The sequence below is a fragment of the Ovis aries genome, chromosome 14 (genome assembly GCF_016772045.2).
Source record: "Ovis aries strain OAR_USU_Benz2616 breed Rambouillet chromosome 14, ARS-UI_Ramb_v3.0, whole genome shotgun sequence".
Classification (NCBI taxonomy): domain Eukaryota; kingdom Metazoa; phylum Chordata; class Mammalia; order Artiodactyla; family Bovidae; genus Ovis; species Ovis aries.
Genome location: NC_056067.1, coordinates 25,397,730 through 25,669,119, shown reverse-complemented (window position 1 = coordinate 25,669,119; position 271,390 = coordinate 25,397,730). Strand labels below are relative to the sequence as shown.

The 271,390-nt window shown below is 49.3% G+C and overlaps 7 protein-coding genes and 3 long non-coding RNA genes across 25 annotated transcripts; 5 read left to right on the top strand and 5 right to left on the bottom strand.

Annotated features, from left to right (window-relative positions):
* The first annotated feature begins 30,573 nt into the window (after positions 1-30,573).
* CSNK2A2 (casein kinase 2 alpha 2) lies at positions 30,574-66,494 on the top strand. Of its 4 annotated transcripts, XM_027977894.3 has the most exons (12): positions 30,574-31,010; positions 31,779-31,890; positions 39,916-40,017; positions 43,049-43,099; positions 52,327-52,386; positions 55,673-55,756; positions 56,562-56,672; positions 56,935-57,036; positions 57,871-57,971; positions 58,785-58,933; positions 60,358-60,451; positions 66,052-66,494. In XM_027977894.3, the coding sequence occupies exons 1-11, from the start codon at positions 30,907-30,909 to the stop codon at positions 60,432-60,434; spliced, it is 1,053 nt and encodes a 350-aa protein (XP_027833695.1). In that variant the 5' UTR covers positions 30,574-30,906; the 3' UTR covers positions 60,435-60,451; positions 66,052-66,494. The 4 variants fall into 4 exon arrangements, with proteins under 4 accessions (XP_027833695.1, XP_042087664.1, XP_042087665.1 ...); XM_042231730.2 differs by lacking the exon at positions 66,052-66,494 and having other exon boundaries at positions 60,358-64,618; XM_042231731.2 differs by lacking the exons at positions 55,673-55,756; positions 66,052-66,494 and having other exon boundaries at positions 60,358-64,618.
* On the bottom strand, positions 48,329-72,356 carry LOC114117884 (uncharacterized). Of its 3 annotated transcripts, XR_009596185.1 has the most exons (6): positions 72,198-72,356; positions 70,984-71,120; positions 66,922-67,047; positions 55,186-55,300; positions 54,246-54,350; positions 48,329-50,097 (listed from the first exon to the last, which is right to left on the bottom strand). It is a non-coding gene; the product is annotated as an uncharacterized LOC114117884 (long non-coding RNA). The 3 variants fall into 3 exon arrangements; XR_003591487.3 differs by lacking the exon at positions 48,329-50,097 and having other exon boundaries at positions 52,742-54,350; positions 72,047-72,356; XR_003591486.3 differs by lacking the exon at positions 48,329-50,097 and having other exon boundaries at positions 52,742-54,350.
* A 286-nt stretch (positions 72,357-72,642) lies between these two features.
* On the top strand, positions 72,643-85,840 carry CFAP20 (cilia and flagella associated protein 20). 3 transcript variants are annotated; one of them, XM_004015034.5, is made up of 6 exons: positions 72,643-72,945; positions 82,584-82,663; positions 83,355-83,466; positions 84,082-84,270; positions 84,808-84,918; positions 85,413-85,840. In XM_004015034.5, exons 1-6 carry the CDS (start codon positions 72,862-72,864, stop codon positions 85,416-85,418), a joined length of 582 nt encoding a protein of 193 aa, XP_004015083.1. In that variant the 5' UTR covers positions 72,643-72,861; the 3' UTR covers positions 85,419-85,840. The 3 variants fall into 3 exon arrangements, with proteins under 3 accessions (XP_004015083.1, XP_027833694.1, XP_060253970.1); XM_027977893.3 differs by lacking the exon at positions 85,413-85,840 and having other exon boundaries at positions 84,808-85,389; XM_060397987.1 differs by having other exon boundaries at positions 84,082-85,840.
* A 19,639-nt stretch (positions 85,841-105,479) lies between these two features.
* LOC105611951 (uncharacterized) lies at positions 105,480-110,675 on the bottom strand. Its single transcript, XR_001045064.5, has 2 exons — positions 110,523-110,675; positions 105,480-109,361 (listed from the first exon to the last, which is right to left on the bottom strand). It is a non-coding gene; the product is annotated as an uncharacterized LOC105611951 (long non-coding RNA).
* Positions 110,676-115,286: 4,611 nt separating this feature from the next.
* On the bottom strand, positions 115,287-141,294 carry MMP15 (matrix metallopeptidase 15). Its single transcript, XM_027977892.3, has 10 exons — positions 140,728-141,294; positions 129,341-129,489; positions 128,561-128,689; positions 126,960-127,267; positions 126,456-126,617; positions 125,314-125,567; positions 124,603-124,741; positions 123,504-123,654; positions 123,276-123,391; positions 115,287-122,309 (listed from the first exon to the last, which is right to left on the bottom strand). The coding sequence occupies exons 1-10, from the start codon at positions 140,887-140,889 to the stop codon at positions 121,852-121,854; spliced, it is 2,028 nt and encodes a 675-aa protein (XP_027833693.1). The 5' UTR covers positions 140,890-141,294; the 3' UTR covers positions 115,287-121,851.
* Positions 139,653-164,349, top strand: LOC106991594 (uncharacterized). 6 transcript variants are annotated; one of them, XR_006056111.2, is made up of 4 exons: positions 139,653-140,204; positions 142,393-142,467; positions 144,230-158,653; positions 160,150-164,349. It is a non-coding gene; the product is annotated as an uncharacterized LOC106991594 (long non-coding RNA). The 6 variants fall into 6 exon arrangements; XR_003591483.3 differs by lacking the exon at positions 139,653-140,204 and adding an exon at positions 141,666-141,724; XR_006056110.2 differs by lacking the exon at positions 139,653-140,204 and adding an exon at positions 141,666-142,193.
* Positions 154,801-170,093, bottom strand: USB1 (U6 snRNA biogenesis phosphodiesterase 1). 2 transcript variants are annotated; one of them, XM_027977890.3, is made up of 7 exons: positions 169,920-170,093; positions 168,356-168,522; positions 165,494-165,677; positions 160,772-160,825; positions 158,255-158,360; positions 156,945-157,028; positions 154,801-155,913 (listed from the first exon to the last, which is right to left on the bottom strand). In XM_027977890.3, the coding sequence occupies exons 1-7, from the start codon at positions 170,015-170,017 to the stop codon at positions 155,809-155,811; spliced, it is 798 nt and encodes a 265-aa protein (XP_027833691.1). In that variant the 5' UTR covers positions 170,018-170,093; the 3' UTR covers positions 154,801-155,808. The 2 variants fall into 2 exon arrangements, with proteins under 2 accessions (XP_027833691.1, XP_042087661.1); XM_042231727.2 differs by having other exon boundaries at positions 155,883-155,974.
* Positions 170,094-170,811: 718 nt separating this feature from the next.
* ZNF319 (zinc finger protein 319) lies at positions 170,812-176,964 on the top strand. The gene is made up of 2 exons (XM_027977887.3): positions 170,812-171,123; positions 173,157-176,964. Exon 2 carries the CDS (start codon positions 173,385-173,387, stop codon positions 175,143-175,145), a length of 1,761 nt encoding a protein of 586 aa, XP_027833688.1. The 5' UTR covers positions 170,812-171,123; positions 173,157-173,384; the 3' UTR covers positions 175,146-176,964.
* Positions 176,965-182,359: 5,395 nt separating this feature from the next.
* Positions 182,360-189,586, bottom strand: SPMIP8 (sperm microtubule inner protein 8). Its single transcript, XM_027977888.2, is given in 9 exon segments — positions 182,360-182,525; positions 183,802-183,834; positions 184,184-184,248; positions 184,471-184,532; positions 184,942-185,116; positions 185,339-185,400; positions 188,431-188,686; positions 189,448-189,480; positions 189,482-189,586. Coding segments are annotated over 9 exon segments (822 nt in total). The 3' UTR covers positions 182,360-182,494.
* Positions 189,587-198,897: 9,311 nt separating this feature from the next.
* On the top strand, positions 198,898-265,221 carry CNGB1 (cyclic nucleotide gated channel subunit beta 1). Of its 3 annotated transcripts, XM_060397985.1 has the most exons (25): positions 203,866-203,927; positions 204,282-204,441; positions 205,417-205,492; positions 206,669-206,705; positions 212,821-212,989; positions 213,885-214,262; positions 220,224-220,452; positions 221,113-221,149; positions 229,897-230,059; positions 233,606-233,713; positions 235,795-235,952; positions 237,058-237,213; positions 238,526-238,734; positions 239,769-239,819; positions 240,079-240,165; positions 240,576-240,640; positions 241,469-241,591; positions 246,938-247,079; positions 247,843-248,002; positions 250,341-250,438; positions 250,533-250,616; positions 253,517-253,635; positions 254,179-254,325; positions 261,801-262,017; positions 264,833-265,221. In XM_060397985.1, the coding sequence occupies exons 2-25, from the start codon at positions 204,314-204,316 to the stop codon at positions 265,199-265,201; spliced, it is 3,510 nt and encodes a 1,169-aa protein (XP_060253968.1). In that variant the 5' UTR covers positions 203,866-203,927; positions 204,282-204,313; the 3' UTR covers positions 265,202-265,221. The 3 variants fall into 3 exon arrangements, with proteins under 3 accessions (XP_027833352.2, XP_027833353.1, XP_060253968.1); XM_027977551.3 differs by lacking the exons at positions 229,897-230,059; positions 233,606-233,713; positions 235,795-235,952; ... (12 more) ...; positions 261,801-262,017; positions 264,833-265,221 and adding exons at positions 198,898-199,047; positions 200,101-200,158; positions 200,468-200,540; ... (3 more) ...; positions 203,568-203,643; positions 226,708-229,394 and having other exon boundaries at positions 203,888-203,927; XM_027977552.3 differs by lacking the exons at positions 212,821-212,989; positions 213,885-214,262; positions 220,224-220,452; ... (16 more) ...; positions 261,801-262,017; positions 264,833-265,221 and adding exons at positions 198,898-199,047; positions 200,101-200,158; positions 200,468-200,540; ... (3 more) ...; positions 203,568-203,643; positions 208,910-209,534 and having other exon boundaries at positions 203,888-203,927.
* The last annotated feature ends 6,169 nt before the right edge of the window (positions 265,222-271,390 follow it).

Sequence of the window (271,390 nt, the reverse complement as noted above, 5' to 3'; positions counted from 1 at the left end):
TGGAGAATAGAATCTTAGATCTCATGGTGATCCCAGTGCCTAGGCATCAGTTCAGTTCAGTTCAGTCATTCAGTCATGTCCAACTCTTTGCGACCCCATGAATTGCAGCACACCAGGCCTCCCTGTCCATCACCAACTCGCCAGTTTCACTCAAACTCACGTCCATCGAGTCGGTGATGCCATCCAGCCATCTCATCCTCTGTCGTCCCCTTCTCCTCCTGCTCCCAATCCCTCCCAGCTCTTCGCATGAGGTGGCCAAAGTACTGGAGCTTCAGCTTTAGCATCATTCCTTCCAAAGAACACTGAGGACTGATCTCCTTCAGAATGGACTCGTTGGATCTCCTTGCAGTCCAAGGGACTCTCAACAGTCTTCTCCAACACCACAGTTCAAAAGCATCAGTTCTTTGGCGCTCAGCTTTCTTCACAGTCCAACTCTCACATCCATACATGATAGCCTTGACTAGACGGACCTCAGTCAGCAAAGTAATGTCTCTGCTTTTGAATATACTATCTAGGTTGGTCATAACTTTCCTTCCAAGGAGTAAGTGTCTTTTAATTTCATGGCTGCAATCACCATCTGCAGTGATTTTGGAGCCCAAAAACGTAAAGTCTGACACTGTTTCCACTGTTTCCCCATCTATTTCCCATGAAGTGATGGGACCAGATGCCATGATCTTCGTTTTCTGAATGTTGAGCTTTAAGCCAACTTTTTCACTCTCCACTTTCACTTTCATCAAGAGGCTTTTTAGTTCCTCTTCACTTTCTGTCATAAGGGTGATGTCATCTGCATATCTGAGGTTATTGATATTTCTCCCGGTAATCTTGATTCCAGCTTGTGTTTCTTCCAGCCCAACATTTCTCATGATGTATTCTGCATAGAAGTTAAATAATCAGGGTGACAATATACGTCCTTGACATACTCCTTTTCTTATTTGGAACCAGTCTGTTGTTCCATGTCTGGTTCTAACTGTTGCTTCCTGACCTTAGGCATAGTAGGTACTAAAATTATTCACACATGACTGTATAGGAACTATTCTGAGCATTTGAAATGTCTTAATAAAAGTGCTACTATGATTCCATTTTACTGATGAGGAAACTGAGGCGTGAAGAGTTAAAGTAGCTGGTACTCAATTGATGTCTGTTGACGACAATAGCCTCAATAATTTGCATGAAAGTGAAAGTGAAGTCGCTCAGTCATGTCCGACTCTTTGCGACCCCGTAGACTGTAGTCTACCAGGCTACTCCATCCATGGGATTCTCCAGGCAAGAATACTGGAGTGGGTCGCCATTTCCTTCTCCAGGGGATCTTCCCAACCCAGGGATCCAACCCAGGTCTCTCACATTGCAGGCAGCCGCTTTAACCTCTGAGCCACCAGGGAAGCCCAATAATTTGCATAGCAGAGTGTTTAAAACACTGGCTTTGGAGTTCAAAAGATAGTGCTTTGAATCTGGATCCTACCCCATGCTAGAGTGTGACCTTCCTCAGACTCCTTCTCTGTAAAATGAAGATAATCATGCCCACCTGGTCGGGGTCCTGAGAGGATTAAAAAATGGGTGAGTATCAGTGGTAGTCGAGCTTGCAAAATTTACATATGTATAATATAAAATTGTGGGATTCCCAGGTGGCACCAGTGGCAGAGAACCTGCCTGCTTAAGCAAGAGACAAGAGATGTGAGTTCAATCCCTGGGTCAGGAAGATCCCCTGGAGGAGGGCATGGCAACCCACTCCAGTATTCTTTGCCTGGAGAATCCTGTGGACAGAGGAGCCTCATGGGCTATGGGTCCACAGGGTCACAAAGAGTCAGACACGACTGAAGCGACTTAGCACACACACAGCACAGTATAAAATTGTACTTTATTGCATGTACACTACCTTTCAAGTTTCTCAGTTATGTACTTTTTAATTTATGATTAGTAATGGACTGAAAACAAATTATAGCCTTCAGATTTAAAAAACCAACAATGAACTTATTTTATCTAATAAAATAGTATTTTTGATGAATTTGCCTATGTTATCCCAGACGCTAGCCTCAGATCATGTTACCCATTTGGGGATCACAATAATAATCCCACTCTATGAAGTATATTTTTAATATAGCATTATTATTATTATTATCATTATTATTTTGGTCGCATTTCAAGGCATTTGGGACCTTAGTTCCCCCACCAGGGATCAAACTTGTGCCCCCTGCAATGGAAGCACAGAGTTTTAACCCCTGGATTACCAGGGAAATCCCAATATTGTGCTATTTTAAAATTTTGATTTTGAAATAAATTCAGCTGCAAAATATAATAAAAAGTTATCATACACCTTTTGCCCAGATTTTCTAACTTCTCCAAATATTAACATTTCACTACATTTTCTTCATCATTCACCTCTCTCTCCATGTGAAAGTGAAAGTCGCTCAGTTGTGTCCGACTCTTTGTGACCCCATGGACTATACAGTCCATGGGATTCTCCAGGCCAGAATACTGGAGTGAGTAGCCTTTCCCTTCTCCAGGGGCTCTTCCCATCCCAGGGATTGAACCCAGGTGACCCGCATTTCAGGCGGATTCTTTACTATCTGAGCCACAAGGGAAACCCAAGAAGACCAGGGTGGGTAGCCTATCCCTTCTCCAGGGAAATCTTCCTGACCCAGGAATTGAACCAGGGTCTCCTGCATTGCAGGAGGATTCTTAACCAACTGAGCTATCAGGGAAGCCCCTCTATATATATAAATATATATATAAAACAAAATAGACGTTCATCTATATTTTCCTTACCCAAACATTTTTCTTGACATGTTAGAGAGTAGTTACAGACCCCATATGCTTCTTTATCACTAAATATTTTAGGCTGTGTTTCCTAAAAGCAAGGATATTATCTTATAAGATAATGTTAATCAAAACATTAACGTTGATTTCATACTGTTATCTAACACAGAGATCTTATTTAAATTTTTGTCAATTGCCTCACTAATGTCTTTTTAGTGAAACAGACATGTGAATTCTTCTGGTCCAGAACTGCATTTAGTGGTCCTGTGTCTTCAGTTTCCTCTGATCGGGAACAGTTCCTTGGTCTTTGTCTTTTGTGACCCTGACATTTATAAAGAGTTGAGGCCAATTATTTTGATCTGTGCTCCTCACTTTGGGCTTGTCTGGTGTTTCGCCACGATTAGATTCAGGTTCTGTCTCTTGGGCAGGAAAACTGCAGAAACGATATGCCATTCTCAGAACCGTGTGTCAGGAGGCGTTTGATAGTGTGTGATTTCAACTTTGGTCACTTGACTAAGGTGGTGCCTGCCAGGTTTCTCTGCTTTAAGGTTACTGAATTTCTCTGTCCTTTATAAGCATTTTGTGGAGAGATAATTTATGTCTGTAAATACTCTATTATTTCTCATCGTACTGTCACCCACCATCACTGGTAATTCTTGCCTGAACAAATTGTTACAGAGACAGCTGCCAAATGGTGATTTTTCTAATCTTAGGAATCTTACATTTATTAGTCAAGATTGTACTTTATTTATTTATATCTGTATGGACCTATGAATTTTGTTATTCTACGATTTGTAATCCCGTATTATCATTATTTAATTTAATGCTCAAATTATCCCAAATTTGGCCAGTGGGAGCCCCTTCAAACTGGTTCTCTCGTCCTTTTGACATATCTGCACCATTTGCTGTGCGGTTGCTTAGTTTCTGGCAAACTAGATGTTCATCTGCATCTCCCTTACCCAAATCTAGAAACAGCCATTCCTCCAGATAGTCCTGGTTTCTTTCAGAAGACAATTCATCCTTCAATCTTTAAAGGGAAGAAGGAGAAGAACAAGGAAAAGGAGACAATATGTCCAAAAAGGGGGTGGGGGCAGGGTGGGGGTTGTACATATTGCAGTGGGTGTTTAAGTGTTTACATTGAACAAATCAATAGTTTTTTAAAAGAGAATATGATGCAAATATAATTGGATCCACATTAGACCGTTACACCAAAAGTCTACATTTGAGGTTTTTCCTGAATATGGGTCTAAATTACTTCTCTACCTCCCCAGCGTACTCCCTAATAGCCCTCTACTATGGAGAAGGAAATGGCACCCCACTCCAGTACTCTTGCCTGGAAAATCCCATGGACGGACGAGCCTGCTAGGCTGCAGTCCATGGGATCTCAAAGAGTTGGGCACCACTGAGCGACTTCACTTTCACTTTTCACTTTCATGCATTGGGGAAGGAAATGGCAACCCACTCCAGTATTCTTGCCTGGAGAATCCCAGGGACAGAGGTGCCTGGTGGGCTGCCATCTATGGGGTCGCGCAGGGTTGGACATGACTGAAGCGATTTAGCAGCAGCAGCAGCATGGTGCTCAAATGAAGAGGAAAAGAATTCCACAGTGATGGTGAGTCTCAGCGCAGCTCTGTCTTCTCTCTCTGAACCCTGACCTTGACCCCCACCCTCAGAGCAACTTTGCTAATATCTGTCTTATATCTTGATACATTGGGATTTTACTCTGTTTTATTTGGGGAAGTTTTAGGACAGTGGGGTGGGGAAGGTGGTTAAAAAGAGCCAGGCTGGCCCAGTGGTTAGGACTCCACACTTTCACTGCACGTGGCATAGGTCCCATCCCTGGTCAAGAAACTAAAATTCCACAAGCCACATGGTGTGGCTAAAAAAAAGGAAAAGTCAGATATCCTGGTTTCAAATCCTGTCTCTGTAAGCAACTTAATATCTCTATGCCTCAGTTTTCTCATCTGTAAAATGGGCATGTACCACCCCCAGAGGATTTTGGAGAGGGTGGCCCCATTTGATGTATGTCAAGCACAGAGGACTGCAGCTGGCAAGTAACAGTATGATTACACACGATGTTGGTGGTTGTCATGACTTCACACAGAGGCTGCTGCTCTTAGAGACAACTTCTCAATCTTTTATTCCCTGCCCCCAACGATCAGTGCTCACAAACTATCCCTCATGGCCCAGGAAGATTTCCACTCTGAGCTGCCTTCATCCCTGAGTGCCTGCAGGCAGCTGTGTATCAGTCAGAACCCTTTCTGGTGCAAGTGAAAGAATCCCAACTCCAGCCTGCTTACACAAAACAAAATCCATTGGCCGTAAGGGTGCTTCCCACCTTGAGGCATGGCTGGATCCAGGGACACAATTATGCCATCAAGATTCCAACCTCCTCCATCTCTTCTGGCCTTACTTTTCCTCTATGTTGGCTTTGTTCTGAATCTTCACTCTTCTTGTGTGGCAGCGAGATCATCAATAGCACCAGGTTTAAATCCTACGAGCTGAGCAACTCCAGCAAAGAGAGAGAGTGAACTTTTACCCAGTAACTCCAACAAAGGCCCTGGGGCTGATGACTATTGATCTGCTTGCGTCATATGCTGTGCTGCTGCTGAGTCGCTTCAGTCGTGTCCGACTCTGTGCGACCCCATAGACGGCAGCCCACCAGGCTCCCCCGTCCCTGGGATTCTCCAGGCAAGAACACTGGAGTGGTTGCCATTTCCTTCTCCATTTTCTTCCCCATATGCTGTGCTAAATCTCTTCTATTTGCTCTCCACCCTGCCCCCCCTCCCCACACCATAGCCACTCCCCACCCTCTTCATCCCCCTCTGTGCCCTGGGGGACTAACCCATGTAGCCTATAGAATCAGGCTCTCCTGTCTTCTGGGTTGGGGTTGGGCTCAGCTAAGTGGGTAGTCAGGATGCGTATTTCCAGCTCCTTCTCTTCCAGTGTGGGCTGTCTGTGTGTCTCCACCGAGGGTTCCCTGTCCCTTCTTCATATAGCACTGTTCCTCCTGGGTCTAGTCGCCACTCCCTCTCCTCGCCCCTCAGGCTACAGGAGGTGACAGCTCCCTGCCGCAGGTCCAGCAGCAGTTCTTGCTGGGTTCCCTACATCCTGCCTTCACCGTAATAAAGAGGACTTGATTACACTCTCCTCGGTGACCCAGTTGAATGTGTCACCTGTGTCCTGCCGATGCACACGTGAAGCCTGTCCTAATCAACCACAAAAGAAGGGACAGATAGGGTGATAAAGATGTGAGTGTCATAATGCTTCGTAAACCTCAAAGCCTCAGAGTAACTTGGGGGTGTCAATTTGTAAGTCAGGAATTTCTCTCAGTCTTGGTTTCAGCCTCTATCCTCTGAGTTCCACTGAATGGCAGGATGAGGAAGAGGGGACTGGATCTGGAGTCCAAAGCCAACCACCCCCCTACCTCTTCTATCTCCCACTGGCCGTGTGACCTGAACAAGTTACTCAGTCTCTCGCTGAGCCTCCCTTGAAGTGAAGAGACATTGCCTGCCTCCCCCAAAGGTTGCTAGCAAAACTGATGGCTGCAGGGAGGGACTGCTGATGTCGGGAGTTCTCTACTCTGTGTGTTGGGAACATCTAGGGTACCCACAGGCGCCTCCTTCCTTCTTCCATGTGGCTCTGTTTGTTTCCCTTTTGCCCACCAATGATCTCAGTCCTCTGCCAGCCACTCTCTGCATGACCTCAGAGGTAACCTCCTGTACCAGGAGGCAAGGAGAGGCGATGGGCCAGGCTGAGAGGACACTGCCCTCAGCTACTAACCTGCCTCTCAGATGAATGGTCTGATCCCACCAGGCCTCAGTTTCCTCATCTGAGAAATGGACATATTTATACCACTTCCTTCTACCTCACAGGTGGCCCTGAAGCCAAATAAGAAAATAACTATACTTACAAGATCTTTTAAATAAAAGGTCACTAGGGGTCTCCCTGGTGGTCTGGTGATCAAGACTCTGTGCTTTCAATGCAGGGGACATGGGTTCAATCCCTGGTCAGGGCACTGAGATTCCACATGTCACATGGTCAAAGTGACTAATGAAGCTCAGTGGAGGACAAAATCCCTACATTAGCCCAAACTCGCCCCCCCCCCGAGGCCCAAGGGGTCCCCAGATCCCTATTTTAAGGCTCTTTCCCAGCACCCCTCTAACCCTCCTCTTCAGCCTTTGCTTTAATCAATGAACCTTGCACAACCCCTACCCCCAAACCCATCCCGGGCTGACTCAAGAGAGCTTTGTGCAAAGGCCCAGATTGAAACGGTCCCTTGTTTCTATTGATTTGTAAAGGACTCCTCCTTTAGGATGGCTGAAACGGGGCACTCTGTAGGCTGCAGCCCAAGGGGCGGCTTGCAGGCCAGGAGAGGAGGGAATCACCTCCACCCGTCCTGAACAATGAGTCACTCTGTCAACATGCCCATCTGACGTCACAGCTGGTTCTACCAGATCCCCCTGGAGCCCGCCCCACCCTGGCCAAGCTGGAACCCTCAACGCCCTTCAGTGTGAAAAGCCAGAGACACAGGCCAGCCAGGACTACCAGGACCCCAGAACCCTGTTCTACTCAGAAGCCATTCAGATGATCACAGTCAAACTATTATTACTGAATGACACAGAGGAAAAAGAAGAAGTTTTATTTCCCTCCCTGGCCTCCTTCTCAAGCCAGTCTCCAGAGGAAACCACTATTAACAGCTTGGTGTGGGACATTTCAGATGCTATATAATACATATGCAATTTTGTTCATTACAACATTTTAAAAAATTTACAATGTTGGGGACTTCCTTGCTGGTCTAGTGGCTGAGACTCCTCACTCCCAATGCAGGAGGCTGGAGTTGGATCCCTGGTCAGAGAACTAGATTCCACACGGCACAAGTAAAGATCCCACAGGCTGCAATGATCAAAGATACCTGCCTGCCTTGACTGGGAACTGGCCCAGTCAAATGGACAAATAAATATTTAAAAATAAATGAATAAAAACTTAAAAGTCCTGTGTACTCTGCCTATTCATCCTTCTTTCCAGTCCCTGGCAACCACTCCCTTTACTATCTGCACAGTTTTGCCTCTTCCAGAATGTCCTACAGGTGGAATCCTATAGTACGTAGCCCTTTCAGATTGGTTTCTTTCACTTAGTAATATTCATTGATTCTTTCATATATTTTCATGCCTAGATTGCTCAAGGTTTTTAACACCAAATACCATTCCATCGTTTCGTTTCCACAGTCTATTTCACCATTCACCCGCTGAAGGACATCTTGGTTGCTTCCATGCTTTGGCAATGATGAATAAGGCTGCTATAAACATCTGTTGGCAGGTTTTGGAGTGTGCTTGCTGAATCATATGTAAGAGTATGTTTCGTTTTGTAAGAGACCACTCAATTGTATTCCAAAATAGCTGTACCGTTTTGCAATCCCATCAGCAGTGAATGAGAGGGTCCTGTTAACCCACATTGTCTCCAACACTTGATGTTGTCAGTGTTCCAGATGTGGGCCACTCCAGTAGGTGTGTAATGACATCTCAGAGTTCTAATTTGCATTTCCCTGATGACATGCAGGGTAGAGTATCTTTCCATATGTTTGTTTGTCATCTGCATGTCTTCTCTGGTGAGATGCCTGTTAAGGGCTTTGGCCCATTTTTCTTTTTATCGTTCTGTTTATTTACTTATTTTTGGCTATGCTGGGTTTTTGTGGCAGTACAGGCTTTTCTCTAGTTGTGACAAGCGGGGGCTACTCTCTAATTGCAGTTCGCATGCTTTTCATTAGAGAGGCTTCTCCCGTTGGAGAGCACAGGTTCTAGGGCACACGGGCTTCAGTAGTTTTGACTCCCAGGGTCTAGAACATAGGCCCAATAGTTGTGGTGAATGGCCTTCGTTGCCCCACAGCGTGTGGGATCTTCTCAGAGCAGAAGTTGAACCCATGTCTCCTTCATTGGCAGGCGGATTCTTTACCATGGAGCCACCGGGGAACCCCTGGCCCATTTTTTCAGTTACATTGTTTGATTTCTTATTGAGAGTGTTGAGTTCTTTGTATATTTTGTGGGGTTTTTTGAACAAGAATAAAATAGTATTCATATGTATATACATACATATATGTGGAGAAGGAAATGGCAACCCACTCCAGTATTCTTGCCTGGAGAATCCCATGGACAGAGGAGCCTGGTGGGCTACAGTTCTAGGGGTCACAAAGAGTTGGACACGACTTAGTGATTAACACACACATATACATACATGTATCACATTTTCTTTATCCATTATTCTGTTGATGGATACTTAGATTGTTTCCATGTCTTGGCTATTGTAAATAATGCTGCAGTAGATATGAATCCATAAATTTTGGATAACATTGCTTTATCAGATGTGTCTTTTGTAAATATTTTCTCCCAACCTATGGCTTATTTTCTTATTCTCTTAATGTATATTCAACTTTTAAAATTTAATTTTACAAGTAACACAACATTTTACCTTCTCTGAGAAAAAAAGAAGAAACAGAACAGAATCTGCCTTGAATTGTATCCCCCATCTGAGTCCACTCTGCATGGCCCAGGTGTTATGCCTACCTCTTCCAACTGTATTCTTCCCTACTTTTCTCTTTGTGCTTTTATTTGTATATATTTCTATTCTTATGGGGAATATATAACTCTACTTTGTGTGCGTGTGTTTTACATAAATGCTGGCATCTCATATTTAGTCTTTGCTAGTCACAGTCATGCTGAGTCTTGAAGATCCAGCCATTTCAGGACCTACCCAGTTATCTCGTTCTTGTAGTCCATTCAGTGACATATCACAATTCATTCAGCCTCTTACACATGGATACTTGGGTGGCTCCCAATTTTTTCTTCTGTCCCTTTATAAAAGTTATTATTTAAAATTTTGATCAGATTCATGCCTGTTAATGATATTAAAAATTAAATAACAAAGGATGAGATGGTTGGATGGCATTACCAACTCAATGCACAAGCGACTGAACCATGCCTAAAACAAAGTTTATCTGTGCTGTGCTCAGTCGTGTCCGTCTCTTTGTGACTCCATAGACGATAGCCCACTAGGCTCCTCTGTCCGTGGAATTTTTCAGGCAAGAATACTGGAGTGGGCAGCAGTTTCCTCCTCCAGAGGATCTTCCCAACCCGGGCATCAAACCCAGGTCTCTTGTGGCTCCCCCTGCATTGGCAGGTGGATTCTTTACCACTAGCGCCACCTTATAGCAAAAGTCAGTAAGCATTCCCTACCCCACTGCCCCCAACCTCCACGTATATACACAAACCCGCTGTTCCAGAGTCCTGCGCTTCTAAAATGACTTACTCCTCTTTCAGCTGTTTTTCTGGTGCTTACCTGCATATTTATAAACAAGATGCTTATGTTCTATTTCCTGATTTATCAACATGACCTTCTGCCTTCCTGTGGTAGATGCAGATTTCTTGCTTTTCTTGCTTTACCTACTTGCCTCCCCTCTCCTTGTCCTTCCCATATAGTTACACGACAATTTTCTGGTTAAGTCAGTATTTGAAGTATTTTTTCTTGCCAAGCAATGGTTCTCAACTCTAACTGCACCCAGGGAGCTTTCTGGGGGAGAGCTGTGCTGGGTCTTTGTTGCTGAACGTGGGCTTTCTCTAGTCGCGGAGAGCAGGGCCTACTCTCCGGTTTCGGGGTGAGGGCTTCTCATTGCAGTGGCTTCTCTTGCTGCGGAGTGTGGGCTCTAGAGCGGGTGGGCTTCAGTACTTTTGGTGCCTGGGCTCAGTAGTTGTGATACACAGGCTTAGTTGCTCCGTGGCATGTGGGATCCTCCTGGACCAGGGATTAAACCTGCATCCCCTGAACTGGCAGGCAGATTCTCAGCCACTCGACCACCAGAGAAGTCCCCAGATCCTGTTTGTTTTTTTTCTCCCCCAAGTGTTTTGTTAAAAACCAGGATTTCTCAGCTTTGGCAGAATTCCAGTTGTAATCAGAGAATTCTTAGCTGTGGGCAGGTCTGTGAGTTGGAGGATATTTCACAGCATCCTTGGCCCCTGCCCACTAGGTGCCAATAGCATTTCTCCACACACACATACCACCACCCCGCCCCCAGTTATGATAAGCAGAAATGTCTCCACACTTTGCCTAATGTTGCCTGGGGCAAAATCACCCTCAGCTCAAAACCGATCTGAAGTTCTCTTAGCAACAAGTGACCCACTTAGCTGTTTCTGCTTCCTTTATTTCTGGTAAAACCAGTTATTTATTATTTTTGAGGTTGTTGTTCAGTCACTCAGTCATGTCCAACTCTTTGTGACCCCATGGACTGCAGCATGCCAGGCTTCCCTGTCCTTCACCATCTCCTGGAGTTTGCTCAAACTCATGACCACTGAGTCGGTGATGCCATCCAACCATCTTGTCCACTGTTGCCCCCTTCTCCTCCTGCCTTCAATCTTTCCCAGCATCAGGCTCTTCACATCAGGTGGCCAAAGTATTGGAGTTTTTTCAAGGACAGGATGTATATTCTCAGCCTGCCATTCTCCTGGGTGCCCAGATAAAGGGTGATTTTCTCTTCATTTATTCCCAGATTTTTTTCTATCAAGTTTATTTGTGGGTTTTCTTTTAAATAACTTTGAGAAACTTTCAAATGTAATACATATTTATGACTGAAAGTGGAAAGATACAGAAAAACCCGGGAAAGAGAATTAAAATTTTCCCTTTAGGCTCCCTCAGATACACTGATAACATTCTTTTGGTGGCTTTCCTTACACCCTTCTCCTGGTCAAGGAACTAGATCTCATGTGCTGCAATTAAGACCCAGCACAGCCAAATATTAATATATAATTTTTTAAAGTGTTTTGCAATCAGTCTCTGCTCCTACATCCAGAGAGCTACTCCTTATTCAAGTTCTGATGGGTTTATACTGATTAAGGTGACCACTTGTCCATATCATTTTTTATATACAGAAAATGACCTCTGTTCCCTGTTAAAGTATAACTTTAAGAACATTCAAAACACGACTCATACAAATGAGCTGCACGCAAGATACGTTGAATTTGTTAGTGAGGGAAACAGCAGCATGGGGAAAGATGGTTCAAAGAGGAATCAGACTAAAAGGGGTTATCTAGTCCATCAGAAAAGACATGCTAAAATCAGTTTACTGGTTAGAGACAATATTAATCACTATTCTACAGGGCAATAAAACTGTGACCTTTGGGGTTATCTTTTCTATCAGGCAAAAATTATTTGCATTTCTACCGAATTCTACAAGTTAACAAACAACTTTGTAGAACGTGGGCTCCAAGCAACAGGAAAGTTTAAGTTGAACAAAGGTACATCTCCCAGATAATAATTCAGAGGTGACCAGTTAGATAATGCTCCAGCATGAGCTGAACGGAGATGTAGTCCTCCTTTTGCTCGATTTCTGCGTTTGGGGTAAATTTTCTTAATATCCCTGTTCTGTACCCTGGTTCCCCAAGCAAATCCTGCACAGTATTTCCCTAAGGGAAAGTGGACATGGATTCTTTGGCCTCCTTGGAATCTCTCATCTTCCTCCTATTCATCCACATTCTGGAAAGGTAAGGCCAGTCCCCAGGGACCTGGGTATTTCCAATGAGCTGCTGTATACGGCAAGATTTCCTAGTCAATGCGGCTTACTCCTTCCTTTCTTTCCCTCTCTCTCTCTTTCTTCTTCCTTTCATTTTCTTTAACACGTCATCCTATACTTTGATTTAACATGCTGATTTTCTTTTTTTTATTTTCAGGCCACCCTGTGGGACTTGTGGGATCTTAGTTTTCTCTGATCAAGGATGGAACCTGGACACTGCTAGTGAAAAGCACAGGGTCCTAACCACTGAATTGCCAGGGAATTCCTTCTTCTTCCATTCTTACTTGCATTAAAAATATATAGAGAGATGCTATTTTCAAATATCTTTGGACACTGATTTCTAACATAATTCCACAGTTATACGAGAACAGACTCTGTATGATTCCAACGCCTTTAGACCATGAAATTTTTGCCCCTTGTTTTATGTCCCTGAATATGTTTCAGTGTCTCCTAGTCTATGGTCTATAGGAGCTTGAATAGAATTTGTAGCCTATTGTGTGAAAATTGTATAGATCTTAATTATGTTGACTTGGTTCATGGTGATTTTAAGGTCTACTATAACCCTAACCCACTCCAGTAGTCTTGACTGGCAAATCCCATGGATGGAGGAGCCTGGTAGGCTGTAGTCCATGGGGTCGCTAAGTCAGACATGACTGAGCAACTTCACTTTCACTTTTCACTTTCATGCATTGGAGAAGGAAATGGCAACCCACTCCAGTGTTCTTGCCTGGAGAATCCCAGGGACGGGGGAGCCTGGTGGACTGCTATTTATGGGGTCAGAGTCAGACATGACTGAAGCGACTTAGCAGCATCAGCATATCCTGTATATTCATTCCATTAATTGTTGAGAGTTTGATGTTGAAACTCCAACTAAAACTCTTAATTTATCTACGTAAAAAAATAATTGTAATGTATAGTGGAACTAAACTTTGTTCTGTATTTTCTAAGTCTTCTGTAAATCTGTTATACTTTCATAATATAAAAAATAAAAAAGGAAGAGATAAATATACATACATAAAACTGCTTTACTGAGATATAACTTACTTACTATATACTTATTTAAAGTGTACAATTCCAGGGACTTCCCTCCTGGTCCAGTGGTTAAGACTCCACGTTTCCACTGCAGAGGGCACAGCTTTGATCTCCAGTCAGAGAACTAAGATTCTACAACCCAAAAAAATGGTATGGCCATAAAAATTTAAAAAGTGTACAATTCTATGTTTTTTGGTTTATTCACAGAAAATTGTGCATTGTTTTAAAACATTTTTATCACCCCACAAAGAAACCCTATCCCGATTAGCAATCACTCCCCATGACCTCCCAGCTCCTGGCACATGGTCGTCTACATTCTATCTCTGTGTGGTTGCCTATTCTGGACATTTTCTGTAAATGGAATCATACAACCTGGGAGGGTTTTTTTGTGTCTGGTTTCTTTAATTTGGCATTGTATTTCCAGGTTCCATCAATGTCACACCCTGTGCCAGAGCTTCATTCCTTTTCACTGCCAAACTGTATTCCATTGGAGAGATAGATCACATTTTAATCTGTTAATGAACATGAATTGTTTCCATTTTTTGGATCTTATGAAAAATGCTTCCATAAAATTTAGTTACAAGTTTTTTTGTGGACACATGTTTCCATTTCTCTTGGGCACATGCCTTGGAGGTATGATTTCTGGAACATGTGATAACTTTATACCTGACATTTTTAGGAGCTTCCAAGCTGTTTTCCCAAGTGGCTACACCACTTTACATTCCCACCAGCAGTGTAGGAGGGTTCTAATTTCTCCACATCCTTGTCAACACTTGTTATTATCAGTCTTTTGATTAAAGCCATCCTAGTATTACCTAGGCAGGTTAATTTGCCCAGTATGCAATAAGCCAAACACTGAGATATCAAGTTTTACCACCCAAGAAACAGTTTATTTATGAGGTAGCCAAGCAAGGAGATGGGAGAACAAGTGTCAAATCTTCCTCCTCACCGGAGACAGCCTTGGGATATTTATGCAATAAAGAAGCAGGTTGGTCTTGCTGCAGCTGCTGCTGCTAAGTCGCTTCAGTCGTGTCCGACTCTGTGCGACCCCATAGACGGCAGCCTACCCGGCTCCCCCATCCCTGGGATTCTCCAGGCAAGAATACTGGGGTGGGTTGCCATATCCTTCTCCAATGCATGAAAGTGAAAAATGAAAGTGAAATTGCTCAGTTGTGTCCAACTCTTAGCGACCCCATGGACTGCAGCCTACCAGGCTCCTCCGTCCATGGGATTTTCCAGGCAAGTGTACTGGAGTGGGGTGCCATTGCCTTCTCCCAGGTTGGTCTTAGGAACAGGGAAAAGAGGAAGGGAAAAGATGAGGTAATCAGTGTTCCGTGCAGATCTGTCTGAGCTACATGCTTCTTCGTGGGATGCATGTTCAAAGATAGAGGTGTTTAGAGGGTACAAGGAGGATTGGATTGGGAGTTTGGGATGAGCAGATGCAAACAATTATATTTAGAATGCATAAACAACAAGATCCTATTGTATAGCCCAGGAAACTATATTCGATATTCTGTAATAAACCATAATGGAAAAGAAAAAAATAAAAAGGAAAAAAAATGGAGATCACCTTAACATGATCTAAGGGTGGAGTTTTCGGCCGTCTGACATCAAAAGGTCACTGAGCAGAAACTCGCGCATGCTCAGTTGGAGCATCAGTGGTCCTGTTGCAGGAAGGGGAACCCCATCCAGGGCCCAAAACTGGGCTCTTGTCTAACATTCGGAAATGACTTGTCTGAGGAGACACGTGCTGACAAAGCAAGAGATTTTATTGGGAAAGGGCACCCCAGTGGAGAGCAGTAGGGTAAGGGAACCCAGGAGAACAGCTCTGTCACATGGCTTGCAGTCTCAGATTTTATGGTGGTGGGATTAGTTTACCGGTTGTCTTTAGCCAGTCATTCTGACTCAGAGTCCTTCCTGGTGGTGCAGGCCTTGTTCAGCCAAGATGGATGCCAGAGAGGATTCTGGGAGGTGGTCGGAACACGTGGTATCTCCTTTTGACCGTTCCCAAACTCTTCCGGTTGGTGGAGGCTTAGTTCCATGTTCCTTACCAGGACCTCCTGTCGTAAAACAACTCATGCAAATGGTTACTATGGTGCCTGGCCAGGGTGGGTGGTTTCAATCAGTGTGCTTCCCCTAACAGTCCCATCCAGTCTTAACCTGCTCAGCTCTAACTAGACACAGCTGACTCCAAGTTCCTGGCAAACAACTCCAGCAAAAATCTTATTGTCTGGGCTATGTGCAACTTGAATGACATGCAAGGGATTTTGTAGCAACATATTACCTTGATTGGTGAGGGCAAGTTACAGGTGTAATGGATTGAACTCTGATTATTCATGGTTTCACCAATGGGTCTGAAATGGTACCTCTTTGTGCTTTTGTGGTCTGGCCTCTTAAACCAGCCTTGCTCAGAAACCAATTTTGCAAACCAATCAGGACTTCAGCACAGTGACCTCAAGGTTTAAGTCTCTCTTGGGGAGAGGAGCCTGATGTATGAGTGAAGACCACGCTGCTGAGCCATCTCACAGTTGGGGGCTCCCGAAGGGCCAGGGCAGCTAAACCACGCCCTGACCATCTTGGGGAAGGCACCTAAAACTCGTGGTCTTCTAGCCAAGTGGTAAATGGAGGCGGGAAATACCCAGGTTGTTGTGGGAGGCAAAAGAGGGGAGAAATGTAGTCTGGCCCTGGGCTGGACCCCTTCAAGGAAACTCCAGACCTCTATAAGTTGTCCTTTGAGTACTGGCCAGAACAAAATGACCTCCTTCAACACCCTGCCACACTGTCAGAGACTCCACCCTTACCCAGTGCTAAGTAAATAAATTGCCACCTTTTAGAAAATGTGAATGCTTCTGGGAGGAGTAGGCATCTCGCTAGATGTCAATACCTTATTGTGAATTAGTTTATCAGATGCTCACCCACATTCTGCAGAGACAGGGATCAGAGGAAGTGGGAGTTTTGACTCATTGAGAAGCGTGGGGGGTGGGGACAGGTTGAAAGGGGTAGCTCTGCTCAAGGCGTAAGGTTGCTGGAGGCTAGGACGGGGCCAGAGTTGGAATAAAAAGCCTCCTGGGTAAGTTTTCACCTCCATTCATCAACTGATAAACAGTGATCATGATTAGTTTATTATATGTTCCACATTGTGCTAAGCGCTTTGCATACAAATGTTCTACTTTATTCTTTTTGTTTGTTTGTTCTATGCTTTCCAGATCTCAATTCCCCCGACCAGGAATCCAGCCCATGCCCCCGGCAGTGGAGGCAGGGAGTCCTAACCACTGGACCACCAAGAGAGGTTCCTCCTGGTTCATTTCCTAACAAGCACTTCTGGAGCGCCATATGCCACCCCCGATCTCTCACAGCCCACATGCTACATCTAATTTATTACAGATTCCGTTGGCTCCCCCTGAAAAATGATTCTGGAATCTGACCCTTCCTCACCACCTTCCTAGCCCCATAGCTCACCCAGTGGTTTATTGCAGGAGTCTCCCACTGGTCTCCCGGCTTCCATATTTTCAGTCACAGCAACCCTTTTAAAAAGATTCCTCTCCTGCATGCAGAATGCTCCAATGGCTTCCTATCTCAGTCACTATAAAAATTGAAGTCTTCACCACGCAGGGTGCTGCTTCCTGAACTAGGCCCTCTTACCTGGCAGATGTCATCTGCTTACAGACTCACCTACAGGACTCCAGCTGCTCCTCAGACACACCCATGGGCTTCTGCTCACAACAAGGACTGCAGCCTTCTGCCTGCAACACTCCCAGCATCTTCATGTCTCAGCGTAAACGTTGCCTCCTCGGAGAGACCTTTCTTACCACTCCCTCCATCTAAAATGGCCTGCATGTACCAGGTTGCTGGCTGTCAGAAAAGAGGGTTACAAATGGAGAGAGGGAGAAAACTAGGATGAATTCTATGGCGTTAGACTGGAATTGGAGATATGGGGAAATCCACATTGTGCTAAGTGCTTTGCATACAAATGTTCTACTTTATTCTTTTTGTTTGTTTTATGCTTTCTGGATCTCAGTTCCCCTGACCAGGAATCCAACCCATGCCCCCTGCAGTGGAGGCGGGAGTCCTAACTCATGGTTTCCAATATACACAGATATAGGGAGCAATAAATAGAGAAGGAAATGAGGTGTGTGGATGTGACTGCACTTGTGTATGTACTCACACAGCACATACACGTATTCTACATATACATAGCATATATATATTATATAGCTCAGTCCACCCAAGAAAGCTCATTCCAAAAAGAATGAGCATACATTGCACCCAGATCTTGGTTTCTAAATACTCTTCTCCACTAAAAGGAATCAGGACACCTTGGAGAAATTCCAGGTGCCCTGGCCTGGGACAGGGAAAGTACAAGATGCACTTGCAACATTTTTTTTTTTTGGTGCCAAAAAACTTTGAAAGGATACAGGCGCCAGCTTGAAGGAACTCCCACTAGCCAAATAAGGGACAGTCTTAACACCAAAATAAATAATGACAAGAAGTGATTATAACTCATAGAATAAAACAGGAATCTATGGGTTATGAATTCATACCAATGGTGGCGGTTTAGTCACTAAGTCGTGTCCAACTCTTGTGACCCCATGGACAGAGGAGCCTGACAGTCTACAGTCCATGGGATTCTCCAGGTAAGAATACTGGTGTGGGTTGACATTTACTTCACATCAATATAAAGAAACAAATGGGAAGTCTGATGAAGACCAGGATAATTACAGTTTTCAAAACACTTCCCTATAGAATACATATCCCTTAAAAAGGTAAAAAGAGTGACTTTACAGTGGAGAAATTTGGCAGACACTACCATGATAATTGCTTCCCAGTTGGCACAGTGGTAAAGAATCCACTTTCCAATTCAGAAGATCAGAAGACTCTGTTTTGATCTCTGGGTTGGGAAGATCTTCTGGAGAAGGAAATGATAACCCACTCTAGTATTCTTGCCTGGAAAATTCCATGGACAGAGGAGTCTGGCAGACTACAATCCATGGGATTGCAAAGAGTTAGACACAACTTAGCAACTGAGCACACACACCATGATAAGCAAGTGATTGAAGTTAGTACCTCAGGTTAAGGGGACGATAGACTTCTAGGCTGCAGTCCATGGGGTTGCTAAGAGTCGGACACAACTGAGCGACTTCACTTTCACTTTTCACTTTCATGCATTGGAGAAGGAAATGACAACCCACTCCAGTGTTCTTACCTGGAGAATCCCAGGGATGGCAGAGCCTGGCGGGCTGCCGTCTATGGGGTCGCACAGAGTCGGACACGACTGAAGCGACTTAGCAGCAGCAGCAGCAGGCTTCTCTGGTGGCTCAGTGGTAAAGAACCCGCCTGACAATGCAGAGATTCAGGTTCTCCCTGGGTCAGGAATATCCCCTAGAGAAGGAAATGGCAACCCACTCCAGTATTCTTGCTTGGGAAATCCCATGGACAGAGGAACCTGATGGGCTATAGTTCATGGGGTGACAAAAGAATTGGACATGATTTAACGACTAAACAGCAACAGTGAACGGGACAATAGAAATGATACGTCACCTGACTGGATGCTACAAGAACGTGGCATTATTTCTGTAATATTTCTGTCAAGTCTATACAGTCTGAATCAAATCATGAAGAAATATCAGATAACCCCCAAATGAGGATGAAGCTACAAAAGTACTGGCCTATAATTTTCTAGAAGAAATTGAGGAACTGTCCTCAACTGAGAGAGATTAAAGAACCATGACAATGGTTACTGTATGGCAATGGATGTTATCAAGACTCAATTTATGTCCTTTATATCTCAACTTGAAAAAATGAGCTGACTCATTTGAAAAGACCCTGATGCTGGGAAATATTGAAGGCGGGAGGAGAAGGGGATGACACAGGATGAGATGGTTGGATGGTATCACTGACTCAATGGACATGAGTTTGAGTAAACTCTGGGAGTTGGTGATGAGCAGGGAGGCCTGGCACACTACAGTCCATGGGGTCACAAAGAGTCGGACATGACTGAGCGACTGAACTGAACTGAAATGCCACACGGGGTCCTGGAGGAGATGCTTTTGCCCTAAAGGATATTAGTGGGGCAAATGGAAAATTAGGACGAGGGTCTAAGCATTATGGTGTCAGCAGAAGGAACCAATTCTTGAGCCAATTAGGGTGAGTCCCTGCCTGACTCCACGACGGTTCCAGCAATGCCTCAGGGGGCTACTGCGCTCGCCACCAGGGCCATCTTCTCCCTCCCATCTCTCTCACTGTGGTCTCGGTCTCCTCTTCCACTTTTTCAGTGAACAGATTGGTCCCCAGTTAGGGGTGTGGAGTTGTGATTTTCCTCTTGGGCTTGGAAGTCCATCCACTGGAACCTCTGTTGTACACTGTGCTCTCGTGAGCGGCAGAGGTGGCAGCCCCTCCATTCGCAGGGTCAGCCCAATACTAGCATTTGGGCTTTCCGTGTCATTGTCCAGTCAAACAGAGAAAGGCTTCCTCAAGCATCCAGAAGATGATGCCCTTTCTAAAACAAAAAGCAAAGCTTGCAAGTACATCATCTTTTCGTTTAGTTGCTTCTTTATTGGTTTATGTGCTTGTGTGTTTTTCTTATTCCTCAGGGTATATCCTCTAGAATCTATTGGGGGAAATAAAAAAGTATCAAATCTCAGGTTCAGCATCTTCTAAACAGAGGCGTCATGGTGGCAGAGTAGGGACTGGAATCCAAGGGGAAAAGTCCAAAATCAGGAGGATTCCACCAGATCCTTTTGCCTCCAACACTCAGAGCAGCTGGTCCTTCTGGAGAGCACACTTTTCTCATTTGAAATAATACCAACTGTAAAGTGATAAACACATATCTGGGATTTCCACAGGTGACAAACTCACAGGGACTGCTAATACTATTGTGCTTTATTTGTTTTTACTTTTGTTTTTCTTACTACATCCGTAATGGAAGGAAATGCTAAATTTTATTTAGATGTTAGTGAATAAAGATGTAATTTTTTTTTACTCAAGGTTCTGAACCCACTGAATTCTAGCACACTGATCCAGGTTAAGTAGCCTCCTACACACACACACACACACACACACACACACACACACACACACACACACACACTGGTTAGTGCATGGTAAGCCTGACAACCAAGAAATGGCTGCAGAAAAGGACCCACAGAAAAGCTAAGAAGGAAATGATTCAGACTTATATCAAGACAAGATGGTGGAAGCAAGCTGCCAGCTGGACTTGGTGATGGATGAGAGGTGGGAGTTGATGGTAATTCTGGACAATTTGGAAGAGCAGTTGGTTTGCCCAGACGAGGATAAAAGTTTGTGAAGTACAGTGGTCTTGCCAGGGGATGTGGTGGCTATTACCAGAGTTCAGCCCGTGCATGAATGTTAAGTCAGTCAATCAGGGTCTCACTCTTTGTGACCCTATGAGCTGCAACCCGCCAGGCTACTTTGTCCATGGGACTTCCCAGACAAGAATACTGGAGCAGGCTGTCATTTCTTTCTCCAGGGGATCTTCCCGACCCAGGGGTGGAACCCTCGTCTCTTGCATCTCCAGCATCACAGGCAGATTTTTTACTGTCTAAGCCACCAGGAAGCCTCCCCACCTTTTCACCTCCCAACTGCTGAAAAGCTCCCATTAACCCATAGGCGTTGGGAGAAAGGCCAAGATAAGTCAACAGCCACTAAACATTAGTTATTTCTTCAATTATATAAATAAATGATTACAAGACTCAAAGGCACTTAATGTATCTCCTTGCAGTCCCTTTTCTACGCAGTTGTTACAAGACTGGGAATTTACCTGCAAAATAAGTACATACATTTTGGTGCAAAGCAAAGCAGAAAAGCATATGCTGTATTCCATGTTCCATGGAACAACAGACTGGTTCCAAATAGGAAAAGGATTACGTCAAGGCTATGTATTGTCACCCTGCTTGTTTAACTTACGTGGAAGAAGTTAAATATAGGCTGGAAGAAGCACAAGCTGGAATCAAGATTTCCGGGAGAAATATCAATAACCTCAGATATGCAGATGACACCACCCTTATGGCAGAAAGTGAGGAGGAACTAAAAAGCCTCTTGATGAAAATGAAAGAGAGTAAAAAAGTTGGCTTAAAGCTCAACATTCAGAAAACAAAGATCATGGCATCTGGTCCCATCATTTCATGGGAAATAGATGGGGAAACAGTGGAAACAGTGTCAGACTTTATTTTGAGGGGCTCCCAAATCACTGCAGATGGTGACTGCAGCCATGAAATTAAAAGACGGATACTCTTTGGAAGGAAAGTTATGACGAACCTAGATAGTATATTGAAAAGCAGAGACATTTCTTTGCCAACAAAGGTCCGTCTAGTTAAGGCTATGGTTTTCCAGTGGTCATGTATGGATGTGAGAGTTGGACTGTGAAGAAAGCTGAGCACCAAAGAATTGATGCCTTTGAACTGTGGTGCTGGAGAAGACTCTTGAGAGTCCCTCGGGCTGCAAGGAGATCCAACCAGTCCATCCTAAAGGAGATCAGTCCTGGGTGTTCTTTGGAAGGAATGATGCTAAAGCTGAAACTCCAGTACTTTGGCCACCTCATGCGAAGAGTTGACTCATTGGAAAAGACTCTGATGCTGGGAGGGATTGGGGGCAGGAGGAGAAGGGGACGACAGAGGATGAGATGGCTGGATGGCATCACCGACTCGATGGACGTTAAGTTTGGGTGAACTCCGGGAGATGGTGATGGACAGGGAGGCCTGCAATACATGGGGTTGCAAAGAGTCGGACACGACTGAGCGACTGAACTGAAATGAAGATAAAAAGGCCCGGAAGGAATCAAACTGTGGGAGTGTGGAAGAGAAAGAAGACACTGTTCATTTTTGACTTTGCTGACTGAGTTTCTTAGGAATATTTAGTAACTATATCCTACTGTTTCTTGTAGAGTTTCTTGTTGAGTTATGAGCTTCTTGTTGCTGTTACAACAAATTACCACAAACCCGGTGGCTTAAAACAACACAGGTCTATTATAGTTCAAGAGGTCAGAAGTTTGAAATGGGGGTCATTGGACTAAAATCAAGGCTGCCTTTCTTCTGGAGGTGCTAGGTGAGCATCCATTTCCTTGCCTTTTCCAGTCTGTAGGCTGACTGCAATCATTGCCTCGTGGACCCCTCCACCTTTCAAGCCAGCAATTGCATCATCCTGACCTCTGCTTCCATGTTCACATCTACCCGACTGACTCTCCTGCTTCTCTTTTTCATTTATCAGGACCCTTGTGATTACATTAAGCCCACCTGGCTAATCCTGGATAATCTCCCCATCTCAGAGTCCTTTATTTAATTGCATCTGCAAAGACTTTTTCCATGTAAAGTAACATAGTCACATGTTCACAGGTCACAGAGATTAGAAAGTAGATCTCTTTGGGGAACAAGGCAGGGATGGTGGTATTATTCTGCTATCACAATTACTTGTGTAATTTTTTAAAAACCTTATATAATAAAATTTTTCTCATCACTAAAAATCCCTGATAACTGTAATTTCTAATGATGCCTATATTTTACTGTAGGGATACACCACTGTTTATTTAATTGGTTGCCCCAATTGGGGATCTTTAGGCTGTTCTACATTTTCATGATTTTAAAGATGATAATTCTCTTTAAGATTTTTTTTTAACATTTTTAAAATGGTACTTCCCTGAAGTTCAACCGGTGAAGAATCTGCTTGCAATTCGGGAGACCTGGGTTTGATCCCTGGATCGGGAAGATCCTCTGGAGAAGGGAATGACAATCCATTCCAGTATTCTTGATTGGAGAATCCCGTAGACAGAGAAGCCTGGAGGGCTACAATTCATGGGTTCACTAAGAGTCGGACACTAAGTGACTAACACTACACTTACCTTCATTCTAGTTTAGTACTTTACCATAGTTTAAATGGTAAAGAATCAGCCTGAAATGCAGGAGACCACGTTTCGGTCCCTGGGTGGGGAAGTTCCTCTGGAGAAGGGAATGGCAATCCACTCCAGTATTCTTGCTTGGAGAAGTCCATGTACAGGGAAGCCTGGTGGGCTACAGTCCGTAGGGTCCCAAAGAGCAGGACACAACTGAGTGACTAACACACACATAACACTTTTTAAAGTGTCTATTGGACTTGTTACAATATTGCTCCTGTTTTATGTTTTGTTTTTTTGACCCAAGGCATGTGAGATTTTAGCTCCCCAACCAGGGATCAAACCTGTACCCACCCCTTTGGAAATAAGGAGTCTTAACCCCTGCAAGAATACACAGAAGTACTGTACAAAAAAGATCTTCACAACCCAGATAATCACTATGAACAAAGCTAGTGGGGGTGATGGAATTCCAGTTGAGCTATTTCAAATCCTGAAAGATGATGCTGTGAAAGTGCTACACTCAATATGCCAGCAAATTTGGAAAACTCAGCAGTGGCCACAGGACTGGAAAAGGTCAGTTTTCATTCCAATCCCAAAGAAAGGCAATGCCAAAGAATGCTCAAACTACCGCACAGTTGCACTCATCTCACGTGTTAGCAAAGTAATGCTCAAAATTCTCCAAGCCAGGCTTCAGCAATACATGAACTGTGAACTTCCTGATGTTCAAGCTGGTTTTAGAAAAGGCAGAGGAAAGAGATCAAATTGCCAACATCCCCTGGATCATCGAAAAAGCAAGAGAGTTGCAGAAAAATATGTATTTCTGCTTTATTGACTATGCCAAAACCTTTGACTGTATGGATCACAATAAACTGTGGAAAATTCTGAAAGAGATGGGAATACAGACCACCTGACCTGCCTCTTGAGAAATCTGTATGCAGGTCAGGAAGCAACAGTTAGAACTGGACATGGAACAACAGACTGGTTCCAAATAGGAAAAGGAGTACGTCAAGGCTGTATATTGTCAACCTGCTTATTTAACTTCTATGCAGAGTACATCATGAGAAACGCTGGACTAGAATAAACACAAGCTAGAATCAAGATTTCTGGAAGAAATATCAATAACCTCAGATATGCAGATGACATCACCCTTATGGCAGAAAGTGAAGAGGAGCTAAAAGCCTCTTGATGAAAGTGAAAGAGGAGAGCGAAAAAGTGGGCTTAAAGCTCAACATTCAGAAAATGAAGATCATGGCATCTGGTCCCATCACTTCATGGGAAATAGATGGGGAAACAGTGGAAACAGTGTCAGACTTTATGTTTCTGGGCTCCAAAATCACTGCAGATGGTGACTGCAGCCATGAGATTAAAAGATGCTTACTCCTTGGAAGAAAAGTTATGACCAACCTAGATAGCATATTCAAAAGCAGAGACATTACTGTGCTGACTAAGGTTCGTCTAGTCAAGGCTATGGTTTTTCCTGTGGTCATGTATGGATGTGAGAGTTGGACTGTGAAGAAGGCTGAGCACGGAAGAATTGATGCTTTTGAACTGTGGTGCTGGAGAGGACTGTTGAGAGTCCCTTGGACTGCAAAGAGATCCAATCAGTCCATTCTGAAGGAGATCAGCCCTGGGATTTCTTTGGAAGGACTGATGCTAAAGCTGAAACTCCAGTACTTTGGCCACCTCATGCGAAGAGTTGACTCATTGGAAAAGACTCCGATGCTGGGAGGGATTGGGGGCAGGAGGAAAAGGGGACGACAGAGGATGAGATGGCTGGATGGCATCACGGACTTGATGGAAGTGAGTCTGAGTGAACTCCGGGAGTTGGTGATGGACAGCGAGGCCTCGTGTGCTGCAATTCATGTGGCCACAAAGAGTCGGACATGACTGAGCGACTGAACTGAACTGAACTGAACCCCTGGACCACCGGGAAAGTCCGTAAAGATGATGATTTTCATGATAAACACCTTTAGGTCTCTGGGGAGATATACTGAATCTGAAATGAGTTAAGGAAATGGACTTGGTGGTTAGAAAGACCAGCATTCAAATCCAGGCTCTGCTTCAATTATCCATGTCACTGAAGTCACGGTTTCCACAACTGCAAAAAAGGAGATCCTTACAATAGCCCCGATCTCACTGGATTTTTAAACAGCTTTCTTGAGATATCATTCACATACCATACAATCCTGTCAGTTAAGGGGTAAATTCAATGGTTTTTAGCCTCACAGTTTTTGCAGGATTCGATGATATTGAACACACAAATTTTCAATACTATTAATAATTCTCTGCTCATAATTTTCATCATTTTCTTGGGCTAGGTTCTTAGAACCAGCAATATAGCATAAATGCCTATAAACCTCTCAAATATTTTGGAAATAAGCTTTGTGAAGACAGAAAGTGTTCTTATGACAGTTTTTTAATTTGGGGGGTTGGGGGTTATTTTTTAGTATTGGATAGAATTTAGGGGCACAGATGCGGGTGCAAAATTCTTGGGCTGGTTGATTCAAGATGCTCTCTTTCATTCTCCCTTGTGTAATCCTGAATTAGACTCATCCCCAAGCCCCCACACACAGAGTAATTAGGGGAAGTGATTCAGGTTCACGGAATGTCCCTTCCCTGTTGGCCACCCTTGCGAAGCCACTAGCCTGTCCTTCTCCATACCCAAGTGAGTCTTATTCCTTCAGTAAGAGCTATACTGGTACCATCTCCAGTTGCCCATCTTAATTGACACGAAGCACGCTGCACAGCAAACCAGCAGGAAAGAGAGGAGATGGATCTCTCTACCGTGTCCACTGGGTACCCAACCTACCTACAAGAAACCACAAATGCATATTCCATTTGGCTGTGGGAGGGCTGACTGCAGGTTTCAGAGCTGAGTTAGTGAAGTGTCAGCCAAATCCAAGGGCATGTTGCACCAGACTGTTGTGTGGGTGAGTCTTCAGGCATCCCGCAGGTGTGGGAGCAGGTTACGTGAGATGGGTGTGCGTTAGGCGGTGAGGGTTGAAAGGAAGGAGCAGAGATGGTGGGTGGGGCCAGAGGTGGGCGAGGGTGGAGGTGAGGAATGGGGCCGCAACTGGGGTTGGACCTAGTAGTTAGACCTGTAGCTTGGAACCATTTTTCAGTCATGGCTTCCTTTGAGAATTCTACGGATGCTAAGGAAAGAATGCACACACACCCAAACGCATACACACACACACACACACACACACACACACACACACACACAGACACATTGCTCCACAAATTTGCATACAGCATCAGGTTTCTGAAAACTGAGGGACTTCAGCCAAAGGCTCAGGATTAAAAACCTCTGTCTAGACTAGTTCACAGGGACTTGTCAGAAAGAAACCCTAGGGCTACACTAAGAATCTGAGAACGTTTGTGTCTTCCGTAACAGAGGCTTGCAGGTTTGGCAATTAAATTCCAAAGCCCACCTAACCCATAAATACTTCATTTTCTTCCAGTTTTTATTTTGAAAATTTTCAAAGTACCAAAATATCACAAGCTCATGTGATCTTCAATCACACTCTTTAATTGTCAACATATGGTCAACATGTTCCCTTAGTCTCTCTCCTCTCCCTATGTATGCGTGTGTACTCAGGAACCCATGTTTTTCTGGAGAATCATCTGAGAGTAAATTGCAGAAGTTATGTTACCACATCCCTAAACACTTGGCTTGTAACTCCTAAGATCAGGAGAGTCACCCGCCTAAACAAGGCAATCCTCACACTCATAAAATTTAATATGGACACAATACTTTTTGTAACTTACATCCTATATTCAAATTTCCCCAGTAGTCCCAGTAAGTACTGATCTTTTAGCTGTATTCTTTTTCCTTCCCTTCCTCCCTCCCGCCACCTTCCCTATCTTTTTTTTTTAATTCAGGATTTAATCCAGGATGATACACTTCATTTAGTTATCTCTCTCAGGCGCCTTTGATTGAGAGCCCACAATTCCGGAGTTTTGTTTTCTTGTTTTCTCTTGTGACAGTGACCTTCTTGAAGAGTGTAGGTGCTGTTTTGAAGAATGCTCCCCAGTTTGGATTCAAGTTAAAGTTTTGGGGCAAATGCTGTGTCCCTTCTTGATGCATCATATCAGAGGGTCAGTTGGTCCCTTATCAATGATTTAAGTTCGATTCATGATTAGAGTGATAATCTCCACGATCCCCTTTGTAATTAATGCACGCTTTGTTTTCAGTGAATACAGTAGGGTAACACTGTATTCAATGAAAACCTTGAGCTGTGGCAAATTCTGGGTGAGCCAGCGGTAAGTATCTACTCAGTCTTTGTTCTCAAGCTGTTTTTTAAAGCGGACAATGTCCTAGGAAACTGGCTACGAAATACACAGTTTTCTGAAGAATGTGGGTGGATGCTGAGATAGAGCAGTATCAACTCCAACATTAAAAATGAACTGAAACCTGAGACTTGAAGAGGAAAAAGGAGTCAAGCACAGGAAGATGGGAGTAGAGGGAGTGGAGGTGACCCTGGCCACGCTTGGAGGCTAGAAAGAACTGAAAGAGGGGTGCGTGGTGATCTCCAGGAGGGAAAAGTCATAGGAGAAGGTCCTGATCTGATCCTAATAATATTGAGCATGTAGCACGTGCTAGACACTCAGATTTTAAGAGTTTTACATGGTTTGCTGTTGTTGAGTCGCTAAGTCATATCCGATTCTTTTGTGACCCCCCAGATTGTAGCCAACCAGGGTCCTCTGTCCATGGGATTTCTCAGGCAAGAATACTGGAGTGGGTTACCATTTCTTTCTCCTGGGGAATCTTCCCAACCCAGGGATCGAACCCATGTCTCTCGAATTGGCAGGAGTATTCTTTACCACTGAAGCCTCTTTTACACAGTTTCAGTTCAGTTCAGTTCAGGTGCTCAGTCGTGCCCAACTCTTTGCGACCCCATGAATCGCAGCACGCTAGGCCTACCTGTCCATCACCAACTCGCGGAGTTCACTCAGACTCACGTCCATCAAGTCAGTGATGCCATCCAGCCATCTATCTCATCCTCTGTCGTCCCCTTCTCCTCCTGCCCCCAATCCCTCCCAGCATCAGAGTCTTTTCCAATGAGTCAACTCTTCGCATGAGGTGGCCAAAGTACTGGAGTTTCAGCTTTAGCATCAGTCCTTCCAAAGAAATCCCAGGGCTGATCGGATCTCTTTGCAGTCCAAGGGACTCTCAACAGTCCTCTCCAGCACCACAGTTCAAAAGCATCAATTCCTCCGTGCTCAGCCTTCTTCACAGTCCAACTCTCACATCCATACATGACTACTGGAAAACCATAGCCTTGACTAGACAGACCTTAGTCAGCACAGTAATGTCTCTGCTTTTGAATATGCTATCTAAGTTGGTCATAACTTTTCTTCCAAGGAGTAAGCGTCTTTTAATTTCACGGCTGAAATCACCATCTGCAGTGATTTTGGAGCCCAAAAACATAAAGTCTGACACTGTTTCCACTGTTTCCCCATCTATTTCCCATGAAGTGATGGGACCAGATGCCATGATCTTCATTTTCTGAATGTTGAGCTTTAAGCCCACTTTTTCACTCTCCACTTTCACTTTCATCAAGAGGCTTTTTAGTTCCTCTTCACTTTCTGCCGTAAGAGTGGTGTCATCTACATATCTGAGGTTATTGATATTTCTCCCGGAAATCTTGATTCCAGCTTGTGTTTATTCTAGTCCAGCGTTTCTCATGATGTACTCTGCATAGAAGTTAAATAAGCAGGTTGACAATATACAGCCTTGACGTACTCCTTTTCCTATTTGGAACCAGTCTGTTGTTTCACGTCCAGTTTGAATTGTTGCTTCCTGACCTGCATACAGATTTCTCAAGAGGCAGGTCAGGTGGTCTGGAATCCCATCTCTCTCAGAATTTCCCACAGTTTATTGTGATCCACGCAGTCAAAGGCTTTGGCATAGTCAATAAAGCAGAAATACATATTTTTCTGGAACTCTCTTGCTTTTTCAATGATCCAGGGGATGTTGGCAATTTGATCTCTGGTTCCTCTGCCTTTTCTAAAACCAGCTTGAACATCAGGAAGTTCACAGTTCATGTATTGCTGAAGCCTGGCTTGGAGAATTTTGAGCATTACTTTGCTAACATGTGAGATGAGTGCAATTGTGCGGTAGTTTGAGCGTTCTGTGACATTGCCTTACACGGTTTAACTTGTCTAATTTTCCCCATAGCCCTATGAAGTAGATGCCATTACAGTTTTTATGCTGTAAAATCTACAGCACAGAGAGGTTAAGTTGTTGGCCCAAGGTCACAGAGCTTGTAAGTAGCAGGGCTGGGATTCAAACCTGGGATGAATCTGACTCCACTGTCTGTGCTCTTAACCATATCAAAAAAAGAGGAAACAGTCTCATCTAGAGAATAGAATATGAAAAAAAGATTAGAACAAACTGGGCTGTGCGAGGAAGTTGTGTTGATTAAAAAAAAAAAAAAAAAGTGGGATGGGAAAGCAAGACAAAAGGCCCAGAAGATCATAGAGAGAAGAATGTTCAGGGCTAGAAAGCAAGATAATAAAATAGGCCAAGGTTTGGTTGGCCACCCCACCCTCAGTCCATGCCCAACCCCCAGCCCAACCCTACAGGCAGAACTCTCACAATTCGTCTCCTGGTGTGGTCCCAAACAAAACCAGAGTATTTACATGATCTCAAAGTATCGCTTATTAATTATGGAGGGAAAAATAGGAGCTTTACAGCCAGCAACCTGGCTGACTCCAGCTAAACCAAGTGTCCGATGTGAACATACAGAGGGGTCTTAGGGAAGGTTCTGGAAGGGAATTTTGGGGATAGTGTATGAGAAGGGTTTTATGAGGAAGGTGATACATGAGAGAGACGGGCAAGTCTTGAAGTTCAAGGGTCTATGGGTGACCGGTCACGGTCCATTGAGGGGAAGACGGCGTGTCTCTGGGAAGGAAGGGGAAATCTTATGACGGAGCGGTTCTGAGAGCTAAGAGCAAGTCATTAGGAAGGGACTTGTTGGGAACAGTTTGGGTGACAAAAAGATCACAACAGGGTCCATCCGGGAGGTTGGGGTGGGTAAACTCTGGATGACTAGAGGGCAGAGCGTTTGGGGCAGGGGTCTCTAGGGGAGTCCTAAAACGGTATACGAGGCACAAGGCTCCAGGGCCACAGCCTGCAGCTGGGGACGACCCTGTGGTGAGCGCGGCGGGCCAGACCCAGGAGAGAGAGATTGGAAGTCGGCCTTGAGGGGCGGGGCCGGGGCGGGGCGGGGCCGCCGGGAGGGTCCCCCCGCGCTGCAGGGGGCGCTGTGAGCCTGGGCGGACCCGGGCCGGGCGGCGGCCGCTCCTAGTGAGTGCGGCCCCTTTTCCGGGTTTCCTCCTCCTCCTCCTCCTCCTTCTTCGCCGCCGCCGCCGCCGTCGCTGACCCTTTCCCGGCCGGCGGCTGCCGCTGCTGGTGCCGCCGACAGCGCCGCCGCCTCGGAGCCGCGAGCCGAGCGGAGGCCGCCGCGGAGCGCGAGCGCTGCCCGCCCCGCCGCCCCGCCGGCCGCTCCAGGGCCGGGCCGGCTCGGCCGGCGCCCCCCGCGCCCCCCAGCCCGCCCGCCCCCGCGGGCCCGGCCTGGCGCGGCCGCCCGCCGCCGCGCTCCTCCTCCTCCTCCTCCGGCGGCCCGCTGCCCGCCGCCTCCTTTGCCCGTCGCCCCGCGCCCCTCGCCGCGCCGCCACCCTCGGCGCCCCGCGGCGCCCCCCGGTCCCGCCCGCCATGCCCGGCCCGGCCGCGGGCAGCAGGGCCCGGGTCTACGCGGAGGTGAACAGCCTGAGGAGCCGCGAATACTGGGACTATGAAGCTCACGTCCCGAGCTGGGGGTAAAGCCGCCGCAGCCCCCCTCCGGGCCCTCGCACCCCCACCCCCGCCGCAAACCGCACTCGCCCCCCGTGGTCTGTCTCCCCGCTGGGCCCGCGCCTCTTCGGCTCTGGGGTGGGAAGCAGACCCTCCCCACCATATTCTCGTCTCCCTCTCCCCGCTTCTCGTTCCTTCCTCTCAGCGGTGCGCACCCCTCTCACCTCGGGGAATGCTCTCTTACTGACAAGTGTAGGGATCCAGGGACCAGAGCCTGGTGGAAGTGAAGGAGCAGCCCTTCCTTCTCACGCGTTGGGGTTTCTGTTGGGGTGGGAAGTCAGCAGCTGTCCTCTTGAGCTATTAAAATTCTCTGCCTTTTTGAGGTTTTTGAAATGAGGCTGGGTGGGAGGAAATTTTTTAAAGACGTCCAGATTCTCAAATCGAGCGCTGTCTACCTTGCGGGAGTGAAGTAATAAGGCAGGTGCTGTGGGCAGAGGGGCACCTGTGAGCCTCCAGGATGGATGCTCAGCTCATCTCGCTAGATTGGCTCAGACGCCTGCCTTCCCACCTTGTCTCCCCCTAGTTATGAGGGACCAGTTAGGTTAGGAGCTACGTCCAGTGAAAAGAGCCAAGTTTATGTTGTGGCTTTCGTGTAGGGAATAAGTTATGGCATGAGGTATATAGACACTTCCAAGTGCTTGATCAGTGGAAGCGCCTGGATGAGGATGTGTAGTGGGCATAGCCTTGGTTAACCCCAAGTCCTGGCATTTATGTGTCCTCCTTGTCTTTCCCAGTAATCAAGATGATTACCAGCTGGTTCGGAAACTTGGTCGAGGAAAGTATAGTGAAGTATTTGAGGCTATTAACATCACCAACAACGAGAGAGTGGTGGTAAAAATTCTCAAGGTGAGTGTCTTATGAGTGGCATTAAAATTTCTTTTTCACAGGTCAGAAGGATACAAACTACTCCAACCACATTCTAGAATGAGCAGGACAAACTCATTTTAAAAACCTTCTGCCCCATGTCCCTCTGCTACTCTTCCCACAGCTGTTTTTGTTTGAACTTTTTTTTCACACAGACCTTTTTCAAATCTAAGCATGGTAGTTCAGGAACATCCTTGTTCTAAAATGTAATTATGGGCTCCCAAAGTGAATATTCCAAAGAGCCTCCATTTGTTACAAACTAAATAGGTATTCACATGCAAGAAGAGCCTCTTCATGAAGAGCCCAGTTGATACAAAGGCTCCTTGAGCACTGAATTTGTTATTCCAGAAAGAAAGATGGAAACAGAGTAGCTTCAAAGAGGAGTTTGAAGACTGAGTGGAAGGAAACACCCCAGTGAATAATTGCTTGTTTTTTCTCCTTTGGTGCTAAATGGTTCAGATGGGGTACATACAGTGAGCTAACAGGGCCAGGGAGGTTCATAGTTGCTTATCAGCCAGTAAAAGTGAAGTTGGGAGCAGTAGAGAGTACGCTTAGAATCACTAAAATAATGATTAGAACAAACCAGCCTGAATCTGGTTTAGCAGCCTAAGTTTGTAGCAGATACACACTTTGTCATCTCTTGGATGGAGACATGATCTTACTAAGTATGAAGAGTTGGCTAAATTCTCTTCCAGGTAACTGGTTATATAGCTTTGATAATGTTTTACAGGGTGGACTAAAAAACAGTTCTTAGAATCTGTGAAGGGTATTCATCATTGCCAGATTATTTCATTTGTGTGCATGTCATTTAGTGAAATCTTGAGGTGACCAAAGAGTTAATTAATATAAGCACTTTTACACAAACAGGAGTTCCAGTATAGCCGTTTTGGAGAGGTTCTGTGGATAAGAATATAGGATTGAAAGGCTGTTTTTGTCATCTTAAGTAGAGTTAGGGCAGCTGTGTTCCTGTTTAAAAAGAGGGGTCAGGCTTGGACTGTCTGAAAATCGCTTTTCAGAAAAATGAGTGACTCTACTGATACTCCGTACCAGTCTAGCCTAGTGATGAAGAGACAGGATTATGATTGAGAGAAATAGCCAAGTTACTAATTTATGCTGTCAGAAACGCTGGGGGTAAGAAGTAAGGAACTGATATTGAAAATGTGGAGTTTTTGACTCTCCTCTTCCCTGAATATGAGTTGCACCCACAGAATCATGTCATCTTTTTTGTTATTGTATTTCTTCACAAGCATAAATATTTAAAAAGATGCTTTCTTCAGAGAAGTCACCTGGGAAAGCCATACAGCTTTTTTCTTAGTATATTAGCATAAATGTTTTTACTATAAGCTGGTTAAAATCTCTCTAGGAAGTAAGCAAGACATAAATTGAAATTAAGAATATCTACATTCCATTGCTGTGCATTTGGAAGGACGAACTGCTGACACTAAAGCAATTTCAGAAAAATGTCTAAACTTTCATATGATGGCAGCATCTTTAGAGTAAGCGTGCAGCTTCCTGTGGTGTCTTTTTGGAAAAGGAACAACATTGAGGTGTACATGGAAGTAACAGTACGTTCAGTTAGAGAAGCGTCACATTGCTCTTTGGTCATCTTTGTATAGAACTTTATAGCCTCAGTTACTAGATGGTTTTTTCCCTGCTCTGAAGGTGCACAGGATATGTTTAGGGAACCCTGTATGGAAGCCGAAGGTTATATTTAACCCACAAGAAATGTAGGCACAGAGAAACATAACCTGACATCGCTGTGTTGAAGTAACCCTCAGCCAGGGCTCCTGTTTGCTATTTCTCCCTGTCTCTTACTGCTCATTTTGGCATTGGGCTGTAAGATCTTAACGTTGAGCACAGAAAAATTTCCACTGTTCTGAAATAAGACTTGGGAGGCCCCTCTAATGTTCCAGCTGGCTCAGTGTTTCTTGTATCTTTTCCACACAAGTCCTTCTTGGGGTGCAGCCCACACCACCTTGTTTCTGCTGATGAAAAGTATACTCACTTTTGTTTTTCAAAGCACTGTGACATTTCTATCCAGATTTTGTTCTGTCTGAAGGATGGGCTAAGAAACTACTGATGGTATTGTTGGCTTTTCTCTTTCCGACAGGCTGAATTAAAGTAGATTAAAAATATTGGGTTTTTTTGTTTGTTTTAAAAAGAATAGGGCTTTTATCCAAAGTTATGTGCCCCTATTCAGATAAGTCAGAGTTATGACTAATCCTACTATTGTCATGTTTGGCCACGGGAAATTAGTTCCTTAACAGAATGCCAGTTGCTCATAATTTGAAGGACTCCAGAAAGAGCTTGCTCTTCATCTTGGCCTACTGGATTTCAGCCGCAGGAAGGAACTTCTGTGCTGATGTGCACATGGTGACCGAGACAGAGTATGTTCTTTGAGGACAGGAACGGCCTGCTTCTTTGGTGAATGTTTCTATCCAGTGCTTTCCAGCATATGAGAATGGTTGGATGACGAATGACCACAGAGGAATTTCTTATCTCTCCATTTACATCAATAGATGTCTAAACATTAATAAGAGGTTTTAGGAATTTAGAAATCGGTGAGCACAATGTTTCTATCTGGCCTGAATTGAGATTCTGAAACAAATCTTCAAAGAACACTCCCAATCAATAGGGAGGTTGTGTCTTTTTTTGGCAGAAATTGTTTTGAGAAGGGGGAGTGGTGGTAAGGGTTAATATAGCAGGGCAGAAAGCCACTTTCATGCCTAAAGTTTCATCTTTTGATTTTGAGAAATCATTTTTTCAGTTCCTTTGTAGTACCTTTTAGGAAAGCGTACACAGAAATAAAAGCATCTGGCCACTTTGGACAACTTATAGCACTTTGTGAGTATCACCTCTGTATATGGATTTCATCTCTTCTTGAAGTCCTTGGGAGGCTGCAAATTCAGCTGTTTTCCAAATAGAAGTTAAAAGCAATACCAGATTTTAAAAAACAAAAGTGCAGGTTTTTGGACCCATGCTGCAAGTACTGGAAATCCTCATCTTAGGCTTCCTGTTGGTATTACTTCATACAGAGTTTGTCCGTTCCCTGCCACCACCACCACCCCCCCCCAAATTAATTATCAAGCTTCAAACAAAGCGTGGTGGTAATACAAGTTTAACTTTGTACTGTCAGGAGGTAGTGTTAAAGATGATTGATCCCAGATCCTTTTTAGTTACTTCACAGTGAGCTGGTGCTATGGAGGTTTATGAAAGTGATGTTTTTTCCTATTTCTACTTTCTCAGCTGGTAGGTTTTTTGCCCTCTGTTTGCTTTATTAGGCAAGTGTACCAAGACATCCACTACGTGAAACAAGATATTAATACTAATACGTCTCTCGGTATAAAAAGAGGATTGTTAAAGTATTAAAAATAATACAAATCTTAAAAATTGTGACTGAGTCAGTGCTGTATCCAGCGCTGTGAGTGTGGGGTCAGAGGTGCAGAATGTGGCCAGCCTGTGGGACAGAATCACATTAGGGGAGCATAGACATTATTAGAACCGGGACCTGCTTTTACAGATAAAGCAAGACCCAGGAGAACCTGCAATTTGCTCAGGGTCCCATGGCCAGTGAGATAGAAGCACTGAGTTCATGACCTTCAGTCCCTGCAGCAGAAGCTTGGTAGATGTGAGAGGCACGAATGGGACATCAGCTGGGTGTTCTGAACTGACCTGGAAAGATGGACGAGCATGCACTATAAGTCAAATGGAATTTGTTTATTTCTAATGATTTTTGGAGGTGTTCTTTTGGAAGGAAATACCTGACATCAGTGGGTTGCTGCTTGACATGTTGGGTAGATGAAAGCCTGGAGAGCTATAGGGACTCAGACTTGGCTTCTCTGGTTTGTATCCACAGCAGCATATTTAACATATAAGTGAAATGTTACTTTCCTGTCTTGTTTGATATCATAAGGACCGGTGCTTTTATACTTTTTTTTTTTTTAACATATACAGTACCTCCAGGTCTCATCCTAATCACTTGCTAAGAGGGCAGAGCCAGTAGGAGAAAGGACTGTACCATCCTCTCTGTGAGATGCAAAAGGCCTACTATGTGACTCACTTTTAAATTAAAATTTTTTTAAATCCTGAGGATAACAATTACCCTCAAGAAATTGATCATGTATTGGGGAAGATGAGAGTTGAAAAATCAGGGGGAAATTTGTTGTGAAGAATAAACCCTGCACAAATAATGTTGATATTTAGGTCAGTTGCAGTGGGTTCTGCCAGGGTAATAACACAAAAGCCATCATCCAGACTGAGCATTCTCTCTGTTCTATCCTGCAGTCCTGACCATTGTTCATTGTAATTGTTGGTTGCAGGTGATGAAATTAAAATCTTAGTGGGGCAGTTGTTGATTTGGTAGTGGAACAAAAGTAATCCCAGGTTTGAAGGTTCTGAGCTGTGTTCCTGCCTTCCTTGAATGTATCAGTTAAGTTGTGCTTGGAAAGAAATTTAAACAGGACTTTGCCTGTTAATATTTGCTGGGATTTATTGAGGCCATAATTCTTAATGCCTTTTAGTGGACATTAGCTTGCAAATTCAGTCACAATTAAATGCTAGCAGTTGAAATCATTCTCAGATCCGGCTTTTTAAAGATCAGCTCTGAGTAAATATATAGGACAGATAACTTACTTTATCAACTTTCGTCTTTCTGAGCAGCCATCACTAAATTGGTCTTTGTTTTAAAATGTTTAATGTTGCTGAATAGGGAAAGAGAAGTAGGACCACATTGAACAAGATTTGGATCACATTCAACCAAGACTGCTGACTACCTGGGACTCTTCACCTGAGGGCAGAAACCTGAAAAAAATCTTTTTTTTTCTTTCTTTTCAGAGCTCTTGCATAGAAAGTTTTAAAGGCGTTTTTCTGCTTTAAATACTCTCTTTACGTGTATGCCAAAATACCTTTATTATTAAAACTTGAATTAATACTTTAGTTTCTTTTGTTTAGCTTTTTTATCTACTAGACTTTGAGTATAAGGTTTTTTGTTTTTTTAATAGCTAAACTGATTCAGTTAGAGCCAGATATTCTCTGAATTGGGATAAATGAACCTTAGGTGAGAGAAGGGCTTTTAATCTAACATGCAGATGAAATGTGAAATGGTGGAAATGTATTTTCCACTTTAGTGGTGGTGAGTGAGTGTGGACAGTAGGCTTTAGGATTAGAGCAGCCTTATTTCTGTAAAAATTCATGGTCTATCTTTCTTCAGATGCCAAGGATCCTCCCTTATAAATCCTAACTTTTTCCCTTGAATTCTACTTATAGAATGTAAATCATTGCGGTCATAAATGTCTGGGCATTCATTGGTTTTTCGGCTTCTGGAGGTCTCTCAGGTTCAGAGGAGTAAGCTTGAGGCTAGAGAGAGTTGCCTGAAGCCTGGCTCCTGTAGAGACTTGGTGCCCCTGCTCTGGAGTGAGCCTCCTGCACCGTTCATCACTCCTCTTATAGTCTGTCGGTCTTTTCTCAGTATGTGAGGACTCCAGCTGCAGTGTGGCTCCATTTTGCCACTTTAGATTTGTCCTGCTGTCCCCAGTCTGACAGGTGACAATTGGGCAGTCAAATGTGCTTCACTTGTTCTGTGAGTTACCTTAAGACATAGTGAAAGATACATTCATCTGAACTGGATTATCCAGGAACTGCCTGATACGTTGCTGAATAACAGAACAAGGCAAGGCTCTATATGGGACGTTGTCATAGGAGCAGCTTATATAATGGTTACCTTGTACTTGTTCACTTTTAGAGGGAGAGGGGGCTTTTGGTGAACACAGGCTTCTGGCCATTGTTTTTTTTCTCCCTCTGTTGCCACTCCCACAGATTTGTAACTACTTTCCAGGAGTGGATGACAACTCTAGAATTTGTTGGGGCTTCCCTGGTAATTCAGTGGTTAGGATGCTGAGCTTCCATTGTGGCAAGGGACAGGTTTGATCCCTGGTCAGGGAACTAAGGTCTCATATGCCTCACAGTGTGGCCACAAAAAAACCCAGAATTTTCTTATGTTGAATATACTGTTTGCATTTGATTTTTCTTTTAACTTTTTGACAAAATTTCAGACTACTGAAAAATTGCAAAAATTCCCATGTATCTTTCATGCAGATTTCTTAAATATCCTTTTCTCTCTTTTATTTATATATACACACTTGTTATACATACAGATATGTATGTATGTGCTGATATATATTTCTTTTACTTAAGTGCTTGAAAGAATATCCCTAATTTCCTATATTTCCTAAAAACAAAAGCAATTTCTTACATAACTCAATGCCATGATCAGAAATCAAAAGTTAATATTGATGCATCTACAACCTCTGTTCTCATTTGCCAGTTGTCCTTGTAATGTTCTTTATAGCAAAGGAAAATCGCAGATCATGCGTTACATTCAGTTGTCATATTTTTTTTAATCTGGAGTACTTGTTTAGTCTGTGTGTTTCATGACATAAACATTTTTAAAGCTTGTAGACTACTTATTTTGTAGTATGTCCTTCTCTGGCTGTTTTCTGACCAAGTTTGTACTTGATGTTTGAGTGCCTCACTTTTCCAAAGTATTGAGTTCTGTAATTATGAAAAAGGGAAGTAGTAAAATTCCTAAGTGGAATGGAGAAAGAACCACAGTAGCCAGATCTGTTCTACTGAGAATGCTGACAGTGGAATGGGCGCGATTGTGGCAGCTGGCTTGGAAGAATGCAGCCAGACTCCAGCCTCTCAGTTGAGCGCCCTCCTACAGGTGATGCAGGTGCTCTGTGTTTTACAGTTCCTCTCTGGTTTGTGTTCAAAGCTGTAGCTTGGTGACCAGCAAGAGATGCTGGTTCCTCTGGCTTGTGTGTATCTTGTGTTTCACCCACCCCACTGCCACCGCCACCACGTGGACACGGTCTTTTCCATCTTTTCCATCACGGCTAACCCACGGGGCCGTCTTTGTCTTTGCCTGCGCTGCTGTAACAGTGTCTTGCTGGGGCAGTACTCCTTTTCCTAAGTTACAGTCCTCCCATGGCCACACTTGGGGAATGAAGGCACGGTGGCGAAGATTGAGGCCTGCAGATTTGAATCCTGCCCCTGCTCTTGACTGCTAGCTGTATGATCTTGGGCAAATAGCTCAACTTGGCTGAGTCTTCTACATAGGAATTTTGTGAGAATGAAACATGAAAATAATGGACATAACATCTATTGACTGCTTCCTGTATACTAGTTGCTGTTTAAGTACTTTATAAAGCATAATTGATTGTGATAATGCTTTTTTTTCTAGAGCTGCTTTAATTATTCTTCAGACTCTTTAGCCTATTCATGACAAGAAATAACATGCATAATGCTGACATTTTTGATTAAGGTTTCCGGTTTGCCTATCCAACAGATTGAAAGGTTAGTGGGTAGCAGGGGTTTTCAGTCACTGCTGTGTCAGAGATTGGTCTTTTCCTTTGCTGATCCATCATCTCTTCCTTTAGGAATGGGGTCTGTTGGGAAGTTTTACTGGCTCTGAGCTGATTTCAGAGTCTAGATATTAAGGAAATGGGAGTGGTGACAGGAAACGGGAGCCAGCAGCTGGGAAACAAGTTTGTAACTTGATGTCAGTGAACTGGTCTTCACTCCTAGAAGACAAAATTACATGCGACCCGTTGGAAGAGCAGGTGTCTTAGCAGTTTGTTTCCGTTTTTCCATTTATGAGTGCATGATAGACAGCTGTTAAGAGCTATAACGCTTTCCATTGGGCAGTTAACTAGTAAACATTTTATTTTTAAAGTATGACATAGGCATTCAAAATTTCATGTGTCCTAAATGTAACTACTTAAAAGATTTGACATGTAAGCTGTATGAGTCTGTGAATTATTTCATGTAATCTTAAAAATTCTTATGGGCAGGCTCCTCTTAAACCTCATTTTATTCCCCCATCTCTTCTAGTTTAGACATGCCCTTGTGCAAGATAGTGCAATAGCCATTTGATAGAAACAGTGTTTTAAAGTTTTATTTGTTAACTTCAAAAGGAGTCTTACTTCTCATTACTCTTGTATATTTAAGCCAGTGAAGAAAAAGAAGATAAAACGAGAGGTTAAGATTCTGGAGAACCTTCGTGGTGGAACAAATATCATTAAGCTGATTGACACTGTGAAGGACCCTGTGGTAGGTGCCTAGCTGTTGAAGGGGAGAGGTGGGGGGGTGGTGTGTGTGTGTGTGTATGAGAGACAGAGAACCTGAAAATAATGGGAAACATTGTTATAATATGCTGGGAATGATTGTGTTTGTCTTTACTACTAAAGGATTTGAAAACCAGAAAAAATCATGGTGGCCCAGTGATAAACTACCTACTACCACTTTTATGGAACCTTAAAGTATTTGTAGAAAAAAAATCCCTTTCCCAGTTTTATAGCCTCATTATTTTGATTCAGTCCACAAACGTTTGCTTCAAAGCTCCCTTATGCTCCTGCTTTTCTCCCAACTTAGAAAGCTTATTACTGCCAATTAACATTATTTTACCTCACTTAAGTAAGCCTGACATTTGAAAATCTGGGTTTACAGAAGGAGATAGGAAGTGTGGCCATGTGGACACTTCCTGTGGAGAACTGAACAGATCACAGACCCCTTGAGGTCACTATCTTGCTGTTTCTCATACTGGTCTTTAATTCCGCATCCACCATTAGGGCTCACATGGTATATGCAGATGCAGTTTAAATATTTTTATTAAAATGCTTAATTTTTAGACATTTAAAATATGCTGTGTAATTTTGTTTTCTCTCCTGCTCGGAAATAACCTAACCTTAAGTATTTATGATTAGGCAAGCTTCCCATCCAATTTCTGTTCTTTCACCTCTTCTACCTGAAAATTTTCTCTGTTCTCCCACGATAGCTTTTTAAAAACATGTCTGCTTCTGTCTGCTGAAGACATTCTCATAATAATGTAGCTAGCACGCATTGAACACTTACTATGTGCCAGGCATTATTCTGAGTGTTTAATGCAATTATATCGTTTAATCTCTACAACAGTCCAGTTGGGTAGGTACCGTTATTGTCCATGTTGTCACAGTGTACAGATAAGAAAACTGAAGCCTGCAGAGGTTAAGTTTCCCAAGATTACAGTTTTTCCTTTGGATCCTAAAAAGATTGAGAAGGATGGGTTACATGCTGGATTATACCTAACTGGCATTAAAAATATATCCCAGCCTGGGCTTCTCAGGTGGCTCAGTGGTAAAGAATCCTCCTGCCAATGCAGGAGACGCAAGAGATGCGGGTTTAATCCTTGGGTCGGAGAGTTGCCCTGTAGAAGGAAACGGCAGCCTGCTCCAGTATTGTATTCTTGCCTGAAAAATTCCATGGGCTACAATCCATGGGGTCGCGAAAGAGTCAGACACTGCTGAGCACACGCATACACACACAAGTTGCAAAAGGAGGAATAATGACTGTTAAGTGGATGAACATTAAAGGTTTACTATGTTTTAAAAAAAAAAAAAAATGTATCCCAGCCTAATCAGTTCAGACCGATTTTACAGTAACTCTGGACTGCATGATCCTTGGAAGTGGCCTGCATTGTGAGCCAGTATGTAGTTTTACACCTAGTGCATCTCTATTTTGCTTTATGTGTGTGTGTGTGTGTGGGTGTGTGTGTTAACAAAACTTAGCGGTTCCTGTCATTATTTTTGTAATGTTACTTAAAGCATGTGTGTTTTACATGATATGTAATACAAGTAAATCAAAGTGAATGAAAACCAATGGGGAACCCTTGTCCCCTAACTTTTAGGGGGACAGGCTTGCTTCGAGCCTGTAGAGAGATCTGGTGGTCTTGTTGAAACCTTTCAACATTAGGCTAACAGGGAATCCTTGGGCTGCTCCTTGTTCTGGTAAAGACATGCATGTGTGCACTGTGGCCTGTTTGCTTTGTAACTATTACCTACTTCGTTGAGCAGAACTGCACAGTCATAAAGATTTTCATGATCTTATTTCTTCTTATAGCCTTTTCAGTTCAGTCCAGTTGCTCAATCGTGCCCAACTCTTTGCGACCCCAGGAGTCACAGCACGCCAGGCCTCCCTGTCCATCACCAACTCCTAGAGTTTACTCAGATTCATGTCCATTGAGTCAGTGATGCCATCAGCCATCTCATGCTCTGTCGTCTCCTCCTCCTCCTGCCCCCAGTCCCTCTCAACATCAAAGTCTTTTCCAATGAGTCAGCTCTTCGCATGAGGTGGCCAAAGTACTGGAGTTTCAGCTTTAGCATCATTCCTTCCAAAGAAATCCCAGGGCTGATCTCCTTCAGAATGGACTGGTTGGATCTCCTTGCAGTCCAGGGGACTCTCAAGAGTCTTCTCCAACACCACAGTTCAAAAGCATCAGTTCTTCAGCACTCAGCCTTCTTCAAGCCCCTGCTTTTCTCTCAAATTTGAAAGCTTATTACTGCCAATTAGCATTATTTTACCTTACTTAAGTAAACCTGACTTTTTGAACATCAAATGTTGACCATTTTGTACTCATTACATTAAAATTTATAGTGCTTTTAAAATACTTGATTTTATATGGTTTTGGAGGGGAGCACATCTTTGAAAAGAGACATTCTCTAATTATCCCTAGCCACGGCGTAATTTCACATTATACCTTAGTGACCATCATACACTTGGGCGGTTTTTTTGATTGTGGAAAGACCAATGGTAAATTCCCAAGACCTATGATAATTTTGTAAAATGTGTCTGGTTCATGAAACCAAGGTGAAAACTTACTACTCTGTTTGTAGTTGGCAGGCTGGAACACTGCAGAGCATATACATCTTCACATAATGTGCCAGGCCCACTGACAGGTTGGTCAGAAAATAGACTCCTAAAAAACAAAAAAAAACCTTTATAACGAAAACTGCAACCATTTACAAAAGTAAAATGAATAGTATAATGAACCTCTTTGCACACATCACCCAACCTTAGCTCACGTTAATCAGCTTAAGGTACTTTGTTTCATCTGGACCCCACCCACATCCCCACCACCCACCATCCCCAGTTGTTTTGAAGCAAATTTCAGACATAACATTTCAAGGGGATTCTTTCTTAATAAGCTCTCCCTAATGAGTGAATCTCTCTTTCATCTAAGTGGGATTTGGGGATGGGCCAGTATGACAGAAGCAAGTTAAATTTATTGCTTGAATACTTAACGAAGCATTAATATTCTCTCTTGCAGTCAAAGACACCAGCTTTGGTATTTGAATATATCAATAATACAGATTTTAAGGTGCGTATATGCTGTTTCTTTCTGGCATGGGGTTAATGGGGAGAGGGGAGGTGGGGATAACTACTGTTGCTGCTCTGGAGCACAGGGCCCAGGAAAGCCCATGGCTGATAGCAGGAGATAACACTGGGTGGATTTCTTACAGCATTAGTGCAGGATACAGAAAGGGGTTAGATTCTTGCCGTTGGTGAAATTAAGCATTACTCTTGCCTTGCTTACTCTGGGAATTACTACTAGGCTGGGTCTAAGTTAATGCCTCATCTATAATGCTCATGTTGTAGACATGATGGGTGGATGTTAATTTTAATTTTCATAGGAATCTTACATTCCTAATAGGAAGTGATAAATGGATACAGAACTTGTGTGAAAAGAGTCAGTATTGTACCTTGGATTCAAGCTATCAAATGGTGTGTGTGTTCATGCACACTGTATACAAAGCAAATGACAGAATCACTGTGCTTTTAGGAAAGCCCTGTTTCGGGGACTTTTGTCTGTTTATAGTGCATGTTAGTTTAGACTTTAAAGTGTTTGAAAGCATGGTTTTAAGCTGATTTTTCATGAATTTGTGTTTTTTATTGTTCAAACACTGCAACCTTCTGATAAGAGATCAGACATACTGAGCATGGTAGAGCATAATATGAAAACCAATATAAAAACAAATAGTAGTGTTGATTTTTAGGGGCTTTTAGGTGATTATAATTCTTCATCAGTGTAGAAAAGGCTTGTGATTTTGTTATGTTGTGGAAGTTAGGAAAAAACCCAGTCAGCAATTGAAAGACGGGGAGTGATCCTTTTGGGTGAAAATAAAAGAATTTTATCCTCACATTTACTTTTTCTTAAGTAATCACTCTAAAATAAAGTCAGTTAGTGAAACTAATGCACAAACGGGTATTATGCCTTATAAAAACAGTAAGCAGGTTTTATATGCAATACAGTCATCCCTTGTTATCCATGGGAGATTGGTGATTGGTTCTAACCCCCATCCCCAGAATACCAAAACCCAAGGCTTATATAAAAATGGCGTTTATATTAAAATGGCACAGTATTTGCATGTAACATATGCACGTCATAAAAGATGGTCCTTTAAGTCATCTCTAGATTACTTGTTATACCTGCTACTACTGCTAAGTCGCTTCAGTCCTGTCCGACTCTGTGTGACCCCATAGACAGCAGCCCACCAGGCTCCCCCGTCCCTGGGATTCTCCAGGCAAGAACACTGGAGGGGGTTGCCATTTCCTTCTCCAATGCATGAAAGGGAAAAAATCATCTCTAGATTACTTGTTATACCTAATACAGAGTAAATGCTGTGTAGGTAGTTGGTGGAGCACAGCAAATTCAGCATTGTGGAATTTTTGTTTTTTCAGTCCATGGTTGGTTGAATCCTCGAATACAGAGGGACAGTTGTATAGCTTTTCCCATATTAACAAATTTCCTTGTGATGTAACTCCTTAAAGGTGAACTCTGAACAGTGGGATGTATATTTCTTCATTAACTAGCAGAGCAGTGCTTAGCTGGTAGAGTACTGTGCTGATACATGTAACTGATCACACTTTTGCTGTGAACAACTGAGGTTTATTAAGAATGTCTGTGATTGGGAATGTGTGTGTGTTTCTTAAGAAACAGGCTTTAATGAAATCAAACATTTTTGTAATGCAAGTTTAAAAGCTTGTCTTAATGGAACTTCATAGTGAAATCCCTTAGGTTTCAGTGCCTCTGCTTCCTTAATGAATGTTTACCAGTTATATAGCCACACATGTAAAAATTTTACTTCACCATTTTTGTGCTTCTCAAGTTGATAGCTGCTTTGTTGATTTAATGACATACAGAGGATCAGTTTTGAATCCCTAGAGAAATCTGACTTCGTACAAAGGAGATGTTTTGATGGCATATATTCTCTAAAGGATTCCTTTAAAAGGAGCTTCCTTTAAAAGGATCATGGGAAATTGATGTTTTTTGAGGCTTGCATATCTGAAAACATCTTTATTTTATCCTCCCAATTAATATATTTGCCATGATAGAGAATTCTAGGTTGTAGTTAAGGATTGCCTCAGAATTTTGAAGGGATTGTTCCACTAGTAACCACTGAAGCCACTGGTTTCATCTTATGTGTGATCTGCCTTTTTTTTTCTTTTCCTTATGAAAGCTCTTAGTATTTTCTCTTTATTCTCAGTCTCTGAAATTTCACAGTGATGTGCTTTCATATGGGTCGCTTTCATCCTTTGTTCTGGGGACTTTTTAGTCTAGAAACTCTGTCTGTCCGTTTTGGAAAAATATTTTTAATGTTCTTTTCTTCCCTTCTTTGTTCTCACTTTCTAGAACTCATTCAAATGTTAGACTTCTTATCTTGGAACTCTACTTTCTTCTCTGAATTTTTAAAAATAGTATTCTGTTCTTTTATGTTTTATGTCATATCGTCTATTTTCTCACTGAGAATATGTCCCACCTCCCCCATTATGTTTTCTTCTTCCTGTCTTTTTCTGTTTTTCTTCCAGATCCCCTTTCTGGGGGTGTTTTTGGTTTTTGTCTCTGTTGCAGTTGTCTGAAACGTCACAGGTTTTGAATGCCTGTGCCTACTGTAGTGTTAATGAACTGACTGCTGATTGTCAGCTCTTGTCTCGAGGATGCAAGCCTGCCTGCCAGAATCTTAGTTGAGGAGAGCTATAGGAAGTGCCTGTGGACTTAAGACTTAATTTCCCCTTTCCAGTGTGGTGTTGAAAACATTTTCCTACTTGCAGTTCAATCTCTCTGCCCTTTTTCAGTGATACCTGGAGTCGCCAGTTCCTGAGCCTTTCGGTAGTTTTTCAGTGTGAAGTGTTTGCTGCTTACTGGGCCCCGTCTGCTGGCAGAATGTTGGCAGAATTCTCAGCTTTTTTGGTCCGCCCAGTCAACTGGACATCTGTTTTACAGCTTCAAAAGTGGTTGTCTCTTCCATTCTGTTAGTATTGTGGATGAATCCCCCCCTCCCCACTGCTGCTTTTACAGATATTTTTAAGGAACTTTGGGAAGAAGCAGAGGTAGGGATGGGTTGGTTCTGCCACGTTATTAAACTGGAGGTCCTTTTTGAATGTTTAAGCCATGCCATCATAGTCAACTTAAAAGATCTTAAGTATCAGGTAGCGTATGTGTGTTTTGGAAGAGCAGACTGCAACAGGAAAATCACTTTCTTTTCTGGATAGTAAACAAGTGGGGAAATTGGTTGGTTTAATGTCTGTGTTCATCAGGCTTTTTGTTTTGTCCTGTGTCCGTCTTATTAGGAAAGGTTTTTATTTATTTTAGAGTCTTTCTGATTTTGCTGTCAAGGTTATACCAACTTCATAAGTTAGATAACTTTTCCTTTCTTTGAAAATTTACATAAAATGGGAATGATCTAGGTGTCTTCCGGGGTGGGGAGAAGAGACTTCGGACTACACTTTCCTTTTTAAAATACACTCTTGGTTAAAGTTTTATTCCAGTTTTATATATCTTCCTAGGTCTATTTAGATAATTATTTCTAAAGCTGTCTAAATTATGTTCACATAAAGTTATTGACAGCATTCTCTTAGAACTTAAAATTTTAGTGTGCCTGTAATTATGCCTTCTTTTACATTTGTAATATTATTTGTACCTTTACTTTCTTTTTCGTCTTTTTTAAAAAACTTCAGATTGTTAGTGATCTCTTATTAATGCTTTCAAAAAAACCAGTTTTTGGTTTGTTCAGATAGTTTCTGTTGTTTATTTCATTCTGTTTCTGCTCCTGTATTAATTTTCTTCCTTCTTTCTTTCTTATTTTCTTTTTTGGGTTTTCACTATTTTTCCTGTTAACTTCTTGAGTTGCAGTCAGCTCATTTGATTTGTTTCTGTCTGTCTTGATTGGTGGTAAGTGTGCTTTAAGTCTATACAACCCTGAGCACCATTTTAGCCACATTCAATGGTTATGTAACTCATGCCTATATAGTTTTCAGACTACAAGTACAAATTCCAAACGTGGATTTGGAATTTTTCCCTCAAACCTTTTCACTTTGAAAATTTAAAAATCTACTGAAAATTGAGAACAGTGGCACAGTTAATACCCTGTCGTTACCCAGATTACCAGTCGGCACTGTTTTGCCACATTGGTAGTTATCTCTCCCTCTCCTCCTCCCTACCCTCTGTCTTTTTGTTGAAATTATCTTAGAGTATAGTTGTAGACATCGCGATATTTCACTCTCAGAAATGCCAGCCCTGGAACTAGGTAGGCCATTTTCCTACATAACCACAATACTGTTAGTACTCTTAAGAATTTTATATAATAATGCCATCTACTATACAGTATAGAGTTTATATTCAAAAGTTTCCCAGTAATTATTGTCCTGGAAATGTCCATTCAGGATCTACTTGGCTTTTTTGTTTGTTTTGTATTTTAAATGGTTCTTGGGACTTCCCTGGTGGTTCAGTGGTTAAGACTTCAAGCTTCCACTGCAGGGGGGCACAGGTTGGATCCCTGGTGGGGAAACTAAGAACCCACATGCCCGAATGGCATGACCTTCCTCCCCAAACCCCCCCAAAAGATTCTTTTGTTTCCTTATTGATTGCATTGTGTCCAGAAAAGATGATCTCTATAATTTTGATATTTGGGGTTTGTTTATGGTTACTTTGTGGCTTTGGTACATGGTCATTTTTTATATCAAGCTTGTTAATTTAGATCTTATTCAGATTTTCTATGGTCTTGCTGATTTTTTTTCCCTTGATATTTTATTTTGTGGTAGAAGTAATGGTTTGGTGGTTTCTCCTTAAAATCATCAGTTTTGATTCATATATGTCAAAACGATGATAAAAGATACATGGTGATATTTAGAATACAAGACAAAGCTTGAAAACAAGTGAATAGAAAAAGCCAGTTTCTTGAAATTGGAATGAGTAGTTATAGAAAACTCCCAAACTCAAAATTGTCTCAAGAAAGCTAAGGTACTGTTTTAAGGTAGAAAGGGTTTTTGTTGAGACATGGGTCTCAGTTTTCCATGCCTTTGGAAAAATGTAAATAAAAGTGAATATGCATTTTAAGTAAAATATATATCATTTGGGCATTTAAAAAATTTATAAGACATCCCAAATGGATTCCATCCTGAGAAGATGGTAGACCCATTTTAATCCATGGAAAATGTCATATCACTCACATAAAATTAGGCCTTGACTACCTGATTATCTTGAGGCCTTATTAATGCTGTTAAGGTTTGATGTGGAGATGGTGCATTCACAGACTAGAAGTTTCCTTAATTGGGGGAACAAAATTTATTATAGATGATTGACATTTGGTTATTTCTCTGTAAGGCATTTTCAGGTAATTTGTGGTAACTTTGATGTGCTTGATTAATGATTTGTTCTGCTTCCTTAAATTTCTAAAAAATGTTGCCCTTGATTTCATTCTGGCTTTTGGGATTGTGTGTAAACAGTGCCTGCTGCATTCGACACCTTTCACTTTCACACTCCCCTCACTTTTTCTTCTCCCTTCGCGGGGACCACTGGTTTCTGGATGTAGACCAAGCTGTGTACGGCAGGGAATGTGCAGACTGTGTGTGTAAGTTGAGAGTTTGCTGTGTTGGTGATTCCCATGTCTGGTTGCGAACCTTCTTGAAGTGAGAATTCCTCTTGAATGACGGTTGTCAGGAATGGAGGCTTGGAATCTGAAGCTGCACTGTGACGAGACCTCAAGAACTGTCTGTGTGTGGACAGCATGAGTGAGGCCCCCTTGTGGCCATTCCTTTCTTGGTGTTGGTTTTATATCAAGTGTTTGGTTTAGTCGCTAAGTCGTGTCCGACTCTTGCGATCCCATGGACTGTAGCCTGCCAAGCTCCTCTGTCCGTGGGATTCTCCAGGCAAGAATACTGGAGTGGGTTGCCATTTCCTTCTCCATCAAGAGGGCACTGTGATTCTCTTAAGCAGATTTCATTTTTCCCATTCTTCTCAGACTTTCTGAGGTTAACTAAAAGGTCCAGGAAATTTCAACCTTGGGCCCTTTGAATAGTCCTGGTGTGTAACTGACTTGTAGGTCAATGCCAGTGTGTTTGAGGCTTTGGAACCAAACTAGGATTGGTGAATAGTTTCTTCCTCAGCACCTTCGTAGACTTCCAGGAAGCGTAGGGTTGTTTTGTTTTTCAAGGTCACTTACTTTATGAAAATGTAAGTAAAACTAACTTCCTGTCAGTATTTGGCAGTTGGTTAGTTAGTGTTCTCCATGTTAGCTAAGAAGAATGGAGGAGAAGTGTGGTTCTTGTGAAATTTCTCTTCCTAATTTGTCATGAAGCCTTAGTACTTGTGTTTCTTGAAGACGGTTTTAATTCTGTTCTGTTGACTAGTGAGCATCATCAAAGACATGTTTATTGACCACCTTCTGTGTGCAAGCACAGAAATGCCACACGTGGTGTGAGGTACATAAAACATGTCATTCTGCCATGCAGAGACTTAGAATATAGACAGAGTTGTACCTGGTTATCATGATTGTACCTTGACATGCTTGGTTGGGGGAGGGAAAGTTCAGAGGTCTTGAGTCACCAGATCAGTGACTGCCAGCAGCCACGGCACCCATTGGACCCCTCATGCATATGCAGGGGTGGCAGCATAGGACTCGGCGTGTGGGCAAAGTGAAGAAGCCTCTCACTGTTCACAGCAGAGGGAGAAAGTATCTTGAGAATTCCAGGTCACTGCCAGTGCCCAGGTGCAGACGGTTAACGCGGGACACTGCTGCTGTCAGTGTCCTGTGAGCGCCCCAGAGTACAGTGGCCTGCTGGGGATTCAGAAGAGGAGGAGACCGCTGTGGGCTCTGGGGAGCCTGGGTAGGGTGGTTAGGACGCCACCGGCTCAGGTAGCCGGGCAGGCGTTCTGGATTTGCCAGAGGGAAGAACAGAGGTGAAAAACACGGGTTTGTTTGATCAGAGTGGGGAATTCCTGAGGGCTTCAGTGAAGAAAGAGCTACAAAAGCTGGAGGAAGCCCGACTTTGACTCTTGAGTCCTGTTGCAGGTGTGGTTTGGTCTCCTCCTTCCTAGAGCTGAAGAATGAGAGGAAATATCAGTCAGGACTTTGTGATGCGTTAGACCTAAACACTATAGTCAGCAGGTATTTTTTTTGTATCAGTATTGCATTAAAAGTGATACTAGTTGGAGTAGCTGGAAATACTGTGTTGGCAGTGCAGGGACATTTGTTATATGCCTTATGCCATTGCTTGGTATGGATACCACATGGTACAAAAGGAAAGCCTTCCATGCATGATAAAGATCCAAATAATAGCCCACATTTGTTTTCTGGAAATAGAATATCCTAGCCCTCTGAGGATTATTAGAAAATGCTCTTTCCACTTTCATGGTCTGTTTATTGACTTGAGGTTCAACTTGCCACTGTTCTGTGGGTGTGATCTCCTTAACTCTCAGAGGAAGAGATGATTTGGCACTCAAGGAGATGGTATCCCCGGCCTGTGTCTGTACATATAGGCTGTCGGTTGGTGTGCTTCTGAGAAGCCTTTCTTGCTATGCAGACTTGGGGGAGAACAAAATGCCTGGGTGTTTTGTTATGAGTGAGTCTGTCCTGAGCAGAAGTAGTGGCATGTTCATGCCATTGGGCCTGAAAATGGTTCCGCCCAAGCAGGGCCAACCTCCAATAGTGGAGCAGCTCCAAGGCACCACCAGTGTACTGGGAAGGATGTTTTCATTCTCTGTGGTGCTCTGAGTGAATTAGATACTCTTACTAAACTGGAGGGAGAGTTACTTATACTTAAAAGAGGAAATTTGAGAAAGAGACTAAGTCCTGGTGGTAGAAAATGTTAGGTTTGATTCTTGGAAAATTTTTTTTTCCTAAAAAATTTTTTCAAACAGGTAGTATGTTTACATGGATTTAAAATATTAATATATGGGCTTCCCAGGTGGTGCTAGTGGTAAAGAACCCACCTCATGCACGAACTCATGCAAGAGACATGAGTCATGGGTTTGATCCCTGGGTTGATAAGATCCCCTGGAGAAGGAAATGGCAGCCCACTCCAGTATTCTTGCCTGGAGAATTCCATGGACAGAGAAACCTGGTGGGCTACAGTCCATGGGGTCACAAAGAGTTGGACACAACTGAAGCAACTTAGCAAAATTAATATAAAAATTAATATAAAGTGATACACAGTGAATAGACATTCTTGCAGATACAAATACTCATATGTTGTAGTTTCCCCCCCTTTTACACAGATGCACTGTATATACACTGTTCTGTTCCCCTTGAAGAGAGTCCCTGCGTGGCTTGAGTCTTCCAGTAGAGAAACAGTAGGTTCGATAAAGGTGTACTGATTCATTTTATAGAAGATGTGGCTTGAACTGATAGGAAAAGAGTTATTATTTATTGTCTAAATAATAATAATACAGTTTCCGACAGGGGTTTGTGATGATTTAAATGAACCTGGATATGCTAGATTCTATTCTGTCTCTTGGAAATCGACACTTAAACAAACAAAATTCTCAATCCAAAACAAACTTTGGATTACCAGTTACGAAAATTGTCATTTGTGTCAGTTAGGCCTGGAATCATTTTCAGAACCCATATCCATCCATCCCTCCCTCCTTTCCTTCTTTTTTTTTAACATCTCACCCTACCACTCCTCCCCCGCACCTCAAATATTTTGCATCTTTAGTTACCATCAGTTTTTGCCTATAAAGTGTTCTTTTTTCCAGCCTGAAACTGATTTTTGGAGGATTGGAGAGTTTTTTCTTTTTTTTATTTTGTTAAGTCTCCTGCCCTCTCCAGATGCTATAGCAGTTCATTTTCCTTGTGGTCTGTCTTGCCACCATTTTACCATGTGGGCTGATGAAGTTTTCCAGGTTCTACTGTCCACTGAGAACTCGGTTTTCTAAAGTAAACTGTGGTGCTGCAGTGGGGGTCATTTGCTTGAAGTTCATTAAGAATATGAGGACAGTTGGACAACTTGGACTTCACCTCTACAATAATGTAATTGTGACTGTTGAAATCATGGAGCACTTACACAAGGGTTTTAAAAGATGCAAGTTGGTGTAAATTTTTTTTTTTTTAATGCCTTTGGAATTTCTTCCATTTTTTTCTTCTGAAGACTGAAATATTAGACCTTTGTCTTTAGTCTTTGCCTTCATTTGTTCCAAATCAGGTAGCAAGAGGTTCTGGGGTTCTTGCGTGACATAACCACCAAGTTTACCGAGAATAATGACAAACTTCAGGATAGCACCAGGCAGTAAGACTAAATTAACTTTCCGTTTTCTGAAATCCATTCCAGCAACTGTACCAGATCCTGACAGACTTTGATATCCGGTTTTATATGTATGAACTACTTAAAGTAAGTAACAGTCATAAACAGTGAATTTTTTTCAGGATTATTCATTAAAGGAGTTTTTTGAGAGGACATAATAGAACTCAAGAAGAATATATCTTGACACCCAGAGAATTTAATGGGTTTGAGGTGGGGGTGGGTGGGTAACTTACTGAGACCTTCATTGTGGGATCTTTACATAGAAACTTTCCAGTGGACCTGAGAAAAATGGCCAGGTTAGAGGTACTGGGAACAGTATACCACAGATTAGAATCTCTGTCTTCATAACTCTTGTTGGTTCTTGGTTTTTAATTGTTTTGTTTTTTGCTGTTTAATTAATGCTTATTAGTTTTCATTACATATTGAATCACCCCAAACTTAGTGACTTTTGGAAAACAGTTTATTATTTGCCATAATTCACTGGATTGGATGGGTGGGTCTTTTGATCTGGGTCAGCTTGACTAGGGCAAGAAGGTCCAGGCTGGGATAGCAGCCGGTGTAGCTTGAGGTCTCATCCTTCAGAAAGTTGGTCTGGGCTACTTCCCGTGGTGGTCTCAAGTCCCAACAACAAGAGAGGGCAAACCTTGATATATGTAAGCTCTTTATAAGCCTCTGCTTTTGTTACATTTGCTAATTCCCTATTGGCCAAAGTAAGGCACGTGGCCAGGCCTGGATTCAAAGGGTGAAGTAGTAGATGCCACTTTTTCATGGGCAGAGCGTTAAGTTACATCATGGAAGGACATGCATACAAGGATGGTGGACATTTTACAGCCATCCTATTCTTGCCATTTCTCATAGTCCCTTTCTTTTTTTAAAAAAACTTTTTATTTATTTGGCTGCACTGGGTCTTAGCATATGGAACCTTCCTTACCACACGCAGGATCTTTAGTTGCAGCATGTGGGATCCAGTTCCCTGAGCAGGGATCGATCCCAGGCCTCCTGCATTGGGAGCTTGGAGTCTAAACCACTGGTCCACCAGGGAAGTCCCCATAGTCCCTTTCTTATATGAGACAACCTACCCTGTAACCTACGTGTTTAGCCCTGGCTAATTAACGGTGACATGCAAGGAGAGGTGATGAGTGGATTTTCTAGGAGACTTACTAATCCCAGGACTGAAATTTTCAGATGGTATTGATTGACTAAGGAATGATCTTTTTTAGTTTGTCTAGGTAAAAACTTAAGAATTCTAAAAAGGTTTGTACAATGGAGTAGACTAATGTTTTTTTATGGTCAGGGGTCACTAAGAATCTAATGAAAACTGAGCCACCCCCATGCATATAAAAATATACATATAACATTACATAAAGTTTTAGGATGGAATGCATGGATCTCAATTTAAGAACCTCTGGAAGAATGTAGAGGTGTCCTTAGATTAGGTCACAATAACAGTAATAATACACATCTTTGCAGGTGCGTCATTTCAGTGGCCCCCAGTGTCTGATGCCCTCTCTGCCTTCTGGAGGCAGCAGCTACACAGTGGGGGTCATACTTTCTGCTAATGAGGCAGAGAATCCCAGATGAAACTTGAAAAACATCTTTCATGCCTAATGGTCAGAAACTATCAGGTTTTTAAATTGAAATAATTCCCCCAAGGAATTTAAGAGCAATCAGTACCTCCACAGGGAAGCCAAATAGTGAACTTGGTAAAAGAATTCATCCCCTTACTATATTTGTTCAGCTGTTGCTTTCTTCAGGTATTTTTTACACCTTAGGTATTGTGGTCCTAATTAGTTTATTCCTTTGTGCAAAGACTGGGCAAAATGACAGAATCAGCACTTGCTAAGTTTTCTCAAAGACGAGGGAAAATAGGGATAGGGAAGAAGAAGTGTAGAAAATGTTGAAGGAACTGAGGTCCAGGGCTGCAGAGTGATCGCTTGGTGACTCACTCAGGCTTCCTGTCCGAGCTCCTGGTTCAGGTTTAGGGCGATGTGTCCTCAGGAGCCCTGGTTCCCTACACACTGCCCCAGATCCAATGTTGAGTCTTGCTACCACTGTTAATAGAAAACAAGACAAAGAGAAAAATTAAGTTGAAGTACCATATAGGACAGTGCAGTTACAGAAGATTTCTCTCCTTGCATAGATTATATGTTCTCACCTTTTCCACCATAGTTTGGTTTCACCTGTTCTTGACCTTCATGTGAAAAGCATCATATACTGTATATTCTTTTGTGTCTGGGAAATGCAAATTTGCATATTCCTAGAGCACTGGTTGTATGGGTCATATTCTGGCTCATATATTCCTAGTACAGTGCCCTTGCTATTCTAATCCCAGCGGTCCTCAATCAGGCTCACTTTGTCCCTCAGAACGTTTGGCAATGTCTGGAGCCATTTTTGGTTCTCACAATTGGAGGGATGCTGCTGGCATCTTGTGGGGAGAAGCCAGGGATTCAGCAAAGCAACATGGGTAAATCTTAGGAAAATTGTGCTGCATAGGAGAAGATAAAGTACTTACATTGTATCACTTCATTTTATGAAGATCCAGAAAAGGCAGACCTGTAGTACAGGTGGTAGAGCAGTGGTTGGGAGGAGAGGAGAGGAAAGGAGGCAGCAGATAGGATTGGAAGCTTAAGGGAGTTCTTGGGATGATGAAAAAATTCTAAAACTGGATTGTGGTCATGGTGGCACGACTTGAGGAATTTACTAAAAAACCATTGACTTGTACATTTAAAAAACTTAGCTCCATATCAGTGATCTTATAGGAAGCAATTTTCTCCCTTAGAGTCATAATCATAATTTGTGAAGCCCAACTGGCTCAAGGATTGTTTTTAAGGATAATACTAATATTAGAAGACATGTTAATCTAGAAAACTCATATGGGACACTTACCTGAAAGACGAGCCGTGTTGCAGATAAGATTGGGATGTCATTTTTCATGTCCATGTGGATCCTTCATGTGTTGTTTGAACTATTATGCGAAGTGACTCCAGTGTGGTTCCTCAGTCTGGTTTTAAACACATCAAATTAAGCCAGCATATGATTTCTAAATCCAGGTGGCTGGTCTGTTGCTACCAGCGCCAAGTAGGAGAGGAATGCCTGAATAAGTATTAATATACCATCCCCCTTTTAAAGAAACTTCTATAATAGCCCTTGGTGTCCTCTCCACAGCCCCCTTTCTACCAGCTGCCAGCATAGTGTGCCCAGGGAGCAAGGGGTGCCTCCTGAAGCATGTTTTTTCTCTTTTACTACAGACAGTAAGACTACCCTTTGGGAGATTGTGTTCAAATCAAGCTGTCACAATGAGCATATACTTGCACTGGGGGGCACGGGTGGTTGAGGGTTTGCTTACTTTTCTCTGTGCTTTCTCATCTAATAGGCTCTGGATTACTGCCACAGCAAGGGAATCATGCACAGGGATGTGAAACCTCACAATGTCATGATAGATCACCAGCAGAAAAAGGTACCATTACAGCCAGGCAGCAACAAGCCTTCATTGGAAGGCTCGACCCGAACTCTGGCCAGTACCTAGGTGGTTTCTATAGACCCATGCTGTTTCCTTTGGCAGACTTATGACACTGTTATTTCTCCAGATTCCAGTGTTGGTTTCTACTTCACATAAGTGTAGCACACAAGGAAAGTAGACAGCTGACCCTAACTGTAGTCGCTTGTCTGCTATGGTCATGGTTTTCCTAGAGGGCCTCAAAAAGAAACTACAGCTGGTGATTTTTACTTCCTTTCTTAATGACCCTCAGACCAATCTGCCTGGCCTTAAAAGTACACATGGGGCCCTCCTGTTTTTGAACCTCAGTTCTGATTGCCCCTGACTGGTGAGTAAATGAATCAACTAGTGTTAGATTAGTGAAGAGCTAGAGTAGTGCTTCAATCCTGGAGTGGGGCACATGTCCCCAACCCTTTCTGTTACGACTAGAGCTTGTAATGGAAACTGTTGAGTAATGAGGGATGTGTTAACACTTGCAGCTGGTTATGGGCACAGAAGACAAGCTTAAGCTTTATTGATCTAGAGAAGTGATAAGCCAGGATAATTTAAATGTTAAGGAAAAACAACTAAGATTCCAACCAAGTGCTCTGCTCTAGAAATGACCTCTTAGCAGTTCCCAGAAGGTACATGTGCCTTTTTAAAAGCCAGTGCAGTTGATAACATTTTTTATGTGGCCAAAGATTATCAAATGGGATGTGGCCTTGTTGTAAGACAGAGGCGTCTGGAGACACTCCCTTCACATGCTTTGCTTCTGTCATATTTATAGCTGCGACTGATAGACTGGGGTCTGGCAGAATTCTATCATCCCGCCCAGGAGTACAATGTCCGAGTGGCCTCCAGGTACTTCAAGGGACCAGAGCTCCTTGTGGACTACCAGGTAAAGCTGTTAATGAGGCATCACTGAGTTCTTCTTACATTTGCTTAGGGCTTTTCCTGGCTTTTTCTTTTTCCTGGTTTTTATTTATAGTCAGTTTGGTTACATTCAAAATCCAGTCTATATTCTACCCCAAAATGATAAAATGATAATGATGGATTTGTCTCAGCTACTTTTTTTGGTTTTGAATTTTAAAATAGCTATAGAAGATTAGAAACTCAGGTCAGAAAAATGACATTTGTAACCCCCTTCTTTATTTCCATAGATGTATGATTATAGCTTGGATATGTGGAGTTTGGGCTGTATGTTAGCAAGCATGATCTTTCGAAAGGAGCCCTTCTTTCATGGACAGGATAACTATGACCAGGTAAGCAAACACCCATCTGACTGCCATCCATTTTGGAGCAGATGCCAAGAAAATAGCATCCTGATAGGAATGCTGTTGTTGAGCCCCTAAATACCACTCAGTGTAAGCTTTTCTTCAGGGTAAAGAATTTCACAGAATCTTATCTATGGTCCCAAAGATAGAGACAGACAGTGCTGTGTTATGCCCAGCTTTCCAGCTGAGTCTATAAAAGAGCTAAGTACCTCCTTGTACAAGATTCTAGTCGTTCGGTTTTGTTGTTTGTTTGTTTTTAGGCTGTGCTGGGTCCTCATTTGCTGCACATGGCCTTTCTCTGATTGCAGAGAGCGGAGGCTACTCTGTCACTTTGGCGCGCGGGCTTCTCATTGTGGTGGCTTCTCTTGTTGCAGAGCACAGCTCTAGGGCTTCCGTAGTTGCAGTTCCTGGGCTCTAGAGCACAGGCTCAGTAGTTGTGGCTATGGGCTTAGTTGCTGCATGGCATGTGGGATACTCAGGGACCAGGGATCGAACCCACGTTCCTCGCACTGGCACGCAGATTCTCAACCACTGGACCACCAGAGAAGCCCATAGGTGTTAGGTTTTATGTCCCCATAATCACCAGCTTCTAAAAGATTATTGTCATAAGTTGTGTTATCCTTTTAAAGGCATTTTGAAAATGTGCGTTCATGTGAACTTCATGTCCGTGAGTCTGCTGCCTGTCTGCCCTGGGCTCAGATCTGTATCTGTTCCCTGGAAATGTAGTGATGTGGAAGCCTTCTAATTCCTTGGTCCAGCATCCCTGCGGGCTTCCAGTGAGTTCTGTGCTCAGTGATTTGGTCAGTTTGTTTTGTGTTTCAGCTTGTTCGCATTGCCAAGGTTCTGGGTACAGATGAGCTGTATGGGTATCTGAAGAAGTATCACATAGACCTAGATCCGCACTTCAACGATATTCTGGGACAGTAAGTAAGAGAGAGAGAAAGAGGCTCTTAATTTATCCCATTTCAGAAGGGGAAAGGGTAGCTGAAATCACTTTCTGAAGCTCTTTCCCCTTTCTAATTATATCAGAATTGAGATATTCTTTTTTTCCGCCATATATATTTTTAACTTAAGCTATTTTAGCATTGTTTACATCTGTCTTCTAATCATTTTACTTCTCGAAGAGATAACCTGTTAATAGAAAATGGAAGACAAAAATCATACCACAGGAAAGAACTTTCTCGAACAGCATCTGCTTATTTTAATGCAGAATCTTAGAATGCTGTGATTCTTCTTTGAATAAGAGAGTTATAGTTTCTTCTTTATTCTCTATAATGGATTTTCTGTAAGAGCAAGTTTTAAAGCATATTTTCAGATACAGTACAGTGGTGTTGAGAAGTAAATGTTGTGTTGACGATTTTCAGAGAGTAATTTTATGGAGCCTCCATGTTTCTGCGGCCAGCTCTCTAAATATATCTGCTAAACAATAAAGATTACTCACCTACTTCATGCCTCACCCAGAATTGACTCAAAGCCTGACGCATAAAACATTATCTAGAAAGGTTCCACAAATTTTGCACCAAATGTAGATATTTTAATTAATTATGTATCCATCTCAGAGTACTGTTTTGTTTTGAGGGTGCTGGTGGGTAGGGGTGTGACAAGTGGTACCAATAACAGTGAGGTTTAACCAGCTTGTAATCAGTGCAGTACTCTAAGACTTGCTGGCTTTAGCCCTAAAAAGGATTTTTGTGATATTTAATCTCAGAATACTAATGCTTTACTTTTCTTCTCAGACATTCACGGAAACGCTGGGAAAATTTTATCCATAGTGAGAATAGACACCTCGTCAGCCCTGAGGCCCTAGATCTTCTGGACAAACTTCTGCGATATGACCATCAACAGAGACTGACTGCCAAAGAGGCCATGGAGCACCCATACTTCTGTGAGTCTCCAGGGGCCTGGCTTGTCAAAGGGAAATTCTTCCACCTTCTATCTTTGAGGCCAGACGAGAGAATTCTGGAAATTTGGATGAATTGTCCTTGGGTTTTGGCCCCATTCATTCTAGACTCTTAAAATAACTCTGCAGATCTGTTTCTTGATGCTCACAGGTGTTTGCTTGTTCGTTGCTATAGTTCCCCTGAGTCAGGTCTGTTTGACCATTGCCTGTGACCCCCAAGTTGATAGATCAGAAGTATCTAAAATTTAGTTTTAAAATATATACATTTGTGTAGAAACCTAATCAAAGATTTTTTTCCCCTCCAAAAAAACAAGTGACTTGTTGAAAATAATAAGGTGATCATAGCATATTTTTAAAGAAGGAAGTTAGTTAAATACAAGGAATTTGAGGAAAGGATAGCAAGTATGGAAAGACCTCACTAAGATTCTATCTATATTACTGACTTCTTAGGTCTCACTTTGAAGTATGTCTGTATATTCAGTTTATGTGACTGCTTATTTATCTTCATGCATGTGATTCTCCCTCTGATAAAGTATGTCCGAGACTTTCATTAGAGACAATGTGAGGTCATTTAGTCCAGTCACAGAGGAGACTTGAGCATAAGGGAGGTTAAGTGACCTGTTGTAGTTTTCTCTCTGAAGCAAGATTAGACCTTTCAGCCTGTCTCTTGCTTAACCAGTATGCTATCTTTCCTCGATATCTTTCCTCCTCCTTTTTTTCCCCTCTGGAGATTAAGTAAATCTTGCCCAAAGAATTCATGCTCTCTGGTTGTGCGCCTGCTTGCCCATGAACTGTAGTCGAAAGCAGATTTAAAAAAAATCTTACTCTTCATTCTTCAAGTGCAACTGGATGTCGTCTCTCCAGGTTCCATCACAGAAAGCTATTTTTACCCTCAGAGTTTGATTGGATTAAGAACACTGATGTTTATATTATACAAATCATGATCTGTCTGCTTTTCCAAATACATGGTATACTTCCAAAAAAATTTTTTATGCTGTTGCTTAAAATCCATAGATCTTCTAATGGTTCCTTTTATTCACCCTTTGCATTCTCTGAAGTGTTTATTATCACACGTACTTTGAAGAAATAAGGAGTTGGATATGTCATTAGTATTCAAGGAAAATAACACATAAGAAAATCAGTAGAAATTTTGAACAGTGGACAGTGGGTGTTTCTGTGCCTCTCTTTTCCCTAAATCTCAGCAGTTGCACTTGTACTCTGAAGAGCTATGAGCTGACTGTGAGAGCATCTCCCAGTCATCTCTCAGCATCTGTGACCTCTGTTGCCCTCTCAGCCCTGGTTTCCTGTGTTTCTGCCTCACTGAGGAAGGTTGGGTCTGCCGTGGGGTCTGCCCCAGCCCTAGCCCGGCTGGTCCTGCCCCTGCTGAATGTCTTCCTGGTTTCTTGCAGACCCTGTGGTGAAGGAGCAGTCCCAGCCTTGTGCGGACAACGCTGTGCTTCCCAGTGGTCTCACGGCGGCCCGGTGAAGGCTGGAAAGCGACGGGTAATGCAGCACTGATGCTTGCCAATAAGACCGACCAACCAAACACAAACCTTGAAGGAAAACTACAGTGTGATAAAAAGAGATTCTAGCCATTCCTTCTAAACGCAAAGAAGAGTAAAGACCTAAAAGTCTGTCAAAAAGAAACTCCCCAGCACTAGTCTACAGGGAGCTGCCATTGGGCAGCCTGACGATGCACATAGTTGAGAATCTGAGGGGGACTCTCCCTTTGGAATGCATGGGAGATGAGAGACTCGGAGTTGTTGTACATTTCCTTTATTTAACAGGAGACCACTGTTGAATTAACCTGTTGAAGTCAACAAGCTCTGAATATCTGACTTCCTATCTATTCCACTGTGGTCTGGGTTTCCTTTGGTGAGATTCAGGCTCAAGTTTTAGCAAAATGTCAGCAGTCTGAACTGACACACCAGCCTCATTTATGAAAAGGAGATACTAAAACAGTGACAGTATTCTTTTTTTTCTAAACTCTTTTACAGATTCATGTTTTATGTATTTTTTTCCTTTTTTTTTTTTTTTTTAAATGACATGAGCTCTCTGGGAAATGTACCTCATCCCTGCCGTTTTCTTCTAAGTGTATTCATTTGGGAGCAAACTGCAGTCACTCACCAGAGTCCCATTTGATGTCAGGAGGCATTACTTTAAACCTTGTGATGCCTCGGACAGGTCCATGTGTTCCATCAAAAGTTGAATGCTAAGTTGCATAACTTGGAGCTTACTGTAACCTTCGTTGATTTGCCTAACCTTAAAATCTTGTTGCTATTTTTTTCATGTAGCTTTTTTCTTTTTCCAGTCTTTTAAGGAAAACTTCATTTCCCAGCACATCCCTGTATGTGCACCTATTTTAATGCACATCTCTGAAACAAAGATTTTTTGTTCACAACTATGACTAAAGCTGGAAAGTCAGTCTTCAGGGAGGGAGGATAAAAACATCCTATTAGAATTTATTCAGGAAAGACAAATTGGGTGGCAGGGGAGGGAAAGTCCTCCTTTCCTACCCTTTACCCCTTTTTATCCCCATGAGAAACAGTTTCCCTCTATAATCAGGGTAATCTGGATTTTTGAGCTCTGATAGGTATACATGAATGTGTTGGCAAAGAAAAGTCTTTCTCACGTGCAGAAACTGGCATTATGTGGGCAGGGCCACCCATAACCCAAGCGACCAGAGACAGTAACATACAAGGGACTTGGGGAAGGTAGTGGAGCTGCTGGGACAAGTGTCAAAGATTGGGATCCATTGTGCTAGCCTTCATGTTAAGCAAAGGAAGCTGTATTTTGTTTAAGAAGATTTAAAAAATGGGGGCTGATGTTACTCTGGGGACCTGTTATCAGCATGGTTTGCACGCAGCCCCCTGACCCCAGCTGCAGAGCCATGCCACAACTGTGGGGACCTCTCACACTGGGCTAGAGCTCAAGGTGTCTACCACCACATCACACTTTAGGATTTCTTTATTAACTATTTAATAATGCCATACATTTTTATAAGGTTAGATTGATTGTTTGAAAGCATCTGTTTACATTCCATATTCCAATAAAATTGTATTGGTATTGGTAGCAGGTCCTATCTCTAAATGTAGATTCTATTTTTGTCATTTGGTCAGTGGGAACTTAAAATACAAATAAAACAAGATCCCAAAGCCAGGAAATGCATTCAGTTAAGGTTCTCAAACCAGTGCTTCCTGCCTTCATTGCACGTCCTGTATATTAATGTACACATTTGTTCTACCTGAAAATGAGAAACAAGACAGCACTTCTTGGCTGAACCTATATTGATACGGCAGGCAGCAACACTCAAGTGTTTCGGATTGTCAGACACCTTCTGATGTGCCCTTCTAGGCAACACCGAGCTGTTGCTTATTATTTATTAGGGAGATGTGCCGCTGTGTGTCTTTCCTGCCCCACCCATCTCTTCTTTTGTTGTCCATTCCCTTCCCTCACTCTTCTCTTTTTCTTTAAGTCACCTGTCTGGACCAGGCAGGGCGAGCCCGCTGAAGAGTCTTGATGAAGTAGTAACCCTGCTTCTTTTGCTTGAGTCCCCCAGAGGCAATAAAAGCATCCGGAGAAGGGTCAGGTGACTGACTTCTGCCTTTCTCTCCTCATCAGGATGTAGTATGTGCAAACACAGCTCACCTGCCTGTCCTCAGGTTCTGTGGCTACAGCTTGGCAAAGGAGTAATTTTTCCATTTTATGCATACAATTTACTTTTTCGCCACCGCTACTTTTTACCTCTGTTCATGCCTTAGACATAAAGCATAACTGAGTTTAAAATGCTCACTCCTTTCCAAGGCTGGTCTTGACACCCAACTTGTGGCCGGCAGACTATGACTGGTTCTTTCCCAAACTGAACTGAGTCTAGTCCAGACCTTTCCTCTTTTCCTAGCTCCAAAACCATTTTGTGTGCAGATGGACCTAGCTCCCCTGAGATTTTAGTCTTTTCCTGGATTAGGAAGCAGTCTTGGAAAATTCAAAAGACAGATGAGAGAGTGTGTGTGTGTGTGTGTGTGAGTCTAGTCTTATATCTAGACAAAGCTATGGTAGATTCACCCACCCAGTATCCTTTCCAGTTAGCATATTATTTCTTAAATTCATCTCAGTAATTTTCATTAGACATTTTGTTTGCTTCATTACCTTATAACAGGTTAAAAGTGCCTAAGATAAGGATTTACTGTTTCCTAAAGAAAAGCAAAAATAATGTGGGGAACAGGGTAGTGTTACACTGTCATCTCAGGTACTGCCTATGTTCAAGAACATAGACCTGGCGTGGCGAGAACAGAAGGTTCCTGTGCCAAATAACAGATGGGTGTATCAGAGGTTGGTGGCCACAAGTGGGCCTAACTGCAAGGTTTGGCTTCAGCTGAGAAGTCCCGTGGTGAGAGCAGAGCTGATGAAGTGCTAAGGCTTTGATCAGGTTTGCTTGCAGCTCACTCCCCAGGATCCTGTCAGCTGGCCCACCCCTCTCCTGTGCTAGCCAGCGTGGGTGATTGGGCGGGAGCAGTGCACATGGAGTGTGTAATGCAGACCAAGCATTCCCAGTTCTTAGCACTCAGAGGGGTGTCAGTGCCCGTTCCAGGAGGCGCGTGGACATCGGTCCCTCTGCTGGGCCCCCTCACAGGCATTCTTCAGCACACCAGTACTCGTGAGGCTCAAAGCATGTGTATTCCCTTGCAGAGAAGGAAGGTACTCTCCATCTGATTGCTTAGAGGAGACAGAAGAGTTTGTAATCCTTGGGGCAGGGAGAGGGGGTTGTTTAAAGAAGACAGGGAATCCGTTTAAAAATAAAACAGTGCAAAGGTAGATCTTGAGAGGAAGGAACATGACTTTTGAGGGGTGAAAGCAAGGCAGGGCACAGAGTTCAAGTTCTGGAACACGCCCTGAGATGGGCACGCCCCCACGGGTTGGTTCCAGCGGGACCACACGGTGGTGCTCTCGAGGCAGGTGCTGAGTCCCAGAGAGAGCCTGCGGCCGTGGGCCTCCGCCTGCGCCTACTCAGGGAAATGACTTAGCTTCTCCCAGGTGCTGCTGTGATGAGGATGGAAGCAAAATCATTTTGGGACACAAACAATTGGAAGAATTTTTATATATGCATTGAAATGGATCTGAGAGAGCCCCATCGACAGTCTCCTTTAATGCCAGTTCAGGTTAATGATTCATCTAGAAACCTGTGTTACTGCACAAGCATACACAGGAGAAAGCAACCTGCCCTCCTGCACATGAATAGGAGTGGATAGTAACTGATCAGAGTCAAGGCCATTGAGATGTAAACCCAAAAGCAAAAGCAGGGTCCATATGAGCAGACAAGAAGCCAAAGTGTGTCAGTGAGCTTAATAAATCTATGACTGAGTGACATCTTGCCATTAAAAAGTTAACCCCAGGGTGGGGATGAGGGGAGGGTAGGTGGCGAGGAAACATCTGGCTCAAAACCAGTAATAAATGCTTTGGAGCTATATGGATGTGTCAATGGAAATAACCCCAACCAGGTATTACAGAGGCTGGGGGAAGTGATGGAATGGGATTATACAGGTGATACATACTTTCATGTAGAGACTCAACAATGTGCTGCAAATGTGATACTTAATCCTGAACTGCATGTATTGGGGATTGTTTTTTTTTTTTTTTTTAAGTTCACTGAATCAATAAATTAACAGTTTTTCACTTGCTGGCTTTTCTTGCTGTAAATGGTGACTAAGAGGTTGGGACAGAAATCTTGACACCCAGTGGAAAGCTTGAAAAAACCTTCCAGAACCACGGAGCCGACTGTCTCCTGTTTGCAGAAAAGCAACACTGCCTGGGTTGTGATCCTTTACTAAAGAGTATTTTAGTACACCGTTGACCACCACTTTGTATCACTAGATGACTGATGTGTAATTTCTATGCTGCTGCCCTTTAGAGGAAAGAAAAACGTCATGTGAAATCCTGTTTTCATAAATAAAAATGCTGACAATCACCAGCCTTGCCAAGTGGGACACAAGCCACTGCCATAAGAGGACCTTAAGCTTGTACTTCCTGTCTCTTGGGGGAGAGGAAGAATAACCCTGGAATTGAGAAGATGTGTGGGTGGGCGGTTACAGTTAATCACCTTGGTGTGAAGACTCCTTTAGCAGAAGTGGTGGAACTAGGGTGGTATAGGGACAGTCCTATTTCTTGGTACTTGCTCCTGAATTCAGGCACAACTCAGAACCTGCTGCTTGGGGTTGACTATTCGCTGCACAACTTTAACCTTTGTGGCAGTTTTCTGCATTTATGAAAGAAAACCTCCCCAGCCCCATTCCTTGCAACTCAGGCAGGCACGTGCTGTTGTGTGGCCAGTGGAGTCTTGTTAGTGCCCTTGTTCTCATGCTCCCTTGATGGAATTGGACACTTGAAAATCATTTGCTGAAGAGTCATTTCTTTCTTGGCCTATGCACCATGCAGCCTTTCTCAAACACTAAGCAGTTGAACCCTTACTGTATCCAAAGAAAGAGGGTTATGAGATGATTCTGTATGACAGCTTCCCAGGTGCACTGTCCCTTCCATTACTGCTGTGGTACCATTCTGAGATGCTGCTTCTAGAATTCCACTGGCATCTCAACCACCCACCCTCTGGTGCTGGACATGGCAAGAGGAACAAGGTTTTCAGGCCATGCCAGATAGCCACTTCCAGGGGAGAGTTAAAAATACTTGAGCTCCCGTTTTGCTCTTTATTCATCTGGGGCCTTTCCCTGTGTAAACAGTCATCTGATTCTTGGTCCAAAGACATCCTCAGTAAACCAGGTCAGTTCTAATGAGGACTCTGGAGCTGGGCTACTGAACTTGCAGCTTGGGCTCGCCCAAGGTGGTCAAGAGTGATGCTTCTAGATGAGCATCCTGGACCTGAGAGCAGAGGAGGGGCCAAGACTGCCTCTGTAAGTGGTGATGGGAAAGGGCACTAGTTGAAACCTGAAACCAGTCAGTCCTTACCTGGTTTTCCACATAGTGCCACGTGCAAGTCAGGCTTGTAGACTATTTCCAGCACTCCCCAGAAGGGAGCCACTTGCCAGTGGAGGCCTCTCTTCACGCCCAGTCAGATTGATTAATGCCGTCTTTCCCCTCCTCCCGTCTCTCCCCAGGTCTGTTGCTGTTCCTCCCACTTTTCCATAAGCAGAACAAGAACCAAATCAAACGTCTTAACGTGTGTAGAGAGAGCACGTTCCGTGAGCAGACACAAAACGGTGGCAGGTTTGGCGAGCACGAACTAGACCAACCGAAGGGCAGCCCACCACCGTATATCAAACCTCACTTCCGAATGTAAAAGGTTCTCACGCCTTTGGCTTCCTGTTGACTTCCTCCTGACCCAGAAAGCATGGGAAATGTGAAGGGTATGCGAAATGGTTGTTGGTTACTGTTGCTCCCCCGCTCCCTGGTTCGTCCTGTGGCCACCTGTTTTTCCAGCAGACCACGTTAACCAGCCGACCAGACTCCAGTGGGGGCACGGGGCGTATGTGGCATGACGGGCGGTTACATATTATAATTTTAAAAGTATATATTATTGAATAAAAGGTTTTAAAAGAAACGTATGGTGAGTTTTCAGTGTGGAAAGGGCCATTAAATGAGACCCCCATGGCTACAGAGGAACAGAGCGAGATAGAAGAGTGTTTGAGCCAGGTTCTAGCCAGAGGGAGGAGGGCAGTTTCCAGGACAGATGAGAAATGAAAGAGGTATGTGAACCCGTCTTGGTGATGGGGCACTGCAGGTGATTCCAGCAAGACGTGGCGAGCCAGGAAAGCGGGCCTTGCCTCGAAAGCATTCATCTCCCTAGACCGCTCCTTCCAAAGCAGGTGAGTCACCCAGCCGTTAAGGTGACAGGTAGACGTTATCTCTCATGAACTCAGGAAGCTGCCTTAATCCCTGCTTTGCTTTCTACTGCGCATGTTTCAATATTCCATTCCATCCCCAAATCCTATCCACCCTGGCCCCCTACTTCAGAAAAAGCATCTGACCTTGGAGGCTGGTTCAGTTTGTTGTCTCAAGGTGGGGAAGGGGTCAGATCTTCGGTTCAGAGCCTCCTGAGAGAAGAAGCAGCCCTTCAAAGGTGAAAGAAAATGGAACAGGAGCTCCAGACATGTCTGTTCAGGGAGAAAATGAAACCACAGTCAAATTTGATGTGTACCTTTCAATTTTTTTCTATGCATTTACTAACACTAAAATTACAATGGCTTTTATCAGAAAGGTCGATTTCACATTCTTTTTCTGCAACTTGTGCTTTCACTGCTAGCATGTATAGATATACCTCCCGCCTTTTCGTGGCTGTATATTATTCCATTGTGTAATGTACCATAGTTGAAGCAGTCCTTTATGGATAGACTCTTACCAATACTATTGCCAGTATTGCTGCAATGAACAAATTTGCACAATATTTTTACACAATCTGTATGTTTGTGAGATCTTAAAAAAAAGAATTACTGTGCCATATCTTTTTCTATATTTATTTTAGGAAGGGCATTGTTCAGAAAAAGCAGTCTTCTGTTCCCTTCTCTTACTGGTGTAAGCTGGCATCATGATGCCTTAAGCTATGGAATTCTTGGGCTCTGTCAGGCATGCCCAGGGTCTATGAACTTTCCAGGAACCTACTGGATATTTGAGACTTGAAGAAGGGGTGTTGGCTCTAATATAGAAAGTTGCAAAATAATAATAAGTGTAACTAAATGTTACTCCAATCCTGTGAACTGAGAATTCAGTATTTGCTTTTAAAAATATTTTTTTCAGGAATTTTCTGGTTGCTCCAGTGGTTTATACTCCAAACTTCCAATGTAGGGGAAGTGGGTTCAATCCCTGGGCAGGGAACTAAGATCCCATGTGCCTTGCAGTACAGCCAAGAAATAAAAATTTTAAAATGTTATTTTTCTCATGATAATTAATGATGAGTCACAGACAATCATGAAATAATCACATAATTTCAGAATCAAATTCTAAAGTTCTTTTCCCAAAAAAGTACAAGGAAAAGTTATCTTAAATATGAAAAACGGATACCTTATAATGTTTGAAATGCTATGGAGAAGACTTCAAAAGTAAGAATGCAGAGAGGTAGTAATGTTTTAAAATATTCCTGGCCAGAGGGGGCTGGGTGGTGGAATGCATGAGCAACTCTTCGCAGAATCTTCTGTAAACTTTAATGTGCATCTCAAATGCATTGTTCTAAGTGCAGAAGCCAGTATCAAAAGGCTGGATGATTCTACTTATATGACATTAAGGAAAAAGAAGCTTCCCTGGTGGCTCGGTGGTAAAGAATCTGCCTGCAGTGCAGGAGATGAGGGACACAAAGATTTGATCCCTACGCTGGGAAGTTCCCCTGGAGGAGGGCATGGCAACACACTCCAGTATTCCTGCCTGGAGAATCCTATAGACAGAGGAGCCTCATGGGACACGACTGATGCGACCTAGCATGCACATAGGCACAGAAGAGGCAAAGCTGTTGGTATGGAGAATGGACCCACATTGCCAAGGGTTAAGGTTGGGGGGTTGCGGGGTTGGGGGGCTTGACTGCAAAGGGACAGACAGCATGAGGGAATTTGAGGGCGATGTATCCTAAACATGGTGATGGTTATATGACTTTGTCAAAACCACACCCAAAAGTGTACTAAAATGTACACTTTTACATAAGTTTTTTAAGTGTATGTAAGTTTTGTAAGTTTTACGTAAGTGTACGTAAGTTTAAAAACAAGTTTTCAAAAATAACAAAAACGTGCAGAGTCCCAACACAGTCCCCTTTGAACTTCTGAGATTAGCAGGAGCTTCATCTGTCCAGCACTGGCTCTTTTACCAATGTCTTCGGATATAACCGCTGGAGCTAGGATTCAGCGGTCTACCAGTTGAGCACCCCAGTCATTCAGGTGCTCTTCCATCTTTGCTCCCAGCTAAGGGGACTGTCCAGGCACAATTCCTCATCTCGTCTCTATACCTCCCCATTCCCATCAGCAAGGAGGGGTGAAGAACAAACTGCCTTACAGTGTGAGGCAAGTCCCTTGTGTCCTTTACTGGCCAGGTGCTTGGAGTTCTGGTCTCAGACGGACATGAATAGATGCTATCCACTGGTTTTTCACAAGTAACTAGGGCTTTTGTGCACTAAAAGGGATTTTTACAGTTCCAGGTGGTTTTTAAAAAAATATCTTAGTTATTAAATTGTATGATTAAAAGTCTAATTTGTCTTATGTCTTTACAAATCCTGTTACAACTACCAACTGCTTGGTTTTATATGTAAATCTGAACATTTATTTTGGTTCATCTTTGATTGATGTTCAATTAATTCAAAACTTAATGGGTTAAACCAGCAGTCCCCCAAATTTTTGGCACCAGGGACCAGTTTAATGGAAGACAATTTTTCCATGGACCAGGGGTTGAGGGGGTGGTGTTGAGGTGGGGGTGAGAGGTGGTTTCCGGATGATTCAAGAGCATTTTTTGTGCACTTTATTTCTAATCTAATGCTACCACTGATCTGACAGGAGGTATCCATACTGGTCTGAGGCCCAGAGGTTGGGGACTTCAGGGTTAAACCATACACGTTACCCACATACTTAATCTAGTTTCCTTAGACAGACTGAAAGTAAACCACATATTTAATCTGTTTGATTTGCAAAAACACTTCCCATAGTTAATATGAAAGACCTAAAATCTGCTGAAATCTTCCTAAGCATTCAAACACTAACATATCTAAGTCTAAACTCATAGATTTAATCAATCAAAATCTTTTAAACATTGTTTATAAACTTAATTAAACTTGCATAGCATTTTAAAATTATAATTACAGGTCTAGTTTCAAATTCCTTTAAGCATTTCAAATTAAATTTGAAGTGCCAGATCCTCTAATCCTTTAAATGGTTTAACTATTTCAAATATCTTAAACAACAAAACATCACAATAATCAGAAATGTATTCCTCTGTTTGACATGGATTACTGACATTGTGTATTTGATTTACTTCCCATAATCTTGTGAGTGTTTTGACACCTATGCCACCAGGTGAGATATTCTGTCTAAACACAGGACTCTAATTCGTTCATGGTCAGAGATTCTGGGCTGGCGCAGAATTGGTTGCTGCTTCTGCAGTGGTTCTACCCTCCAGCTCATACTGGGTTGGCCAAAAAGTTCATTTGGGGTTTTCCCATACAAGCTAATGTATGAAAAACCCGGACGAAAATTGTGGCCAATCCTATAGTAATAGTAATGGGATTCTCAAGACCACCTCCTATCTTTTACCTCGTGCAGCTACTTTACTTTCACCTCCTCTGCATCTTTTAATGGCCTGACTAACATCAGTTGAGCTTCTGCATACACTACTTAGATCGGAATTACCACCAACTGACTCATCCACCTTGCTCTAATCATAATCGTTGACGGAAGCAACATATCAAGATTTTTCATGTATTTAGTCCTTAGCTTTCTTGATGAAGAGAAAACAATCTTGAAGAAATAGAGTTGACCCTTAACAACTTGGATTTGAACTACAGGGTTCACTTTTATGTTGATTTTTTTCAATAACAAATACTACATGATCCAAAGTTGGTTGGATCTGAGAATGCAGAACTGGGGACATGGAGGAAGCAATCTATACAGAGGGACAACTATAAGTTACACACCGATTTTTGACTGCTGGAGTGGATTGGTGACCTTAATAACCCGTGCGCTTGTCAAGGGTTGACTGTATAGTGTTTAACGCATGTTTCTGTGAGAGACATCTGTGGTTTAGGTTAAATCTGTTCTACATTACTTTGAAAAGAAGGCAATATCAGAGGTAACCATTTAGCACTAATCCATTCATCCATCCATTCATTGTGTATCTGTCATGCTGGTACTGTGGTAGGTGAGGGGATGTGTGCCCAGAAGACACAGTCTGCCCCTGGAAGGAGCTTGCCAAAATCAAGTCTACAATAGGAGCAAACAAACTCACTTATGTCCTCCATATCTTTGATCATATCATCAAATCATCTTAGCCAAGGCCATAATCATAGTAAACTTTGAACCCCCCCACATAAGGAAAAACTGAACAGTTTTCACGTGGATACTCACTGAGAATGAGTAGTTAAGAGAAGCAAGCACTTTCATTTTCTCCATCAGCTTGCTTGATTAATCTTGTTGGGTCCCTTCCAAGGCCCTGGCAGGGGCCTTAGAAATTTATTCAAGTAGTTCATATGATTTTGTAAAATCTGCAAAGGTAAGCAGAAGATTTGAGTCTCATCAAAGCTGGATCAAAACAGAATTTCCTTCCCATCAGAAATAAAGTCAATAATGCAGGTGATATAGTTAGACATATCACATGTTTTTTCTTTTTAAACTTAAAAGAAAAAACCAGACTCATGCAAAATAGAATTGATCAATCCCTGTGTTTGGAGGGCACAAATAAGGAGCAGTACTACTAGTACAAACAGCAGCACATATGTGGGTAAAGTTGCATGTTTTATGAATCCTTCTATCAGTCATGATTAAGACTCAAATATCCTATTCTCTTAATTACAAAATGATATTACAAAGCTGTCTTAAATAGAAGTGGTCAGTGTGTGCATGCTAAGTCACTTTAGTCATGTCTGACTCTTTGAGACCCTATAGATTATAGCCTGCCAGTCTCCTCTGTCCATGGGATACTCCAGGCAAGAATCCTTCTCCAGGGGATCTTCCTGATTCAGACAACTAACTCAAGTCTCCAATGGCCCCTGCATTGCAGGATTCTTCACCCCTGAGGCACCGGAGAAGCCTGATCACAGCAGGCACCACAAAGCCTGGATGCCCCACCTGGTGAGTTCTGAAGACTTTAAATATGGAACAGGATTTGGACTTTACCCAGGGTAGCAGGTTAACAGGAGAAGAGAATGTTGTAGGCTGACTGACATGGAGCCTGGAAGGAAAGCTGGAATCAGAGGGACTGGAAGTTCATACACCAGAGGCTCAGTGAATGTTGGTTTCCAACATTTGATGTTTCTTCCACACTTGAAATATCACAGTTTATGTCTTTTTAAAACAGTTCTAAGAATTGATTAAAAAAAAATAATAACAGCTGTTGATTCAACTCAACCAACTTTATTTTAATTGCATTAATTTCTGCATTTAATGTTCAGACCTTCTTGTTTCTAATCACCTGTTTAAGGTGGTAACTTTTCCTCAAGGATTGCTTTGACTTCATTCCGCGGGTTATGCTGCATATTCATAGCGACCCGGTCAATAATTAAAGCAATGATGCCCACATGGCGTTTAGCACACTTACTGCGCAATACTGGTTAGCTGCTTACCCTTATCCTGTACTCGGCCAACAAGCAATTATTTGTTAGTCTCAGGACACCAGGTCCTGCCTTTCCCCACTTTTCTCCCGCTTGTAACTCCTCCTAGCCCCTAGTGGGCGGAACCTGGCCTTCCACGCCCTTAGACTCCATCCCGTCCAGGTTCCCTTGACACCACGCAGGTGCTAACCCATTCTATTGTCCTGTATCCTTCCGCTTTCTAAAAGCGGCTCTGGGACAACGATGGGAAAATAGTCCCTCGGCAAGGGCGTTCTTTTCCCAAGGAGGCGGCACCAGGGCGGGGCTTAAGAGCGAACGGAACAGGAAGTCCGTGATCCCCGTGGCGGGATTGGGCTCTGCTCTCTGAGGGGGCGGGCTCAGGTGAGCGGAGGGATTCATCTCTGGCGGCGGGAGGCCAGCCGCCTCCATTTAAGGAGGGGAGTGCGGTGCTGGCGGCAGTTGCTGTGGTTTCCGTGTTGGGGTGGTTTGGTTTTCTTGGGAGCGTAGGTTCACGGACTTAGTGTCCCGCGTCCAAGTCCAGCTATCTGTGGCCGCTGATCTGGAGGTCAGGGGCTCAGCTTCCCTTATTTGGACCAGCCAGCCCCCTGTTTTGCCTTCTCCAATTGGTGCCCATATTTAGGTCGGCTTCGGCGAGGCTGAGAAGGCCGCCGGCAAGATGTTCAAAAACACGTTCCAGAGCGGCTTCCTCTCCATACTCTACAGCATCGGGAGCAAACCCCTGCAGATCTGGGACAAAAAGGTCAGGGACTGAGGGCGGCGGGGGCGCGAGGTCTCGGGGCAGGGTCTGGGGTGGCAGGTAATTGTGACCAGCTAGGGCCTGGGGGAGGCCAGGCGGTCTCTGCTGTGCCCTGGCCCCAGCCTGGGGTGATTGAGGCGCGAGATGAGGGCATCGTGTAAGCAGAGGAGGTGCATGTGGGGTGGGCGTGGCTGGAGTTTAAGTGTCCTACGGCCGTGGTGTGGACCAGTGTCCCTCGCCGCAGACTTGACGGACAGGCGGTTTTTTAGCTTTGATTTCCCCACTTACATGGTGGGGTTGATAGTACCCATCTAACAGCGTGAGAACCTTCAAGTCACATAAGGTTGCTTTGGGAAAGTGCAGATGAAAGAAACTGCTGTTCACTGATTTCACAAGTATTTACTGATATCCTGTGTTGTGCCAGGCGCGGTGCTGGGCACTGGACACAGAGCCATTGTCCCAGGCTCCCTTACAGAGGTACAGCCAGAACTCGGGCATGTTTGGTTTTCATTCATTTGCTCCCTTCCTGTCACTGATCCCAACGGAGCCGGAATTCAGTGGTCTTTGGCACCTGCTCCACACTCACTGTGACTTGGAGTCTGTGCTCTGCCTTCAGTGACTGATCTCCATCAGGAAAGTTGCAAAATGGTGATAAAGTGTTGTCTAGGTTAACGTGCTCAAAGCCAAGTACAAGCTTCATCGTCTTTATTCAGGCATCCACTGGGTGATGCTTCCACCGACTCGAGGATGGTGACCCTCTCCACATTCTAGAGATGTTGATTAGGGGGCATGTGTGCCTAGCAGTCTATGAGTTGGTTCTCACTTAACTACTGTGCTATTTGCTTTCTTATGCAAATTCTCAGTTTTCTGTACTCTTTTTTTTTAATATAAGTTAATATAAAGCACTCTTACCATGGAAGACAGGTGACTTAGTACTGCACTCCTCCGGGGAAAATGGAGAGAGGTGGTATGTTGAATGCTGTTTTTATAGAGAAGGATGTGGGGTCATCTAAATAAGCAGTTTACTGGCAATGAGGCCAAGAATCTTGGATTTCATCTCAGAACAAGTTCTTGTTTTCGTCTTCCCACATCCACAGATGAAGGTTTTTTGGCCACAGAGAGACTGAGAACACAAACAGCCTTCTTTCTGCCTGTTGCTGCTACGGAATTCTTCATTCTGAGAGCAGCTTTCTGGGTGGTGTATTCACAGTGTTATTTTTATAAGACAGTTGAAAGATCTGAATGTAACGAGTTTGGCCTTATGCATGTGTGAGAAATCTGACCTTTCACAGTGATTCTGTTCCCAAACTACATCTAATGCTGGGAGTTACTTTTTACACAAGAAAGCGGTTCCTTAATTGCTTTCCTACATTACTGAGTTTGTCAGTTCATGGTTTTGTTCACATTGGATTAAAAAACCTTGTAAACTCTGAAATTGCACCTCTACAAAGAGAGCTCAAAATGAGTGTTCCTGGGAACTTTGTAAGCATGATGGCTTCTCAGATGTTGTGGGGGTTGTTATTTAGTTGCTAAGTCGTGTCTGACTCTTTGCAACCCCATGGATTTTACAGGCAAGAATACTGGAGTGGCTTGTGATTTCCTTTTCCAGGGGATATTCCGGACCCAGGGATTGAACCCACGTCCCTTTCATTGGCAGGTGGATTCCTTACCGCTGAGCCACCTGGCTTGACTTAATTATGGACTGTCCAAAGTCTGGAGAGAGTGGATTGTGTGCCAGTTGAACTTGGGGTTGTAACAAAAGTGTCGGTAGTAGGCAAATGAAATAGAGAATGGGACTTGATGTAGGAGAAGAGGTTTTCAGAGCAGGTCAAAGAACTTAAGTCCAATTCCAGTGTTAGAGAGGCTTCAGCATTTCTATTAAGTGAAACGTCTATCAGAGTTGGCCCGTTTTAACCCTTCTGGGCTTGATCTTTTGTGGTGTGTTTTATTTTTCAAATGCAGTTTTTGACTAGGCAACATGTTTACATACAGAATATAAAAGCAGAGTAACCATAGTGCACTGTGTCCCTTAACAACGCCACTAGAGGTCAGATGGTACCTTAATGACATAAACGTGTGTGAAAATATTGTTAGATCAACTGGCAGGGCTATGTGGAGTAAATTAAGCAGACATTTTGGCAAAGAAAACCTTTAGAGGAATTGTCATTTTAAGGGAAATTCTTGTAATAGGGAGTTAAATGTTTCTACTCTTTTTATTTAGACTAGATTGAAAAAGTGTTTATCTGTGAATTTTTCCCCTTGGTACAAGGGAAGGAAAGGAAGGAAAAAAGGGAAAGTTTGGGGCCAGATCCATAGGCTTTGGTGTATATGTGTGCCTTTTCTCAGCTATATTATGAAGTCCTCAGACAGTGTTGGGAATCCAGTCCAGAAGGGGAAACGCTGGGAACTGATATACTTAACAAGGATTTATTGAGCAACAGCTAAGTGAGGCATTGTGTAGATTTGGAAAGATACAGTTAGAGAAGACATTTTTCCCACTCCCATGATTCTGAATAAGGCAGAGTTATAATGAAGGAAGGAAGGAATGATTGTCCACACTTACCTAGAAATGACCCTGCCCTCTGCCAGTAGGTGCATTTTGGCTATAAGCGCCTGTTTTTAGTTATTACATATTTTGATTTCACAAAACTTTACTATTCTCCTTCTTGAATTTATATAGAGAGAGTTTCTGTCATTTGTTTACAGCGAAGAACAGTCTTGGAAAAATTAGGTTTGGCTCTGTGTCTTGTGAATGTGAGGAGTGAATGCCATAGTCATAGTAATAGTGAATTTGCAAATTCATTTTGTGGTGTGGTTACATTTACAATATCTGCGTTTATCTGACGCACTGAAGTTAGCCCTTCCCCCATGTCATCCTTCAACTCTCAGCTTAAACATTATTTCAGTGGGAACTTAAGTGATGTCTCCTGTGTGCTCCTGTGGTGTTCCGTATCACACCGTATGGCAGTTGCCTATTTATTGTATGTCTTCCGCTAGACTACAGGTTCCGTAAGGGGAAGACTAGTATCTTACCTGGAAACCCCAGTGCTAGGTGTCGTCACACACCTTGAATTTGCGTCCTAGCTATGGCATCATGTCCTGTGCTGTGTAACCTTGAGCAAGTACTTCACTCAGCTCTCTCATCTTGTAATAATGCTGCCTGCTTCTCCTGGCTACAATGATTAAATGAAGAGGTATATAAATGCTTAGCAACAGCCAGGGCATACAGTATTAAATGAAGCAGGGAACCGAGGCATTTGCTCATGAGTAAAGGAATAGTTTATAACTGCGCCCAATATTCAGATGCCTAGATAGGATGTCCAGTAAATTCAGACTTCTGAAATTAGGGTAATTTAGTCATTGTGCCATGGCTTTCCCAGTCCAAAACCTTCACATGGCTCTCAGGACACATAGCCTGTGGGCTGGTACCTGCTTAACTAGTTCTCCAGGCTCACCTCCCCATCTAGCAGTGACTTCCTATTGAGCTGAAAGAAGTCTGTTCTCTCTCAGCTTCAGGCTTTTGCACTTGCTGGCCCCTCTGCTGGGACCCACTTCTTTTCCGCCTTTATTAGTCTTAGGTCACAGCTCAAAGGCATTTCCTCAGGTTAGGTTAATTTATATCCACTTCTATTTCCTTTTCATCAAACTTGAAATTAATTTCTCAAGATCTGTATTCCTGGCTGGATGGTAAGCTTCCTGATAGAGACCTTTGTAGTTTTTCAAACCAAGAGTTTAGGAGAAATTAGGGGCTTTCCCAGTGGCTCAGCAGTAAAGAACTCACCTGCAATGCAGGAGACGAAGGTTTGATCCCTGAGTTGGGAAGATCCCCTGGAGGAGGGCATGGCAGCCCACTCTAGTATTCTTGCTGGGAAAATCCCATTGACAGGGACAAAGGAGCCTGGGAGACTGCAGTCCCTGGGGTTACAAAGAGCCAGACACTACTGAAGTGACTGAGCACACACACACTGATGGCTTAGGAGGTAAAGAATCCACCTGCAGTGCAGGAGACACAGGTTCGATCCCTGGGTCGGGAAGATCACCTGGAGGAGCAAATGGCAGCCCACTCCAGTATTCTTGCCGGGAAAATCCCACGGACAAAGGAACCTGGTGGGCTACAATCCAAAAAGTCACAAAGAGTCAGACAGGACTGAGTGACTAAACACAAACACATACACGGGGATTTCTTAATAATCCCTTAACTTCTGGGATCAGCAAATACTACATTATTAAAGGGCTCTTTATGTTTAATGTAAACATTACTTCTGATTTGTAAAGAAAATACCGGGAGATTCCATTCCCACTTAGAGCGGTGTAAAACATATAACTTTCAGGCTTTCCTGGCAATATCCTTAAAGTCTGCTGCATGAGATTGATAATTCGTGCAAGCGTCTCTGTTTGTCTTTCATCTTGCCTTTTTCTCAGCTGCTGCTGACCCTCCACATTCCCAGAGTATTAGAACCCTAGTTTTGTGGTTGTTGCTGGAGGATATTAGACTCCCATTCAGTTCGTAATTTTAAAAATGAATGAAGGCTCTTTGCAGAAAAAAAAAAGTTCCCACACCCTAGTTTTTAATTAGCAAACCTTGTTAGTACATGTTAAATTAATGCAGTTTCCAGTAGTAGACTTAAGAGCATTTGGACATGAAAGTACTAGCACTTTTTTTTTTTTTTTTTCCAGATTATCCCTGGGTCAGTCTGAGGATGTTCTTCATTATTCCAAATGATAGCTTTTACTGTAACTGGGCAAAGGCCTGGGTTTTACACTTGCCCTTCCACGGCATTGTTAGGAAGAGACTGGTTATGGTACACAGAATCATCTTTACTTTAAAAGGCTGCTTGTAAATGCAGAGTTGCCTGTCTGCTGTTTGGTTAGTCCCTGTTAAGTGCCACAAAGGGAGAGAAGCCTTTGACCCGCTGGCGCCTGCAAGGCCCAGGCCTTGAGACCGCTATGCCCAGCTCTCCCCACAGAGGTCTCCCTCTGCCTGTTTTCTGACCTAGAGCCCAGCCCCTAGCTCAGGGTGGAAACTTTCCCGCTGAAATGGACAGCTCTAAAGGCTTAATGTAAATTGGAACATGTGTCATTAAGACTAGGGTGCCAGATGGCCCGAGGGCTCAGCTGTCTGCCACGGTAAGTGGGTGGAGCCAGTGAAGAGGAAAGGGGAGTAGGGAGTGGACGCAGCGCCTGTTATCTCTAAAGCAGCATTGGACAGCCTTCTCCCCGTCCCAGCAGTATTTTCCCCGCCTCAGCTTGACCCTCCTCCCTGGGGCTTACATTGGGAAAGAAAAAAAAATCAGTGTTCTTTATTAGTTGCCCCAGCAACCATGGAAAGCCTGGGAGAGAGATTGCAAAAAAGGGCTTGAAGGCTCCCTTTTGCTGTCTGCAGAGGCTGAGACCCATTCTGATTGCTAATTTGCTAGTAGCCTGGGGTTCTGAAGCTTCTAAAGTACTTCCAGCTCATGGGTGGGGGTGGGAGAGGGGGTGGGAGGGGAGGTGTTCATGAAATTAAAAAATGTAAGATTGGCTTTATTTATTATTATTATTATTATTATTTTGGAGGAATGAAACACTCATAAGTCACACTGCAGGAACGTGTCATGAAATAAAAAGAATTAGCAAGTCAGAGGGCTTTCCCGGTGGCTCAGTGGTAAAGAATCCACTGGCAATGCAGGAGATGCAGGTTGGATCCCTGGGTCAGGAAGATCCCCTGGAGGAGGTAATGGCAACCCACTCCAGTGTTCTTGCCTGGAGAATCCCATGGACAGAGGAGCCTCGTGGGCTGTGGGTCCATGGGGTCGCACAGAGTCGGACATGGCTGAAGCAACTGAGCACACACAGCAATTCAGAAACAAAAGACACTCTAATTTAGATGAAGGAAGTAAAATAGAACCTACTTTCACCACAAGCAATAAATGCCACCTCATTCGTTTTATCTTCATTTCACAGAGAGGCCTGCCTGGTGGCCTCTGAACTGGAAGGAGGTAAGAAAGGAAGTTGATGCTTTCTGAGGCCATGTGTCTTATTATCCATGTTTGTCAGAAGCTGTACTGAGGAGGGGGTTGCTTCCTGGAAGACCTTGACAAGCTAAGGCAGTGACAGGCAGATTGCCAGGGAGGTTGGGAGGCCTTGCCCCAAACTGACGACCTCTCTTTCTCCTTTGATCCTAGTTTGAGAGCCTAGAAAAAGGTTTTGGGAGGTTTCCTACTCTTAACTGCTCATATCTGGTTAATTGCACCCATCCCCACTCCACTCTTTTCTTCCAGTGAATTTGTATCTATAGTGCTTAAAACTTAATGAAGAATAAAAATCATAATTCACTAAGAAATTAACTCAGTTTGATTTTAAAGCTCTGGCACCTTGTGATATGACCGTACCTGTGCTTTTCTTTGAGGATTGAACTTTGCTCTTGGGCATAGCTCTATTTAGACTCTTCTCACCACTGGGCAGGTTAAAACTCTAGAGAGACTGGTGGCTATTCCTTCAAAAAAACTACCTTTTTCTCCTCTGGGTTTTTGAGTTTTTATGGGCTGCATTAATTAATTTTGTAAGAATTAAGTTTGTGAGTGTGGATGTTGATGTGAAAGAAATTCCCCTTAAGAAGCTCTGACAGTCCAGAGTTAATTTGCCTCTGGGCCAGAAGTCTGTAAGAATACACAAAGTCTGTTTTGGCTTTTAGTCTCTTGGCTTCTGCTTGCAGTATAAGGCATTGTTTTCTTCTGTAAAGACCTGAGTGGTCACTGAGTGGTTACTGGAGTGAAGTCCTATGCTGTAAACTTTGAGATGGGCAGAAGGCAAGTTTCCTAACATTTCCTCCCTGTGTAATCTGGCTGAGTTTTCTGGAGCCGAGGGAGGCTTCCTGTCCACTGTGATCTGAGAGACCATCCAGGATGTAAGATCTGAGGTCACGCTGCTTTTTTTTTTTTCTTCTTCTTTTAATTTGGCTGTGCCAGGTCTTGTTTGCAACACCAGGGACCTTTCATTGTGGCATTCGAACTCTTGGTTGGGAGTTCACATGTGAGATCTAGTTCCCTGATAGGGGACTGAACCCAGGCGGCCTACATTGGGAGTTCTGACTCCTAACCACTGGACCACAGAGAAGTCCAGGAGGTCACATGTTTAAACAATGTTGGATAAATTGCAACATGTTGCCTTTTAGCAATAGTAGTTTCTGGACCCTAATTGCTTAATTCTTTGTTTTTGACCACCTGTTTGGTTTGTTGCATTCTGTACCTTTTTAAGAAAGAATGAAGTTATTCTTCAGAGAATAATTAGTGGTGTGTTATAAAATTAGTGGGGCACTGTCAGCTCTTATCAATGTGACTACATCATATTATATGGAAAAATTTCTGGATGAATTCCTCCTTTACCAACGAGTCAGCCTGATTTTCCACAGCAGCTGTGGGCTAGCAAATAGAGGAGGAATATTGCCACTTTGGGAGCATTTATATGGGGAACGAGGTGGGCAGTGTTGGCATGTGCTACACAGATCCAAGTCTTTGTGCTCTTAATCTCCTCTGGAAAGAGGCCCGGAATTCAAAGCAGGAGGGCATTGGATGTTGCCAGCTTTGTTTGAGAAGCACTTCAATGTGGTGTCTGTGACTTGAGAATCCAGAAATGCTGCCTTGGCAGAGACCCGGGGCCCATGCACCCAGCATTCCGTTTCTGACAATGGGTCCCGAAGGATGATTTGTGGGAAGGCATTCTTGATGCTGGCAACTGCACCGTCTTTGCGATATACCCTGGGATCTCTATTATATATCTATTATATATCTCTATAATAGTCCATGGTGGATATGTCATCCAGGAATTTTTTGAAAACCCTCCTTGAATCTCTTCAGATGTGCCAACTCTTAGCATGACAAATTCCAGAAGTCAGCAAATATTTGAATGCTTAGTTTATGCCTAGCAGAGTACTAAGCATTGTAGAACATACAGTGTTTCATATTCTTTCCTTACCGTTGAGCTTATACTTTTTGGAGGCAACAAGACTCAGTAACATCTTGCAGAAAAAGATGGGCAGTAATACCCGATGTCACCTGGGGAATACCAAGCACACCACAAGTTCACACAAACTGAGCTCACAGAGACTGAGGTCTCAAGACAGAATGCCGTGTTACCAATAGTCCATGTTGAACAGTGTAACTGTCAGTCAGTGCGGTGTTCTCTCCCTTACGCTAGTCTAATGGCGAGCCACGTGATAAGCCATTGACTGTGAGCGCAGGCAGCCATTTCCCCTCTGCCCATTAAGAGACCATGTGCTTACCTTTCTGGGCATGCAGTTCTAGCCCTGCTTGATCTTTTTCATGTGTTAGTTAATACATTCAGCCCAAAGAGGCCAGACCCATCTCAGAAGTGCCTTCGTGTGTCTCTGTTTTGTCCATATAAAGTGCTTGAATGTAATACTGGAAGATAATTGTGCTTTCCTAAATAATTTTTGAGAGGAGGAGTCCATACCGATAATTGATTCCTCTCCATCATGTACCCCTACATATGCCGCCAACCATGCAAAACAACATAGGGTAAAAGTGCTAAATTACGTAGTCTGGGCTGCATGAGCCACAGAAACAAATCAGAAGAGAGGTCAGTGTAGGCTGAAAATGCTAAAGAAGGCCTCTGCGTGTGGCTCAGATGGGACTTGAGTTCATACTTGAAAAAGTAGAAACTTAGGGAAAAGCAGATAGGGAAGCGTGAAGTCAGCGTAAACCTCGGGGGATAATATGTTCTCTTTTGGGTGCCACCCTCCCTGTCAGTGACACTCAGCATTTGACCTTTCTGGCCAAAGAACCATCTGTGTGAGGCAGAATCGGGCTGTGGAAAGCCTGGCTGTTGCTCCTGCCTTCCTTACTTAGGGCTTGCCATCTGCACTCCCTGCCTCTCAGTGTCCACATCTGTCAAGTGGAAACAACACCAGTGACCTTGTGATTTTTTTTTCTCATTTATTTGTTTGTTTACTCTCTTGGCTGCTCTGGATCCTCACTGCTGCTTTCGAGCTTTCTGTGGCTGCAGCAAGCGGGAGCTAGTCTTCCTGGCGTGGATGGGCTTCCCACTGTGGTGGCTTCTCTTGTTGTGGAGCACAGGCTCTAGGTGCGTGGACTTCGGTAGTTGCAGCACGTGGGCTCAGCTGTTGCAGCTTCTGGGCTGTAGAGCCACAGGCTCATGGTTGCAGCTCATGGGCTTAGCTGCTCCACATCACGTGGAATCTTCCCAGACCAAGGATCAAACCTGTGTCCCCTGTATTGGCAGGCAGAGTCATATACCAGGGAAGTCTGACCTTGTGACTTTTATTGTTGGTCTTGTTAGGACTGAGATTGCTGTTAATGTTAGGAATGTTCCTAGTGCTTAGCAGATACTTGGTAAACATTACCTATATTGAAATTGAATTGATTTCTTTGGGAAGAAATTGGTCCTGATTTATAGATGGCCTGGTTATCTGCAGTTCCTGTGGTGGTTGATTGGGCCCTGTCTAGAGGTAATTGCATGGCTTATTTACATAGAAGCTTCAACATATCATGTCACAAACTTCTGTGTTAATGCCTTTTGGGCTACTGTAGTTTTCTTTAAATAGTTGCATTCAGCCTTCGAAATCTTAACAAAATTTTTGCCAAATATTTCAGTACTCACCAGTTTAATTTTCTCCCTTGTAGGTACGGAATGGCCACATCAAAAGAATCACCGATAATGACATCCAGTCCCTGGTGCTAGAGATTGAAGGAACAAATGTCAGGTAGGTTGCCAATCTGTTCTCCCAGAGACGTTGTGTGCCCAGAGGCAGCACATCACAGAGGCTGATAGCAGAGACTGCAGAGCGAGACTGCCCAGTGTGAATCCCGCTCTGCTGCTTAGGGCTCACCCTGGCTGGGCAAGTTACTTTATCCCTCAGGCTTCAGTTTCCTCATCTATAAAATAGGAATAAGAACAATACATCTTCCTTAGAGAATTATTGTGAAGGTTAAATAAGTGAATATATATGAAACCTGCTTAGCACATAGTAAGGGCTGTGTACGTCTTAGTTAATATTTAACCCCAGTGTGTTTGAGGGGAGGTGAGGGTGTTACAGGAATCACCCAGTGGGTGGTCAGTGTAGTTTTCAGTGTTACAGTGGTCTTAGTTTTGGTTTTCTATCACTTAATAGTTTCTTAGAACAGAATTAGATCTTTTCTCACTGGAAGAACTTCATCCGATCTGCTGGCCTGGCTTCTGCTTTTCAGATACTTTCTAGTTGATGTCTAGTGCTGTGTTAAACTTTTGGTTCAGAGTCCGGCACTTTTTTTAGAAGCATTAGCTCAAGGGTTGAGGGATCTTTGGATCTTTTAGATCTGCCTTCCAGCTTACCTTCTTGGGCTGAGTGTTACTGCTGTGTATATCACAAAGGAAGAGACTGGTGGTGTGTTTATTGGCGTTTCCTCTTTCTACAGCACCACGTATATCACATGTCCTGCAGACCCAAAGAAAACGCTGGGAATTAAACTTCCCTTCCTTGTCATGATCATCAAAAACCTGAAGAAGTATTTTACCTTTGAAGTACAGGTAAGCATTTGCGTGTGAATCTGTACACTCTCAGCTGTACCAGAGAGGTGGCTGGTCAATTTACGGGAAAAAAGTGACCGTAGGAAAGTCTCTTTATCCTTTTGAATGTACTCCTTTCTGCCTCTGCTGTACACTTGATTCTGCCGTTATTATGACATAATTTCAGTATTAGTAATCCGAGTTTCATGCCAAGTTTTACAAGAAGCAGTAAAGCATCCAGAAAATCTAATCAATAGCTCTAAGATTTCAAAGCTTGAGGATTGGAAGAATATCTATCTGGGAAGTTACTATTTAATATCAGGCTGGCTATTGTTGGTCTCTATTCTAGCATTTTTAATTTTTCAAAGGGAAGAATGTTTATGGAATCATGCTATGGCCTGAGGGCCTGATGCGTGTGTCGTATGTCATAAGCAGCTGATGTTGTCCTGGCAACAGACAAGATAAACTCACTGTTTCCGGGCCATCTGCATGCAGGGTGACCCATGTGGGTCTGTTTATTCTCCCTTGGGTCTCAGCCTTGGGAAACCAGGCTGTGGGAGTTTCAGGTCCTGGTCTTACCAAGGTTGTTTGCTCCAAGATGGAATTACTGTGATTCTTCCTCTCCATATTTTGTAGGTACTAGATGATAAGAATGTGCGTCGGCGGTTTCGGGCAAGCAACTACCAGAGCACCACCCGGGTCAAGCCCTTCATCTGTACCATGCCCATGCGGCTGGACGACGGCTGGAACCAGATTCAGTTCAACCTGTCAGACTTCACTCGGCGGGCCTATGGCACAAATTACATTGAGACCCTCAGGGTGCAGGTGCTGGCTCCTTTTCCAGAGGGAGCCCCAGATGGGAGAGGGGGCTGTGCTCTGTTTGCTCCTGGCTTGTGGCAGAACTCTATGGCTTTCTGGCTAGAGTTTCCAAGTCACCGTCCAGGGGGCTTTCTCCTCAGAGGCTCAGGACCTGTTCAGGCATCTGCTCAGTAATAGTAGGGAGTGTGGGGGTGATGTAGACACTAGGTTGTGTCCAGCTCTTGCAACTCTATGGACTGTAGCCCACCAAGCTGCTCTGTCCACGGGATTTTACTGACCAGAGATCCAACCCACATTGCCTGCATTGCAGGCAAATTCTTTACCGCTGAGCCACCAGGGAAGCATCATGGTGGAGAATACAACAAGCAACATCTCCCTCTTGTCAGAATCTCCGCCTAAGCCAAGCTGAGGAGATGCCAAAGAGATGACGCTAGTGACAGCGCCATGCAGGGTGAGGGGCTAGAGGAGAGTCAGGAAAAAAAGGAAGACAGTGATAATTTGCCTCTTACTTTAAGACACTTATTTTAAGTCTTGCATCCACAGATCCATGCAAACTGTCGCATCCGACGGGTTTACTTCTCAGACAGACTCTACTCAGAAGACGAACTGCCAGCAGAGTTCAAACTGTATCTCCCAGTTCAGAACAAGGCAAAGGTGAGCCGGCTTTCCTGAGAGGAAGGCCAGATAGTGAGTTGGAGAAGCTGTGTCCCCGGAAAGGGCTCTGTTCCACAAGGTCAGGTGCAGAGCCTTTCTCTGTTGACATAGAGTATGGAGGGCCTCTGCATCAGAAGATCTTAGGTCTGCCACCAGCAGGGAGTCAGGAATAATCCCATGAGCTGCTGCCTCACCGCCATGAAGTGACCCTGCCCCTCTTGGGGGCATCCTGCTCCTTCCTGCTCCCAGGCCTTCCCTGCAGAATATCTTCCATCTGAACCTCTTCATCAGCCCCAATTATTATCAGCCGACCCCTCCCCTCTGGCACGATGACGGGTGCTTCTGGGCCTGCCCACTGCTGACACGTATGCACCGCCCCATGGGCCAGCATCCCCTTGAGTGTCCCTCGGGGTAGGGGGTCACTGCCATTGACCATCTATTTTCTAATAACTTAAACTGATGCATTTGTTCTTTTTTTTTTCTTTTCCCTTCAGCAATAACTGGAATGCAGCTCAAGGGATAGACCCTGGATATGACTCTTAGTTTAAAAAGGAAGCTATCTGGATTACAATGCAAAAAAACAGATATTTATATTAGTTCACTGTGCTGTGGTTCTTTTACCTACCGCCTGGCATCCCTTGTCGTGGACGCCAGTGACTATGCCATGCATTGTAAGTACAGTGGGGGATAAGCCGTCCTTTGATATGTGAATGCTGGAGTGTATCTCGCTGCCTGCCTTGATGTGTGGGGAGGTGGATTTACCATGAACTTACAGAATTAAAGATGGTCCCGTAAGGCAGTTTCAGACCAATATTTCTTCCTACGGTTTGTTCTTTCTTTTATATGTTATCTAAATATATGTATATGCTGTGTAGCGCTCATAATCTGGAAATGAATAAAATGTTATATTCTTGGTTTGTAAGTTTGTCCTTGGTTTGTGTGTGTGTGTGTGTGTGTGTTTTTTTTCCATTGGTGACATTTCTCTTTCTTTATGGTATGAAAATAGAACTCTTTGCAAAGAACATCCCGTACATTCATGCAGTGAAGTAGCTTGCAGTAAGCACTGAAAGAACAGGACATCTATAGATTCTGATTTGGAACAACTCCCAAGATAAACTAAATGGGAAGAAACATGAATAACATATCACTTAGAATCATCTTATTCTTGGGGGGCAGGTCTCAAGTGGAGCTTTAGACAAAATGGCATATATTCCAGATAGCTCTTAAACCCTTTGGGAAGGTGTCACGGTGAAGCCTTACTTGCCCTTGGGTGACCATCAGCACGTCTACTGTTCCTCAGCATTGGAACGGATCACCGCCTCCTTGTTTGAGCTCCAGATGAAGTAATTGCCTTGAGTTTAGGAACTTAGAGGAAAAGTTCAAACACTGGACTCACTTGAAAGAACTGAAATCTTAACACCACTCTCCCAGCTCCCAGTTACTCTAGGGCATGTGCTTGGGGCTAGTGAAATGACCCTGCCACAGATAGTTAAGTTTACAAAAGTTGACCACTTAACACTACCGTATGTAATATTTCTGGAGGGAAGATAATTCGGGGGCGGAGAAGAGCCTGTGTAACTACGCCTGCAAGATCTCAGGAGGCATGAGAACTGTGCAGTGATTACTGCTGGAGAGAATGGTGCTATCGCTTATATACTTTTTTGTGTGTTCAATACTATAAAACATTTTCTTTGAGGTAGTATTTAGTAATAAAATTTCAAAGTCAAAAAACAACAAAAGGCCACCCTGGATATCGTGCTCTCACCGACCTTCCCCCGGATTTGGCTTTATCCCTCAGGATAAGACTGGAATTGTGGGCATTTTTACTTTGGTTAGAAGTAAAAAAAACGCAGGGCTGAATTGGTCACTACCATGGCTGCCTCCTGAGAAGTTAAGTGTCAAGGAGCTCTGCTGTCCCACATCTTTATCCTCCAGTGTGCACTCTGGGTAAGCGTGGCTGAGACTCAGGATGTGGAGGGCTGCAGGCGAGGGTGCCCTGCTGCTGCCTCAGACACTCACTGAGTTCTTGTTTCTTCTCATGGTTGTCGGGGGCCCTGACACTGAGGTGGGCTCAGCCAAGATGACTTTGCCTTCCTCATCTGCTAACCGGATGGAGCCACCTTTGCCACGGTCGCGCTCCATGGAGAGTCCCCATGGCTCTGGCACAGAGCACCCGTTGGCCCAGGTGACAGCCTGCTCTCTCAGGGCCACCCCCAGTCACATCTGAACATTGACTCTGCTTCTCCATCCTTAAACACCCAGGGGTGCCCATGCTTAGACTCTGTGTGTCTGTCCTGAGCCTTCTGGGTTGCAGAGGGATCCTCAGAAACGGGTGGGGGTGGGGCGCTCCGGGACTTCAACAGAGTTTCTTGTCTCTGCCTGCTGTGTGGTGAAATCTCCCCTCCAATCTGGAGTCTACTGTGGGATGAAAGCTGCTTTTGTGGAGGCGAGAAAACCCGGTCAACTCATCTCTCTGCGGTGCTGGGACATCGGCGGAGTGCTCCTGGAAGTCCGGAGAAACACAATAACACACTCTCCTCCACATAGAGCCCCTTTCTCCCCCAGGCCCTTGTCAGACTAAGTACGGGGATTACCTCACCACCCTCTTCAGGGTGGAAGGCGGCAGCTGTTGACTTCGCAGATGCTTCATATATCCATCCTAGAGGAAGTGAGGGGGTGTGGAGGGTGATGGGCTGTATTATCTAAGCTGGACCCCGGCCAACGTGAACTGTGGCACCAGCGACGGCCCCTGCCCCTGCAGTCTCCAGCTCCCTAGGAAGATGACGACAGCTAATTATGGGGCCAAGGGAAGGAGGAAGGAAGGGACAGGCTGCAGGGCCCAGAGGCCTCCTGCACGGAGCCGGGGCCAGAGTGACCTTAGATTGAGGAAACTGGAGCAGGCAGGGTCACGTTAGCTGGCTCCTTGGAAGCCATGGTGTGTGTTTTAGCAGGAGTTCCCTCCCAAATAGGAGTGTTGGTTAATTGGTGTGAACTTGAGTGGACAGTCATGCAGTCGCTCCCAACAGGACCCATCTAGGGGGAGAGCCTGCCTGCTACGGTAACCCTTGTTTGCTACCAGCGTGTTGACTGCTTCCCCACAGCCAGGCCAGCAAGATTGACCGTGCTGGTCCAGCCGCCTCCTGGGGCATTTCTTAAGGAGGCAACTATGCCAGAGAACAGCCCCCCAAGCTGATTTCCTTAGCTTCTCGGCAGCATTAGCCAAAATCCTCAAGTGTCAGGAATTCACTGGAGGAGATATTGGAGCTCCTCCTGTCTAACCCTCTCTTCCTACATTTTGCTGATGAGGACATTGTGACCTAGACAGCATCGGGCTGAGCGACTCTTATGGTGGCAGGCGTGGGACACAGACGCAGAACCCTGGTGGGAGTCATATGCCGTCCTCGTTCTCCCGTGTGCCGGCATTCCCCTGCTTCCTCTGTGGCTGGCTGTCCTCTTTGTAGAGGCATTGATGGGGCAGATAATGCCTTTGTGGGGGGATATCCTAGAAGTCCAGTGGCTAAGACTCCGAGCTTCCAATGCAGGGGACCCAGGTTGAAACTCATGTCAGGGAACTAGACCCCACATGCTGCAGCTAAGAGTTTGCAAGCCATCGCTAAAAGATCCTGCCCACTGCAACTAAGACCTGGTGCAGTCAAATAAACAAAAATGCTGTAAAAACAAACAAAGATAATGTCTGCCTGGGAGGCTGGGCCAGGCCAGAGTTGGCTCCTCAGGAAGACTAGACTCAGCTCTGCGTCTGCGGTGAGGGCTCGCCTGGCGTGTCCCTTCATGGTTGCACTTTAGCTGAACTTCAGGGCCTGAGGCTGAGGATAGAACGCTGTGGGGCAAAGGTTTGTGTTTAATGGATTATAAAAGTAGCATAGGCTCATGCAAAATTCAAACAGTACATAGAATATGGAGTAAGATAAAGTCGCCGTTCCCATTCCTTAACTGAAAGTATTTGAATGGACCAGACTGACTTTTAACTACATGTATTTGTTTTACTGAATTATCACGACACTGAAATAGAAGCTATTATTCTTATTTTACTGATGAGAAAACCAAGGCCCAGAGATTACTGTGCCCAAGCTCACACAGTGGTGGTAGAAGCAGGTTTCAACTCACGCATCTGTGCTGGGCTCTTAAATCACTTGGCTTCTTTAACTTGCTCTTTCCTCCTAACAATAGCCTTGTGATAAAACACATGAAACTTACCTAAGAGCTGGGTGGGGGCGAGGTGTCCACCTATGAACAATAGATTAGATCTCTTGTGTTAACTTCACCCAAGGGAATACTATACAGCCATGAAAAGGGACAAATTACAGCTAGGTGCAACAACAGAAGAACCACACAGCCATAAAGCAGCGTGAAGACAGCAAGGCGAAATATAGTGGGGATGATTCTACTTCTATACAATCTTTAAATAGACAAAACAATCTATTGTTTAGGATGCATTTATAAATGACAGTCTATACAGTCGTCCCACTTTATCCACAGTTTTGCATTTCCTGGTTTCAGTTCTCTGTAGTCAACTGCAGTCCAAACATTTTAAATGGAACATTCCAGAAGTAATCCAATCTTAAACTGCGGGGCATTCTGAGTAGCACGATGAAATCTTGTGCTGTACCTGGGACGTCCAGCCGTCACCATCGTTTGCCTCTGGCCGTCCACCATACACAATGTCGTGGCTTGATGACACAGGATCGCCTGAAGAAGATGATTCTGTAGCTGAGAGTGTCAGGTCAGCAGTAGCCTAATGCTGTGTCACCCACCTCCCTTCCTCTCACCAGGCAGGCATTTCATCATCTCACATTGCAAGAAGAATGAGGAGTATAGTACAGTAAGATACTTTGAGAGAGACCACAGTCACATAACTTTCATTACAGTGTATTGTTACACATGTTCTATTTTATTATTTGTTCATCTCTTACTGGGCCTAACGTATAAATTACACTTTACCATAGGCATGTATTCTGGAGAATGAAATGGCAACCCACTCCGCTATTTTTGCCTGAAAAATCCGGTAGACCGTGGAGACTGGGTCTACATTCGAATGGGTCACAGAGTCAGACGCAACTGAGTGACTAAGCACAAGCATAGGCATGTACATATCAGAAAAAAAAGTATATATAGTAGTGTGTATAGGGTTTCAGGCACCCATGGTGGGTCTTGGAACGTACTCAGTGGTAAAGAATCCACCTGCCAATGCAGGAGACCCAGGTTCGATCCCTGGGTCAGGAAGATCCTCTGGAGGAGGGCATGGCAACCCCCTCCAGTATTCTTGCCTGGAAAATCTCATGGACAGAGAAGCCTGGTAGGCTATATAACCCATGGGGTCGCAAAGTGTTGAGCTCATGCTTATTACAGGGTTTCAGGCCTCCATGGGGTGTCTTGGAATGTATCCCTTTGGGGACTCCTGTAGCAACAGGCAGAAGACTATCTCAAAACTCAGGAGAGTGCTTTCCCTAGAGGTGGGGGTTGGGGTGGGGGACAAAAGTGATGGGGGAGGCACTCTAGGGGCTTCTCAGGACTATCGATGTTTTATTTCTTAACCTGTGCAGTTTTTACTCATAGATGTTTGCTTCATTACTATTTGAATTACACACACCATTGAATATATTCTTCTGATTATGTTTCTCAATTTTTTAAAAAATGTCAAATTTAGATGACTTAGCCCTAGCTTATTAAAATGCAGGCTCTTGGGCCCAGCTCATCAAAATGCAGATTCTCTTTCAGGAGATCTAAATCTGGCCCAGATCGACATCTGCCCCTGGTGGGTTTTGGTGTTTCTGTCACTTGAAGCTGCTCCAAGATGGAGCAAGCAAGCACTGAAGTGGTGCCTCTGAGTGCGGAGAAGTCAGATGCAGGGAGGGAAGGAGAGTGTAAATAAAGCAAACCAACTCTGGCACGTGTGCCCATAGCAGCCCCCTACCTCCCAGATGCTTGCGTTGCCTTTCTACAAAATCCTTGTGCATAACTTTACATCTCAATTCCTTTTCCATAACCTGAAAATATGGAGTCCTGTAATGCAAACCACGAGTGCCTCTGGGCTGCAATAGAGGCCCTTCCAAATTGTAAATCCATAAGGCATTGAACATCTGGATGGAGCGTGAGTCTTGGAAAAATTGTGCTTCTTGGTATCCATGGTGTCTGAAGCAAAGCAAAACAGTGTGCAAGGGTGGGATATGGAAACACATTGGACAGAACCCCTTATTAAAGGGTGTAAAATGTCACCGAGAACCTCTGCTGTTTTATTGCATGAGGGTAATAAATATTAATAAGGGCCTTTGTGAGTTCCCTCATCACATGGGTTCCCCCCAATTCTTTTTTTCCATAAAGTCTTAAGCTGTGAATCCTCCTGGTATTTGGGAAGGAATACAGTAAAATCAGGAAATACAGTAGAATCAGTCCACACACACACTAGCCTTTGGGTTCCAGTTCAGTTCAGTTCAGTCGCTCAGTTGTGTCTGACTCTTTGTGACCCCATGGACTGCAGCACGCCATGCTTCCCTGTCCATCAGCAACCCCCAAAGCTTGCTCAAACTCATGTCCATCGAGTCAGTGATGCCATCCAACCATCTCATCCTGTGTCGTCCCCTTCTCCTCCTGCCTTCAATCTTTCCCAGCATCAGGGTCTTTTCCAATGAGTCAGTTCTTCGCATCATGTGGCCAAAGTTTTGGAACTTCAGCTTCAGCATCAGTCCTTCCGATGAATATTCAGGACTGATTTCCTTTAGGATGGACTGGTTTGATCTCCTGGCTGTCCAAGGGACTCTCAAGAGTCTTCTCCAACACTGCAGTTCAATAGCATCAATTCTTGGGCCCTCAGCTTTCTCTCCCATCCATACGTGACTACTTGAGTTCCGAGTCACTGTCAAATCCACCTCCCATCCGGTGCTGCCCTTGAAGCCTAAAGCATGCTCTCAAGCCTGGGCCTCTCTTCATGGTGCTGGAAACTGACCTAAGCCAACATGTGGGTCCTGGTGAACCTTGGGCCCCTCTGTCAGAGGAGGTAGAGGAAAGCTGAAATCTCTCCCCTCCAAGCCAGCCTCTGCACGTGGTATGTTGTAAAAGCATGTCTCAGACCACAGGTACGAAACTGACAGTGAGCATGCAAAAAAAGACTCATGTCACCTGTTCCTAAACCTTGGTGAAGTGTCTGCGCACTCTCCTATGATGTGCTTGTGTGGGGACTGTGAGGCCATGTGGACAGCAAGACCCCATGTGGATTCTCTGTTGAGTGTGCGCGGGTGGCAGGAGGGATGAGCTACCCGTCCCATCTGAGTTCAGACTAAAGTTCTGAAGGTCTTGGATGGCTGGGCTTGCCAACTTCCCATGCCTGCCCCATATTAACGGGGACAGACAGAGGTACGTATAAAATGCTTCTGGCTATTGCATATTTTGGAATTGACTCACTTTCCCAGTGGAAAGAATTTCTCCTTCTTTATTTCTTAGGGAAAGGTATTTCTGATATATCCACACTGCTTACAGAGAGTAGAGATTCGTTCCCACAAGTTGTGCTCACTCTGGTCAGTGGGCTGGCAGAGCAGTGAGGGAGGGCAGAGGCCCTTCACCAGTCCTTGCCCCCAGGAAACCCTAAGGAAGAGAAATGGAGCAGAGGCGCTGAGCCCCTGAGGGGCCCCTGGGCTTCCCAGTGGGATTTGCGCATTAGCTTTGTCCCTCTCTACTGCTCTCGACGGAGGAGGCACGCTTGAAGCCAAAGATGCTTCAGGGTATCACTCATTCCCTGGGAGACTGAGTTCACCTGGTGTGGGGACCCTGGGTGGCTGCCACCTTCCCTGCAATTGGGGCTCTCTGGTCCTCAGAGGCACTAGTTTTCCCGCCTTGTCTGTGAAACCATGTAAGAGAAAAACTTTGATGTTTTCCTCTATTCATACAATACTTCTGATACCTACCAGTTTTCCAGCACCAGCGGTGTGTGTGTGTGTGTGTTAGTCGCTCAGTCTTGTCCGACTCTGAGACCCCATGGACTATAGCCTGCCAGGCTCTTCTGTCCATGGGATTCTCCAAGCAAGAATACTGGAGTGGGCTGCCATTTCCTTCTCCAGGGGATTTTCCTCACCCAGGGATCAAATCTGGGTCTCCCACATTGCAGGTGGGTTCTTTACCACCTGAGCTACCAGGGAAGCCCCTCAGTTCTGATGCTGTCTACCTGGTGTTCGTATCAGATTGTACAGGCTAAAGGCTCAGTTTCACAAGACAGCCTCTTCCACCCACAACTCAGAGGTCGATTGCCAGTAGTGGGTCCCAAGGTTACCCACACTTGTGTCTGACTGAGCTATGAAGTGGGAATTCCCCTGACCCACTCCTCAGGTTTGATAATTTGCCATGATGGCTCAAAAATTAATGTGTTTACTAGTTTATTATGTAGTAAAGAATGTGGTCAAGGATACAGATGGGAGACACAGAAAGCCAGGTCTGGAAGGGTCTTGACTGCAGAAACGTCTGTCCTTGCGGAGTTGGGATGCACCATCTTTCTGTACTTGGATGTGGTCCCCAGTGCAAAAGCTCCCCAAAGCCCGTACTTAGGGATTTCTATGGAGGCTTCATCACATAGGTGTGATTAATGGTTAACTCAATCTCTAGCAACACTCTTCTCCCTGGAGGATGGGGAGGGGCTGAAAGTTCTGAACTTCTAATTATGGTTTGGTCTTCCAGGTGACCAGTTCCCATCCAGGAATCCACCAAGAGCCACTTCTTTAGAACAAGACATTCCCATCACCCAGAAAATTCCCAGGGATTTAGACCTCTGTGTCAGGAACTGAGGTCAAAGGCCAAATATCAGAACAGAAGCACCTTTACTGCTTAGGAGTTTACAAAACTGCAGAGGTTTTAGGAGCTCTGGCCAAGAGCTGGGGCCAAAGACCAGAATCCGTGCCTCTTCTATCACGGTTTCACACTGTAACAAGGAGTTCAGGGATGTGCGTATTCTCTTGGAGAAGGGAGCCAGGCAGCAGATTCCTGGGTTGGCAGACCTGAAGAAAATGAAACGGATTCATGCTAACACAGTAACCACTAGCCACCTGTGTCTATTTAACTTAAATTTTAATTAATTTAAAATAAATTTGAAATTCCATCCTTCTGTTGTACTAGCCAGATTTCAAGCATTCTGTAGCTGCTACACGTGGCTGACGGCCACCATATTGGGCAATGCAGATACAGGAAATCTTGATGGGACAATGCTGTTTTAAATGCTTATTTCAACAAACCAAGATTTTACCACCACTGTCAAAAAAGTGTCTTCCCTGGTGGCTCAGACGTTAAAGAATCTGCCTGCAATGCGGGAGACCCAGGTTCCATCCCTGGGTTGGGAAGATCCCCTGGGGGAAGGGAATGGAAACCCACTCCAGTATTCTTGCCTGGAAAATCCTGTGGACAGAGGAGCCTGGCGGGCTACAGTCCATGGGGTTGCAAAGAGTCAGACACACAAAAAAGTTCAGTGTAGCAGAATCGTTTCCTTAAAAGTGGATCTGAGCAGGCTTCTCAAACGTTAATGTTGCCTAGGAGTCATCTAGGGATTTTGTCGAAACTTAAGTTTAGATTCAGCACGTCTGATGTGAGCCCCTAAACGCTGCAGTTCTAATAAGCTCACAGGTTGTGCTAATGCTGCTGATCCACGGATCTCCCTTTGAGAGCCACAGGGGATTGGAGGCTTAGTTACAAACACTTAGGGTGGATCTTAGGCGATGAGCCTCAGGAGTGGGACGCAAACTCAAAACCTATGAGGGATGAGCATCGCCTTTCACTCCTGACCTCGGTCACTGACCTTGGTCACTGTATAACCTCATCCGGACGTGACAGGCTGGGGGTGGGAGGGCAACATGCTTCCTGCCTGACGAAGGTGTGTCAACACACCAGCTCTCGCTCTCGTGTTTGCTGGGCTGGCCTGAAAGCGTGGCTTGAGAGCCCTCGTGACCAAGACCTGCAGGGAGAAAGCCACAACCCCTCCTGCTGCCTCAGGGAAGAGACGCAGGGACCATGGGTGTCTGTCTGTAGAGCGAGGAGGAGCCGCAAGTGTGAGTGAGGGGCAAGGTGACCTCTGAGTGGCCCCAGGGCAGAAAGACACAGGCACAGAGGGGCCGTCCACAGAGAAGCCGCAGCCCCCAGGGTGGTGGGGTAATGTGTACCGAGGCAGGCGCCCCTGCACCACAGCCTTGCCTGGTGGTCTCAGCTCAGAGCTCGCTCCCTGGCCCCATCACGTCTGCCCTTGTCCTTTGGCTGAACTGACCTTGGGTGAGGGGTCACTGCTCCAAGTGAAGCCTGTCCAGTTCAGTTCAACTTCAGAGTCTTCAAAGAGGCCCCCATCTCCTCCAGCTGAGGGTGGCCCTGCCCTCTCACTGAGTAGCCCTCACCCAGGGTCCATTCTCATGAGCAGGACCATCAGAGATGGTTGTGTGATTAGGTAAAGTGTGTAACGTCCAGGCTGTAGGTTTTGTTAGAGGCGTGGGGGGATGAGTCTATTCATGCCATAGCCTCCAGATTGGAGGAGAGATTTCACCACAAGAAGGCTCTGTGGAGGAGGACTTTGGGGACCAGGAGGTGTAGACACCAGGCCGTAGGAGGAAGGGCAAGTCCAGGCAGAGGGAACAACAGGAGCAGAGGCCTGGAATGGGAATTCCAGCTTCTGGTTACCAGATCACGCAGCGCCTTTACACCTGACTTTCAAGCAGCAGCCTCAGGCTAGGGGGCCTTGTCCCGGCCACGGGTGGGCCGAGCTGGGGCAGGCGCTGGCGCTGCTCCCTTCTTTCACCTCCTGCTCCTGGAGAAGAGCACTTTATTCCAGGGGCAGGCAGCCCTGGGCGCCGGACACTAGGGTGGGGCAGGCTCCTACTCCATGTTCCCTGGCCTCAGCCTCCAGCTCGGTGGGTGGGGGGTTCTCTTCCATTCCCCACACCTAATCCCTTGCAGCTGTTGTCCTCCCCGGGAAAGACAGTTGTGTTGGAGGGAAGGGAAATAGTTATTTTGAGTTGGTCACTGGCTTCTGACCAGGAGAGGTGGATGGCCGTGTCGGGGCCTGGCCATGGGGTGGGCGAGCAGGACCAGAGCCATGATTAATTACGGAGGGTGCTGGGGAGGAGGTCATGGTCCTCACTGAGATGGGGGGTAGGGGAGAGTGACGGACTGGGGAGGAAGTGGGCCCCAGACAGGGGATGTAGAAAAGAGAGCCCGTGTCATGAATGTAGTCGGCATCAGCTGGAGAGGGTGGGGAAGGTGGAGACAGCGTCTCCAAATGGGCCCCGGGAGTTCCTGTGACCAGGACTGGGGCTGCAGGGTAGGGGTGGGGGTGTCTCTCACTGAATGAGCTGCCTGTAAGCGACTGGGCTGCCTGGTCATAGTCCCCTATCTTCCAGGCAGGCCCTCCCCAGCACCGCCCTCCCAGCAGAAAGCAAGTTTGATGGAGACCAGAGCCTCTGGGACATCTGGCCTTCCTCCCTGTGGGGTCACTGTAGGGCAGGGAGATGAATGGATGTGCCTCCTCTAAGCCTGGAAAAGCCAAGTGGCCCGTGGTTAAGCCCTTCCCTGTCGGGCTTGCCAGTGCAGGCTTGCATCCTGGCTCCACTGCTTGCTTATCAGCCCTGTGAACTCAGCGGCTGAGCCTTCCCGCTTTACAGAGACAGGACTGACAGTAATGACATTCACCTCATAGGCCTGTTGTCAGGGTTCATTGAAAGCCTGAGGGGACTGTGCTTAGGGCAGGACCCAGCCCTGGGCGGGTTGTTGTCATGGAGACAGTTGTTCTCAGCTCATCATCTTCATGGATGTCATGGTGGTCAGCCTCTCTCTGGCCCAGGTGTCTGCCTGCTTCAAGGGGTTTCTTGGAGAGGAGAAACAAAGACATCTTTCCCAGGAAGGAAGACGGAGGCTCCCAGGAATGTAGGAAAGAGACCAGCCAGCAGGACTGTGCGCCTGAAAGGACAGGGCCCACGTCCTATCTCTTCCCTGTTATATCCCCAGTACCTACGATAGTGCCTAGCACATCTTAGTGCTCAGAGCAAATTTTTTGAATGAATAAATGAATGAAAAACTTTTTTAGTAGGTTAGTTGCCTGGGAGGTGGCCCCTGGGCCCCTGGCAGAAGGAGATTGGATGATGAACTTGTGGGCTGGTCAGTGACCCAGGACATGGCCATCAAGTCCTTCTGTCTGGAATCTGAACAAGGAAATAGAGAAGGGGGCAGTTAGCAGCTGGACTTGGTGAGAAATGGGCCCAACAGAACAGGGATAGAGTCAGCCCCTCCGAAAGGAAGGTGGTGGGGAAAGAGCAGCACCTCCTCTTCTCCCCTCTGTCCAGAGAGGCAAGGTTGAGAGAGGAGGGCCATGCTCCCTGAGGCCTGCCTCCAATCCTAGAGGCCCTCCACCGTGAGGCTTATTCAGTTCATTCACAGTCCCCTTGCCTGAGCAAACATTAAGCCCCTGCTATGTACCGGCCACAGTGCTGGGAGCTGGAGCGGAGCTTTTACGTTGGGCAGAAACCCAGAGAGGGCGTCAGAGCCCTGGCTTCATGGAAACAGAAGGAGAGGGAGCGCTCCTTGGAGGAAACCGTGTCTACGGTTTGCACTGAGAGCTGAGGGATGGGCACAGATTTTCCAGGAAAAAGAAAGGGGCAGTCCCTCCAGAGAGAAGGGACAGCGTGGGCAAAGGCTACAGAGAGCCAGCTTGAGGAAGTGCAAGAAGATTCACATGGCTGGGGTCAGGGTGCTGAGAGATGGGGCGAGAGGATACACTGCTCGGGGTCTCCACTCGAGGGTCAGAGCCTGCCTTTGCAGAGCATCCAACCCACACTGCGAGAGACAGCTGCTCTTGAGCAGCTTGTCCTTGGAGCTGAGCCAGGTGCGAGGCCTGGGGCAGAAAGAGCTGGGGCCTGCTGGCTGACTGTGTGACCCCTGGCAGCTCACTGCTCCTCCCTCAGATGATTTCCCCATCTGCACGATGAAGGGCCCAGCTCACTGTCCGCTAAGGCTCTGTCCCTGGCTTGGAGGGGCCCTAGGGGACACTGTGGACTTGTGGGGATGGGGTGGTAGGATGAGGGCATGAAGGCAGTCTGGAGAGGTTGGGCAGCCCCATGTTTATCCTTTATAAGGAAGCCCCCTTTTCAGGGACCACTGCTAGCATCACCCAGGTCCTTGGATCAGGCTTGGATGAGACAGATTCCAATGGCTCCTGGCCTGAGTGGCTTTACTCTCCCCTGAGGAGACCGTCCCCACCCATGGAGTAGGCCCCTGGGGCCCCTGGTGCTTCATTCCCTGGCTACCTGGCTTTTCAGGGCCAGCTGACTCAGAGCTTCAGCAGCCCTGAGTTGAACCCTCCTTCCAGCTGGGGGCCGAAGGGGACCAAGCCTTTCCCTGGAGCCCTTCCCACCCCAGCTTCTGGTCAGCTTCGAACCTTTGCAGAGGGGTCTGCGGCTTTCTGGTCAGTCCCAGGAGCCGTTTCTGCACATTCTCACCTGTGGTGCTCACAGGTCGACCTGCTGAGCAGGTGTTGCTGCCCCTCTTGATGAGGGGAGGGAAGAGGGGTGCTAAGTTTCCAGAAGGAGTAGGAACCCAGCCTAATGATGCACAGCTGGGCAGGGGCAGACTTGCAGAGATGAGGTCTGAGGGGCGGGGGAGCTGCTCCCTGGTTCCCATAGGGACCGAACTCTGCTGGAAGACCTGGCCTTGGGCCCCCATCCAATCTGAGAGGGAGGCATGGGGCCATCCAAATGTTCCCTTGGGGCTAAGCCCTTCTCTCCTTGGGGTCCCATCTGGCTAAGTTCTGGTGTGTGTGGGTTGCTGTCACAGGGAGATAGTGAACACATGGATTAAAGGCATGGTTTTGTGGGGGTGAGATAGCCTTGAATCTGAATCCTAGTTCCACTTCTTTTTTACGACATAACTTGAGAAGTATCCCTCAGTTTCTGGATGGAGAACCATTGTGCCTCCCCCTCAGGGTAGGAGAAAGGAGAAGTAAAATGATCTATATGTTCATTCAAAGAAATAGTCATTGAGCACCTACTGTGTATCAGGCACTGGGACAAGAGATAAATGAAAAATGAATGCAGGCTTCCTCATCAAACTCACGTTGCTACTGGGGAGACTGACCCCCAAAATGCAGACATAACAGGGACTTCCCTGATAGTCTAGTGGTTGAGGACCGGCCTGCCGATGCAGGGTACAGGGGTTCGATCCCTGGTCCGGAAAGATCCCATGTGTCATGGAACAACGAAGCCCGTGTGCCACAACTACTGAAGCCCACGGGCAGAGAGCTTGAGCTCTGCAACGAGAAGCCACTGCAATGAGGAGCCTGGGCACTGCAACCAGAGAAAGCCCGCATGCAGCCAAGGAGACCCAGTGCAGCCAAATATAAATAAATAATTTTCAAAGGGCTTTGTATAAAAATACAGACATAACAAGTGACACAGTAGGCTGGAAGGTGAGGAGGTGGGATAAGAGGAAATAGAGCCAGCCCTGAGGGGTGGAGGGTGCTGGGGAAGGGGACAGTGTCGGCTCACGGAACAGCATCCTAGGTGGGAGGGACAGCACTGCAAAGTACCTGCAGGGCCTGTGCCAAGTGGCTCAGGAAGCAGGGAAAGCAGAGTGGGTGAGGCTTGGAGGAGGTGAGAATGTGGTCAGAGACTGACGGGGCAGGGGGGCGGGCTGCCCCTCCGCTGCGGCCAGTTCCACAGGAATTCGCTCCTCTGCAGCTGTGAAAGGCCAGGGCTGTGTGGACACAGGACGCAGCCCCTCTAACCCCACTTCCGCGCTGCCATGTGACCGTCTCTTTTCTCCTTTTCTGCCCACCCAGGGCTTCTTCCTCAGGTCCTTGGGCCCAGAGGCCTCCCCTAGTGTGGCCTGTGACCATCCTCGCTGCGGGGCAGAGACCCCCACACCCTCCCAGCCGCCTGTTCTGCCTCCTGTCTGGGGAGGATGCTGTGTCTGCTCTGGCCCGTCTCAGGGAGCATCACAGAGGCTCCTTTCACCAGAGGGCAATGTCGGGGGACTGGGGGGGGATGCAGTGCCCTTCTGCCTGTGGGCATAAAGACCCTCTTTCTCTTCTGCCGCGTCAGCCCTCTCTGGACTGGCGGGCAGAGGGGCCACATTCTGGGAGATTCGTGTCCTTTCTTTTAAAGTACGGCGAGACTGGGGCCAGGCCAGACAATGGTGATGATTTACAGTCTGCTGGGCCGCAGGGCTGCCTGCTGGGCTGGCATCAACCAGAGTTCTGCACCACTGGGTCAGGGGGCTGCCTGCCCAGGACTCCACAGTGGGCACCCTGACTTACCAGCTGCAAAGGGCAGGGGTTGTGCTGGTAATTTCAGAACTCCCCCCACCCCAGCTCTGCTATCCTGGGGTGCCGCCTCCACTGGCCTCTTCTTGGGTCTGTTCATTCCAGGCTCATCTTTACCTGGATTTCTCAGCCCTAATCTGTGTCAGGTCCCTCCCACTGCAGCTCTGACATTCTCTCCTGGACAGAGACCTGCCTTGGGAGGGAGACAGGCAGAAGTGGGGAGCACATGGAGGCCCCGGGCGGGGGATGGTGAGACCCTGGGGGAGCACCGAGGGAGGAGGGGCAGGCTGAGGAGCTGGTGGAATAACTTGAGGAGATGCCTGCAGGAAGCTGGCTCTCAGGCAGGAGAGTGCTGGAGAGTTAGGGGGAGAGACGGGGACACTGGGACTGGTGAGCAAAACAGGGAGAGAGAGAAGGACCAAGGCAGTGAAGGAGAAAGCCAAGGAAAGTGCAAGTGAGAGAGCACCCAGGACAGAGGGGAACACACACGAAAGAGAGAACAAGAGAGATTCAGAGGAAGAGAGAGGGTGATGGGGAGAAAGCAGGAAAGGGGCAAAGAGTGGGGGAAGGAGAGGATGAGGGAGACCTAGGCCAGAGCCAGAGCCACAGGGAGCAGAAAGCAGAGCAGGTGAAAAGCCAGAGGGCTTCTCCCCAGACCTCCCCAGCCTTGACCCCCCACTGCCCATCCCACACCCCACAACCCCACCCCAATCCTCACTGGCCTGGGAGGGAGGTGGGGGCATGGTGGGGGCTGGTCTGTCGTCCACTGGGGACGACTGAGTTGGACAGAAGCAGGAACATTTTGATGAAACAAAGAACAGGCCCTCAAGGGAAATGCCCCTTTGTTGGAGCCCTGGCCTTCCCGAGGCAGGGGGCTGGCCACCAAGACCTCTCCAAGGGCATGGGCTGCACCATCCTATTCTGGGATGACAGGACCCAATATTTTGGAGGAAGGTGGTTTTCTGACCATCTGCCTTGGTTTCCCCCTATGAGGCAGGGTGGTGGTCAGGGGCCTGAGTTCCCCGATGGGGTTGGGGCCAGAACTCTGGGGCCAAGGCGGGCTGGCAGGTGGGACCAGCTCCTGTCCACCCCCAGCCTTTGTTCCAGGAAAAGGCAGCTAGGGAGGGGGTGGAGGGCAGGAGTGTTTCCAGGGAAAAACCCATCCTTCCATGGAACAGGCAGCCTCCTGCCACTTCACCCCTCTACCCGCACCCTACCCCCCTCCTGCCACCAGCTCCATTCCTTCCTCCCTCCTCTTTTGGCAGGAGGAGCAGCTGGAAAATCCATGCTGTGCTCCTGACTCCCACCTCAGCAGAGCTGAACCCATGGTGGCCCTGCAGAGGGGGCAGGGTGTGTGTGTATGTGCGTGTGAGTGTGTGTGAGTGTGTGGGTGCACACATGCACACAGGTGCTGGCTGGCCATCGTCGCCTGCAGCCATGGGCGTGGGAGAGGCAGGGTGCATCAGAGGGAACGAGGCAGCCTGAGCCGAGCTCCTGGAGCCTCAGTTTTGTCGTCTGAGATATGGGCGTGCCCCTGTCTCGCTTTCTTAATAGGGCTGATGTAAGGGTCACAGCTGGAGAAGGAAATGGCAACCCACTCCAGTGTTCTTGCCTGGAGAATCCCAGGGACGGGGGAGCCTGGTGGGCTGCCGTCTATGGGGTCGCACAGAGTCGGACACGACTGAAGCGGCTTAGTAGTAGTAGTAGTAGTAAGGGTCACAGATGCCAAGATGGGCGGAGCAGGAGTATGTCCCCGAGGCCCCTGGATACCCACTGCACTCAAACCATTCCTGATGACAGGTGCTGCTATTACTGTCCCCCTTTCCCAGCTCAGAGACAGGCCAGTGGCTGTCCTGAGACTGGAGCCCGGTCTGACTGATGCAGGTACGGCCCCCGGGCACCTCCTCCTCCCTCCAGGGCCCTGGGGCTCCCTGTCCCGCCCCCGTGAAGAGCAGCCTCTCTCCAGGGACCGGGGCCCTTTCTGGCCCAGAGGATCCCCAGAGGCCACTTGCTCCAACTCCTTGTCACTCATCTGAGGAGCCTGAGGCCCAGGGCCCCGGAGCTTCAGGTTGCAAAGCACGTGAGGCAGGGCTGGAATTCCGGCTTCCTGCCTGGTGGTCCCGGGTGTGGGCTGTTTTTCTCTCTTCCTTCCTTTAAGCACAGACTGGTTCCTGGTAGGGTTATCAACACAGGCACACTCCCCTTCCTCCCACTCTTCTGCCTGGCCCCAACCCCGCCACTTTTCCCACCCCTCCCCGAACAGGGGGCTGAGCAGGGTGAGGATGCTGAGTGAGGCTTCTCGACGCCCCCTTGGCCCTACTCCTTTCCGGGACATGAATGCCTCCCCCCACAGGCTGTTGGAGGGACCCAGCCCTTCTCCAGACCCTAACTTTGTACCCCAACCCCCCTTATCAGGGTCTAGACCCCATGGCCTTTGGCTGGATGACCAAGGCCCCTGAGACCAGCTCCTTGGTTGGTCCGTCTGGAGACCACCTCCTTCCCCTCATACCCATCCCACCCCTGCCCCCTACCCACCAGCAGGGGACAGGAAGTAGCCCAAACCATGCCCCTTCCCCAGTATCACCTAGTTCCTGAGTCTGGGTCTGGGGAGGCTTCCAGGAGGAGGAGGTTATTTAGGGAGTTGCTTGTCACTTCCCTAGTGGCTCAGAATCCACTTGTAAAGCAGGAGACCTGGGTTCGATCCCTGGGTCAGAAAGATTCTTTAGAGATGGGAATGGCATCCCACTCTAGTATTCTTGTCTGGAGAATCCCATGGACAGAGGAGCCTGGCAGGCTACAGTCCATAGGGTCGCAAAGAGTCGGACACGACTGAGCAACTAACACTCCACTCCACTTGCCCGTCTAGGGGTGACTTGTGTGGAGATGATGCCCAAGGCAGAGAGAGGAGTGGGAGGTGGACAGGGCTGGGGAGAGGTCCTGAGCATCCTTGGCACAGAGGCTTGCAGCTCTCCTAGACCCTGTTGGACACACAGCCAGCCTGACCAAGGGGAGGGAGGTGGGACAGAGCCAGAGGAGAAGGGGCCAAGTGGCATAGACACTGGGTCTCCTGGGAAGACGCTGGGGCAGGGTGATCCCACACCCCCGGGTTTGGGCCACTGAGTCAGCCAGGAGCAGCCCTGAAGCCGCTGCCCTCCCAGGGCTCAGCTGTCATGTGTCACGTCTGTCATGTGTGCACGGTTCTAAGCTCTGGGGTGCCTCAGATGCCACAGCAGCCCTGCGTAGCTCCCACTTGGTGGGGACACAGGACTCTCTGTGAGGCAGGCGCTGCTCACGGGCGCCCAGATCCCCAGGCTGGTGAGCCTGGTGCTGTGCAGTGGGCTGCTCTCAGCTCACCCCCTCCCAAAGCTGCCTTTGGCTAACTGGAGCTGCATAACCCACAGATGCCCAGGAGTAATGAACTGAGGCTGAGCAATGTGGGCAGATGGCAGCACGGTCCCCCAGCCTCCAGAGTCCACGGCATCTTCAGTACCATTCACCCTACGGAGTCCCCGGGATCAGGCTGAGGCAAGAGCTCTCTTGAAGCCGCATCCTGGTGGGCTGCCTCCTTTGCCCTGTTCCCTGCTTCCCTCACTTTCACACAAGCTGAGATTCTCAATAAACCATTTGCATAAATATTGCATCTCAGGTTCTTCTTCAGGAGCTTGAGCTCAGACACCCACAGAATTGACCTGGTGGCCTCGCTTATAGAATGATGATATCAGGGCTGGGGAAGAGGAATGGGGAGGCAGTCTTAGGGGCACAGGAAAGCCTGCTGGATGAGGTGACATTTGAATCGGGGCCTTGAAAGTTGAGTAAGAATTGTTGAGCTGAACAGTGCCTGTTTCTTGTGATATATCTTGTTATTGTTCAGTCGCTAAGTCATGTCAGACTCTGTGACGTCATGGACTGCAGCACACCACACTTCCCTGTCCTTCACAGAGTTTGCACAAACTTGTGTCCATTGAGTCAATCTTGCCTGATTTAATTGCTGAGGAACTGAGACATCAGAGGTGCAACACAAGCAAGTGCCCTGGGGCAGGAAAAAGCACTCAGTTATATCTGACTCTATGGACTGCAGCCCGCCAGGCTCCTCTGTCCATGGAATTCTCCAGGCAAGAATATTGGAGAGGGTTACCATTCCCTTCTACAGGAGATCTTCTCAACTCAGCTCAAACCCGGGTCTCCTGCCTTGCAGGTGAATATCTTACCTTCTGAGCTACCAGGGAAGCCCGGGAAAAGGCAGGGCATGTTCAGAGCAGGGAGTGGACCTGTGGTGGAGGGAAGGGAAGTGGGAGATGAGAAGTTAGGACGGCCATCACCCAGCCCCGCACAGCGTTCATGGCCGATGGAGCACCTGCTGAGCCCAGATGGCGCCTCAGAGTTCTCACACTGCGTCTGGCAGGCTCTGTCAACCAACTGGATTAACATGTGAGGTTGCCCGTTCAGCGTCCCTGCCCCAGAGGAAGGCCAGGCCGGGCCCACGATGGGGTCTGTGGAGAACGGCCCAAGTACAGTAGGGGCCTCCCCTGGGAAGCAGCCACTGTGGCCCATAAATAGGTTAGGCGGCCAGGAAACAGGAAATCCTGACAATACAATGACTGGGGCGCAGGGGTTTCCTCCAGGCCGAGGGCTGGGCCGAGGAGGCTTCTTAAGCCAAAGGCTCTGCTGAACCCAAGTCTCCCTGGCCACTGGCCTCAGATGCCCGGCTCTTCCCACAGTCCTCGGAGGCCACGGGGCCCACCCTCACCCCACCCGGCCCAGACAAGGGCAGCTCAGGACAGGCCAGCACACGCCAGGACAGGCAGCGGAACCCCCCAGGGAAGATCCGTGATGGGCTCGGCTCCCAGCTGAGCTTGGACCCAGGCAGTGATGGGAGCAGCTGGGGCAGCCAGACCAGGGGCCAGCGGCCAGGCCAAGGAGGCTCCCCCCGGATCAGGGGGTGCTTCTGCCAGGCTCTCTGACTCAAGAGGTGCACACATCTCTAAATGGGTGTCACTGGGCCTGTCCCTGCTCTGGGCTCCCCAAGGGTATGGTGAGCACCAGGCTGACCCTACCTAAACCCCAATAACGGAGAAACAAGATCCCTCATTAGAGAACCAGGCAGCCTGTAAAGCCACGCCCCAGAAGAATTTTATTAAGAAAAGCAAATAATAAAACACGATATCCTGTAGGATCCCAATTTCGTTAAAATACACACAAACATAAAAATGTGTGTGTGTGTGTACCCACACTTGCGCACAGATGGGACAGAAAAGAGTACCGATAAAAGGTCAAAGAGGAGAGTATCAGAGAATTTTTATTTCTTCTTTGTTCTTTTCTGACATTCTAATTTTTCCACAGTGAACTTTGTAACCATTAAAACACACACACACACCCAAATACTGCAATACCTGTTTTCTTTTAAGTACAATGTTTACAAAGAGTTTTTAAAGAAGGGGGAAATGTTGATACCCAGCTGAGGGGAAAAGGGGATACAACGTTGTATACATCGTAGGTAAAGAACAAGAATATCAGGGCAGGAAGGGGATAGGAAGGAAATACCTGGGGTGTCAGGGCTGGTGGCTTTGTGTGGATACCATCACGGTTCCGTCCACCTAGTGTGAGAATCCCCACACTTTTGTGTGTCTACTGTACCCTGAGTCTTTAACATCTTTGTCAATCCAGAGAGTAGAAGATAGAGTCCTGCTCTGATTCGATCCAGGGGTGGCAGAGAGACTCTTATAATTTACACATCCTTGATTACTGAGCCTCTTTCCACCCAAAACATTTTATTATGAAAATTCTCAACATACAAAAAAGCAGAAAGAATTGTACAATGAACATCCATTGATCCACTATGTAGGCTTTGCAATTTACATTTTCCTAGACTTGTTTTGGGCTTCCCTGGTGACTCAGATGGTAAAGAACCCACCTGCCAATGCAGGAGACGCAGGTTTGATCCCTGGGTCAGGAAGATTCCCTGGAGAAGGGAGTGGCAATCCATTTCAGTATTCTTGCCTGGGAAATCCCACGGACAGAGGAGCCTGGCCAGCTACAGTTCATGGGGTCGCAAAAGAGTCAGACACGACTTAGCGACTCAACAACAACTCAGGAATAGCTAGATGGACTTAATGCATAGGGCAGGTATATGGGAAGGGACTCAGAAGGTCTATGTCCTCTCTGAGCACCATTCTGCCCACATCTGTATGTGTTCACCAGCCTGGAAGCTCTGCAAACCCCACCCTTTGGGGGTTTTATGGAGGCTTCATTACATTGGCTTGATAGCGCAAATCATTAGCCATTGGTGACTGACCTTAATCACTGACTCCTCTTCCCTCACCAGAAACTGGGGTAGGACTGAAAGCTCAAACCCTCCAATCCTGTGGTTGGTTCCCTTGACAACCCGCCCCAATCTTAGCTTACCTGGGGGCTTTCCAAAAGAGACTTCAATAGCATAACCAGATACCTTTATCACTCTCATCACTTAGGAAATTCCAAGACATTTAGAAGCCATGTGGCAGGAACCCAGAGGAAGAACAAACGTATATTTTTTATTATCAATCACAATATCATAGTACTGCTTTGAATTTTCTTAAACATGCCTTTTCATGAATATATGTGAGCATTTTTGCTGCATATGGAGCAAGTCTGCTGGCTCAGAGAGAGTATATGTCCAGCTTTCCCATATGATGCCAAACAGTTTCCCAAAGTTGTATAATTTGTATTCCTGTCAACAGAGAATAAGAGCTCTGGTTTCCCCACATCCTTGTCAACACTTGGCATTATCTTCTGTTTTCCTTCTAGCCGTTCTGGTGAGTAGATGGCAGGATTGCATCGTTGATTTCATTTGCATTTCCCTGATGGCTAATGAAGTTAAGCATGTGTTCGTATGTTTATTGGTTATCGGGATATCTTTTTTAAAATAAAGTGCTGACCTAGTCATTTTTCTTCTGGATCGTCTTTTCCCCCTTCTTGTTTTACAGATGTCCTTTATACATTTTGGATACAGATCTTTTGTTAGATATACAGATGGCAAGTATCTTGTCCTGCTCTGCGACTTCCTCTTCATCTTCTTAATGGTGTCTGGTGAGGGACATTCTTAATTTTAAAACATTGATTTCTAAAGTAATCTTGAAAAAGATTTGTTTACAGTGTTATTTTAACACTTGCAACTGTGAAGTCATATCCCCAGGAAAAATTACAGCATGTGTGTTAAATGCCTCTGCCTCCTCTCTCCCCCACAGCCAATTCTGTTGAGTGTCCGCCATAAATATCTCAAATTAGAATTCACTGAGGTCATTTCAGGCTACTGTGTCTTCCACAAGTAGTACTTCCTCGTTTGAAATAAAGGAATCAGAAATCCTCAGGTAATGGGAACCTTTATCGGAACTCGTATGTACAGTAAAGGGACTTCCTCTTTTCTGAGAGATTTTTTGGAGGGGAAAAAAGTTGCCTAATATTCAGGCATAGCCAGTCTGTACAGACATATTCTCTGTTCCAGGGCTGTAATAGAAAAATATTGGAGGGGGCTTCCCTGGTGGCTCAGTGGTAGAGAATCCACCTGCCAGTTCAGGAGACACGGGTATGATCTCTGGTCCGGGAAGATCCCACATGCCACAGGGCAACTAAGCCCGTGGACCACAACTATCGACCTTGTGCTCTAGAGCCCGTGCTCCACAACGAGAGAAGCCACCCCAACGAGATGCCTGCGCACTGCAACTAGAGAGAGAAGCTCCTGCTTGCCTCAACTAGAGAAAAGCCTGAGCAGGAACAAAGACCCAGGACAGCCAATACATAAACAAATAAAATTATGTTTAAAAAAAGTGCTGGAGGGATTCCCTGGCGGTCCAGTGGTTAGGACGCTTTGTTTCCACTGCTGGGGGCCCGGTGGAATCCTTGGTCAGTGAACTAAGATCTTGCAAGCTACATGAAGAAATCAGAAAAAAAAAAAAGAAAAGAAAAATATTGGATACCCACACATCCTAATTATGGTATCTTCATTCAGTGGAATACTAAAGAACTATTCAATAAAGACAAGATGAATTTATGCATAAGAATGTAGACTTCAGAGGGGAAAAAAGCCAAGAGTGGAACAGTCTGTGTGGTAAACTGTGCACACATCTTGAAAATGCAGTCTGCTTGGAAGGACTCACACCAGCGATAGGAACGGGGTGGTGGTGCAGGAGTAGAAAAGAGCCTTAGATTCTTTTGCAAATCACTGGGGGCATTCAACATACTCTTAACCTGTGTGCACCTATTATTTATCCTACCAAACTAATTGAAAATTTAAAAATACAAAATATAGACATTTGAAAGGGAATGCAATTTTTCATCCTAAGAAATATATGCAATCACTTTGAGTCCTGAATAGTTCCCTTCAGAGTTGTCAAAACTTCTCTGTGACCCCTACTGCTGGGGTAAGGACCGAGGTGAGGGCTAAACACTGGAGTGTCTCCTTTGGGGGCTTTACTCTCAGCAATATGATGTCACTTGTGGCCAACTTAGAGCTAACTTCCCACGAGGCAGAGCAGGTGAAGTGCCTGGGGTCCACAAGAGTTCCGGGGGCTCATGGAAATGTTGAAATTGGCTTAAAACAATAGAAAAAGAATACAGTCATGCCTAGATTATATTTGTCTTTTTACTAACAGGGTCATAAAACATAATTAAGTATATCTATTTGATCCCCTGGAGTAGGAAATGGCAACCTGCTTCAGTATCCTTACTTGGAAAACTCCATGGACAGAGACTGACGGGCTACAGTCCATGGGGCTGCAAAGGCGCGACTGAGCGACTAAGCACACACACTGCTGTATCTATATCTATATCCATAATTTTATGTGTAGGTAACCGAGCAAGGACTCCTGGGCCCACAGTGCAGTGCAGACAGCCAAACTCTGACAGCCAAGTGCATCGAGTGTGCAGCAAAATAAGGCTTTATTTGCAGGGCACCAAGCTAGGAAGCGGGAGCCAAGCCTCAGATCCACTCCATCTTGGTCTTCGAGTTAAGGGTGTTTTAAAGGTTAACAACAAAGGAACTGTGATTAATCCTTGTCTTGTGACATTCTGTGACATTTCTTAATCACACTTTTGGGAGTCAGGATGTCTTGAGCTTATGATTCTCTGGCCAGGTGGTCCATGGCTCAGACGAGGCTAGGGGGCTTGTCTGTGAGCTCATCTTGCCCTGGAGAAACAACCCAGGTTTGTATATTAATGAAGAATCTATAAGAGCAATCTTAGAACATTAACAGCAATCTGAGTCATCTGACTCAGGTTGATTAGGGCTCAGTTAGCACAGGACGGCTGCCGTCTATGGGGTCGCACAGAGTCGGACACAACTGAAGCGACTTAGCAGCAGCAGCAGCGCAGGACGGAGATCAGAGGGTACGAGAAAGAGGTTGAAGTCAGAAGAGACAGGGCAGGTGGGTCAAGTTTTGGATAGAGATTTTAATCATAAACTCAGTAAGGGGATTTGGTTTTAGAGGGACTCAGATTCATATGTACATAAATATATATAGTTTTTTACAAGGAAGGATTCACGAAGGTGCAAAAGTATCAAGAAAGTCGTAATGTGGCCTTGGGCACACTCTTTCTATAAAGGGCCCCGTAGTAAATATATTAAGCCTGGGGGCCAGGTGGTCTCTGTTTTGACTGACCTTTGCCAGCAGCAGAAAGCGACCATCACATAAACAGATGGAGGGGAGTGGCTGTGTTCCAACAAAGCTTTATTTACAAAAACAGGAGGTGGGTGGGCCTTGGTCCAGGGCCAACCTGGTTGGTGCCTGGGAAGCTCTAGTATTTGTTTTTTTGTTTTTTTTTTTTTTTTTAGTTTTTTATTTTTTAAATTTTACAATCTTTAATTCTTACATGCATTCCCAAACATGAACCCCCCCTCCCACCTCCCTCCCCTCTAGTATTTGTTGAATGAATGGATGAATTGGAGAGGGTGGGATTGCTATCAGTCCTGACCCTTGTTGGGCTTCCCTGGTGTCTCAGATGGTAAAGAATCTCCCCGCAATGCTGGAAACCCGGGTTCAATCCCTGGATCAGGAAGATCCCCTGGAGAAAAGAAAGGTGCCCACTCCAGTATTCTTGCCTGGAGAATCCCATGGACAGAGGAACGTGGCAGGCTGTAGTCCATGGGGTCTCACATGACTGAGGGACTGACACTTTTCTGATCCTTGTCCGTGGTTGAGTTTGGGTTTGGTTGGGAAGTGGGGAGTGGATACTGGGCTGGGGATCAGTTTTCATGTTCTCAGCCCCACACTTCCTGTGTGACCTCGGGCAAGCTACCCTCCCTTGCTGGGCCTCAGCTCTCTGTCCGTAAGATGGAGGCTGTACTCACCATTTGCTGGATTGTGATGAGAGAATGAAATGTAACTGAGGATATGGAAGTGCCTGGAATAGGAAAAGGAGATTCCCACTGGGCAGCTCGAGGGCAGGGACGGCCAGCTTCCTGGAGCCCTGGCCGCCCCGGGGAATGTCACTTTGGCAGAGGAAAGAAGGGGGCGGGGGCAGCCAACAGCGTGACCCGAAACACAAACAGTCCCCAAAGAGGGGCCGAAACTCTCACCCTGGTGAAAACACGCTTGTCAGGTTTCTGCCCTGCCCCTGAGCAGGACAGGGGAAGGCGCCCCAGGCTGGCCTCAGTTGGCAGTGGCCGCTAGTAGCTGGCGGGGCCTGGGCCCCTCACGTGCACCTGGGCATGCATCCAACCAGAAGTGGCCCTGTGTGCCCCAGGGTGTGATTGTCCATCAGCCAGAACCTGAGGTTGCACCTCAAGGGCAGTGCAGGGACCCATGGAGGGAGCCCCACGCCCCCAACTTCCCACTGGGGTGCCCAGTGGCCCGGTCAGATGAGCTGCCATGTGACCTGGAAGGGCAACGTGGAGGCAAGTGTTCAAATAGACAACTCACATGTCCAGGGACCTGGCAATTTCGCCTTCTCTCCAGCTGTATCAGTTCCAGCCCAGGCACGATACAGAATTCTCTTCACACAGACCCAGCAAAATGTTCTAGTGGCTTAACAGAGGTGTGATCAGGATCACTGGACACTAAAGGGCAAGTCGAGGCACAAGACCAGCCCCATGGGCTGCCACGGCCACCCTAGACTCAGATCCACACTCTGCTTGATTTGTGTATGAAAAAACAAACAAACCAACCCAAGATCATGTGTTTACAAAGCCTTTTGTTACCTTGCAAATCCTCAAGGAAGTGAGGGAGAGTGACTGGGCTGCACATCCTGACCAGGCCAGCAGGGGAAGGAGCTGGAAGGCTGTGGAGGCGTGTGTCTGGGCTCCAGAACTCTCACTTTGCAACTAAGTGGTATGTGACCTGGGACAAGTCTGTTGTCACTGAGCTCCAGACTTTGGCACTGAAGGACTGAATTAAATGACAATTGTGTTTGGTTGTATTTTTCTTTTGAGTTACAAATCATGGAAATTCGGATTCAAACTGGAATGACCAAAGAGAGTACTTACTGTTTCTCATAAGAGTGAGGGGGATGGCCATCAGGTCTGGCTGTATCCAGGGGCTCAAACAATGCCATCCTTCTGTCTTGTGTCTCTGTTCTCTTGTGTGCGGCTCATTTTCATGCAGGCAGTTCCATGTGTGGACAAAGGCCAGAGATGATATGGACATTGCTCATCCCTAGTAGAGATGGAGGTGGGGATAGGGGGCTGCCTCCACCTGGGTCTCACCTGCCCCTGGAACTGGGGAGAGGGGCAGCCTTTCTGCATTTCATGAACTCAGAGTAGGAAAGGGGTAGCTCCCTAGAGGAGCCAAGAGATGGGAAGATGGGTGCTGGGCAGGCAAAAGCACCACTGCCACCAAAGTAAACACAGCTTCATATTTGCACATATTTAAGTCCATCATTCTTAGCACCGATTCTTAGCACCAGCTCTGGGAAAAAAGTCCCATCTCATGGCAAAGGCTGAGAGCTCAAAGAGTGGTCCAGACAAATCTGGTCTCCAACCCAGGATTTCTGAGCCCTGATCTAGGACTTTTTCTGATTCATCCCACTGCCCCTTCTCTGATATCCCCTTCATGTTTCATGCTCCTGTGGCCACCCCTCCCCCCCCCAACTAGCCAAGGAAGATTGCTGGTGCAGGGTGTGCACACAGCTAGTCTCCCAGCCAGACTCTGTGGCCCCCCCTGGCATCTGGAGACAAGGGAAGGACAGGGGTACTACCCCCTCACCCTCACCCTCACCCCACCCAGGAAACTGAGCTCTGTTCTCTGAGACCCAATCCTCCATCAGTGACTTCACTTGCACACACAGAGCCAGTGGCCTGCAGAATGTCTTCCTGTCTACATGAAACCCCTAAGAGGATCTGGTGGGGAGTTGGGGGTAGGAGCAGGGAAAGATATCAGAAGGGGCCAGCAGGAGGGGAGGGGATCTCTCTAGGCAATGAAACCAGTCGGAGAGGCATCTTTCTGGAACCAGCGAGACTCCAGAGAGCCCGGAGCACTGACTAGAACTAGAACCAGTACTCATTCTTGTCTGGGCCTCAGTTAACCCGTTGGTACACAAGGAGCTTGGGCTAAGAACTTTCTGGCTCTAAAACTCATTGATTGACAAAGGGTCAATTTCCTCATACTATAAAACGTTCCCAGAAATCATTATGAAGAAATGCACGCAAAGAACTGAGCAATGGGCATAAGCAGGCCAACCTCCCCTCCCCTTAAAAAAAAAAAAAAAAGCCTTCTAAATGGTTAACAACAAACATGCAAGAAATGTTCAAACTCAGTGGCAAAGAACTACAAGTAAAACCAACCAAACAACACTGCTTCCGCCAGTCCTGTTGATAAAGGTGATCTCATTCCAGGTGTGTCAGGGGTTGGGGGATGGGCACTCAGCCACTGCCCGGGAGGAGCAGAAACAAGTGAGACCTTCTTTCTGGAGGGTACTTTGTCAGTATGTAATAAAAGCCTTAGAACATTGTGGGCTGGTGAGTCCACTTTGATTTCACAACTAGAAAATTCTCTAGAGGCAAGAATCATGGATGTTGCAAATGTAGTCTACCAGAGCACACAGTAGGCAGAGAAATATTCTGTCGCAATAAAATCAAAGCCTCCTCCCTCCCACACTTCAAAGGTTTCTTGTCAAGCTCAGAATAAATCCAATTCTTTACCCTGTCGCTTGGTCTTACTCTTTCTCTTTCACCTTCCTTCTCACCCTGCTTGTCTTCTTTCTCTTCCTCAAATTTGCCAGGCTTGGTCCAGCCTCAGGATTTTTGCACGGGCTATTACCTCTGCCTGGGATGCCTCTTTCCCTCGAATGTGAGCCCCGTGAGGGCTCTGTGTTATCCCCCGCTGGATCCTTGGCCTGTCCCTTAACAGCAGCCGATGTTCACTGAATAAGTAAACAATTGAGAGCAGGTGCGGCAGGAGCTGTGGCTCTGCCATTGACTAGCTGTGTGACCTTGATCAAGTTCCATCACCTCCCTGAGCCTCGGGCTCCTCTGGTGTGAGGTACAAATAGAAGAACTACCCCATGGGGTTCTTATCAGGATTAACTTCAGTAAAGTGGGTGAAGTCTGGGGCAGTCACTGCTATATTCAAAAAGGATAACCAACAAGGACCTGCTGTATAGCACCTGGAACTCTACTCAAAGTTCAGTGCCAGCCTGGATGGGACAGGGTTTGTGGGGAGAATGGATACATGTGTGTATATGGCTGAGTCCCTTCGCTGTTCACCTGAAATGACCACAACATTGTTAATCAACTATACCCCTATACAAAATAAAAAGCATAAAGTTTGAAAAAAAAAAAAGTCTGGTACAGTGTGAGCCCTCAAGAACTATTCTCTATAATTATGGATGTTTCCAAAACGTTATCTGTAACTGTTTTAGTTTCGGTTGAGGAAACCGCTCCAGGGAGTTCATAGAATGCGCCCAACAAAAAGCATGTTGCAGAAACCAACCTGTGGACACGAAAAGGGGCTGAAGATACACTGTTTATTCACTTATTTCATCATGATGGGCATATAGAGCATGCTCAGAAAAATTCAAGAAACAAATAAAGTGAAGGTCTTCTGTAGGTCAAGTTACTCGTCCAAATTAGTAAATGAGAAAGGTTTAAAAAACATGTCTGGTATGAGCCTCAGTTCAGTCACTCAGTCGTGTCTGACTCTTTGCATCCCCACGGACTGCCGCACACTAGGATTCTCTGTCCTATACCAATGCCCAGAGCTTGCTCAAACTTATGTCCATCAAGTTGGTGATCCCATCCAACCATCTCATCCTCTGTCGTCCCCTTCTCCTCCTGCGTTCAATCTTTTCTAGCATCAGGTTCTTTCCTAATGAGTCAGCTCTTCACATCAGGTGGCCAAAGTATCGTAGCTTCAGGTTCAGCATCAGTCCTTCCAATGAATATTCAGGACTGATTTCCTTTAGGATTGACTGGTTTGATCTCCTTGCAGTCCAAGGGACTCTCAAGAGTCTTCTCCAACACCACGGTTCAAAAGAAGCACAGTTCAGAAGAATGAGCTTACTTTTAAAAATTAAAATATATACTCATAAGGGAAAGCCTGTAGGATTTACATTTAAATTGTCAAGGTTGGGGCTGTCCCTTGGTGGTCCAGTGGTTAACCTTCTGTGCTTCCACTGTGGGGGGCATGGATTCAGTCCCTGGTTGGGGAACTAGGATCCCGTCAGCTTCGTAGTGCAGAAAAAAAATAAATGTTACAGTTGTTTGGCAGGAGACTAGAAATTGCAGGCATTTTTCGTAGACAGTTTTGGCTTTTCTGTGATTTCCTCATTGTCTATCTGTTACCTTATGAAATCTGACAAAGTCCATGTCACAGTTAAGTGACCCTTCCTACTTCTTCACCTGCCACCATTTGGCTACGTGATTCCCAGGGCCTCTTGTGAATACTCAGGGGTCCTGTGTTGTCTTAGGCAGCATTACTGAGGCTGGGGGGTAGTGCCAAGGACCTAAGTAGATATTCAAGTGTTGAAGAGATGTTGCTATGTAGCCCCGGAGTTTGGTGCTTAAGAGTCTTAGACTGGCAAGAGGAATGTGTCAAGCTCAGCACAAGTTTGGAACTCAGGGCACCCTGGTTATCAGAGGACAAACAACAATAGCAGCCCAGTAATAATTCACATTGGCTTAAGAAATGAAAGGAGTTTATTGGTACATGTAACTGCAGGAGCTTTAGGCACAGCTGGATCCAGGTGCTCAGAAGGTGCCTTCTAGAGTCTTCGAGGCTCCACTTGTCTTTACTGTCTCAGCTCTGAGGAAAGCTGTCTATGTGTGGTGGTGAGATGACAGATGACCCATTAGCAACTCCAGAGTCACACTCCAGCAGCTCAATAGCAGACACATGGCTTCTTTCTTCCTGGGGCTCCAGAAGAAGTCGCAGGGAGTCCCTGATTGGCCAGATTTGGGTTTTCTGCCCACCCCTGGATCATGCACTGGGGTTCTGATTGGCTGGGCTTTAGGTCTCGAGATCCTCTGGCCACCAAGGGAATGGGGCCAGCTCTACCAGAATCCATGGACTGGCAGGAAGGGGAGGGGGTCTTATTCTCCTGGAACAAGACGGTGGGGTGGGGGATGGGGGGGAGGCTAGTGGAGGGGGATATTTGCAGAGGGCAAATATCCTTCTTCTCTAGCTGTGTCAAATGCCCTTTATCAGGAAAGCTGGAATAACCACAACACTCTGCCCTCAGTTCTTCCAAAGTGAAGAAGAGGGAGGCCCCTGGGGGGTGGGGAGGTGACGTGGGGTGTTTGGTGAGAGAGGGTGGGGCTGCAGGAGTCTCGCTGGGCATCAGTTTAAAGACTCCATGAGCAACTGTGGCCGAATCAGCCCACCGTCCAGGCCTCAGGGTCTTAGTCTATAAAGGAAGCTTGATCTGGCTGAAGTCGACAGGTTTTAGGATGGTGCAGTGTAATTTTATGATGCAATTATTGGGGGCATAGCTGCCCCTCCCTTTCCACTGACTTGGAATAATTTCTTAATGGAATCCAGCTATTGCCATGATCCATGCTGGCAGGGGAATGATATAGTTTTTCCAGGAGGGGCCTGCTAGATTGTCTGCAAGAGAAGGGGAGTTTGGAGGCTATTTCTGGCAAAGAGTGAGGTGGGTGAAAAATGTAGGGGTGGGAGATGACAGAGAGCTGGGGAAGAAAACCTGAGCCAGGGCCTCGTGCTTACGATCTGGAAAGAAGGGCTGGGCCCCTGGGGTCGGCAGGGTGAGGCCTTGGCAGCTGAGGAGAGGAGCTGGTAGGACAGGAATGTTCCTCTTCCTGGCACCTGTTCCAGGGCTTGTTGACCTTTGACCCCATCCCACAAACACTCCTGGGAAGGAAGTCAAGGAGGGACATCTTCTTGGTGCCCACCAGGTTGCTGACTCATGTCTGACTCTTTTGCGACCCCATGGACTGTAGCCCACCAGGCCCCTCTGTCCATGGGAATTCCCAGGCAAGAATATTGGAGGGGTTTGTCATTTCCTTCTGCAGGGGATCTTCCTGACCCAGGGATCAAAGCCGAGTCTCCTGCATTGGCAGGATTCTTTACTGCTGAGCCCCCCGGGAAGTCCAGTGTCCCCCAGGTACCTGTACCTTAAAGAGATATTAGTGACTAACTCTTGAGACCCTGCTGTGGGCTGTTCTAAGTGTTTACATGGATCAGCTGCATCAAGCCTCACAGCTGTATGAAACAGGCATGGCTATTAGCCGAGTTCTATAGATGGGACTCTGGGCTCAGAGAGGTGAGATGACTTGCCCAAGGACACACAGCCTGGGAGTGATGGAGCCACACACAGCATCTGGGTACCTGGTAGGATAGCCTGACTGGAGTCAAAGGCAGGGAATAGTCAGGACACAAGAGCTGGCTGAGCTAGGGGTGGAAGGAAGCACAATCATCTTCAGGAGGAAGGGTGGAAATCCGGAATAGGCAAGCCTTAATCTTAAAGGATTAAGGATGCCTTAAAGGATCTGGGCAATTTGAACAGAATAAAATGTATAGGGGGACTTCCCTGGTGGTCCAGTGGCTAAGACTGTGCTCCAGAGGCAGGGTCCCAGGTTCTATCCTTGGTGGGGGAACTAGATCCCGCACACTGCAAGGAAGATTGAAAATCCTGTGTGTTGCAACTAACACTGGGCACAACCAAATTCATACATAAATAAACACAAAAATAATTTTGTAACATGCAGGGAAGGGTTTTCCAGAAGTAGGGAACAGAACAAGCAAAGGCACAGAGGCAAGCAAATGCAGAGAACATTTGGGACAGAGCAAACAGCCTGGCAGGGGGCTCTGACAGCATTTTGTGGGTTGTGAGGCTACTTGAGCAGGGGGCCAAGAGTGGTATTGCTGTGCCCTGAGGCCTGGAATCCCCAGCATGTGCCAGAATAGCTGAGCGAAGGCAGTGTCTAGCCCCCTGGTGTGGTTTCACAGATGAAGGGGCAAAGCCTGCAACCTCAGGCCCCCAAGGCAGAACTAGAGGTGGAGGGGCAGGGAGCCCTGCTCCTCTTGGACATACATGGAGGGGGGAGCGCCACTGCAGCCTGGGCGGCTATGGATGGACAGGAAGCCGGCCATTCCTTCCCGTGAGCTGGAGGAGAATGGCCTCTATGTGAGCCACAACAAAAAGGCTTTTCTGCCAAGTTGGAGGGGGAGGAAGCAGCCAGCTCGGCTCTGTCCCAGCCTGAAAGGAGGCTCTGTTGGTGGCCCTGGGGTCTCTAATGTCTAGAACATGTGAGGAGGGAAGGCCAGGGTGGGCAGGGGCCCTCTCATCCCTGCTGGATTCTCCAGCAGCATGTGGGGGTAGGTTACTGTGCAAGTCGGTCTGTTTGGGTTCAAATTGGCCACTTCCTGGCTGTGTGACCTTGGCCAGGTCACTTCACCTCTCTGGGCCTTGCTCATCTCCGGAGTGAAATGTAAGCAGGGGAGGACGTAAGATGAGTGGAATCGTCGTGATCACACTACGAGCCTTCACCAGTACTTGACAACCACCAACCTCATGGAGGTTTAAGTACCAGGAACACCAGGCTGAAGCTCAGGATGTTTTGAACTCTAAAACCCCAAGCTGTGCAAAAGCAGAGGAAAAGAAGCTGAAAGGAACTATGCCAAGCTGTCAACACTGCCTGGGGGAGTGACGGCAACTTATATTTTTCTTCTTCTTTTTAATCTCTAATGTCTTGTTTTACTTGGGAATCAGCAAAATATAAAGAAACAAAAGATACTGAGAGAATAGGTGCTGGGAGGGGTCCAAGGTGATTTAAGTTACAGCTTGATTTTTACGTGGGCTTCTGTTTTATCCTGGGGAGGAGTGGGGAGGTCACTGGGCTGTCTGGGGATGGGGAGGCCGGGCCCAGGTGCTTCACCTGCCTCTTGTCCCCTCAGAGACCTTCATCCATGCGGAACACCCAGAGAGGATAAACTCTTGAGATAAGCCGTTCCTGCAGCCGCTGGGTTTCTTTGAGAGATCCCACCAGAGCTCGGGGGTGGAAGGTCCTCAGGCCGCTTCCTGAGGAGGTGAGGCCTCTGCCAAGTCTCCGCTGGCTGGCCTCTGAGGAAGAACTCAACCAGGAGGCCTTTCATCCTGTCCTTTCTCCTCCCTGTGCCTCCACACTGCCCTCCACCTGCCTGCTGACCTCTGGGCTTCTGGGTGACCCCTAAGGCTTCAGGCAAGAGGTGGACCTGCAGACCTGGCTGTCGCCACAGAAGGCTGATGCGATGGTGTTCATCTGTGACCCTCCTTCCCGTCCTGCACCACCCCCCGAGGCCCCTGGGGTGGGAGAAGCATGTCGGCTGTTTCCTAGCCAAGCCTGAGAGGTCTTCGCGGCTTCTGAGGGCCAGCGTTTCCTACTCTCTTCAGCCAGTTTTCAACACAAAGAGAGGAAAGGGTGGGATGCAGGGGGCTGGGGAGGGGGCGTGCAGCTGCAGGGGAGGGTGGAGCCTGGAGCAGGCTGGAGGACCCTGCCCGAGGAGCTGTGGGGGCCTGGCCTGCTCTGTGGGTGATCAGCACACAGATCAGCACCCGGCAGGCTGGGCCTGAGGCTGGACGTGGAGCAAAAGGCTCCTTAGCAATGCTCATGCCTCTCTCCTGAACTCCTGAGTATCATCTGCTCTCTTCCCAACGTGAGATTCTCTGCTTCTTCAAAGAAAGAATGGGACTTCCCTGGTGGCCCACTGGTTAAGACTTCAGGCTCCCAATGCAGGGGGCAAAGGTTTGATCCCTGGTCAGGGAACTAAGATATAGCATGCCGAGTGGCGCAGCCGAAAAAAAGAAAAGAATGAAAGTAAACTCCAATACTTTGGCTACCTGATGCAAAGAGCTGATTCATTGGAAAAGATTTCCTGATGCTGGGAAAGACTGAGGACAGGAGGAGAAGGGAACGACAGAGGATGAGATGGCTGGATGGCATCACCGACTCAATGGACATGAGTTTGGGTAGGCTCCGGGAGTTGGTGACTGACAGGGAGTCCTGGCATGCTGCAGTTCATGGGATCGCAAACAGTTGGACACGACTGAGCGACTGAACTGAACTGAACTGAACTGACATTGCAAGGAATTCCTTGACAGTCCAGTGGTTAGGACTCCATGCCCTCACTGTGGAGGGCCGGGGTTCAATTCCTGGTTGGGGAACTAACATGTCACAAGCTGTGTGGCACAGCCAAAAAAAAACAAAAGAGAGCAGATCCTGGGTGTCCCTCACCAGCTGAGCAGCGTGTGTGGCGAGAGGAACTGTTAAGACTCCACAGTGGCACTGTTTCCCATCTCCTCCTGCCCAAGCTGGGTCTTCAGGCTGCCCAGAACCAATCTGGACGGGTGGGAAGGCTGGGTGGCCTGGACTCTTTCTCCCACCCTTCTGAGATGGCTGGAAGCGGGCTGCTCTTTCTCACCACGAATGAATGACCAGTAAATTCCCCATCTCTTCTCTGCTCGATGCCAGCATGGCCACCCCTGGTACCTTGCCTTACCCTGCTCTGGTCTATTGAGGGCAGCTACTTCCCAGCCTTCCCCAGAGGCCTGCCCCTCCCAGGGCCAGTTGGGAAGGAGCCCCCACAGATCTGGGAATCAGCTCTCTTTGGCATGGGGGCAACAAGTCCCCAAATCCCAGCTGGGACCATGTCCCCCCCTCACTCCCCATCCCCTGCCCTCAAGTCACCTGCAGCCCCTCTAGATGTAAGCTCCAGCCTGAGGCCTCTGAGAAAGGAGGCAGAGTCGCCGGCCTTACTATTTAATCAGTGCAGATTATTTACAGACAGACACTGATCCCCTCCCCACCCCCCTCGGCTGGCTCTCCGGTGGTTCTAAGGATGGAGTGGGGAGGACGCTGCTGGACCCGCACTGGGGGCCAGTCCACGAGGGGCCCCTCGCCCCAGGGGCCTCTGGGATTCCGGACGGCAGGCCTGCTTGCTCACGGCTAGGGGAGCAGCGGGGACAGAGCCGGCTCTACAGTACCATTTCCCACGGCAGCCTCGCCTCCTGCTTGCTTCACGGAGGAAAAGAGGGCAGAATCACCTCCATCCACAGGGTTGAACCCAGGATCGGGGGAGGCCCCAGGCTACAGTGGGCTCCTCTGGGGGCTCCACAGTCCCGTCCCATAGTCTGAGAGAGAGGATGAGCTGCTGGCCACCACGCCACCCCCACCAGTGTCCCTGGGGGACAGTGAGCTGGGGGGGAGGAACCCCTTAAGCCTGGTGGGCATGCGTCTCTGGACATCTATAACCCCGGCCTGGGCACCCATTATCCCCTCTCTCCCTGGGAGAACTAGGACACTGGCAGCTGAGCCTGAGGCTGGTGGGCTTCTGAGACCCCTGCAGTTGGTGGTCGGGGGGTGACAGGGAGAGGGAAGATGCTCGTGGAAAGAACCCAATTGAGTCGCAGCTCAGAGCAGAGAGTGGGCGGGAGCCTGGAAGCCCAGCCCCCGGGGGGCGTGGCTGGCGCTACCCTTGGGGGTGGGGCCTTGGCAGACCCGCTTTGGTCCTTGGTAAGACAGGCCTAGGGCCCCTTCTCCTGAGACGGGAGGAGGTACAGGGGAGCTGGGGGCTGCTGGCCCCGGGCTGGCCAGGTGCGGGCAGGGTTCTTGGGCCTAAGGAATCCCGACTGCTGGGGTTGTTAGAAGTGGGCTGGGAAGCAACTAAACCTCAACAGGACTCTCTATCAGCGGGCCCCCTCCCCTCCCTGCGCTCTTTGGCCTGAGGCTGCCACCAGGTGGAAGCTCTTTCTGAGACTCAGGGGGCTGGAGACCAGTCAGGCCCCACCAAGCTCTAAAACCAACAGAGCCCTGGGCTCTGACCCAGGTACTCAGCGTGGAGACCAACCCAGCAGCCCTTCACTTTTCCAACAGGGCCTTCTGACCCACTGCTCCTCTGGCTAAGCCAGGGGTGGGTGGGAGCCTAACTCCCTCTCTGGTGCAGAAGTATATTTAGAAACCTCTAAGCCCCTGCCTTTAGGGATCGCCCTGAGGGACCGCCCTGGTCAGGCAAGTAGGAAGAAATGCTTAATTAGTGTGCAAAAAAAAAAAAAAAAAAGATACCTGGGCATAAATAAACAAGGGGGCGGGGCTGGCAGGGATGTCAGCGGGCCTGGAGGGATCCCCACCCGGGGGCTGAGGAGCCACAGAAGGCTCTAGATGAAAGGCCCCAGGGGCCGTCTCAGAACCACAGGCGCGACCAGCCTGGCCCCTTAGCACCGTGGGGAGTGGGCGGGCCTGGCGCCAAGAGTCAGACCCATTCCTGCAGGGAGCGCTTGCAGTAGAGGAGCATGCGGGGCGCACCCTTGCGCTGCATCTGCACCAGGGCGTAGGTGAGGCCCAGGATGCAGAGCAGCAGCAGCACGGGGGGCACCAGCACCATGACCATGTTCACCGTCCGCGTGACCTCCTCCATCTGCACCACCACGCGGCTGCCCCCATCCTCGTCCGGCCCTGCCGCGCCGCCACCGCCAGGGCCCGCCTCACCACCCTCCTCGCCCTCCTCGCTGTCACCGCCCGTCCCGGGCTCTGCACCCCCGTCGGGGTTGAAGGGTGGACGGGCCACGTCGGGCCACCGGGGCCCCGCCTCCACATGCTCTTGGCAGCCCATGAAGTCCCGCAGGATGGACTTGGGGTAGCCGGGCTCCATTCGCAGGCGCTCGTTGTCAAACTTCCAGTATTTGGTGCCCTTGTAGAAATAGGTGTAGGCTGCAGAGGGCAAAGCAGGCCAGAGGAGTGTTAAGCGGGGGCTCCCCGCCGGCCAGAGACCCGTGAGGAGAACCAGGGAGAGCTAAAGGGGCCCTGGCTTTAAAACACCCTCTTTCTTATTGGCTTCCCTGGGCATTTTGAAATCTGTCCATGCTTTCTGGCTGGGCTGACACTGACCAGGGCAGTGCAGAGAGGGGTCCTAGAGCCTGCTGGGTCGGGGGCTAGAGTCAGGGGATCCAGTCTGGCTTCCTCCTACACTGGAGAGGACAGTGTCTTGCTCAAGGCCACACAGTCAGCTCCGGAGTGGGGCCTGATGCCCTCCTGGACCAAATCTCTGGTCCAGGGCACTCTGTCCACATCCTTTAAACCCCAGGAAGGACCAGGTTTGAGCCACCAGATGCATCCCTGCTCAGCGGAGCACAATGAGGTCACAGCAGCTGCAGGGTGAAGCCACTGTGCACAGAAGCCGTGTGACCCACCTGAACATTAGCAAAGCCAGCCAGGTCTATCCTGAGCCCCTGAAGGCTGATGGACATTCTGAAACTCACCAGAGACCCCGCTGGAGAAATAAAAGCCGCAACTCCCTGTTGCTCAGTTATAACGACAGATAGGTAAGGGGGGTTCATCGGGAGGACTCTTGCTCCCGAGGCTCTGAACCCAAGCTCACCCCACAACCCCGCCGGGCTCAAGGCTCTATGGGGAGCAGGGCAGCTCTGAGTACCAGCTCTGGACACAGGCCGGCCTGGCTGGACTCCTGACTCCACCACGTCCTCACTGTGCGATTTGGGGCCCTTTACTCAAGCTCTCTTTGGCCTCTGTAAATGGTGTCAATGGTCGCCTCGCCCAGCTGGGTCCCCCGTGCCTGCCATCTTGATGCTGGTGAGCACAAGCAAGTCCTGTCCTACATGTGTGGAGGCGGGGGAATGGTGGGTGCTGGGCAGGCTGGGCGGGGGCCGGCCCTGGTACCTGCATCATTGCTCAGGAAGGCCCCTTTAGGGGAGGCGGGGATCCCCTGCCACACGCTGATGGGCTTGGGGTAGCCGGGGTCTCCACGCTGCGTCTCCTCGTTGAAGCGCCAATACCTGTGGCCAAAAGTACCAGGCTGTGGGCTGTGCCCGGCCTGTCCAGGCCATGGGTTCTTTCTGGGAGAGCCTGAGGATGGGAGCCTTTTCCCTTTAGCGGAGGGGTGCTCACCTGTCCTCTTGGAAGAAGAAGGTGTGACCTGTGGGCTCCCACCAGATGGCTGTGTCGATGCGGTCGTAGGGGATGCCCAAGCCGTAGCTGGTCAGTGGCTGTGGGTAACCCGGCTCCAGGTTTGCTTCTCGGAAGAGCCAGTAGCGGTCACCTGCGGGAGGGGTTGGTGGGCGGGCACGGGGAGTGAGAATCTGGGTCCCGAAATTCACATTCACTGCTACACTCACCACGCGCACACACACACACACACACATACACACACACACACTCTCATCCTTGTACATAGAACAAGCACTGACACTCCACACCCAAGACAACTCACACTCACATCACACGCATGTGGCACTTAGGGACACCTGTAATGCACCATTTATGTGTATACACATTGCCAGCTCACAGTGACACACACACCACACACTCAGTCGCAAAACACGCAAGCCTCTGATCCTGCTTGAACATCCACTCCCCCCACACACAGTTCTTGCAGAGAGAGGGAAGAGGCCTGGCCTCTGGATCTGGGGACTGTGTTCCTGGGGCCCCCCAGTGCACGGCCCAGGCTCCTCCCTTTTAGTGTGAGCCCAGCCCGGTCCTTGGGGACTTCCTACCTGGTTGAGACTCAGGCCAGGGGGCCTGGGGACACAGCCAATCCTTCAGAGGTGCTGCCCTTGAGGCCCTTCCTGGGGGGCAGGCCTCAGAGGAGGGGCTGAGGGGAGGGAGCTCCACTGTCTCTGTAGACAGACCCAGGGACACTCCCCAGAGTGGGCTCGGGGACTCACTCTTATGAGGAAGGGGCAAGAAAAGGCCTAGGATGCAAGGAGGAGGGCGATGGGGCGGAGCCCCTGTGCTGCAGAAGGTGGACCCTTGCCCTCAGTCAGTCCGCCTCTGCCGCCAGGCCTCTGGGCCTGTCTAGCCGCACCCCACCCCTGCCCTGCTGCCAGGGTCCGGTCCCCCCGAGTAAGCCCGCAGTGGGCGACAGGATGAGATGCGCTTGCGGTCCCTCCTTTCCATCCTCCGTCAGGCCCAGCTGGGTCAGAGGTCAGGCCAGAGGTGAGGGCAGAAAGGCTGCCCAGCCTCCTCCCTCCCACCTGCCCCAACTCACCTTTGAAAAAGACGAAACGCCCATCCTGGCGCTCGTAGGCGGCACTGATGTCACTGGGCAGGCCCCGCCAGAAGTGCCCGATGGGCATGGGATAGTTGTCCAGGACACGGTTGTGCCGCACCCGCCAGAACCAACGGCCCTGGGGAGGGTGTGGGGGTGAGTGGACGGCATGGGGGCCCCCACCCCCCTTCCAGTGGGACACACTTGGGCTGGGAGTGACAGTGAGAAGAATGGGTCCTGGGGGCCCAGGAACACCCTTGGTCTAATAGCATATTCAGACTGGGCGAAGAGGGGGCGGCGAGGGGCCCTGGGGCCATCTGTGTCCCCTGGAGCCACCGTGGAAGCTCTGGGTAAGGGCTGAGTGAGGGCCAGGCCCTGAAGTTGGCCAGCTCTCGGTTTGGTTTCCAGCATCACCTTTACTCAGTGGATGACAAGGACAATTCTCCCTGCCTGGGAGAGGCTGGTGCAGGGGGTCTTAGGAAGAGGGTGGCGGGGGGGGCACAAGGGTGGACCCCTAGGCTTATTGTACGACCCCAGGCAAGTCCCTTGTCCCTCGGGCTCTTTTCTTCCAGGTCTAGGGTCTGATGGCTCCCCCGGGGCCGCTGAGTGAGGGGGCGGAGGTGGGGCAAGAGTCTGGGGGAGAAGTGGGAGGGAGCTCTCTGCTCTGAGCCTGGGCCAAGGGGCTGGGGGTGGCGCAGGCGGGGGCCAGACCTTGAACACGAACATCTCCCCCCGCAGCATGGCCACCGTGTCGAAGTCCCCGTCGCAGATGTCGGGGCCATACTGGTCCGGCCGCTCTGTGACGCGGGGCGGGGGCGGGGGGCCTGGCTTTGGAGGCCGCTCCGGCTTCCCCCCCGGGGGAGGTGGCTGAGGGGGTCTGGGGGGCCGGTGGTCTGGCCGGCCAGGCCGCCGGGGGGTCACAGTGGGAAGAGGTTGGGTGGGCTGTGGCTGGCCATCCGGGGTGCCTGCAGAGGGGCGGGAGGGGGAAGTGAGGAGGGTAGCCCCAGAGCCCAGCCAGGATGCCAGCTTCTCTACTTGGAACCCTGGCGGCCTGGAGAGACCTGTGCCCTATGGGCAGCCCACCCAGGTGAGGGGCCCCATCTGACCACAGCAGACCCCTCCCCACACCACCATCGCTCGGGGGGACCTCCAGTCTCTTCCACGCAGTCCGTTCGTTGACCTCCCCACACTGGGCTAGGGTGACTGCACCCTAAGGCCACCCCTGGCTGCACTTCCCCTTGGGGACGCTCCTCTTAGGAGGCTGGCCGGTTCCAGTGGAGGCTCCAGAAGCAGTAGACACAAGTGGAGGGAAGAATGTGGTTCCCAGGTGGCTGGGAACACAGCGAGGGCTTGGGGTGGTTACTGACCCACTGAACTGGCTCCCAGAGACCCCCCCATTGGGGGCTTCCTTGGTGGGGGTGGGGAGTGTTACCTGCCTCAAAGGAGCTGGGAAGTGATAAACCAGCAATGCTCGGAGGAGAGCCTCAGTGGGACACGCTTGGGCTGGGTGTGATGGTGGGAGGCACAAGGACCCCAGGGACACCCTGGGTCTAATAAAATATCCCACAGGGTGAGGAGGAAAATGGGGGCAGTGAGGGGCCCTGGGGCCGCCTGTGTCCCCTGGAGCCACCATGGAATCTCGGGGTGAGGGCCTGGGCCTGGAGTCAGCCAGCCCAGGATTGATTTCTAGCACCATCTTCTACCGACTGGATGACTTGGACCATAGCTAATTCTCTTGGGGCCTCAGTTTCCTCATCTACAAAATGGGTGTGGCCACGGTCCCTATGCTTAATGGGGCTGGGAGCTGAGGGCAGGCGTGCAGAGCCCCCTGTCCTCCACGGCCGCGCGCTCACCATAGAGCTGCTGAATGCCCCGAAGGTCGTCTTCAGGCAGCTGGAAGTTGTCGATGTCCATCCACTGGTAGAACGGTGCCATGATGGCGCTGGGGTTGCTCGAGTGCTCCAGCCCCAGTGCGTGACCCAGCTCATGCACTGCTACCAGGAAGAGGCTGTTTCCTGTCATGGCGGGCAGTGGGGTCAGCTCTGGCCTGGCTCAGGACCTGGACACCCCACTCTGTGGGTTGAGGGGCCCAAAGAGCCTGCCCACACTTTACTCTCAGAAGAAGCTGAGCCACTCTGACTTCTGGGCCTCTATCTTCCCCATCTGGAAAATGGGTACACCAATCCCTGCCTTCCTTTCCCTGTCACCCCCCTTGGAGATGATGAACAGCAGACTAAGACCAAGAGTCAACGCTCCCAAGAACTGCATGGGGGATGCTCTCCCCTCCCAGCCCCCAGCTCTACCCTCCCCACCCCCCACCCCCCACCCCTGTCATCACCCTGACCAGAGGTGCTCACCATGCAGGTCAGTGCTGGAGAAGGTCCAGGGCTCATCTGCATCAAAATGGGTGTCCCCACCCAAACCAGGGCCAGGGAAATAGGCGTGGGCTAGAAAGCCACCCGTGCCATCAAATGGCGAGCTGTCGCCATGGAAACCAGAGGCAAAGAGTACCATGATGTCTGCCTCCTTCTGCCGCCGCAGTCGGATGTCCTCATAAGGCACCTCCTGGAAGACCAGGGGCGTGGCCTGCTCCCACACACGGAAGGCCCGGCGCACCGCCTCCAGCGAGTGGTACCAGCCTAGCTTCTCTGTGTAGTTCTGGATGCTGCAGGTGGACAGGAAGACGTGAGTGAGCCCAGAGCCAGGGCTGCTGTCCATTGCTAGCATCCACTGGGTTGGGGGCGGGGACACATGGTCTCAGGGAAAGGGCATAGGATCTGAGCTTATTCATGGACGATGCTCATCAATAACGACTGTTAATTTACTCTGATGTGAATTTGAAAAAAAAAAAAAAGAACTAAGTTGTCAAGCCCAGGAATTCATTAGGATATCACTGAATAAGGTTACATTTTGCCAAATACGCTTATTTTAAGAAAACATTAAGTAATTAAAAGTATAGGTGATACAGAGCCAAGAGAAAGACCTAGAAAGTGGGATGCAAATGGCTGAGGTTTGGGAAACACAGGCCAAGTGGTTGTCAAAGTTGGGCTCCAGAATCAGGCTGAATCAGGTTCAAGGCTGGGCTCTAACATTTCCTGTGTGACCTTGGGCAAGCAACTTAAGTCTCTCTGAGTTTTAGCTTCCTCATCTGTGAAATGGGAAAGGAGGGCAGCACTTCTAGTATGGAGTCCCTGGGAGGATTCAGCGGCTTAACTCACGGAGAGTATGCTCCTGCACGTGATAAAAGCATGGTGAGGCCTGTTAGTTCCCATTTAAAGCAGATTAAGCATCTGCGTGCTAGACAGAGCTCCATCAGAGATCAAGAATCAGCTCATGGATCGAGAGTTCAGTCTGGTGGCCTGGGTCCCTAAGGACTTCAGGAGCTGCTCTTCCCCGGGAGATAGAGCTGAGGGTGGGGTCATGGCTGGATTGGAACGGGAAGGGGGACCCTTGAGGACTTCTACGCAGCTCCAGGCTCAGGGGGATTTCTTGCCAAAGAACTTGATAGGAAGGAAGGAGGGGTATTTGAAGCAGGGTTTGTGCGGGTGACTCGGTGCACAGATACCCTCTGGGCAGATGCTGGACTGCCCAGATGCTCCAGGGCCTCCCTTATCCTACATACCCTTGAAGCCTCCTCCAGTGTAGGAGCCCACCTGGGCGGGTGAGGCCAGCCCTCGGTTGTTGGTGGGTGCAGGGAGGGAGGAAAGGAGGACAGAGCAGAGTTCAAAGGGTCCCACCGTTCTCTCAAGGAAAACTGCGGTGGGGGAGGGGCCGATCCAATCAGCATGGGGGTGGGATTGGATGGGGAGGCCGGGCACCCTGCAGTGGGCTGCTGGGAAAGGAAGCCTTCCAGACAAGCCCACCGGGAAGCCTGAGGCCTCAGCCCAGGGAATAAGCGGTCCAGCGCTTCAGAAACACGCCATGAGTGGAGGTCACCCTGGGCAGCTGGAGTCTCTACCTGAAGGTCAGGTGGTGGTTGTTCCACTTCCTCCCTGTGAGGGCGTAGCGCTTCCTCCGCCGCCGCAGGTTGGCTTTCACACGTACCCCGAACTGGTCTGGCACCCCACAGCGGGGCCGCTTCATCCACCTGGGAGCACAAAGCCTCCTCTCAACACACCTGCCTGCTGGGCACCGCCTCTTCCAGGCAGTCCACCATCTCCCACCCTCCGGCCACTGGCCTTCAGCTGCACCTATTATGAGGGCAGTGGCAGTGAGAAGACTCTCCCTAAGCTTTGAGCTCCTTCTCAGGAAACCTGGTACTGGAAGACTGCATGCCTAGGAGTGGCTCTGCAAAGGAGAGCCCATGTTTACCCGTATTGCCCAGGAGCAGGAGGTGAATTATCCTGAAGCCTTTTATCCCTGATACCTTCTGCTCTGAGTGCTCATCAAGAATGTGGCTCTGGGTCACAGCATATCTGTCAGACTCAGAGCAAGGCCTAACTAGGCAATCAGAGCACATATACCACACCTCCCATTCCCAAACCTGTGGCAGACACCACTAATCAATCCTGTGCTCCTTGCTGCTGAGCTGGGTTTCGGCCTCAGGAGCTTTTTCAACACAAGACAGCAGCAGCCCCTCCCAACCAATGAGAGCTAGCATGGAGGATCAAACCCTTTGCCACCTCATATCTACACCACCCTTTCCTGGAAAACTCCACAGACCAAGCCTTCATCAGAGCAGGCTGGAAGGAGGGCAGGTGCTAGTGGGGTCTGGGAATGACCTGACGGAAGGACTCACGCCTTGGTCTCTTCGTCCAGCACACCCGTGACGGGGATCCCGTAGAAGCGCTGCATCTCGGCGAGGGCCGAGGCCAGGATCTGGGCGGAGCGCATGGTGGACATGTGACGGCTGGGCTGGGGCAGGTAGCCGTAGAGCCGCAGCCAGTTCTGCAAAGGAGAGGCCACGGCCTGGTCAGCAGGTCCTGGCACCCTGACCTCCAAGCATGCACAGTCTGCCTCCCACCCCCTCCCACCCCCATCACCTCCCACCAGTGTGGGCCTCTGGACCACTCTCCTTGCTTCCACTTCCTGTGGTCTGTTCTCATACAGGAGCTGGAACAAAAGGCCGGGACTGATCAGTCCTCCGCCTAGAACCCTCCAAAGACGCCCTGTCTCAGAGGAAAAGCCAGTTCTTACAGGAGCTACTGGGCCCCAGGTTGGCTCTCAGACCTCACTCCTATCATTCATTCAGCCCAACCGGCCTCTCTTGCCTCGGGCCTTCGCATTTGCTGTTCCTACTGCCTGGAGTGCTCTTCCCAGACATCTGCATGGCTCATGCCCTGTCTCCAGGTCTCTGCTTCCTCACCTTATTGGAGGGGCATTCTCTGACAAATGGAGAAAACATACCCACCTACTGCACCCTGCACGCCCTCCCTCCCCTGCTTGCCTGCCCTCGTCACCATCTGACACACTATGTTTCACTTGGCTGTTTACCGTTTGTCTTCCCCCATGAAGATGGTAGCTGTATCCATGATAGCCCACAGTTGCCATCTTTATTATTGCACTGGCGCCTGCAGGGGTGGGTCCCCTACCATCCAGGCAGACCATTGGGACCCCTATGGAGTTTAGAACCTCTTGAGTTCTCACCTAGTAGGAAAACCATGGGGCTTCCCTAGTGGCTCAGGTGGTCAAGAATCAGCCTGCAATGTGGGAGATCTGGATTTGATCGCTGGATCAGGAAGATCCCTAGGAGAAGGGAACGGCTACCCACTCCAGTCTTCTTACCTGGGAAATCCATGGACAGAGAAGCCTGGCAGTCTACAGTCCATGGGATGGCAAACAGTTGGACACAACCGAGGGACTAACACTTGCACCAGGCCCTATGCCTTCTGGAAGGAGAGCAGGTAAGTTCAGGGAGTCCACCCAGGCCCAGCAGGGTGGGACCGGAGGCCTGAAGTTCAGTCTCTGCTCTGCCACTAACTCTGTTCTCTCTGGGCCTGACTTTTCTCATGTGAAAGGGGAGCCATAGGGTTACTGGTGGATGCAATGTGAAAGAGACAGCCCTGTGAAGAGCAGCTGGCACACAGTGGGGGCGCCTACCCCCTTCAGAATTTGCTTGGCTCGTCTTTTTTTTTGATATAAAAAAAGATTTAAAAAATTGTATATTTATTTGCCTGCGCTGGGTCTTAACTGCCGCATGTGGGATCCTTGATCTTCCTTGCAACATGTGAGATCTTTAGTTGCGGCGTGCAAACTCTTGGTTGCAGCATGTGGGATCCCTGACCAGGGATTGAACCCAGGCCCCCTGCATTGGGAGTTCAGAGTCTTAGCCCCTGGACCACCAGGCAAGTCCTTGGGCAAATCTTCTCATTCATCTACCCATCTGTCTGTCCACCCACCCAGCCAGCCACCATGCCAGCTGGAGGCCATGGAGGAGGTGGCTGACCTCCAGGGGCTTACGATTTCCCCAGGGAGACCCACTGCAGAGAAGTTCACACCTGCGAGTTTGTGAGCAGATGGGACCACTGCAGTTGAAACCCAATGGTGGGATCCCCAGTGAGCCACGCTGAGTGGTGCTGAGAAAGGGGACTCTGCCCTGTCCACCTCGTGCCCACAAGGCAATGGGACCACTGTGTGGGAGGCTGGTCAGCACAGAGGCCAGGGGCTGCTGTGGGCCTTGGCCACATGGGAGCGTGTCCTTTGAAGCTTTCCTTGGTATCCTCAGTCTCTGAAAACCCGAGTGAGGGGACCTGCTCTGAGACGCTCTGGAAGGCAGAGGCTGCAGAGCAAGGGCCTGCAGGGCAGATGGAGGCTGGACACAGACGCTGCTCTGGGCCGACAGCCACGTGTCAGCTGCCTGGGCCACGCCCACATCAGTCTGCCACCAGAGCCACATCCAGTTCCTCAGGTACTGGCTCCCCTCGGTGCCACCCTGGCCCCTGGCCAGGCCCCTGGAGCGGACGGGCTGCCCACACGGCCCGGCTCAGCCATGCCAGGCTGCCGCTGGAGGGAGCGGAGGCTGAGCCAACAAGGGCGGAGGCGGGAGATGGCCAAAGGCTGAGGACGCCGAGCCTCAGCTTGGAGGGCTCGCAGGGCCCTGGGTGACAGTCACAGGACAACGAACAAGGCAGAGACACCAAGCTGGGAAACCACCACGGCTCTGGGGACAGAGCCTCGTCAGCCCCCTTTATATTCCTGTGCCTCTGTAAAAGGGGTGGTATCAGGACCTGCTTCATCTCAGGGGTTTCTGCGAGGATGAAATGGGGATGTCCACAGGAGCCCTGGGCACCGTGCTGGGTGGGGAAAGTGCTCAAAAAGCGTGTTATTAATGACAGGGCTGGGGTGGGGGTGGAGGACTGCCTCGTTGTTCCTAGAACAGCAGACTTTTGCCTCTATTGACAGGGTTGAAGGATCCAGGTTGGGACAAGGCAGCCTCAGGGCTGGGGGAGGTTCGAGTGCCCTGCGGCACCCGCCACGGGCCCCCCTCACCCCTCCAGCTCCTTCCTCCAGCTTCCAGACCCTGGCAGTGTTCCGGGCGCCCTCCACAGCCTTCTTCCCAAGCACAGAAACCTTTCCCGAGGCGCCTGTTATGTCTGGAGAGAGGGGGACGTCCACCACTCTTGATGGACACGGTTTGCCTGAAGAAGCCTGGAGAGATCTAGAAGGCGAGGCTGTGAGGTTGGCTAGCTCTCACAGTGAGAGGAATCCGCCTGGAGGTGGGGGGAGGGCCTGGGGCTGCAGCTGACAGACTAGGGCACCTCTACATCGCCTATTTGCATAAGGTAAAAATATCCGGGGAGCGCAATCACAGGCCACCAAGGGGCTGATTAGTGGTGTCTGGCGAGTGACAGGAGGAGGGCAGGGCAGGCGGGGGAGGCTGGCTGGGGCCCTGGAGAGGGGAGAGGAGGGCAAGGGAGGGAGCTGGGCCTGTCTGCAGTGAAGAGGTCCAGAGCCTGGCGGGGCGGAAGGGGCAGAGGGGCCCCTTCAGTACTGAGACAGCTTGGGGGCTGACACTAAAGGCCCAAGGGTGCCTGTGGACCTCCATCACACTGCCAGGCGCCCTCTGAGTCCCAGGGAAGCCAAGAGCTTCCACCTCGGTATCAGCCAAGCCTCCTCGGTGACAAATGTCTCTCGGCCAGTGTCTGGGTAGAAAGCTGAGGCCGAGGACTGGTGACGTGAGTGGACTAGGCTGAAACGGCCTTGGCAGAGCAGCTGAGTCCCTGGAAGATAAGGCGAAGGAGCTGATGGAGACGCCTGACTGGCAAGCAATGGGCTCAGAGCTGATCAAGCACCAACCAGTCTTCACCACCCGTGGGGCTGGGGCTGCCCCCCACCCTGCCTCCGCCAGTATCCAGGAGGAAGTTTCTCATCACCCTACTGTTCTAAGTGCGACAAGCCCTGCAGGGGAGGAAAAGAGCATGGGGCGGGGGCAGGCACCGGCGAATGGCAGGTGCTGCCTGGACTCCAGTCTCCTGAGGGGCTCTGCACCCACGGGACAAAAATGGGGAGCAATTTCCAAAGTCACGACAGACCCCTGGTCTCAAAGTGGGGGAGAGGCTTGCTCAAGCCTCCACTGCTCCTACCGGGATAAACACTACCTCCTGCCCCCTTCCATCAGGACTCCTTTTCCTGTCACCTGAGTCTCACAGGTGGGATGAACCAAGCAGTGAAGTTCTGTTTCTCACAAGGGGAAACTGAGGCTCAGGCAGGCCCATATGCCACAGGGTAGGGAGACCCCCTCCGTGAGAATCACTGCCCAGTGGGAGGCAGGGAACGGTTCTACAGGGAGAGCACAAGGCCCCTTCCTGCCTCCTGCAGCCCAGGGAGGGAGGCTGTTGTGGGAGAACTGCCCCCACCAACCTGTTCTTTCAGCTATTCTTTCTCCAGCTCCAGACCCCACCCCATAAGTATGGACAGAAGCTTCAGGTGAGTGGCTGGCCCCCAGGCAAGGAGATGTGGCGCCTTCAAGAGTCTTGGGGTGGGGCCTGCCTGGCCCCCTGGCCCTATAGGAGAGGCGATAAATACAGCAGCCGGGGGCTGAGACTCTGCTGGAGCCAGGCTGTCGATTCTCATCACCCCATTCAATGCTCATAAGTAGCCCATCCCCATTACACAGACTGCAAGGTTCAGAGAGGGTGCATGGCTCACCCAGGGTCACACAACCGGTTTGTGGGTAGAATTGGAGCCCAGAGGCAGCACTGTCGGCTCCTCTTGGCCTAAGGCTGGGGATGTTGGGCTCTGGCCCATCTGGGGAACCGTGCCCAGCACAGTGCTGGGGGAGGGCACTGGGGGAGGGAGTCTAATCCTCCCCACCATGGGTGTCTGGGTCTGGGCACTGGGCCACATCAGCAGGGCTGCTCCCCAGGACTGCTGAGACCTCGCCAAGGCAGGCCCTCCCCCATCCTGTGGGCGTGTCTGGGAAGGAGCCACCAGATCAATACTGTGCATTAAGCGGTCTCCGGGGTAGGGGCAAGCCTCAGCTACCCCACAGCCAGCTCCTCCAGGCTCAGATCAGTGGAGCCCCCTCCCGCCCGGACTTATCAGACCCCACTCGATAAGAGCAATCTCTCCTGGTTCAGCTCTGCTTCTGCCACACCGCTTTCTCTGCAGGCCAGGCAGACCCTGGCAGGATTGCCCAGACAGGCACAAAAGGCATCTTGTCAGGCCCGTCAGCAGTGGACACAGACCTTTCATGGTGTCCTGGGGCCAGTTACGGGGGCCCCAAGCCAGGCCGCCCTGTCCTTGGTGGACCATTTACTTCCTTTGGAGGTAGCATGGTTCATATTCAAGCGGTTTGAGAACACACTTGCTCTCCTGGGGCTCAAATCTAAGCCCTCAAGATGGGACAGCTGTAGTTGGGGAAGGGGCTCCGGGTAGTAGGCAGAGCCAGTGGGGTGGGGATGTCGGGCCAGGGAAACAGGAAGGAAGGAGCCTCCCCCGCAAGCCCCACACTCCTTAACCTGGAGGAAACAACATCTGGGTCCTTCGGCCAGCGGGTGGCAGGGGTGGGTGAAAGGGCCCTGTTGGCTGGTGGTTTCGGGTTGGCTGAGGGCCAGGCCTGGGCCGTCCACCTGGAAACCCCCCTGTAGGTATGGTCTTTGCAGTGGGTCTGGCCGGTGTGGCTGGACAGGTCGGGAGTAGGGCTCCGGACTCACATGGTTGAGGGAGGCCCTGGCCCCACCCCCATCCCCTCCTTCCCACCTGGCTCTGGCCCAGCAGGCTCCAGTCTGGCCATGGAGCTTCCAAAAAATGACACCGTGGGCTCTGAGCTGCAGCCTTTCACCTAGCCGGGAGCTGGGAGCTCAGGCTCCAAGCCACACCAAATGGCTCTGCTACCATCCAGGCTGCAGAATCAAGGGTAATTTTCTCACCTCACAGTCTCCACTTCCTCTTCTGTACAGTGGGGTCATGATTACACCTAAACTTACAGAGCTAATTCAGGATTAAATGTGAAAACCTTACAAAACCACTGTAGGCCCTGCTCAGGATGGAATCAAGTATGTTGAAGGTACTCAAAAGTAATGCCTGGTCCTCCCCTGGGCACCACGTGAGGGACACCATGTGGAACACTGGGTATTTTATACACAAACACACTGAATTTCCCCAATAATACCATCCAGCAGATACTACTACTAGTCTCATTTTGTAGACAAGGAAACTGAGGCTCTGTCTGAGTCGCGAAGTCCGACTCTGCGACCCCATGGACTGCAGTACATTACATCAGGCGTCCCTGTCCTTCACTATCTCCCGGAGTTCACTCAGATTTGTGTCCATTGAGTCAGTGATGCTATGGAACCATCTCTAACCGTGTTGCCTAGCTGAGGCTCCAATGGGGTCAATGATTTGCCCAACAGCAAATGCCATTTGCTTCTCACTGTATTTTGCCACCATTCTGCAAGCACTTCCTATGTACCAGGTGCCGTGCTCAAGTACAGTGGACTCGAAGTTGGGCTCTCACCCCTGGGAGGTGGGGGGTGCGGTGGTCAGTACCTTCTGGGAGAAGGACAAGGTGGTGTCCAAGGCTCAAGAATTAGTCCTGGAGAGCAGCTCCAAACCTTGGCCTCCAGCCTCCATGGCCATGGGGGCATCTCTGAGGGCTGGCTAATGGCTGGGACCCAGGGTCTGTCTGTCTAGATCCTAGAGGTTGAGTTGGGTCTACTTGTTCATTGTCTGCTGATCCCACGAGGGAAATGGGAGCTGTTGAGAGGCGCTCCCTTTTTTCTCTCTGATCCAGACCCACCTTGAACATCTCTGCTGTTTTTGCCAAAAAAAAACCAGCTGCAAAAATCTGTGCTACTCCCGTAAAGCGCTCAGGCATCCCTAAAACCAGGGTCCTGCTGGGGAATGGCTTCATATGAGCCTAACTCAGTCGAGGCTTGTCCAGTCAGAAAGCGCCTATTGTGTGTCTCAGGCCTGGAGTGTTCAGCAGCTGACAGGGTGCCAGGTCCGCACCTTCATCTGTGGACTCCTCCTGGGGCCCTCTCTGAGATGGAGGAAGCTCTAAGCAGAGAGCCCCGAGCCCTCTCTGCTTCTGCTGATCCAGAGAACACTTCTCCACGCCCAAAGCAGAGCTGGCCACGGGGTTTGGCCCCTGCCTAAGGAGCCAGCTGTGTGAACTACATGAATCTTGGGGCAATACTGAAGGTGCCAACTGCCTTAGTCCATCCTGGCTGCTATAAGGAAAATACCATAAGCTGGGTGGCTCATAATAACATTTATTTCTCCCAGTTCTGGAAGTAAGAAATTCAAGTTCAGAGTGACAGGTCTGGCTGCTAAGTTCTTGCTGTGTCCTCACACGATGGAAGGGGCAAGGGAGACTTCACCAACAGTTCTTGTATTTTATCTTTTTACATCTCATTCGCACCGCGAGGCATGTGGAATCTTAGTTAACTGTTGTTGTTTAGTCACTACGTTCCGATTCTTTTGCAACCCCATGGGTTGTAGCCCACCACGTTCCTCCGTCCATGAAATTCTCCAGGCAAGAATATTGCAGTGGGCTTGGGTTGCCACTTCCTTCTCCAGGGGATCTTCTCAACCCAGGGATTGAACCCACGTCTCCTGCATTGGCAGGTGGATTCTTTATCACTGAGCCACCACGGAAGCTTAGTTCCCTGACCAGGGACCAAACCTACACCCTCTGCATTGGAAGCCTGGAGTCTTAACCAGTGCAACACCAGTTAAGTCCCTCAGACAGTTTTTAGAATAACACTAATCCCACCCACGAGGGCTCTGCCCTCATGACCTAATCACTTCGCAAAGGCCCCCACCTCCAAATATCATCACCTTGGGGAAGTTTGGTTTCAACATATTATTTGAGGAAGGTGGGGGGTAGGTAGAGGGAGGGGAGGGGCTTCACTCAGTCTATAGTGACAACTTTAATCGGAGGTGGGAAGCTGCAGCCACCACAACGACCACCACAGCTGAGCTGGCCTCAGGCAGAAGTGAAACTGTTGGCTGGGCAGAAGGGTCCACGGCAGGGAACACCTGGAGGGCACAGAGGGGTGGCCAGAACCCAGTGCTTGGCGGGGAGAGGTTTATCCTTGCTGGGCAGTCTTGCTATTCTGAGTTGGTATTAGAGAATGTGGGCAGTATTTGGAGGGATTTTGGAGGAAGTATTTGGAGGGATTCTGGGGGAAGTCTTCTTTGGAGGGGGCATGTGGGTGTGTTTCTAGGTTATTTCCTCCCCACTCTCCTTGGACGCAAATGAAGCAGTTTGCGTCTAGGGGTCAGAACAGGCAGGTCTGTGATGCACAGACACGGAATGCATGCAGGGCTGTTCTCTGCAAGGAGGCAGCCGACTGACTGGACCCCAGGGCAGCCCAAACACAGGGCCCTGGCGAAGCACTTGGCATAAAGGGCGTGGCCCAGCTAGATCCCAAGTCCCTGGCAGCACTCATCAGCCCAGTTCTCCATGGGTTTTGAAACAAAGTATGGAGAACAGTGGCTTGCTACTGGTAAGAGAACAGAAAGAAAAGATTCAGCTTCCATAGGTTCTCAAAGACAAGGCCCTCAAACTATCACACCTCTTCCCCTTGCGGGTGGGCATGGGGGCCCCTGCAGCTTCTGCTCCACAGTTAGGACAGGGCACTAATATGAGCACACCCGCAGGGCTCCAGGGGCCAGCATGGAAGTGTGGATGGAGACTGGAACACCGGAAGCCTGGGGCTGCGATCATCAGTCAGACCTGACGGTCAAAGGCAGAATTCGAGCTGATCCCTACCCTCCTTTGTCTGCTCCCCTCCTCAGCTGCTGGGTAAGGGCAAGGAAGATACCCAGGAGTCTGCTCAGGGAAAGTGGGTGTGCCCATGATTAACTGGCAGGGGCACCACACCTGTGAACTCTGGCAGCCTGAGTCACCTCCCTGGGGCAGGGCAGGAGGGCTGAGGGCCTAGAGGTGTGTAGGGAGTGGGGAGAGACCAAAGCTTCTCTGATGAAAACCGAAGGCACTTAAGTGGACTAGGTGCTGGAGCCAGAGATAGGAGGACAGAAAGGGGAGCCTGGATTCTCAAGCTGAGGAGGCCAGGAGCTGCAGCTCAGTCAGGCAGGGAGGGCCTGGTTTATGCAGAATGGCTGCAGACTGGGGCTTGACAGCCATGGAGGGAGTGGGACAGGGCAGAATGGCTCAGTGGTGGCTTCCCCAAGAAAGACAGCCTTCTCCAGGCTGGCAGGCTGCATGTGTGTGCCGGCTCTGAGCACCTGCCTGATTCCTTAGCCTGATGAAACTCTGCCTTGGGAGGGAGGGAGAGAGGAGCTGGCTTTGACTCAGTTGCTCAGAGACTGTCCTAGCCGTGACCTGACCCAAGGTCTGGAGCTGTGGTCAAGGACCAAAGCGCTTCTTCAAGGGATGGAGACTCTGGACACAGGGTGTAGCCAGGCCCATGAATCTCTTAGGCTGGTCCTTGGAGCGCCTGGACTTGGCACAGTTTTCCTATAGCCTCGGGGCTAATGGGCTGGCTGTGGGCCCAGATCTGGCCAGACTTGATAGGACCCTAAGGAGCAACACCGTGTACCCGAAAGCCAACTGTAGAATCTGGGCTAGCCCACCAGTCTTGAGACCCCCATCTACCTTGGCTTCCAGCATTCAAGGGTCCCCTGTACTTTCCAGAGTTTCTTCCCGCAACAGCCCAACCCAAGTGTCCCCTGAGGAGAGGGGCTCCAGGTCAATCAATCCCTAGTCGGTGCTACACCGGCGTAGGCCCATGGTCTGTGCCCTCAGTGCAGACCCTGAAAGGTGAAAGGTGTTAGTCGCTCAGTTGTGTCCCACTCTTTGCAACCCCATGGACTATAGCCTGCCAGGATCCTCTGCCCATGGAATTCTCCAGGCAAGAACACTGGAGTGGGTTGCCATTCTCTTCTCCTGGGGATCTTCCCAGGGTCTCTGGCATGGCATGTGGACTTCTTACCATCAGAGCCCACAGGGAAGCCCCCAGTGCAGACCCTAGGCAGTAGGTACTCACTCAGCTGGGAGAGGAGAGAGTGATGGAGAAACAGAAGCAAAGGAGAGAACAAAAACCCTCAGACCACAGATCCCAGTGCCCGAGCTCCTATCCATCTAAGATGCTAAATCACGATACTTAGCTACCAAATCCCAGTTTGGTCCGCAACTGCTTTCTGTTCAGAGATGCTATTTCTAAGTAGATTATAAACTCCTGGGGGGTGGGTCTGTGACTTGCAATTCTTTGGCATTCCACTCCAGAGAGTGGCAGGTGGGTGCAAACAGCACTATCTGGCCAGTACTTGGAGGTAGGCTGAGGGCCATTTCCCACCAGCAGGAGTCTTCAAATAAGCCCCTGCCTGTCTGCATGTGTGAATCAGGGGCGGGGTGGTGGAGCTGGACTGGGCATGGCCTGGGCTCCCGGCTCTGCCTCCTACCAGGGCCTGGCTCCCTGCTGCTTTCCCTGCCCAGGCCGTAGAGGGAGGGCAGAGCAGGTGGGGAACTGGCTGGGAGGTGTAACTTGAGCTGGGAGGAATTCCCTGCCCTTCCTCCGAGCTTTTATTAAAAGTAGGGCGGGGAAGGGCAGGCTTCTATCGGAAAAAACTCCCAGGCAGCCGGGGAGGTGGGGAAGCCGCAGGGCGGGTTGGGGTTGGGGGTGGGGTGCTAGAAGGGAGCACCGGCCTGGCTGCAAATAGAAATGGCAATCAGGCCCGTAACCCGGGCGGCGGGAGGCTCCAGGCCGGCCCAAGGGCACTGAGGCCCAAGCCTACTGAGGACATGCGGAGAAGGGTGTCTCCTCCAACATGCATCTACACCTCACCTCTTCTCTGGGGCAGGAAGCAGCGTTTTGAGTGTCGGAGAAAGAACATGTTCGCTTTTGCTCTGACTCAGTGGAGCTAGCGCCTTCACTGTCCCTAGTCCGGAGGGCAGCGCTCGGCGACCCCGTGGAGACTCAGCTCTACACCAGGAGGCCCCGCCTAATCATACATTATACATTGGACCGATCCAGAGATGAGTCTCCGTAGGGACGTCAAGCGGGTTCCTGGTGAAAAGATGTTCAGAGTCCACCTTCTTAGACCCGGGCCTTGGCCGTAGGGGCGCCGGTGGAGGAAGCGCCGGGTGAGATCCGGTCTCCCTCTTGATCCCATCTGGCGGTGGCACGACTTGCGCGCAAGAGTCCGAGAAAGTCGCCAAAGCGCCCCCTCAACCCTGATCGGCTGCCTCGGAGGTTCGCACCCCTTCCCCCTACCCCAGCGCGCCGCACGAGGCTCAGTGTCACCCAAACTAAGGCGGGAGCGCTGCCGCTGTGCTCAAGGTCCCCACCCCCACCCCCGGGGCCCAGAGCAGCCCCCTTTCTGTTAGCAAAGAACGTCACCGCGCGTCTGCAGGGCTCTCGAGGAATCGGGCGTCCGGAAGAGAGGGGAGAGGAACAGGGGCTGGGGGCCGCTGAAGCAGCTCCCGGGAGGCGGGTTGTGAAGGATCAGTGCCCTGGACATGGCTGGAGGAGTGGAGAGTGGGCTCAAGCCCTACATCCTCCGGGGTTTGTGAAGAGGTGCACCGCCAAGGGCCAGCTGGAGATGGTCAGCTGGCCCGGTCCCCTTTCTTCCCCGCCCCCAACTCCGGGACAGGGGCTCATCTCTGCGCGCTTCCCCTCCACGCTTCAAGCTGCGGGCGTGGCTTCCTCCCCACCCTCAAGTCCCCCAGCCTCAAGTTTTCCAACCCCTGGCAAAGCGGTTGGCGAGGGTCCTTACCTCCGCATTGACTTCGGCGTCCTCCGCCGCTGCGCCGCGGCCCAGGCAGCTCAGAAACACCAGCAGCAGAGGCAACAGTTGCGGCCGTGCAGCCGCCTCCCGGCCGCCAAGCAGACTGCCCGCCCAGCCCGGCCGTCCGGGCGCGCTCCGGTCGCTGCCCATGCCCGCGGGGCTCGCCCGCTTGCGGGCGCCGGGTCCCTGCACGCGGCTCGGAACTTGCGACTCCCTGGCTCCTCGCCCGAGCCTCGGCAAATTCCCACGGCCGAGGAGAAGCGGGCCGGGCAGGTCCGGGCGCGCGGAGCCGGCCCACTAGGGAGAGGGCGGGCCGGAGTCGCCCGCCGCGGAGTCCTGCAGCCTCGGCGCCCGGGGCCCGGCTGAGAGCAAGCGCAACTCCGGAGCCTTTGTCTGCCTCAGCGCTCCGGCCGCCCGATCCCGCGGCGTGCCCTGCGCGCCCAGCTCCTTCTGTCCATGTTGAGGGGCAGGCGCTGCCGGGAGCGCGCGCCTCCCGCTCGTGAATCCTGCTCGCCCCGCGTCCGACCCGGCCCGGCTCCCGGGCAGCCTAAGAATGAGGCGCAGGGCGCGGGTCGGAGCGAGTGAGCTAGCCAGGGAGCCGGCGCCCGAGGTTCCCGGCGAATTCCGCGCAGCTCCGGGCGCTCGCGGCCCTCCTCCCCGCGATCCCCTACCGCGGCTCTTAAAGGGCCAGCGCTCTTGTGGCAGACCGGCCCGGGCGGGGGCCGGGGGCGGTACCTCAGCCCGAGGTTTCTAGGTAGCAGGTGCCGGCGGTGGAGCGGAACCCGCGGCCCCTTTTACTCTTCCGGGACGGCGGGAATCTTCTCCAGCCCGCCCCCGCCACTCCCATCCTTGCTTTGGGGGAGCCGGATTGACCCCCCGCCAAAGCGGCCCGCCCCACAGAGGGAGGGGCAAGGAGGAATGATGACGCCTTTTTCTCCCACCTACTGGGTTGGTGGGGATAAACTGAGACAGCGGGGTCTGGAAGGTGGGCCTTGGAAGGGGATCCAAGCGTCTGGTTTTAGGCTGAAAAAAAAAAAAAAAGATAAAAACCCAGAGATTGGTTGGCCTAACGCCTCTTTTCAAAAGCCTCGGGCTATCTTTGGCCCTTTCAGGACTTTTCTCAGTTGCCCAGTGAAGCGTTGGGTACCTTGGATGCCATGCGACAGAGATGAGGTTGCTGTCCTGGGTGGCTACAAACGTGCAGCATGGAGAGGCGCAAGTTAATTAACTTTTCTGAACCGCCAAGTCCTTATCTGGAATGCAGGGCAAAGGGCTGGGGTGGGCAGTTAAGATATGCTTCCGGCTCCTGGCGTAGCACACGTTGGGTGTCCAAGCAAAGAACATTATTTTGTACAAACGAAATGTGACAGTGCAGCCCCACAGGGTGCTGGGCGGGTGGGCAAAACTGCCCGCAGAGCGGACTTGAAAGTGCTAGTCCCCTGGTGGCTCAGATGGTAACGAATCTGCCTGCAATGTGGGAGACCCGAGCTCGATGCCTGGGTCGGGAAGATCCCCTGGAGAAGGGCATGGCAACCCACTCCAGTACTCCTGCCTGCGGAATTCCATGGACACAGGAGCCTGGCGGGCTGTACAGTCCATGGGGTTACAAAGAGTCGGACACGACTGAGTAACTTTCACTTAATTCTGTTTCAGGATCGATTTGAGGATCTGGTTGGTTTGGATGCTGAAGGCAAGAGGTGGGAGGCCTGGAGTCTAAGGTTCACAAAGGTAACCTTCTAGGCTTACGGGAAGTCCTGACCCGACGGACTGGCGTCAGGTCAGGCGGTGATGGCGCCCGCGGGAGGGCAGGAGGGCGGGGACCTCACCGGAGCCGCCTCCCAGCCCCGGAAATGGGAGCTTTCTTTACCTGAGGGCAGGTTTCCATAGAGTAAGCCCTCGGGGTCGCCGGCAGGCCTCCCAACCTGGAAATCCGCAGAGATCTGGCAGGGCTTCAGAAAAGGCCTGTTCACCGACAGGCCAGGTGAAGACAAAGAGTACTGTTTGTTTTTTTCTTTTCCTTTTTAAATGGCCTTGTTTTCACTTCAGATTGGATTGGGAGGGGTTAATCTTTCTTAAACTTTATTTCTTTGGTTGTGCTGGGGCGTCCTTGTTGCTTGTGCTCTCTCTAGTTTTTTGGTGGGGGTGCTGCTCTCCAGTCCTGGTGCACAGGCTTCTCCTTGCAGTGGCTTCTGTTACTGCGGAGCATAGGCTCTAGGTGCATCGGCTTCAGGAGCTGCAGCACATGGGCCCAGCAGCTGTGGCTCCTGGGCCTTGAACATGCAGGCTTCAGTTGTGGCAGCACTCAGGGTCAGTAGTTGTGGCACACTGGCTTAGTTGCTCTGCAGTGTCGACTTAAAAAATAGTCACAGCCTGAAAATTGAGAGTTATGTTTTATTTGGTGGAATTTTTAGGACTTAAAGCCTGGGAGACAGCATCTCAAGTGACCCTTAGAGAACAGGTCTGAAGAGGGGGGTGGTATGAGGGTGTGTGTGTGGGGGGGGGGTCAGGTTTTATAGACGTTTGCAACAGGGCAGGTAGTCTGACCATCTAAAGATTATTATTAATTAAGTAAAACCAGATATTTCAAGTTAAGGAATTTAGCACTTTTCTATATAGGGGAAGATGTAAGAGTCTAGGGTCACTGAAATCTTTCCTTTCAGATGCATCTCAGCTATCTGGGGTCAATATCCTTAGTTCCTCAAGGCTCACCATTGGGAGTGACTGCAGCCTAAGGGATGCCAGATTATAGATACTGTTCTTCCTGAGTGCCCTTGTAGCTCAGAAATTAACATTTGGAGGGACAGAATCGCTGATGGCTGGGACATCCTTGTTTACTGATATGGCAGGAAATACTCCATTTCTCAGCAGCATGTGGAATCCTGCTGGACCAGGTATTGAACCCATATCCCCTGCATTGGCAGGCGGATTCTTATCCATTGTATTACTAGGGAAGTCCAGAAAAGGGCACTGTTTAAGAGAACAGGCAGAAGTTAAAATGGCCAAGACAGAGTTTATTAAAAAAAAAAAAGATTGCAATAGAGACTTGGATATAGAACTGGTTCTGATTCAAAATACAACCAGAACAAGTGGGAATTTACTGCCAAGGAGCAAGTGGGGGGAGGGGCAGCTTTGGTGGATGGAAAATTACTAAGAAGAGTTATCAAGTCTTTGGGGGCCATTCACCTGAAGGCAGGTGAGGGTGATCACATATCCCCAGGGTATAGTGGGAATGCTGAGTTTGATCAGGTGTCAAGGATGGGGTATTCAGCTAAATTGACTTAGCAAGATTCTTGCTAAAACTGGATTCTATAAGGAAGTACAGGGATGGGCCTTGCTGGGGAGAAGATTCAAGGGAGCCTGACTAACGTTGGGTTAAGCAGAGAGTCTTTGTCAGTTCCCTCTCATTCAAGGGAAGCAGAGGCGTCCTTCTTTCCTCTGATCAATATATTAATACATTCATTTTTCATTTGGTTGCTTTTTATTCATTTAGGACCAGCTGAATCATCTGTTGAGACTTGATGAGGGTTGATAATTGCTGTGCTGTGGGATCCACAGACATTTGATGAGAGGAATACCTTGAAGATAAATAGAAAGATGAAGACTAGAGGCCGAATTGGTCCTGTGCCCAACTTCGTAGACCTTCAGGGAGCCTCCAGAAGAAGTCCCCAGACCTGTTGCCCCTCCTCAGTGGGTGGTGATGGAAGTAATGCACACACCTCTTCATTCATGTCTCGAACATTCCTGGTTAAGGCAGAGATTTCACGTAGATTGCCAAGGACAAAGATGCCGCAGTTGCTTCTGACCACTGTGCACGTGCCCCTTCTTGGGTCATATCGAGGCTGATGCAGTTATGGAGAACAGCGTGCTGGGGTTCTCATCCTTGGCGAGTCACTGATTTGAGGCCAGTGGTGATGTTATCTGAGGACAAGGTGAATTGCTTCAGCAAGGAGCAGGTGATTGATTCTGTTGTTGAGTCTAACCTCTTGAGCCGGATGATAAATTCCTGGGAATGGTACCCAAAAGATGGCAAACCTTTGCCCCCAAATAGTAGTGAGGTTGTAGATGGAATGTAGGCCCAATTCTATAACTGTTTTTTTTCTAAATTGCTCCCCAGGAACCAAGATCATCTACAAAGGTATTTGTAGATGGTGATGTAGATGATGTCCTGAATACCTTTTGATCCTATAGTGGGAGGAAATTAAACTGAAGGAGTGGTGACTGTTTTAGAGATAGTTTAAGAGAGGAAGGAGATCGTGGGAAATAGAATAAGATGAGGGAATGGTGAGATTGTCAAGGTAACAGTATCTGGCCCAGATGGAAGGTAACAGCCAATAGGCATGGGTTCCATGGACAAAATAAGAATGATCTGGAGTTAGGTAGGAGCTAGAGAGATAGTTATCTGATGGCTAAAGGTAACCAAAGGATGCTCAGTTTGGGTGGGGAAAGGATTTGTTTGAAGGTGGTCCTCCTGTGGTTGGCCTGGGTCTCAGCAATTACTCTGGGAGGGGCAGTGGTATCATTTCCACTTGTATGAGGGATATGCAGAGTTCCTGGAGTGGCTTGGGGATTTTATGTTGTACAGTATATCCTTGCAGCTTATTTGATACCTGATAGTGTGTACCCCTACCTGTGTATTGCCCTTCCCCCTTTCCTCTCCCCCTGCCCCATAACCACTAATATGTTCTCTTTATCTGTGAATTTGCATCCTTTTTGTTATATCACTAGTTTGTTGTATTTTTTTAGATTTCACATGTGAGTGATATACAGTGTTAGTCTTTGTATGATTTATTTCACTTAGCATAATACCCTCCAAATCCATCCATGTTGCTGAAATAGCAAAATTTCATTCTTTCTTATGGCTTAGTGGCATTCCATCAAATATATATATCACATTTTCTTTATCCTTTCATCTGTTGATAGACATCTAGGTTGCTTCCCTATTTTGGCTATTGTAAAAAATGCTGCTATGAACATTGGGGTGCACATATCTTTTCAAATAAGTGGGGTTTTTTTTCAGGTATATACCAAGGAGTGGAATTGCTGGGTCATATGGTAGTTCTATTTTTAGACTTCTGAGAAACTTCCATACCATTTTTCATAATGGCTGTACCAATTTACATTTCCCCCAACAGTGTGCAAGTGTTCCCTTTTCTTTGCATCCTTGCCAACATTTGTTCTTGGTATTCTTCTTGATGATAGTCATTCTGACCAGTGTGAGGTGATATCTCTTTGTGGTTTTCTCACCTTTTTTTTTCTTTTTTTGGCTGTGTCACATGGCTTGTGGGATCATAGCCCCCTGATCAGTAGTTGTACCCAGGCCCTGGCAGTGAAAGTGCTGAGTCCTAACCACTGCACCACCAGGGAACTCCTCGCTTGTTTTTTTCATTGTCTTCTAAAAATCATTTGCTTTTGGCAGTGCTGGGTCTTCACTGTTGCCCAGACTTTTCTCTAGCTGCAGGGCGCGGGCTTCTCACTGTAGTGGCTTCTCTGGTTTGCAGAGCATGTGCTCTAGGCACATGGACTTCAGTGCTTGCGACACAGCGGCTCATTAGGTGTAGCTTGCGGGCTCTAGAGCGCGGGCTCCGTAGTTGTGCTATGTGGGCTTAATTGCCCTTGGCATGTGGAATCTTCCCAGACCAGGGATCAAACTTGTGTCCCCTGTGTTGGCAGGTGGATTCTGGTCCACTGGACCACCGGGGAAGTCCTTTTCATTGTGATTTTGGTTTACATTTCCCTGATGATTAGCGATATTGAGCACTTTTTCATGTGCCTATTGGCCATCTGCATTTCCTCTCTGGAAAAAATATCTATTCAGTTCTTCTGTCCATTAAAAAAAAATCAGGTTGTGTTTTTGATGTTGAGTTATATGAGCTGCTTATATATGATTCTTATATTTCTTTAGTTATGAAACACAACTCCAGTGTTGAACACCCAGTGATTTGACAGCAGTGTTAGCAACGAGTAAAGTGGTATAATAATCTTGAGCCAAGGCTCAAGATTGGTTTTTTTGACAGTGGCATTTCTAGAATTCTAGATTGCTTATTGTAGTCACAGGACGGATAATCAGGAAGTTCTAAAGGGAAGGCAGTCAACGGAACCTTGACTTGTTGATTTAGGATCAAGTGTGTTTTGTTGATTCTTGACAGTATCTAAGGATGTTACATTGAATAAAGTTAGAATCTTCCACTAGTCAAGATGAATAAGGCGTCCCCATGAGCCTTCCTGTGATTGTTTCATACGGGGATAGCTTGGGGCTTCCCTGGTGGTCCAGTGGCTAGGACTCTGTGCTCCCAGTGCAGGGGGCCTGGGTTCAGTCTCTGGTCAGGAAACTAGATGCCATATGCCTCACAACTAAGGACCTCGCATGCCACAGCTGAAAGATATTGCCACAACTAAAGAAACCACGTGTTGTAACTGAGTTGAATAAATACTGTTTATTCAACGGCACTGTTGAATAAATAAATAATTAAAAATAATAAATATCTTTTTAAAAAGGGAGATAGCATGCCTGAAGATAGGGGTGACGATGTGAGAGTCCTGAGAGCAGGGGGCAGGGCTTGCAGGTGTGGAAGCCCAGTCCTGGACAGTGGAGCCAGTCTGGCCTTGAGGCTGGTGTTTCTATGTTCTTTCTGTGGCACTCGATGGCTGAGGATGCTAAGGACAGTGGAGTCTTTGACTACCTTGCTGCCTTTTCCATTCCCTGTATAATTTTACCAGTGAAATTTGATCCCCTAGATCAAATGCTAGAGATGGTAGAGGGGATGCCACAGATGGGGCAGATTTGTTGCAGGAACCCTTTGGCAACTGATATTGCTGAAGCATTTGGGCAGGGGAAAGCCTCTTCCCATTTAGAAAATAGGCAGACAGCAGTGAGAACATACTGGTAGCCTCGTGCTTTTGGTGACTGGATAAAATCTACTTGCTGGTGAAGAAAGGTCTGAGGGGGAGCTGCCTCCCTTCCTGCCCCACTTTTACTTATATTTCTGGCAATTGAGGCAAGTGAGCTGCTTGAACCAAATAAAAGCCAAATGGTCCAAACTACCTTTTGCCTAATATATCCTGCATCCTGTCCTTTCTGTATGAGTCATGTTGTGTGAACCACACGAAATGACTCGAGAGAGATATTCATACTTAAAGGCTTCCAAGCAGACATCTTGGTGATTCCAAAGTCCATCTGAATGGCTTGAACAGACAGCTTCTTCCCATCCAATTCTTTCTGAGTCTGAAGCTGTTACCTGGGCCATGTGGACCTCTTTTATGATTTTCTTAGGAGTCATTCTTTTTAAAAAACTAATTAATTTGGCTGCACTGGTCTGGCTTGCAGCAGGAGGGATCTTCAATTTTTGTTGCAGCATGCAGGATCACTTGTGGCATGTGGAACCTAGTTCCCCAACCAGGCATCGAACCCGGACCCCCTGCATTGGGAGCACGGAATCTTAGCCAGAGGACCACCAGGGAAGTCCCAGGAATCCTTCTAAATTAGGGCTGTCCCTTGAGGGAAGGTGAATAATCCCACTGGGGTCTAGGGCCTCAAAGAGGGATGCAGGGGACTCCATCCCAAAGCATGAAACTGCTTAGATTTTTTGGGTGGTTGGGGAAGATGCTGCTAATTTATTGTATTTATTGGACTTTATCTGGATTTTTTTGTGCTATATCTTTCAGTTTTAACTGTCATGATATGCTGGGGTAATAACAATACTTTTAGAAGTTCTGCTATTTGGTGCCCATTTTTTACCAGGGTACCAGCTACTGTCATGAATCTTCTGTTTCTAGCATATACCAAAAGCTTCCACTAACCCAAGGTGTAGTGGCTATCAGCATAGATGTTAACCTTCATTCCTTCCGCTCTTAGGCAAGCCCAGATAAGAGCAATTAACTCAGCTACGTGGGCTGAACTGATGTTTGGCAAGCCTCAATATTCCAGAGGTTTATGTTGATCAGTGATGGCCTGTGTAGCCTTGAAGACCTCATCTTCCTTCCAGAGGTAGGAGCCATTGACCTCTGAAGAGTGAGGTCAACTTGGGGGAGGGGCTTTTCTGGTAAATCTAGCCTAGAACAGAACAGGGATCTAGTGTTAATGACACAATCAAGGGGTGTCCCATCAGTGGGTAGAGGAAGCAAGGGAGCAGGGTTAAGGTTTTGACTTTGATGTATACCAACGTGAGGAGAGAGAGTAGTAGAGAGAGAGTACCTTTCATGAGAGGTAAGTCAAGATGAAGAAAAGTACTGTGTATTTTCATTAGGTGACAGGGTCTGTGGAGCACAAGGGACATATATATCAAGCGGATGACCTAATACTAAATCGGGGGTAGCTCAGACAAGTGTGGTGGTTGTAGCCATGGCTCACAGGCATGGGGGATATGCCGTAGCTGCTGGGTCAAAGGTCAAACTATACTATCCCAGAGGTCTTGGGTGTCCATTACACTTCTAGGACAACACTCTGAGGGCATGACCTCTCATTTATGCACAGACAAGAAAGAGGCAGGGAGTCCTTGGAAAGTTCAAGGGTGGGAAGTGAAAGCAGAGAGTCTGAACCACTGGGACTGGGGGTGCCTCCCCAGTCATGGCATAGAGGGGTGAGGCAATCATAGAGAAATTATAGGATTTCCCTGGTGGTCCAGTGGTTAAGAATCTGCCTACCAATGCGGGGGACAGAGGGTTGATCCCTGGTCCGAAGAAGCCACATGCCTTGGAACAACTAAGTGCGCTGGAACTCCTGAAGCCTGCTTGCCCTGCAGCCTGCGCTCTGCTGCAAGAGAAGCCCCCACCACGAGAAGCCTGCGCTCCACAACCAGAGAGGAGCCCCTGCCCTGCTCGCCGCAGCTAGAGAAAGCCCACATGGCAACAAAGACCCAGCATGGCCAAAAATTTAAAAATAAAAATACTTTAAAAATGAGGTTTCCATGGCCTATAATATCCCACAGGACCCCCAAACCCTGTCAGTTGTCCTTTTCTTTCAGGGAGGAAAAATGTTGAATAGCAGAGTCTGGGGAGATGGTTTTCCCTGCAGCTGAAATATCATGACCCAGATAGCAGACACACAGAGAGCATAGCTGAAATTCGTCTCTAGCCTCCTCGCGGCCCTTTCTTGCGAATGCCTTCGAAAGGTCTTCAGCATCCAAAAGGGGTTGTCATGACTGCCAGAACATAGAAGGAGGTCATTTGCCTGTTGGACTATCGTGGAGTCTCCCGGGAATTTTAAGTCCCTGGAAATGACATTCAGGATGTGTGACAAGGAAGTGGGAGCCTCAGTAATCCCTGGGGCATAACAGTCCAGGTGTGTTATTGGTTATCCCAGGTGAAGGCAACATGTACTGTATTCCTTATAAAGGGGAATCCTAAACAAGGCAGAGTACAAGTTGACGGCTGAAAAGTACTGGGTGTTGGGAGGAACAGCAGACAGGATAGTGCTAGGATTGAGCAGCACAGCAAATCTGAGTTTGATGATTTTAATAAATCTCAGATCTGGACTAACTAACCTCTTTGCCCATTGTGGGTTTTGATGGCACAAATGGGAGTCATGCATGGATTAGAAGTAGGGGCTGAGCATTTCTAATAAATTTTGGATTGTCAGTCAGTGCCCCTTAGGACCTTCTAGCTTTCAGTGCTATTGGGGAACCCTAGGCAGGGGCATGGAAAGACCCATTTCTGTCTTAAGGGGTAGCTTTCCTCTCTTCTCGAGGTCTCGCCACTCCTAGACTCAAGTCCTTCTTTCCTACAATTTCAGAAGGAGGGGACCATGATTTGGGAGCTTGCCATAGATTAAAAGTTTTCAGGTCCTTCTAGCTGTTTTAACTGCAGTGCCTTAAGCTTGCAATTTTCTGGAAATACCATCTTCATAATGCTGGGCTAATGCCTGGAGTCAGACAAGTTTGCATTTTGCCCGTTAATACTATTTCTCTGTATTGTGTCATGGAGCTCTGGCCTGAGGCCATTTACAAAGCTTGTGGTCAGAGCAGGGGCCATTAGGGAGGTCAGGTCCAGCCCCGGGTGCTCTGACTGTGCTGTTTCTAATTGATGGAGATGGCCATCAATTAGGTGGGCAGCCCAGCTCATCTCTTTACTGTTTACGATTTTCAATACAGGACCTGGGTAACTTTTCTCTTACTTCCCTCATTCTCCTGGGAGAATCAAGGTCATCTGAGACTCTTGAGGGTCTTCAGAAATGGGGTTCCCTTTTGCCTTCCAAACCAAAGGGCAGCATCCCTAGGGTCAACTGGTAGGGGGATAAGTTGACATCAGTTGGGGAGTCTGGAGAGTATGCTTCCAGGACAGTCTTCAGTTCTTCAATAAATCTTTCCCTTTTCATTTGGCAGATCAGGAAAGTTAAAAAAAAAACACACTATCTATATTTGGCTGCACTGGGTATCCCTGCTATGCATAGGCTTTCTCTAGTTGTGGCGAGCGGTGGCTACCCTCCACTCCTGGTGCACAGGCTTCTCTGCCGTAGCTTCTCTTGTTGTGGGGTGTGGGCTCTCGGCGCACAGGCTTTGGTAGTTGTGGCGCACGGGCTTATTTGCCCCATGGCATGTGGAATCTTCCCAGACCAGGGATCAAACCCATGTCCACTGTTGGTGAAGGACATTTTGGGGAGAAGGACAGATGTCATAGAGAGCTGGGCGTGAGGACTCGGGCACTGGAAGGGGTCTATGGGGTTTACTGGGTCAGAAAGTATTTTCCGAAGACATTGTTGAAGAACTTCAATAGTTTGAATCACTTAGCTGCTTTTTGGCTTCTTTATAGCAAGTGAAAAAAGTGGACCATCATGCATCAGAAATTTGAGTTATGTTTTGCCCTAGGGCTTCCCCTTAGGTAGACTAATTTGAACAGATTCCAGGAACCCCAAAAGGGGCTGTGTTAGCTCTAGAGTTTGGGTAAGGTATTATCAGTGGAAACAGACAGTACTAGGGCTGTAGAAGCATGTGGTCCACAGGAATATGAAGACAGTTTCAGTCAATCAACAAGCCCCCATGTTTATTTTTTTAACTAATGCTTTTTTAAAAACAGTTAATTAATTTGGCTGCACCGGGTCTTAGTTGTGGCAGTCGAGATCGTCCATTTTCATTCTTAGATGTGGCATGTGGGATCTAGTTCCCTGACCAGGGATGGAACCCAGGACCCCACCGTTGGGAATGCAGAGTCTCAGCCACCGGATCCCCAGGGAAGTCCCAAGAAGCCCCTATGTTCTCGAACATGGTGCTTTTCCACTTACAAACAGAGAAACCTGGGGTTCTAACTCAGCCTCTGTTCCTTGTTAGGGAGAGGGTTCAGGAGAATGTGACTGAAGTTTGGTCAAGCAAGAATCTTGGTCAGCACCAACGGTGGACATTACCTGGTGTTGAACCGAGCATCCTGAGGGAAAAGAAGTCGAGGTTTGGACAAAGGGGACAATTTCATCCATTTCCACCAACTTTTGTGTGGGGTCCATTGTTTGGGAAATGGATTTCTAAAGTTTTCACTTTGAAATTTCCTTCTGGGAAATGTATAGTCATCAGAAATGGACAACAGGGTTGTCTCCATTTAACTGATTGCACTGCAATCTTTCATAATATTTATTCACAATTGGCAAACTAAAAAAAAAAAAAAAAAAAAGGCTTGCTTTTAGAGGGTACCTAGTAAGGACGGGAGCCCAGGAATCCTAAGCAGCGCTGTCTGCTTACCCATGGTCAGACAGGGCTGGTCATTGTTTTCTCTCTAGTGACTGGTTTTGGCCCCTATGGGTACCTCAGGGCTCCAAGGTAGGTTTGTACCTGCACCCATCACAGAGGTCTGCAGTTCTGGGGCTCTGGCCAGACCCCAAGGCCTGAGGGGACCAGTGGGACTGAGTGAACTCCAACCTCAGTCACCTAGTTTTGTTTTTTTTTAATTGGAGTATAGTTGGTTAACAGTGTCATGTTAATTTCAGGTGTACAGCAAAGTGACTCAATTCTATATATATACATCGATCTATTCTCAGTCACCCAGCTTTGAAACACTACCCACATCTTGCCTCAATCTTTTCATCTAGCCCCTAACCCTCCCCTCATTTTTGTCCCGGAATCTTTTTGAATTAAATCCCAGACACCTCATTTCACAGCACAGTTTCATTCTGAGACCCTGCTGGGGTGTGAGAGGTTATACAAATAGCTCTGGATCCAAAGCCAGGCCAGCGGTTCCGGCCCAGCACAAATTTATTTACTGTGCAACCTTTTAAAAACTTTTATTTACTGGGCCATCTTGAGCGGGTGATCTCCCCTTTTGGGGTCAACCTCCTTATTTGTAAAAGGCAGGTTCTGGCTCAGGTAGAGGCCAAGATCCCTCCTTTCAGTAAAGGAAAGGCAGGCCTGGAGCCCCCACCCCCAACCCCTGGCCGTCCTGCTGTGGGCCCCTTGGGGCTCCTGGTACCGAGACCGGGAATAAACAAACAAGCTGGGGTAATTTCCCTCTTCCTTGGAAACAAAGCTGGGGTGGTCTGGAGAGGCGTGTGGAGAGAAGAGAATGCCAGGTGGAAGGGGGCCAAACAGGCCGGGAGATGATGATTTCCCTGCCCTGTGGGGAACATCTAAGGACAGATGTGTTGATTTTGCACCCTCCCTGGTGTGATAAAACCCCCCTCGAGAGCGTGTCTTTATTCCGAGCCGGCCTGCCGAGGGGTGGACCCCAGCTGGCTCTGGTCTCGCCTCCTGTCTCCTGAACACATCTCCTCTTATGGAAGAGCCCCAGCTGCTTCTGCACTGTCAGCGCGGCGCCCGCCCGATCGCAGCCTCTCCAGCGGCGCACTCAGGGTCTGGGCGCCCGCCAAGCCCTGCCGCCCGCCGCCCCTCCCCCTCGGTGAATCTCCTGCTTCCTCCATCACCACCTCCATTCTCCCACGAAGAGCCGGTTATTGATCTTGGCCCATCTCTCAAAGATGCCGCACTCTAATTCCATCCTTGCACCACATCCTCCCCCAGGGGGCCGGGCAGTCAGTCAGTCCCCCTGGGTTTGTTAATGGTGATGCTACATGACATGGGGGGTGTGGGTGGGGGCTGAGGGGGGCCCTCCCAGGAAGAAGGAGTGCCTGAGATGGAGGCTCTAGGGCCCTGATGAGGAGGATCAGGTGGTCCACGCCCTCAATACCTGCCTTGTGAGATGCTGGTCTCTATCCTGAAATTGGAACCTGCAGGAAATTGGGTGGTTTTGCTTGCATCTCCCAGATGGGAATGGGTGTTCTCTGCACCCAGTCGGCCCCACCCCCTCATAAGCATCCAGTGGGTTGGAGGAGGCTGATTCACTCAGCTGCCCAGGTCAGGCGCTGGCATGGAGCAGGTGTCAGTAAGCGCTGGCTGTACAGCGGAATTGCCAGGAAGGCTGGCCTGCATCTCCCTCTCCAGCCTGTGTGACCTCAAAAGCCAGCAGACCTGACTGGCCAATCCTGGTTGAATCAGCAGCTCCATGCAGAGGGCTTGGGGAAGAAGGCACAGAATGTGATTTCCTGGGTCTCTCCAGGCTGGAGATTGGAAGCTGGCCTCACGAAGAGGCCAGGAGGGAGATTCAGAGGTGCAGGAAGGAGAGTGGGAACCAGAACCACAGGCCCCCTTCGCCCTACATCCTTCCAAGGGGAAAGAGGGTGGTCTGGGCTGGAGCAGGGAGAGTGGGCCTGGCAGGCTGCAAAGGACAGCACTGAGGTTAGGGCCTTGTCTGACTTCTCATGTGACCCCAGGCAATTCATGGAACCTGCTTTTCTGGAAAAGCAGAATAGTCACTCCTACCTGGTTTACTCTCCAGGGGGTTCCTGGGAGGAAAAGAAGAGAGGGTTCTAGAAAGGATTCCGGAAGTGTTGCAGCAGGATCGTGTCTAGATGTCTGTGCTTATGCCTTGGTCCAGGTGCCCCTCGCTGGCAAGCAGGCCTGGCAGGCCAGGTGCCTGCACCCTGTACTGATGCATAGTCAAGGCTTCTCATGGCCACCTTACGAGGTCATAACGGAGACTCCCAAGAGTACATTCCCACCATGAAGCAGGCTAGAGAAGATGGGGGCAGAGGAAAGTAATTTTTTTTAGTCATTTTTGCACCTGGCTGAACAGAAGCAGTCCAAGACAGAGTCCAAAATAAAAACCCTAAGTTTTATTTGCTGAACATAATTTAAAACTAAAACATAAAAGTGTCTCTTCCGCCATCACTAGAAATCCAGGTGGCAGCTGGAGAGGGGACTGGCCCTTGGCTCTGGTGAGGGCTCAAGGAAAACAAAAACCCCTGTGCAAGCCCTGGCCCTTCCTCCGAGTGCCCCCAGAACGCCCACAGGCCGCAGCAGGCAGCCGGAGGCGGCAGAGAGAGAGCTCTGCCTGGGGAAGGTGCCTCTCGGCTTCTTTGGGAAGCTGATGGGAAGCCAGAGGTCAGAGCGTTGGAGGCCTGGCTTAAAGCCACCAGTCAGGCCAAGATGAAACATCTGCTCAAGTCTCCCCAGGCACCTGGCTGGGGGTGAGTGGGAGGAAGGAATGGAGAAAACTGATGCTAAACCGCAAATTAGCACCCTGGGCCTTGGCCCTGAGATGGCCTCCACTGGCATAGGAGGGGGTGAGACTAAAAATAAATAAATAAAAGCTACACCGCTTCAAGGAGGGAGCATGGCAGGCCTGTGGAAGCACCCTTTGTCAGGCCTGAGCAGAGATGAGACAGGGCATGATGGCTTCAAAAAGCCCTCGTCTGGGGGCCAATGGCATCCAAATGCAGACAGCCCAAGGGGGTATTGGGGAGGGGCCCTTTGTTGGTGGGACTACCATGGGGGTTCTGACTGAGTACGGGTGGGCTCACCAAGTGACCCCCATTTTTTGTTTTGTTTTGCTTTTCTGCATAACCACCACAGACCCAGAACTAGGAAGCCCAGGCTGCCCTCTACTGGTGATTTCTGGGAAAGACCACAATGCAGCGGTGCCCGACCTGCAACCCAAAGGGGCCAAAAGAGAACCAGCTCCGGAGAGCATCCCAAGCAGCTGCGCCTCCTCTGGCCAGGCCCCCCAGTGGAGGGCTGGCAGCAGCCCCAGCGATCTGAGTGGGTTCTTCCAACTTTGTCTGGCTGCAGAGGGGCCCAGGACAATGAGGGCCTCTGGTGCTCACTTCAAAGGCATGGAGAAGAATTTGTTCCCAGACTTGCAGCGGATCTGCTCGGCGTATGCACGCAGCAGCATCTCGGAGTCTTCAAACTCATCCACGATTCCCTTAAAAGCAGGAGCCAGGAGAGGACAGTCGTGTTAAGGGGAATCAGGGACCCAGACGGCACTGCGAACAAAGCCAGCCTATTGAAATCCTTCACAGGTTAGGCTACCTTGTCTAATCAGCTCTGCTATTCTGTGAGGTCAGTGCTATCATTCCCGCCTTGGCAGATGAGGAAATGGATGCTCAGAGACCTGAATCACAGAATCCAATAAAACCAGGCTTGGGACCTGGGTCTGCTGGAGCCGGAGCCCAGAGGTCCTTGCCGCCTCCAGTGTGATCAGGCCAAGAGCAGATGTGGCTACCTGATAATGGCCCAGGGGCTGTCTCCCGCCTGCATGTGTTTCCTTTGGCTCAAACAATCTTTTCTTAAAAACTACATACTGGTGGCCAACATTTGAAAATAGGGTGATTACACATTAAAAAAAAAAAAAATCTAGGTTTCTGGCTTTTCTTGAAAAACAAGTGCTTGCAACACAAGGCCCACATTCCTGCACGGCAGCTCCCCACCGTCTCCTTTCTGAGAGGTGAGTATCAGCTCCTCTGAGGGCACTGATGGGAAAGTGAAAGTTACCCCCGGCTTATCACAAGATGAGAAAGGCTGTGAGGGTGGACATTCTGGACACCTGGCAGGTTTCACTCATTTCCAGCCCCTCCCGGGCCCCGGTGAGCACCCAAGCCTTTGACCTCTGGGCGAGGGGCTGTGGACTTGGGGAGTCGGCACTGTTCTCGGGCAGGGCGTCTCCAGTTTTAACGCGCACACAAATCCCCAGACATCTTGTTAACATCTGACTGCTTAGGTCTGGGTTGGGGCGAGAGAGTGGGTGTCGCTAATAAGCTCCCAGGTGGTGCCCTGCTGCTGGTCTGAGAGGAGCAGGGGGTGGTGTGGGTCTCTCCGGCAAGGCCGGTTATCTCCCAGGGATTCCGGTTTGCGGGCCTAATCCTCAGGGCTTGTCAGCCCCCTTCCCGCCCCCAACCTTCCACAGCATTACTTCCGGAGTTCATCACCTGCCCGGCTCTCGTGCCGGGAATTCACCTGTAGTTCCTGCAGGCACGGCCCTTCCATCTGGAGACGCGCATCACCCACGCACCAGGCCAGGCTGATGTGGAAGGAGGGGTCCTGCAGAGGAACAGCAGGGAGGCAGGCGGTCACCTGGATGCCGTGGCAGACATCACAAGAGCTCGGCGACAAGAGTTGTCCCAGTATCCCTGCTGGATCCCTGACCTGATCCACGGAGACTAGATCCTTGGTGTTGATCCCAAGTGTCTCCATGGATAGATACAATAGCCCTGGGCTGGTCCTTGCTATGGACTGAATTGTGTGTCCTCCACCCCCCATTCCAATTCATATATTAAAGTCTTAATCCCCAAGGTGATGGTATTTGGAGAAGGGGCCCTTGGGAGATAACTAGGTTTAGCTGAGGTCACGAAGGTGGAGCCCTCGTGAGGGGGTTAGTGCCCACGTAAGAGGCGGCAGATGGCTCCTCCCTCTCTCTTTCCACAGTGGGAAGATGGCCATCGACAAGCCAAGAAAGGAGGCCTCACCAGAAAACGACCATGATGCCACCTTGGCTTCAGGCTTCTAGGCTCCAGAATTGTGAGAAAATGAAAGCTCTACTGTTTAAGTCATCCAGTCTCTGGTATCTGGCTATGGCAGCCTGAGCTAAGACAGTCCTGTTCTCAGAGGCTCTCCTTTACATGTCCTAACATTGAGTCCTTACATCTGGGACATGGAAGAGAACCCATGTCCCAGATTTAATGTTTTCTGATGTAAAAGATTTCAATAGATGACATACTTTTTAAGGTGAACAAAACCCGAAATATCTAAAGTTATGATAAAACTGTAAATTATCTCCATTCAAATTCATACTTCTATATCACAGCATGACTTTAAAAGAATATATCAAGCAAAACCACTGGCCCTTTAAAGCCATAATATTCAACTTGGGTAGGTTCAAGCTCCCCTGGAGGGCATGGGGTAAGGCACAGGAAGGGATGTGAAGCTTGGACTCTATGTGGAGTGTCGACGTGACTAAAAAATACTAGGGAAAGCTACTTCTAAAAAATATGAAGATAAGCATGGATACATCAGAATCGAAGGCACAGATCTCGTCGAGCATACTGAAGCGGTAACAGAAGATTTGTAAGAAATGCTGGACTTTGGCTGGGCAGTATCTGACCCAACATCAGACTCTACTCCCCAGGGGTATGGGTCCTCTGAGGGCCAGCAGAATGGACACTTCCCCTGGGAAAGTTCTGGAGGGTTCTGCAAGGGTTGCTTTAAGGCTGGTTTTATTCCCATTAGACATGGGTTGGTGGAGAGGAAAAAAGATGCCCCTTGATTACCTGGTAGAAAGTGCTGAGGTCAAACTCCTCCATGACCCTGTCTACCTCTGCAACCAGGTCCAGGAAGTGGGCGTGCCCTGAGGTGACCTCGAGCCCAACAAAGGTCCTGGAGGGAGACAGCAGTGGAGACAACATGGGTGTGAGACACGGCTGCTGAAAATGTAAACCAGCCGTGAGGAGGGCAGAGGATGCGACAGAAGGAAGCCGGGAGGTCTGGGTCATGAACTCAGTTCACTGCCCTACTCTCCGAGCTGGCTCTCCCATCCTCCCCTAGCTCTAATCGCTCACCTCCCCTCTTTCCCTAGGGTCTAAGATCCCCTGAAGGACCATCTTCATCTGCCGCTGCCAAGTCTACGGACCCGATGCTTCTGTGCCCAGGCTCACCATCATCACTCCCAGGTGGGTCCCTTTCTCCAGGGCTTCCCTCTCCGGCACTGACTCCCTCCCAGTAGCACACTCTCATCTTTATTCTCTTATTTATTTTTGGCCCCGCAGCACATCATGTGGGATCTTAGTTCCCCCAACTGGAGATCAAACCCGTGCCTCCTGCAGTGGAAATTCAGAGTCCTAACCACTAGACCGCCAGGGAATTCTGAGCACTCTCTCATCCTGAAAACCCCTCCTTTGAGCCCGATTTCTCAGCCAGTTCCCATTCCATCCTCAGTCAGACTTGATGTTCAGATGCTCTGTCTCCCTCCGCTGTCTCTCCCGCCCCTCCGTGTTCAGCCAGCTCCCATCAAAGCTGCCGCCCACCTCCAGTTACTGCACTTGATGGACACTTCTCCGGCCTCACCTTGGCCTCTCAGCAGGGTCTGACACAGCTGGTTCCTCTCCCCCTGAAACCCATTTTTTTCCTCTTGGCTCCAAGAGACCACCCACTGCACGGTCCTGGTGTGACCCTGCCTCTGGCCTCCGGTTCAGTCTCCTCTGCCGCCCTCTCTTCTTTCCAGCCTCTAAATGGTCAAGGGTTGCAGAGCCCAGCCTTCAGGCCTTGGATCTGCTCCGTGTGCCCCTGGCCCCCACCCCAGCCCTGGTTTCAGTACCACACAGCCCGATGGCTCCCACATTTCCATCTCTGGCTGGCACCTCTCCTGTCTGCCTGACTGTGTATGTACCTCTTCCACCCACGGGTACCCGGGGGTATCATTGGTGGCAACATTTACTGGGAACAAAGCAAAACGGATTTTCCTCCCACCAGTGTTTCCCATCTCGGGAAGTAGGACCATTTATTTACCCAGCTGTTCAAACCCCAAGTCCAGGCATCTACTTTGGTTCTTCCCCTTACAGTGCATAGACCGGACTCACTGCTGATTCTGGTTGATTCTACCTGCAGTGTATCAGGAATGTGTCTTGCTTCTTGGCCCTTGCACTGCCATCACCCTGAGTCAGGACACCCTTGGCACCTCACCTGGATGGTGACACCTGTCTCCTCTCTCTCTCCGTGCATCCAACCTCCTTTACATCTTGTCTCCACGAGAGAGCCACAGACATGATTGGGCCAGACCGACAGTTACAAACATAACTTGGATCACGTCTCTGTGCAGATCCCTCCAGTGGCTTCCATGACCCTGAAAACTCCTGACCTTGACCTTGAAGGCCTGGTAGGAGCTAACCTGGACTGACTCATCTCCTCCCGCTCTCCCACTTGCTCCCCAGGTTCCGCTTCATTGGCTCCTCAAACAAGCCAGGCTCCTTCCTCCTTAGACCACCTCCTCGGCTGTGTCCTCTGCCTGGAGGCTCTCTCAGCAGCGTTTCCCAAGGCTCATTACTTCTCATCCTTAGGTTGCTGGCAAATGCCAGCTCCCTAGGGCCGTCCTTGGCTGCATGATCCAGACTCATATCACAGAGCAGTTTCTAATAGTCTCACTTCCTTGTTTGTTTATCTCCCCCTGCAGAACGTGAGACCCCAAAGAGCAAGGACTGTGCTGACCTTTTCATTGCTGATCTGCAGTGTACAGCAAGTCCCTGGCACCAGGACGTGCTGAACCAATTTTGCAGAATGAAGGAATGAGCCATCCTCTCAGAGGTGCTGAGAGCAGAAGGCAACTCAGCGAGTGGATCTGACAAGGAGGTGTGGTTTGAAGCCTTGTTAATAACAATTTCTTTTGTTCATCTCATCCTTGAATGCTTTTATAAAACTCATTGAGCCTCACAACTGCCCATTGATAGATGTGTCAGGGCATGCCTGTGACAGCTTGGAAATGGCAGGTCACAGAGGTTGAAGCTATGAGCTCAATGTTAAATTGGAGACAGCTGGGCAGGCACCCAGGGTTGTTTTGAGTCTCAGGCTTTTCCCACTAAACCAAGATGTTAATCTCTACCTCTGCTCCTCCTCTCATGCTCCCGGAGTTATTTTTCTTAATGAAAGGTTCAGATTTGGGGACAACTGCCTTGGTAGTCATAGAGCTGGTTAAAACACAAACAAACCAAAAAATGAGACAGACAAGGCCCCCCTCAAGTCTTTACTGCAAAGAATCCTCTTCTGGGAACAACTGGGGGCAGAACAGGGAGACCCACCTGGTTTTCTCTTGATTGGTGTAAATCTTTATCTGGTCGGCAGTAAAGCAGAATCTGAAATTCAGAAGAACTGCATTTCAGGAAAAATGATAAGAAAAATATTTTTAGAGAAAACAGTTTATATATTAAAAAACATCACTTTGAAACTATAGTTAACTCATTTCACATGTAGTATTGTCCTTCCTGTATACAGGTGGTAAACTCAACCCTAAAATACAGGAGCTGGGCAAGACCTTAAATAATCGCTGAGTCCAAGTAACCCATAGCTTCATTCAGATGCTAGCAAAAATTTTACTTTATTAAGAACAGTTGATTTTGATAAGCAATTTGAGACTATCTCAGCTTTACTGATGGGAACTGAGAAAGACATCATCAGGTTGGTGTTAATAGATGACTTAAGGGCCAACAAAGGTCCGTCTAGTCAAGGCTATGGTTTTTCCAGTAGTCATGTATGGATGTGAGAGTTGGACTGTGAAGAAAGCTGAGCACTGAAGAATTGATGCTTTTGAACTGTGGCGTTGGAGACAACTCTTGAGAGTCCCTTGGACTGCAAGGAGATCCAACCAGTCCATCCTAAAGGAGATCAGTCCTGGGTGTTCTTTGGAAGGAATGATGCTAAAGCTGAAACTCTAGTACTTTGGCCACCGCATTGGAAGAGTTGACTCATTGGAAAAGACTCTGATGCTGGGAGGGATTGGGGGCAGGAGGAAAAGGGGACAACAGAGGATGAGATGGCTGGATGGCATCACTGACTCGATGGACGTGAGTCTGAGTGAACTCCAGGAGTTGGTGATGGACAGGGAGGCCTGGCGTGCTGCGATTCATGGGGTTGCAAAGAGTTGGACACGACTGAGCGACTGAACTGAACTGAACTGAAGGGCCAATTTTTTCCTTGTAGGTTAAAAAAAAAAAGACAATTCTGACCCCGGCTAAGCAACAACAGGGGGCTTCCCATGTAGCTCAGATGGTAAAGAAGCTGCCTGCAATGCGGGATTCCTGGGTTGGGACTATCCCCTGGAGCTACCCACTCCAGTATTCTCCAGGGCTTCCCTGGTTGCTTAGATGGTAAAGAATCCACCTGCAATGCAGGAGACACGGCTTTGACTCCTGAGTTGGGAAGATCCCCTGGAGAAAGGAATGGCAACCCACTCCAATATTCTTTCCTGGAAAATTCCATGGACAGAGGAGCCTAGCAGGCTACAGTCCATGGGGTTGCAAAGAATCGACCACAACTGAGTGACTATTACTTTTCATTTACTTTATTCTATAACAGAACCCATGCTATCTGCATCTGCTCTGAATCAGCAGACACATATGGTGCTGATTCTCCCGTAGCCAGGATTCACGGGGCCAGGAATCAAGGGGTGGAAATGGGAGTGGAACCACTAATATGAGTGATCCATTAGCAAAATGTTTACTTTCTGTTCCCACAACTTCATGCTCTGATAGCCCAGAGGTCTTAGTTCCAGAGGGAGGAATACTTCCCACAGGAGACATAGTGCTTTCATTGAACTGGAAGTTGAGACTTGCCACCTTGGTGGTCCAGTAGCTAAGACTTCACACTCCCAGTGCAGGGGGCCAGGGTTTGATTCCTGGTTGGGGAACTAATCCTACATGCCGCAACTAAGACGGTACAGCCAAATAAATGATATTTTTTAAAACAACACTTCCCACTTTGGGCTCCTGTACCCTTGAATCAACAAAGAGTTCCAGTGCTGGCTGGGGTCCTTGATCCTGACTACCAAGGGGAAACTGGACTAGAACTCCATGATGGAGATAAGGCAGAGGACGCCTGGGATACAAGAGATCTGCTGTTAGATCTTTTAGTATTAACCATGCCCACTGACTCCGGCCAGTGGAAAAGTACACGGCCAACGCAAGCAGCACTAGTATGGCCCAGATGCTTCAGAAATAAAGGTTTGGGTCGCTACCCCAGGTAAAGAACCATAACCACCTGAGGTGTTTGCCAAAGGCAAAGGGAATAGAGAGCTAGGAAGCAGAAGGTAACTGTAAATATCAGCTGCGATCATGTGACCAGTTACCGCAATGAGGACTGTAATCATCATGAGAATTTCCTTATTTTATGAATACATCTGTGAGCATAAATACAGGACACCTCAGGGACACTGTGAGTTTGGATCTAGAACACGGCAATAAAGTGAATACTTCACTAAAGTGCAGAGAAGGCGATGGCACCCCACTCCAGTACTCTTGCCTGGAAAATCCCATGGACGGAGGAGCCTGGTAGGCTGCAGTCCATGGGGTCATTAAGATTCGGGCACGACTGAGCGACTTCACTTTCACATCTCTATCAGAGCTCTTGGGTCTCCAGGTGCATTGTCACTGAGCAGTAATATTTTGATAAGAATCTTTTTTCTGAGCTGGATGTCTCAACAGTGGGCTTGAAATATTCAGTAAACCAGGTTGTCTACAGATGTGCTGGCATCCAGGCTTTGTTGTTACATTAACAGAGCATCAGCAGAGTAGATTTAGCATAATTCTTAAGGGCCCTAGGATTTTTGAAATAGCAAATGAGCATTGGATTAAATTTAAAATCACCAACTGTATTAGCCCCTAACAAGAAAGTCAGCCTGGTCTATGAAGCTGTGAAGCTAAGCTCTGACACCCCCTTTCAGGCTATGAAAATCCTAGCTGGCATCTTCTTCCAATAGAAGGCTCTTTCATCTACACTGAAAAATCTGTTGCTTGGTGTGGCCACCTTCATTAATGATCTTAGCTAGATCTTCTGGGTAATTTGCGGCAGCATCTACATCAGCACTTGCAGCTTCATCTCACGCTTTCATGTTATGGAGATGGCTTCTTACCTTAAACCTCATGAACCGACCTCTATCAGCTTCAGACTTTTCTGCAGCTTCCTCCCCTCTCTCAGCCTTCACAGAATTAAAGAGTTAGGGCCTTGCTCTGAATCAGGCTTTGGCTGAAGGGAATGCTGTGGCCGGTTTCATCATCTGTCCAGACCACTAAAACTTTCTCCAGGCTCTTTTGCTTTATTGTTCCTGCATTCGCTGGAGGAACAATTTTGATTTCCTTCAAGAACTTTCCCTTTTCAGTCACAACTTGGCTAACAGGGACAAGAGGCCTTCCAGTCTCCTTCCACTTTTGACCTGCCTTCCTCACTAGGCTTAATCATTTTTGGCTTTTAATTTAAAGTAAGAGACACATGACCCTTCCTTTCACTTGAACACTTAAGAGGCTAGCATAAGGTTATTAATTTCAATACTGTTGTATCTCAGGGAATAGGGAGGCCCAAGGGGAGGGAGAGAGATGCGGGGGAACATTCACATTTATCAACTGTCTGCCCTCTTATATGGGTGTGGCTCCTGGCACCCCAAAACAATTATAATAACGTCAAATATCACTATGACAAATATAGGGATAATGAGAAAGTTTGAAATATTCCAAGAATTACCAAAATATGATAGACACAAGAGCAAATACTGGAACGTGATGCTGACCGACTTGCTCAATGCAGGGCTGCCACAAACCTTCAGTTTGTTAAAAAATGCTGTCAGCGAAACATAATAAAACAAGACTTGCCTGTACATATATTAAGCAAATATCTTTGTTTTCTTCTTACTCCCTTATCACATAATATAAGATGTAATGACTTTATTTTAGTATTTAAGTGTTGCTAACTGTATTCAAGTTATGAGCTTCCTAGGTGGCTCAGTGGTAAAATAATCCACCTGCCAATGCAGGAGACACAGGTTTGATCCCTAGGTTGGGAAGATCCCCTGGAGGAGGAGATGGCAAACCACTGCAGTATTCTTGCCTGAGAAATGCCATGGAGAGAGGAACTTGGCGGGCTACAGTCCATGGGGTCACAAAGAGTTGGACACGACTGAGCATGCGTGTACACATTCAAGTTAGGGGTGATTAGAAGAGCAAAAACATTGCTCAAGAACCTTACCCCCGCTTCTGGGAAAGGGACTAGTGCATTTTCAGAAGCACAATGGACGTTGTATCATGTTAGGCAGAGTTATGGCCTTGCTGTAGTCTTCATTTAGAGATTAAGTATGGTTTAAGAAGATGCACGGAAGTGTCAAGTCGAGAAGCGTTAACCTGACTGATCTAAGGGATGCCCAGAGAGTTGGTAAGCCATTATCTTGGGGTTTGTCTGTGAGGTGTTTCTGGAAAGACGGACATTTGAACTGATGAACTGAGTAAAGCAAACGGCCTTCCTCAACAGGTGGGTATTATCCAACGTGCCGAGGGCCTGAATGGAACAGAAAGGCAGAGGAAGGACAAACTCCCCTTCCCTGCATGAATTGAGACACTGATCTTCTCCTACCCTCTGACATCAGCACTCCTGGTTTTCAGGCTTTCAGGCTCGTATTAGGACTTACATCACCAGTCCCCTGTTATTTTAGGACTTTGAAATCAAATTGAATTACAAAACCAGCTCCTCTGGTTCTCTCCTTGTAGATGGCAGACAGTGGGCTTCTTGGCCTCCGTAACTGCATAAGCCAATATCTGTAATAAGTCTCTTCTTATCTATATACATCTTACGGGTTCAAAGTCACACGGGATGACGTGTACAGGGCGCAGTTCTGGGAGATACTCAGTGCGCTAGCCTTTAGGTCTGGCCTGCTTGCTGGGGTAACACCATCCCACAGGTCCATCCCCATGGGAACTTGGGATGGGAAGAGGAGCCTTGGAGGGGAAGGAGAGGAGAGGCAGAGAGAAGCACAGGACACTCACCTCTGGAAGGAGGCCACTCGGTCTTTCAGAGCCTGCACGAAGGGGAGGATCCAGTGGTGGCGCAGAACCACGCTCTGGGACAGGCTGAGGTGGAAGGCTTCCATCCTCACCAGCCGGGGGACGTATGTCTGCGCGTGGCACAGCAGTGCATCAAGCAGGTCCAGGAACTCCTCCCGGGCTTCGTCTGGAGGGAAAGAGTGGAGAGGGAGGGCCATTCTCTTAGCAGGATGGCCACATGATGGCCAGGAGCAGAGAAAGGCTTCTGTTATTCTAGGTTTTAGGAGAAAGTTACTTTGAGGGCAGCCAACATCTTGTTGTTGTTGTTTAGTCGCTGAGTTGTGTCCGACTCTTCGACCCCATGGACTGCAGCCTGCCAGGCTCCTCTGTCCATGGAATTTTCCAGGCAAGACTACTGGGGCAGGTTGCCATTTCCTTCTCCAGGGGATCTTCCCAACCCGGGGATCCAACCTGCGTCTCGTGCACTGGCAGGTGGATTCCTTACCACTGAGCTGCCTGGGAAGCCCAGCCAATGTCTATGTATTCTAATCATATTTTAATATGTATTTATGGTTATAGAATACACATATAGCTTGCTCCCTGGAAGAAAAGTTATGACCAACCTAGACAGCATATTAAAAAGCAGAGCCATTACTTTGCCAACAAAGGTTCGTCTAGTCAAAGCTATGGTTTTTCTAGTGGTCATGTATGGATGTGACAGTTGGACTGTACAGAAAGCTGAGCGCTGAAGAACTGATGCTTTTGAACTGTGGTGTTGGAGAAGACTCTTGAGAGTCTCTTGGACTGCAAGGAGATGCAACCAGTTCATCCTAAAGGAAATCAACCATGAATATTCATTGGAAGGACTGATGCTGAAGCTGAAACTCCAATACTTTGGCCACCTGTTGCAAAGAACTGACTCATCTGAAAAGACCCTGATGCTGGCAGAGATTGAAGGCAGGAGGAGAAAGGGACAGAAGAGGATGAGGTGGTTGGATGGCATCATTGACTCAATGGACATGAGTTTGAGTAAGCTCCGGAAGTTGGCAATGGACAGGGAGGCCTGGCGTGCTGCAGGCCATGGGGTCACAAAGAGGTGGACACGACTGAGCAACTGAACTGAACTGAAACATATACATACATATGCGTTTTGAAAAGAATTCGAGTAAAAAGAGAAATATGTGACAGAGAAAGCAAGGGTCCTCGAAGTCCACATCCAAAGCAGGGGAATCCAAACTACTGTGATCACACATGCCTTTAGTCAAACGAGCTTGCACACATACCTACAGTCAATGTGCATTTATATAAATTACAAACATGCACTCTGCTGCAAAATCATGTTATAAAATGTACACTCTGAAGAGTAGAAACTTAAAAAGATGAGACAAAGAGAAATACATTAAAAAGTATTAATGCTTTTCTTTCTAAGAGGCCACCTTGATCTCTCCCTCAGGGCACATACCCCACTTTCAAGACCACTACTCTAGAGACAAAGACTGTCAAACATGATGCTTATTTCCACAGCTTTTCTCAGTGCTGTGCCAATGTATATATTTTATTTGTTAGAGAAGATGAGGGCATGCAGTTCTTCCCCGAGCTTTCTCCATGTAACACTACATGTTGGACGGCCTTCCTCTCATTATAGAAGGCAAGCTCATGATTATGGCTCCACAGTAACCCAGCCTTAGATTAGAAACAGGGCATTTCTTTAATCAGACATTTATTAGACATCTAGAATCTCCTGACAGACATGTAGAATGTTCCTAATTGTTCAGAAAAACAAAAAACACAAGAAAGACACCACTGTATGTTCACAGATCTTTTTATATGACTAGAGCTCCATGGTTAACAATCTGCTCACACCTGATGAGTTTCTCAATTTGCCCAAATGCCCCGTGGAATGGAAATGCCACAACTGAGTGACTTTCACTTCAGGACTTCCCTAGTAGCTCAGATGGTAAGGCGTCTGCTTACAATGCAGGACACCTGGGTTTGATCCCTAGGTCGGGAAAATCCTCTGCAGAAGGAAATGGCAACCCATTCCAGTACTCTTGCTTGGAAAATCCCATGGACAGAGGAGCCTGGTAGGCTACAGTCCACAGGGTCACAAAGAGTCGGACACGACTGAGTGACTTCACTTCACTTCCAGTGGAATAGGGAATATAGAGAATCATTCCCATTCTGTGGATGGGGAAATGGAGGTTCTAAGAATTTACCTGATCTAACACAAAGCAGTAAGAGCCTCCACGTACTCTATGTATTGTGCTAAGAACTTGACATTGATGATCTCATTTAATTGTCACAGAAGTCCTCGAGGTGTTTTACTGTCCCCATATAGGTATTACTACTGTCCCCATTTTAGAGCTAAGGAAAGTGGGGCTCTGAGAAGTCTAGCAACTTAACTAAGGGGCACCCAGAGTAGCAGGTAGTGGAGTGAGGTCAGACTCCGAAGCCTGGGCTTTTTCTGCCTGCCACTCACTCATCAGGGCTAGGGTGGGGACTTGAAGCCAGCACACCTACAGCCCTCTTAGAAACAAAGTACTAGCAACAGTTACACTCTGCGATGGCCTTGACACTCTGCCCTAGACCCTCCTGTGGCCACATCTCCACGAGCAGAGAGAACAGTATACACCGGGTTAATTAAAAAATATATATATATTTCAGGCAATGAATTCAAAACTAAAATCAAGTGTAACAGAAAAATTCCCTAGTTCTTGAAGCTCGCCCTCTCTCTGTTGAGTTGATCTCCTTCTCACTACCAGTGTCAGAAGCTGAGGTTTCTGGCTTCCTCCTGGTTGGGGCCAGCTTCCTCCCATAAGAGGCACCTTGTCAGTGTCAGCCACGTGTCTCTCAGGCATTACTTACAAGGCACGTAGACGTGGGTGGCCCAGTTGCCACGCTCATGGGGAAAGGTGCGCACCCGGCCCCCGTGTTGTGCACTATCATCCACAGGCCCCTCCTCAGTGCCGGCAAACATGTGCAGCACACTGTCGGGTACTGGCAACCTCTGGCCGGGAAGGGGGCTCTGGCCCCTGCAAGAGGAAAGAAGAAAATAAGCCCAGTTAGCTTCCTACATTCTCTGTCTGTACACATGAGGAAAGTGGTAACCCCTTGTACAGGGTGACTCTGCATGTCTATTTCTCACCAAGTGCCATTAGATAACCACAAAGCTCTTTCCCCAACACTCTTTCATTAATGTCTCCCAACAAAGTTATGGTTTTTCCAGTAGTCATGTACAGATGTGAGAGTTGAACGTTAAAGAAGGCTGAGTGCTGAAGAATTGAGGCTTCTAAACTGTGGTACTGGAGAAGACTCTTGAAAGTCTCCTGGACTGCAAGGAGATCAAACCAGCCAATCCTGGAGGAAATCAACCCTGAATATTCATTGGAAGGACTAATGCTGAAGCTAAAGTTCCAATACTATGGCGACTTGATGTGAAGAGCTGAGTCATTGAAAAAGACCCTGATGCTGGGAAAGATTGAGGGTGGAAGGAGAAGGGGATGACAGAGGATGAGTTGGTTGGATGGCATCATCGACTCAATGGACATGAGTTTGAGCGAGCTTGGGGAGATGGTGAAGAACAGGGAAGCCTGGGGTGCTGCAGTCCATGGGGTTGCAAAGCATCAGACACAACTGAGTGAATAACTCCTGGAAGCAGACTTTCTAGGAACCTGGTCCCCATGAGAAACAAAGGAGCAGGTGGTGATATGTGGAGGGATTGGGGGCAGGAGGAGAAGGGGACGACAGAGGATGAGATGGCTGGATGGCATCACTGACTCGATGGACATGAGTTTGGGTAAACTCCGGACGTTGGTGATGGATAGGGAGGCCCGGTGTGCTGAGATTCATGGGGTTGCAGAGTCGGACACGACTGAGCAAGTGAACTGAACTGAACTGGACAGGCCTGAGCCAGAGTGACACTTCCTAGCTCTGTGGTCTTAGGCAAGTAATATGCTCTCTGTGGACCTCCCGTTTCCTCATCCATAAAGTAAGATGAACGAAAGTGCTGCTGGAAAAGCACTCAGCAGGTACCAGGCCTGGCAATTAAGAACCGAAGCTCCTCCACAAAGTAGGAGACTTCCTACTTTGCTCACTGCTGAGTCCCCAGTTCCCAGCCTGGCGCAGAGAGAGTACTCCATGAATATTTATCAGATTAAAGAAAACACTTTCCAAATGAGGAAACAGACCTGGGGTGGTACAGTGGTGCGTGCCAGGAGACAGAGTGGGCAGGCGCCCGAGGCTGGACCCAAACCCACCCCGTTTCCTGCCTCCTAACCTTGACCCAGCCAGGTGGGGGCACACCGAGGCTCTGTCTGGTCCTCCTTCCCCCCACCCGCCCCCCTCACCCCGTGCCCCTTTTCCTTCCCTCGAGAGCAGCTCCGGACCCTCTCCAATCACCCTTCCCCAGAAAGACTTCCTCGCTCCTCACCGACTGCGGCCTTCAGCCCCCGGCCGAACCCGGTCCCCGGCCTCGGCCTCATCTTCGGAGCCGCTGCTGCTGTAGCCCACGAGGGGCGCCGCACTCATGAGGAACCCCGTCACCCACCTTCACGACTGCACAGAGGGTCGGCAAGCAATCTCACCCCACCCGGAATTCCTCTGTGCCGGAAGTGCTCTCCCGGGGGCGGGACACAAATTAGCACCGCCTCGGGGCGGGGGGCGGGGGCGGGGGCGGGGCCCGGCAGGACAGGAGCAAAGATTGTACCCACCCAGGCCACGCTGCGTGCCCGCTCGCCTCGCTTTGACCGCTCCCTTGGAGCCTCCTGGCACGCCCATCCTCCGTGTGCCCATTTCAGAGATCTCTCTGAGTCCTGACCTCTCTCTGTCCGCTGCTCAGTCTGCAGCAACTCGGGACCTCCCGGCAGCCGATGGTCCCTGGGTCAGAGGTCAGAGCCCTAGAGCCAGCGGAGATCCTTGCCCTAGTCGTCCGGACAGGAATTAGAGGTCCCGGGGCCCCTTCCCCAAGCCCCGCCCAAAGTCCGAGCTCCGGGGGGCCCCCTTCCCTAAGAGCGAGCTGAACAGTCAGAGGCGGGTCCGTTCCAGAAGATCAGAGGGTCTAGGAGGGCTCTCCTCTCAGGCTCAGGGGTCGGGCCGTTGGCTGGGCCCTGGGAACTCGCTCCCCTAAGGCCGAGTAGAGTGGTCGGAAGCAGAGTGCCCTTCCTGGGTCAGCTGAGACGTGCCGGCCGAGCGACCGAAGAGCCACCCAGCGCGTCCGGCTGTCCGACCCGGCCCGGCCGCGGGGTCCCCGGCAGGGGGCGGCCTCGCTGCGTGCCGCCCGCTCCTCCCGCAGCCGCCGCCGCCCGGGCTGCCGCTCCTCCCCCGGCCCCGCCTCCCTGGCCCCCGCGCCGCCCGCCTGTCCGCCGGTCTCTGCAAGGCCATCGTTCCGTCCGCCCGCCCTCCCGGCGCTCCTCCGCCCCGGCCCCGCTATCCCGGCCGCGCACGTCGCTTCCTCGATTCCGGCCGCCGCTAGCCCGTTCCCCGCCCCCGGGCCGGCAGCCGCCGCTACGCGAGGCCGGGGATTGGCAGCGCGCGTAGGCCGCGCTGCCGCGGATGGAGTCGGAATAAAGGGGCGGCTGAGAGAGCAGCCAGTCGCCACTCGCCCCGCGCCTGACCCCGCGGGCGGCCCGGAGCAGGTGAGCGGCGGGGCGCCCGGGGCCGCGTCTGGGGGCCACTCCCGCGCCCGCCGCACCCCTTCCCCAGCTGGCCCGGCAGTACCCCCCCAACCCCACCTCCGGCCCGACCCGGCGGCCTCCTGAGCTCTTGGGCGGCCCAGGCCGACCTCGACACGCAGCTACCTCCCGGGCCTGGCCTGCAGCCCTGGGCCCTTTTTCGGGCCCACTCGCCCGCAGGTCCGGCGCCGGGGCCGCAGCGTCCTGGCCATTTCCCGGCAAGGGCTGACAGGAGGCAGCCCAGCTGGGCCGGCGGGCAGTGCCGGCGGGGAGGTGATCGGCTTTCATTCGGTTGGTTTCCCAAGGAAGAGGAAGGGCTGGGGTGGGGCGCAGGTGGGGGCCTCCCCGTGCCTCCCTAACCCTAGTCTCTCATCCTCTTTGCTGAGTGATCAGAGAGGCCTCCTGACCGCACCTTCCTGGAGTGGGGGGGCCGGAATGGGCAGCGGACCTGGGGGCCCGGGGCTGGGGACCCTGGGTCTGGGAGCCATTCATGCCAGGAGAAAACAAACAAACAAAAAAAAAAACAAAAAACAGCTGGGTTGGCGCAGTCTGACCTAGACCAGGCTCAGAGAAGTCCTGCTTCTCTCTTTCCTGGGGAGGCTTCGGTACCTGCTGGCTCATGCAACCTGCTGCCTCCACTCGGAGCAGCAGCTTCTTCACTTCTTCCCTTCCCGGAAAGATGCTGAGGCTGACAGTTTTTAGCCTGACTCTTACGTTTCTTTGGCAGAACAGTTAGAGGCCAGGCTGGCTTGTGTAGGCATCCCCTTCCTACTCTTTTCATCGGGAGAAAACTTAGAAACTTTTCAATGTTAGAAGCAGAGGAGCTGGGAACCTGAAAGCGGGTTGCATCTGATTCTAAAAGTTCCTCCCTCTCGCTGTCATTACCTTATGCTGCCACAAAGTGGTGAGTTAGAGATTTGCTTGGGCTGGGTGGTCTTTACTTTCCATGGATTATCCAGTGTTACAGACTTGGAGCAAGGGAACAGGGTTGTCTCCGGAAAGGTGACAGGGATGGTTAGCATGCTACATCCCACATTGCAGAGGCAAACTCAAAATTGCTTACATTTCCTGCAAGCCTTGACACTTAAGAGGATTTAAGGCTTTTTTTTTTTTTTTTTTTTTTGGTGCTCTGGGAGATGACTAGCCTGGGGAACTTCTGCCAAGTAGCCATCAAGGCTGTGTGGGTCTGTGGGTCTCATCCTCATCAGGCATTGGCTCAGGTCCCTGCAAAATCATCCCCCTTATTGTGTGAAGAGAGAATAGGCACAGTCAGGGGGGAGGACCTGGGGACAATTGAGAGAGGTATGAGCCAGCCCCTCACAGGAGAAGTTTTCTGAGATGGGCCTCCATTCCATGCAGGTGTTTTAAATATTGATTGACTGAGGGGCCTTCAGATCTGGGAGGTCTGGCCCTTTAGATCTACAGTCTGTTCTTATGAGCAGTTGTGTCCTAGGTCGAAATTCAGGGCAGTGACCAGAGAGGAGCTGGCAGGTCTACAGGGAGGCCTCAACCAGAGCTTCTCTGGTTTTATCTATCTTCTGTATTAGGCTTCCAAATAAGAAGTGTTTCGCACACACATAAAAAAAGGTTATGTTATTAAAATTCTTGTTTTGTGCGCCAAGGCCCTCACCGGTCAGTCTTTCCCTCCTTCTTTCCTGGGAGCATGAACAGAACTTGTGACTTCTTTGTATTGTGGGGAGATCACCCCAGACTGTCACTTGTGAGACAGCTAATGGAAGCGGGTTGGCAGTAAGCTGGGAGACTGGGATGCCTGGCCAAGGGATGGGGAACTGAGGATGGGTGGGCCTAGAGACAGCCACTATCCCCGTTACTGGAGGAATTGCTTTGCCAGCAAGTGAAGATCTCCCAGCCCAGAGCCCCCTTCACTTCCCTGATGTGTTTTATGTCAATGTGGTGAGTGCAGGCAGACCAGGGAGAGGCCCGGGGAACAGCTGTGTGTCTCTGCCTCAAGCTCACGATTTCTTTCTTCTCTTCAGAGCCTCCCTGCCACTCCTGGCACCCTGCCCGAAGACCCCCGTCCTGTAGGCACAGCCTTGTAGTCTGTCTTGGTGAATGACTTGGACCGCCTGACCAGTCCAGCTCCGTGCCTTGTCCGAGGTCCTCCTCCACCCTTGATCCTGGGCAGCTTCTCTCTTTGGTGTGGGTCACCTTAAGCAGGGAAACTGAAGCCACTACTCTCCAAACCCTGTTTCATCTTCCCAAGCATGTCGGAGAGCTGGCAGCAGCCGCCGCAGACGCAGCCGCAGCAGCCTCAGCCCCCACAGCCGCAGCACCATGCTGAACCCCCGCCGGCCCTGGCGGAGCACACGCTGCCCCCAGGCACGGCTGAGAACCCGCTGGGCTGCGCGGTCTATGGCATCCTCCTGCAGCCTGAGCCAGGCCTGCAGCCCCCGCAGCACGTGCCCCTGCAGGCCGCGGGGGAGCCGGGCCCCAAGTGTGGTGTGTGCGGTCACGACCTGGCGCACCTGTCCAGTCCACATGAGCACCAGTGCCTGGCGGGCCATGACCGCTCGTTCCAGTGCACGCAGTGTCTTAAAATCTTCCACCAGGCTACCGACTTGCTGGAGCACCAGTGCGTGCAGGCCGAGCAGAAACCTTTCGTCTGCGGCGTCTGCAAGATGGGCTTCTCGCTGCTCACGTCCCTGGCGCAGCACCACAGCGCCCACAGCGGCACAGGGGGCCTTGTGAAATGTTCCATCTGCGAGAAGACCTACAAGCCCGCCGAGGCGGCCGAGCCCGAGGCCACCGCCGCCCCCTCCCTGCCCCCGGCACCCCCGCCTCCGCCTGCCGTGGCCCCGGCGGAGTCGGCCGACAAGCCCTACAGCTGCCCCATCTGCCAGAAGCCCTTCAAGCACCTGTCGGAGCTCTCGCGGCACGAGCGCATCCACACGGGCGAGAAGCCCTACAAGTGCACGCTGTGCGACAAGAGCTTCAGCCAGTCGTCCCATCTGGTGCACCACAAGCGCACGCACAGCTCAGAGCGGCCGTACAAGTGCGCGGTGTGCGAGAAGACCTTCAAGCACCGCTCGCACCTGGTGCGTCACATGTACGCGCATTCGGGCGAGCACCACCTGTTCCGCTGCAACGTGTGTGAGCTGCACTTCAAGGAGTCGTCGGAGCTGCTGCAGCACCCATGCACGCCGAGCGGGGAGCGGCCCTTCCGCTGCGGCGAGTGCCAGAAGGCCTTCAAGCGGCCGTCGGACCTGCGGCAGCACGAGCGCACGCACAGCGCCGAGCGGCCCTTCAAGTGCGACCTGTGCCCCATGGGCTTCAAGCAGCAGTACGCGCTCATGAGGCACCGGCGCACGCACAAGGCCGAGGAGCCCTTCAAGTGCGGCCTGTGTGAGAAGGGCTTCGGGCAGCCCAGCCACCTGCTCTACCACCAGCACGTGCACACCCTTGAGACCCTCTTCAAGTGCCCCGTGTGCCAGAAGGGCTTCGACCAGTCGGCCGAGCTGCTGCGGCACAAGTGCCTGCCGGGTGCGGCCGAGCGGCCCTTCAAGTGCCCAGTGTGCCACAAGGCCTACAAGCGGGCCTCGGCCCTGCAGAAGCACCAGCTGGCCCACTGCTCGGCGGCCGAGAAGCCCCTGCGCTGCACCCTGTGCGAGCGCCGCTTCTTCTCGTCCTCCGAGTTCGTGCAGCACCGCTGCGACCCGGCCCGCGAGAAGCCGCTCAAGTGCCCGGACTGCGACAAGCGCTTCAAGTACGCCTCCGACCTGCAGCGGCACCGGAGGGTGCACACGGGCGAGAAGCCCTACAAGTGCCCCAACTGTGACAAGGCCTTCAAGCAGCGCGAGCACCTCAACAAGCACCAGGGCGTGCACGCCCGCGAGCAGCAGTTCAAGTGCGTGTGGTGCGGCGAGCGCTTCCTGGACGTGGCCCTGCTGCAGGAGCACAGCGCGCAGCACAGCGCCGCGGCCGCCGCGGCCGAGGGCGCCTACCAGGTAGCCGCCTGCCTGCCCTGAGTCCCCGCTGCGGCCCCTGCAGGGCCCGGCCGGGCCTCCTCGCGCCCATCCTCGGACCTGGCCCTGGGTGTGAGGATGAAAGGGCACCCGGGCAGGTGGAGGGTGTGGGTGCCTGGCACCCCTGGTACCGGCCTGGAGGGGGTGGGGAGGCAGGTGGCCGTGGCTGGTCTTGATCCCACAAACCTCTTTCCCCTTACATGATTCGCTCTCTTGAGAGACCTCAGCCTCCCTTTTCTCAATGGAACCAGGCTGGAAGTCAAACTGTCCTCTCTCCACCCCAAGGAGGGGGTGGTGCTAGCCCAACCTTCCCAAACCTTTCAGCCTCACTAGAGAAAGCAGATAGGTTAGGAAAGAGGAGGGTCACGCGAGGGCATGGGCGCAGAGTGGCCCCCTTCAGGTTGCTGTTTAAAGGGGAAGGCTAACTCCAGGAGGGAATCCTGGGGCCAGGAAGGCAACCTGTGAGGCCCAGGCCCCTCTGTCAACTTCAGCCAGGGGCAACCCACCCTCCAGGGTTCTGACAGGCGAGACACACAGGAGTACTGCACACCTGTGGGCCAGGTCTGCTTGGAGAGCGATTGGCCCAGCCAGAAGGGAGGAGGCAGAGAAGCTCTTCCCCCGACAGCCAGGAACAGTGCTGTCCCCAGGGAAAGGAGGACAGGCAGCCTTTGCACCGAGGACTCATCCCAGCGTTTTAGAAGCGCCCCTCCCACCTTTGCCGCAGAGTTCCAAGTGCAGGTGGGGAATGTGCCCTCAGCCAGACAGAACTGCTGATGTGAAAGGAGGGGATTGTTAGACCCCCTGGTGCCCAGGAGGAGGAAGGGCCAAGCCCTTCATCTTCCTAGTGGATGAGAACAAGTGTAACTCCCTCACTCGAATCAAATTGTGTGAACCAAAGCCTCAAGGGCGTGGCCCTAATCAGCTCACCCCAGCCCTGCCTCAGGGTCAAGACTATGTCTGGGTACCCGGGGTAGGGGAGGTAAAAGGACCGTGGGAATGCCTCTGACCCCACAGTGCCCTCCCAGCCCCCGGCCCCCTCCCCCATCGGTCTGGCTGCTGGCCTGTACTCCAGGGGTCTTGTGCTCCCAAGATGCTCTGGACAACATCCAGCTGTTTCCAAGACCAGAGTGTTCTCCCTCGGGTCCTTTTAGGATACCCCTAGGTCTCCGGCTACCCGCAGGGCTCATGGAGCCTTGGGTGTCCTGGATAGGGAGTGAGCAGGGGAAGAGGGTTGTTAAGGAAACCAGCGGGAGTCAGCTGTTACCACTTGATGGCTGGGGCTCTTCTCAAGAAGGCCAGAAGATGTTTACTGTCAAAATGATTCTTCTGAACCCCGCTCTCTGCCCTCTCCCTAGCCCCCTCCCAGGATGTGGGTCTTAAAAGGAGACTTTAATCAGTGCCCACCCCAAAATCCCAGAGGAACAGGGAGACCTGCCTCGTCCCGCTGTCACCTTCAGAAGTCTGAAAAGCCCACGTCCACCTCCTCTGACTGGATTCCCTTCCTGTGCCTGCAGAGAGGGGCAGTCCTTCCCCTCGGTGCTGGCCTTAGTCACAATGCCTCAAAAGACATGGAACCCAGGCTGACAACAGTCCCAAGTGCTCATTTTCTTTTTTTCCTTTCATTTTGCTTTCTAAAAGCAGTTGTTATACTGTTCATAACATTGTATAGTTTAATTTCATGTCATTTTGGATCTTATCTAAAAATGTGAGGATTTGAGTTTTTAAAAGAATGACTCCATTTTAGATAGCCCCTTTTGATGTTAATATATAGTGAGTCCAATGTATGCTTTAGAAGTAAAGACATTGACCTTTACAGACCAAAGCACAGCTTCTGCTGGTCATTCTTCCACAGAGGGATGCTGGGCAATGGGGAGGGGGTGGTGTGCAGGCTAGGGGGGCCAGAGGGAGACTGGGATCTAAGGCTGGGTTCCAATCCTGAGTCTGGAACACTCTGGTCATGTGACTTTGGGCAAGCCCTCAGTTGCCTCGTCTATAAAACGGGGAGGTTAACACTTGCCTTGTTTGGCTCTTGTGAGAGTTAAGTGGAGTTGCATATGGAGCTTCCCCAGGGGGGAAGCTGTGACGATGCTGGAACCCTCGGGCTGCAACCTCTTGACCTCTATGGGGTTTTGCCACAGCCACTGTAGAGGGAGCTGGACTGAGGGACCAGCAGCTCATGGGTGGTCAGAAGCTGGGGCCTGAGCCTGGTAAGCAGGAGAGCTTGCTTGGCTCCAGTGGAAAACCAGGAACTTCCTGGAGCAGCCTGTGGGCCCTGCCCCCAAGGGTGGCCCGTTCTGGCCTCATTCCCACGCACCCTGTCACAGGGTGATCCTTTCGCATGTCCAACCCAGCCACCTCCATCTCAGCCTACCTGAACCCCTCTTCTGCCCCCATCCCTGTCCCCCAGGGAGCCAACTGCAACTTGGGCTCCTTCTGCCTCTCACAGGCAAGGGTGGAGGTGGGGAGAGGAAGGGACAAGCAACTACCTCTGCCTGGGGTCTGAGAGCTAGTGAAGTGTGGTCAGCAGGGATCCCTGCCTTGAAGGTAGAGTGGAGGTGAGGGTAGAAAAGAGGACCAGAAGCTGCCCCCGCTTCAGGGGACTCAAAATGCTGCAGAAGGCTTAGTGGCGAGGCTGGAGGACCCAAGATGTGACCAGGACTCCATGCTTCTCTCCGTGTGTGGCCATGGGGGACCTGCCCTTGAGAAGTTGGGTGGTTCCCTCCTGCAGGTGTCTGCTTCTCAGCAATGATGCCCAGGGCCCCTTGTGCGTCTGCTAGGCTCGAATTCTGGCTTCCTTTCTAGCTGAATGACCTTAGGCAAAGCCCACCCACCTGCAGAAACTCCTAGAAAGCACTGGCCTGTGTTTGGTGCTTTATAGCTTCAGGTTGCCCTTCCTGGACAGACGGTGGTCTGTGTGTGCCAGGGGCAGGAGAAGCCCTGGCAGATCTCACATAGACCACAATGACTTTTGTTTCTTCTTTTCCCATTCCATTTCTCACAAAGCAGTGGGGCTCCCACCTGGCCCTCAGCCTCTGGGCTCCAACCTGGGCCAGTGCCAGGGCAGTAAATGGAGCCCTGGCCTGGGGGTTCAGGTCTTAGAGCTCTGATAGCAGGTGCTCCAGGCAGGCTCCGCTCCTCTCGAGACCTCAGTTCCATCTGAAGCAGAGGTGTTGACTCTGATCTCTGAGGCTCCTAAGAGACCTGAATCTGGGAAGGTGACGGGATCAACCTGTGGCCCCCTTTCCCCTCCCTGCCTCTCTGGGGCTCCAGTCTGCTCCCCCCCACCTGCCTCATTCTGGTCTCTTGGTTGTAACTGACAGAAACAGCATAAACTGGCTTAAGCAGCTGCCTTTCACTGTACCTGACCACACACAGATAACCTCTCCCACCTACCTACCCAGGAACCCCACAGTTTCCTGTGTTCCATTAACTCCATCCTTAGAGCACAGAATTTTCATGGGCAGACGTCCAACATTATGGCTAGGGGTACAAACTAGCACTGCCTTCTTCTTTCTTAAAAAATACATTTATTTGTTTTATTTGACATTGCTGGATCTTGGTTGTGGCGTGTGGCATGTAGTTCCCTGGCCAGGGACTGAACCCCGGAACCCCCTGCCCTGGGAGTGCAGAGTCTTAGCCACTGGACCACCAGGGAAGTCCCAGGCACTCTCTTCTCTAATTTCTGGCTTATCGTTCTCTCTGCCCAGCCACTGACAGCGTAGGGAGAGGGTGGTCCCTTGGGGTGAGGGGTGACATCTGGATGAGAGCCAGAGGACTGAGAGGGAGAGATTAACAGGGACTTCCTCGGCAGTCCAGTAGTTTGCTGCGCTTACACTGGCTGCAGGGGTCGTGGGTTTGATCCCTGGTCGAGGATCCTGCATGCTTCAAGGCTCAGCCAAAAAAAAAAAAAAAAAGAGAGAAACACTAACATAAATTTCACATTTTGGAGTTAATAATTCCCCCTGCATGGCTTGGGTGGGTGTACATTCCCTTGGGTCCTCAAAGTCATTGCCAGGGCAGGCTGGATCACCACAGACAACTCTCCCAGGGAGCCCACCATCTTGCTGACTTTGTGCGGCCGGCTCTGTGCTCAGCCCCACAGCGGAGCAGTGGGAGAGGACCCTGCTGTCCAGGAGTGGCGTCTGTGCCCATGAACCGTGGTGGCCCTGCTGTGCTCTCGTGGTTAAGAGCACCACAGTTAAGCCTGGCTGGAGTCCTGCCTCTGCCGCTCATAAGAACCAAAGCTTTGGGGAGGTTTGTGAATCTTTCTGGGCCTTATTTTCTTTATCTGTGAAATGGAGCCAGTAACACTCTCTTCTGGGCTTAGGGTGAGGGTCCCATGAAATGACCCATGTGGAGTGTTGGACATGTAGCAGTCACTGAGGAAAGCAGAGGACTGACTGGGAGGTCCGATGCAGAAGGGAGCAAGCCCCGCTCTCCCATCCGAGTGTCAGGGTTCTCTTTACCCTTCCCCACCACCCCCCAAACCCACTGTCACTTTCCTACCTACCAGTTCGTTGGAGCCTCATACCGGGCAGACCTGAGGATCTGCTTTGTGTTGACCCTTGAGAAGTCAGAGTCTTCGTGATGAGTCAGACAGTTCATGATGAGAGAGGCCTGGAATTGTGGGGGCGGGCCAGGTGGGCCAGGCAGGGGATAAGCAGTGGGGCAGGACAGTCCTAGGCTCTGAACCTCACAGGCCTCCACCTCCAGCCACTGGAGCTTGGGGCTCTGGTTCCAACCTACTCTTTGCTGGCCAGGAAGCTGGGAACAATGGCCGGGACTGGTGCTGGCACCCGGGCTGGCCAGGGGAGCAGGAGAGCTCTTCAACCAGCAGCGGGGGTGGGGGGGCGTGGTGTGGCCAGCCCTCTGGCCTGCTCTCAACTCCTTGAGGGATTGGAGCCACCGTTCCGCATCTTCCCATCTGTGCAGAGGCAGCTCCATACAGAGCCTTCGCCTGACTTCCCAGCCCCCAACTTCATCCCTTCTCCAGAGCAGGCCCCAGAGAGGACCACAAACTGCTCAAACCTTGGAGAGTTGCCCGGGCCTCCTCGCCTGGCCCAGGCTCGCCTGTGATAAGCTCCACATCCCATCCTCAAGCCGGTGCTTTCTTTGTTCCTTGAAGGTCATGCCTCTAGGAAAAGCCTTGGCTGCTATTGATTTTCATAGATCTACAAAGATTCTGGCAGGAATGCCCAGGCCTCCTCACAGGGCCTTGAAAAGGAGGTCGAGGGGAGGGGTGGGGGTGGGTCAGGGCTTCTGGGATCTCCCTCTTCACTCTGTGTTCATGTCCATCCCCATTCCTGCCTTTGCTCATCTGTAAGCATCACTGAACACCTGCTGTTTGCCAGACCCCGAGCTGGTGCAACTGGGCATGAAGGTAGGAATTGGGATGAGAGAGTTTTGAGGTTTTCATGTATATCAAAAGATAGGGTCAAAAATATCAAAGCTGCTGGAATACAGTACAAAATACTACCTGCAAGAGTCCTCCTCGACCCTCCCACCACCCTCCCTCAGCCAGGACCCTTCCTCCATCCCCGATCCTCCCCATTGCCAGGCTCAGGGTGAGAGTATGTGTCTTGTGTGTTACTCGGTAATAAACACAACTATTACTTTGTAGGAGTTGTTTCATTTCATCCAGGTCTTGTGTTGGTTCTGGGAGGCCCCAGGCCCCCTTCCTGAGTCCCAGATCCTACTGGACAGATGAGAGGCGGCCAGCAAATACAGTATTGCCCAAGAGCCTACTGTGGGCCAGAGGCTATGATTCCTGTCCTCATAATCTTGGGGAAGAACTGGGGAGAAGGGAAGACTGGGGAGAAGCCTGCCTGGAAGAAAGGATGAGATTTGGGTAGGAAGAGATGGCAAAAGCATTTCACGTGGAAGGAAGGCTTTGACCAAGGGTTAGGAGGCAGGCAAGACTCTGAGTGTTTGGAACAGCAAGGAGACTGGTGATGGGTTTTGGGCTGGGGTAATGCATTGAGGTCCAGGGCCTGGGTTGTGGCTTGGGGTCAGGCCAGGAAGGCCTAGAGGTGAGGCCATGGAAGCTGGGCTGTCCCCAAGGCAATGGCCACAGGGAGGATTTCTAAACTAATCTCTCTATGAGGAGCAAAGAGCCCCCTGGGACTGAGGGGACTTAAGGGCATAGAGGCAATGGTTCAGGCTCAGTGGCCTCTCTCCATCTCGTGGGACTTTTCAACCTGCAGGTGATGAGGAGGATGTAAGTCAGGGTTTCCTAACCTTTGTGGGCACTGACTCTCCTGAGAATCAAGTGAAAACAAGGAGATTTTCCATGGAAAATGCACATGTGAGTGGACCAACGGCTTTGCACATGATTTTGGAAGGTTCGTGGATCCCTGAAGTCCCAGATCATAGTGTCAGAAGTCCTGCTCAAATACTTTGTGAGCTTGGTGGCTACTGACCCTGATTTGGGCCTGTCCTTGTAGACTGGCCACAGGTGGGATGGTGTTTGGAAGATCCTGGAGCTAAGTGCTGAGGCTGGCTGCTCTAACCCCAGCCATACCGAGACATTCTTTACCCCTTTGAGCAGGGTTATTCTGGACTTGGCCCAGGAACACCCCTGGCTGTCTGCAGGGCATCAGACCTCCTTTGTGTAGGTTGGTAGGCAATCAGAACTAGTCCTGAAGCTTTGTGGACAGAGCAGATAACTTTTTGTTTCTGCAGTATATTCAGTGGCAATGCTCTGGGCAGAGGGAACCTTCTCTGAGTGGCCTCAGGCACCTCACCTTACTTCTACACTGTGTTGCTTCACCATGAATCGAGGCCCTGGGCCAAACCTCCAGGGCCTGACTCCGTTTCTCCAAGGGGACCCAGGCCCAGGGAAGCCCCCCAGCATATATTGGTATGGCAGGGGCATCTGAGAGAGGGGTCTTAAATCCCTTTTGTGCCCTCTCTTTTCTCTTTTTTGACTCAAGTTCAGAGTCTGAGGTGGAAGGGGCTTGCCTGCAGGCCTATAAGCAGTGGACAGGGGCACAGAGAGAACCTAATTCCCGGCCTGAGTTTGCACCTCATCCCCAGCTGGGGCTTGGGGCTTAGACCCTGACTCTCTGCCTGGGGTCACCAGGTACATCTTTCCTAGACTCCATCAGTCCTCCAGGAGAGGGCAGGAGGCAGGTTAGGGTAAAATATCATCATCCTGAGGTCCTGATCCTCCCCCAGCCTTTGCAACACACACACACACATACACACACACACACGGGTCAGGTGCCTCCCTGTGGAGTGTAAGGTTTATTTCTACTTAGGGAAATGGGTTATGGCCACCATATACCCTTGTCCTGCTGGGGAACGTGAGTGGCACAATTAGGCAGCCTGGGTGTCAGCCTCCTTTTCACAGATTAATGCCAGGGGGTCAGATAGTTGACACGACTGTGGAAAGAAACAGGGGTGAGGGTGGGGGCCTCCAGGGTGTCCTGGGGAAAAAATCAGGTTGTCCTTCTCTAGGTATTCCTCACAAAACCCACCTACCTGCCTTTAAGGCTCTGAAAACACAGCTTCCATCCTGTCTCTTACGGCTCAAGAGCCTTCATTGGCTCCCTATTTCCTTTCATATATTTTTGGCTGGTCCCTTTGATTTTCAAGCCCCGTTTCCAATTTGCCTCATTCTTATCTCCTGTGAGTCTGCCTCATTTTTCAATCATTTAGTGAACCTACTCTGGAAGGCATTATATACTAGTATAAAAAGAGATAGCATTCCCTTCTATGTGCAAGAGCAGGTGAGAGAAGACAGACTTTCATCAATATGGAATTATAATGCAATAGTCTGTGTGCTCCAAAATAGAGAGGGATGCACATGAGGTGACCCTCTGGAGGGGGTGGTTTGAGGTGGAGGGGAGGGGCAGAAGGTCAGAGAAGACTTCAAGAAGGATGGGACATCGGGGTCGGGCTTTAAAGAGTAAGGAGGAGTTTTCCGGGTAGAGATGGAAGGATCATTGAGGAGCTGAAACAGCACAAGCAAAGATGTGGAGTGCTCAGTTGTGTGGGTGGTTTGGGTTGCCCCCAGGAGTCTGGTACCACTGAAGTGTAGGGAATGGGACTGGAGAGGTGGGAGACAGCCAAGTTATGAAGGTGCTTGAGTATCTTGTATTCTCCTGTTGGGAACACTAGTCCCAGTCCTTACCACCTTACCTGCCTTCTGGAAGGCAAATTCTTGGCTCTTTCCATTATATTTCTTATACATCTCTTTACTCTTTCTGTCCCTGCTCTTTGCCCAGGTAAACCCCCACCCCGCTACTCCCCATCTTTGTCTTTTGTCCTGACTGGGCCAAATCGAGTGGACATGAGTTTGAGCCAACTCCGGGAGACGGTGAAGGACAGGGAAACCTGGCGTGCTGCAGTCTATGGGGTCGTCGCAAAGACTCGGACACGACTGAGGGGCTGAACAATAACTGCTCCCTCCACCTCCCAATAGGCTGCACTTTTGCCTGGAGAGGATCTCTCCAGGGGGAAGCCCTTCGAATCCTCCTGACATCACCCAGGAGGGTACCAATACCCTGGCACCTCCCTCATGAGGCTCTGCGAGTGGAGAGGGATCTGAGCATCGCCTGAGCACCGAGGCCGCCAAGCACGGTCCCACCGGAGACGTGGCCAGATGGGGCGGGAGCGGGGCGGAGTCATTCCCCGCCTCCTGCAGTTGGGGCCTTACCTGTAGTTGGAGCCGAAACGTCGGAAAGCATTCCTGAAATAGAGGAGGGTAAGGCCGAGGCGGAGAAGAGTGACCCTCTCTGGGAACCGCCACTCCGGGAGGTGCCATCCCACCAGGATTACACCGCACCTGCGCCCCACCCAAACGCCTCCACTCTGAAGGGTGGAGTTGCTGGGACTGGATGGCAGGATGCTCCGTTTGGTAGGAATTAAACATTTACTCATTTTGAAATTGCAATTTTCTTTTGGTGTTTTGGAGCCAATCGATGCTTTGGAGGTCTCACATTTTAAAGGGCCACTTGGTATGTGCTGGTGAAAGCTGCCAAGACCCCAGCCTCCTTCCCAGGTATGGGGTCCCCCGGGGTCTGTGTGGGGTCACTTACAGGGAGTCGAAAGGCAGGGGCTTCTGTCCATAGCGGTCCAGACTGGGATTCTGGTTAAGACAGAACTGGGGCGGGCCAGAGGGATGGGGGGTGTCTACTGAGGAGGGGGGACACGGACCTCGCCCCTCGCCGACGCCCCACACATTGCTGACTGCCGGAGATCTTGGCCTTCTGGGCTCTCGGAGACCCTAGTCCGGGTCTCTTCTCCCCCTCCCCGACCCCCGTGTTAGCAGCTCCTCTTCCACCCCGGCGTCCCCAGGGACCGGTCGGCGAGCAGCCCTTCCTACCCGCCAGCTCTGGGTCACCTCCGGCTTCAAGTACCGCACCGCATAGCCGCTGAAGCTCTCGACTGCGAAAAGACCGCTGGTCTCCGGCCCCACACCCGCCCTGAGCAAGCCCGCACCCCGGCTCTTACCTGCTCCCCGCCCCTAGGCCAAGCCACGCCTCACGCCTGCTCGTGGAACCAGTCCGACCTCCGGACTTCGTTCCGCCTGCCCTCCACCTCCGCCCCACTGGCTCCCGCTGTTCGGACCTGGCACCGCCCCCTCCCCAATATAAGCCCCGCCTCTGTGCCCCTCGGCCGGCCCGCGGGCCCCACCCTCCGAGTGCCGCGGCTGCCGCTCTTCCCCTGTCTTGTCAGGTTCCGCCCCGGAAGCCCCCTGCTCGTCTTTGGTCAGCGCTCGGGGTCCCAGCTCTATGGACCCAGCGGCTCAGCTGTCTCTCCCGCCCTAGGGCATCGTCCGCGCGGTTAGACTGACCCTTCTTGCTCGCGCAGGGCAGCTTGAACTCTCCCGCGGAGGACACGAATCGGGACCAGTCCTCGATGGCGCGCGTGAAGCAGGGCCAGTCGACCCTATTGATGCCCGGTGCGATGGGAGCCAGCTTTCCCTCGTGGTACCTGTTTCGGAGCCTCTGGCCGGTCTCCGTGATGTCCTGCCAGGAGGAAGGAAGTCAGGGAGCTGGGCGCACTCGAACCATCTGACCCAGGGGGCTCCCGAAGCCCCTGAAAGAGATGGGAAGGGCAGGGTAGGGTCCCAGAGAGGTAGCTGAGGAAGTGAGCGGAATGGAGATTGGGACCGGGGGTGCTTGGTGCTGGGTGCACAAAGGACCTTCGGGTCCTCTCTCCAGGGCAAACCAGGGACAAAGGACGCTCACCAAGCACTGCAGGGGTTTGTTGGGGACACCGAGAAGTGTGAAGTAGGCATTATCAAAGTCATCTGAAGGAGAGAGAGAAAGGGAGAGGAGTTAGTGCAGTTACCAGAAACAGGGTCATTGCCATGCATTGCCAGGGGGGATAATAAATTAATTTGAGCCCATGGAAAGAAATTGGCATTATCTATCAGAGCTATAAATACATGTATCTTTTGACCCTATACTCCTACTTCTGGGAGTTTATCCTATTTTATATTTTGCACAACTGGGAAATGATGTGGGTATAAAGTTTACTCATTTCAGCGTTGTTTGTATTATAATAGAAAATGACTGGAAAAAACCCAAGTGTCTGTCATTAAAGGAGTGGCTAAATAAACCATGATGCATCCTCACTATGCCTTGATTAAAAATAAAGTTCTTGATTCAAGAACTTCCAAGGTACAGAAGAGTATATGCCATGTGCTACCTTTGTCTTTAAAGACTAAAATTGAGACGATTGGAGGCAAACAAGAATATGCATTTTATTGCAACCTAACCACGTCATCAAGCAGCACCACTAACAGTCTGTTTGATGTTAGGTGCCCCCTGCCGAGCCATCATGGCAAATGCGGCATTCAAAACTTGTGAAAGCTTTTACAGTGGAGCCTCTACACCTAATTCCTGGTTTACAGAAACTAGACTATCAAGGTAAGCAACACCATAAGGAAAGAACTACTCAAATTCACGATGTAAGACTTGTCAACAACACAACTGTTTTGGATTTCTTAAAAAGTTGGTATTATGAGGGAAAAATGGAAAGTGGATAGATTGGTTTTAGACTAAGGCCCAAGAGACATGACAACCAACTACAAGGCACAATCCGAGATCAAATCCTGGTTCCAAAAATTTTTTAACAGTTGTGAAAGACATCTTTGGGGATAATTGGGGACATTTTAATATGGACTGAATATTGGATGTTAGGGAATTATCTTTAACTTTCCTAAATGTGATAATAGTAGGGAGTCATGTAGGAAGTTGTTTTTATCACTGGAAACTGATTGCTAAAGTGTGTTTGAGTGTGTGTATGTGTGTGTGAGAGAGAGATAGAGAGAGAAAGAGTGAAAATAAACATGGAAAACATTAATTGAAGCAGATAGAAGGTAATAAATGTTCAAATATTAGTCTTTCAACTTTCCTCTATGTTTGAATATGTTCGTAATTTAAAAAAAAAGCTGTAGAGGGAAAGAACAGATTTGTATTTGCAGTAGTAAAGAATGAAAGGATACATCAGGAACTCAGAGTGGTTGCCTGTAAGTGAGAATGAAGAGAATGAGGAAGAGCAAGAATTTTTTTAAAAGTACATTGTTACAACATTTTAAACCTGTGGCTCCATTGATTTGATTAAAACTTACTTGCAATAAAATGCATATCTAAATCAAGAGCTCTCCCTATAAATCTAGATTCCTGGCTTCTCCTGGGAGTTAGGAAATTGGTAGAACTGTGCTGACCCTTCCCACACAGCAGTCAAGGGGACCCTATAGCTGCTCCCCTTTATAGAGGGGTAGGTGAGGGGGCTCCACCTCGCTTTCACCCCACCCCCCACTGCTTCCCTACCCACTTCCCCTATTTGTGTTTTCCCTCTTGGCCCTGCAGGAGTCTCTGTGGGACCTCTGGAGATCCCCTATCATCTCTGACAGGCTCTTTGCATCTGTCACCTGAGCCTGAACCTGGGTGTCACCCTGGACTCCCCACTCTTGCCCCTCTACTCACACTGGTACCAAGTCCTATTCCTTTATCTCCTAAATACCTTCTGAGTCCCTCCCCTATAGCCAAGACACTGTCACTACCTCCTGAAGGCTGTGGTCCTTCCCAGTGTCCTAACCACTAACCCCTCCCCCATTATCCACTTCTAGTCCCTCTCGGTCACCCCCTCCCCAACACCCCAATGCTCAGACCTCTTTCCTGCTTAAAGTCTTCAGGGGTTCTTATCTACCTCCCAAGAAAGTCCAGATTGCTGAGCTCAACAACAGGGCCCTCCCTGAGCTGCATCCCCACCAGCAGCCACAGCTCCTGCTGCCCCCACGTACTTTGTCCTTGGGCCCAACCAAATCCCTCAAGTTCACCAACACCTCGAGCAGCTTCTTCCCTCCAGGCCTCTGTATGTGCTGCGCCCTCTAGCTAGAAGGCCTTTGTACAAAGTACAAACTCAAGTACAGACTCAAGTACAAAGCGGGCAATGAATAAATGTGCTGAAATGCATGCATGTGGGCATCTGCGTGGCACCCCTACCTCAGTGCCTAAGCTTCTCCGCCAGTGAAGAGTTCTTCCTTAGCCCCGTGTAGTCCTTAACCCCAGAGGCTTCCATGTTCCCCTCTCTTTCATGACAGGTATCTTTATCTTCCTTTTTCAAAGGGAGAGATGACTGGGCAGAAATTATTACTGCTGTTATTATTCTTCCTCTTTCTGCACTGCTGACCTCTGCAGTTCTCTCTCCATAAATAACAACAACATTATTGTTGAGCACATAGTATGTGCTAGGCACTACTCTAAGCAGTTCTCATGCCTCATCTCACTTTAATCTCACAAAGTTAATCTCAAACCAGTTGATCCTAAAGGAAATCAGTCGTGAATATTCATTGGAAGGACTGATGCTGAAGTTAAAGCTCCAATACTTTGGCCACCTGATATGAAGACATCACTCACTGGAAAAGATCCTGATGCTGGGAAAGACTGAAGGCATAGGAGAAGGGGGCAATCGATGATGAGATGGTTAGATAGCATCACCGACTCAATGAACAAGAATTTGAACAAACTCCAGGAGGTAGTGGAGGACTCCCATGGGGTCGTCAAGAGTCATTTCTGACTTATTGGCTGAACAACAACAATCTCCCAATAGCCCTGAGAGGCCACCCTGTTAGCATTCTAATTTTCCTGATAGGGAAACAGAGGCTCAGACCTGGAGGATTTTCAGGCAAGGAGGAGCAGAGCTGGGACTAGTCCCTCTAACCCTTTCATCTGCCACTCCTGGCTTCTCCCTCTGAGATCTCTCTCCTCCAAACCACCCACGCCTTCCCCTAAGGCCCCGAGGGCCACCAGCAGTGGCCAGGTGGCCCGACCTTTGCGGCAGTAGGTGGTGGACTGGCAGTGCTCGTCGGAAAGGCAGGCCTTGACAGAGTCCATGTCCATGCGGCGCAGGCTGGGCAGGGCTGGGTGGTAGAGCTGCTGCTTCACGCCGGCCAGCTGGTTGCGCCGCCGGGGCATGGGCAGGAGGATGGCTGGGGATGCGTACACGTGGGTGGAGCCATCCTCCCAGGGCACCAGGTCGATGATGCGGGCCATGGCTGGGTGGCGGAGACACCTGCAGCAGACACCCTTCTGTGTGGGAACACAGCCTTGGCCAGTGCTGACTTGCCATCCAACAGGTATTGAGCACCTACTGTGAGCCAGGAGCTGTGGCGGGGTCAGGGACACTCAGAAACACACAGACACACACACATACACACACACTCACAGAGCATGTGCTAAGGGCTCTGGCAGAGGTCCGTACAGGAGGGGGTGTATGTGGGGAGGCTGGGGCTGGGGCTTTCAGGGAATTGTCTAAAAGAGATGCCATTTGTGTCTATTCTGCAATAATGAGTAGGGAGCAACAGCAGCAAGTGGGTTCAGAAGTGAGCTCAGCCTGCCTCTGGGTAATTAATTATGGATTTCTGGCATTAGCTCAGGTACCTGGCATTTGCTCAACATTCTACAGGGAGACATGGGGAAGTTTTACATAAGGGGAGAAACGTAATGGATATGAACTAGGAAAAAATATGGCTGGTTCTCCAGCACTCCCTTTTAAAAAGCAGATATTCCCAGAGCCTTTGAGTCATTTAAACTTCAATGAGAATTTGTTGAGTCTGGTTGCTTCCTTTCTGACCCTAGTGGGAGCTGAGAGATGGAGGAGGGCAACAGGGAGGTGGATAAGAGGAGAGAGGACCTTTAGAGGGGAGAGGGCATGACGACTGGATGGGAAAGCTGCCCCAGGGGCTGGGCCTTCGAAGGGAGGGGCAAGGAATGGGAGCAGTGAGAGGAGGGGGAGGGTGGACCCCTTGCCCCCCATCCACCTATGTAGTACCTCACCTGCAGGCCACCAGCCCCAGGTGCACAGGCTTATAGAGATTTTCTCCTCCTTTGCCTGCTCAGTGGGGAAGAGAGGTAGAGAGATGGGCCAGGCCCCAGTGCCTTATGAGACAGGAGAATAAAGGGACATTCTGCAGAGACAATGCCCATTGCAGACTCATTGTGAGGGCACTGGCTCCTTGGCAACCCTGGCAACCACAGGCTCTGAGGAGAAGAGCCTGCTGCCCCCTTGAGTCCTTACACTGGCCCCCTTGTTCAGCCTGCCTGAAGGTTGCTTGTCTCTGGGGCTCACACAGGATGGGCATGTTGAGAAAATCAGACAAGGAACTGGGGCTTCCTGGCGGTAACCATGGTAGGGCTGGCCAGGGCAGGCTGTATGACCTTAGACTGGTCACTGTCTCTCTCTGGGCCTCAAAGTTCCCATCTGTGTTAGGCAAGGATCCTGGGCCCTGTCAGGAGGGGTATCTGAACTGGCAGGGTGTTTCTCTCCTTGCAAACCTCAGGGAAGAGGGCACTGCCCTGCCTGCCAGTCCTTGAGGCTCCAAAGGTGGAGATTAGTGGCTGCCAGGATTCAGGGTCAGCATAAGGGGATCAGTGAGATTGGTGACCTCAGCACGACAGGGATTATCAGATGATACTCCATGGCCAGCCCCCTGTAGGCCTGCAGCTTCCCTCCCACCTTCCCAAAGCGAGGTCATGAGAGCCTAAGCCAAGCACCCTGAGGTGGTCAGAACCACTGAGGGAGATCCCTGGCAGTCTAGTGGTTATGACTCAGCGCTTTCACTGCTGTGGCCCTGGGTTCAGTCTCTGGTCGGGGGATTAAGATTTTTGCAGATTACATAGTGCACCGAAAAAAAAAAAAAAAAAAAGAATCACTGGAAGTGGGAAACCCTTCCACCCCCATGAGGGAACCCTGTGGAGACGCTAACTTATTTGCACATCTTGGCATGTGCTTTGCATACACCTGTCCACTTGCTGAGCCTAATGGGCCATCTTGGGACCCCTGCTGTGAGATTCCTGTGGGATTTGGCTCCCTAGCTGCTCCTCCTCGAGCGTAGTGTTCCATGCAGCCCCTAGACCAGCATCTCCAAGTCCCACCCCTTAGAGAAAAATTTCCTAGAGTTGACTTCATTCACCACCTCATAGAAAATTTTTCACTCTTTTAAAGTTAAAAATATAACAAAATCCAGGGACTTCCCTGACAGTCCAGTCATTAAGACTCCATGCTTCCAACGCAAGGGGTGTGGGTTGGGGAGTCCCTGGTTGGGGAGCTAAGATCCCGAATGCCTCCCAGCCAAAAAACAAACAAACAAAAAAAAAGAAACAATACTGTAACAAATTCAATAAAGACTTTAAAAATGGTCCACATTAAAAAAAATCTTAAAAAATAACAAAATCTAAAAAGCGCTTAAATATGTAATATAACTCATAATTACTGGACTTCCCTGGTGGCTCAGAGGGTAAAGCGTCTGCCTGAAATGGGGGAGACCCAGGTTTGATCCCTGGGTCGGGAAGATCCCCTGGAGAAGAAAATGGCAACCCACTCCAGTATTCTTGCCTGGGAAATCCCATGGAATGAGGAGCCTGGTGGGCTACAGTCCACCAGGTCGCAAAGAGTTGGACACGACTGAAAAAGTGAGACTTGTAACCACCATTCGGGTCAAGACAGGGGTACTACTTGGCAAAACAGTGTAGCAGTCTCTTGAAACATAAAACATTAATTTACCATGAGTGTGTGTGTGTGCTAAGTTGCTTCAGTCGTGTCTGACTCTTTGTGACACCATGGACTGTAGCCCTCCAGGTTCCTCCACCCATGGGATTCTCCTGGCAAGAATACTGGAGTGTGTTGCCATTTCCTTCTTCAGAGGATCTTCCCGACCAGGGGACTGAACCTTTCATCTCTTGCATCTCCTGCATTGGCAGGTGGGTTCTTTACCAATAGCACCACCTGGGAAGCCTTAAATTTACCATATGACCCTGAAATTCTACCCCTAAGAATCTTCCCAGGAGAAATGAAAATATATGTCCACACAAAGACTTGCATACAGATGTTCATAGCAGCGTTCATTATAATAGCCAAAATATGGAAACAATTTAAGTTGACTAATGGATAGATAAACACACTGTGATATATCTATACCATGGAATACTCTTGGGAATGAAAAAGGTAAGAATTATGAATACATGCCACACTGTGAACAACCATCAAAACATTATATTAAATGAAAGAAACCAAATACAAAAACACTCTACACATTATACAATCCATCTGTGTGTGATGTCTAGAAAAGTTACATCTTTAGAGACAGAAAACAGTTTAGTGGTTGCCTGGGCCTGGGGGTGGGAATGGGGAATGACTAATGAGCATGACGGAGAAGGCAATGGCGCCCCACTCCAGTACTCCTGCCTGGAAAATCCCATGGACGGAGGAGCCTGGTGGACTGCAGTCCATGGGGTCGCTAAGAGTCAGACATGACTAAGCGACTTCACTTTCACTTTTCGCTTTCATGCGTTGGAGAAGGAAATGGCAACCCACTCCAGTGTTCTTGCCTGGAGAATCCCAGGGACAGGGAGTCTGGTATGGTAGGCTGCCATCTATGGTGTTGTACAGAGTCACACACGACTGAAGTGACTTAGCAGCAGCAGTAGCCATGAACATGAAGGATCTTATTGGGGGTGATAGAAATGCCCTGAAGTAGTTATGCCAAAGCCTTTGACTGTGTGGATCACAGTAAACTGTGGAAAATCCTGAAAGAGATGGGAATATCAGACCACCTAACATGCCTCTTGAGAAATCTGTATGCAGGCCAGGAAGCAACAGTTAGAACTGGACATGGAACAACAGACTGGTTCCAAATAGGAAAAGGAGTACATCAAGGCTGTATATTGTCACCATGCTTATTTAACTTCTATGCAGAGTACATCATGAGAAACGCTGGACTGGAAGAAACACAAGCTGGAATCAAGATTGCCGGGAGAAATATTGATAACCTCAGATATGCAGATGACACCACTCTTATGGCAGAAAGTGAAGAGGAACTAAAAAGCCTCTTGATGAAAGTAAAAGAGGAGAGCGAAAAAGTTGGCTTAAAGCTCAACATTCAGAAGACGAAGATCATGGCATCCGGTCCCATCACTCCATGGGAAATAGATGGAGAAACAGGGGAAACAGTGTCAGACTTTATTTTTTTGGGGCTCCAAAATCACTGCAGATGGTGATTGCAGCCATGAAATTAAAAGACACTTACTCCTTGGAAGAAAAGTTATGACCAACCTAGATAGCATATTCAAAAGCAGAGACATTACTTTGCCAACTAATGTCCGTCTAGTCAAGGCTATGGTTTTCCAGTGGTCATGGATGGATGTGAGAGTTGGACTGCGAAGAAGGCTGAGTGCCGAAGAATTGATGCTTTTGAACTGTGGTGTTGGAGAAGACTCTTGAGAGTCCCTTGGACTGCAAGGAGATCCAACCAGTCCATTCTGAAGGAGATCAGCCCTGGGATTTCTTTGGAAGGAATGATGCTAAAGCTGAAACTCCAGTACTTTGGACACCTCATGCGAAGAGTTGACTCACTGGAAAAGACTTTGATGCTGGGAGGGATTGGGGGCAGGAGGAGAAGGGGACGACAGAGGATGAGATGGCTGGATGACATCACTGACTCGATGGACATGAGTCTGAGTGAACTCCGGGAGTTGGTGATGGACAGGGAGGCCTGGCGTGCTGCAATTCATGGGGTCGCAAAGAGTCGGACACGACTGAGCGACTGAAATGAACTGAACTGAACTGAGTTTATTTTTTGAAAGTAGATGTCGCATTGTCCAGTCAATTTACTAAAAATCATTGAGCTGTACACTTAAAATGGGTGTTTTATGGCATACAAGTTATACTACAATAATGTTTTTAAAATTTGAGGTCAGCTAAAGAAAACATGTTAGAGCCCTGCCAATCCCTAGGAGCTTCCACAGCCCCTTTTCCAATCCCACCTCCTGAAAGAAGTAACCAGTCTGCTGGCTGAGTAGTATAACCACCTGCTTTTCTGTTTTTCATTCCTAAGGTTTTTTTCCCATGTGGACCATTTTTAAACTCTTTATTGAATTTGTTACAATATTGCTTCTGTCTTATGTTTTTTGGCCCTGAGGCATGCGGGATCTTAGGTCCCTCACCAGGGATCAAACCCACACCCCCTGTAATGGAAGGTGAAGTCTTAACCACTGGACTATCAGGGAAGACCCCTCCACTTCTCTTTGAAGTTTCATTATCTACATTTGCAGCCAGATAGACAAGACAGGCTGATAATGCTCTTTCTCAGCTTTGTATGTACAAACCACTGGGATCTTTTGAGTCTGGCTTTTTATTATCTGTGTATATGTTTAGGAGAGTCATCCAGTGGGGTGTGGCTGAGCCCCATTCACTTTCCTCACCCTAGAGCCCACTACTCTTCAGCCAGGCTGAAGTGGGACTCTGCCCACTGCCCAGGCTCCAGGTTGCCCAGCCTGGGGGCACAGCTCAGCCTCTGCTCACCTGGTGCTCTCAGGAAAGCACTCCTCTTCACAATACACTCACCCATCTTGGCTGCAGCACACTCCACTTCGTAGTCCTCCTCCTCCCTTCCCAGCAGCTCCTTCAGTTTCCTTTCCCAGCCCCTCCTCCTTTTCCCCAAATCACACCAAGCCAGTGTGCTCTAGGCATCATCTTCGGTCCTTCTCTTCTTTACACTGGATTCAATCAGTCCTGCAACTTTAACTGTCATTTACAAGCTGAGTTGATGCCTCCAAAATTTCTATCTCCAGGCATCCGGCTCTCCTAAACTCCAATCCCACCACCTTCCCCACCCCCGCCACCGCCACAACACTCACACACCTCTTGTTACCCGCTGTACACTCCCACTTGGATGTCTCTCAGACATCATAACCAAGTGGAGCTCATGACTTCTTTCAAAACTCTTCCCAAGCTGAACACCCTCAACACCTCCCTCTTCCCTCCTCTCCCCTTTCTCTTTCCTGCCACCCTAGTCCAAGCCTTGTCATCTCTGCCCTGGCCTCCGTTGAGGAGGTGTCACCAATGATACAGGCCATCACTTGGGCACCCACGAAGAGTAGGAGAGCTGGCTCTTTCTAGAAGGGGTCTGGCTGGAGATGCCTGGGGGAGGAGCGCTGATCCTCAGCAGCCGGGTATTGGCAAAGCATGGCCGGGGCCACCTTGATCTCTGCCATTGGTGTCCAACCTTGCTGACAGAAAGAGCATTCTCTGATACCAGTTGCCTTGCGGGTGAGTTGCATATCTGAGTTTTAGCATAAGGAGAGCCCACGGGTCATCCAGTCACAAAGTGGCTTGCTCCTCCACTACCTCTGGACTGGTTTCTTGCTTCCACACCTGCCCACCAGATAGCAGCCTCACAGATTGTGTCCAGCCCCTGTTTTAAACTGAACCATCGTGGGCTTCCATGGGCCATCAGCTAAAACCCAAGCTTCTGACTGCGGCTTACAGGCCCTGCCTGATCTGTCCTGGACCTCATCTCCTACCACTCTCCCCTACCCCCACTAAGCCCCCAGTCCCACTTTGTCCCTCAGGTGCATCCAAGCTTATTTCAGCCTCAGGACCTTTATTTACCCTTCCAGTGTCCTCTGTCTGGAACACCATTCACTTAAATCTTATATCTCAATGCAAATATTTGCCTCTGCATAGAGCCACCTACACCCACCCCCACTCTTCATCACCTCATACATGTTTCTGCTCTGCGTGTTTCTTTCATGGCGCTCAGCATATCTGCAATATTTTTAAACTCATTGTTAATCTTTTTTATTTCTGAATCTTCTGTTGGAACAGAAGTTCTGTGAGGGCAGGTCAGATTTCTGTCTTTCTCAGTGTGCAGAGGCTGGCAAGCTGCCTGGCACATAGGCAAGGCTGAGAAATGTAGATAATCAAGTCAAGTCCCCTATTGTTCAGTTGCTAAGTCATGTCTGATTCTCTGTGAGTCTGTGGACTTCGGTATACCAGGCTCCTCTGTCCTCCATTATCTCCCAGAGCTTGCTCAAACTCATGTCCATTGAGTCAGTGATGCCATCCAACCATCTCATCTTCTTTTGCCCTCTTCTCTTTTTGCCTTCAATCTTTCCCAGCATCAGGGTCTTTTCCAATGAGTGGGCTCTTCCCATCAGGTGGCCAAAGTATTGGAGCTTTGGCTTCAGCATCATTCCTCCCAATGAATATTCAGGGTTGATTTCTTTAGGATTGACTGGTTTGACCTCCTTGCAGTCCAAGGGCCTCTCAAGAGTCTTCTCCAGCAGAATTTGAAAGTATCAGTTTTTAAGTGCTCAGCCTTCTTTATGGTCCAACTCTCACACCCGTACAAGACTACAGGAAAAACCATAGCTTCAACTCTACAGACTTTTGTTGGCAAAGTGATATCTCTGCTTTTTAAGTCCCCTGCCTTTTGCTAAACAGCCCACCGCCCTGCCCCCAACCCAGGTCCTATCACCTCACTGAACTCTTTTGCTCTGGGTCTCTGTCCCTCTCCCCTTCTCCCCTGAGATCACCATCTCCTCTTTAGGGTAGGACTTCAGTTCAGGAGGCCAGCTTGAGTGCAGTCAGTCATCAGTCCTTGGATCCTCTCTAAAGGCCCAGCCCTGGGACTACAGCCACTCTGGTGGATCCCGAGGCAGGGGTGCTGAGACCCTGCCCAAGCTGTAGAAGATTCTGGGACAGAAAGATGCTGCTTGAGTCCCTCCGCTGGGGCTGGAGAGCTGGGGTGTGCCTGCTGCCACTGCTGACGGAGAGTTGATGAGCCTCTGTTACCTTGAGGAGTCTCCCAGGGTCCCCTGGGGGCTGCAAGCAGTTATTCTCCCACCTTCACTAGGTGGGTTGGCCAAGGTCTATGGGGAATCACGATGCCCTAAGCAGGGTCGCATGGGGCTCCTTCCCTGAGGCCCAGATCCCTGCTGGCCTCTGGGGGGTTTCTGACAGCTCCCTTGGCATCGATCGCCTCTCTTCCACCACCACCTCCCCACCCTCTCTAGCGTCTCCTAATCCTTTGCACACGGCCCTGCTGCCGCCAATTAATCCCTGCTGTGTCCAAGAGGCCATCCGAGAGAAGCAGGAAGAAGGCAAGTCCCGGCTGGTGGACGGCATCCGAGCAGGTAACTCAGGGTGAGGTGGCAGCTCTGTGGGACCCCTGATGGGACCCCTTCCATGCTCTTCTCCCAGCAAGGCATTTAGACATGGAGAATCTGGCAAGGCTGGAGACCTGAGGCTTGTTTTTCCCTGTGAGGCTCAAACCTTAGTGAATCTCCAAGGCGGCTTGTGAAATACGGATTCCAGGTCCTGCAGTGTGTTTATAGAGGGGCCTAGGAATCTGCACCCCCCAGCTTCCCTGGAAAATTGTGAAAGGCTGGTCGTCCAGGTACCATTGTTGCTCTGAGTACCACTCTCAGGCCCTCTTCCTGCCTATGCCTCCCTCATCAATGTGGAATCAGCAGCGACAGGGCAAAAAGATGGGATGGAATCTGCACATGTTTCTATCCAGGAGGAAATGGCTGGGGAAAGAAGGAAAATTGGTGTGGGGAAGGCTCCCCTAGTCATTTCCAAAAGGTTCAGAAACACAAGCCAGAATAGCTGCCTGCTGGGAAATGGCTCGTAGGACTGGGGTGCAGAAGCAGCCAATCCTGGGCAAATGTCGGCACATCCAGGTAGGTGTGGGACACTTGGAGTCAGGCCAGACTGAGCATAAGCGCAGCTGGGTCACTTACTGGCTGTGTTACTTTGGGCAGGTCTCCTGACCTCTCTGTGCCTCCATTTCCTTAGCTATAAAGCGGCGATGAAAAAATGCTTATTTTCCTGAGGCTGAGGAGGAGGCAGAGGTGAGAACAAGGATGAAATGATCGTGGCTTATGGAGCTGCCTGTGTCTGGCTGGGGTGGTGAAATCTGCCATCCTAAACATGCCATGTGGGGCTCTGCCAACCTTGGAAATCACCAAGGTTGTCGACACCCCCACACCCAACAAGGACAGGGAAGACCAGAGATGTTGTGTCTGGCCCAGGTTCACACTGTTGGCAGCTGAGCCAGGGATCTGACCCCCTCACTAAGAGCTGTGTCCCAAACCACAGCTTCACTAAGGAGGAGTTGGGCTGCAGATGCCAGAGTGGAGACAGAAGTCGGGGCTGTGAGCAGAAGGGCAGGCAGTGTGGAGCTGGACCCTGGGGCAGGGATCCTGGGCCTGTGATTGCCCTTTGCAGCCCTGGACCAGGGTTCCTGGCAGTGGAGGGACAGAGAAGTGCTCTACTAATACCTTGGCTGCCCGTGGCCAGGGGAAGGAGGACACACCATGCCAGCACAGCCTCAAAAAGGTCCTATAAGGGCTGGAGTTTGCATATATTGATCTGTGTGATACTTGCTGGGCTGGGCCATCCTGCAGGAGTATAATCTATAAGGTCAGGGCTGCCCATTCCCTAAAGATATATGAAGCCAGAATCTGAACCCATGTAAAGTAGCTATTGCAGTAAACCATGAAAAAAGGAGCCTGTTATTTTATCTTAAAATTTTCTAAATCATGAAAATATGTTAATTTTTATATTAAACATAAAAGTTATTTTCCATTCATATACTGCTCATCATGTATTTAAAAAAATTTATAATGGGGTTCTGCTGAACATAATTAAAATTAGCATTTTTGCTTGACATCCAATAATAGTCACAGCCAACATTTATTAAGCTTTCATCACGTGGTAGTCATTCTTCTCATCAGTTTGTTTTATCCTCACAATTATCTCCACAAGATAGCTACTGTTAATGTCCCCATTTTACAGACAAGCAAACTGAGGCATAGAGCATTTACTTGATTTGCTCATGACTGGAGTCTGGAGCCTGTAGGTCTTTCCATGTTAGTTCAAATGGATCTATTTAAAATCAATGACTCCATAATATTCCATTATTGGATATTTATTTATTTATAATATTTATTTATAATATTTCCATTATTGGATGAGCAATTAAGTACTTCCCAATAACCAGTCTCCTACAGGCTTTCCTGGTGGCTCAGCAGTAAAGAATCTGCCTGCAAAACAGGTTCAGTCCCTGGGTTGGGAAGATGCCCTGGAGAAGGAAATGGCTACCCACTCCAGTATTCTTTCCTGGGAAATTCTGTGGACAGAGGAGCCTGGTGGTTACAGTGGGCTCACAAAAGAGTCAGACACGACTTAAGCGACTAAACAACACACGGATGGATATGTGGATATTTTTCATCTTTTTCTCTAACATTGTCACGATCCACCTCTTTACACATATGTTTGTGGGCTTGAATGTTTCTATAAGGAAAAAACCTGGAAGTATAATTGCAAAAATGTATTTTAAAGATGGTGAGCGAAAAAGAAAATATGTAACTCACAAAAGCAGCCCATGAAAGGTAGGAGCAACCATGAGCTCTCAGGGGATACTGAAGGACTTTTGTCCCCTACAGGTGTCAGGATGTTGAGCTGGGTCCAGAGGGTGCTGCCTCAGCCCCCAGGGACTCCTCAGAAGACCAAGCAAGAGGAGGAGGGGACAGAACCAGAGCCAGAGTTGGAGCCGAAGCCTGAAACAGCCCCCGAGGAGACTGAGATAGAGGAAGTGTCCCTGGTGAGAACTGAAGGGCCAGGAAGGTCACGCTGGCCTCGCTGCTCAGAGAATCCCCGGCTTGGATCAGTTGCCCCCACCCAGCTTCCACAACAGAGAAAGTTGGGGCCAAAAGGAAATGTGGGGGGCGTGGGTATCCTGGTTCTATAAACAGCCAGATAGTAAACATTCTAAGCTTTGTAGGTCACGCTATCTCTGTTAATTACTCAATTCTGCCACTGTAGTGTGAGAACAGCCATGGACAATATATAAATGAATGAACATGGTGGCTGTGTTCCAATAAAGCTTTATTTGCAAAAGCAAGCACTAGGCTGGATTTGGCTCACTGGCCATTGTTTTTTAACCTCTAGAGTCTAAAACAGAATTAATCAAAGTAGCCAAGCCCAGAACCATTTGTTGCCAGTCCAGGAGGAGACCAGGAGCTTGCCAGAGATAAATCTACTATATATTAAGCACACTGCTTAGTTCAGCTGGTATTGTTTTGCAGGACGACTTTCTCCTTAAAGGAAGCAGGGTGTTGATAATACAATCTGCTGCAAACCTCTTAAACATTGTGGACCAGTAACAGTTTGCAGACTGCTACTGGTTCCTGGTCCACACCTGGGACAGCTCTAGATTTATATACATATTTTGTGCACCTGTGCATGTATGCACATCTCTGTATTTGTGTGTTAATAGACCTGAAATAATGTGTTTATGAGTGGATATTTGTATGTCAGTGCAAAACCACAAGTATATTTGTATACACCTATATATGTGTGTGTGTATGTTTATGTGACTGGGCATATGCATGTACGTGTGTACAAACAAATATCCGTGTCTGGGTCTATATGCAAACGTTAAGTGTATGCACACTTGAGTGGGGCAGCTTTCTGGGCGAGGTGGTAGACCTTTGTCTCCCAGGTGGGAGGTGAGGCCCTAGGATTTCAGAGACCACTGTGAGAATAGAGCTGTTTGGTCCTGCGGGGGCTCAGTCATGGGTGGGTCAAGGGCTGCTCTGCCTGTACCAGGGCTGGCATCACTGGGGGCTCACATGGCCCTGTTTGAACCCTCCAGCCACCGGAGGAGCCCTGCGTGGGGAAGGAAGTGGCTGTGGCTACTCTGGGTCCTCAGGGTGAGTGCTGGAAGCTCTGGCCAGTGGGTTGGGGGAGGGTGGGGAGGGAGAAGGGCTGTATCCTCCACTTAGAGCCCAGTAGCAGCCCATGAGATTGGCCCATGAGTGCCCCCTGACAGATGAAGAAACTGAGGCTCAGGAAGCTAAGGGCAGACTCCTGGGGACTTTCTAGCTGAGCTGAGCTGGGACTGCAGGCTTCCAACTCCCTCAGGGTTCTCCCCTCTCCTCCGCCTCTGCCTTGACCTCCCCAGCAGGTAGAAACGGGCCTCTGAGAGGGTCTAGTCCTAAAGTCAGAGGGGCTCTTTCCAGGAACCCAGGAGACTGCTCTCACTCCGCCCACATCCCTCCAGGCCCAGGTCTCTGTGGCTCCCGAAGCTCACAGGTACTACAGCACCCTCCCCTCTCCTCAGGGCCAGCCCCCCACCCAAGCTAGGGAGTCATTGAGGAGGCGGGGAAGGCCACTGCTCTCTGCTCTGCAGTCATTCCCAAGCAAAGGCCCAGGTGACCCTAGGAATTGGCTGAGGGGAGCCTCAGGCAGAGGAGGGGGGTCTCCTGGGCCAAATCAACCATACGACCAAGAGAAATGGAGGCTGGGGACCAGAGATTTCTCAGTGCTCGGGCGAAATGCAGGTTTGGTGTGGCCAGAGCTTCTGATTTTCCCCATGAAGACAGGAAATCCAGACTTTCCCATGAAATCTCCCCAAAAGGTCACATTTTAGACCCTGGGTGGTTGCCCCAGTGAGCATGTCTGTGGGGGGCGCAGGTTGGCCTCAGACGGTGAGTCTATGATTCTGTCTAGGCTGACAAGCCTCTGTCACAACACCCCACAGGAAACCCTCAACCCTTCCAGAACACAAGACATGAGCCAAGTGCAGGAGGGGCCCCTTAGAGACAGGCTAACTGGACACAAGGATAATTGGCTGATGTTTTACTGAGTATCTCAGCAGGGTGGGCTTTGAATGGCATGGGGCAGGCCTGGCCTCACCAAGCATTGGTGTCCCCCCATTTTCCAGAGAGGGACACAAGGCTCCTAGAGGGAGTTGATGTGTCTGAAGAATCACAGTGGGAGATAGAGGCATGGGGTTCAAACCAAGTTCTTTAGGATGCTGTGGACTGCCATGCTGACCAGGGAAGGGTTGGGGGCGTTGAGGGCAGGCCAGTCTCTCTGTCCCTCAGTGGTCCCAGAGGCTGGATGCTGACCTGGCTCAGGAAGGGTGTGGAGAAAGTTGTCCCGCAGCCTGCCCACAGCAGCAGGCCCTCCCAGAACATTGCTGCAGGCCTGGAGAGTCCAGATCAGGTACTGCTGGGGTTGGGAGCTCCGGTGGGTCGGGGGGAAGGGGCGGGAGGGAGGCCAGCGCACCTGTATCCTTTGCCCACGTCTGTCTGTCTCAGCAGGCAGGAGCACAGGTCCTTGGGCAGTGCGGCACTGGGGGCTCAGGTAAGGACAGGAGGCCAGATGGCATTATAGTGGTGGGTTTAGAGGCTGCTAGGACTTCCCTAGTGGCTCAGTGGTAAGCAGTCTGCCTGCCAATGCAGGAAATGCAGGTTCAGTCCCTGGGTTGGGAAGATCCCCTGGAGAAGGAAATGGTAACCCATTCCAGTATTCTTGCCTGGACAATCCCATGGACAGAGGAGCCTGGCGGGCTACAGTCCATAGGGTTACAAAGAATCAGACATGACTGAGCAACTGAGGACTGAGGGGCTGCTGGGTTGGGCCCAGCTCTTGGGGAAGAGTCCATGGGGCCAGAGCCCATCTGTCTCAGGCCTGGTTCAAACCTGGGTTTGAGTTGGGTTGACTGGGGGCTCTGGGCAGCCCTCTTGCTGCTAACAGGCTTCTTTTCTTTTTCAGATGAACCCAGTGGACCCTCCAGGGCTGAAGACCCAGGGTGAGTCCCTGTCCCCGAGCCCCATCTGTAGTGTGTGTGGTGGGCTCAGCATGCCCAGAGCTGAGGGTCCACCACTCCCTCTATGTATGACCTTGGACGTGCCTCTTGTCTCTTCTGGACCTCACTTTTCTCATCCACAGTATGGGGATGATGAGCCCTGTGCTGCTCATAGTTTTTTGTGTTCATTACTGGGAGATTCTCAGATAGGGGCCAAGGCATGGGTGAGCTGCTTAGGGGTGGGCCTTGTGTAGGTGGGTGCCACATGGAGGTGGGTACCACATGGAGGTGGATGCCCAGAGGCAGGATCTGGGCCACCATGGGGGACACTAGGGTGCCCAGTTGGCCTCACAACTGGCCACAGCTTCTGACTTCTCACGGTGCTTCCCTAGTGGCTCAGACAGTAAAGAATCTGCCTGCAATGCAGACCTGGGGTCTATTCCTGGGTCGGGAAGATCCCCTGGAGAAGGGAAACATAACCCACTCCGGTATTCTTGCCTGGAGAATCCCATGGACAGACGAGCCTGGTGGGTTACAGTCCATGGGGTCACCAAGAGTCGGACACGACTGAGCGGCTGACACTCCTGCTTCACTTGCTCTGACTTCTCAGAACTGACTGAGAGGGTGGCAGGCTGGGTGGTGACTGTGGCAAATGGGGGAGCCCATGTCCCACTCCTGGGAGGGGCCTCACTGAGCTCCCCCTGCCTGTGCCTTGATAGACTGTCAGGTCCTTGAACTCAGGCGTGTTTGTCTAGGTCACTGCCAAACCCCTAGTGACCAGCACAGTGCCTGCCGCACAGAGGCAACTCAGCACAGAAGAGACGAATGAATGAATATGCAATCACACACACCATTCATTGATTCATTGCTCCTACTTGCTCTCTATTCCTTTTGTCCCCTGGAGGCTGCCTAGGTCATGGGTCCCCAGGGTTACCCTGGAGACTAGTGAGACCAGTAAAGCCATTAAGGATGAAGGCACCCAGAGGACTCGCCAGCTTTCTTTTGGGCCACACCTGGGAGATGGGTTCCCCTAGGAGCATGGAGCTTCCCTGAAGAGAGTGGGGCTGCCTGGAATAGATGGATCTGGGGACCCAGTGTTTATCCCAGAGTCAGCTACGTAATTGGTGGGGCCCACTGCAGAATGAAAATACAGGATTAAGATGGTGACAATAGAGCATTAAACCAAACATGAGCCTTTCTAAGTATGGGGCCCTCTGTGACCACACTGTTCACATACCCATGAAGCCAGACTTCTCTGTGCCAGTCACAGGGAGCACCCCCCACCCCCCTGCTGCATTCAGGTCCGCAAGCAGCCCCAACTCTCATCTGCTGCCCAGGAGGCCAAGGCTGGGCCTGCGGTTCCAGAGCCTTGTCCAGCCTTGGGTCAGAATTTCAGTTTGGCGGAAGTCCCCTATCACTGGAAGCCCTTTAAGAGTATGCAGTTCCAGGTCCCCACTGTGCGGAATGGGAGCCGGGGAAGGGCTGATCACTTGAGTTTGCTCACCTGACCACTGGCCCCTCTGCAGGCCCGGGACCTGGCTGCTCCGGTGGTTCGAGCAAAATCTGGAGAAAATGCTGCCTCAGCCCCCGAAAATCTCTGAGGTGAGTTGAAGAAAAGGGAGAGCAGGCAGCTGACTACCCAGGAAGGGCCTACCTACTCCAGCAAGTGCTCCTCACTGCTGGGACCCTTGGAGGGGGACGGGTGCTCTCCTCCCTGGTGGGTCCTTAGTGGGGAGGAATGGAGGCAAGAGGGGCTAGCGATGGAGGGGAAGAGTGGGCGGGGCTGGCCAGGGCTTGAGCGCACCAGGCCTCTTCCTCCATGACGTCATTTCCTGTTTTGGCCCAGGGCTGGAGCGATGAGCCTACAGATGCTGCCTTAGGTCCAGGTACAGGGAAGGGGCCTGGGGAGGGGCTGCCTGGGATGGTCACAGACTGGGCTGGGGATACAAATGGGGCTCCAAGGGTGCTCTGGGAGTGGTTCAGCTTGCAGGGAACTGGCTGTTGTGGGAACCCTGAAACCCCTTCCCTAGTGCAGGCTGGGAAGCCAGGGACAGCCTCATGAAGGCCTGGACAAGGCCCTGCACCTCAGCTCCATGTCTGTCTGAGGATGGGGAGAGTTAATGCGGTCCTGAAGGGCTCCCCACTCAGTCACACTGGCACCTCGAATCTGGATCCCATGCCCTTAGGGGTTGCATTGAGCCCCCCACGTCATCCTTACCCCCTCCCTCTCTGTTACTTAGAGCCCCCAGGACCCGCCCTGGAGATCAAGCCCATGCCGCAGGCCCAGGAGAGCCCCTCCCTGCCGGCTCCTGGCCCCCCGGAACCTGAGGAGGAACCGACCCCAGAGCCCCAGCCCAGTATTCAAGCCTCCTCCCTGCCGCCCCTACAGGACTCTGCCAGGTGAGCCCCTCAAACACCTCTGCTCGCAGGGGCAGCAGGCTCAGTGCCTGGCCCCAGCCCAATACCGCCCCCGCCCCCCCAAAACGAGTCTTTTAAATTAGAAAAGTAACACAGGCTCCTGGGAGAAAATTCCAGTGGGTTTGCAGCGCCCTCTCCCTAGGCAATCACATCTGCAGCTTCTCCTGCTTCTGCACAATTCCGAGATGCAGACGAGCGTGGAGAACATTTCTCCTGCAAACATACATACCCGCAGCAGCAAACTCTAGATACGCTAGACTCTAGCAGTAGATTCCAGTTCATCTCACTTTTGTTTTTAACCTAAAAATATATCTTAGAGGTGGTTTTTACACATAAAGGTCAGTTCCACTCTTTCAGCGACTGCATACTACTTCATTATACTGATGTGCCGACATTTATTTAACCATTTGGTGGACATTTAGGTGGGTTTCCACTCTTGGAACAGGTAATATACTTGTACAGGCATCATCGCGTTCATGTGCAAGTGAATCAGAGGAAGTGGAGTTGTTGGCTCAAAGGATACGCGCATTTAAAATCAGGATGGCTACTTCCCTGGTGGTCCAGTAGTTAGGACTCCGCTCTTCCAGTGCAGGGGACACAGGTTTGATCTCTGGTTGGGAAATTAAGATCCCTCATGCCATGTGGCCAAAAAAATAAAATCAAGATGGGTACTGCTAAGTGCTCCCACCCTGGCAGTGTGTGAGGGGCTGGGAATGAATCTTAGAGGTGGGGTGGAGGGTGGCGGGGGACTGAGTTACTTGCTGGGCTCTGAACAGTCACCAGAGGCTCAACTAGGGAGGCCAGGGATGGGGCAGTGGTGTTCAGGGCTGGGCACTTAGGTTCTGGTTCATCTTCTGGCGGGTTGCTACCTGCCTTGGGGAGGGGTCTGACTCTAGCCTCAATCTTCCTATGAGTTCTCCTGCCTGGACATGCCCCTTCTCTCTCTCCCACTTGCAGGTTGATGGCATGGATCCTGCACAGGCTGGAGATGGCCCTGCCACAGCCAGTGATCCGCGGGAAGGGTGGGGAGCAGGTGGGTGCTGTCTTGGGGAGTAGGGATCCTGGGTAGTGGTGGTGGGAGGGTCCTGGGAGCTCAGACAAGGGTGAGATGGTCCCTGGTCAGGGAGGGCACAGACGGAAGATGGGAGCCTGTAACCGGAACTCAGCCCCCCTAGCCTGCCTGTCTGCATGGCTCATGTCCATTCCACACACACACACTCTCTGGTCACTGTGACTACAGTGACCGCCTGCCTGCTGGTCACAGTCAATGGGGAGGTGCTTCCATGCGGGGAGCAGAGAGGATGTGGGGTGCAGAGGAGGAGCCTCCCAGGAGCATCAGGGAGGACTTCCTAGTAGAGGTGGCCTTCAAGTTGAGACCTGAAGGAGGAGTAAGAAGAGGGTAGGAGAAAGTGAAGGGGGTGGTGTAGGAAGGGCCCTTTAGGCAGAAGGTCAGTATGTGCAAAGGCCCAGAGACAAGAGAGGCCCAGAATGTTCCAGGAAGAAGTGGGGCTCTTGGGAAGCCAGCGGGCCCCATGTGCATTTCTGACGACCTAGAGCCCCCACATGGGTTGGAGGGAGGAGCAGGGCACCCTACCTTTCCCTCTCCAAGAATCTGTCGCCTGACCTTTCTCCCTTGGACACAATTGAACATTTTCATAGAAGCACCTGGAATGGGAGGCCTGGGTGGTCGTCCCCTGTAGTGGAAGGTGGACAGGAAGCTTCAGGACTGCTTCCCTGCCGGCTGACCCCTCAGGCTCCATGTTCACACACCCTCTGTGGGCGGCAGAGGAAGGAATAGCTTTGGAGCTCCCCAAGAGGAGGGAAGAGGGCGTCCAGCAGCTGGAATGATTAGTGGGTGAAGATGCACTGACTGGGGGTCTCTGGGGATGGGCTGGCAGGGAGAGGCCTGCGTGCAGATGGAGCTTTGAGAGAACCCTCAGGGGAGGATGGGAGAGGGTTTTCATGCATAGAGAACCAGAGAGAGGGCAGCTAAGGCAGGTGCCCACCTGGGCAAAGGAGGTGAGATGGGACCAGGCAAGCGGTGAGCCTGATAGGGGAATGACTAGAGCAGCGGGCCACTTCGAGGGGGAGAGAGTGTCTCGGGCGCAGTGAGGAAACCTCTTACTCCCGGTGTGCCAGCAGTGCTGACTGAAGCAGGAAGGCTGGTGAGGAGCCCACAGAAACTGTTTCCCCATTTCTCCCCATACAGGAGTCTGACGCCCCAGTGACATGTGACGTGCAAACCAGTAAGTGACACCTTAGTGGGTCCTTGTGTGTGTCCCCGTGGGGGTTGTTTGGTCTGAGTGTGCATGGGCCAGGCAAGGACATGGGGATGGCCAGAGCAGCCAGTCTCCAGACCTGGACCTGGGAGAGCCCATGCTCTGCAGGCCACACTTCGGGTCAGCCTGGCCAGCCAGCCAGAGCCTGGCCCAGAATCAGATGGTGGTTGGAGACCCCCTCTTGGGGACCGGGGAGCCGAGGGGATGGGCACATAGGCAGGAACCTGGCCTGCCTGCCAGCTTCTATGCAGAAAAAATAATTCTGAGATCAAGTCGGATGAGCCTCCCTTCCTGCGAGGAAGCCCTGGAGAGAGTGTCCCATGGTTCCCTGGGCTAGTGGGTTTGGCTCAGCAGAGTCCCTGGTTATGGGGTTAAAGGAGAGAGATGGGCTTTCTCTGGGGGTACTGGACACCTTGAGCTGGGAGGGCATCCCCTCGCCTGTGGGGAGTGTGTATGGCTTTTTATTTCAGCCCTGCAGGAGAACTGGGCCCCGGAGGGGAGGGCTGAGATCCAGAATCTGCTCTTCCTTCATGTCATGGCCTCTGGAAAGGCATGTGGCATATGGGGCACCCACACATCCATTCATTTGTCTGTTCATTTGTTCATAAATGCTCATGGAGAGCTGCTGTGTGCCAGGCCTGTGATGAGAACTGGAGGTGAGCGGAGCAGAGTTCAGGCCCAGGGCAGTGGCCCTCTTTCACCCTGGATACAGGCCATTGGAATGTGGGCCCTGGGTGTCCCAGAGCTGCCTGCCCCAGCCCCACTATGGTGGCCTTTATGACCCACTCCAGTATTCTTGCCTAGAGAATCCCATGGACAGAGGAGCTGGTGGGCTGCAGTCCGTGGGGTCAGAGTTGGACACGACTGAAGCGACTTAGTGCACATGGTCACTCCGACACAGGGCGGCACGCACAGACTGGCTGACTGTGGAGCTCAGGCATGGGAGGCAATGGGGTTTGTGTAATCGTGGTAGTGTCGTGAAGGGAAGGCTTAGGGCAGGGTTCACTCAGTCTCGAGCTCACAGCCACCCTAAAGGGTGCAGAGCAGGGCTGCCCATGGCTATTGGGGTGGGCAGAAGGGCAGAGATGTGCCCAAGGTCACAGAGCAGTTGTCATGGAGCGATGACTAGAGTCCCTTGGGCCCAGCAGCAGCTGCTCAGCCAGGCCAAGGTTAGAGGATCGGAAGCCCTTCCCTGGAACAGAGACCCACCCCCTCCACTCCCAGGGGCCAGTGAGAGATCTGAGGATGGACCCCCGCCCCGCCCTCCGAACCCGGTCTCTGCTCCTCCGGAAGCCAGCTGTAGGCAGGACCTTGCGGTGTGCCTGGAGCATGTGGGTCATGAATGAAACCAGGGTGTGTCAATTTCCTTAGGGCCGCCATAACAAAGACCAGAAGTAGATACCCTCAAACGGCAGAAATGGACTCTCAGTTCAGGAGGCTGGGAGTCTGAAATCGAAGGGTTGGTAGGGCTGGTTCTGGGGCTCTGAGGTGGGCCCCGTGCCGCACCTCTCCCCTGGCTCCAGTGGCTGCTGGCCATCCTCGATGCCTCTTGGCATCTAGCTGCCCTCCAAGCTCTGCCTTTTCTGTGTCCGCCAAACCTCCCTCTCATGTCTTCTATAAGGAAGTGTCATTGGGTTTAGGTCCTTCCCATTCTAAATCCTGGAGAAGGCGATGGCACCCCACTCCAGTACTCTTGCCTGGAAAATCCCATGGACAGAGGAGCCTGCAGTCCATGGGGTCGCTAAGAGTTGGACACGACTGAGCGACTTCACTTTCACTTTTCACCTTCATGCATTGGAGAAGGAAATGGCAACCCACTCCAGTGTTCTTGCCTGGAGAATCCCGGGGACGGGAGAGCCTGATGGGCTGCCGCCTATGGGGTCGCACAGAGTCAGACACGACTGAAGTGACTTAGCAGTAGCATTCTAAATCCAGCATCACTTCACCCTGAGATCTTTAACTAGTGACACCTGGAAGAACTCATTTTCAAATAAGGTCCCGCTCACAGGTAACAGGGGTTAGGACTGGGATATAGTTTCTTGGGGCGAACACTGTTCAGATGAGGGTGGCCCTTCCCCTGCCGGTCCCCCAGACCCCCCACCCTTTCGCTCATTCACTCCCTCTGCCTGTCCACCCCGCCACCCACTCCTCTGTCTTCTCCTTTGTTTCAGGGGTGGTGGCAGCTGGAAGCCTCTGAAACAAAAGGGAAGGGAGCCTGGGAGAGCACAGATGGACACATGGACAGATGGATGGAAGGAGAGAAGGGTGCCCTGAAGAGAAGACCTGCGGGGGAGGGGAATGGGGTGGCCATTGAGCTCCCCACCCTCCTTGAACCCCCTACTGCCCACCCCCCACCAATCCCAGGCAGGGTGACGGGGAGCCAGTCCCAGAACTGCCCCTCACAGACTAAGGCTGCCCTTTTCCACCCGAGCAAGGGGAAGGCCAGCCCAGCAGCCTGTAGGGTCTAGGCTGGACAGCCGGAGGACCTCCCACCAGAAGGCTGCAGGGACGCCCACGGGCATGGCTTTGAAAGGACACCCACACAGTTCTCAGGACGGTGCCTGACACACTCAGCACCCCCAAAGGACGGTTTTTCCTGAAACAGGATCTCCTTAGGCTTGGCCATGTTCTTCCCCTCCAAAATTTGGGGACCACTAGTGGATGACATCACTATGCTTTAACTGACATTAAAAAGCATATGGTAGTACATCAAAGTTGTGATTGCATGATGTTACTGCTCCGGGTAAGGCTAAAGGGAGTACTTAGGTTTGAGACATGGGTGAATTAATAAGGCCCGCATATTGGGGTTGTCGGAAGGAGTCAGCCACGGGTCCTGAGCCAGTTGCCCTGGGTCCCAGCTGACCCACAAGATGTCTTTGTTTGGGGCAAGGAGGATTTTAAACATTGGCATTAGTTGTCGACATTGAAAACCAGGTGACTTGGCTCAGGAAACCCTGGCTTCTCATGCCAACTGGGAGTATCGGGCTGCCATGGCTCCACACTGTGCGCTGGGGACAGTCTGCGTGGCAGCTGCCACCTGAGAGCAGGGGCACCCTCCACTCTCATCTCCCCAGCTACACAGGCCTTGGGGTTTTGAGACCCCCGAGGTCTCAGACTGGCAACGAGGGGAGGGCAAGCTGGTAGAGGGAACAGGGTGAACATATGCCTGGCGGTGAGAGCGTACAGGGAGAGGGCTGGGCACTTCAGCTGATCGGGAGCCCAGAGTCCTTGATGCGGGAGGTAAGGCTAGAAAAGTCGGGGCCTGATGTCAGGGGACTAGGCTGTAGGTGACGGGGAGCCGTTGGAGGTGGTTGAGCAGGGCAGTGACTTCGCAGAGAGTACTCTGAGGCTAAGCTAGCATCGGAGGCAGAGAAGGCCGCTGAAGCAGGGGTTCTTGAACTTCAGGTGACATCTGGGGGTGGCTATGAAGAATGTCCCACACCCAGACCTCCCAATTTAAAGAGTGTGGGAGCCTGATAATCTGCACTTTCAAGAAGCACCCACTTGCTCAGATGATTCTGATGATGGTGTAGTGGAGAGGACCACACTTTGAGAAATACCCAGTTAGTGAGGAGTTAGTGCTTCAGGGACCAGAAGATGCGGGTCTGGGCTAGCGAGAGAGAGAGCAGGTGTCATGATCCAGGTGTGCCAGGGAGGATGAGGGTTTTAAGTACAGGCCAGGGCTTTGCCAGCAATCCAGGGACCGGGTGGAAGCCTTGGCCTAGAATCCATGCCCCTGGGCTCCCTGTCGGCTGGTCCTAGAAGCAGCAGCTCCCTCCCTGTATGGGGCAGTCGACCTGCGCTGCTGGAGTCAGCAGCCTGAAGACTGCCCTAGGCTGGGAGGATACTGCACAGGAAGGGGTGTGCCCTGAGGCACTCCAGGGTGAAGTTTAAGCCCTGGATGGAGCAGCAGTTTCCATGTGAGTTTGAGCATCCATAGCGCTTCGTGGCCCCATCTGTGACCTGGCTGCCTGGATGGACCCTGGAAAAGCCAGAAGAGCTAAGAGTCAGATGCCTGCAGAGAGGGTCCCACCTTACAGCTCCAGGGACAGTAGGGCCCCGCCCCAGAATTGGTACACCCTGCCTGCCCTTTCTGACTGGTGATCTCAGGCACCATCCTCTTCTTTGGCTATAAAATGGGGATAGGCCTGGCGCAGAGATGTAAGGAGGAAATGCTTGTAAAATGCCTACTCACTAATTAGTACCTAAAGAAAAAGGGTTAATGAGAGGGAAAGCAAGGATGTGAGCAAGGATGGCATCCAACGCCTGTCATGGAGTGGCTGCCAGTGCCGGGGAGGTGCTTCTAGGGCACGCTTGTCACCTAGGATAGCACCTGGGAAATGAGTCAGGGGACCTGGCCCTGCCTCTGGCATCCTGTGTGGCCTTAGACAAGTCACTCAGCCTGTCTGGTCTATAAAATGGGGAGAGGACTGTCCTTACCCTGCAGGGTTGCTGTGAAAGCTCATGAGCTCACAGGTCAGGGGATATTCTGTCCCATGGGTGGCCCCTGGGAGTCAAGCAGGAACTTGCACCCTCAAGGGGTGGTCCGGATGAAGACCCCACACCAAGGCTTGGTGACAACATAGAACAGTAAGCACCTATGACCTGTATGTCCCACCACTGGATTCAGGGCCACAGTGGGAGGATCTTCCCTGGTCAAAATCCAGGCTGCTTAGAGGGATAGGGGAGATAGGACTGTAGTCTAGGATGTGGTGGGCACCTCCTCTGTGAGGCAGGATAACATCCGTACCTGGAAGACAGGAGGCAGGAGTAGGGAGTGAGAACTCCTGGAAGGAGACTGCCCCTGAGCCTGGCGTGAGGGAAACACCCTATAAAAGAAAGCCTTAATCTGCATCTCAGTTTGCTCATCTGTAAAATGGGGACTAAAACATAAAAGAGGGAAAATAAAATGGGGATAATAGTTATTCCCACTTCAAAAGGTTGATGTGAGGACTAATTGAGTTAATCCATGGGTCACTTAGTACAGGGCCTGGCACATAGTAAATGCTCAATAAGTGTAGCTGGGGCTATTGTTATTATCCTGCACTATGAACAATAACTCCCAGAGTCAAAGGAGAAGACTTGAGGCCAGCTTCCACTTAAAGTCACCGTTAGTAATTCACACCTGGCTTCAGGCCCACCAAGACCCCTGGAGCTTTGGGGGACCACCTGCTCCCAGGTAATCTTCACCTTTCTCCCCGTTCTCCTGTCTGGGGGTGGGCTCAAGCTCCTGATGAACCTCCCCTGCACCCGCTTCTGCCACGCTCACAGCCCCACTTTCTCTGCCAGGGACCAGAGTCCATGGAGAAATGTTGAAAGTGAGACCATGTCCATGAGAAAGTCAAATTCCCTTGGAGGTGGAGCCTCCAGTTCAAGAGAAAATCTTTCTAGACTCCCAGATGCAGGTTCTGAGATTATGGGCATGAAGTATGCTGTCGGCAGGGGTGGCATCTGGAGAACAGGTGGTGAACAAGCTCCCTCTGTAGCCCTCGGGACATTCCGGGGCATTGCACCTGGATACGGCAGGGTGGACTTTGAGCACAGGTCTCATGGCGTCACCTGCAATACTGTGTTTGGAAGCATTGTTTCTGTACAGACCTCCAGGAAGGAAGCCCTGCTGAGAAACAAAGACTAATTATAGTGACAGCGTTAGTTGTTCAGTCTTGTCCGACTCTTTGTGACCCCATGGACTGTAGTCCAGGCTCCTCTGTCTGTGGGATTCTCCAGGCAAGAATACTGGAGTGGGTTTCCCTTCCCTTCTCCAGGTGAGATCTTCCTGACCCAAGGATCGAACTTGGGTCTCCTGCGTTGCAGGCAGATTCTTTACCATCTGAGCCACCAGAGAAGCCTTGTTTCAAAAGGAAAAAGAAAGGGGAAACTAATGGAAGGAGACAGGGTGAATTATTGTGGGCCCCCGTGCATCACTTTAGCACTGGCCTGGTTGTCAATGGCCCAGTGATAACTGCTGTTTCCACTGCTTGGATGAGAACTGGCGCGTGGCTGATGATGACCAAGGCTCCCTGTGTGGTCCCTGGGACTCAGAGGCCCAGGCCCACTCTCTCCCATACCGTGTCCCCTGTAGTCAGCATCCTCCCTGGAGAGCAAGAGGAGTCGGATCTCATCCTAGAAGAGGTTGACCCTCACTGGGAGGAGGATGAACACCAGGCGGGCAGCACCAGCATCAGCCCGCGGATCTCAGAGGCAGCTCCAGCTGATGAAGAGAAGGATGAGGTGGTGGAGCAGATGCCCAGGTGGGAGCCAGAGAAGGCCCTGAAAAAAAGATTGTCTGGGAAGATAACAGGCCTATGGTACAGAATCCCCAAGGTACAAAAGGGCAGAGAGCTGGGACCAAGCCTACCTTCTCCTCCCTCTCCCTCCTACCAGATACACATCTTTCTCCCCATGGGCACAACAGTTGCCAAGTTCTTCTGTAACTTTCCAGGGCCTATCTGAGCATATGTGACCATGGATCCCCTTCATTTTTTTTGCACAAAAGCATATCACATACATCGACGTTATTACATTCATTCAACAAGGTACCTTGAGATCTTTCCGCATTGAGAACATGGAGATCATACTCATTTTTCTCAACTGCATAGAATTTCATTGTATGGATATGCCAGAATGTACTTAACTTGTCCACTATTGATGGCCATTTTTATTATTTTAAATAATTCTGCCACAAGCACTCTTGTTCCATGTCCCTGAACGTGCATGTGTGTATATCTGCAGGATACATTTCCAGAAGGGAGTTGCAGGGTCATCAAGGAAGGGAGTGTGTAACCATGGTAGTGATGGCCAGGTCACCCTCTGCAAGGACAGAAGCTTCTCAGTTCAGTCCCTGTGGAGTCTTAGCTGCTCAAGTCAGGAGGCCTCAGGTCCACAGGTCCATGACCTACATTGCAAAGATGGGGAAACTGAGGACCAGGGAGGGTGAGGGGTGACCTAGGGTTGGCACCAGGGCGGTTGGGGGCCAGGACAGGCCCCTGATGCAGGGAGGGAGCCTTCATTGCTAGAGAGAGGCCAGGGCTCCCCAGGGGCAATCTTGCAGTTATAGGACATCCTACTGAGAACTGGGGCAGGAAGGGGACTTGGGATGCAGCTAGCTAAAAGTGACCTCATCTCTTGCCTCTGACCTCAACTCAGGGAGCTGCCTCGGATTCAAGAGGAGAAAGAAGATGAAGAGGAGGAGAAGGAAGACGGAGAAGAGGAAGAAGAGGAAGGCAGAGAGAAAGAGGAGGAAGAAGGCGAAGAAAAAGAGGAGGAAGAAGGGAGAGAGAAAGAGGAGGAAGAAGGGAGAGAGAAAGAGGAGGAAGAAGGCAGAGAGAAAGAGGAGGAAGAAGGCGGAGAGAAAGAGGAGGAAGAAGGCGGAGAGAAAGAGGAGGAAGAAGGCGGAGAGAAAGAGGAGGAAGAAGGCGGAGAGAAAGAGGAGGAAGAAGGCGGAGGGAAAGAGGAGGAAGAAGGCAAAGGGAAAGAGGAGGTGGAAGGCGGAGAGGAGGAGGAAGACGAAGAGGAGGTGCATGAGTAAGACACTTGTGTGCCTGGCTTAGGGATGACCCAGGGAGGGGCTGCTGTGGCTTTTGGGGTGGGAATGCTTTCTGCTGCTCATGGGAGCTCCTCGCTTTGTTCTGAGCTGTGTGCTGAACCGCTGAGCACTGATCAGAGAGGCTAGGGGGCTGCTGGGAGACCTCCACTGGGCTCATAATGACCTTGGGATTCACAATACCCAACACTCAACAACCACCCCCACCCCACCCACCCCTATACAGGCAAACAAATGTAGAATGCACCTCCACAAGAAGGAGGTTTTGGGGAGAGGATCCTGAACCACGTGAGCCGGACAGAAGGGCAGATGGCGAGATGGATGCACGTGGAGGTGACGCGCAGATGGCTGGATGCCTGAGTGGGGTTAGGGGGTAAGAGGCTGGACCGGACATGTAAAGGCAGGTGTCTGGTCTTGTAGGTGGAATTGAAAGTGGGGCTAGAGGAGGTGTCCGGGGAGTGAGTATGGATGAAGCAGAGACCCAAAGGCCAGATCGGAGTTCAGGAGGAACCAGAAAGGACCAAGGAGGAGGAGAGGGAGATGAGAAGAGGGTGGGACCTGGAGGCCCAGTTGGAAAGTGTTTCAAGGAGGCGGAAGTGAACTGCAGCCTCAGGAGCAGCCTGCATGGCCCAGGAAGAGTAACAGTGTAACTTGAAGTGGGGGGAGATGATCCTCCAGAGGTTCTGGATTGTGAAGGCCTTGATGACTTCCTGGGAGCAATAGGGAGCCGTGGAAGGTTTGTGAGCAGGGGAGTGATGCAGGCTGGCAGCTGCACTGTGCAGAGGTTGAAGCAGGAGGAGCATCGAGGTGGCTGGGTGATTTCATCTCTCCCCTCGATCAGACCGGGTGATTTAGTCCTTCCCCTTGATTCACCCCCTGGCGCTGTTCCCTGTCCCTGTCGTTCTACCCTCCCTGGTGCCCCTTGGCCCACACCCTGCCTCCCTGTCCCTTTGGCCATGGCGTAAGGCAAGACAGCGCTGCGAGTGTTAGGAGCCCAAGCTTTGCTTCTCTCAGCAGAGTGACCTGGGTGAGCAGCAGGTAGGCATAGATCTTCCGCCTCTATATCTGTAAAATGGGAGGTCTGGCAGGGGGGGATAATAGCCCCTGCCCAGTGGCCAGAGGGCCGGCTGAGAACAGATGCAGTAGGACCTGGTGTGGAGTATGTGGTCCATCAAAAACCACCAACCTTCTCATCTCTACTAAGAGTCACTTTTAGTCTCAGTCAGGAAGCAGTTAAATCATGAGACCACATAGGATTTGGGAGCTAGAAGCCTGCTTAGTCTCCTCTGCTTTGAGTCCGCGCTTGCCCAGTTCACATATAATCTTTCCATCCTTAGCAGGAGGCCATATAACTACTTGCTTGCCTCCAATAATGGGGCACTCACAACCTCTCAAAGGCTATCCATTCCATCCACACATACCTCTGACTTAGGAAATTATTTCTTCTGCCAAAACTAGGAGTGCTTCCTTTTGGCTTCTGTGACCTGGTCCTAATTCTGCCCTCTAGGCCCCTCCAGAGCCAGGATGCTCTCACTCTCAGGTGAGTGCCCCTCCCTTAGGTGAAGACCTTAGGTGCTGCTTGGGTCTTCATTAGGACAGCCCTATCTGCTCTCTTCTTTCCACTTGGCTCTGGGTATAGTGCAGAGCTCTGAGCTGTTCTGCCAGAACACACACATGCCCAACACACAGGCCTACAAATCCCTTTATATGCCATGGCTCTTGAACTAAAACACCACGTGAAGGACAGGGAGCCAGTGCACCCAGGCAAGCATACTAAGTACACATACGTTCTCTGTTCTCTGTTCTCTGCCTAATACACACGGGCACGCCGCATGTATCTGCACTGTGCATGCACACCTGCACACAGACACAGACATGCTGGATTATGTGCACACGTGCGTGTCTTCAGGGCGCTTATACCCCACACAGCCTGCGGACATGCACAGGTAACACAGGCACGGGGCACTCACCTGCACGCATCCACACTACACACAAGCACACGCATACAGTTACCCACACACTCCCAGGCACGCACCTGGTCACGCAAATATTTGCCCAGAACTTCAGACTCAGGGAACCTTGGAGCCTAGGTCCCCAAGTAAGGACAAGGGTCTTGTGATGACAGAGTAGCTGATCCCAGGCACAACGCCAGAGGGTGTCAGGCGTGGGACAGGCGGCCGGGCTGTTGCTGCCTGGGGAAGGATGCTCTTGCCAGCTCTGTGGAGACACAGGGGTTACTGATGACGCGCAGGCCCTGGTAACGGGCAGATGGTCGCCTAGCGACCCGATCTCTGCTGGCAACAGCTCGGCTTTTCCTAGCAACCACAGCCTTTTGGTCCCCACCTGGTCTCCCTGGGGGCGTTTCTACAGAGTTCCCTGCACATCCCCTCAATCTGATTAGAAGCAGGAGGGATTGGAGGCTCAGTCACACTGGCTCTGGAGTTCGCCTTGCAGACTCGGGGCTGGGCCAGGGCTCCCCAGTTCTCCACTGGCACGCACCGACCCGGGGCTTGGGATGAATGTCATTGCCCCCAGCTGAGCTCCTGCATCATGCGCGTCCCTGTTGGCAAAGTCAGCAAGACCCAAGTAGGTGCCTGATTCTCCCTAAGGGCTCCCCTCCTTCATTCTTTCGGGGTTGAGGGATGCCGGGCAAAGAGTCTACAGTGAGGTCCTTAAGTTGGGGACACGGCCTGCTTTGTGACTTGAGGGAGGAGCAGTGGACTGGTAAACTCTTGCCAGAGGCTATAGCTGCTACTTCCCACATCTTTAACTCAGAGAGCGAGGATCTCTGCGTTCCCCGCCTCAGCCAGTCTGTCTGAGCCTCTGCTTGCAAATCCCAGGAATTTGGGAGCTTTCCAGAAGCTCATGGCCTGCTGCTTCTGGGCAGGTCAGGAGGGGGCCTTGGCAGGCAGTGGGAACACTCCCAACCAGGGGCAATAAGATTTTTTGGTACATGGGTCCCCAAACAGCCCCTGGTGAGGCTGACAGGGCCACCATCGGGCCTGTTATGGTGTCTCCATAGCTGGAGATGTTTGTGTAAAATGTTCTTCCATCTCTGTGGGTGATTCATAGATCGCCTCCTCCTCTGGGATTAATAATAACTACGACAGGAACAGTCTTAATAACAGCTGTCAAATATTTGATGAGCACTTGTGTTCCCTGCCACATGCTGTGCCAGGGCTCCTACTGCTAATCCCATTTCACAGATGAGAGCACTGAGGCCCAGAGACAGCAGCCCACACATCCAGGTTGCCCTGGCAGCGAGCGCAGAGCTGGGATTGTGTCCCAGGTCAGGCTGGGCTCTTAAGCAGACATCTGGTACTGCAGACAAGGAACAGTTCAACTTACTTGTGTTTAGAGATGGAGAACCCAGATGACTCTGGACAGGGGGAGATTTTTTGACTTTTCTCTTGGCTTCTTACTGGCACTTCTGACCTCACTCAAATAAGCCAGGCTGGGACTTCCCTGGTAGTCCAGTGGTTAGGACTCTGTGCTGTCAATGCAGGGTTATGGCTCTGATCCCTGGTCAGGGAACTAAGATCCCACATGCCGTGCAGTGTGGCCAAAAAACAAACAAAAAAAAAGGCCAGGCTGTATGGTAGAGGCTGGACAAGTCCTACCCACTTGACAGATAAGCAAATGGAGGCTTCCCAGGGACTTGCTTTCCAGGCCTGATTCTAGAATGAGCAAGACCCCAGGAAGTCTCTGACTGGGACTGTGGGAAGCTCATTTTCTGGGCCTTCATGCTCTGAGAACCGAGGAGGCCACTGCATCTGTTTCAGGGAAGGAGAGTCAAGTCAGCTTCTTGCAGCACCAGCCTATCCACCCCTTCTGGGCAGGGCCTTCTTCTCTGTTAGGCTTGAGGGCATGGTTTCTGTAATACTTTTAGAAGCCCTCCAAGAACATGGGCATCCCAAGTGGTGCTAGTGGTAAGAACCCACCTGCCAATGCAGGAGATATAAGAGATACAGCTTTGATCCTTGAGGCGGGAAGATCCCCTGGAGGAAGGCATACCAACCCACTCCAATATTCTTGCCTGGAGAATCCCAAGGACAGGGGAGCCTGGTGGGCTACAGTCCATAGGGTCAGAAAGTGCAGACACGACTGAGGCGACTTAGCATGCAAAGAACATTTAAATTTCTTTCAAAAGCAGGCCCAACAAATGAACTTTAAGATGGAAGAGAATATTTTAAATATAATATTACCATGTCAATCTTCATATAAATGCAGTCATAAAATATATATATGGAGGAAGGGGCCCATGAAGGCTGAAGTGCCAAGCCCTGTGAAAGCCATAATATGCCCTTTTCTTTAAGAAAATCTGTTTCTTCCTGGGCAGGATAGAATCTGACAACTCAGGTGCCTCAAAATGGAAATATGTATACAATGAAGAGAAAGAAAATGAGTTGGGTGCTTGAATCCTCCAGACACTCAGGTCACTCATCCACATCACCTGGGGCTGTGCAGACACTCAGAGGCTGGCAGTGGAATATTAAGGACTTGGCACTGGGGTCAGATATGCCCATCTTTTATCCAGGTTCACCTGGTACAGGCTATGTGACCTTGGCCAGGCCATCTGACCTCTCTGAGCCTCCAATTACTAAGCTCAAATGGGATCAATCGCAGCTGGGCTATTAGGGTCATTTGGGTGAGGATTTGGTGGGACAAGTGGTTGGCCCTGTGCCTGGCACTCAGCCCCTGGGAACTGCTGTGATAATATGATTGCTGGCCGATTCCTTCTCCCAGGCTGCTGTCTCCAAACCAACTGGGCCCCATCTCCTCACCCACCTCAGAGGCTGAGACTTGCCTCTTTGGGTAGAGGACAGGGGATTCAGGTTTTCTGGGCAGCAGAAAGAGCATCCTCCATTAGCTCCTCGGTGACAATGGTCCATGGTGTGGGTTGAGGCTGCTAGGAAGCCAGATCTAATTCTAACCACAAAAATCACATTAGCCCTTGGTCCCAAGTCATCATTTTAATCCAGAGACTGCACACAGGCATCTCAGGGCCCAATTTAGCCTGGAGACAGGCTCTTTGAGATATTGACATATTAATATAGATGTCAATGTAGATCATACATATTTTAATATAGATATTAGTTTGGATTAATTATCAGCCTCTAAAGATGGGGAGATTCCACATTCAAATGTGTAGTTCAGTCTTTTCTTGAAAATCAGCAGATCTGGCCACGGGGCACCCATTCCAAGCAGAATGGAGTTGCTGATTCAGATGGGCAGGGGTTCTCTAATTTGCCATATTCTCCTCTGCTCCCTATAGTCTAACCCTGGCCCCCTGTCACTCATGTGTGCCTTTGCCTGGGCCAGGGGCCCCTGAAACCTTCAGCAATTGCAGTGTGGCTCTGGTCTCATGACATCCAAAGAAATCAGGGTGTGTGTCTGAATTTTGAGTGATGTGGGACAATATGCTGTGTGATTTTGGTCAGGCCAATTGACCTCTCTGGGCTTCACTTTTCTCATACTTCCTTCTCTGCCTCCATCTTCAAGGTTGTCTGGAGACTCTAAGAGGGGAAATGCTGGGCATAGATTTTGAACACCATACAGTGCCCATTAGTCTCCCCTGCTGCAGAGGATGTTTCCTCAACACCATGCTCCAGGATTTTCTTTGCACATGCTGTTCCTATTTCCTGGACACCATTCCCCACCTATTTCCAACTCACAGGCCACCTCCTCTGGGAAGCCCTCCTAATTAGCAGAATTGTGGCTGTGCCCTTCACAGCCGCTTGCTCCAGCACATGATGCAGACTGTGAGATTGTTAACAGGACGTGGTATCTGCCGCCTGCCCGGTGCTGGGAGCTTCAAGAGGCCGGGGATGATCCTTAGGCATCTTTGTGTCCCAGCTCCTGGAACAGAGCCTGGCACTCAGCGCAGCTTAGAAAACATTTAATATCCCTAACCCCAGACCTTGCCTCCTGCCCCCTCACAGTCACAGTGTCCTGCTGGATAGTTACCTGGTGGCACAGAGTGAGGAGGACCAAAGCGAAGAAAGTGAAACCCAGGACCAGAGTGAAGTGGGCGGAGCCCAGGACCAGAGTGAAGTGGGCGGAGCCCAGGACCAGAGTGAAGTGGGCGGAGCCCAGGACCAGAGTGAAGTGGGTGGAGCCCAGGAGCAGGACGGAGTAGGCGGAGCCCAGGACCACAGCACCTCACACCAGGTATGGAGCAGCGCCAGGCCTCGTGCCCTGGCTACGTTGGAGGCCTGGGGCAAAGTCAGTGGAAGGGGCTGGGGCCTTGTCCACTTTGTGTATGGGGGGTGGGGGGGGGGTGAAGGTTCAGCTGATGAGATGCCCACCGAATGGAGAAGAGTGGGCTGGTAGTTGCCGTAAGGCCCTGCTTGTGTCAGGGATCAGATGGCATCAAGAAGGGCCTTGGCGACATGGCCATGAGTGGGCAGCAGTGGTCCTGGACTCCAGTCCTCATGTGGCTATGTGACTCTATGGGCCTCAGTGGTCACCTCTGTAAAATGGGGCTAAAAACCCCTCTCCAGAGTTTTGTACACGGCTGTAGGCTGTGAAATGTGGTGCCAGGCGGAGAGTGCCGGGGGGGCTGCTTTAGTTGCTTTGTCTCCACACACAAAGGGTTGCCCGAGAATTTCCCCTCATGATATGTGACAGGTCCAGGTGTTGGGGCCTGGGGCTCCTGTGTGCACTGGACGCCCCAGAAGGTGGGCTGAAGGTGTAACCAGCGGGCAGGGTAAGGAGTAGACTTGGGCCCATGAAGATGCCTGAGGGCAGATCCCCCGACACTGGCTGGGCTGGACCAGGGCAGGGATGGTTGGATGGTCACTGCTTTGGTTTCCTCTTTATCTTTCACAGGAGCTGCAAGAAGAGGCCTTGGCCGACAGCTCAGGAGGTAGGTGTGCAGTGGGGGTGGGGTTGCATACGAATGCCCAGGCTTCTTTGAGGCTGAGGGTAGCCAGGGCACAGGGGCAAGCCCTCGCCCTCTGCCTCTCAATTCCTTCCGCTCCCCAACGCATCCCATCCTCAGGCAAAACCCATTTTCTGCATCTTAGGACCACATAATCAGAGTCTGATGATGTATTTCAAAGGCCCCAAAGGAACTGCCTTGAGGCCCTGCCCCCCACCTTCCCCCCACCCCCACCCCACCAGGACTGCAGGTGTGTGTGTGCTCACTCACTCAGTCCTGTGTGACTCTGCAACCCCATGGACTGGCGCTCACCAGGCTCTTCTGTCCATGGGGTTCTCCAGCCAAGAATACTGGAGCAGTTTGCCATTTCCTACTCCAGGGGAATCTTCCTGACCCAGGGATCGAACCCACATCTCTAGCATCTCCTGCACTGACAGGCGGGTTCCTTACCACTGCACCATCTGGGAAACCCCAGGACCCCAGGAGGCCTAGGGAAACCCTACTCCCAGCTAATCCCTCCTGCCAACCTCTTCACTGGGTCCACAACTCTCTAGGCTACAGACCAGTGAGAGTTTGGCTCAAATGTATCATACTTGAATGAAAATTGGGACCAGAGCTTGCTGAAAGCATGTCCTAGACTCTGTGTCTTTTGAGTTTTTCCTTACTGCTGAGATCTTTGGTACAAGTTTGGTCATTTGTCACTCTGACCCCTAATCCTGAGAACTTCAGGGACGACAGGCCAGAGTCTAGGAGAGTGAGGCCAGCTGGACCCTGAACCCAGGCCTTGCAAACCTCCACAATCCTCAAAGCGCTAGTAGTGCTCCAGACGCCCTGGAAGGCAGACAGACCATTTTATAGATGAGAAAACTGAGGCTCTGTGTGGGCAGCAAGGACACAGACCTTCATGTCACTCCTGGCTCCCCTCCTCCTTCCTTTCTGTGTGACCTGGAGCCAGTCTGTGACCTCTCTTAACTGACTTAGCTTCCAAGTCAAGAAGAGGGGCAGTAACAGTACCTACCTCACTGGGTTGTTGGGCAGAGTGGGGGTGACCTTGTATCCCTGGCCCTGAAGGAAGAGACCATAAATGGGGTCATGAGCCTGTTTCCCAGGCAGCCAGCGTTGGAGATGGGATGGACCCAGGTGTCTTAACCCCAGGTGTCCTGAGTCTGCTTCCCACCTGGTCTTTGAAAAACATGCTCTGTTAACTTTAGCCCAAATCTACTGGAAACCTACTAAGTCTGCACCCCACAAAGATGAGCAAGACCAGGATCAGGGAGTGCAAACTAGGGTTCCATGGGGCTGGTTCCACCAGGTCATTTGGAAGCAGGTGACCTGGGAATCACACTTTGAGAAACACTGAGGCATGGCTCTCTGTCTGCTGCCGCTTGAAAGTGTGGCTCTCAAACCAGCAGCTTTGGTGTCACCTGGGAGCTGCTTTAGAATGCAGAATCCCAGGCCCCACACCACCCAGCTGAAGCAGAACCTGCTCCGTGACAAGATCCCTGGAGGTTTCTCTGCACATTTGTGTTTGAGAAGCAGTGGCCTTGAGTCGTAGTTCTCATGACTGTGATTGCAATCATTTGGGGGAGATTTTAAAATATCCTGGTGCCAGTCCTCACCTCAGACCATTAAATCAGAATCTCTGGGGGTGGGCCTGGGCATCAGGCATTGCCAGGCCTTCCTAGGCAATTCCAATATGCAGCCTATTTGGGGAACCAGGAACCTAGGAAAAGTTATTGTGTCTGGTTGGAAGTGAAATTAATTGAGCTCCAGGGTTTCTTTAGGATGGAAAATCCTACCGGATTAAGAATGTTTGAGTGTTAGCCTAAGAGCCTGAGGAGTTCTAGGTTCTTTGATTGTAAAGTAGGAAATGCTATGATGGTTGGTTAAGGAGAGAAAGTGCCAGAACTGGGTGGTGCTCAGGGCTGTCTCTCAGAGCTGTGGGTGGACCAGCCACACGACTGGTGTTGCCCTCCAGGGACAAGAGTGGTGCTTCAGACTCTGGGTGCACTGCTGCAAGTGCAGGTGGGCCCTGGGCTGGTCTGTGTTGGCACTGGTGGGGAAGAGCCCCACCTTCTCTGCCTCTCCCAACTCTCTGCTCCTCATTGCAGTCCCCAGGGTCCTGCCTCTGCCTGAGACCCCCTGGCCTCAGCACTATGGCTAAACCAGGCCGGGACATGGAGCTGAATCACCTAGTCCAGGATCAGTCGCCTGGCCAAGTGACCCCCAGGCTTGCCCCCCCAAACCTGGTGGAGCACCTCCCTAATGTGCCCAGCTACCGCCCCTCCATCACCCGCATCCCTGTCCTCATCTCCCGGAGGACAAACTTGTCCAACTCCAGCTTCATCAAGGAGACCAGGAGCTCAGCCCGTCGTCTAGGTAGCGTGAAACTGCCCACCCAGCATGCTGGTGTCTGTGTTGTGTGTTTCTGCATGGCTTGGGCTGCTTTCTGCATGGGTGTTGTGGTCTTGGTGTGGGACTGCTATTTGGGCTCCTAGAAAACCACCCCTTCTTCCTCTGCTGACCAGTGCCTTCGTCTTGCTTTGTGGTGATTTAAGGTATAATAGACCCCTTCTCTCTGCGCCTAAAATTCCACAATTCGTAATTCACTTTTGGGGGTTAAACGTGGCATTTTGCAGATCATCAGTTTTTATATGGGTTAGTCACTCATACCCTAGTTTAAACAAGTAATTCAGATCTCCAGGCCAATGAAGAGGCTTGGATCAAGGAGCTGGGTCGGGGGAAGAATAATCAGAGGGAAATGGACCAGGATACAAGGTGAAGGTCCACTGCAGACAGAGTCTACTGACCTTGAGAGTTTGCTGGGAGCTGGACTTTCTGAGGACTGTGGCTGGCTGCCCAGCAAATTCCCTTTCAGGACAGGAGAGGCCCCCAGGTGTTGACAGGCAGACCCAGAGGAGAGGTGTCCTCAGGGGCCAGTGCAGAAAGAGAGCCTGTCCGGACCCATTTAATTGTGACAGGGTCCCCATAGTGGCCTTTGGGCTCCTGCTATTTGTTGCCTGCTGACAAAGAGCTGGGGGACATGCTGGTGCCTCGCGGCAAACCCCTGTCACTTTGAGTCTGCCTTGACTCAAACCAGACCTGCCTGTTTTGCCTTTGATTCATTTGTTTGCTTTAGGATGACACTGGGCAAGGTTGTCTGTGGTATCCACAGGCAGGTCGAGCTGAACATTTCATGAGAAGAGATCCACTCTTATTCTCCCCTCCTCCTGGCTTGAGGTGGGCACAGAGTGGGGGTGAGGTGGAGTAAGATCAGCCTGCCTGGCCAAGTGACCCCAGGGCTTGTTCAGTTAGCAGAGACAGCAGAACACCCAGGGTTGGGGGTGGCGGTGGCTCGGGGTGGCTCAGGGCTGTCTCTCAGAGCTCTTGGCTAGACCAGCCTCATGACTGGTGACGTTCTCCACATGAGCTACTGGGGACGACATGCCAAGCTCAATCTTCCAGGCCAGCCCTAAATCTCACTCCAAAGGGTCCCCCATGTCCTCCACCCTTACATCACTTCTTGATTTTTGTATAGTCTGTATCAACTCTGCTGGAAGAGGGCATGGCAACCACTCCAGTATTCTTGCCTGGAGAATCCCATGGACAAAGGAGCCCGGCAGGCTACAGCCCATAGGACCACAAAAAGTCGGACACGACTAAAGTGACTTGGCACTCATACATGCAAGCATGTACCAACTCTGAGCTTATTTGCTTACTCATTTTTTCATTCAATTCAGTGTATTTAAATAGGAAGCTTTACATTATAATTCAAATGGAAAACCAGCCTGGCCTGCCATAAATAGAAGGGCATAAATAGAAATAACCACAAAGACATGGGGAACTAGGTCATGTTGGTAATTTCTAGTGAGGTGGGGGCCTGCTGAAGGCTCATAGCTGAGTCTGCGGAAGAGAACTAGGACAGGTCTGGGAGGCGTTGAGGCCATAGCAGCACTAATCTGAGGTTTCCTCTCTGCCCACGCTGGATCCAGAGAGGACAGGAAAGGGAGGAATGGTCTCATTCTGTGTCATCCTTTGTTTTGGCTGTGCCATCTAAAATCATCGCGTGCCTTCTCTGATCCCTGGGAGCCCCACGCTTTGAGAAACAGTCGCAGTGACACATTGGGACGGTGGTCTGACCCAACTGTGATTGACACACAATGATTTTAGATGCTGTGGCCGAGGCAATGACAGCATGCAGTGAGTGACAAGATTATTTCCATTTCAGTGGTTCTGCGTGGCACAGAAGTCTGTAAGTAGGCTGGTCACCAACCTCAGGATGGGCTGAGAGTTTTAGCTCTGGAACCAGGATGCCTGGGTCCAAACCTGGGCTCTGCTGCTGGTTTCTTAACCTCTCTGTGCTTCAGTTTCCTTCTGCACAAAATGGGGACAATGATAACAATGACCTCATAGAGTGGCTGGAAATGACGAAAGGGTTTATATATACATATAAATAAAGCACTTAGTGTTTAGTGAAACAAATGCCTAGTAGGCACATAGGAAGTGCTTAACAGTAAATATTATTATTCTCTAAACCAATTTAAGCATACAATATTATTCTTTGTATTCTTAACCACAGATTCTTATTCTATAAATCAGTATAATATAAACAAATATGATTTCTGTTTTGAGTTCCTACTCTGTCAAACTGGCAGGAAATGAAACATTGGGTTTAGGAGGTCCCCCTACCTTTGAGAGTGACTGAGTTTGTAGGGTCTTATGCAGGGTGAGATAGGGGGTGAGGGGACCACGTGGTCCCTCCCAGGCTCCCTTGGACAGCCTCATGGATGTTGAGGCCATGGTGTTTTTTTGCTGCCGGGGGTGCCATGCTGGAAGCACCTGGGGCCCTGAGCATTTTTGAGACGCTGCCTTAGTCCTGGCTGCCTCCATGCCCCCAGCCCACCTCCAGCTCCCCTCTCCCGAGGTCTGTGGGAAGCAGGGGGAGGTCCCTGCTACCTCATGGCTCTCTCCTGCTTTGCACAACCTGGGGCATCTCTGGTGAGTCTAGTAAAAGTCCTGCTCATCCTCCTTTCCTGAGGGCTTAGGGTTAGGTCAACAAATGCCCCAGAGTCTTGAGGTCTGCTTACGTTCCCTCCACCAACCTTCATAATGTGCTGGCTTTCCCCATGTGGCCATTGAAAAAAGCTCACAGATCCAAATGTTTCAAAACACACCCCTCCACATTTTGGGGGTGTGCACCTGCCTTGCTGGTACCCAGACCTGCACCTGGCTACTATTGCGTGGTTTGGCCCAGGTGTAGTGGGGAGTGGGGGCACCCTCCCAGCCCCTCAGCATCCTCTGAGCTCTGCCTAGGGGCAGACCTGTCCCCACAGTCCCAAGGGAGGGTAATGAAGCCCAAAACAAGGACACACCCAGTCTCCCCAGGGAGGATCTGATTCTCAGGATGCGAGGCCTCTCAGAGGTCAGGAGAGGAGCTGAGGGGATTATTTCTGGGGCCTCTTGGTAGATGCAAAAATAAGAAAATACCAAATGTCACAGGGGTAACACACATTACAAAAACAGTCTGTCACCCTTGATTGTAGGAAACTTCCAAATGTCTCCATTCGAGGCCCTTCAAGAATGTGAGGCCCTGAAGAGGTAAAATTGTCACTACATGCAGATGACATGATACTGTCCATAGGAAACCCTAAAGACTCCACGCAAACTCTGCTGCTGCTGCTGCTGCTAAATCGCTTCAGTCGTGTCCAACTCTGTGCGACCCCATAGACGGCAGCCCACCAGGCTCCCCTGTCCCTGGGATTCTCTAGGCAAGAACACTGGAGTGGGTTGCCATTTCCTTCTCCAATGTGTGAAAGTGAAGTTGCTCAGTCGTGTCCTACTCTTAGTGAGCCTATGGACTGCAGCCTACCAGGCTCGTCCGCCCATGGGATTTTCCAGGCAAAATTACTGGAGTGGGTTGCCATTGCCTTCTCCGAAGCAAACACTACTAGATCTAATAAATGAATTTAGCAAAGTAGTGGGATTCAAGATTAATATTAAAAAATGAGTTGCAACACTTTATAATAACAATGAAACATCAGAAAAGGAATGTTAAAAAAAAAAAAGAAACCCTTTAAAAATAGCACCGAAAAGAAAAGGACTTACCCGGTGGTAGAGTGGTTAAGAATCTGCCTGCCAAAGTAGGGGACATGGGTTTGATCCCTGGTTTGGGAAGATTCCACATTCCTCAGAGAAACTAAGCCTGTGCGCTGCCACTACCGAGCCTGCATGTTGCAACTCCTGAAGCCCATGCTCTGAAACAAGAGAAGCCGCTGCAATGAGAAGCCCACACACTCCAACTAGAGAGTAGCTCCTGCTGGCCACAGCCAGAGAGAATCCTGCACCCAGCAACAGAGACCCAGTGCAACCAAAACAAAAACACCTAGGAATAAACCTGACCAAAGAGGTGAAAGGCTAATATGCTGAAAACTGTAAAATATTAGGAAAGCAGATTAAAGAGGATCCAAAGAAATGGAAAGATATCCCATTCCCTTCCAAGAGGATTGCAAGGATTAATATTGTTAAAATGGCAATTTTATCCAAAGCAATGTGCAAATTTAGTATGATACCTGTCAAAATACCCAAGACTTTTTTCACAGAACTAGAACAAATAATCCAAAAATTTTTATAAGGACTATTAAAGACCCAGAATTGCCAAAGCAGTCCTGTGAGGCGGCCTAGGGATGGGGGCCACAGAGCAAGAGGCATAACTCTCCCAGACTTCAGATAGTACTACAAAGCTACAGTAAAATCAAAACAGTGTTGTAAGGGTATAAAAATGGACATGCGGATCTATGGAACAGTGAAAATAGAGCCTAGAAATAAACCCATACACCTATGACCAATTAATCTCCAACAAAGGGGGCAAGAATATGAAATGGGTAAAAGACAGTCTCTTTAGCAAGTGCTGGGAAAGTTACCTGCAAGCAAATCAGTGAAGTTATACCCTCACACCATATACAAAAATAAACTTAAAATGGCTTGAAGACTTAAACCTAAGACATGACATGTAAAACTCCTAGAAGAGAGCATAGGCAAAACATTCTCTGACATAAATCGTACCAATGCTTTCTTAGTTCAGTCTCCCAAGGGAATAGCAATAAAAAACAAAAATAAATAAAAGGGACCTAATCAAACTTTTACAAGCTTTTGCACAGCAGAGGAAATCATGAAAAAGGAAGGAAGAAAGAAAAGACAGCCTGTGGAATTGGAGAAAATATTTGCAAATGAGTTGATGGACAAGGGCTTAGTCTCCAAAATATACAGTTCATACAACCACCACCACCATCAGAACAGCCCAACTGAAAAATGGGCAAAAGACCTTAACAGGCATTTCTCCAAAGAAGATGTACAGGTGACCAGTAAGCACATGCAAAGATGCTCAACAGCACTGATTATTAGAGAAATGCAAATCCAAACTAGAAGGTACCACCTCACATTGATCAGAATGACCATCATGAAAAAGTCTACGAATAGCAAGTGTTGGAGAGGGTATGGAGAAAAGGGAACCCTCCTACACCGTTGGTAGGAATGTAAGTTGGTACAGCCACTGAGGAGAACAGTGTGGAGGTTCCTCAGAAAGCTAAAAATAGAATTACTATATGATCCAGAAATCCCACTCCTGGTCATATACCTGGACAAAGCTATAATTCAGAAGATACATCTCCCCTATGTTCATAGCAGCACTATTTACAACAGTCAAAACATGAAAACGACTGAATGCCCATTGACAGATGAACGAATAAAGATGTGGTACATGGATAAATGGAGTACCACTCAGCCACAAGAAGAGTGAAATCATGCCATTTGCAGCAGTGTGGATGCAATTAGAGATTATCCTACTAAATGAAGCAAGTCAGAAAGAGAAAGACAAATATCCTATGCAACTAGTATATGTGGAATCTAAAACATGGAGCAAAGGAACCTGTCTCAAAACAGAAACAGACTCACAGATGTAGAGAACAGATTGCTGGTTGCCACTGGGGAGGGAGACAGGGGAGGGAAGGACTGGCAGTGTGGGACTGGATATAAAATATTATATATAGGGTGGATAAACAACAAGGTCCTGCTGTATAGCACAGGGAACTAGGTTTATCCTGTGATAAAGCATAATGGAAAAGAATGTGAAAAGAAAGAATATATGTATATAACTGAGTCACTTTGCTGTACAGCAGAGATTGGCACAACACTGTAAATCAACTATGCTTTAATAAAAACATTTTAAAACCGAGGTCTTGTACCCCCATGTCTGCTGCCCCCATGGGCCTGGGAAAGCCCCATCATTCCTACCTTGGGATGGGGAAACTGAGGCCCAGGGAGAGGAAGCAGCTGAGCCAGACTACACCAGGCCAGACCCTAGGACTCAGTGCCCCCCAGGCAGGCTCCCCAAGCCCTTTCTCAGCGCTGCCACCCCAACCACCACCCCAACCACCACCCCAGGGCCTTGCTGCTTCTCCAGGCCCAGGGAAACCAGGCTGGCTCCAGGCTGTGTCCAGGAGCTACCGTGACGTCACGGCTGCTCCCGTGGCTCCTGGGTCAGTGGCTGTGAGGGGCTGTGAGGGGACACACCGCATCGTTGTGTCCCCTGCATGGAGCTCTCCCGGGGGCCCTGTGTGGAGGCAAGGCTGCCACAGGCCCCTCCACACACACTCTCTGTGGCTTCGCCATAGAACACAGTGAGGCTCCGGGGACCTGGCTCCTCTCTGACGCTGTGTCCTCCTTCCCCTCCCCAGTACCTGCCACGGAAGAGCACCCCGAAGTGCAGGTGGAAGACGCTGATGCTGACAGTCGGCCCCTCATCGCGGAGGAGAACCCACCCTCTCCTGTGCAGCTGCCCCCATCTCCTGCCAAATCCGACACTCTTGCGGTCCCAGGATCAGCCACAGGGAGCCTCAGGTCACCTTCTATGCTTCTCTTGGATGTTTCGTAGCACTGTGCCATCTGTAAATTTGGTAGAAGAGGACACTGGGGCCAGAGAGGGGAAGAAACTGGCCCAAGGTCACTCAGTGAGATGCTGTCAACATTGGGACCATGGGCCACCCCTTTCCAGGTCTCCTAATTCCCGGTTTCAGGCTCTAGAAAGAGTCTCTGAGGAAGCCCTGTCCAGAATACCCTTGAGTATATGGTTTGAAGTGGGTGATATTATTGTTAAAAATTACAATGGAAATACCAGAGAACTCTAGATACAATAACCATCCCTCATCCCACCACGCTAGGTTAGGTTGTGGTTTTATTTTTCTGCCCTCTCTTCCATACCTTATTTGTGGGCCCAGGCTTCTGCGTGGTTTTAATTGAAGGTAGGATTGGATCCCATCTCATCTGAGACCATATCTTATTTATTGAGCCCCTTTCCATACTGCTGGGCTGTCACTGTGATGCTGTGTTGACGTCTTCCAGCTCCACATGTCAGAACAGATGTAGCAATCCTCCCCTGTTAAATACTGAACACAATAGTGCTATGGCTGTCTCTGGTCCTCTGCCCTCTGTCCTTGGGCTCCTTTCTCGAAAGTGAAATTCCTGCTCAGGGTTGCACACACTGTTGTGCTTCTTGAGACAAGTTAGTTGCTGCATGGTTAGAGGTGGTTTTGGACAACCTGAGCTGGGTAGCTGAGAGCGTTCCTGTATAGAGCTATAGGCAAGCTGCGAGGTGCCGTACTGTGCTTTGTGAGTGGTTCTTTAAGCTAAAGAAGAGCCACCAGTGCCTTTCCTTTGCTGGCTGGATTGAGAGATGGTTCTTTTTTCTTGATTAATTCTTGCTCTCATCCATGAGCTTTTGAGTAATTTCTCAGCTGAAGTCAGGTGCCTGCTGGGATAGATATGGCTGGATGTAGTCAACAGAGGTTCCCAGATTTTAATGTGGAGAAGAGAGGCATAATCTTACCTGGCCTCAGAACACAGCTCACAGACACATCAGTCCTCATGGTTAATTCACTGAATCATATACAGAGTACAGATGGCAGAAGACAAGGTGCTACCATGACTGTGGACATCTGGTCTACCTCCCTCTATTAACTTTATTAGGGTGGAGAAACTGTACAGGTTGGATTAGAGATGGATTCTGGGAAGCAGCGACAAGGGGACTAAGGTCACATGGGGCTAGAATCCAAGCTCTTACCTTTTGCTTGTGAGCTGGGTCTGTGAGGCTCCTCTGGTTATCATTCATTTGCAAACATTTTTTGAACATCTTTGTGTGCCAGTCTCTGCTCTAGGTGCTGTAGACACACCAGGGAAAAGCCTGTCCTAATAGAGCTGATAGTCTAGTGCGACAGAGATAGTGAACAAGTAATCACACAAGACTCTTCCAGGGAGCTCCTAAGCAGAACATGACTGTGAGAAACTGGAGAAGCCTCAGCCTGAGCTTGCCCCCAAGAAGGAATTCTGCTGCCTGACATGGGAGACTAGTGGGGCTGTCTGTGGTCAGGGATGGAATGAACACAGGGCAATTGATGGGAGCAGAGAAGCCACCCAAACAGAGGGGTAGAGGGGGCCATGTTGGCAAGGCCTTTCTCACAGCACAAAGCTGTGGTTTGGAGTGACTCCCAGGTCACCGCTTACCAGATGTGAGGCTTAAAGCAAGTCATTTGATCTTCCTAGGCCCCCATCTTTCCATGATAAGATGGGGATGAAATGTTCCCTGTACCTTAGGCATGTGAAAATTCAACAAACTCCTGTAAGTGAAGTGCTTAGCACAGGGCCAAGCACTGGGCAGTGCTAGGGGAACAGAGCTTCTGACTGACTTCTACTTTCTGGACTCTCTCCAGGCCCTCGGAAGGCACTGGGCTGAGGGCAGGAGGGCTGAGTTTAAGTCCTATTTGAGAGATTTCTGCCCCAGTCTTCTTGTGTGCAGGCGTCCTTTTTTTTCAGTATTTATTTATTTATTTGGCTATCAGTTCAGTTGCTCAGTCCTGTCCAACTCTTTGCAACCCCATGCACTGCAGCAGGCCAGGCTTCCCTGACCATCACCAACTCCCAGAGTTTGCTCAAACTCATGTCCATCGAGTCAGTGATGCCATCCAACCACCTCATCTGCTGTTGTCCCCTTTTCCTCCCACCTTCAGTCTTTCCCAGCATCAGGGTCTTTTCCCTGGTGGCTATTTGACTATGCCAGGTCTTGGCTGTGGCATGTGGGATGTAGTGCCCTGACCAGGGGTCGAGCCCAGGCGCCCTGCATTGGGAGTGCAGAATTTTAGCCACTGGATCACCAGGGAAGTGCCCCTGCAGGCCTCCTTTTAATTAGAGTGTAAAAGAGGCAAACCCATGAGTCTTGCCATTTTAGTTGAGTTGACAGAAGATAATAGGGTAGTTCCAGAGCTTTCTGGAATAAAGCAAATGCTGCACATCCCTCTGACTGTGTCCCTCTAGAAACCCTAATGGTGGAATCCTGAGTCACGGTGGTGGGGGATGGTAGAAGTACCACGTGTCTTCAAATCTAGACACCATCAGCCAAGACGCCAGTGGTTCCAAAAGCAACACTGGTGGACTTGGACTGAATGGTGGGAACCCAGGATAATTTAGTCTTCATCCTTCAGATAGGGAAGAGGGAGCTTCAGGAGGGGATGAGGCTTGTCCCAGGTCACACCACGTGCGGGAGACCAGACTCCATGGCCTGTGGGTGTCAGTTGTTCCAATCAGGGGCACATCTGTTAAGGGAGGGAAGCTGAGCTTCTAGGAGATTTAACAGGATGGAATGGGAGCCCTCACACCTTACTGGAGGCTGGAAGGATGGTGTGATGGAGAAAGAGGTGGGGGTGGGCTGGGAAGCTCAGCCGTCAGACTGGGAGGTGGAGGGAGAAGGATGTTTAAAATGAGACCTGACTGAGTGCTAAGCGCCTCATTGAGCTGGTTAGATTTAGTCCCATTTTGGGCTTCCCTGGTAGCTCAGCTGGTAAAGAATACACCTGCAATGCGGAAGACCTGGGTTTGATCCCTGAGTTGGGAAGATCCCTGGAGGAGGGCATGGCAACCCTCTCCAGTATTCTTGCTGGAGAATCCCCATGGACAGAGGTGCCTGGTGGACTACAGTAGTCCATGGGGTCACAAAGAGGTGGACATGACTGAGCAACTAAGCACAGCACACACAGTCCCATTTTACAGAGGGGAAAGCTGAGGCAACTCAGAGAGTTTAAGTAACTTGCCAAGGGCACACGTTGGGAAGAAGCAGGGCTGGGGAGCAAACTTGGGTTTGCCTGATGCTGAGTTAGTGCTGTTACTTTTACGTGAGGCCGCTGAATGGATACAGAGACTAAGGTCCGGAGGTCGGCTGTGTCCCCTCTTCTCCCTTTTTGTTCCCCTGCAGGCAAGCGAGGACCCTTGGGCAGCACCATCCTCTGCTCCAACCTTCCACCCAGGATCTGCTCTGGGTGATCTGCAGGGCTTCAAGTTGGCCCCCTGCTTGTGGCTCCTGCCTCCCTGAAGTCCCTTTCCATGTCTGTGTTCTTGCAGGAAGAGGCTGCCTTCCCAAGATGATGAGGCTGAAGAGCTCAAGCTGCTGTCACCGGCGGCATCCCCCGTGGTCGCCTGGTCGGAACCCACCAGCCCACAGGGCACTGAGTATGTGGGGGCCGCCTCTGGGGTCTCAGGGAGTCAGAAGTCTGGGTGGGGATGGGCAAGCAAAGGGAGGTGAGCTGGGGAGAGCATGAATGTTTTTAGAACACTCTGCCTGAAGGCAGACTGTGCCAGTGGCTTCCAAGCAGTAAGGGAGGGCTGGGTCCCCTGCCCTGCCTGCTTCTGGCTGGCCCAGCAGTTGTGCAAAATCTGGTCTGCAGAATGGGCCTGGGCTCTGGGCCTCCTGTGTCCCGAGCCACAGAGAGTGGACCTGGCGAAGCCAAGCGTTTATAAGCTCCTCAGGTGATTCCAATGCAGTTGGTCCATGGAACAATGTTTAAAGGCCACTGTGAGGGCATCAGGGCCTGTGTCTCTGATATATGCCTGTCTCAAGGGCTGGGCCAGGGGGAAATGTTTTCCTGAAGGGTCTACATAGGCTAGTGACAATGAATCCCCCAGCCCTGGGCTCTGGCCTGGGCGTCTCACCTCCCCCCCCAGCCATGCTCCTGGAGTGACCTCAGGAAACCATGACCTTTCCCTCCAGTCTTTTTTTTTTTCTGGCTGTAATTTTATGGAGTTTATGCTTAGCAGTATTGTGGAAAGTTCAGAAAAGCCAAAGAAGCAGAAAAAAACCCCAAACCTCACCGATCATCCAGTGATTCCTTTTAGTGTACAGTGGGAGTCTCATCTTATGCAGTAGGATCAGGGTGGGGTTAGGGTTCATACCAGAAGATAAGACAGAAATCCTGTAGAATAATAAAAATTCCCTTGGGAAAAAAGCTCTTAAGGTGGTCAGCATGGAGCCCTAGGTATTCCCTCAGTGGGTTAAGATGCTATCGCAGATAGACCTCAGTGTTTCAGTGCATAAGGAACAGGATGGCTCATGTCAGAGTCATGTCCTCAGGTGCGTGTTTCAGGTCAGTGGCAGACTCTGCTCTCTGCAGTCATTTAAGGACCCAGCCAGCACTGGCTCTGCCGTCTTTCTGCGGCTTTCAAGATCTGACTGGTCAGACTGGAAAGGGAGAGTGCCAGGCTGCTCTCCATAAGGAGGCCTGGAGTTGCACAAGGCTTGTGCACAGAAGAGAGCTGACATGGCCACACCTGGGCAACAGGGTCCCTGGCTAGGTGGCGACTGCCTCCCAAAGTGGGTGAGCAGTTCCTGTCTCCTCCACCCCTGGTGCCATCTCTCATTATGACCCCACACGGCTTGTCTCCAGCTCAGCTGAGCACATGAGGAGTAGCTGGCTTGAGTTTCAGTGCCTTAGTGTATGAAAAAAACAATAGACCTGTAAATACTAGTATCACCCTCAGCTCAGCGAGAGGATCACAGGCCACTCAGCAAAGTACAGGGAACTAGGCTGATTCACACAGCCACCCGTCTCAACTCACCCAGAGCTCTGGACCCATGCTGAGCAGACTGTCAGGCAGACTCTCATTCATTCTGTCTGTCTATGTCTGTCTCTCTTGATGCAAGTTCATACATTTTAAATTCCTGTAAATTAAAAGGATTTTAATGTATCTGTAATGTTTTTTTATTTTGATTGAATTAAACTAATTAATTAATTTATTTTGCCCATGCTGCATGGCTTGTGGGATCTTATTTCCATGACCAGGGATCAAACCCATGACCTTGGCAGTGAGAGCTCAGAGCCCTAACCACACGACTGCCAGGGAATTCCCTGCACTGTTTTTCAAATCAGCTATTTCCTAAACCTCAAAAAGTAGCCCCTGTCCCCTCCCTGATCAGTCCTGTATCTCATGTGAACCCCAAACTGAGTCTAACAGCCCTGAACTGAGTTCCAAGAGTTGCCCCCTAAATCACAAGTGGAATCCAAAGTTTTTCAGAATTGCCCATCTGAATCAGAGCCTGCACGGTACATTTCCTATAAAGCTGGGTATCCCAGTGCAATTCCCAGGCTGAATTTCCTCCCAGGAGATATTAAGGTGGGTTTGATGTTTTGATGTCAAGAGGGAGACTGGGGCAGGATTGACCCCCTCCAGCCAGGTGGGATACAGATTCTGCCCTTGCCTGGGGGCGCAGGGGTCCTTCCCCACACAGTCCACTCAGCTCTGTGCTGTTTCCACAGTGACCAGGACCGTGCAACCTCCACAGCCAGCCAGAACAGTGCCATCATCAACGACCGGCTCCAGGAGCTAGTGAAGCTCTTCAAGGAGCGGACGGAGAAGGTGAAGGAGAAGCTCATCGACCCTGACGTCACCTCCGATGAGGAGAGCCCCAAGCCCTGTGAGTCCAGAGCTGGTGATGGTCCACTGGACCCAGGGTGTGGTGGGGCCACTGGAGCCCTCTTTCAACTCATAGGGAGGGTAGCCCCAAGAAAATGGTGGGGATGCTTGACAGAAGCAGAGATCTCCACTCTCTGGAATTCGAGATCCTTTGTAGACAGGTTTAGCTACATTTGCAGGGGAGGAAAGAAGGTCAGCGTTCTGGCCGATGATCCAGTTGTACTTAGCTCTGTGTCCCAGAGGGCAAGTTCCCTGGATGACCCTCTGCGCCTCTCCTGCTGGCAGGCAGGTAGGTGGTCTACCCTGGGGCGTATGTCATGGCCTTACACTCAGATGGTGTCCATAACCCACTCTGGAACCACACAGTCTTAGTTTTCAAAGGCCTTGGTTACAATATTTATTTGGAAGTTTTCTTCTTTCAGAGTACCAGGAGGAAATAAGAACCACACTCTCTTGCCAGGGAGGTTTTCTAGGTTTTTCCAAAGGAGGGTTGTGCCTTCGAACTCAAAATACCAACAATGAACCTAGCAAAGCCTGACTTCATAACGCTAAAGCTAGAAACATAGCCATATTGAACCTTTCAGAGCCAATCTCTAGTTCACCAACAAACATCTCCATAGACGCACAGGAAGGCTGTGATCCCATTCAGTGTCTTGTTTTAGAGACGAAGGAGCTGAGATTCCTGTGCTGAAAAACCTAGGGCAATGTTTTCCTGATTCTCGGGGGTGGAAGTTCTGGGTACCAATGTCCCCCCAGCTCCAGAGAGAACCAGGGTGTCCAAACACAGACACACAAGCAGACACTCAACTGAAACACCCAACTTGCCCAGAAACACCTCATTTTAGGCAGCTCCTGAGCGGTGGTCCCTGCTTACCTGAAAATGCTTACCTGAAGAGGTAAGCATTTCAGAGCAGGTGCTCAGGCTGCTATTTAAGAGGATACGTGGGGTTTGCTACAGGAGAACACGCAGAGCTTGTGGCTGGTTGTGGAGAGCTGCCAGGGTCCGCTCAGCTCCAGCTGCAGCGTCTGCAGTCGGGTGCCTTGTCTTTGCATCCTCAGCCTGAGCCCCGGGGCTAGGTCAGAGGGTCACCAGTGTCATCCCACAGCCCCAGCCAAAAAAGCCCCAGAGCCGGCCCCGGAAGTGAAGCCAGCTGAAGCGGGGCAGGTGGAAGAGGAGCACTACTGTGAGATGCTCTGCTGCAAGTTCAAACGCCGCCCCTGGAAGAAGTACCAGTTTCCCCAGAGCATTGACCCGCTGACTAGTGAGTCCTGGGAGGGCGGTGGGCGTGGCCACACGTCATGGAAGGGGCGGGGCTGGGGCTGGGGCGGGGAGGGGCCCAAACGAACTAAGTCTCTGGACTAGGAAGGAATACGGCACCCATCTTAACAGGCGAGGAAACTAAGGCACAGAGGAGTTAACTGGCCTAAAGACACAACTAGTCAGCGGCAGACTCAGGACTCCTGACTCTTGGCCAAGTCTTCTTTCTACTCTGCCCTTACTGGCTCCCTTTCCCAGATCTGCTGCTCTGAGCAGAGAAGGGGAAAAGTTCTTCCAACATCTCAAGTGAAGTGCCTCTCATGTTATATTCTTCAGGAATAACAAACCTTCATATGTGCACAGCACTTTACAAAGGGTTTCCCTGCTTTTTCTTTTCTTTTTTAAATCTGACTTCTCCTGTGACATCTCTGAGGAAGACAGAGCGGGGACCAGGGAGGGACTTTCCCAGGGTCACACAAGAAGTCACTGAGGGGCAGGACTCCAACCCTGGTGTCCACGGGTCCTTTAAAATGCCCAGGTTGGGGGGAATTCCCTTTCAGTCCAATGGTCAGGACCCTGCACATTCACTACAGGGGGCACTGGTTCGATCCCTGTTCAGGGAACTAAGAAAGATCCCACAAACTGCTGGATGTGGCCAAAAAATAAAAGTAAATAAACAAATAATAAAATGCCCACGTGACCTACAGTATCCATCCTTCCATGCACCTGTCCATGTATCCATCTGTCCATCTTCTATGCATTGTTCACTATTGTGTATTTAGGAAAGCAGGAAATACATTTTCGGAAAAAATTCAACCAGAGTGGATCAAATGTGTTTTCTGTTAGCTGTCTATGAACTAATAATGACCTCACATCCCCTCCTGAGAGTTCTCCGTTTGTTAGGGCCTAGCTGTGATTTATTTTTATATCAAAGATAGTTTTTTATGCTCCCCCCCACCAGGCTTCCCTCGTGGCTCAGTCTGTAAAGAAACCGCCTGCAATGCAGGAGACCCACGTTCAATTCCTGGGTCGGGAAGATCCCCTGGAGAAGGGAATGGGAACTCCAGTATTCTTGTTTGGAGAATCCCAGGGACAGAGGAGCCTGGTAGCCTATAGTAGTCCATGGGGTTGCAAAGACTTGGACACGACTGAATGATTAACACTTTCACTTTCCCTCAAGAAGGGCCACATTTAGAGCTGGTAAGAAAGCGCAGATTGATAACTGGAAATAAGAAGGCCCCGTCCCGATCGCACGGTGAGGTTAGGGACCCTTCTCTGGCTGAGGTTCTAGCACCTTCCCTCCCCCTCCCCTGCAGACCTGATGTACATCCTGTGGCTGTTCTCTGTGGTGCTGGCCTGGAACTGGAGCTGCTGGCTGATCCCCGTGCGCTGGGCCTTCCCCTATCAGACGCCAGACAACATCCACCTCTGGCTGCTGATGGATTACCTGTGCGACCTCATCTACCTCCTGGACATCACCGTGTTCCAGATGCGCCTGCAGTTCGTCAGAGGCGGGGACATCATTGTGAGCCCCAGCCGGATGGGGGGTGGCTGGGGGCAGACCCTGCCGCCAGAGCCCCTGATGCTGGGATGGACAAGATGCTAAATGAACAGGGAAATCTCAGGACATCCACTCGTGCCTATTCAACAGCATGGTGGTTTGTTTCACACATCTTTGATACATTCAAATTACACACATCTTCATATGTGGGTAAAATGGTTCCTGGACCACCTGGTAGAGTTAGAGATGAAGAAGTAGTCCAGAGAATGGTGTTTAGAGTAGGCAGACCTGGTTCAAATCTTGGCTGTATGAGAACTAACTGTGTCACCTCTTAGAGCCTCAGTTTCGTCATTTGTAAGATGGGGATAGTAATTGTTCCCACCTCTTACCATTGCTGTGAGGCTCCATGGAGGTGATGTATGCAGAGTGCTCAGCACAGGTAACTGCTGACAACTGACATTTCCTGGGGGTGGTCCTGCAAAAAGCACACTCCTCAGACCAGTTGGGGAATCCATGTTCTGGCACACTTTCTGGGGAGGAAACCAAAATCCTGAATGTGATGTGGCAAAGTCCCCATCTCCCTGTGTAGGTCATTTTTCAAAATTCCATGTGAGTGGAGCTGAGTCTCCTCTGTGTGTAGACAAGTTGAGCTTCTAAAATAATTCACAGGAAGAATTCCCTGGGCAACCTCTTTCCTGGTCTGATCAGAGCAGTGAATAAGGTTGCAAATGATCCAGGTGAGGCTAACGTGCTTAAGAGTTAGCGTGAAGAGTTAAGAGTTGGACTGAGAGTAAGGTCAGCATCCCTACTTTCCATCCAAGAAGCCGGAATCGAGCTGAGTGACCTTGGATGACACATCCCCACTCCACCTTGGGGAGCTCAATCTCCCCATCTGTAGGCTTTCACCAAGCTCTGCTGGTCCATTCAATGGCTCTGCACCCGTGAGGCTGTTATTTGGATAGGAAGGTCAAGGTTGGGCGGGAATTTGCATCACTGCTCCAATGGGGTCAGGGGAAGCTCTCAGGCCATTTCACAGTCATTATTCCATTTCATTCCAGACGGACAAAAAGGAGATGCGCAACAATTACCTGAAATCTCAGCGCTTTAAGGTGTGTGCCAGGGGTCTCAGGAGGCTGTGTCTCTGGGGGCCCTGGGTGTTTTGAGGCCTGTATGACGTGGCCTCCCCCACAGGACCAGCACAGGCTGGGGCTTGTTGGTAGGATACCTGCTGCCCTAGTTTTAGCCCCTCCATGGGCATCCTGACCTTGCCTTTCCATTGAAGGTGGAGACCCCCGCCACTCACCCCATCCCACAACCCTGGGAGTTATACGCTGTTTTATACACTGTGGTGTTCTGCTGGCATTTCAGATGGACATGCTCTGCCTCTTGCCGTTGGACTTACTCTACTTGAAATTCGGTGTGAATCCCCTCCTGCGCTTGCCCCGCTGTTTGAAGGTAAGACGAGTGGGCTTCTCCATCCAAGGCCTCCAGCTCCTCTGGTGCTCTCTACTGGCGCCAACATCTTGATGCCTGGTCTAAGCAGCACTGGTGAGGCATCAGGAAAGGATGGCTGCAAGGGATGATGGGAAATTCCTTATGATTGTTAGTGCTCTTTAGCTGTGCTATGTGTTAGATATTGTTCTGGAGGCTTTACAAGTGCTTACTCCTCAATTCCATGAGGTGAGGGTTATTAGTACTAGCAACAGCTAATGGTGATGCAGGAGTCGGGCCACACGTTCAGATCCATCCTGGCTCCCCCTCCCACTGCGGGGCTGCAGAAAGAACCCTCAGTCCTGGCAGCTGTGGGGAGTGGGTGGAGAGGAGAGGGCACTGGGCCACCCCTGATGCCTTGCTTTTCCTCCCAGTATATGGCCTTCTTTGAGTTTAACAACCGCTTGGAATCCATCCTCAGCAAAGCCTATGTTTACAGGTGAGACCTCCCAACATGTGCACACACATGTCCCAGGATATTTGCAGCAAGAACAGAGCAAGACATTCTCTACCCCATCCCTTCTCCTTTCAGCATCCCCCAGCTCCCAGGCCCCCTAGCCACTACCACCCCCCGGAAGCCAGGCCTCTTCCTCATCCTTCTTTGAAGGGATGTTTGTTTTTTAAAGATCCAGGAATGTCCCGTTTCCCCCAATTGTGAGGAGGGCACATGCAGGCTGACGTGTGTGGCTGCCCTGCATATCCAGGGAGCTGGGCCTCTATTTGGTTTCAGCTCAGGAAACTGACCCCCCAAACACTCAAACATGGGTGGCAGGCTGTAGGGACACAGTGGGCCATCTTGCGGATGCCCAGGCTTGGAACACAGGACAAGCCAGGCCACGCTGGGGGACAGGGCTCCTCTTGATATCTCTCAGGGGCAGTGCTTCTCTGCATGCATGTTCTTTCTTTGCCCCCGCCCCCGCCCCATGCATTCCCCCCTCAGCTCCTCCACTTCTCCAGAATTGTCTGCACATGTAGCTCTGTGCCAGTTCTGGACCCCAGTCTTGACAACTTTCTGTTGGAGCATCACCATTCCTAGCCAGCGCAGTCTCAGTAGAGCAGCCAGTAGGCCCCGTAGTATAGCCACCGGTTCCCATGGGCCAAGTGTCTGTCGCACCAGGCAGCTGGGCAGGGCCTTGCGGCTCTGATATGGGGATCTCTGAGGGTGCTGGGAAGGGTGAGGACTAGCTTGTTCCCTGCAGCCCCCACCCCTGGGCTGAGATATCATTGCCACATTTTCCGCTGCTGCATCCGTGCCTTCCTTCTGCAGGGTTATCCGGACCACAGCCTACCTGCTCTACAGCTTGCATCTGAACTCATGTCTGTATTACTGGGCGTCGGCCTATGAGGGCCTCGGCTCCACTCACTGGGTTTACGATGGTGTGGGAAACAGGTGAGCCGCAGTCTTCCTCCTGTGTCTTAGTAATTCATGGCACCAAGGCTTCTGGAGAGGAGTCCCGCTGCCGCCATGTGGCCGGGCCACCTTGTTCCCGAGGAGCAAGTGCCAGGCCGTAGTGGGCACTTGGTCAGCTGTGGTGACAGAGACAGAGGAAGAGTTCAGGCCCAGGGGGCTGCGAGTCCCCTCAGGCAGGCCCTGCCTCACCCTGAGCTGTGCCCACAAGTGATGCAAAATGCTCTCCATCCAGCTTGTCAACACTTGGACCTCCTCCTCACACTTGCTTCTAGCTGGAGCTAGAAGAGGTGGTCTCTTGCATCCAAGGTGGTTTCTTTTTTTTCTTTTTTTGAAGATTTGTGTATTTGCTTTTGGTAGTGCTGGGTCTTCGTTGCTGCACACGGGCTTTCCCTGGTTGCGGTGAGTCGGGGGCTTCTTTCTAGTCGCAGTGAGCAGGCCTCTCATTGCGGTGGCTTCTCTTGCTTCAGAGCACAGGCTCTAGGCATGTGGGCTTAGTTACTCTGTAGCATGTGGGACTTTCCTGGTTCAGGGATCAAACCTGGGTCCCCTGCATTGGCAGGCAGATTTTTTAACCACTGGACCAGCAGGGAAATCCCAAGGTGGCTTCTTATAGAGTGGCTGTTGGTCCAGAATGTCCCCTTCTCGGGCCAAATGCTTCAGTACTTGGCCACAGTGACCTGTCGCCTTCTGAGATGGGCCTGTGGCCTGAGGGGAGCTCCCTGAGAGAGTCTGAGGGTCCAGGGCAGCCCAGCAGGCTGGAGGGGGAACCTGACATCCGCTGTGGGGTGCCATGTGTTGGGGGTGTGATCAGGGCCCAACACCCTGACACCACCACTGACCCTGCTTCTGTTCCCCTTGGCTGAACCCACCCACAGCCCTGGTCCAGAGACCATGACTCGACCATTCATTCACTCACTCACTCATTCATTCATTCATCCCCTCACAAGGGGGCAGAGAGAGGACTCAAAGGCCTTCTGTGCAAAAGGAAGAACAGAAGCTATTCATGAAATCTTGCTCTGCGACTTTGGGTAAGGCCGTTACCCTTTCTGAGACTGTTTTCTCACCTATAACATGGGGGTGGGATCGCACAGATTTCTCATGAGAAATATATAAATTAATGTGTGTAACACATCCAGCCTGTGCCTGGACAGGAGTCAGTGACCCCACTTTCTAGCTATGGTCATTCTTAAGGGGAAGCCAGCACTCCAGGAACTTAACCTAGGGTCACAAATCCCCCTTGAAGTCAGAACTGAATTTTGGGAGCTTGCTGACTTCTGAGAAGAAGCTTTCTTACTGTCCTTAAATTCTTAGAGGGGTTCATATCCCACCTGGCTAAGAAGCCATTTCCCAGGGCAGAGCCTGGCACCCATCACAGGCAGGCCTGCACGGATGGCAGGCAGAGTGGGAAAGACAGGGCTAGCCCTCTGGGGCTTCCCTGTGCCGTGAAGAGGCACACTTTCTGGCAGCATCACCCTTTTCCAAATAAAATCCTACAGCGAAACCCAAGATATGCAAAAGCACAACTCGTGAAGGAGAATGCCTCTAAAAATCCAATATCATTCATAATTATAACTTTCAAAATAGTGAGCATTTCTTGAATGCCTGCTATAGGCCAGGGGACCTAAGGACCTAAACTCTTATATATTTGGTTTCTTCATCCTGCTTTGCGTTGGCCAGGTCTGGGGCAGTATGCAGGAGTCCCCACAGGTCCAGTGGCATGGAATACTCAAGAGACCCCTAAGATGTGCCATCCATGCCAGTAGCTGGCTTCTCTAGTCAGGAAGGGCTTCAGGGAAAGCCGGAGCTATATGGATCACTCATCTTCATTCTGCTCGTGGCCCAGCAGCACCTGGCACCCAGGCAGTGCCCAACTCAGTCCCCCTAAAGGGGACTTGATTTTCTTAACTCTCAAGAAAATTAGAGATACCAAGGGAACATTTCATGCAAAGATGGGCACAATAAAGGACAGAAATGATATGGACCTAACAGAAGCACAAGATATTAAGAAGAAGTGGCAAGAATACACAGAAGAACTACACAAAAAAAGATCTTCATGACCCAGATAATCATGATAGTGTGATTACTCACCTAGAGCCAGACATCCTGGAATGCAAAGTTAAGTGGGCCTTAGGAAGCATCACTACAAACAAAACTAGTGGAGGGGATGGAATTCCAGCTGAGCTATTTCAAATCCTAAAAGATGATGCTGCAAAAATGTTGCACTCAATATGCCAGCAAATTTGGAAAACTCGGCAGTGGCCACAGGACTGGAAAAAGTCAGTTTTCATTTCAAAGAAGGGTAAGGCCAAAGAATGTTCAAACTACTGCATAATTGCGCTCATCTCACACGCTAGCAATGTAATGCTCAAAATTCTCCAAGCCAGGCTTCAACAGTATGTGAACCATACACTTCCAGATGTTCAAGCTGGATTTAGAAAAGGCAGAGGAACCAGAGATCAAATTGCCAACATCTGTTAGATCACAGAAAAGGCAAGAGAATTCTAGAAAAGCTTCTGCTTTATTGATTACGCCAAAGCCTTTGACTGTGTAGATCACAACAAACTGTGGAAAATTCTTCAAGAGATGGGAATACCAGACCACCTGACCTGCCTGCTGAGAAATCTGTATGCAGGTCAAGAAGCACAGTTAGAACCAGACATGGAGCAACAGACTGGTTCCAAATTGGGAAAGGAGTACATCAAGTCTGTATATTGTCATCCTGCTTATTTAACTTATATGCAAAGTACATCACACGACATGCCAGGCTGGATGAAGCACAAGCTAGAATCAAGATTTCCAGGAGAAATATCAATAAACTCAGATATGCAGATGACACCACCCTAATGGCAGAAAGCAAAGAACTAAAGAGCCTCTTGATGAAAGTGAAAAGGGAGAATTTAAAAGCTGGCTTAAAACTCAACATTCAAAAAACTAAGATAATGGCATCTGGTCCCATCACTTCATGGCAAATAGATGGGAAAACAATGGAAATAGTCACAGACTTTATTTTCTTGGGCTCCAAAATCACTGCAGATGGTGACTACAGCCATGAAATTAAGACGCTTGCTCCTTGGAAGAAAAAATATGACCAACCTAGACAGCATATTAAAAAGCAGAGCCATTACTTTGCCAACAAAGGTCTGTCCAGTCAAAGCTATGGATTTTCCAGTAGTCATGTATGGATGTGAGAGTTGGACTATAAAGAAAGCTGAGTGCTGAAGAATTGATGCTTTTGAACTGTGGTGTTGGAGAAGGCTCTTGAGAGTCTTTTGGACTGCAAGGAGATCAAACCAGTCCATCCTAAGGGAAACCAGTACTAAATATTCATTGGAAGGACTGATGTTGAAGCTGAAGCTCCAGTACTTTGGCCACCTGATGCAAAGAACAGAATCCTTGAGAAAGACCCTGATGCTGGGAGGGATTGGGGGCAGGAGGAGAAGGGCAGGACAGAGGATGAGATGGTTGGATGGCTGATTCAAAGGACATGAGTTTGAGTAAACTCCCAGAGTTGGTGATGGACAGGGAAGCCTGGCGTGCTGCAGTCCATCGGGTTGCAGAGTCCGACACGACTGAGCGACAGAAGGGAATTGAACTGAAAGGCTGCTTAGCATGCCCCCTGGTGGCCAGAACTGGTATGACGGGGGATTGACAGGGCAGGCCTGGCGCGTGGGTCTGAGATTTTCTTGGATCAGGTGGTAATGAGGGACGGGAAGGCCTAGCGAGAGCCTTGCCCTAGGCCTTACAGAGGCCAAGACCCCCACTACCCAACTCCCCCAAAACTTCTGCTTCTCCACCCCTCCCCCGGTACTCATTGCGCATTGACATGCCTGCCTCCACTAGATAGTGAACTTCGTGAGGGCACAGGCCAGTCTATTGTTCTCCACTGCCGGAACCAGTGACAGTGAAGGTGCTGGTAGCTGACGGTTCCTGAGGGCCCACCATGGGCCAGGTGCTCTTTTGACCTCACGTCATCCTCACAATCGCCCTGTGAAGGAGGGTCTATGGCCACGCCCCTTCCGGAGAAGGACACCGGAAGAAGGCTTGGCGAGATGGGTTACTTATGCAGCTAGAAGGTTTCAGGGCTGCGTTTGAGCCCAGGCCGTCTGTGCCGGAGCCCATGATCTAACCACAATACTGCATAAATAGCTGGTGAACGGAGCCCAGGGGAGGACCAGTTTGGGATCAATCTCGGACCAGATGATTGGCCAGTTGGATGATGATCTCCATTTCCCGGCTAAGCAGGGACCCTGGCATCATGGATGCATCAGGACACTGGGGACAGGGCAGGCTCTGGGCAGTTCCTGTGCCCTGGTGGGATGACAGAAAGTACAGGAAAGCCTGCTGAGAATGCCCTGAGTTTAGGCCCTGCTGACCTCAACCTTGCTGACCCCTGGGAGGGCACGGTCTGAAGGTCTGAACATAAGCACCTTGGTAATTAAATCCGTTTAAATAGCTATAAAGGTTTTACTTCTGTATCGATTAAGTTATTGTAAAAGCTTAAGTTTATTTTTGTAGGACTTAATGGCTAGGAATTAGAACAGTGAGGCTGCTCTGTTGGAATAATGCAAACTTGTAATTCTTAATAAACATGCAAACCTTTAAAACTCAAAATAGTGAGGGAGGGACTTCTGCTACTTTGTGATGATTTCACAAGCTTGGGCATTTCCTATGCTTTGCACCACACAGCAGGACCCCATTGGCCACGTCCCTTCCTGGTGGCTCATGCGTCTGTGCCAAGGGGTTACTGACGGTGGGTGACAGCTTAGAGAGAAGGTGACACCTGTTTTCCAGTCCCAGCCCTGGAACTTGCCAGCTGGTGACCATGGGTGTTCCCTTTCCCTTTGTGGCCCTCAGTCTCACTATCTGGTTAGTGGACAGCAGAAGAGAAGGGTCAGAAAAGGTGACCCTCGAGATCAACTTCCAATTTTGAGCTTGTTCTTGAACCTCATGATGGGAGAGCAAAGCAGAGACTGTGGACACTGGAAACATGTGGAGGGAAACTGAAGGATCCCAGGCATCAGGAGCCGGAAAGCCCTGGTTGGTTCTCTCGCCAAGTCTTCCAAGCAATCTCCAGAAGCCTCAGTTTCCACATCTGTAAATGGGGATGACAGCATGTCTCTACAGGGTTAGGGCAGAGTCACAACCAAACCACACAGCACCTGCAAACATGCTCTGTATGCTGCAGAGGGCTCTGCAGTTGGGAGAAGTTTTTTTTTCCCTTTTTTTTGCACTCATGAGCTATAAAGCTTTATATTCAAGCCAGATTGCCCAGGATCCACAGGCTGAGTTTTGATAACTAAGGTCCCCTTCTTCTTCTCTCCTCAGTTACATTCGCTGTTACTACTGGGCTGTGAAGACCCTTATCACCATCGGCGGCCTGCCCGACCCCAGGACGCTCTTTGAAATTATCTTCCAAGGTCTAAACTATTTCACAGGCGTCTTCGCTTTCTCCGTGATGATTGGACAGGTAGCTGGGCCACTAGTCTGTCCCAACCCACCTGCCTGCAGGGCCCCTCTTCCTCCCGCTGCTGCCAGGAACGTCACCGTCCATGCCTGTTCCTTTCAGACCAAGCCCAGGAAAAGAGCACTGGGCAGAGAGTCAGGAGCCTGGAGCTCTGGGATCTGTGGGGTGAAGGGGTGGTGGTGGAGGCGTAGGTCCTGCTTCCTCACTGAAGGTTCTTCTCATTTGAAATGTCAGTCTCCGGGGTATCTGGAGAGCTGGGCCTAGTAGCTTCCCGCAGAGGCTGAGGATTTGGGCTGTTCCTTTGGAGAGGAGCCCTTGGTGGATTCTAATGTGCTGGGCCCTGGCGTGAGGCTCAGCTTGTAGCAGTGCATGAGGCGCCACCAAGGGTGCTCAGTGTTGCCTTTGAGGGGTTCTGCCCCAAGGACCAGCGCACCTGGCTCACATCTCCTCCTCTGAGGGGGTCACGTTGGCACCAGAATCAGCCCAGCCCAGCGAGACCTGCCCTCTTCGTGTGGCCCCAGAGACCTAAGCCCACTGAAGGGCCAGTAGCCTCGCTCCTCCACGTCTACCCTGAAGGCAGAACATCTGGGTCAGCAAAACCTCTAAGTGTAGACATGGGTTTCCCCTCTCTCCTGATCTCTTACCAGCCCGGCAAGCGTGCACCCGGGCGCCTGTGTTACATTAATGTGCCCACAACCCATGTCCCCGAAGCCCGGCCCCACTCTGACCCAGTGGCCTCCCTGACCACCACCCTCCTGGCCCCCAGATGAGAGACGTAGTGGGGGCCGCCACCGCGGGACAGACCTACTACCGTAGCTGCATGGACAGCACCGTGAAATACATGAACTTCTACAAGATCCCCAGGTCCGTGCAGAACCGGGTCAAGACCTGGTATGAATACACCTGGCACTCCCAAGGCATGCTGGGTAAGACACGCCCCTCCACCCAGCCCCACCCCCAGTGCCCTGCCCTCTTGGGCCCTGCCCTTGTCCTCTGTCCTTGGGGCCCTGAGCATGGGGTCCTCTTTGGGCTGCAGCCCCAACACGTAAGTGAGAGATGCCTGGAGAGGCCTTGGGAGGTGCCCATTCAAAGATGGAAGTGCAGTTGGAACCAGGAAAGGAAGGACTGTCTCTGTCTCTCTCACCTTTCTTGCTCTTCGTATACAAGAAATTGCTAAGTCGTGTCTGACTGTTTTTGTGACCCCATGCACTGTAGCCTGCCAGGTTCCTCCATCCGTGGGATTTTTCAGGCAAGAATACTGGAGTGTGTTACCATTTCCTTCTCCAGGGCATCTTCCTGACCCCGGGTTCGAACCCGGGTCTCCTGCATTGCAGGCAGATTCTTTACCACTGAGCCATCAGGGAAGCCTGTATACATCAGAGAAGCATGTATACATATACATCCATACATACAATATATATTTTATAAATTTTTAAAAATTTCTTTTCAGAGCCTTTTCCATTATAGTTTACTACAATATATTTTATAGTTGTTTGTCGTGCTTTGCTTCTGAAATTGGCTAAAACAACACATGTTCATTCACTGTGGTTCAGCTTTCTTGTCAGTGATGAGGTATGCTCAGTAATTGTTGCAAAGTGAGAGAATCTTACCCATAAATTGTTTCCAAATGTAATGAAGTTCTTACCGATTCTAAATGGAATCCTTAAGGAAATTTGACATGCTAATTATATGTTAATTGACTTTTTCTCCCCCTGTTTCCTTTTTATCTTTGTGCTAAGTTGCTTCAGTCGTGTTGGACTCCTTGTGAACCTATGGACTACAGCCCTCCAGGCCCCTCTGTCCATGGGATTCTCCAGGCAAGAATACTGGAGTGGGTTGCCATGCCCTCCTCCAGGGGATCTTCTTGACTCAGGGATTGAACCTGCATCTTTTGTGTCTTCTGCATTGGCAGGGGAATTTCTTTACCACTAACACCGCCTGAGTTAGTAATTTTGTTTTTGTGCTTCCCAGGTGGCCCTACTATTAAAGCATCTGTCTGTATGCTTTTCACTTACATTTACAGTATTTTTGCCTGTAAAATCCCATGGACAGAGGAGCCTGGTGGGCTACAGTCCACAGGGTCACAGAGTCAGGTACAACTGAGCACACGTACACACATGCACATAATTTTGTTTTCAGAGCCTAGGCATCATTTTGGAAGGCTCTCAAAAGCTTGTGGACCACTGGCACAGTACCTTAGAGTCCCCCAAGACCCTCAGCAAAGTGAAAGCGCCCCCCTTCACCTCCATTGGGTTCTGTCTGGTCTCAAAGAAGCCACACTTGAGGCCCACGGTCTCCTGAGCTGGGGTTGTTGGCAAGTCTGTGGACAATGCACTTAACCATAGTAGTTTCCAAGGCATGTTCACTTCCACTGCCTCATTCCGTCCCAGTGACAGCCTTGTGACTTCAATATCATTGGCCCTTTTCACAGGGGCACATGTTAAATACCAGAGAGGGCTCTGACCTGCCCAGGGTTGCACAGACCCAGCACTTGAGCCCTAAGCTAATGTACAGTGGGCAGAGCATGGGACTGGGGTCCCAGGGTGCATCTCTGTCTCCAGTTACCAACCTTCATCATGTGCCAAGCTCTCCACTGTGCAGCATGGACTCCATGGTTTCTAGACATACTGCTCTCCCAGGATAGGTTCTGAAGTCACCGGGCCTGAGTGGGGCCTTGATTCCATCCCCCAAGCTGTGTGACTGTGGGCAAGTCACTGCCCTCCTGAGTTGTCCTTTCTTTGTCTGTGAGATGGGTTTTAGTAGTGGGCACCTCTTGGGCTGCTGGGAGAAGTTAATGAAATCGTCTTGGTAAAGCACTCTGTAAAACAGTGCCTGGCACATAGTACATCCTCCACATACTTTAGTTCTTGCAAATGCTGTTCTTATAATGTAAGTGGAGAAGACAGATCATCAGCAAGCAGCTGCACTAAAGGGTGTGATACGTGCTATGGGACAGGGACTGATAACATAATAGCTGGGTGGGAGGATGTCAAGGGAAGGCTTCCTGGAGGAGGTGACATGAGTGCTGGGTTCTGAAGCATGAGTAGGGATTAGCCAGGAAAGCAGAGGGGGTTGTTCCCAGCAGAGGGAATGGCATGGGCAAAGGCCTGGAGGCAGAGAGCATACCCTCCCAATCTGGAGTGATTCCGAGTGGTAGAGGAATGGCACACCCGGGGGCCCAGCCAGTGCAGTGTGGGCTCGGCACTGTGTGTGTGAAGGAAGGGCCTGGCCGTGCCTCTGACCCTTGCAGGGTCTCATCTGCAGATGAGTCAGAGCTGATGGTGCAGCTTCCGGACAAGATGCGGCTGGACCTTGCCATCGACGTGAACTATTCCATCGTCAGCAAAGTGGCACTCTTCCAGGTATGGCCTGCCCAATGCCCCACTCTCAGGACTCTGGAAGGCCTCGAGCCCATGCCCTCCTCTAAATGGCTCCTTCCCCTCCTCTCGGGGCCAGGGCTGTGACCGGCAGATGATCTTTGACATGCTGAAGAGGCTGCGCTCTGTCGTCTACCTGCCCAACGACTACGTGTGCAAGAAGGTGAGTGGCCGGGGCGGCTGCGGCAGCCCCCGCCCATCGGAGCTGGGCTGGAGGGCCCCCCTGGGAAGGTGGTGAGGTTTGCAGGTGCGGGCAGAGTGGAATTGCTGGGAGGAGAGGCGGGTGGCAAGCTGACCCCAGGGCTCCTGGCTTGCTTGGCAGGAGGAGCTCCGGGCACAAGCTCAGATGTGTCTCAGCCTGGCTCCTTCCTCATAGGACCATGGGGACCAGGATGAGAAACCCCACTTTACAGAAGAGGAAAGTGAGGAGCCAAAAGAGGGTCAGGGTCTTGACTGTGTACATGGAACTGCTTCCGGGGTCTTGGTCTTCCTGTCAGGAAAATGGGGCTGAACAGGGGAGGGATAGGTCAGAGGTTGCAAACTGATGGTCCTTGGCAAGGAGCCAGCCCACAGTGTCTCATGGGTTGTTTCCTCCCCACATACCCGGATTAATCTAAAAATAAAGTTTTGAATAGTCTCCAACCTGTCAAAAATGGGAAGGTTTCAGGAATTCCCTGGTGGTTAGCATGTGGTATTTCCACTCCTGTGACCTAGGTTCAATCCTTGGTTAGGGAACTAGGATCCTGTCAGCTGTGCAGTACAGCCAAAAAAAAAAAAAAAAGGAAAGTTTTACATAAAAATCCATATTTCCAGATTTCTGGCTGAAAACAGAAAATTGACCAGCACTGAGCCCCACTTTGCCAAACAGCAAGAGTCCTCTGGAGTGGAGAAGGGAATGGCTCTGAAGAGATGCCCCATGCCCCTCTACTCCCGACTGCCCTGCTGGCTCCCTTCTCTCCTTTATGTCACCTGCCTGATCCTGAGGAACATATGGATTCGAATCCCAGGGCTAGACAGTCTCTAAGGCCCTTCTGCTCCCATTTTTTGGGATTTAAGGTGAGACTGAGGTCACTTGGTGACTGAGTGTTCAGGGTAGGGGAGCAGGAACCAGATTTCAGAGCTGTTGATAAGGCTTGGTGTGTGTATGGGGGTGGAAATATTGCTCAAGACCCCCCTGCAAGACTCAGGAGCCCCCAGCCCCAGAAGGGCCCTGACTCCAAGTTGCATGCTGCAGAACAGCATACACCTGGAAGCAAAGAGCTGAAAGAAGAGGGGCAAGGATGCTGTAAATGGCTGAGAATTCAAAGCTGCGGCCTTCAAGGCCAAGAGAGGTTTGGGAGCTTGACACTGGAGCCACTTCCTAGCTGTGCAGCCTTGGGGCAGTAGCTTGCCCTCTCTGAATCTCTTTTCATAGGTAAAGTAGGGATATTAATGGTATCTCCCTCATGGGGTGGTTGTGAGAATTAAAATATATGAGCATATGGAGTTTGGCACCGTGGCTGGCAGAACTGGTGCCATTGCTGTAGCTGGTATCCTCGTGGGTAACGTAGACTTGACTTTGGATGAGAAAGAGTGAATCAGATTGTTGGGGAGTTTGCGGAGGAAGCGGAACACCTGGTGAACATGTGTGAATGGTGCCCTCTGCCGACAGGTTTTATTCTGTGACAATCTCACTGAGACACACCCCCTAGGCCACCCCTGGGCTGCTTAGTGACATGAGGGTGAATGCTTTAGACACCTCACATTTCAGCCCCTTGTCAAATTGGACTCTGAAACAGGGGAAGGAGACTTTATTCTTTTTTTGTTAAGAAGGCCATGCATGTGTGAGATGCCCAAGAGACATTTGTCAAATGAATCAAAAGCAAAAGCCACTTACCTGTCCTTGGTTTCTGTCTCTCCTTAAACACGCCAGGTATGACCAATAGGTAGCTGCCCAGGGTGATGGCCTCTGAGGGCATGGGGATTAGAAGATGCTTGGCAGACTGGATATTTCTGATTGTAGTCTGAAGCAAGTCATTCATTCATTCCTTTGGTTTAATTTGGGACTAAGACTAAATTGTATCAGTCTGCTAGGGCTGCCATAGCAAAGTACCACAAACACAATGGCTTTAACGACAGAAACGCATTGACTCACAATTCTGGAGGCCAGAAGTCCAAGGTCCAAGTGGCAGTGGGGTAGGTGCCTTCTGAGAACAGTGAGCGAAGGATCTCCTGACTGTCTCCTCCCTGTGTCTCTTCACACCACCTTCCCTGTGTGCCTGACTTTGTACCCAAAGGCCCCTTCATAAGGACACCAGTCCTGTTGGGTTAGGGGCTCCCCCAACTCCAGCACGACCTCATCTTCACTTAATTCTTTACATCTCTGATGATCCTTTTTCCAAATAAGGTCACATTCTGAGGAGCTGGGTGCTAGGACTGCAACATATGAATTTGTGGGGGCACTCGGTTCAACAAGTAACAGCCATGAGCTCTGGAACCAGACTGCCTGGGTTCAAATCCCGGCTCTGCCTTGCTGAACTTTGGGACCTTGGGCAGAGTTCCTACCTCGAGGGCTGTTGAGGACTAAGTGGTCTCAGCCACATAAAGCACCTAGAGCAGCACCTGGCACAGAGAAGTGACAGGTAAATGCTGGCCATTCTCATTCATGCTGTCATTCCCATGTCGGTTAGCAAATGCCTCCCGAGCACCTGATAGGATGCGGGGGAGTCACGGTATCAGCCGATTGTGTGACCAGTGTGAGCTTTTCCTTGCCTCGGGGCCCTCTATGGTGTGCACAGTTGGGAATCTGCCAAATACTCCTACACCTAGGCCTCCTTATCTAGCACTTTCCATCATACCACTAGGTCCCTACCATAATCCTGCCAGTTAGGCAGGCTGGCAGGGTGGGGGTGGTCACTCTCCCCAGTCCACAGATGGAGAGACTGACGCCCCCGAGGGGAACCACACGCCAAGTCAGCGGAAGGGCCGGTCCACCGAGCTGTGCCACCAGCGTCTGGGCCCAGCCCTGCTGCTTCTGTGGTCGCCTTTGGTGATGACGGGGGGACCGCCTCTTCTCTGTTTCAGGGGGAGATAGGCCGGGAAATGTACATCATCCAGGCGGGGCAGGTGCAGGTCTTGGGTGGCCCGGATGGGAAATCGGTGCTGGTGACGCTGAAGGCTGGATCTGTGTTCGGAGAAATAAGGTCAGAGTGGGGTGAGACGAGGGTCCTGGGCAAAGGCTGGGGAAGGGGTGTGATCAGTCGGGGGGACCACGTCCCCAGGGGCCCTTTGGTGGGCCTGAGGAAACCACGGTGCTGGCTGCACTGGCACTTGCTGGCATGTGAGAGAGGCGGGCTGATACCCACCAGGGTATAGAAATTGACAGGAGGCCAGAGAAGAAACCAGGCGAGGCTTTATTGGGGCCCTGGCCGCTCCGGAGGGAGAAAGAACAAGCAAAAGTTTCCCTTGCTCACTTGCTCCCTAAGGTGGGGTTGGGGAGTGAGCTGGTTTCTTATATGGGCTCAAGGTAGAGGTGTGTTCAGGGGTTGGGCTAGGGTATCAAGGAAGAGACGTTTGTCCAGATGCAAGCATTGCAGCCCTGCAGTAAAGGGCCCCAGGTCCCAGCCTGTCTCAGGCCCAGCTCTCGCCCACCTGAGGCCATCATGGATAGGGGTGGAAATGAAGATGCTGGTGTGATCAAAACCACAGCCTTGAAGGGCCTCACCTCCCTCTTGTCTCTGCCCCAGCTTGCTGGCTGTTGGGGGCGGGAACCGGCGCACAGCTAACGTGGTGGCCCATGGGTTTACCAACCTCTTCATTCTGGATAAGAAGGACCTGAATGAAATTCTGGTGCATTATCCTGAGTCTCAGAAGTTGCTCCGCAAGAAGGCCAGGTACATTTTTTTTAATTAAAAAAAAAATCCATATAGACTTTAATATGCATTTTTCTTAAGGACTCAGACTTTCTTTTACATAACTGTGGTACCTTTCTCAAAGTTAGGAAATTGGAGATTGAAACAATACTGTTATCTCATCTCTAATCCATAGTCTAATTTTGCTAATTGTTCCAAGAGGGTCTTTTATAGCTTTTCTTTTCTTCTTTTCTATTCCTGGATCCCCTTTGCAGGACGTTGCCATGTTCGTGTCCTCTGGTCCCAGATCTTTATTGATCTTAAGAGGACAGGCTAGTTATTTTGCAGAATGCTGCTGCTGCTGCTAAGTCGCTTCAGTCATGTCCAACTCTGTGTGACCCCATAGACGGCAGCCCATCAGGCTCCCCCGTCCCTGGGATTCTCCAGGCAAGAGTACTGGAGTGGGGTGCCATTGCCTTCTCCAATCATGAAAGTGAAAAGTGAAAGTGAAGTCGCTCAGTCATGTCCAGCTGTTAGCGACCCCATGGACTGCAGCCTACCAGGCTCCTCCATCCATGGGATTTTCCATGGATGTACTGGAGTGGGGTGCCATCCTACCCCTCCATTAAGTTTTTTGAAAAGCTTTATTTATTCATTCATGGCTGTGCTGGGTCTTCACTGCTGCACACATGCTTTCTCTGACTGTGGCCAGCAGGGGCTTCTCTCTGCTTGCAGTGCTCAGGCTTCTCATTGCAGTGGCTTCTCTGATGGGAGCGTGGGTTAGAGCGCTGGCTCAGTAGTTGTGGCACACAGGCTTAGCTGCTCAATGGCATGTGGGCCAGGGATTGAACCCACCTCCCCTGCACTGGCAGGCAGACTCTTACCACTGAGCCACCAGGGAAGTCCCCTCCATGTAAGTTTACATGATGTTAATGTTTTCTCATCATTATCTTCAGGTTCTGCGTTTGAGGCAGAAATTACTGTGAAGTGATGTTGTGTCCTCAGCACAGCATGTTGAGAGGCACGTGGAGCTGCTTTCTCACTATACTGATGATTTTCACTCTGATCACTGGTTAAATCTTCCACACGTTGAAGTTACTATTTCCCTCTAAGTAATGAGAGAGAAGTCAAGACGATGTAGATTTCCTGTTCCTCATCATGCTTTCACTTACTACTTTCAGCCTCCAATGAAGGTTCCCTGCAATGATGGCCATGATGGTTGCGAATAGTGATTTTCTGTCTCCATCATGCCTTCTGCGTTTATTAACTAGTGTCCTACTATATGGAAGAACTTCCTTTCCTTTCCCATTTATGTCTTCATTTATCTATTTACAAAGATACAGATTTGCTTTATTCCATGAATGCCCTGTTACAGTCATGGTTTTGATGCTCCAGTTGTTCCAGACTGGCCACTGGACACCTCTTCAGGCTGGGTGTAGTGAACTTTTGTTACGTCCCTGTTATATTTTAGCACTTCTTTGCTTATAGGCATAAGAAGTTGCCCTAGATTCATCTTATACTTTCCCTGCTGCATCCCTGGAAATGGTCATTTCTCCAAGGAGGCTTGCTTCCTTTTAGAAGGGAATGGTTTTCAGAAACTAAGGTCTGAATACTCCCTGGTAGCTCAGCTGGTAAAGAGTCTGCCTGCAGTGCAGGAGACCCCGGTTCAATTCCTGGGTTGGGAAGATCCCCTGGAGAAGGGATAGGCTACCCACTTCAGTATTCTTGGGCTTCCCTGGTGGCTCAGATGGTAAAGAATCTGCCTGCAATGCTGGAGACCTGGGTTTGATCCCTGGGTTGGGAAGATCCCCTGGGGAAGGGAACAGCTACCCGCTCCAGTATTCTTGGGCTTCCCTGGTGGCTCAGATGGTAAAGAATCTGCCTGCAATGCAGGAGACCTGGGTTTGATCCCTGGGTTGGGAAGATCCCCTGGGGAAGGGAACAGCTACCCGCTCCAGTATTCTTGCCTGGAGAATTCCATGGACTGTATAGTCATGGGGTCACAAAGAGTCGGACATGACTGAGTGACTTTCACTCACTCACTCACTCATTGCTTCTGGGTTGCTACTAGGCCTTCACAGTGGATAGAGCTGGGAAATATACCCACATGTACAGCTGGAAAATACCCACATGTACATTTTTGTGTATAAATGCAAATATATACATATATGTACATCATATACATAAACATCAACATCTTTTTTTGTCTGTGTCTATCTATATCTCTATTTCCATCTAACAATTTCGATCTAGTATCACTGAGTTCATTCTAATCTCCTTTTACAGATTTGTAAATTTCTTTTTCAACACTGAGAAATTTGACTCCCTTTATCCTCATTACATTTATTCATTTGTTCTATCCTACAGTATAATGTAGTCCCAGAATTCCTATCCCACACTATTGGAAAGAAGAAAGCCTTAAGTAGAGAGTAGTTCTTTCTGTCTTTGGCCTGAGTACCTATGATATACATGTTGTATTCAGAGTTGTTTGGATTGATTCTCTGTTTTCTTTCCTTTGCTGTGATTGTTCTGTTCATTTGAAGTACAGCTAGGTTCATATGTCTCAGTTTTCATTTCATTTTAGTGTTCCCCCACTTTGATCTTTGTTGATTTTATGTGTTTGGAATATGTAGAACATTAACATGGCAGAAGTCTACAGAACAGTACACTCAGAGTCCCAAACACCCCTCCTTGTTGCCACCCTCCCTCTACAAGAGCCTAATCTCATTAGTTTCTGCTTTTCTCTTCCTGTGTTTCTTTTTGCAAAAATAGGAAGATTCGTGACCATTTTGTTATTTCCCTTTCTGTCTTACACAAAGGGTAGCATACTGTAGATTCTCTTTTGCACCTGACTTGACATTTTTCATGTGACAATAAATCCCAGAAAACATTCTCTGTGAGTCTACAGACAGCTTCCTTGTTCCTTTTGACAACTGCAAAACATTCCTATGAATGGGCATGTAGGCTAGTTCCAATATTTTTCAGTTATAGATAGTACTGCAATGAATAAGCTCATGCATGCGTATTTTGTATTGTTGGGGGATTTTGTTTGGTTTTTTTTTGGCTGTGCTGTGCAGCTTGTGGGATCTTAGTTTCTCAGCCAGGGACTGAACCCTGCCCCCGGCAGTGAAAGCCTGGAATCCTAACCACTGGATTGCTAGGGAATCCCCTGGAATAGGTAAGAAAAGCAGTTGTTTTGCTTTCAAACCCAGAAGATCAGGTTTTTAATTGAGCAATGGATGCAGCTTGATGTGGTGGAAAACAGACTTGGGAGAGTGATAGGATTCAAATGCTGTCTGTGTGCAGTACTGGCTGCGTGACCTCGGAAAAGTTGTTTTCCTTTCTGCTCTCAGTTTCTCCACTGGAAAACAAGGGTGATCACTTTGTTGTGGAGCCAATTAAATAAAAACAGTGTACGCGAAAGTCTCCAGCAGGGGGCCCAGCACACAAGAGAGCTCAGTATATGTTAATAATAATGATTGTTCCTCTTTATCCATTAAATTTTCTCTATAATTTTCCATGGGATAATACCTTTTAAATCCACCTATCTGGTATTTCCTCCCATAGCTTTTATCATATATTCATATTTTCCATTTCAGTCACCAAGAAGAAACTACACCAAGAGTGATCATGATCCAGGGAAAAAACTCACCAGTATCCATTCATACAGCACAATAGTTTATTGAGCTGATATGCCGAGGCCCTGGGGACACAGCAGAGACCAAACAAAGCTTACGTTCTAGCGGGGGAGACCAATAGTGGTGATGTGTCAGCTGGAGATAAAGGCCATAAGGAAATAAAAAAGCCACCTGAGGAGACAGAGGTAATGGAGGGAGCTATGTGAGATAAGTTGGTCAGGGAGAGTCATTCTGAGGACATGGCACTTCAGCGGAGACCTGCCCGGAGTGAAGGAGTGAGCTGCCTACACGGAAAAGCATGCCAAACAGAGGGAACAGCATGTGCGAAGGTTCAGAGGAGGCACAGACTTGGTGTTGCACAGAGACGAGCAACAAAATGAGCATAGGTTGTTATGGGGTGGGAGGAGTGGAAGGGTGAGATTGGGTAGGGTCTTGTAGGGGAAGTCTCATCTATAGCTTTAGTTTTTAGTCTGAGGGAGACGGGAGCTATGCAGGGTTTTACACTGCCGAGTAACTTGCTGTGACTTAAGTTTTTAATGAAATCCCTTTGGCAGCTCCCAGATGAGTGGAAGCAGTGTCAACCTTAGAGCATAATACAGACAAGGCGCTGGGGTCTCCTGGGGAAGGAAGCTGCCCCATAACTCATCTTACCTGGCTGCTCACAGAGCAGCCACCAGGCCCTTCCAATGGCTGGTCTCCCTGAGCTTCGGCCAAAGAAACAGGAAATAAAAATAAAGTCAATTAACATATAAGTAGCATATTCAAATTTTGCCAAGTCTGCCTGCTTCACTCTACTCTCCTGAGAGAGAGTCAACCCTCATTATTCATCGATTCTGTATGTGCAATTCACCTACTCACTAAAATTCATTCATAACCCCCAAATCAATACTCAAAGGCTTATAGGGACATTCGCAGACGTGTGCCCAGCGGCAAAAATTTGAGTCACTGGAAGTACGCTTTCCAGCTAAACTGAAGAAGGTGACACTCTGCCTTCTTCTTTCAGCTCAGATTGTGAACAAGTGTCTTTCTGTGGCCCACTTCACACCATGTTTTTCACATTTCTGTGAATTTTCTTGGTGATTTCGCTGTTAAAATGGCCCCAGTAGTGCTGAAGTGAGGGCTCGTGTTTCCACGTACAGGCCTGAGTCACAGAGCCATGTTCGTTGTAAATGAATCTACAGTATTAAATAAGACGTCTTTAAAATAGACACCACACACACACACAAGACCATGTTACAAAATGATCATTTGATGAAAATGTCATGTTGAGTGGCTCACAGGAACCAAATCCTGTATTTTCCCGAAAGGCCATTGCTCAGTAGTCACTCATTCTGTGTCTGCAGATACTTGACAGAGCTTAACTACCGCGGGTAATGATAACCGACTTTAAGTCTGAGAACGGGCACCAGGTTCCCCCTCCCCTCCCCTTCCCTTCCTGCCCCCCTGCCAGAGGAGCGTGCCTCAGAAAAGCCATGCTTAGAGCTGTCATCCCATCCCTCCACCTTGCTTAGGTGTGGGTTTGGGGGTCCCACAGAGGCCTCGCTCCTGGCTGTGCCTGCAGTGGGCTGGCCAGAGGCAACCAGAGAGGAGGAGGAGGGGCTGTTGGGCCATGCCGCACAGAGTGGGCGGTGACACGGCTCTTCAGAGGCTGCTTCTCTGGGCAGGCAAGCTTCAGGAGAGAGGTAGGGGGTCACAGATGAACTCTGCCCACCCAAGGAGAGATGGGGCTGAGAACCACAGGGCCTGGGGATGTCTGAGTTGGTGAGAGCCCCACGTGGGATTCTGTCCAAGCTGCCCACTTTACAGATGGGGCACCCAAGGCCCCAAAGATGTGGGATGCTCCGCTCTCTGACTCGGCCACTCCAAGAAATGAGGCAACAAGGTCTCATGCATGCTGCTCTCTCCAGGGGTGAATTATACAGTAATTATAGTGAAACGCATGTCAGCTGAAAATGAGGATAAATTTCCTTAATCTGGAAATGTCCCAGAAGTTAGCTCAATGTTTCAAAACAGAGACAGCCGTTAGCAGTCAGCAAAGGTCCTGTAGCTGCTGCCGCCAATGTCATTTGAGTACCACACTGAGCCTTCCCACGGACTGCCGTGCTGTGAATTATGGACTCAGATAACACAGGTGACAGTGCCAGGCCTGGAAGAGGCCCCTCATGATTACTGTGTTTGCGGCCTCCCAGGGGAGCCCAGCTAGACAATGCAAGTCTTGGGCAATTAATATCAATATGCACTATTTAAATCCATTGTGTCTGATTAGATAAGCAACTAGTAATGGCCTCATTTTTAAACAAACAAGTTTTGCTGGACCCCTGATGAATAAATTTGCCAATTAGTCGCCTAGGCCCGCTAGATTGCAGGCGAAACTCATTTGTTCTTGAGCCAAACCACTCACCACATATCAGTAGCATGAACAATTCCTTAGAAAAGGCCAGGGCTCTCTTTGATGAAACATTCTTTCCTTATTTAGAGAAGCAGAGTGGTATATTGCATTGAGATCTGGGTTGTAATTCTGTCTCTGCCACCTCTTGCAACCGTGGGCATGTCACTCATTTCATGCTGAGCCTCAGTTTCCCCTGTTCTTTTAGGTACAATAATCCCTCTGGCCAGCACACTGCAGGCACAGCCAGGAGCGAGGCCTCTGTAGGATCCTCAAACTCACACCTACCCTGTGGAGTATTGTCACAGAGTATTGTGATATTCCTTTGTAATCATTAAGACATGGGGTGCTGGGGTCAAAGGCATGGGTTTGAATTTCAACTCTGCTACTTCCCAGCTGGGTGGCCTTGGGAAAATTACTCACCCCCTCTGGGCTTCCATATCCTCATTTGAAATGAGGGAGACTAATAGGACCTTCCTGTGAGGATTAGTGCCAGGATTATTCTGATAAAGAACAGAGAGTGGATCAGTTATCTATTGTGGCATAACAATGTTACCACAAATGGAGTGGCTTAAAACCATGCATATTTATTATTGCAGAGTTTCTAGGGATCAGAAGTCTGGGGACAGTTGAGGTGTGTCCAGTACAAGGCAGTCATCAAGATGTGGGCCAGAGCTGGGTCTTACCTCAAGTCTCAACTAGGGAAGAATCTTCTTCTGAGGTCCCACAGTTGTTGATTGAATTCAGTTCCTCGTGGCTGTGGGACTGGGGGCAGCTTCTAGTGAGTCATTGGACAGTGGCTGCCCTCAGGTTTAGGCCTCCCCCAACATGACTGCTTACTTCATCAAAGCCAGCAGGGGAAAGAGTCTTCTTGCAGGACAGAGGCCACAATCCTGTGTGACCTACATTCACAAAAACGACATTTGATCTCCCTGGTTGTATTCCATTGGTTGAAAGCAAGTCACATGTCCCACCACACTCGAAGCGGGTCGCACAGAGGTGTGAACACCAGGAAAGGGGATCACAGGGATCACCAGAGAATTCCTGCCTGTTAAGGTCTGAGCACACAGCCTGACACATAGAGACACTCAGTGTTGATGATGGTGATGGTGATGATGGTGAAATGACAAGCCAAAGAAGGAGAAGCAAGAAGCTTGGGCTCTTTTTCCTCTGGGATTCCTTATATTTCCAATTCCTTATATTAAAGTATCCTGCATCATTTCCTGTGTAACCTCAGAAAAGTCACCCAACCCCTCTGAGCCTCATCTATAAAGTACAGGCAGTAAGACCCCACATCATTATGATTGTTCTGATTGTTCAGTGAGATGTGATGTCCCAAGCAACACTGTGCTGGGCTCAGAAAAGGACTTCAGAACTGTCAGCCAAACCAGCCTGCATCACACAACTCAGCTAAAGGGCTCTGCCTGAATGAGTGAGGCTTCGTTCTCTCCCAGAGCTTGCCAGTGACGTTAGCGGATGCTGCTTTCTTTCAGGCGAATGCTGAGAAATAACAACAAGCCCAAGGAGAAGAGTGTGCTTATTCTCCCTCCGCGGGCAGGCACCCCCAAGCTCTTCAATGCCGCCCTGGCTGCAGCAGGAAAGATGGGTGCCAAGGGAGGCAAAGGTGGCAAGCTTGCCCTCCTCAGGGCCCGACTCAAGGAGCTGGCCGCGCTGGAGGCAGCCGCCAGACAGCAGCAGTTGCTGGAACAGGTAATGCAGCTGGAGACCCAGCCACCTGGGCCATTTTAACCACGTGCCAGGGAAAAGGCCTCAGGACCCAGGTGTTCCACTGTAGGGACTATTTTTCCTTCTTTGTATCAGTCTGGATTCATTGGTTGCAAGTGACAGAAATGCAACTGACAGTGCAAGCTCAAATTAGCTTGAAAAACAGGGAATTTACTGGAGCAGGTCACTGAAAGGTTCAGGCACGCCTGGATCTACCAGTTCAGATCATGCCAATAGGATGAGATCTGCCATCTTGTCACCTCTGCTTCCCTGGCGGGTGGCTCCATCCCCAGGCAGGGCCCCAAGGGCTTAAGATGACACCTCTAAGGTTACATCCTCCTGGCTGAGCAAGTGCCACAGAAAGTACCTCTTTCCCAGCAGTCCCAACAAGGAGTCCCAGGGTTCGTAGTCACTGGACAGAATTGAGTGGAATCATGTCAATTCCTGATGTGTGGAGCACCAGTGTGGTGCTCTCTGGGGAGGACCAGCTCATGTGCCCACCCCTGGACTGAGAGTGGGGAGGGGCTGGGGTGAGGAGTGCTCCCCCAACTGGAAGTTCAGGTCCTGCCGCAGAGGTAGGAGCAGTGGGTGTTGGCAGGGAATGTCCCTCCGCAGACGACAGTGATGGTCTCATATCTAATGTTGTGTCTGTGACAGTTTAAAAGATTTGAAGGGAAAAAAGCAAGGCGACAGGCATGGTGCCAATGGTCCCCACCCCCTAAGTCTAAAGGGAATTTTTAAATTAGTTCTGGGACTTTTTTCTGTGACTAATGCCAAGAATGCCAATTAGTATGATTGTACTAATTATGGTTGTTCATAACTGTCCTTTAGGAAGGCTGCTGGGAAGGGGAGGGGGATGGGTTTAGGCAGAAGCTCAGTGACAGGGATGGGGGGGGGCGGGGCGGGGCGGACAGCAGTCTACATGACAGAATTCAAAGGAGCCTGGTGAACTCAGTCTCAATCCAGGTTGGTGTCAGAGTCTAGGAGACCTGTTCAGAGGTCATTTGACAGCAGGAGTCAGGGAATGACACCCAAGTCACCCAGACATTCCAAGACATTCTCCAGATACATCCACCAATGGCCCCAGACTGAGAAGAGATGTGACTGTCTGGCTCACAAACTGTTAAGGGCAGGGTCGAGCTGGTTTTTAAAGTTGGGCTCTTATGTGCTGGCTCGTGTGTGGAGCTGCGTGAACGTGAGCTCTGACAGTGTTCTCAGCACAGTGAAAGATTTTATCTGAAATGGGTTAGCAATTTGTTGCTTCTAAGTGTTAGCTCTTCACCCAGGCAGCTTGAAGATGTGTATTAAATTTGCATCCATGTGCTCATAAAAAGGCAGTTTTAGAACAACCAGGGCAGAAGGGTGGAGTGCAAGGAACTCTTACACAGCAGCCTAAAGACACAGGTCCAAACCCTGGCTCTCTCACCCTGTGTCCTGGGGAAGCTCCTCCAGGACATTCTGGGACCCAGATTACTCCTGGCTATCACACGGGGTGGCAGAGATGAAGCAGGATACTTCCTTGGATACTTGTACAAAAGCATGTTAAACAAGGTGAAACATTTGATCAACCTTCCCATGATCCTTCTGGCTCCATTCACAGCAGGATGCTTCAAGAAGATCCCATGAGGGGCCCCTCTAGGCATCCTGCCCTGGAAGTGTGTTGTCAGAGTTTGGGGGTGGTGAGGTGAAACAAGCACACCAAAACATGCAGAAACACCAAGACAGGGAGCTGCAGGTCCCAGAACTGCCGTGGTATCAGGAGCTTCTTAGATAACCCCACCTTTACCCAGTTCCCTTCCTCAGCACCCTCTCACTTGAGTACTCTTCAGGGGGTCTCTAGTCCCCATAAACACACTGACTGCTCTCATGTGAGACTCCCTAAGAACCATCGGGCCTTCTCTGGGGGCTGTTACCTCCCCAGCTTTCTCCCACTCAAAGAGGGGTTCAGACAGCAGGAGGGGCCACGGATATCCACAAAGGCTTGGATTTTCACCCACTTCCCTAATTACACCCATAGGAACCTGGGTCCCTGAGAACCCCGCAGGCTGGAGACTGGAGATACCCACCAAGTCCGCCAACACGGGCTCAGTTCAGCCTAACGCCCGTGGTACCCAGCTCATTCTTCTCTGGGGGTCTCAGCCTTAGAGACCTTCCGAGAAACGGGCAGGCCACAACTGATCCTGCTCTCAGCAGCCTTTACCTTATATTTCTCTCTCTCTCTGTGTTTTTTTTTGTTTGTTTGTTTTTTGACTGCACCCTCTGGTTTGTGGGATCTTAGTTCCCTGACCAGGAAATGAACTCAGCCCTGGCAGGGGAAGTGCAGAGTCTTGACCATTGGACCACCAGGGAATTCTCAGTCTTTACCTTATTTGCTTAGAGTTTGTCTCATACTCCAGCGAACACACATCCTGGCTAACTGGGCAGGGCAGGCCGTCTAAGCTCTGCAGAGGCCTTTGTGGTGGTTCCTCCTGGTCACAGCCTCTCTCTCTTCCCTCAACAGTTCAGTGCCGGGTTCTGCCCTTCATCCCGCATTCTCACTCCAACTTCCAGCCCTACAGCTCCACAGACACCTAAAATATCCCAAAGACCTTCACCAAACCCTGCCCAGACTCTGAATCCTTAAACTTCCCCACAATATATGTTTCACCAAATAACCCTGATGCAGCTCCGTCCAACATTACAGCTGTTAGATTTCACCTGCGGAGTGCCATCGTCCTCTCAGGGGTCCGAGGATGAGGAAAGTGTCCGAGACCCCTCCAAGACCCCTCTGGCCTCACTAGTCACTTTTTCTGGATTCCAGGCCAAGAGCTCGGAAGACGCTGCCGTGGGACGGGCAGGATCGGCCGCCCCAGAACAGCCCCCAGCTCCAGAGCCGGCGGCCCCAGAGGCCCCCGCCCCAGAGCCGCCGGCCCCAGAGGCCCCCGCCCCAGAGCCGCCGGCCCCAGAGGCTCCGGCCCCACTCTCTCCACCACCTGCCTCCCAGGAGAGGCCGGAGGAAGATGAGGAGGCTGCGCTGCGGCCAGAGGAGCGGATCCACGTGACCCCGGGCCCGGATCCCAGCGAACAGATCCTGTCGGTGGAGGTCCCTGAGAAGCAGGAGGAGAAGGAGAAAAAGGAGGAAGGGGAGGAGGCGAGGAAGGAGGAGGAGGAGGAGAGAGGCGGCAGTTAGTGCACCTCCCGCCGCCCCCCACCCCTACCCCGCAGGTGCGCGCTCCCCACCACCCGGCACCCCCCCTCGCACCCCCGCCCCCTCCCTCCCCCGGCACCCCGCACCCTCCGCTCCCCAAAGGCCAGGACGCTGGTCCGCGGTAGTGGCCTCAAGCGCTCGGCCGGTGGTCCCTATCTGACATCAGTTTCTCCATCTCCTAGGGCTGGTCTTGAAATTAACAAACTTCATAATGTCTGTGCCGGGTGAGTTCCCACCGTCACTAGAGAACCCTGCCTCCTCTGCACCTGTAATTTTATTTAAGAACGAAATACTTTTCTGTAGGGCTTCAATACATGAGAAGCCTTGTTGGAGAAACAAAGAGCTGTTGAATATTTGGATTTTCCCCTCAGGAATTTGACTTCCCCTCATTTCAAGAACAGAAAACATTTCTGGCAGAAGTGGGAGACAGCTATGCTGTTCCTTTGATGCAGTGGAGATAGCACACACATCTGACCCGTGGTCTGGTGCTGTCTCTCTACTGGGCAGTCACAATAGGAAAGCAATGCTCCTTAGGACAGTTAGTACTTATCTTCTGCAGACATTATCCCATTGTGCCCAGTGATGCTGTTTTCTTAGAATAGATATAATGGAAATGGTTTACTGCCAAGAGGCTGTGAGCGTTTCTGAGCATCCACTCTGCCAGTTACCTAATCCTCTTCATCAGGGATTAACTCATTACTTGTTTTTGACACCTTTGCTGTAGAGATGATGATGTGTGCTAAGTCACTTCAGTTGTGTCCGACTCTTTTCGACCCCATGGACCATAGCCTGCCAGGTTTCTCTGTGGGATTCTCCAGGCAAGAATACTGGAGTAGGCTACCATGCCCTCCTCCCAGGGATCATCTTTCCGACCCAGAGATCAAACCCAAGTCGCTTATGTCTCCTGCACTGGCACCTAAGTTCTTTACCACTAGTACCACCTGGGAAGCCCTAAGAGATAATGGTAGCAGTTTCCACTAAGCCTAGAAGGTGGAGTCTCATGACTAGCAACCACTGAAATTTCTGAGCTTTCTCCAGAACAAGTCATGCTGCTTTTATAATGAAAAAAGGAAAAAGAGTCATTCAGTCAAATGAACATTTATTGAGAGGATTATATTTGCAAACCAAATGGCTCTTTATGGGGTGTGGGTGATTGAAAACAAAAACTAGTATTGGGCCATTTGTTTCCATCAACAACAATGAATAAAAAGACCTGGCATTCCAATAGGTCCTGCCCATATAAAATTACAGAAACCTGGTGAACTACAAAAGGGGCCTCTGAAGGCTGGCAAAGTTGTGTTCTTAATCCATTCAAATGAAAGCACAGCATTGATTTCCCTGTGAAGAGTAAACAATATGGGAATTCCCAGACTTGCCTAAGTATTGCTAAATCCCAGGGTAACAAACAGATTCGCCTAGTCCCTGTCGTATCATGTGATCTGAGTAATCTTTCTATTGAATATAGCGATGAGCAGTGTTATTAACTGACCTTTCAAAAAACTTTTATTTATTTTTAAAGGTAATAACCTATTTACTAAGTCACTTCAGTTGTGTCCAACTCTCTGTGACTCTGTGGACTGTAGCCCACCAGGCTCCTTTTTTGGGGGATTCTCCAGGCAAGAATACTGGAGTGGATTGCCATGCCTTCCTCCAGGGGATTTTCCCAACCCAGGGATCCAACCCATGTCTCATTGTCTCCTGCACTGGCAGGCAGGTTCTTACCACTAGCGCCACCTGGGAAGCCAGTAACATACTTACATGTGTACAAAGGATAGTCATTAAAAATTCTCCCTCCTACCCCAGATTCCCAGCCTCCTTGGTCCCCTTCCTGGAAGCAACCATGATTATCACTTTCTTGTTTATTCTTTCAGAGATATTTTTAAGCTTGTACAAGGAAATATGTAAATTCACTCTGATTTCCTTCCTTCCCTCCCTACCCCCCTCCAAATGGTAACATACTAGAGCTGCTGTTACTTTTCACTTGATATATTTTGGAGATTGTTTCCTATCAGAACATAAAGGGCTTGCTTATTTTTTTCTGGACTGCAAGCTAGCCCATTGTATGGATGTACTGTAACACTTAGGGGCTTCCTCTGTGACTCAGCAGTCAAGAATCTGCCTGAAATGCAGGAGAGAAGGAGATGCAGGTTTGATCCCTGGATTGGGAAGTTCCCCTGGAGGAGGGCATGGCAACCCACTCCAGTATCCTTGCCTGGAGGATCCCATGGACTGAAGAGCCTGGTGGGCTACAATCCGTGGGGTTGCAAAGAGTCGGACATGACTGAAGAGGCAGAGAACAGGTACACACACTGTAACACTTAACCTCTCTCCCATTAATGGCCATTTGCATTGTTTCCAATCATATGCTATTAAAAATAATGCTGCAGTTAAAAATACTGCACAGATATCATTTCACTGGTAAATATTTTTTAAATAGAAGTCTGGAGGCTTGGGCTAATTTTTTTCTTTTCCATCCCCATTCCTCTTTATCATATTTGGACTATATGTTCTATGACCCAAGCATAGAGAATGCTTCCCTCTTTAACAAGTATTTCAGATATATCAGTCAGCTTATTGCCTTTCAGTAGATGGCAAAAAGTTTCAGAGGCACCGTCACTGTTATCTTCTACTAACTAAGGAATCTTTGTTATATAAATGTACTTATTCTTTTATATATCAACCCTTGAGTGTATACTGCTTATTATATAAAGCGAGAGATTTTTGAGGTTTCCAAGAATTGTCCTGGAAAGAAAATTGATTTTGAAATGAGATCAGCAGTGTCTTAATTTCACTGAGAAACCTCATAAAACTTGATGCTTTCACCCACTTTGGATATTAGATAAACTGAATTTGAGGCTGACCTTATTCTCCAAATAGAATGAGATGGGCTGATTGCCAAGATATAGATGATACAGATCAGGAATACTGTTATTCTGCAGCTGAAACAGGACTTTTACTTTCATGTGTTGTCTCTACTAATTTAAAATGTTTCAACATTTCCTGCATTTTGGTAGAAAATGAATATCAAGTTATTTTTTTTAAACCGCGTAAATATTTTAAATAAAATGAAAACCAAAAAGCTGTTTGCAGTTTCATTATCCAAATGTATTCAGCTCCCTGGAATATTTTCATTCATTTTCTTAGTAAACATGAATACTGTGTTTGTACTCTGGCTTTTATCCTATTATAATGCATTTTAATTAAAAGTATTTAGACAAATGTTCCTGGCTTGTGGATTCATTTCAGAAACTGACCAAGTATGACAGACACTTTTATGAGAAAAATGAAGTTTATTTTCCAGCTCAGTCTCCCTAGTTGATCTCCTATGGACATCCTTGGGGCTATAATCTGTCCTGTATTTCTGTTGCTGCACTGATATCCCTTATGAAACCGCCCCTAGTAGTTGGAGTCCCTCAAAAACAGCCCTTTTATGTCCAGTCTTACACAGCCCACTCCTTACAATTTCTCCAACCTCATTAGATGTGTTCTAATGCTGACAAATAGATGGGGAAACAGTGGCTGGCTTTATTTTTCTGGGCTCCAAAATCACTGTGGATGGTGATTGCAGCCATGAAATTAAAAGACGCTTGCTCCTTGGAAGGAAAGTTATGACCAACCTAGACAACATATTGAAAAGCAGAGACATTACTTTGCCAACAAAGGTCTGTCTAGTCAAGGCTATGGTTTTTCCAGTAGTCATGTACGGATGTGAGAGTTGGACTGTGAAGAAAGCTGAGTACCGAAGAATTGATGCTTTTGAGCTTTGGTGTTGGAGAAGACTCTTGAGAGTCCCTTGGACTGCAAGGAGATCCAACCAGTCCATCCTAAAGGAGATCAGCCCTGGGTGTTCTTTGGAGGGCCTGATGTTGAAGCTGAAACTCCAATACTTTGGCTACCTGATGCGGAGAGCTGGCTTATTTGAAAAGACCCTGATGCTGGGAAAGATTGAGGGCAGGAGGAGAAGGGGATGACAAAGGATGAGATGGCTGGATGGCATCACCGACACCATGGACATGGGTTTGGGTGGACTCCGGGAGTTGGTAATGGACAGGGAGGCCTGGTGTGCTGCGGTTCATGGGGTCGCAAAGAGTCGGACACGACTGAGCGACTGAACTGAACTGAACGCTGACACTTCAGAGAGCTGACACATGTGAAATCTGGATTTACGCTGCCTGGCTTCCAATCCCAGCTTGACTGTGTACCTCTCTGAGCCCCGGTGACCTTATGGAGATAATCCATTGCACTGCACAGGGCCACCGAGACAATTTAATAATAAACTGGCATGGTCAAGTCTGCATGGGCACAAGAAATAAAGCTGATGTGCCATCTCCCCTTGCCCAGCCACAGTTGGAATAGATTAGAAGCCCCCTCAGAATTCTGTATTCTCTGAATTCTGCCACTGCTCGTGGTTATTATACATGCAAAAGGGGTGTGATCACCTCTTTCTTTGCTGTTTAACTAATAGTCTATACAACAGCCTGGATATATGTGAATTATAACAGTATCAACCACAGCTTCCCCCACCATCCCTGAACGTCTTTAATCCAATCTCGTATAAGAACAGACCCAACCAACGCTGATTCTCTTGGGATGGTCACTCCATTCTGGGCACCCTTCATGGGCAGGCTTCATGGGTACATGACCCATGCAGTCACACATGGACCTGTGCTTGTCACCATATTTAAATTCTTAATAATTTGTAAACAAGAGGGCTCACATTTTTATTTGTACTGGGCTCCACAAATTATGTAGGCTGTCCTGCTATCTGAAAAGACCTGTGAGGAGGGAGATAGAGCTGTGTCTCTTCTGTACTCAGCTTCCTACTTCTTCTTCCTGCTTCTCTTTCAAAAGCTTACCTTTCAATCATGTTTCCTGACTCAAGCAGGATGACCCAGGCTAGGCCCATTGACTCTTACTTGGGAATCTGAATCTTGAGGGCTACTGCTCCATCCTACTTGCTAGCAGAACCCTGATTTAGTTTTGGGCAGCAACATGCCCAGCCCCAGGGGATGAAACCCCCTTGTATGCCAATCACTGCTCTTCAGACACTTTATGCCAGACATTCACTCTCCCAGCCTCCCCTGCGGCTGGAGGTGCTCATTGGTGCCAAACCTAACCAATGAGTATACAGGGAAGGATGATGGGTGGGCACCCTAATAAAGGAACCCCACCCCATGCTTTGGTCCCTCTTTCTTCCTTGCAATGCCGATCAGTTCAGTTCAGAAAATTCTGAAAGAGATGGAATACCAGACCACCTGACCTGCTTCTTGAGAAATCTGTATGTAGATCAGGAAGCAACAGTTAGAACTGGACATGGAACAACTCACTGGTTCCAAATAGGAAAAGGAGTACATCAAAGCAGTATGTTGTCACCCTGCTTATTTAACTTATATGCAGAGTACATCATGAGAAATGCTGGGCTGGATGAAGCACAAGCTGGAATCAAGATTGCTAGGAGAAATATCAATAACCTCAGATATGCAGATGACACCACCCTTATGGCAGAAAGTGAAGAGGAACTAAAAAGCCTCTTGATGAAAGTGAAAGAGGAGAGTGAAAAAGTTGGCTTAAAGCTCAACATTCAGAAAACTAAGATTATGGCATCTGGTCCCATCACTTCATGGGAAATAGATGGGAAACAGTGGAAACAGTGTCAGACTTTATTTTTTGGGGCTCCAAAATCACTGCAGATGGTGATTGCAGCCATGAAATTAAAAGATGCTTACTCCTTGGAAGGAAAGTTATGACCAACCTAGATAGTATATTGAAAAGCAGAGACATTACTTTGCCAACAAAGGTCCGTCTAGTCAAGGCTATGGTTTTCCAGTGGTCATGTATGGATGTGAGAGTTGGACTGTGAAGAAAGCTGAGCACGGAAGAATTGATGCTTTTGAACTGTGGTGTTGGAGAAGACTCTTGAGAGTCCCTTGCACTGCAAGGAGATCCAACCAGTCCATTCTAAGGGAGATCAGTCCTGGGTGTTCACTGGAAGGACTGATGCTAAAGCTGAAATTCCAATACTTTGGCCACCTCATGCGAAGAGTTGACCATTGGGAAAGACCCTGATGCTGGGAGGGATTGGGGGCAGGAGGAGAAGGTGACGACCGAGGATGAGATGGCTGGATGGCATCACTGACTCGATGGACATGAGTTTGAGTGAACTCCGGGAGT

Excerpts from the sequence above, each read along its gene's own strand:
- CSNK2A2 (XM_060397986.1), top strand. The coding sequence starts at position 30,907 with ATGCCCGGCCCGGCCGCGGGCAGCAGGGCCCGGGTCTACGCGGAGGTG. Across the intron at positions 31,891-39,915 it reads TGGTGGTAAAAATTCTCAAG|CCAGTGAAGAAAAAGAAGAT; the intron begins GTGAGTGTCTTA and ends TGTATATTTAAG. Across the intron at positions 40,018-43,048 it reads ACACTGTGAAGGACCCTGTG|TCAAAGACACCAGCTTTGGT; the intron begins GTAGGTGCCTAG and ends TCTCTCTTGCAG.
- CFAP20 (XM_060397987.1), top strand. The coding sequence starts at position 72,862 with ATGTTCAAAAACACGTTCCAGAGCGGCTTCCTCTCCATACTCTACAGC. Across the intron at positions 72,946-82,583 it reads TGCAGATCTGGGACAAAAAG|GTACGGAATGGCCACATCAA; the intron begins GTCAGGGACTGA and ends TCTCCCTTGTAG. Across the intron at positions 83,467-84,081 it reads ATTTTACCTTTGAAGTACAG|GTACTAGATGATAAGAATGT; the intron begins GTAAGCATTTGC and ends CATATTTTGTAG.
- MMP15 (XM_027977892.3), bottom strand. The coding sequence starts at position 140,889 with ATGGGCAGCGACCGGAGCGCGCCCGGACGGCCGGGCTGGGCGGGCAGT. Across the intron at positions 129,490-140,727 it reads ACGCCGAAGTCAATGCGGAG|AACTGGCTGCGGCTCTACGG; the intron begins GTAAGGACCCTC and ends TCTCCTTTGCAG. Across the intron at positions 124,742-125,313 it reads GGGAGATGTTCGTGTTCAAG|GGCCGTTGGTTCTGGCGGGT; the intron begins GTCTGGCCCCCG and ends CACCCTCCCCAG.
- USB1 (XM_027977890.3), bottom strand. The coding sequence starts at position 170,017 with ATGAGTGCGGCGCCCCTCGTGGGCTACAGCAGCAGCGGCTCCGAAGAT. Across the intron at positions 165,678-168,355 it reads CACCCACGTCTACGTGCCTT|ACGAAGCCCGGGAGGAGTTC; the intron begins GTAAGTAATGCC and ends CTTTCCCTCCAG. Across the intron at positions 160,826-165,493 it reads CGAGTGGCCTCCTTCCAGAG|ATTCTGCTTTACTGCCGACC; the intron begins GTGAGTGTCCTG and ends TCTGAATTTCAG.
- ZNF319 (XM_027977887.3), top strand. The coding sequence starts at position 173,385 with ATGTCGGAGAGCTGGCAGCAGCCGCCGCAGACGCAGCCGCAGCAGCCT.
- CNGB1 (XM_060397985.1), top strand. The coding sequence starts at position 204,314 with ATGCCGCAGGCCCAGGAGAGCCCCTCCCTGCCGGCTCCTGGCCCCCCG. Across the intron at positions 238,735-239,768 it reads TCAGAGGCGGGGACATCATT|ACGGACAAAAAGGAGATGCG; the intron begins GTGAGCCCCAGC and ends ATTTCATTCCAG. Across the intron at positions 239,820-240,078 it reads TGAAATCTCAGCGCTTTAAG|ATGGACATGCTCTGCCTCTT; the intron begins GTGTGTGCCAGG and ends CTGGCATTTCAG.